Consider the following 288358-nt stretch of genomic DNA (forward strand, 5'->3'; position numbering starts at 1 on the left):
TAAGGGTGGTGTCATCTGCATATCTGAGGTTATTGATATCTCTCCTGACAATCTTGATTCCAGCTTGTGTTTCTTCCAGTCCAGCGTTTCTCATGATGTACTCTGCATATAAGTTAAACAAGCAGGGTGACAATATACAGCCTTGACGTACTCCTTTTCCTATTTGGAACCAGTCTGTTGTTCCATGTCCAGTTCTAATTGTTGCTTCCTGACCTGCATACAGATTTCTCAAGAGGCTAGAAACAGATAATAGATGATAGAAACAGGCAGATAATAGATGATAGAAACAGGGAGATAATAGATGATAGAAACAGATAATAGATGATAGAGATAGGTACATATAGATGATAGAGACAGGTGGATAATAGATGATAGAAACAGGCAGATAATGGATGATAGAAACAGGTGGATAATAGATGATAGAAACAGGCAGATAATAAATGATAGAAACAGGGAGATAATAGATGATAGAAAGGGTCAGATAATAGGTGATAGAAACGGTCAGATAATAGGTGATAGAAACAGGCAGATAATAGATGATAGAAACAGGAAGATAATAGATGATAGAAGCAGGAATATATTGATGATAAATAGGTAGATAGTTTACAGAAACTGGTAGATAGATGGCAGATCGATAGGTGGACAGACAGATGATAGAAGCAGGTGGGCAGATAGATAGATAGAAGAGCTATATAGACATGCAGGTGTGTATACCGTATTTATTCCCCTTCCTATGATAATTTCTATTTTCTCCTTTCCCTTCCAGTTTTCTCTGTGGAAGGCACTCTCTGTCTGAGCTCAACATGCTGCTGAGTAAAAAGTCTGCAGCCCCGATGAACGCAGCAGATATTATCAGGAAACCGCAGGGGAGGATCACCTGGGGGCTGTGGGTTATGGAGGCCACAGGGGAAGGATTCAGACTTGATGTGGAAATCGTCCTCGGGCATCCCCACAAGTGCCACGTGCAGCGATTTTACATTTTCAGGGTTTCAGATCACCTTTTAGATACACTGAAGAGGGAGGTGAAGTGTGTGGATTTTTTGAAAAGAGATTAAAGACAGATGTTGGTTTTGATACCTCTTCCTTGTAGCAGCTGACTTATTTCAACAAAATAAAAGGTTTTAGAAGGAGAGGGGGTTACTCCTGCTCAGTGGGTAGGGAAACCATTCAACGCTGAAAAACAAACAGAATTCCCCAAATGTATACCACTCTGGTGGTGTGGGAATTAATACACCTGACTCAGTAACTTCATATTATAATAAATTTGCAGTCAACTGAAACAGGGCCACTTTAGGAGAAAAACATCATAGTCTTAAAGAAGAAATGAACCCTGTATTTAAGTCTGAGCTCCATATCCTGCGAGGAGGGATGCTCTCCGTTTTTTTCTGACTGCCCTTTCCTTCTTCATGCAAGAAGTTTTCTTCTGAATGTTTGCAGTAGACACTTTTTTTTAAGAAGTGCATATCTGAGTCAGCCATTACCACAGCTTATCTGAGAATTAATCTGATATATATATATATCAGGGAGATAATAGAATATAGAGAAAGGTGGAAGTTTATTTTGGAACTTTCTTGAGAGAATGTGTAACAATGTTGGTTTGGAAATGACTCTCCAGTGGTGAGTTCCCTTTATGAGTGCCGTTGTGGCTAAGTGTAGGCTGGTGGCTCAGATAGTAAAGAATCCACCTGCAATGCGGGAGACCCTGGTTTGTTCTTTGGGTTGGGAATATCCCCTGGAGGAGAAAACGGCAATCCACTCCAGTATTCTTGGCTGGAGAATCCCATGCACAGAGGAGCCTGGCAGCCTACAGTCTGTAGGGTTGAAACAACCGGACATGACCGACTGAGTGACTAACTTTGGGGGCGTGATACCGGCATTCTTCTCGTTAAGCTGTGAGTCTAGTAAGTGGAGAAAACAGCCCAGAATGCTGTTTATTTTCTCAATGTTCTCCAGGCCACCATGGGATTTGGGTTCTGATAAGGAAGACCAGCCATTCCAATCCTGGAAGGTATGTGTCAATTTCTTCCTCTGAGCTCAGACCCTCTGAACCTCACAGGGAAGGTCAGGGGTTGGGGTACAGCCAACACCCTCACACAGACATCTACCATGTCAATCTTTTGTCCAAAAGAGGGTGAGCAGTCAGGAAGGAGGGAAGTTCTGGAGACTGACTGTCTGCCCTCTGGGGTTGCAACCCCACTGTGAACATGAGTCTGGAGACAGAGTCTTTCATGAAGCAGGTCTGTGAAACCAGCCCTGTCTCTAGCTGCCCAGGAAAAGTGGTCCAGCGGGCACCACCTTCATCTTCAGACCCCCTTAGATGCGGGCATCTGTGTCACCCCAGAGCTTGGAGCATGTTCTAGAAGCTGGCTGAGCCCCATCGTGGCTCCGCCCTGAGAAGTCAGCTGAATGCTGCTGCCGCAGGGGTGGAAACGGAGAGATGCGGTGCCCTGGGCAAGGACCCTCACAAGAGGGTTAAAGAACATGAGTACCGGGTGCTGCCCTGCACTGCCGCTCGAGCGTCCAGGGGCACGTCCTTTCCCAACCTGATCCCACGGCCTTCTCACTGCCCAGGACGGAGGCGGGCTTGCCTCATGCACCGGTAATTCAATAAAAGGAGCTGGCATTCGGGGAGGCTGTGGATGCCCACGGTCAGCCTTCAGGAGACATTCTTTTTTTTTTTTTAAGGAGACATTAACTCAGTCACTCATCACTATGGCTTATTTGAGAATTAATCTCACACTTGTAAGTTTACTTTGGAACTCTCTTAAAATAGTGTGCGGTCTTCCCTGGTGGCTCAGCTGGTAAAGAATCCGCCTGCAATGAGGGAGACCTGGGTTCGATCCCTGGGCTGGGAAGATCCCCTGGAGAAGTAAAAGGCTACCCACTCCAGTATTCTGGCCTGGAGAATTCCATGGACTGTATAGTCCACAGGGTCACAAAGAGACGGACACGACTGAGCGACTTTTCATGTCACTAAAACAGTGTGTAACAGTGTTACTTTGGAAATTTCCTCCACGGTCCCAGCAAGTTGCCACTCAGACCTTTCTCCTCTACTGCTTCCTACTCAAAAGCCTGTCCGTATCTTCAAAATGTGATGAATGGATAAAGAAGTTGTGGTACATACAGACAATGGAATATGACTCAGCCATAAAAAGGAAAGCCTCTGAGTCTGTTCTAATGAGGTGGGTGAACCTAGAACCTATTATACAGAGTGAAGTAAGTCAGAAAGAGAAACATAAATATCGTATACTAATGCATATATACAGTCTAGAAAAATGGAATTTATTTACGGGGCAGCAATGGAATAACAGATACCAAGAATAGACTAACAGATATGGGGAGAGGATGAGATGTATGGAGAGAGTAACCTGGAAATTTACATTCAGTTCAGTTCAGTTCAGTTCAGTCACTCAGGCGTGTCCGACTCTGCGATTCCATGAATTGCAGCACACCAGTCGAAATTTACATTACCATATATAAAATAGAGAGCCAAAAAGAATTTGCTGTATGTCTCAGGAACGTCGAACAGGGGCTCTGTATCAACCTAGAGGGGTGGGATTGGGAGGGAGATGGGAAGGAGGTTCAAAGGGAGGGGATATATGTATACCTATGGCTGATTCATGCTAAGATTTGACAGAAAAGAGTAAAATTCTGTAAAGCAATTATGCTTCAATAAAAAAATTTAAAAAAATTTTTAAATGTGATTTTTCATCAAAAATCAAAATGTGATTCCCTCTTATTAGCAGCTCATCAAAATGTCATTCCCTCTTTATTAGCGGTTCTCGGCCAAAAACAAGGAGGGAGCACTCTGATAGAAGGGATGGAGTGGGGAAGTTATGATCTCCGGGGCCTCTGTATTGTCACAAGTGGATTCACAGGCTATGTGGGGAGTCACTGTGGAGTTCTGCGTGGAGAGACAAGGGCAGGATCCAGTCTGCTTCAGTGCAGGGAGTGAGATGCAGGTTCAGGAGTGTTTGTAAGGGGTTTGAACAGGGCAGGAAGCAGCCTAGTTCAGTGCAGGGACCAAGATGTGGGCTCACGAGTATTTCCTGAGTGATGGAACAAGGGCACGACACTGTGTCATTCAGTGCTACGACCAAGATGTGGGTTCAGGCCTGTTTGTAGTGGGCATGAACGTGGGTTGGACCCAGCCTGGTCCAGTGCAGGCACCGAGATGAGGGTTAAGGACTATTTGTCAGGGGCTTGAACAAGGGCAGGACCCAGCCTGCTTCAGTGCAGCAAGTGATGCGGGCTCAGGAGTGTTTCCTGGGGGATTGAACAAGGGCAGGACACACCTTAGATCAGGGGCAGGGAGCGAGTTGTGGGCTCAGGATTGTTTGCCGGGGGATTGAACAAAAGCAGGAACCAGCCTGGTTCAGTGCAGGGACCGAGATGCAGGCTCAGGAGTGTTTTTCCGGTCCTTGAACAAGGGCAGGATCCAGCCTGGTTCAGTGCAGGGACCGAGATGTGGGCTCAGGAGTGTTTGTCGGGGCTCAACGAGGCTAGGACCCAGCCTGGTTCAGTGCATGGAGCGAGATGTGGTCTCAGGAGTATTTGGCGGGGCCATGAACAAGGGTGGGACCCAGCCTGGTTCAGTTCACGGACTGAGATGTTGGCTCAGGAGTACTTGTCACAGGTTGAACAACTGCAGGACCCAGCCTGGTTCAGTGCAGGGACAGAGATGTGCGACCGAGATGTGCACTCAGGATTGTTTGCTGGGGGCTTGAATAAGGCCAGAAACCAGTCTGAGAGTCAGACGCAGGCTCAGGAGTGTTGGTTGGGGCCTTGAAGAAGTGCAGGACCCAGCCTGGTTCAGTGCAGGGACCGAGATGTGGTCTCAGGAGTATTTGCCGGGGGCTTGAACAGGGGCAGGACTTAGACTGGTTCAGTACAGTGACCGAGATGTGGCCTCAGGCGCATTTGTTGGGGGAGTGGATCAAGAGCAAGACCCAGTCTGGTTCAATGCTAGGACCAAGATGTGGGCTCAGGCCTGTTTGTTGGGGCATGAAGAAGGGCAGGACCCAGCCTGGCTCAGTGCAGGGAGTGAGATGCGGGCTCAGGAGTGTTTCCTGTGGGACTGAGCAAGCGCAGGACACACAGTAGTTCAGGGGCAGGGAGAAAGTCGGGGGCTCAGGATATTTTGCCCGGAGCTTGAATAAGGCCAGGAACCAGCCTGAGAGTCAGATGCGGTCTCAGGAGTGTTTGTCGGGGGCTTGAACAAGGGCGGGACCCAGTCTGGTTCGGTGCAGCGAGTGAGACGCAGGCTCAGGACTGTTTGTCAGGGGCTTGAACAACGGCAGGACCCAGCCTGATTCACTGCAGGGAGTGAGATGCGGGCTCAGGAGTGTTTGCTGGGGGACTGAACAAGAGCAGGATGCACCTTAGTTCAAGGGCAGGGGGCGAGTTGGTGGCTCAGGAGTGTTTACTGGGGGCTCGAACAAGGGCAGGGCCCAGCCTGGTTCAGTTCAGGCAATTAAATGCAGGCTCAGGAGTGTTTGTAGGGGGCTTGAACAGGGCAGGAACCAGCCTGGTTCAGTGCACGGAGTGACGTGCCGGCTCAAGGGCAGGATCCAGCCTGGGTCAGTTCAGGGAGAGTGATGCAGGCTCAGGAGTGTTTGTCGGGGGCTTGAACAGGGCGGGAACCAGCGTGATTCAGTGCAGGGAGAGAGATGCAGGCTCAGCAGTGTTTGTCAGGGCTTGAACAAAGGCAGGACCCAACCTGGTTCAGTGCAAGCAGAGAGATGTGGATTCAGGAGTGTTTGTCGGGGGCCTGACTCATACGAGCCGGTGGCTGCGTCCTTGGCAAGCTGAAAACAGACATCTGGTGTGGTGAGCTGGGAAGACGCAGGCTGAGAGACCTTTAGTGACCGGGCTGTGCTGGATTTGCGGGATTAGATGCACTTTCAGGGGGAAATGCCAACCACTTCAGGAGTCCTTTCCTCTCTGCTTGCCCTCCCTTGGGTCAGCCTGTTCTCAAGTCCTCCCTTTCTGTCCGCAGCCTCGACTTTGGAAAGAGACATTTCAACCCTGCCCGCTGGCCAGGGGCCCTCCTTTCATTTAGGATCAAGGTAAGATTCCTTTGCACAACTCTGTACCGTCTGGGGTGACAAAGCACCTCCTCCTCTTTCTACTCACTTTGAACCATTCAGTCCACAGAAAACTACAAGAGACAGCAGATTCTCCCCAGGCTCACTTTTCCCCTGGAGGGACAGGCCCAAGTCTTTGCTCCCCTAATCGGTCATGTTTCTCAAGTGTAGTCTCCTCTCATGGTGTCAAGCCCTTCCCCTTCATCTTCTCCAGTCTGTCGTTGGCCCCCAGAACTCTTCTTCTCCAAGCACAGGTACCCAGACTGCGTGTCCACCTGTCTGTCCAGGTGGTCCTTGTTCTCCTGGCTGTATTTCGAGGTGGACTTTCGCTTTTTCGCTATTTCTTTCTTTGGCTGTGTTGGGTCTTAGTTGCAGCGCGCAGCATCTTCACTGGCTCATGTGCGAGCTTTTGTTTCTGCCATGCACAGACTCTCTGGTTGTGGTGCACGGGCTTGCTTGCCCCGTGGCATGTGGGGTCTTAGTTCCCCAAACAGGGATTGAACCCATGTCCTCTGAACTGCAAGATATAGATTCTGAACCACTGGACCCCTCCCCAAACAGGGATGGAACCCATGTCCCCTGAACTGCAAGGTGGATTCTTAACCACTGGACCACGAGGGAAGTCCTGAGACTTTCAGCATTATGACGCTGCAATCACTTCCTTCCGACCAGTCTTCACCGGGCACCTTCTCATCTGTTAGGACCCAGATTCTCCTGAAGCTCTGCATTTCCTAAGCCAGGCTTTGGCTTACCTCGACACACCATCACAGGACCACTGGATCACTAGAAACTGAATACACACCATGAAGTGATTTGAATTCCTCCTCTTTTACTTTGTCCATTCCGTTGGTTCCTCTCACCGACAGCTTGTTGCCATGCAGCTGAGTGATATTTCCTTATTTACTCAATGTGTATTTATTTGCCTGCACTGGGTGTTAGGTGCAGCAGGCAGGGTCTTTGTTGTGGCATCCAGCAACAAATGTTCTTTAGTCATGGCATCTGGGCTCTACTTCCCAGATCAGGGATCGAACCCGGGCCCCCCTGCACTGGAAACATGGGGTCTCAGCCACTAGACCGTCAGGGAAGTCCCAGTGATGTACACTTAAAAACACATGCATTTAACATCAGAAAATGGACTGAGTTCATCAATTCATTTTGCAGACTTCAATCCCTGGTTGACATCTCTAGCCGTCTCTTGTCCAAATGACGGAACTTGCTCCACATACAGGAAGCTCCTTCTAATGTGAGCTAATTAGAGGAACGTGTTTGGATGTTGGTTAAAAGGTACGAATAACACTGGAATCTCGGACCTTATCACAGCCAACTCCCTCCAAGCCCTCCTCTTTGGATGGCTCCTGGGGTTTCTTCCTTTTGACTATTACGAATGGCGCTGCAGCGAACATCTGTGTGCAAGTTTCTGTGTGGACAAACCTTTTCATCTCTCCTGAGTACTTACCCAAGAGTGGAAATGCTGGGTAACGTATAGTCGATCTCTGTTTTGCTTTTTAACACATTTATTGACCAGGGGATTCTGGCAGAAACTAACACCTATGGCTGGCAATCTGTTAAGTGAACACTGAGACACTCCAGTCAGGCAACAAAAGACAGATTCATGTCTCTGATCAGTAAGTTCGTAAGAAACTGGCCAACTTCCACTGCCTCCTTATATATTGCTTCTATACTGAGGCCGTCTCATTGACCCTACAGGCCCCAATTTAAAGGAGGTGCCCACCACTGTTCCCCCTAAGACACTGTTCTTCTGCCTCCCAGCATGTATAACAATTTGCAATTGTACATTTCTATGGGTCCTTAACTATAGCCCTTATATTAAATTCCACATTGCATGGGGGTCAGATCACAACCATCTGGTCTACCACTGCTGGGAAACAAACCCTGTCAGGTGCTGCGAGATATCTAGCCTGCAAACTTCTGGGATATACTTTGAGCTGCTGCTTCCAAGGAGTTCTGGGCAGAGAAAGGAAGCTGTGCATCCGCAGCTAACAGGAGAGTGGGCGGCCCACAGGGACTCTCACCTGACCGGAGCAGCTCGTCTCCCACACCTTCAGCAGCGCTCTGGGGACCCTGAAGCCAACAGGCTGAAGGCTGAGTTCCCTTCATCCCCAAACCCCGGAGCCAAGTTCTCACTGGATGGTGTGGGGGTGGGGACGGTGGTGGGGAGGGGTCGTCAGGACAGTCGTATGGACAACCTGCAGTTTGCAGAGGAGGAATCGAGGTACCAAAATGAGAGAAGTCGAACAGCAGTGATGCATATACACTACCCATGTGTGTAAGATAGCTAGCTAGTAGGAAGACGCCGGATAGCACAGGCACCTCAGCTCGGTGCTGTGTGATGAGCTGGAGGGGTGGGATGGGGGCTGAGACGGAAGCTTAAGAGTGAGGGGATATACATATAGGGATACATGTAGCTGATTCACTTGGCTGCGCGGCAGAAACCAACACAGCATTTGTAAAGCCATTAGCCTCCAATTAAAAATACATTTACAAAATAAATAAAAAGACAAAAAAAAAAAAAAAAATACCGTTAGAGAAAGGAGAGATGGATGAAAAAACCTCAGATCCCAGTCCTTGAGAACGAGGTTAAAAACCTGCCCTAAGAGTAACCAGGAGACGCAAGTTTGACCCTTGGCTTGGGAAGATCTCCGTGGAGAAGGAAATGGCAACCACGCCCAGTATTCTTGCCTGGGAAATCTCACGGACAGAGGAGCCTGGCGGGATACAGTGACTGTACCGTGGGGGCGGTCGCAAGAGTCGGACGTGACTGCGACTAAACCACCACCAGCGGATGCTCTGCTCAGGGGACCGTGAGCCTAGCGATGGATGACCTGCAGGAACCCCGCAGGAATGCTGAAAACACAGGCGCATCGCTCTCGCGTCAGATCCGGCCTTGGACGGACCAACCGCTTGCCTCACCAACATGGCTGCGTGTTAGTAAGGCGATCAGCAGAGAACAAACAGCTCATCACCCGGGGGCCTGGTGTTTCCCAAGAGCGAGCTCTGGAGACTGACATTTCACAGCTTCCCGGAGGTTAACTCGAGAATCCTGAGGACCGCAGTCAGGAGGGAGCCATTGAAGGCAAGAGATAAGAGCTGGCATTCCAGAGGCTTCGTATTTTCTCCATTAGTGGGCGTCTCAAACTTGTGTAAGGAAAATATTCTTCTTAATTAAAAATAGATGACTCAGGGACTTCCCCAGCGGTCCAGCGGTTAAGACACCGCCTTGCAAGGCAGGAGATGTAGGTTCGATTCTTGGCTGGGGAAGTAGGATCCCACAAGGTTTGTGGTCAAAAACGCAGAGCATACAACAGAAACAATATTGTGACGAATTTCAATAGACTTAAAAAAATGGTCCAGATCAAAAATAATATATATATATATATATATATATATATATTTTAAAAAGGATGGTGCAGCTAATAAAGCAAGAGTGTGTTCTGGGGGCTGCTTTCAACAGCGTGGGCCCACGAGGAAATACATACAGGGCTGGCCACATCCAGGCAAGATCCAGAAGAGTCAGTTCTGCACCCAGACAATGGTGTTGAAATGCCAAACATCCTTGAAATTACCAACAATTTCTATGTATTTCCCTGCAGCTCACGATTAACAGTGTGGGGAATGATGACGTTTTCTGGAGTGTTGCCCTGAGGGTTAACCTTTAAGAGTCAGCCCCAGCACTGGCCTCATAAGATACAAAACCATTTGACTGTGCCTCAGTCTGTCTCCTCAAGACGTTCAGACTTAGAGGCAGGTAACAAGGAGCACTCTTGGGCTTCCTGGATGGCTCAGCAGTAAGGAATCCGCCTGCCGATGCAGAAGACCTGGGTTTCATCTCTGGGTCGGGAAGATCTCTTGGAGAAGGGAATGGCAACCCACTCCAGTATTCTTGCCTGGAGAATCCCATGCACAGTGGAGCTGGGCGGGCTACAGTCCATGCAGTCACAAAGAGTTAGACACAACTGAGCAACTAACACTTCAGAATTCAAGATCCAGTGAAGACATCCTTCGGAAGTGCAGAAATAGACACCGTTCGGAGAGTTTTTATATCATGGGACTCATATGTAAACATTAAGTGGCATTACTCATTGACTAGAACTTCTAGAATGGTGATAAAAACGTACTGAAGGAGGAATACTTTTGTTTTTGACTTTTAAACGGAATAGTTAGTACCAATTAAGAGTATTGACTTGGATTACATATCTATCCTTATCTGACTGAGACTCTGAATGTGGAATGCAAGGCAATTCTTCTGCAAAGCAGATTTTGTAAACAAGTCATTTTAAATGCCTCTGCATAATATATGAACTCACCACCTCTTTGACAAGGTTCTCAATGAGTAAACGTATTTAATGGCATGTTTCCCACGGTCTCACGTTTAATAAGAGATCTAAAGACATGCCATTTACAGCAACATGGGTGGGCCCAGAGATGATCGTACTAAGCGAAGGAAGTCAGAGAAAGACAAATACCGTATGATATCATTTATATGTGCAGTGTAAAACAAGGGATAGAAACGACCTTATGCACGAAACACAAGCTTTTGGGAAGAATGTGATCCCTTACAAATCAAGTATGTGACCATTTCACTGAGAACCTTTATCTGCTGAGTGCAAAGAAAGCTTGGTTCACTGACCATATGTAAATGCCTACTGTATATAAAATAGATAACAAGGACGTACTTGCACCGCACAGGGAATCTACTCCATATTCTGGAATAACCCATAATGGGAAACAATCAGAAAAAGAATACATACATGTATATCAGCAAATCAGTTTGCTGAACACCTGAAGCTACATGACATTGTAAAACAAGTATATTTCAATAAAAATTAAAAAATACACATATGCAAATATCATCTTACAGTATTAATACTGTTTGTGGCTTAAAACAAATAGTCAACCAGTCATATTTACCTTTTACATTTGTTAGAGGATACTTTTTTTTTTAAGTCTTTACTGAGTTTGTTACAATATTGTTTCTTTCTGTTTTGGATTTTTGGCCACAAAGGCATGTGGGATGGTAAGCGCCCCAACCAGGGATGGAACTGACAGGCCCAGCACTGGATGGGGAAGGGCCCCACCAGGGAAGTCCCTGGGATATGACATTGTTTCTAAAAGAGAAAGATGAAATCACACTCACAAATAAAACAGAAACAAGAGTCAAAACTTTTATTCAATGAAATTAACTGGTAAGATGAGAAATTAACTGGTAAGAAACAGTAAGATGTTACAAGCAATTTCAGGGAGAATTCAAAGAACAGACACGTATACGGGGCCATCAAGAAATTTTGAGATCAATTAGCTGAAACGGTGCAAAACTGGTCAAAGGCCAGCAATAATCACGAACAATCATCACCATAACACATATTTCTATCATTTTTCTAAGACCTTACACAGCTGAAAATCAGCTCAAGACAATCAGTAACAGAGAATACTTGGTGGGGGCCACCCAGTAGGAACACCCTGTGATTACATTATTCTCATTTTTAATGATGTTCCCATCGCAAAAGGCTGAGGAAGCCTGTTGTTCAGTTGCTACATCGTGTCTGACTCCTTGCGACCCCATGGACTGCAGCGTGCCAGGTTTCTGAAGGAAATCTATTAGAAGGCGTTAATCACCAGAGCGTAATGTCCGATAAACTGTTCCCCAAATGGGTTCTTGGTGGTACCAAGACTGCATTCTCCAGTCCAATTCTATCTGTACCAAAGAGCGTATTAGAAAAATAAATGATCTTAAAGGAAACGATTTCTCTGAGGTAGAAAACATTCTCGAACGTGCATATATGCACCTCGATATAAGATATAGGCTACAATGATGTTCACATCGACGGCAAACGACAGATGATTGCGGTCACAGGCTCTGACCACAGGTCCAGAGCACTTTGAAGAACACAGGAAGAATGCCATTGTCTACTGATAAAGAGCGTCACTTATTCAAAGCTCACCCGTGATGTGAATTTCCCACTCAGATTACAGACAGAATGAGCACCTCACTTGTATCAGTGGCTACTGCCTGTGAAGATGAAAAAACACTGAAGAGGATACAGTACTCGATGTCTATAAATATAAATAAATATGTACCTACATATATATACATACAAGCACATACATATATGCATACATATTTTACAGTTGCCAGCCAGGGTTGAGAACACCAAAAAAGATAAAGGACGTGAAGCTGAATTATTCGGACACTAAATTCGATTATTCGAGTGAGAATTTTCCATCTTGTGTTCCGGGCCGGATCTGTCTTCTGCGTGTCAAGTGAGGGTTTGCGGCCCCTGTGGAGAGCGCGGGCCCCGCCCTCTGCGGGGTGAGAAGGCTTGGCGGCTGAAGGCCAGTTCCGGGGAAGGTCTGGGCGCGGGGCTTCCCTCCAGCTCCTCGGGGCGTCCCCCCGGCCCTCTCCCGGCAGGGACCCCCGGGGTTGGGGTGGGTGGGCGCCGTCTCAGTCGTAGGGCGGCAGGCCGAACAGCTCGGGCTGGAAATCCTGCAGGGAACCCAGCACGAGGGTGGCCTTGGAGGTCAGGTCTGGTTTCAGGTTTCCGTCGGGGACCATGACCACCTGCATCCCGGCGGCAAGAGCCGCCTCCACCCCGTTGGGCGCGTCTTCGAACACCAGGCACTGCGGGGCAAGGGAGGAAAAAAAAAAAAAGAGGGTTGTCGTCCCAGTCGGTACCCACGTCTCGCCTGGGTGGGCACGGCCACCGTGGCCGGCGGCTGAGTCCGCCTGTGGGCGTGGCAGGAGTTCTGCGGGACCCAGGAAGGTGTGGACGGGGGCTGCCCGGTTCATCACCCGTGAGGGGCCCGGAGGGGGCTGGCAGGCTCCCCATCCAAGCACGGCCCACCCTGGCATTGACAGCAGGCTGGCCCATCGCTGAGCCCCGAAAGCTGGCATAGCCCATGCCAGGTTCAGGGTAGTCCGTGCTCCGAGTGGGAGACGGGCCTGCCCGGGGCTGAGCGGGCCGTCAGCCTCACACCCCTTCCCTCCCGGGAGCACACGCGCCTGCCCAGTCTCCCTGCGCCTGTGGCACTCCACACGGGCCGTGGGAGCGTGCGCGCATGCCTGTGTGTTCACTCAGTCGTATCCCACTCTCTGTGACCCCGTGGACTGCAGCCCCCCAGGCTCCTCTGTCCGTGCGACTCTCAGGCAAGAACACGGGAGCAGGCTGCCCTCCTCCACGGCTCTCCCCGCCCAGGGACGGGCGCGCATTTGCGCGCTGCAGGCGGCTTCTTCCCCCGGAGCCCCAGGGAGCCCTTCTGCGGGGCCGAGGCACCCTCTGCACTGAGCATCTGTCTGCGGGGGGCCGCGTGGCCGTCAGCAGGGCTGCTCCCTGGTCCACCGAGATGTTCTCCTCGGCGCCCAATGCACCGCTGCCCCAGCACGCCAGGGGTGGACACCCGCAGCACTCAGAGCACACAATACACACAACACACACGACACACAGGATGCACACAACACAACACACCCACAATACACAAAACACACCCACAGTACACAACACACATTGTACACACCACACACGACACACAGGATACACACAATATAACACACCCGCAACACACACACCCACAGTACACACAACAGCACACACAACCTACGATACACACAACACACACACGACACACACACCTGCAGTACACACAACACACACCATACACACAACACATCCGCAATACACACAGTACACACAACACACCCACAATACATACAACACAGAATACACCCACACGACACACCCACAACACAGAATATACTCACTCACACAACACCCAACACAACACACAATAGACTCACACAAGCAACACAATAAACTCACACAACACACAAACACAATACACACAGAACAAAACACACATACACATACACACACCACACACTCTGGTCTGCAGCAGGCTCGCCGACTTGATCTCTTTCCCTTCCCTTCATCCCTTCCTTCTGGGGCTGAACTGTGGATCTGCCAACGGGGCGAGGACCAGCCGTCAGCCCCAGGCAGCGCACAGGGTGGGCGGGTGCCCGGCACGCGGTGGCCGACAGCAGGGTCCTGGGCCCGGAACAGCCCGCTCGCCGCCCGCCCGGCAGGCCTCGGGCGGCCCCGGACACTGCCGGCTCTCGCCCCAGCAGGGAGGGGCCGCAATCCCGCCTGGACAGCCCCGGACTCCCCCATGTATCTGCCGTGGCCGGGAGGGGACGCCTTCACACTCGGACAGCAGGGACTCCGGCTCTTGCCCCGGCCGGGAAGGGACGCCTTCTCGCTCGGACAGGGGGACTGCACTCAGGCCGCCCAGGGCGGTCTCTCCAGCTGAGCCAGGCGCTTCCTGGCCCCGCTGTTTCGCTCCCTGCCTTTTCAGGATACAACCGGCCTGGATTCCCAACCTCCCTGGGGTTTTACTTGGGACCTGCACAGGCACTGAAATGTCAACTGGCGTTTTGTTTCTGAGACCCCCGAGGGTTCTGAAGCGCGGTGTGGGCCCCCTGGGACCTTTCGGAGGGGCCGAGGAAGAGATTTTAGCTGATTCCTTGGCCTCACGGTGTCTGGCTCGAGTTACGAAAACACCTAGACCATTTGTGAGAGGCTCCTTCCGAGGAGCATGTGGGCAGGAGTAGGAGAGAGCGGAGGCTTGGAAACGGGGGCACAAAGCAAAGCAGGGGCCCAGGACACTCTCCTTCTCCGAGGAGAGGGAACAGTGCTTTCACACTCGACGGCCCGTTCACAAGCCCACAAAGGCGATACGCAGAGCACATATGCAGACACAGCAAACGCAGAGCTGTGTCCACACGCCCTTGACGCTCCAGCAGCACACGGCGGACTGACACGGAAAAGCTGTGCGGCCCTTTAGGGCACCAACCAGGAGGCTGACATACCCCGCTTCCCCAAGTTTCGCTCTTTCTAGAGGCGTGTTTATTAGTGACTCTTTTCAGCGCATCATTTGTCCCCGCCTAATTCTGGAAGGAACCGCCCTGATTACCAAGGAGACGTGAACCAGGATGCTTAGCATGCGGGCTGCAGAGGAAAGGGTGGTGGGGATCAGGGAGGCCAGTCCCCGTGTCCACAGGCGGAGGGGATCTAAGGGGCTGGTGTAGCAAGAGGGCTGGTGGGAGGGCATCCTGAGAGTGAGTATGCCGGGTCCTCGAAATGACTGAGGGAAAAGACGAGCAGACAAGCTGGGGCATGTGCACCCGTTCACTCAGGATGCTGACTGTCCTCAAAGGTAAAAAGCAATCGTAGTCTGTGGGGTATGTGTACTCAATTATGTCCATCTCTTTGTGACCCCATGGTCTGTAGCCCGCTAAGCTCCTCTGTCCATTGGATTCTCCAGCCAAGAACACTGCACAGGGTTGCCATGCCCTCCTCCAGGGGATCTTCCTCACCCAGGATTGGAGCCCATGTCTCTCTCCTGTGCTGGCAGGCGGATGCCTTAGCGCTGCACCAAGCTGTGCAGTAAATCCAGTCCAAATGAGAACAGAAACCGTGACTGCAGACACTGTGCCGGGAGCTCCTCAAATCCCGCCCTTCCGGGCTTCTCACCCAGCCTCCTCACTTCACGGCTCTGAGAAAACACTTTTCTCATGCGCCAGGCAGACTCTTGACATCCGCAACAAGAATTTGAGAAGTACAGAGATGGCGAAAGAGAATTTGAAGTTTTTAAAAGCGAACTGTAATAGGGAAGAAGAAATCTGACTCCACATTAGATTTGTTTCTTTCCCTTTAACCTTTTCTTCTACTGCTTTTGCTTGAGTTAAGAACGTTGCTGACAGCCTGAAATATTGTTGCTGTTCACTGGTTCAGTCGCGCACGACTCTTGGTGACCCTGTGGACTGTAGCCCGCCAGGCTCCTCTGTCTGTGGGATTCTCCAGGCAAGCATACTGGAGTGGGTTGCCATTCCCTCCTCCAGGGGATCTTCCCCACCCAGGGATTGAACCCCCAGTCTGTTGCACTAGTGGGTGGAGTCTTTACCAGTAGCCCCACCAGGGAAGCCCCTAGCCTGAAATACACAGGAAGGCCATCCTCAAGGCTCTGACGTTTAAAGGGCTGACGCTTTCCCATTTTTACAGACGTAAAAAGCTGTCTTAAAATGCTGTTGTAAGAACCTAGAACCTAGGATTCCTGCACCCAGAACTTGGTCACAACCAACCACGCCCCACTTCTCTCGCCTTTAAAATGCTTTGCTGAAACCCGTTCAGGGAGTTGGGGGTTTCGTGGCGGGGGAGGGTGAGGCACGTCTCCTCACTGGCCCTGCAGTCAACCTTTCTCAGCTCCAGACCCCGACGCTTCAGCCCTGTCTGGCCTCACTGTGTGCCAGGGACACGCGCTTGTGTTGGGTCACGGAACTGGCCGGTCCACTGGAGCGTGTATGAGGAGACTGTGGCAGGAAACACAGCTTCGGGTGTGTAGTGGGGTGTGTGGTTTAGGGGGAACAGGACCCCCCGGCATCTCAGGCCAGGCCCAGTCCTCACACAAGCCCAACAGAGCAGTCAGCCGCAGGATGGAAAACACACAGCCCCAATCCTGCTGAGAGCCAGCAGCAGCGGTGCCGGTCCGAGCGCCCACTAACCCCAGTGCCAGCTGCACGGGGACAGAACCGGCTTCTTGGGCATTCGACGGCACCTGGAATCGTAGGCTTTCCCCGCCTTCTTAGAAGTGGCGAGACTGCGAACCAGCATGACGACTGGATTGTGAAGCACCAGTCAAAATGCTTCAGACGGCTTTTATGTGCTCACTATTCTCTGCGTCTTTGTTTCCTGAGAACGGGGGCGCCCAGCCTCTGGGATCTCATGCCTGATACTCTGAGGCGGAGCTGATGTCATGATCATAGAAATCGCATACTCAGTAAATGCAAATACACTTGAGTCGTCTCCAAACCAGCCCCCTGCTCCGGTGTAAGGAAAAACCGTCTTCCATGAAACGGAGCCCTGGCGACAAGGCGAGGGAGCACTGCCTAAGACCGAACGGTCTTGCCAGGAGCACTCACGGGCGAGAGGCACCCAGGGACGAGAGCTCTGCACGCTGCATGTGTGTTTCCTGCACGGCCTGCCTAGGTGTTGAAATCAAAGAACAGAGCTCTGAAAGTTACCCGGAAAGAGTCTGCCCAGCTATCACAGGACTTAAGGGTCACCAAACCACTGAAAGACACAAGCCAAAGCAGTACAGCTCACACCTTACACCAACAGCGGGAGGACATGTGCACAACTGAGAACTGAGCACACGCGCACGTGCTCTCCTGGCAGGTCCCCCAAGGCCTGCCGGTGGTTTCGGGCCCCCACGCCGGCCAGCGGGTGTTGACCTTCACTTCCTTCCTTCCTTTCCGTCACTTCACTGCTCCCTCAGTGACTCACCCAGCCCTGCCAACTCTGCCTTGATGGAATCGCACTGGACCTAAAACTCAGTCACACCTACTTGGAAAATGTGACCTTAGCGGACATGCACATTGGTCTCTGCAGAGAGACAGTCCCCGTAACTAAGGTGAGGGCTGTGAGGCGCTGCAGCAGGTGGAGAGGCTGGGGGCACAGAACACCCTTCCCCGCCCCTGCACCTCACCCCCCGCCCTGACATCCTGTGGGTACTGAGCAGCCCTGTACCAGGGTCACAGCTGTGGAGCCCTGTGTGTAACTGGGTCATCTGGAACGGACCAAGCTCCATAGAAACTGTTGACATGAGGCCCCCTGAGCCACACCAGTCATTCCCTGACTCCGTATTAGATAAAACATTCACCCTGTAATGCCCTAATAACCAGTCACCTAATACCACCCCTCCAGCAGCAATCGGCTTTGGCCCAAGGCTGCAAACACCCACTACCGACCCACGAAAGCATCGGCTCTCCCGTGAGCCGCTGTTCTGACAGCGTCTTCCACTCTAACAAACTCGACTCTTAAATGTTATAGGTCTGGAATGTCTTTTCCAACCTGCACACGGACCACGACATATACGAACCTTTAACCTACGAGGGTGATGTTTGGAGCTCGGCACCCTTAGCAGGCACCGGACACAGTTTCGGGACTCTAAGGAGCTTGGCACCCATAGCGGGCACCCCAGGACACACTTCCAAGAGTCTTAGGCAGTGGCTGGTCAGGAACACTCCTCTGACAGCCTGTGTGTGTAACCGGGCAGGTCTGTGGGAGACGCAGCCCACCCGCTACAGTGCCAGGCAGACAGCGGGCACCTGAGCTCTGCCTGCTACATCTGGGGCAGTGGCCGAAGGGCCCCGTTCAGGACTCAGAGCCACACAGGGGCTGCAGAGTGCTACACGGGAGCACAGAGGCTGGCCAGCACTCTCCTGTCACTGTCCCCAGTGTGGGACCTGCGCCGACCAAGGCTCAGAGGTGAGCTGAAGGTCACAGCGGCAGGAGGGTCACAGCATTTAGGGATGGCGTCCAGGTCTCCAGAATGCAGTGTTCTTTTCACTTCACCAAGCTGAGGGCTCAAATATATCTGGATTTCATCTCCAGGAGAACAGATGAGCTTAATTAAACTGTAGCTGGAGGGGTTTAATTTAGAAGGGATGACATTTGCAACGAACGACCGGGGAGGTGAAGCGAAGCATTTCAGGGGCTCAGCACCCAGAGGTGGCGACCCTGCTCCTCCAGAGATGCTCAGACTCAGCGGGGGGCCCTGTGGGGTAACCCACGTCCACGAGCTTCACCTGGCTGCTTGTCTGAACCACCAGGGAGTCAGGAGATCCCTGAAAGACAAGCATCATCAGAACTAAGATGGTCCACTTGCTAGTAATGAAGATGCACGAAAGAGAATCTCCATGTGATGGTGGTGGACGGAAGGGACAGAGGATGGGATCAGGGAAATCCTTCAGAGGCGACGTGGAGGCTGATGGACGACACAGCCCCTGTTGAGGTGAAGGGGAGTCCAGGCTTTCTGACGAGGAGGGCACTGGGGTCACCGTTACGGTGGAGGGAAGGAGAGCCTGCTTCCTGACAGCCTAGGTTTGAGGGCACTGGGGAGGGCCAGGTAGAGACAAGACGGGCCTGCCTCTGTCCTGCGCGAGCAGGACCGGGCTGGGTGTGAGCAGGCGGGCTGGGTGTGAGGTGAGGCAGCTGAGTATGAGAGGAGAGGGCTGGCTGTGAGCGGAGATGGGCTGGGTGTGATCAGAGATGGCTGCGTGTGACCAGAGGTGGGTGAGTGTCAGAGGAGGTGGGCTGGGTGTGATTAGAGATGGCTGGGTGTGAACAGAGGTATGTGAGTGTGAACAGAGGTGGGTGAATGTCAGAGGCGAGGGCTGGGTGTGACCACAGATGTCTGGGTGTGAGCATAGGTGTGTGAGTGTCAGAGAAGAGGTCTTGGTCTGAGAGGCGAGGGCTGGGTGTGATTAGAGATACCTGGGTGTGAGCACAGGTGTTTGAGTGTCAGAGGCGAGGGCTGGGTGTGAGTAGAGGTGTGTGAGCATCAGAGGAGGTGGGCTGGGTGTGAGAGGTGAGGGCTGGGTGTGATCAGAGATGACTGCGTGCGAGCAGAGGTGTGTGAGCATCAGAAGAGGTGGGCTAGATGTGATCAGAGGTGCCTGGGTGTCATCAGAAGTGTGTGTGAGCAGAGGTGGGTGATTGTCAAGAGGCAAAGGCTGGGTGTGATCAGAGATGGCTGGGTATGAGCAGAGGTGTGTGAACGTCAAAGAAGGTGGGCTGGGTGTGAGGTGAAGGCTGGGTGTGATCAGAGATGGCTGCATGTGAGCAGAGGTGTGTGAGTGTCAGAGGAGGTGGGCTGGGTGTGATCAGAGGTGCCTGGGTATGAGCAGAGGTGTGTGAGTGTCAGAGGTGATGGCTGCGTGTGATCAGAGATGGCTAGGTGTGAACAGAGGTATGTGAGCATCAGAGGAGATGGGCTGAATGTGAGAGGCGAGAGCTGGGTGTGAGCAGAGGTGGCTCCCTCGGCCTTTTGCGGATACTGTGGTGAACCACAGCACCGGCCCAAGGCCCCACTGGTCTCCCGTGTTGAAAGTTGGCCTGCGCTGTCAGCCTTGATGATCACCCCGCAGGTGGCTAATGTGTCTGAATACATCCAGTGCTAAAGCCCGTCACCCAGCAGACTTGGAGACGGGGTCCCTGGAAGGCCTTTTAGGTGACCGAGTCCCAAGGGGGCCTCATCAGAGAGGGTGGGGGTCCCTCGAAGTAGACGGGGAAGTCGTTCTGCCCACCCCGCCCTCCTCGCCCCCGGAGGACCGCCCCCGTGAGGACACAGGAGCGAGCAGGACGCCCTGATGAGCGCCCCCTGGGCTGGACCCCGGCCCCAGGACCAGCAGGCACACGTGCCTGCTACTGCAGCTCCCCCCAGTCTGTGCTCCTGCTCTCCGGCCGCCCGAGCACACTGTGACGACACGCCCGGGGCGAGCTGTGCGGCAAACCCCACGGAGCACCTTCTCCGAGGAAGAAGCGCCTGGGGATGGCTCAGACGGCAGCCGCCTGTGGTCTGCGCGGAGGAACCAGGAGCTTCCCGGGTGACACAGCGCACGCTTCCTCCGGCCGCAAACAGGGTTATTGCCGACGGACCCGCTGAGGGGATTTTCCCCCTCTACCTGCAGACGACATGTACAGAGAGCCTGGCGGTTACCACAGGACGTGATACACACGCAAGGAAACGTGTGTTTGTGCACGCTCAGGCGTGTCCGATTCTTTGCAACCCCATGGGCTGCAGCCCGCCAGGCTCCTCTGTCCATGGGATTCTCCAGGGAAGAATACTGGAGTGGGTTGCCATGCCCTCCTCCTCCAGGGGATCTTCCCGACCGGTGAATCAAATCAGTCTCCTGCACTGGCAGGCAGGTTCTTTACTACTGAGCCACCTGGCAAGCCCCCATACCACACTGAGCGACTGAACACCAATAACGAACTCGGTATGACCTGAACCACTGTTGCTGTGGTTCAGTCGCCAAGGCGTGTCTGACTGTTCCCCACCCCATGGACAGCAGCACGCCAGGCCTCTCTGTCTACCACCATCTCCCGGAGTTTGTCCAAGTTCAGATCCATTGAATCTGTTTAACCTTGAGTACAACTGATCCAGTGTTTCTTAGGCATTCTGTTTATTGGCACACCCTAAGAAGTCTTTGCATTCAGCTGTTTTTTTTTTTTTTTTAACCCTATAGGGTGACTCCCACCCCTTCCCTGCCCGTTATACACTAGTCCCTGGTAGCTTAGCTGGTAAGGAATCCACGTGCAATGCGGGAGACCTAGGTTCCACCCCTGGGTCAGGAAGATCCCCTGGAGAAGGGAAAGGCTGCCCATTCCAGTATTCTGGCCTGGTGAATTCCATGCACTGTATAGTCCATGGGGTCGCAGAGTCGGACACGACTGAGCGATGTTCACTCACACTCACACGAGCAGCAGCTAAGATGGAATTCTGCAGGAACCAGCAAGGGAGAAAGTGGCTGGGTGAAAGGGTATACACTTGATGGGGTCCTGTGGGGAGCCAGGCAGACTGAACTGGAAACAAGACCACAGCTGTGCTGTACACACATTCCCCAGGCAAAACCAGGGGTGTAGGAAAAGGTTTTTAGTGCTGGAACTTAAGTGAGATTGCTCCCATGCGTGCATGCTAGGTAACTTCAGTCGTGTCCCACTCTCTGCAACCTGCATGGACTGTAGCCCACCAGGTCCTCTGTCCATGGGATTCTCCAGGCAAGAATATTGGAGTGGGTTGCCATTCCCTTCTCCAGAGGATCTTCCCATCCTGGGAATCGAACCTGCGTCTCCTGCATTGGTAGGAAGGTCGCTCACCACTAGGTCCATCTGGAAAGCCCGAATGCTCCCAGACTAGCAGAGTCCTGTGTGTCTAATACATGTATTTGCAGGCATGGCTATTTAGTTAACTTATCAGAAATCCAAGATACAACCCATCCTTGTAAAGGTCTGAAGTCCTGTCAGATTTTCATTCTGTGATGGCGGCTTGAGATGGCTGGGTTACATGAACACGCTGTCCTGATGACCTCATGAGAACTACCGTCCTCTGAAACGGCCCACGTGGGGAAATTTCACAGCCACGTGTAGAGAACCGAAAAAGCCGCTCAGCAGTCACGCTGGTGCAACCACACTACAGGAGCAAAGTATACAGGAGCCCCTCAAGTGATGTTTCCAGTCGGTAACAAAAGCTGGCTTCTGGCACACCCCTGCACCAACTTACATCTTGTTTGATGTATGTGTCTGTGCATATGAATCCACAGAACCAGAAGCAACTTAATTGCTTTGAGATCTATTTACCAGGAGTCACGCCAAACACAACCAAACAGAAACATCACAGACAGACACAGCAAAGGGCTCCAGTCAGGTGGATGCTCCCTGTGATGCCAAAGGGAGATGGGGCAGGGGTGTAGGAAGAGGTTCTCAGTGCTGGAACTTAAGCGAGATTGCTTAATGATTCCTGCAAAGGGAGATGGGGCTGCCGTTGGATTTCCTTGTTCCATTCTGTGGAGGTCGAGAGGCTTGAAATACATCAAACGCGACGACTGGCGACATTTGAGAGCTTCCCGGGTGGCTCAGCGGTTAAAGAACCCACCTGCCAACGCAGGAAACATGGATTCCATCCCTGGGTTGGGAAGACGCCCTGCAGAAAGGAATGGTAACCCACTCTAGTATTGTTGCCTTGGAGAATCCCATGGACAGAGGAGCCTGGTGGGCTGTAGTCCATCATGGGGTCCCAAGAGTCAGACTAACACACACACATACACAACTAGACTGGATGTGAAAACAGAGATGAACACCCATCCAGGTGACGTGAGGAGAAGTGTGTGTAGGAGGTATATTTCATATCTCCTGTCCAGGAAGAGTTATATCTCCCCCATCGTTCCATCTCAGACAGCTGAGAGTGGGTCCTTATGGCTCTAAATAATGTAATTACACAGCATTGTTCGCTATGCATTCTAGGCCTGTGAGCTGTAGATGGCCCATTTCTTTAAGATTTTTTTTTCCATATGGGACCATTTTGAAGGTCTGGTAAACATTGCTTATGTCTATGTTTTCATTTTTGGGCCTTCAGGCAGGTGGGAATCTTAGTTCCTCAACCAGGCATCAAACCCGCACACGGGAAGGCAAAGTTCTGGACCAGTGGGCCACCAGGGAAGTCCCATGGGAGCCCGTGTTTTCATGACAACTGGGAGCGCCCAGGCCTGGCCGCCTAAGTCACCCTGCAATCCAGAGGACCTCGGACCATGGCCTTTGATCTCTGCAGGGCTGCCAGCAGGGCGAGGTGGTGCAGCGGGTCTGGGGGAGATGCGAGGGCACAAGGGCCTCCCATTCAGGAGGTCACTGGAGCCACCCAGCTGGGGAGGGCCGGGGACGTGCCAGTGGCCACAGACCGCGGGAAGGTGCAGGTGGGATCCAACTCGGGCATCACAGAGCCTGGGAGGCTCCCGGGGCCAGCCCAGGACCAGGGAGGCACGGGGAAAGTGAGACCTCTCGGGATGGAGGAGGACTTGAGGGCCTCCAGAAATGCAGAGCTCACTGAGCAGAGGCCTTCCTGCTGGCCAGCCAGATGCTGAATGTCAGGGGAGAGGAATCAGGAAGGTGACAAGGAGGGGTTCGGGAGAAAAACAAAAAAGGAACTCCCTCAGGGGTAAAGGGGGCCCAGAACATGCCACAGGGGCCCAAGGATTCTTCTGAGCTGAAGACATTGAGAATCAACAGCAGTGGGAAGAGGCTTTTTCCTAACCCCTCTTTATATTCCTCAAAGCAAAGGTTCCCTGTGTTAGTGTTACTCGTGGAGTCGTGTCCGACTCTGTGCAACCCACAGACTGTAGCGCGCCAGGCTTCTCCATCCATGGGATTCTCCAGGCAGGAATACTGGAGTGGGCTGCCATTTCCTCCTCCAGGGGATCTTCCCAACCGAGGGATCATATCTGGGTCTCCTGTATTGCAGGCAGACCCTTTACCATCTGAATGGGCTTTACCAAGCCCTTAAAGCCTCCCTGAAAAATTCAATTGCACAGAAACTTCCCTAGTGGTGCAGTGGTACTGATGCTAGGAGCATAGGTTCCATCATTGGTGGGGGAACTAAGATCCCATACCCCGTGCCACGAGCACAAAACATTTAAAAAAATCAGTACGTCCCTTCCTTCTCTTGTGTTTTGTGCATAGAGAAGACCTACAGAAAATAAACCCTACACAATTAAGAAAATATAACATGATCATGTATTTCGATAATTACCTTAAGTGTCAATGAGTTAAATGCACCAAGTGAAATGTGAAAAGTCGCTCAGTCATGTCCAACTCTGCAACCTCACGGACTATACAGTCCATGGAATTCTCCAGGCCAGAACCCTGGAGTGGGCAGCCTTTCCCTTCTCCAGGGGGTCTTCCCAACCCAGAGATGGAACCCAGGTCTCTCGCATTGCAGGCGGACTCTTTACCAGCTGAGCCATGTGGGAAGCTGCAGTGGGTAGCCTGTCCCTTCTCCAGTGGATTTTCCTGACCCAGGAATCCATCCAGGGTCTCCGCCATTGCAGGCAGAATCTTTACAAACTGAGCTACATTCCAACCAAAAGACAGACTTGCCCGGCAGATGAAAACAGGCATATCAGTTGTGCTTGTTCCATTCTGTGGAGGTGAAGGGGCGCTTGGAAATATCAAAGGTGCTGACTGCCTGCACTCGAGGGGCTTCTTGGGTGCAGGCACCCACCCCCACCTTCTACATCACTCTGCCTGACCCCCCAGATCATATGTAATTATTTTATATTGTTATGTTAACCATGTTCCCATTATGGCTTGCAAGTGTAATGATCTTTGTTTATTTTTTTGTTTGGCTACTGACTGTGAAAACTGATAAACATCTTTCTCTATTGTGATTATGTAACTATTACTCACTTAATACCACTGTCTCATCATCGGTCAACAGGAAAATAATACGATTCTGTATCAACAAAACTGTATCCATAAAAAACCATGTAATAGAAAAACCTGTAATCGCTTTTTAAAATCCATATGGCTGTCAGAAGTAAATTGGAATTTTTTGAAACATACAAATGCCCAGGTATTGCTTGCTTTTCTCCAAAGCCCCAGATGTGTTTCTGGTGAGCTGCCACGTTTGAAAACAACTGGACTATATGATGATCTTACACTTTTACCCACTTTGTTTCACTTTTTCTGTTTCACATTCACTGCTATTTCATTTAGTTTATGTTTTCCAATTTCTCCATCTCTCTTTTTTTTTTGATGTTCTTTCTCAAGTCTTTATCAAGCACACTAGAAAAGCTTTGATATACACCTATATAAATAGTGTACTATAATACAATAATGACAATATACTAGTGTATAAATACAATATATATTGTAGAAAACTTGGGAATTTTGGCCTAACTAAAAAATTTGACATTTCGATTCCACTCGTTTGACCTAGTATGAATAGAGTGCTAGATTTCTAATTTTTTTAAAAAATACACATGCAACAGGCAGCAAAGGTTGTATAGCACAGGGAACTGTAGTCATATCTTATAATAACCTGCAATGGAAAATAATCTCAAAAATAATATATATGTATATATGTATAACTGAATCACCTCACTGTGCCCCTGAAACATTGTAAGTCAACTATACCTCAATAAAATATATACAAAGAAAAAGAAATTCTACTGCCATAAAGCCTCTCCTTAAGATTTTCACAACCCAGGAACGTTGACTTTTATGACTAAACGGAAGTCTGCAGAGGTCAACACCTGTGTAAGAAATCACCCCAACAGACGTCACCATACGACGATCGTCTCTCTCTTCTGTTCTCCTGAGAGCCCATTTATGTTCCTGAAAGATATCTGGTCTCCCGGAAGTGCCCCTCTTTTTCTCCCCAAGCCCTATTAAGATGGTATATAAACCCCAGCTTCTATATGCCTCCTTGAATCGTATTTCCTGTGCAGTGCCTTCTTATGCAGAGAGAAATCTGTATTTTCTCTTGCTAATGTCTTCTGTCCATTTAGTTGACACACCCCGTACACAGAACCTAAGAGCGTACAGGAAGAGGTCCCAGAACATGCCCCCGGGACCTGGTTATCACTACATATTTTAAGCACAGAAGGATGACACCTGGACAGGTTGGGAGGAAACAGTTTCAGTGAAAACAATGAACACCAGCCCTGTGAGGCGTTTCCTCCTAGCAGACCGTAACCAGTGTGTGAACGCAAACCCCCCTTTCACACCACCTGTGCTTTCCCGCTTCCCTATTAGTACCGCGGTGCTGAGTTCATTCGGTGACACGCACACCATCGCAAATTTGCGCCGGCACCGTGGCTCTCTGCAGGGACTTACTAATAGTGTGACACGCCCTTGCACTCTGAGGTTCGCCACCCCCGCGTGCTGGGGCCTGCACTGTGTCATCGGCAGAGCACAGGACATGACCTAAGAGCTCTGTCGTGTCTGCACAGGCCTCTCTGCACCCGCTTCCTGGATTCAGGTGCTAAGTCACTCAGTCGTGTGCAACTCTCCGACCCCATGGACTGCAGCCTTCCAGGCTCCCCTGGCCATGGGATTTCCTAGGCAAGAATACTGCAGTGGGTGGCCATGCCCTCCTCCAGGGGATCTTCCCGACCCAGGGATCAAACCTGCATCTCTTACATCTCCTGCACTGACAGGCGGGGTCCTTACCACTGAGTCCCCTGGGAAGCCCCTGCACTCGGGAGACAAACTCAAGTACAGGATGATCGGGCTGCAGAGTGGGGCACAACCAGGAGCCTGTCAACACAGCCCTTCTTACCACCAGAAGCACGTCACCAGGGGAAAACCCAAATGCATGAGCTGTTATTTGCGTACGAAATGGGACAAGAGAGGTTGTCCTCTGCAAGACAAACACCTGCATGAATAGACGTGGGTGTGGAACAAGGGTGACTGGCGGAGGACACCGGAAGAGCTGGATTACGCCCAGGCCACGCACTCGCTCAGCTTCCTTTGACGCATCTGAAATGAACACCGTCAGGGCGGGCAACAGGGCCATTCGAGCTCCGGCCCGGCGCCTCACCAAGGGAATCTCCTGCCCTGCGAGCTAGAGCCCCAACCCCTGCCCACCCCCCCAACCCCGTCCATGGTTTTGCTGCAAATGTCTTCACGCAAAGCCAGCAACATGGTCTCCTTGTCGCTGCTTGCACACACACTCGCCAACCTGCAAACACCGTGTTTCCATGAACAGGGTGCCGGGCAAAGGAAGGGCTGCCTGGAGGTGGAGGCAGGCAGGCAGCAGCCTCCTCTTTGAACTCCCGCGGCCACACGATTCAGGAGGTGACGGTCCAGCATCTTGTCCTCTCAGCTGCCAGGATGGGCTGGAAAACAGTGCTCCTTCTGGGAGCCTCCCGGGAGGTACCAGTCTGCCCAGGGGGAGGGGGGTGGCGCCTCGCTTCGCCAGGCTGATCAACAGCAACCTGCAGTGCATATAGGAGGTGGCCCTTCTAGAAGCCGCTTTATCACCTGAAGGGGTCAACATTAAGTGGGGCGGGAGGGGGGGGCAGTTCTTAGGGAAAAGAACCCATCTGTGTGGAACCTGTAGCGGGACGCTGAGCCCGTGGACACGGACACGTCCTGACATAAGAAGCAGAGCCGCTCGGCCCCCAGCCCCTGCCCTGCCAGCCCTGCGGCTTCAGCTCCAACTCTGCGGCTTAGCGGCTGGCCTGCATCCACTACTGAGCTGAACTTGCCGTGTATGGGAATCATTGTCCCTCACTGACACTCAATGATGCTTATGGCTGCAATGTAAAAAAAAAAAATTTTGGTCTTTGCCCCCGGTATCCGCCAGGCTTCTCTGTTCACGGGATTCTCCAGGCCAGAATACTGGAGTGGGCAGTGGGTAGCCAGTCCCTTCTCCAGGGGAATCTCCCTGACCCAGGGATGAAACCTGGGTGTCGTGCATGGCAGGCAGATTCTTTACCGTCTGAGCCAACAGGGAAGCCCTACTTTAACTTTCCTGCACAGAGCTCCTAAAACCCTTGACATGTCCTGGGCAGTGAGCACATTTTCCACGTCATTCATACTAATCCCCTTTCAAGCATGCCTGAGTATCTGGTCCCTAGATGGACGCAGGATGCGCGGGGTGGGGGTGGGGGGGGGTTGTTGATGGGCTCCTGGCTGTGTCCCACCCCAAGGAGCGATTGGAGGGCTCCTGGCTGTGTCCCACCCCAAGGTGTGATTGGTGGGCTCCTGGCTGTGTCCCACCCCCACCCCAAGGCGTGATTGGTGGGCTCCTGGCTGTGTCCCACCCCAAGGCGTGATTGGAGGGCGGCCACTTGTAGCCCATCCCCTCATCTGCACGGCCAGCAAAGGATGCGTTTATTTACCAACGGCCAGTGAATTAACTGCCGGCAATGGAGCCTCCACAAACACCCCTGGAAGGAGGTGCCAAGGAGGCATGGCACTGAAGACAGGTGGGTGGTGGAGGCTGGTACACCCAGTGGGCCTGAGCACTCCAGCAGCCCAGCCACCCGCCCCTCACCCCACACAGCTCTCTGCTGCAGGGTTCCTGGGCTGTATTTATATCACGTATCTGGCTGCAGGACGTCTTGGCTGTGGCAGGCAGAAGCTTCGTTCTTTAGCTATGGCGTGCGGACTCCTAACTACGGTGACGGGGGATCTAGTTCCCTGAGCAGGGATAGAACCCAGGGCCCCTGCATTGAGAGCCCAGAGTCTTACTACTGGGCTGCCTGGGTAAACCAGTGAAGGCAAGCACAGTGTCTTCCTGAGTTCTGAGTCGTTCTAGTGAGTTACAACTGCCGAGGTAGTGGGCTCTGTGGGATCCCCAAGCTTGTGGTCGGCCGGGGAGAAGTGTGGGTGGCTGCAATGCCTCCGTTGGTGACTGGCGTGTGAAGTGGGGGCCGTCCCTGGGACCTGAGCCGCTAAGCCGGGGTCTGCACTGACTCCAGGGGAGCTCCTGTCCTAGGTATACTGAATCGTGGGAGGTCCAGTGCGGGTCTGAGATCAGGCACAGGCTGGGGCTGGGACTGGTGGTGCTGGTTCTGTGTTTCGATTGCCCTTATAAGCTGAATGCAGCAAGTCAGGTCCTAAACCCAAAAGCAGGTCATTCAAGAACGCTCCCCCATCTCCTGCCTCTGGAGACTGGTTTTGCAGTAACAGTCCTGAGGCTCTGATTTCTGTGGCACCAGGCTGGGTCCCATCACCGGCTCACTGGTTAGTGGGAGGGCACAACGGTGAGAAGACCTTCCAGGGAAACGCTCTTCCCTGCACGGGTTCCCCACAAGGCACCTGATCCAGGATCCTGGAACCAGCTGGGAACGCCGCACCCCAGTGGATACACGCCCTGCCTGGCGGAGACACCCCGGGGTCACCAGGAGCCACGCCTCTGGAGAAGCCCCCAGATGCTCCGGAATCCACACCTGCGGACAGCCGAGGCTCCGCCCTGCACCTCAGCAGCCCCAGTGCGCCATGAGGCACCACTGCTCACCGCCAGCCTGTCCCAGACTCAGACACCTCCTCCGCTCCCCACGGGGGACCCTGCGTGATGCAGGTGGAGCTCCTCTGGCAGCCCTTTCCAGCGGGAGAAACACACAGAAGCCTGTCGACCGCTCAGTGAAAACCAAGCGCCCTCGCACGCACCAGCTCGGCGGTGACGAAGTATCACCGAGAAGAGCGCAGGCAGAGCGGCGGTGAGGGTGGCTGACCGACGTCAGAATCACCGAACCGAACTGCACATGCACGTCCGGGTCTGCGCGTCACAAATGAGGATGCCGCAGTCCCGTGTCTCCAAAGGCCCCTCTTCCCCGCTCGGTGCCCATAGGCCACGCTTGGTCAGCTCTAGACGCTCTGGGACCCCCCGGGCACCCCGTGCGGTTCAGTCTGGTGGGTCTCTCCAGCCGAGTCTCAGGGCCTCCGCGCTGCCCCCCACGACGTGCAGGGCCCTCCCCAGGCATGGCGCTCCCACTGCCTGCAGTGCCCTCGCCTCGAGTCTCAGGAGCCGCGCAGCAGCCGTCCGCGTGGACACGGAGAGCCCCCGACCTGCACCGGGTATCTCCCCCATTCCCAGCCACGCTGCGTACCTTGTTTGCGGGAGGAGCCGGAGAAAAGCGGCGCGCGCAGGTCAGGAAGATGTCGGGCTCAGGCTTCCCGCTCCGCACCTCAGGGTCGTCGCCCAGCACCACGTGGTGGAAGAGGCCGAAGAAGTCCTGGTGGCGGCTGGTCTTCAGCTGGAAGGACGCCGTCCCCGAGCTGGTGGCCACGGCACAGGGCACATCGTGCTTCCGCAGGTGGCGGATCAGCTTCTCCACGCCTGGGTTGGGGGCGGGGGGTGGAGGAAGGGGGACCGTCAGGGATGAGGGGGGTGTGTGCAGGCCTCGGCGGTGGAGGGGGGTGGGGGCGACGCTGGGCCAGCCCCATTCCCCCCAGCCTGCAGCCTCGTCTGATCTCACCGCTGTCCTCACAGGGCAGGGATGTCAGCACGGGGACATCTGCACTCAGCACTGACATGGAAAAGCAGTTCAGGGCTCGGCGATGGCCTTTCCCAGAGGATCAGAGGCGACTACTGGGATGGCTGGTGCTCTGCTTGCCACGCCGGTCAGAGCAAGGGCTCCCTGACGGCTGAGCGGGTAAAGAATCCACCTGAACAGTATCTACATACAATAGCTAGGACGTGGAAGCAACCTAGATGTCCATGCACTGATGAATGGATAAAGAGGCCGTGGTACAAGTATACAGTGGAATATTACTCATACATAAAAGGAACACATTTTAGTCAGTTCTGATGAGGTGGATGAACCTGTAGTCTTTTATACAGAGTGAAGTTAAGTCAGAAACAGATACACCGTTATGTATACTAACACATATATTTGGACTCTAGAAAGATGGTGTTTACCGTATATTAAAACATATGTGGACTCTAGAAAGACGGTGCTTACCGCATATTAACACATATATGTGGACTCTAGAAAGATGGTGCTTACCGTATATTAACACATACATGTGGACTCTAGAAAGACGGTGCTGATGAGCCTACTTGCAGGGCAGCAAAGCAGATGCAGACACAGAGAACAGGCTTGTGGACACAGTGGGGGAAGGAGAGGGTGGCATGAATGGAGAGAGGAGCATGGAGACACATACATTACCGTATGTAAAACAAGACAGCCAGGGGAATTCGCTGTACGACTCACAGAACTCAAACTGGGGCTCTGTGACAACCTGGAGGGGAGGACAGGGTGGAGGTGGGAGGGGGTTCAAGAGGGAGGGGACACAGGTACACCTGTGACTGATCCATGTTGATGTAAGGCGGGAATGAAAACAATGCTGTAGAGCAATTATCCTTCAATTAAAAATAATAAATTAAAAAAAAATAAAAGAATCCACCTGCAATGCAGGAGACGCAGGAGATGCTGGTTCCATCCCTGGGTTGGGAAGATCCCCTGGAGGAGGAGAATAGCAACCCACTGTGGTATTCTTGCCTGGGAAATCCCATGGACAGAGAAATCGCCTGGTGGGCCACAGTCCATGAGGTCTCAAAGAGTGGTACACGACTGAGCAACGAAAGCTCTACCACTATCAGAGCAAAGCCGGGCAGCTGCCAAGAACTGTGACAACGTAGAGGACATGGACAAGTTCTTCTTGAAGAGGAACGTTCTTTGGAAGAGAGCTCTTTGACAGCTCACTCGGGAACACAGCGATAACGTAACTAGCCCTAGATCCACGGGAAAGAGACTGAATCTAAGCTAAGAACCGTCCCAGAACTGGCACCGCACGCCCTCGCTGGTGAACTTACCAAACATCCCAGGAAGAAACCACACCAATTCTCAGGAAACCTCAGAAAATCACGGGGAACACTTATTTCCCAACTCGTGTTTTTGAGACTGGCACTTTTCTGATACGGAAGCTAGAGAAAAACATACAAAAACTACAGACCTGTATGTCTTGTGAACACACACACTTAACCTCACACTGAAGCCAACTTACAACCACTATGAAAGTACCCTACTTGAAGAGTTGCTGTGGGGTTGGAACCTGTTATCTGAAAATATTAAAAAGCCACACTGTTTAATTAGCTTGCAACAACTAATGACCAATATGTAGAATTACATTAGCTAAATTTCCATAAAAAATCTTCATGGAATTGGTGAATTAAAAGGATGAAAGAATGCCTATGACAAATATACATCCAATAATCACCTTGGTCTGGATATGGTGATTAAAGCTGAGTATCAACATGACTGGCATTAAAACAAAAGGTTCAAGTTGTATGACCCAACAGTAAACCAGCATACTAAAAAATACTGGAGCATATTTAAATACATGCTTCCTCTAAAACCTACTGGAAAAAGAAAATTTTGCTGGAAGAGTCCTCTGATGTATTGATTATAAAAATTTAAATATGGTTGATCTCACTTTAGCTTATACTTTAAGTATTTCTAGTTCTGTGACTATTTTGTAATGCACTAACTTAACGGGGCAATACTAACCAAAATAAATACACACCAGCAAGCCTACACTGGAAAACAGAGTCAACATTGTTATCCATAGGGGAATGAATAAGTTTTTGGATGACTGTTAAATTTTTTTTTTAAGATCTGTTGCTTTTATTTATGTATTTATTTTTGGCTGTACCGCATCTTAGTCACGGCACGTAGGATCTCCGGTGCAGTGTCCAGGCTTCCTCCCTAGCTGCGAAGCACGGGTTTAGTTGGCCCATGGCGTGTGGAACTTACTTCCCAGACCAGGGAGCAAACCTGTGGCCCCTGTACAGGAAGGCGGATCCCTAACCACCGGAACCCCAGGGAGTCCGGGAAAGACTCCTTTTAAATCAGATGAGCTCCGTGAAGATGTCCGAGATGGTTACAAACATGAGCCCAGAGTCAGGGAGGCTGAGCACAGCCCGTGGCAAGCAGCCCCATGTCTGGGGCTCGGTTCTGTCCTGGGATACAGCGACGATTAGCGTTCCGGGTGGTGACGCTGTGAGGGAACACCTGTAAAACACACCACCCATAAAACCACACACAGCAAGGCAAGGCCCCACAAGATGGTAGAAGCCATGGTCGCCACCAATCCATCAAACTCAGGTTACTCGTCAATCATTCAACTCTCCTGGTATTAACATGCTACTGCCCGATTACTTCAAAAACTTTTGTGTCCTTTAAATACCCTACGCTGACTTTTTCTTAGTCTCTCTGCGAAGTAAAAGACTAGAAACATGATGGGACTTCTGTCCTGCACAGAAGCTCATTAATTAGGTACATAAATGAAACCCAGCCAGCAGACAGCTGGTAGCCTCGGGGTGCTCGAGTGGGTTTCATGGCCGGGCACAGACAGATCGCTCTTGCTACACAGAATGAGCATTCCCAGGACTGATCTACAGGGAAGGAAAGAACTGTCGAAGATCAGCGATGCTGAGAGCTGAGTGTTTCTGCCTGACTTCATCCAAGAGGCTTCGGGCTGGTGAGGAGAGATGTGGAGGCTGCCAGGAAAGTGGGTCTGCACACGGAAGAGCCAGGAAGGTGGTTCTGCACACGGACGCGTGCAGAGAAGGTCGACAGGGGACACGGGTTCTTTCAGCTGCTGCCCTGAAATTCAGGTGCTGGGTGGCTGTATCCAGCAGCCCCCCATCTAGCTCAGGCGTCCTCTGTGACACTTCACCTGAGCCCGCAGACACGTTGTGGTTGGGAGCGGAAAGGACCCAGGGTGGGGAGACGACACTATTCAGGGACGGGCTCAGCACAAGGGGACCGCGGAGCAGCCGCGGAGTCTAGAGTCCTGCGGGGAGGCGCGGGGGTGGGGCGGCAGAGTCGGGGCTTGGTTGATGGAACCACCCGGGGAGAGAGCAGACACCACGCCATCCTGGCATAGGGTTTGCCGCAAGCCGGCTGCCCCGCTCAGACCTCCAATCCGAGCATTCCTGGACACGAGGCTCGGTCCCTCCTCATCGCAGCCCGCAGGGTGGAAGGGAGACCCTTCTCCTAGACAGTGACAGTGCCCCTGCCTGGGAGGGGACAGGCTGGCACCAGCGTGGCACAGGCCACAGGGGACGCCTTCAAGGGCGGTGGGTGCAGTGGTGGGCCCCGAAAGAGACGTCAGGGTGTTCTGAACATGAACTCACCTGGGACCTGGGTCTGAGCAGAGGTGAAGGTCCTCACCCCTGGGGTTTCTGACCATGAACTGACCTGGAATAATGAGGGTCTGAGCAGACGTGAGGTCCTCACCCCTGGGGTTTCTGAACATGAACTGACCTGGGACGTGGGTCTGAGCAGAGGTGAGGTCCTCCCCACTGGGGTTTCTGACTGTGAACTGACCTGGGACAATGAGGAGACCGTCTATGCGGAAGTGAGGTCCTCACCCCTGGGGTTTCTGACCGTGAGCTGACCTGGGAAGAGGAAGGTCTGTGCAGAGGTGAAGGGCCTCACCCCTGGGGTTTCTGACTGTGAACTGACCTGGGACAATGAGGGTCTGTGCAGAGATAAGGGTCCTCACCCCTGGGGTTTCTGACCGTGAACTGACCTGGGACAATGAGGGTCTGTGCAGAGATAAGGGTCCTCACCCCTGGGGTTTCTGACCGTGAACTGACCTGAGACAATGAGGGTCTGTGCAGAGATAAGGGTCCTCACCCCTGGGGTTTCTGACTGTGAACTGACCTGGGATGAGGAGGGTCTGTGTGGAGGTGAAGGTCCTCACCCCTGGGGTTTCTGACCGTGAGCTGACCTGGGACAATGAGGGTCTGAGCAGAGGTGAGGTCCTCACCCCTGGGGTATCTGACCATGAACTGACCTGGGATGAGGAGGGTCTGTGCAGAGGTGATGAAGGACATTCAGAATGAGATCAGCCCTAAACCCAGTGGGAGTTCCCAGTTGGCTCAGCGGTAAAGAATGTGCCTGCCAACGCAGGAGACACAGGGGATTCACGTTGGATCCCTGGGTTGGGAAGATTTCCCTGAAGAAGAAAATGCCAACCCACGGCAGTATTCTTGCCTAGAGAATCCCATTGACAGAGGAGCCTGGCGGGCTATGGTCCATGCGGGTCGAAAAAGGAGACTGTATGCGCCTGAGCAACGCACACATGCACTCAGCCCAGTGACGTCTGCCTTCCTCTGCTCCAGCTGTTGTCGTGCAGCCCCATCGGCCTGGCTGCTGTGTAAACACGGAAATCTGTTTCTCACAGGTCTGCAGGCTGCAACCGAGACCAAGGCACCCACTCAGGGTCTCCTGAGTGGGCCCTCTTCCTGACTCACGGCCACCTACCCCGTGTCCTGATGTGGGGGGTGGGGGGAGCGAGCTCTGAGGGGCCTCTCACTGAAGGGCGCTAATCCCATTCCTGGGGTGCCACCTTGATGATCTCACCACCCCGCAATCAGGTCACCTCCAAATACATTAACACTGTGGGTCAGGACTTCAACTACATGAACTCAGAGAGACCCACAGACATTCGTAACAGCAACTAGGGCCCTTAGTAACTGGTGTCCTCACAAGAGGAAGGGCAACAGGCACAGAGAAGCCACGTGGAGACAGAGGGAGGCGGTCACCAGCCCAGGGACGGACACCTGGAGCCACCAGAGGCTGGAAGAGGCGGGGCAGACCCTCCCCTGGAGCCTCTGGAGGATCCTTGGCCCTGGGACGACTTGACCTCAGAACAGGACTTGACTTGAAAACAAGATCTTTGCAGATGAGAAGTAAAGGATTCTGAAATGAGGTCATTTGGATGAGGGTGGCCCTAAATCCCACAATACGCTCCCCATAAGACACAGAAGAGACACATGGACACGGAGGAGAAGCCACGTGGAGATGGAGCTGTAGACAGGAGGGAGGCAGCCACCACCAGCCCAGGGATGGACGCCTGGAGCCCCCAGAGGCTGGAAGAGGCGGGGAGGAGCCTCCCCTGGAGCCCCTGGAGGGACTGTGGGCCTGCCTACACACTGACCTCAGCCTTCCAGTCTCCAGGACTGTGCCTACATAAATTTCTGTTGTCCCAGGACACCACATCTGTCGGTCATTGGAATATCAGCCACAGGAAACTGATGAAACGGACCCAAGGTAGGAGCTTGAGGTGGAGACTAGAAACAGGGGGCCGTGATTATGAGAAGGAGTTGTAGTTCATGACTGCAAATACAAACGTGTGCTGGCAAAATTTTGACAAACAGTTAGCCCTCAAGCATAAAGCTCAGGAAAGAAAGAGAAGACACACAGACACACACAGGAACAACAGGGGAGCACCGGTTCTCGGCAGCAGTAGGGAAAAGCCCCCGGAATCTCCAGCTGCCACCTTGGACCCCGAGACCAGGTCTCTCTGCTAGAATGACAGCCAGGAGGTGCAAGGGGGTGGCAACTTACAGGAGCAGGTTCTCAGAGCAGGGCTCCAGATGACGGGGACAGAGTGAAGGGACAAAGCAGGCGATCAGACAGTTAGCCCTATGAGGCAACTGGAAGCACAAAAAAATATGGGAGACCCCCGTAAGTTAAATGATCACTCAGGAAAGGAGAGCTGCTTAACCACACAACCAAGCAGGCTTCGCTCAGTTCAGTCGCTCAGTTGTATCCGACTGTTTGCAACCCCCTGGACCGCAGCACGCCAGCTTCCCTGTCCATCACCAACTCCCAGAGTTTACTCAAACCCATGTCCATCGAGTGGGTGATGCCAACCAACCATCTCACCCTCTGCCGTCCCCTTCTCCTCCCGCCTTCAATCTTTCCCAGCATCAGGGTCTCTTCCAGAAGTCAGTTCTTCGCATTAGGTGGCCAAAGGATTGGAGCTTAGCAGCAAAACCACGCAACAGAAGCAGGAGACTTGCCCCCAAACAATAAAAGGGCGGTGGCATGAGACCCACATCCCGCCCAGTGAGCTCAGTGACTTAGTCATGCTCTGCCCACATGAAAAAACAACTCTGTGAAATAGCTTGACCATGCAAGACAAGAAAACTCCCCTGCCCAACGTGGAGGAGGAGCTGATGATGGAAGCGTGACATCTACTCAAGAATGAGGAAAAAGGTGGTCTTCTCCTCCTCCCTACTTTTCTTTTGATTATAAAACTGTGGCTGGCCAAGTTCTCGGGGCGTGACAAGTCTTGTCCACCTGCTTGTGAGCCTCACAGGCGTCTTCTCATTAGCCACGAGTATCTACCACTCTGCTCTCTCTGAACTCCTCTCTGTGCTGAGACAGAAAGGACTATGGTACTGGAGCTCTTCAGAGCCCCCCCACCCCGCCCCGAAACAACATCCCAACCGTTGCACTGACACCTCTGCCCCTTCAAAGAGCACCCTGAGCAATGCCTGGATTTCAACATCATTGTGGATTTCTAATCAGTTGCTTTGGAATGGCATGACCACAGGCTATGAGCTCACATTCCAGGGCAGATAAAGGGGATAACCTCCTGCTGACTCACCCTGAGGGCCACTCTCCTTTCAACTGTGGTGTCTGACTCTTTTCGACCCCCTGGACTGTAGCCTGCCAGGCTCCTCTGTCCCTGGGATTCTCCAGGCAAGAATACTGGAGCGGGTAGTCATTCCCTGGGGATCTTCGTAATCCAGGGAGCAAACCTGAGTCTCTTTCATCTCCTACAATGGCAGGGGGGATTCTTCACCACTGGCACCACCTCAAGGGTGGATCTTTCTGACTCAGGGATCCCGCATTGCAGGCAGGATCGTTTACCATCTGAGCCACCAGGGAAGCCCCCCTCAAGAGTGGGGTGGGTGGCTCAGGGGCATGGCACAGCCTGGAAGAGGACTCTTCCTATGAGTCGGCATTGCCTTTGAGGGGTGCGTTCTCCAAATCCTGCCCTGCGAACAGTGCAGCTCTGCTCGCTGGAGCCCCTGCCAGTCAGAAGCCAGCTCTGAGCATCTGTGGGCAGCTTACTTAAACCTCGCAGGACTGCAGAGCATCACCTGGGAAGTGCAGGTGCTAAAATGACCCGAGGCTGACACGCAGGCACACGTAAGAACACACAGAGGACCTGACTTCTCAGCTAGTCCCTGACACGCCTCAGGCTCATAAAGGAGACTCACCTCATGTACAAACCAAAAAAAAAAAAAAGAACCTGTCTCTTCCTATAAAAGTTGCCAAGCAATGTAATTTAAATATTTCAGGATTTTCATTCTATGCATCAACTGTTTACTTGATTTGGATGTTGGTGAATTTTTTTTTTAGTTCCTTTTTTAGTCCCTGACACGCCTCAGGCTCATAAAGGAGACTCACCTCATGTACAAACAAACAAAAAAAAAAAAAACACCTGTCTCTTCCTAGAAAAGTTGCCAAGCAATGTAATTTAAATATTTCAGGATTTTCATTCTATGCATCAACTGTTTACTTGATTTGGATGTTGGTGAATTTTTTTTTTAGTTCCTTTAAGGGATGTGTGTGTGTATACACACATCACACAGGTATCCTAAGAAATGTCCTAGAAGGAGGCATCCTGAATGGCTCAGCAGCGTGCGCATGCTAAGCCAATCCAGTCGTGTCTGACTCGTTCTGACCCCGTGGACTGCAGCCCGCCAGGCTCCTCTGTCTGTGGGATTCTCCAGGAAAGAATCCTGGAGTGGGTTGCCGTGCCCTCCTCCAGGGGATCTTCCCGACCCAGGGATCAAACCTGGCAGGAAGGTTCTTTACCGCTAGCACCACCTGGGAATCCCTGTTAAACAGTAAGTAATGGGGTTTCCCAGGTGGCTCAGCTGGTAGAGTCCGCCTGCAATGCGGGAGACCTGGGTTCGATCCCTGGGTTGGGAAGATTCCCTGGAGAAGGGAAAGGCTACCCACTGCAGTATTCTGGCCTGGAGAATTCCACGGACTATATAGTACGTGGTTTAAGAAAGAGTCAGACACAACTGAGCGACTGAACTGAACTGATCTTGTAAGACCTGAAATTTATTTGTATATAAGAAAAAAAGATGAAGACATTTTAGTCAACTCTACGACTGGACGGACACGAGTTTGAACAAGCTCAGGGAGATGATGACGGACAAGGAGGCCTGGTGTGCTGCAGTCCATGGGGTCACATGGAGTTGGACAGGACTGAGCGACTGAACTGAACTGAGACGCATGGGTCCTAGTCTGATTATGGACTGCGTGGAGAAGGAGACGTTTCTTTTGTGTCTCCCTGAGCACCCACTCAGCAGCAGCTGCACGTAAGGGTTAAGTAAAGGAAGAGGAAGTTACAGAGGGACCCTGAGAAAGCGAGTGCCTTCTTGCCAGGGTGGTGGAAGGTGTATTCACCAAGTGGGGTGGCGGGAGATGGTCATGCTGGCTGACAGCCATGGGGAACTAAAGGTGGAAGGCAGATGAAGAACAAAACAGAAAAGCCAAAGGCAGACAGGTGGAAACAGACAAGAGGCTCAGGCACCGGGCCTAGAAGAAACAGGCCCAGGTGGACCGGGCCCGGGGCGCCCCCCAGGGAAAGTGCTGCCCACTGGGTGGCTGCGCTGTAGTCTTCAGGGCGCTCCCGAGAGCAGCGTCAGTGAATCCCGAGCCTGTCCTGGCGTGAGGGACTTCGGAGCCCCGGTGAGGACCTGTCCGGGTCAGGCCTGTCTCCACCTGGGACCTGTCCCCACGGGCAACACCCAGGCGACACTCCACGGTGGCGGTGGACCTGCATTCCTCAGGGGCCCATGTCACGGGGCAGTGCCTCTGGGCCAGCAGTCCTGGGCGGGGCCTTGTCCCCGTCCCCTCCACGGGCCCGAAGTCACGTCCTGGGCTTTTCTGTGGGAAATCCCCAACCCCCACCCCCAGGGAAAAAGAGCAGGAAAAGCAAAGAGCCACGGCAACAGCAGACCTTCTTGGGGGTTTCACACCATTAAAAACCACAGACTTTATTTACCGGCCTTCCGAACCAACTTACTCCTGCTTAAACGATGCCAAAACACATTACCGTCATACACCTCCAAGAACCCGCGACTGAAGCAATCTTCTCCACAATACGGTGCAGGTGGACTTTCCTAGTGGTTCAGGGGTGACAAACCCACCTGCCCACGCAGGGGTCAGGAGTTCCAGCCCTGGCTGGGGAAGAAAGACCCCACAGCCCGTGAGACAACTAAGCCATAGAGCTCATCCTCAACAAGAGAAGCGACACCGCTGTGAGAATCTCGCACACCACCATCAGCAGCCTCTGCTCGCCTCCGCTAGACAAAGCCCACACGCAGCAACGACGACCTCGTGTAGCCAAAACTAAAGAGATCATTTTTTTAATTAAAAAACAGTAATTAAAAAAAAAAATACACTGGAGGTTATCAGCACCCTTCACGGGGAACACTGTTCTGACGGTTTCCTTACATTCCATGTCAAAATTTTTCCTATGTAAAACCACATACATTTCAAAATATATATATATATATATATATATTTTTTTTTGGTCAAAAATTTTTGCCACTGTTAAGAAGATGTCTATTCTCAGAAAATAATTAGACCCTTGGCTGACTTACATTCTGTTTCATCACTAAGGGATGTGGTAAATGCTTACAGGACATACTGGACAAAAGTACTTCTGTCCTGATGGCAGGAAGGGACAGTCAGGGAATTTGGGATGGATGTGGACACACTGCTGTGTTTCACATGGAGAACCAACAAGGACCTGCTGTCCAGCACAGGGAACTCTGCTCAATCCTCTGTAATTACCTTATGGTTTCCAGAGGGGAGGATGGGGGAAGGGATAGTCAGGGAGTTTGGGATGGACATGGACACACTGCTGTGTTTAATATGAAGAACCAACAAGGACCTGCTGTCCAGCACAGGGAACTCTGCTCCATGTCATGTGGCAGCCTGAATGGGAGGGGAATTTGGGGGGGCATGGATACATGTACATGTACGGCTGAGTGCCTTCACTGTCCGCCTGAAACCATCACAACAGTGTTAATCAGCTATACCTCAATAGAAAATAAAAAGTTAAAAAAAAAAGTACTTGCCTCCTAGAACATCCACAGCCGATTTTAAAGAGAGGTGTCCACAGCTCATGAGGAGGGAATCAAGTCACTCATGCCTGGCCTCCAAGCCGCACAGGCCAGCCCGACCCTCCGTGAGGCGGGACCCAGGCAGAGCCGCACGCACCTCATAATCAGGGGCCGGTCACCCTGGTGACGGCCCAGGCCGACCTCCTGCATCACTATGGCAGGGCCTGTTTCCCAGGCAACCTGCCCTCCCTTCCGCACTAAGGACCTGCCGGGCCACAGCGCTCACCTGAAGGCAGAGCTGCATCGTCAGAATGAAGGACGTCTGTGTGAGTGGCTCAGTCGTGTCCGACTCTCTGCGACTCCACGGACTACAGCCCGCCTGTCGGTGGGGATTCTGTAAGCAAGGATGCTGGAGTGGGCTGCCATTTCCTTGTGCAAAATGAAGGACGTGGGATTCATAAAACACCCTCTCTACAGACAGGCTCCTTCCTCTCATGGGCTCAAGGTGCCTGCCCCAGCTGGAAATGCCCCCGCCCCCCAAGAAAACACCCGAAGAGGGAAGAGAAACGGAAGTCAAGGGCTCCACCTCGATCATCCTGAGCTGCATGATGGAGTCAAAGCGGCAAGGGGACAAGAGGAACACCTGATCTGGACAGACGGCAGTGGTCTGTTCCTGGCTACCGTCACCGCTCCCTGGACTCCAGACCCGGGAGGCTGCCTTTCCGGTGGGGCTCGGCTTTGGCTCACATAAAAGAGGTGCTGGGAGGGAGGCGGCACAGATGGCAACTCGGGGGTGCAGCACGTCTCTCTGAGTAGAAACTAGATCTCTGTCCTTACCGTGTCTGTGACTGGCATGAGATGTATGCAGAGACAAGAGTCTTCCAGGCGACTTCAGCAGGACTAAACCGTCTAGGAAGAACAAGTTCTCATCTCATTTCTACACTGGAGCTGGTTTTAGGGTTCCGTTCTCTTCAGTGATTACCCAGGATGAGGTATTATTTACATAATATCTGGTCACTGGGAAAGCCAAGATGAGGATACTACATGGACTGGATCACCAAATAGACTCCATAATATAGACTTGATGGCATTCCAGCCAAACTACCAGGCTAGCTGCAGAAGACATCGTTTTCTTGGAATTGTAGTAGAATATATCTCAAGTATGGGCTTCCCTGGTGGCTCAATGGGAAAGAATCTGCCTGCCAAGACATGGATTGGATCCCTGGGTTGGGAAGGTCCCTGGAGAAGGAAATGGCAACCCACTCCAGTGTTCCTGCCTGGGCAGGCCCATTGACAGAGAAGCCCGGTGGGTTATAAGCCATGCGGGTATCCAAGAGTCGGATACAGCTTAGTGCCTAAACCACGACCATCATGTCTCAAGTTTATCTTAAAAAAAAAAAAAAACGACACAAAAATTCTGGAAGGAAAACCACTTGAAAGGCTTGGGTGGATAAAGAAGAAAGAGGAGATTTGCGTGCCTAAACCAAGGGTGCTTTGTATGTTAAACAATGCAAGAGACTCCATGTCAAATACAAACAATATAGACTTAGCTGGATTACTGAAGAAAAAAAACAAACACCAGGCTTATAAATACAATCAGAAATGAAAGCAAGGACACGAAAACCAACAGCACAGAAATAAAAGTGATTCAAAGAGAATAATGTGAGAACCTGTAAGCAGACACACTGAATAGCCTGGAAGAAACAGATGAATTGCTAGAAATATACAAGCTATCGAGATCAAAGCAAAAGAAAGTCTGTTCAAACCTCTATGTGTTATGGAGATTAATTCAGTAATCAGAAGCCGTCCGACAAGGAAAACAGGACCAAACAGATTCACCGGAGAATTCCACCAGACTGTAAAGAATTACCACCAACAGTACTCAAACTCTTCCCCACAATTAAAAGAGGACGATATACTCCCAAGCTCATCCCATCGGGCCAGCGTTACCCTGGCACCAAAGCCAAAGAAAGAAATGACAAGAAACTGAGGCAAACACACTCAACAAGACACTAGCAAACTTATTTAAGTAGCACATTCAGAGGATTCTTCTACACCGTGAAGAAGGGGGATTTATTTCTGGAGTCTCGAGGACGGTTCAACATACAAAAATCAACGTGACACACCGTGTTAACAAAATGAACAAAACCCAAAGGATAATCTCAACTGAGGCAGAAAAAGCATTTGGAAAAAACTCAACACCCTTTCATGACATAAACACTCAAACCAGGAATAAAAGAAAAGTACCTCAACATAATAAAAGCCATATATGAAAATTCCATAACTAACATCATACTCAATGTTAAAAGGCTGAAAGCTTTTTCTCTGCAATAAGGAACAAGAAAACAACGCTTTCTCGTCTCACTTTTATCTCACACAGCACTATAAGTCCTAGCCAGAGCATCTAGGCAAGGAAGAGAAATAAAATACATCCACATCAGAAAGGAAGAGATGAAGTCATCTGTTTGCACATGAAATGATCCTAAACGTAGAAAACTCTAAAGATTCTGCACATATACATAAGACCATAGCACTATTAACAAACTTCAGCAACACTGCAGATGACAAAAATCAACATGCAAAAGTCAGCTGTATTTCCACACATTAAACAAGGAAAAATCTGAAAAGAACATTTAAATAAACCCACTGAGAAGTGCATCAAAGAGAAACAGAAGAAGGTGAAAGTCCTGTAATGCTGAAACTACAAGATACTGCTGGAAGAAACTGAAGAAGACACAAAGAAAGGGAAACACTTCCCAGGCTCATGGGCCGCAAGATCTGATCATCTTTACAGTGCCCACAGTACCCAAAGTGGTCTACAGATTCAGAGGAATCCATACCAAAATCCCAAGGCACTTTTTGTTGAAATACAGAAGTCAATGCCAACATTTATATGGACTCTCAGTGGAACCTGAATAGCCATACACCATCTTGGAAAAGAAGAACAAACTTGGAGAATCTCACACTTCCAGGTTTCAAAACATATTACAAAGATATGGTAATCGAAACAGTTTGGTGCTGACATAAAGACAGACATATAGACCAATGGAATAGAATAGAGAGCCTGGAAATAACTCTTCACACATGCAACACCCAGGTGATCTTTCAACAAGGCTCCCAAGACCACTCAATGGGGAAAACGACAGTCTCTTCAACAAAGTGTGTTTTGGGAACATGGATATCCACTTGGAAAGAACAAAGCTGGACTCTTATACCATATGCAAAAATTAATATAAGGTGGATTAAAGGCCGAAAGGTAAGAGCTAAAACTACAAAATTCCTAAAAGACAACAAACAGAAAGAAAGCATTAAGATATAGGATCTTTTTTTTTTTTTAAACTCTTGGCTATGACACTAAAAACTCAAGCAAGAACAGAAATAGTCAATGGGAGTACATCAAACGTAAAAAGTTCTGGGTATCAAGGGACACACTCAACAGAGTGAAGAAGCAACCTCTGAAATGGGAGGAAATATCTGCAAACCATGTAGCTGATAAGTGGGTTTGTATTCAGACTTTATTATATGAAGAATTCCTAGAACTCAACAAGAAAAAAAAAATCAAAAAATGGGCAAAGGACTTGAATAAACATTTCTCCAAAGAAGACACACAAATGGCTAACAGCAAGAAACAACGCTCTATGTCATTAATTATTCAAGAAATTCAAATCCAAGAGATAATGGCTTCACACACATTAGGATGGTTCCTATCAAAAAGAGAGAAAATAACCAGAGTTGGTGAAAATGTAGAGAATCTCGAACCCTTGTGGACTGTTGGAAGAAACATACAATGACACAGCCAGTCTAGAAAACAGTCGGGGGACCCTCGAAACACCACAAAGGGAATCACCTTATAATTCGATAATTGTGTTTCTGGGACTGTACCCCCCCAAAAAAAATAAATAAATAAAACCAAGTTCCTGAAGAGGTATTTCTATGCACATGTTCACAGCAGTGGTTTTCACAGTAGCCAAGAGGCAGAAGCAACCCAAGTGTTTATCGACAGATGAACAGATAAGCAAAGTGAGATCCATCCACACAATGGAGTATGATTCTGTCTTCAGAGGGAGAGAAGCCTGTCGCACGCTGCACGTGTGGAATGAGAGCGCTGACGAACCTCGAGGTTGGCCACAGGAGGGCAAACACTGAGGATCTGTGCACGTGCGCTCACTCAGGCAGCTCTGACTCTGGACCCCATGGACTGCAGCCCGCCAGGCTCCTCTGTCCACGGGAGTCTCCAGGCAAGGACACGGCAGTGCGGTTGCTGTTTCCTTCTCCAGGAGATCGTCCTGACCCACAGACTGAACCTGTGTCTCCTGCACTGCTAGGTGGGCTGTTTAACACTAGCGCCATGTGAGATACCTAGAGTAGTTCAAATTCACAGAGACAGAAAGCAGAAGGGGAGGTCCCTGGAGCTGGAGAGAGAGAGACAGAGGAAGGGATGGAAGTTAGGGTCTATTGGGTACACAGCTTCAACTCCACAAGGTAAAAAGTTGAGAGAGATGGATGCTGTTGCTGGTTACACAACCGTCTGAACATTCTTAACGCTCAGCTGGCACACTCAACAATGGTAAGATGATAAACTTTTAGCTAAGAACTTCTGTGACGTTTATTAATAGCTGTGCTTCCATCACTGAAGCTTGTCAGCATCCCCACGTGTGCAAACGGCCCAGAAAGGCAGCTGGTGAAGGGAGTGTGTGTCATGGTGCTTGTGCTCATATGCCGAGGTACGTGTGTGTTCACATGTATTTCCGTGACATAACGTGTATATGTGTGACATAAGTGTGTGTGTGTGACGTGTTTGTGTGTGTGACATATGTCTGCATGTGTCTAACGTGTGTGTGACATTCACGTGTATGTATGTGTGATGTACAGGCGTGTGTGTGTGTGTGTGTGTGTGTGTGTGTGTGTGTAATCCAAGAAGAGCCCACACGGTTTCTTTGTAATACCAGGCAGCAGTAATAGCAAGGTCCTTTCCAGGAAACTCACTAGTTCCAGGGGATATTCAATCTGCCCCTCTGGATATATGTATAAATGCAGATAATTACATGTGTTTCAAAAAATGACCATGACTCATGTTAATACCATTTTGAATCCAAAATTACTGCTCTGACTGTAAACTTTTTTCTCCCTGAGCACCAGGAATTCTAAAGACTGAGTAATTCACCTTTCTTCCTAGAAGAATCTTAAAATAACACTCCATTTTTAAGCCATTTTGGTCCCTGTAACCTAGAACACTCTTGACCTCCTCACTTATAGTAAGAAATAGCAGGCAGTTCTGTTGTTCCATCTTCAGCTAACAAGCCCCAGGGGAGAAAAGTCATCTTAGCTCTCAAAGGAAAACAAGTAAAGGCCACACAGACATGTTAGAACTGAATGACACCTTTAACTCTTAAAATAAGTTTTTTTTTAAACTTCTTTAGGGAGATTTAGCTGCTTGCCTATCATCAACATGTTCAAGTTTGCATAGCTGCTGAAACATGAATTCTCTATCTGATTGTGAAAAGCAAAAGCCACCTATTTGAAACTCGGAAGCAATTCTCTCAGGAATGTGATCTCTAGGTCACACTGACATGAACAAAATGCAAATGTTTTCGGGCCTCAGGAATCCGTGAAAAGAACATATATTAAGAAAGCTCAAAAATGACAAGCACATGATGCTGCCGTCCTGTAGTCGCTGAGTCACACCCAACTCTTTGGTGACCCCATGGACTGTAGCCCGCCAGGCTCCTCTGTCCGTGGAATTTTCCAGGCAAGAACACCGGAGTGGGTGGTCATGCCTCCTCCAGGGGATCTTCCCCGCTCCGGGATCGAACCTGAGTCCGCTGCACTGGCGGGAGGGTTCTCTTCCACTGGGCCACCCCGGAAAACCCACAGCACGTGCCAGCATCCTCCAACGTCTCTAATGAGTCCCTCGGAGCCTTACCAGGAAGGGCATCTTCCGAGTTCTCAGGGAAGAGGAGAACGCTAGCGCGCCCCCTGGCAGGCTGAGACCTGCCGCTCAGAGCCCCAAGCGCACTCCGGGGACCTCACCTGGCATGAGCGCGGCCGTGGGGAAGACCTCCTTCAGCTTGGCCTGGCTCACCTCCACCAGCTCCTCCGCGGACATCGGAAGCTGCAGCGTGTCTCTGATCAGCTGGGCCGCCTCCAGCGCCTTCTTGCCCATCACCAGAGACTTCACGTCCCAGCTGTACTTCTTCCCGTAGCACCCGCAGATGTCCTCAAACACAGCTGAGTAGAGCCGCTCGGTATCTGCGGAGACGAGGGGGCCGAGATACAGCGGCGTTGAGGGATGTGTTCACGGCGCGCAGAGCCCGCGTTCAGAGCAGACAGCTCTCGGGAGCGGGGCCCGTGGACATAGGGGAAACGCTGGCGGGTTTGGAGACTCAGACGGTGCCCCGGCGGCCTGCCCTCTGCTGCGCTGGAACCTTACAGGGTGGGAGGGAAAGGAAGTCTGTGCGCAGCTGCGTCCAATGCCGCGCTCCTGTGGACCGTGGACAGCCAGGCCCCTCTGTCCGTGGGATTCTCCAGGCAAGAATACTGGAGTGGGGCCCTCCCTGGTGGCTCGGTGGTGAAAGAATCCGCCTGTCAATGTAGGGAACATGGGTTCAATCCCCCATCTGGGAAGATCCCACCTACCTTGGAGCCACTAAAGCCCTGAGCCACCACTAACCGAGACTGGGCTCCAGAGCCCGGGAGCTGTAACTTACTGAACCCTGTGTCGCAACTACTGAAGCCCGCATGCTCTAGAGCCTGTGCTCGGCAGACAGAGCCCACGGCAGTGAGAAACCCACGCACGGCATCTACACGGAGGCCCCCCCGCTCTCCGCAACTAGAGAAAAGCCTGCGCGGTAACAGAGCTAGTACAGACAAAAATACATTATTTAGACTAAAAAAAAGAATACTGGAGTGGGTTGCCATTTCCTCCTCCAGGGGATCTTCCAGACTCAGGGATCGAACCTTCGTCTCCCACACTGCAGGCGGATTCTTAACCGCTGACCCACCAGGGAAGCCCCGAAATGTCTGCGTTATGGTTCAAGCGTCTTTTCCGTTGACAGGCACATTCTGCTGAGCCTGACCACTACTGAGACTTGGCGTCCTGATGGAGCACCCGCGAGCGTGCACACTGCAGCCTGTGTGCAGGGCCTGCACCGCGAGGGACCGACCGAGTGCTCCGCGACCCCTGCAATCACTCCGGCGGGAGCGGGCGGACGCGGGTGCGGCTCTGAATGGAGCCCCTGCGTGAGCACCGATGCCCGCCTGCACCTCCCAGGAGGAAGGCACAAGTCCGGTGCTCTCCATTTCCGCCCCCCACCCGCAGCGGTCCTGTCGTGCAGCAGTAGCGGCGGGGGTTCCCTGCAAGGTAACTTGATTCTACACTTTGCGGCGAAGTGCACGGGCCCCGGAGACCACCCCCAGCCACCCCAGCCCGAGGCAGCATCTCCAGGCAGCTGACCTGCCCTTCCCAGCCCGCTCTGCTCTGGTTGGTCCTTCCTGCCTGCAGCCCGCTTCCTAGGAAGGGGCCCTGGACACTTGGCCAGTGGCGGCAGGACCCAGCCTTGGACAAGGAGCAGCAGCACAGAACGGCTTTGCTTTCTCTGCTTTTCAAGGCAAAACCACGTATAGCTGCGTATCAAGTACAAACTCATCTTCAGTGCTTTAACTATCTGCTGCTAAGCCACTTCAGTCGTGTCCGACTCTGTGCAACCCCATAGACAGCAGCCCACCAGGCTCCCCCGTCCCTGGGATTCTCCAGGCAAGGACACTGGAGTGGGGTGCCATTTCCTTCTCCAATGCATGAAAGTGAAAAGGGAAAGTGAAGTTGCTGAGTCTTGTCCGACTCTTAGTGACCCCATGGATTGCGGCCTACCAGGCTCCTCCGTCCATGGGATTTTCCAGGCAAGAGTGCTGGAGTGGGGTGCCATTGCCTTCTCCGTTTAACTATCTGGGTCCTCCCTTTTCTACCATGGGCTGGATATGGGGAGACAGTGGGAGGGGACACCGTAAGAGACACACAACGAGCAGATCCCTTGTAGCTGTCAGTAAAGAATCCGCCTACAGTGCAGGAGACCTGGGTTTGATCCCTGGGTTGGGAAGATCCCCAGAAGGAAATGGCAACCCACTCCAGTATCTTTGCCTGGAAAATCTCATGGACAGAGGAGACTGGTGGGCTGCAGTCCATGGGGTCGCAAAGAGTCAGACACGACTAAGCGACTAACACACTTAACTTACGAAGCAGCTCTCAGATCTCCATTCTGGTACACACCTGACTGCTCTTGCTCAGGCATGACCCCGGGGTTGGGTGACACGTCCGTTTTGGTTCCCTTTCTGGTACAAAGGAAGGTGAGACTTAAAGACAAGTCCTCCTGGGCTCCTTGGTGGAGGAAGCCAGTGTTTGGATCGTAACCTGAGAGGCTCAGATTTCTTCCAGAAGCCCCCCTGCATGTCATCTCTCTGAAGAAGTCCCAGCGGAGAGGGAAGGGCTGGCCCACGCCTCTGGGGGACAATGAGGAGGGGTGGCCGTATCGAATGCTCGCTCACATCCCGCTTCCCTCAAGACCAGGAGGGCTCTGCAGGTGTGCAGAGGCAGGGCCTGGCAGGCAGCCTGTGTATACTTTGCTTTCTTCCTGTGAACACTTTTCTTCCAGCAGCTGGGAGAAAGAGACTAACAAGACAGTGCAGGCACTGAGCGAGTGAGAAACTACCGCTGGGTTTGGAAAGCACGCAGAGTGCCAGGAAAAACAGCAGAGGCTGGGCGAGGAGCACCACTCGGGACTCGCCATGAGCCAAGTGCAGGAGGAAGAAATGAGCAAGAGAAACGACAAAGTCTAAAGATGGAAAAGAGCTGTATTCTTTTAAAAGGCGTTACACGCTCTTCCTCTAAAGCTGGTGCTTTTCACTTACAAGGCCTAGAACAGGGGGATTATAAATCTGCAGAAGACTCTGCAGTCACGTAACTCTTCTTCACAATGTAGATGAAAATCACGCCAAACCTTCGGTGAGATAAGCAAGGATCTCAACACATTGTCAAACTCCTCCGATCCGGCAAAGAGTATACCAGCAGACGACAGCGTACAACCAATGACAGGGACAGTGCTTTGAAGGGAAAGTTCTCCCAGAAGCCAAAATAAAAAGGAAGCAGTGCGCTTCTCTGGTGGTGGTGGTGTTCAGATTCTCAGTTGTGTCCGACTCGTTGCAACCCCATGGACTGCAGCACGCCAGGCCTCCCTGGCCATCACCAACTCCTGGAGTTTACTCAAACTCATGCCCATTGAGTCGGTGATGCCATGCAAGCATTTCATCCTCTGCCGCCCTCTTCTCTTCCTGCCTTCAATCTTTCCCAGCACCAGGGTCTTCTCCAATGAAGTCAGTCTTTTTCCTGGTGGCTCAGAGGTAAAGCGTCCACCTGCCAATGCCGGAGAAATGGGTTGGATCCCCGGTCTGAGAGGATCCGACTCAGCCCGTGCCCTACAACTACTGAGCCTGTGCTCTGGGGCCCGTGAGCCGTGAGTACTGAGCCCACATGCGCCCCCACCACAGAAGCCCAAAGTCCCCAGAGCCTGCGCTCTGCAACAAGAGATAGGAGAAACCTGAGCACCACAGCTAGAGAGCAGCCCGTGTTCACCGTGACTACAGAAGAGCCCACGGAGCAAGGAAGACCCAGCACAGCCAGAACTAAACAAGATCATTTAAAAATAAAAGTAAAAGAATAATTCAAAGGAAGGAGCGCACAGCAGCCGTGCCCAACCGTCCCATGCACGCACGGCCTCCAAAGCTCCGGGCTCTGCACCTTGCACCTGGGTTATTTTTCACGGGAAGCTCGCGCGTGGTCTGCAACGAGCCACAGCCACACAGGGTGCTCCCCTCCGCCGGTGTGCTAAAAAAGTACCGCACGTACACCTGGGCCTCAGTCCTGGGGGCAGTAAGGAGAGACGACACTCAGGCAGCAGGTGAACGGGCCAGGTGGGCAGAGACAGGAGGGCACTGGATGCAGGTGTGAACCCAGCCCAGAGGCCCGGGTTTTCCTCACAAGCTGCAGGCTGGGCCCCCAGGTGCTGGGGTGTGCACTGACCTTTAGGGTCCCCGAGCTGTTACCACAAAAGGCCTCAGCACGCCTGATCTCCTCTCCACTTTGTCTGGGGCTGAGGTTCCACTGCGCAGTACTGAGTCCAGCTGATCACAGAGGACGTATTTACACGTGTTTACCCCGGCCTCTGAGGACGGCATCAGCATGTGTTTTGCCCTATGAAGACGGGAAGGAGGGAGGGCAGTCCCCGCTTATAATTCAGCTGGATGACCGGGACTTGCATTGTTTTAGAGCGAAACACCCCAAGCAGAGGCTCCGTGACCAGTGTGCAGGGTAAGACCTGCTTCCTCTGCACACCCCGACTGCTTCCTCTGCACACCTCTTCCTCTCCGAACCACACCTGAAGGAAGCAGACATGTCCTCAGCCTCCCTCCCCGACCTGGGGTTTCTTCCAGGTGGGTGGGGGCCACAGGGAGCAGACTCTGCCCGCAGGCCGGGGTGCTCCCGAGGACTCAGGTTGGGGGCGGCGGGTGCTCTGGGGCCAGCGGCCTGGGTTGGAGGCCTGCTCTGTGGCTGACCAGCAGCTGGGAGCTGGGGACCCGTGCTCAGGGCCCAGGTGGGGCCTTGGCTAACCTCTCTGTACGCTGGGGGTGCAAGAACAAGGATACGCCTACTGGGCGTCTGTGTCACCTGAGCGGGGAATCTGTGCCGAGCCCGGAGCCCTGAGCAAAGCGCCGGCACCAGCGTCACCGGCTGGAGCCCCTAGGGCAGGAGGCAGGGGCTCCCAGAGGGAGGTTAGGCATCCTCTGGGAGTTAACAGGAAGGCAGTTAAGGATCTGCTGTGAGTTAACAGGAAGGCGACTGCAAGGAGATCCCACCAGTCCATCCTAAAGGAAATCAGTCCTGAATATTCATTGGAAGGACTGAGGCTGAAACTCCAATACTTTGGCCACCTGATGCGAAGAGCTGACTCATTGGAAAAGACCCTGATGCTGGGAAAGATTGAAGGCGGGAGGAGAAGGGGACGACAGAGGATGAGATGGTTGGATGGCATCCCCGACTCAGTGGACATGAGTTTGAGCAAGCTCCGGGAGTTGGAGATGGACAGGGAGGCCTGGCGTGCTGCGGTCCATGGGGTCACAAAGAATGGGACACGACTGAGAGACTGAACTGAACTGTGAGTTAAGAGGAAGGCAGTTAGGGATCCTCTGTGAGTTAAAAGGAGGAGGTTAGGGAGCATCTGTGAGTTAAGAGGAAGGCAGTTACGGATCATCTGGGAGTTAACAGGGGGGAGATTAGGGATCATCTATGAATTAAGTGGAAGGCAATTAGAGATCATCTGTGAGTTAAGAGGAAGGCAGTTAGGGATCCTCTGTGAGTTAACAGGAGGGTGGTTAGGGATCCTCTGTGAGTTAACAGGAGGGTAGTTAGGGATCCTCTGTGAATTAAGAGGAGGGCCGTTAGGGATCCTCTGTGTGTGAAGAGGCAGTTATGAGTTCTGCTTTCTCCCTGTCCACGACAGCTCACACACGGCTCCTGCAATGGCAAGGGCCGTATGATCTGAGAAGTTAAGAGTTCCTTGTTCCAAATGTTCCATTAAAAAAAAAAAAAGGCAGTACCCATTGGGAATCCATTCACCAAAGTTTCTATCACATGTTCCCAGCACATCAGACTAGCTCCACAAATATGTGTTAACAAACTGCCCGACCCAGTACCGACACAGAACGCGGTCTGCCCAACCCCGTAATCCATGTCTCCTTGCAGCCACCTGACCCTCCACAAGCCAACCCTCGCATGTTCCCACTCGCTGGTAGGACCCCACTCCCTAGCTAGCTCCGTTCACCTCTCCCCACCAGGTAATAAATACACAGGGTTTTATCAGGCACCTGTTCCATGAGACCCACTGAAACAACATATGAGACACAAACATCCTTGCGAGCTTAAATACATACTCAGAGATTGCAGTCAAAGGCTTTCATGTACTCAATGAAGCAAGTAGATGTGTTTCTGGAATTCTCTTGCTTTCTCTATGATCCAATGGATGTTGGCGATTTGATCTCTGGTTCCTCTGCCTTTTCTAAATCCAGCTTCTACATCTGAATGGCTTCACTGACTCAGTGGACATGAGTCTAAGCAAACTCTGGGAGATGTTGAAGGACAGGGGAGCCTGGCATGCTGCAGTCCATGGGGTCGCAGAGAGTCGGACACAACTGAGCGACTAACTGAACAGCAACGGTGACTGCAACTGGAAAGCTCCCTGATGTTTGTTGTCAAAAAAAAAAAAAAAAAAAAGGAACAGTCACCTGGGGAGGTAGAGGAAGCTTTGCAGAACGAGTGACTGAAAGGCAGTACGTACATCAGAGTATTTTTCTCCACTGAGACCCAATGATACGTGGCCCTTTGCTGACCCCAAGGCCCTGGGAGTTCAGGAAAGTCCTCTCAGACCTTGGAGTGGTGGCAGACGGTGTGTCAGACGCCGCAGAGAGGGGCCCGGTGTTCTGGGGAGCAGAGAGAGAAAAGAGGACGGGGAGGTCACGGAGGCTGCCTCCACCAGACAGCACTCACGGCCACGCCCGGGACACTCTGGTGTTCCCTCCCAGGGCCGCCAGCTCCGTGTGTCATCTGCGCACACGGAAGAGACGGGAGAAGCGTGTCTAGTCCGTGCAGTTTAACCTTTACAGACGCGCTTGCCTGCAAGAGCCAGCAGCTTCCTTGTGTTTAGGAATGTAAGAGACCTAAATGAGTAGTTAACAAGCGTGAAATGATGAGTCCCGGTAATATTTGCTTCAAATTAGGAGCTTGCTTGCTCTCAGAGGTTTTGAGAACAAGTATTTCAGGGTGTGATGGACTGTTTCTTGTGGCTGAAAGCTAGCCAGTTTCCAACTGTGAAGGAGTAACAATAAACGCAACTCTTTTAAATGAAGATTGGTCATGATTTAACCAAGTGATCTTTTCTCAAGTGAAAGTTTTGATTAGCATTTAGTATGGTTCAGTGGAACGATCAACCACCTCTAACAGATGTGGGTATGAGTCAAGAATTATTTTCTTTTTTTCTCGCATAATCCGTAATAAAGTTTAAGAAAATCCATCAGCACGTCATTTCGTAGGGGGCACAGCGGGTCCAAGGACAGAGGCTGGGCACGAGGGTGGAGGACTCAGGAACGGTGCCGTCCTTCCACCTGGGGCTCCTGAAAAGGACTGGGCCCCGTGGCAGGCTCAGGAACGGTGCCGTCCTTCCACCTGGGGCTCCTGAAAAGGACTGGGCCCCGTGGCAGGCTCAGGAACGGTGCCGTCCTTCCACCTGGGGCTCCTGAAAAGGACTGGGCCCCCGTGGCAGGCTCAGGAACGGTGCCGTCCTTCCACCTGGGGCTCCTGAAAAGGACTGGGCCCCGTGGCAGGCTCACGTGTGGGCTGTGGTCACCAACTTACACACCAAAGCGTGTTCAGAAGGTACAGCGGAAGAGCATGTTCAGAGTACGTGACCCCCCAACCACGCAGCCCACAAAAAACAGCAACAGGCAATGAACTGACAGTCAGTGATTCTCCAGAAAGGCTCCTCAGAAGGCCAAGAAACCACTACTAGAGTCAGCTTATGGTTTTTGTATCTATTTCTCTGCTCGTTCAGTCAAGTCGCTCAGTTGTATCTGACTCCTCGCATCCCCATAGACTGCAGCATGCCAGGCCTCCCTGTCCATCACCAACTCCCAGAGTCTACTCAAACTCAGGTCCATCAAGTCGGTGAAGCTCAGTCAACAGTATTTTCTATACTTGAACAGAACTTATCAGACCCAAATTTTAACCTGAAGGTGGCATTTAACCCAAGAATCATAGTAAATTTTTACTGTATCTTTTGTTTTGGAAAACATCAAGCAAGATTTGCAAACAGTTGAGTATGCAGTGTGTTTTACACACTTGATTCATTACCCAATCACCAATCCAACTATTTCCTTGGCAATCTTTCTAAATTATGCAAAGTTACTTTAAAATGAGCTGATAGATGGTGATGTGATAACAATTTCCCCCGCCCCCCCAATCCTTAAAGTGATGGTTTATAATCAGGGTGATTTTGCCCTTGGGGGACTTAAAAGACAAGATAAATGTGTTGTTTGTTTGTGGATCATTTTTTTAATCTGATTTAAAAGACAACTGCATAAAATTATAATTAGAAATCTCTGCTGATGGGCACATAACATATGTAAAGATGCAATGCACAACATGTATAAAGAGGGAACCTTTAGGACAATACCACCACAAAGGAGGGTAGGAAGGAGATACACAGCAGCCACGTTTTTGTATACTATTTAAACTACGCGGGTATTAATGCAAACTAGATGGTATAAGTTGGTAACTGTAATACATAGAGCAACCACTAAGGAAATAACTAAAAAACAAAAAAAGGTCAGAGAAATAAAACAGTTAAAATGTACACAAGAAAATACCTAGTTACCATAAAAGAAGCCAGCGATGGAGGAAAGGGGAATGGAGGAAAGGGAAGGAAAGGAAAAGACACAGATGTGTTTCTTTTCTGGATCCCACAGACACATGGAAACATAAGGACTGTCCTTCTGCGACTTACCTTCTATGTCCACCCATGTTGCAAAGGGCCGCATTTCAAACTAATATAAACAGAAACAGACACAGTTCAGAGACTATTTCTACCCCAGGGCAGAGGGCTGGGGGAGACACAAGACAGATGAAGGAGACTGAGAGGTGTTCACTACTAGCAGTAAAGTAAGTAAGTTACAAGAATGTGAAGTGCAGCACAGGAAATAACGACATTTTATAACTTTACATAGAGTGCAGTCTATACAATTACCAAATCCCTATGCTGTACACCTGAAACAATACTGCCAGTGAACTAACCCTGCAATAAGAAATGTGGACAGAGCAAAGTCTTCTCTACAGCAGAATGCTAGTTAATAAATACAGATTGATGGTGTGTGATCAAAAAAGAAAGAGAAAACAAGTAAGATAACCATATAGGTAAATCCTTTATCAATAATGGCACTATATGTAAAAGGTTACATACAAATTAATGTAAAGACTGGCAGAACAGATTAAAAATGAAAAACCACGTGACCCAATTATATACTGTCTACAAGACACACTTTACCAGGAAAGGTGCAAAAAGCTTGAAAGAGGATGAAGATATTAAATGCACAAGGTAACCAAAGAAAGCCACACTGAGCACATTAAACAAAGCAGACTTAAGACAAACGTTTCTACTAGAAACAAACAAAAACTCAATAGAAGCACTGTATAAGGAGAAAGGGGTAATTTAATGAAGAAGATGCGACAACTATAATCATGTAAGAAACTTACAACAAAGTCACAACACCTAAAACAAAAACTGACCAAACTGAGGGAAGAAACAGGTGTCGACCACAGTAGCTGGAAACGTTTAACGACACAGTTTCAATGACGGACAGAACAGCTGGACTGAAAATTCACAAGGAACACAAGACTGGATTTAAACCTCTACAGGTAAAACTCTATAGCTGAAGACTATAGATAACTACTGCTGCATACGACTTAACTACTTAAATACCATAAACCAACTGAATTTTATGACACTACGGAAATGCTCCACCCAAACATTACAAAACAATGTATTCTTCTCACACTCACAAGGAAAGATGATAAGCTAGGCCATTAAACAAGGCTCAATACATCCACAAAGGATCAAAATCATGCCAAGTATTTCCCTGATCAACAATGGAACAGAATGAGAAATCACTCACAGAGGGAGAGCCTGGGAAATTCACAACTCTGTGGAAGTTAAACAAATACACACCTAAATGGTGAGTTGTGAAAAGGTAAAATTACAAGGGATTTATAAGATAGGCTGGGAGGAAGTAAAATACAAATGCAACACACCAACAGCTGTGGCATTTAACAAAAGCAGTGCTTGGAGGGAAGTGGAGGGCTGTAAACGCCTGTAATAAAAAAAGGATGGTTAGAGGTGAAGCACTGAAGGGCTTGAAGACAAGGAAGGAAGGCAGGGTGCCTCTAGAAGCTAGCAAAGCAAGACTCTGCCCTGGAGCCTGCTACAGAGGGAACCAGCCCTCGACTTCAGCCCAGGGAGACTGGTCTTGGACTTGTGACTCCAACAACCACAAGAAAGGGCATCTGGGTTGTTTTTTAAACCAGTGAGTTTGTGGCATTTTGTTACAGCAGACCCAGGCAACTAACACACACTAAAATCCACTAATCCATCCATCCACCCACTTGTCCACCCATCCATCCATCCACCCATCCAACCACTAATCCATTCAGCCATTCAACCACACACTTATCAATCCATCAATACATCCATCCACCCACCCACCCACTCATCCACTAATCCATCCATGCACCCACTTGTCCACCCATCCACCCACTAATCCATTCAGCCATTCATCTACCCATTATCCATCCATCCATGCATCCACCCACCCATCCATTCACTAATCCATCCATGCATCCACCCACTGATCCATTCAGCCACCCATCCATGGACACTTAGGTGGTTTCTGTTTCCTGCCTGTTATGAACTGTAACAGTGGGAAAGACACCCTGTTTTAAGGGGAAACCTCTATCACTCGCCATGTCACTGACGTCTCCTCGGGGATCACAGCCCTGAGTCACGCGCCTCGACCCTCCGTTTCTTCCTAGGCAACCTCACCTTCATCACTGCCCTCACCTGGAGGATTCTGATGAGCACCGGATGAACTGACATGTGAAGAGCACTGAACGCCATTCTGGAAACTCACAAGATTTGTTTTTCTCTGGAAACATCCCAGTCTTTGCAGATGTGATGAAGTGAAGGGTCTGAGATGAGGTCCTCCTGGATGAGGGAAACCCTAAATCCAATGCCAGGGCCCTCATAAGGGACAGATGAGCAGAAACACAGCAAGAGCCGCAACTCCTGAGCCTGCACTCTAGGGCCTGGGACCCACCACTACTGGGCATGTAGCTGTGAACTACCGAAGGCCGCATGTCCTGGAGCCGATACGCTCTGCGGTAAGAGGAGCTACCACAATGAGAAGCCTGCACACCGCAACCAGAGTAGCCCCCCCGTCACTCCAAGTGGAGAAAGTCTGTGCACGACAACAAAGATCTGGTGCAGCCAAAAAGAAAAGAACGTGCAGGCTGTCACCAAAGTGGGTCTGAAGAAGCTGCATAAAAGACTGACAGAGAACAGGAGTTCTTTCAAGGTGTTGCCCTGAATTCATGTGTTGAGTGGGGTCTATCCATCAATCCCTGCTAGCTCGGGAGTCATTTGAATGCAACACTTCACCTTGAAACCCAGAGACGTGCAGTTTTTTAAAGCCCTCCTTTCCCACCCAGATCAACAGCTTCCACTTCTTTTCAAGACCTTCCTTCAGTGGCTGCTCCTGTTATCCCAACATTTTCATCCTTGCTGTGGGTACAGTGGATTGAATTCCCCATGGACTGGATCACGCGTGGTGTATGCACTGGTACGGAGGCAGCGCCAAAAGCACTTTTAATTTAGTACAGTGCAAAGCGCTGTGGGATCTAGCAAGAGATGGAGAAAGGTAAAAAAAGGATGCAGTTCTTCTCCTTTGAAGATACACAAGCCACTGTGTCACTGGCGCTATTTCTTTAGCTGCTCTGTGCGCTTCCGTTTACTTGTTTTTTTGGTGTGGGTGGGGTAGAAGACTGTCAGAGAACCCAACTGGAAAGCGATGACAGGAGGAAGACTGGGGGAAATCACACGGTAATCGTGGTGTCTCAGCTACCAACAGCACAGTTCTGGGCGTCCAGGGGGTGCCTCCCTGGCCGCAGTCTGCCTGGGAGATCTGTCCGACGCCAGTGCAGCTCCCTGACCCCTTCCCGGCATCAAACACCCTACATTTCCGGGGGTGATTCGCTCGCTGCAGCTGCCATGACAACGCACCGAACGCTGGGGGGCTTCAACAACAGGAAGTTACTCTCCCCCAGCCCTGGAGGCTGGAAACCGGAGATGCAGGCATGGAAAGAGCTGGCTCCTCCTGAGGCCTCTCCCCTGGGTGTGCAGACAGCCGTCTCCTCCCGTGTCCCCCCGTGGTGGTCCCCGTGTGTGCCCCTGTGCTGTTCTTTTCTTATAAGGACCAGTCCTAAGGGGTCAAAGTGTGTGTGTGAGTCGCTCAGTCATGTCTGACTCCTGCAACCCCGTGGACTGTGGCCCGCCAGGCTCCTCTGTCCATGGGATTCTCCAGGCAAGAACACTGGAGAGGGCTGCCAGTCCCTTCTCCACCTAAGGGGTCAGGATCCAGCCTAATGCCCTTATTTTACCTACTTACCTCTTTAAAGACCTTGACTCCAAGTACAGCCCCAATCTGAGGCCCAGGGGGTTAGGGCTTCAAAATATGAATTTTGGTGGTGCACACATTAGCCCACAACTCTGAGTTATTGATCTTCACCCACACAGCATTTCTGTCAAAGGCAAGGTGTGCGTGTGTATGAGGCGTGCGTGCTAAGTCACCTCCATTGTGTATGACTCTTTGCGACCCCACGGACTATGGCCCGCCAAGCTCCTCTCTCCATGGCATTCTCCAGGCAAGAATACTGCAGAGGGTTGCCATGCCCTCCTCATCAAAGGCAAGGGCAACTGATTAAAAAATATCCTTCTGTGTCTTGTTTTTTTATGGGAAGGGACTAAAGACGGACCCCAGGAAATACGAGTCAATATTCTTTTAAAGAACATCTGCTCACAAAATGGACAGTGGTTCGCACATCTCAGACTTCATTTATTTCTACCCCAGCATTTCTGCAAAGACGAACAAGCAGTCAGGCGTCCTTTCCCTTCCCAAGCAGAGCGCACCTTTTGTGGCCACAGGAGGCGGAGCTCAGTCGGCACAAGTAGAAACTCTCCTGTCCTAGTCCCCCAATCTCAGGGGCTCTGAGAGACGAGGAGACACAGGTGCCCACCCTGTTCGCAAACGCCAGGGCCTTTGAGTCTGCAACTCTGAGGACCCAGAAGTGTCCTCTAGGGACAGGCACAGGCTCCTCAGACGCACAATTAACGCTCATTTTCTGACTCCCACAGGTATACAGCCTTACGCCCATGTTACTCCAAGTCAGACACAGGACATGCAAGAAATCCTTCAGCCATTCACATATCGTTTTCATGGCCCTGCCCCCAGGACCTGCACGGACCTGGGAAACCTACTGAACAAATGCAGAATTCTCGTCAGGTTCAAAGATTATGGGATTTAGGTGGAAAACATTCATATATGCCAAGAAATGCAAAAATCTAATCAGCTGGGTGGAAAAACGGTTTCCATAATGAACAGGCAGGCACCTCTGGACTCCCAAAACATTCACAGGCATGTAAAAGGGGAATAAGTTTTTGCAAGTTATTTGTCATTTTGTTATATGTACTCTTTAATGGAATTTGGCCTATTGGGGCAACAATGGTATAAATAAACTTTGAAGTACACACTGAGATTACTAATTTTTACCTGCCCTTTCAAGACAATATTATCAAGGGTCTTCCCTCGTCATCCAGTGGCTAAGACTCTGTGCTCCCAAAGCAGCGGACCCAGGTTTGATCCCTGGCTGGGGAACTAAGATCCCACGGGCTTCAACTAAAGACTCCACCACATCACAACTAAGACCGCGCACAGTCAAATAATTTCCACAAAGACGACATTATTGGAACTCTACTGGAAGATTCAAGTGAACTTGATGCTCATCTGTTTTATAGATCTCATGTATTAGGCCTTAAAGTGACCACTGTCTATTCAGAAAGGCTTTGTGTGTTAATTCAGAAAAGGGAAGTACTGAACCAGGAAATAAAACGCGCTATAACGGAGCTTCACAAGCAGAAAGGTGTTTAAGTGGATTAAAAAATGTGCAAACGGTCAAACTCTATCATGGCCTCTTAACAGTGATGGTTAACATCTATCAGAGCTGTGAACCGAACTAGCTCAAGTGAAGTGTTTGGGCCTCCCTGAGGGGTACGGAGGTAAAGAATCTGCCTGCCAATGCAGGGGACGGGGTTCGAGCCCTGGTCTGGGAAGACCCCACATGCCGAGGGCAACTGACCGAGTGCACTGCAGCTACTGAAGCCTGCTCACCTAGAGGCTCTGCTCTGCAACGAGAGAAGCCCCACGAGGAGAAGCCCTCCGACCGCAACTAGAGAAAAGCCCACGGCAGTGAAGAACCACCGGAGCAAAAATGTCAGATAAAGAACAAATTTTCAAGAAGACCTCAGATAAACAGAGGATCACAAGCATCAGGCTGTTTATGTTGATGAAAAAAAAACCCGTGTAAGCAGAGTCAAATATCATCCTGTCCTCTTAATAGTGATGGTTAATGTCTACCAGATTTATTAACAGAATAAGCAGAAGTGTTTAAGGGACAAGTACGATTCTGAAACTTTAACAGTTGATAATGCTTTTAATTGGAATGTAACTGCTTTACGGTATTGTGTTAGTTTCTGCCTACAACAGTGTGAATCACCCATGTGCGTACGTGTATCCCTCTCTCTAGAGCCTCCCTATCCGAACCCGTGGACTATACAGTCTGTGGAAATCTCCAGGCCAGAATACGGGAGTGGGTAGCCTTTCCCTTCTCCAGGGGATCTTCCCAGCCCAGGAATCGAACCCAGGTCTCTCGCAATTCCAGGCGGACTCTTTACCAGCTGAGCTACCAGGGAAGCCCAAGAATACTGGAGTGGGTAGCCTATCCCTTCTCCAGGGGATCTTCCCGACCCAGGAATCAAACTGGGCTTTCATGCATTCCAGGCGGATTCTTTACCAACGGAGCTACTAGTAAATACGTTAAAACCCAGTGTCCAGGAGCCAACTGGACACACAAGAAGCCTCCTCAGTAACGAGACAGCCCCGTGAGATGCCGCCCGTGTGCATGTGGGGGTGAGATGAGGGGTGAGAAGGGGGACCCGCGGGCACTGGAGTGGAGCGCTGCTGCCCAAGGCAGAGGAATGCCCCTGGCACTCCCAGGACCGAGCTCCCCGTGATCAGGAGGAGGCGGGCAGTCGGGGGTGTACAGACAACAGCCGGGCAGGTGCGGGGCGGGTTTAGCTGAACAAGAGGCTGGGCATCTAGCTTCTGCCTGTGACGCTCACACCTGAGGAAAACAAGCTTGGGTTATCCAAGAGCTGGGTACCTGGATTATTCGAGGCCCTTCCTGAACACGCCAGTGTGCACGCCAAGGCAGGATGATGCGAGCAGAGGTCAGGAACCCGCTGGATGAGACAGCAGGGCCCGCAGGGATCCCTGGGGAATAACAAGCGTGCGTGTGCGTTGCCTCATTCTCCTGGACGGTTGCGACAGCCCCTAGGCAGGTCCTAGCCTCGCGGGCTCGGTCACCCCCACTGAGGTCACTGCCCTGTGTGGCACCCCGAGACTGTGGGGCCGGGTGACAGGCGGGAGGTGAGGTCTACGTTCCTGGGGCTGGTGCGAGGCAGAGAGCACCCTGGGTGCCCTTCCTGAGGCCTCTGCGCTCACCTTGCACTGGGGCCACGGCTGTTCCCCACCTCGGCGCGTGCACAGGGGGCCCCCCTCCTGCCACCCAGCCGGCTCCCACAGCCCTGGGCGGTGTGCTCAGTCGCTCAAGTCGTGTCTGACTCTTTGTGACCCCATGGACTGTCGCCCGTCAGGCTCCTCCATCCAAGGGATTCTCGAGGCAAGGATGCTGGCATGGGTAGCCTTTCCCTTCTGTAGGGGATCTTCCCAACCCAGGGATGGAACCCGAGTCTCCTGCTTTGCAGGCAGATTCCTTACCAACTGAGCCACCACGGAGGCCCTCCCGTGGGCCTGCTCAGGACGAATCCAGTGTCCTGAGAGGCATGACTCGCTTCCTGCCCCCGGCTTCCAGGAAAACTGGGTTAGCTGAGCAGATTGTCCTTCCCTGAACTGGCCTCAGGACCTCTGGAAAACCGTGAGGCTCAAGAAGCGAGGCGAGGCCTTGACCGTCTCTCCCCTCGACCGCCCTGGCGAATCCCTGCTGTCACGCTGATCTTAAATGCCCTCTGAACCAAAAACCCTGTCCTCAAGCAGGCTCCCCAACTGGGCGGGTCAGCCTCAGATCACACTTCCTCCTTGGGGGGGACTGGCCCGAAATCACTCAGTGTCAGACTTTGCATCAGGCTGCTCTCAGCCTGGCTGAATGAGATGAGGGCTGCAATACAGCTCGGGCTTCTGGGGAAGAACATGCTCATCCGGCTGCACCTGGCTGACTCGGAGATCACTTACGTGTTTGTGTCATAACCGCACACGCACACGCACGCACACACAAAGCCAGCACACGGGAGGGCAAGTCAGATGTACCGCAACAGGTAGAGTCAAGGGCTATTTTTACAGGCCCGGATGCCTTCCTCCTGGACAGTATTCAGGGGCCCACTTCTGTGCAGACTCCTCTGAGCAGGCAAAGCAGGGGCACTTGGGGGGAAAACTCTTGCTGGGGTGGGTCCTCTTGGCAAAGCCTGCTTCACCTGTATGTGCCGGGCACCGGGCACTGTATGCCGTCTTCCCCACGTGAGCACCGACACTCACCTGCTGTCACCAGCGTGTCTGGGAGGGACACACCTGCCCCGGGCACCCGAGAGTCTAAATAGCTGCATCTCTTCTCTTGCAGAGGCAACGCCGGTCAGGCTCTGTCCCGGAGGTGAGGTCCGTGGAGCCGGGAAATGCAGGAAGATGGGCAGGAACAGGGTGCCTGGCTCCCTGCCAGGGGACCAGCTGAGGCGGGCAGTGTCCACGGGGAAGACTCCCGGGAAACACTGTCACCCAAGGAGGGAGACGGGGGGCCCGAAGACACCAGCATGACCGTGAATCTTCAGCCAGCAGGAAGGACTTGATGTTGGGAAGAGACAGTGGAGGGTCAGAACACAGAAAGGCCACAAGTGGCTCATGGAGAGCGTGGCAGACTGGTCTGGCCTCGGCTTGAAACCTGGGTCTTGGGGGTGGCCTCTGGGTGGACTGCCCATGGGCACTGGGAAGTGTGGAGGGAGCTAAATGGGAGGTGAGGGTGCGCACAGGGACCCAGAGACGATAGAGCAGAAGGCTCCTCGAAGCCACGTGTCCATGAGAGATCCAGGGAAGGGGTCCACGGCCAAGGCCAGGGCCCTGAACACGGACAGAGGAGGACAGACAGATGAGACGCGCAGGACAGAGCAGGGTAGTAGAGGCTCATGAAGCCCAAAGTTCTGGAGACACAAGAGATGCCGGCCACACATGGACTCAATGGATGTGAGTCGGAGCAAACTCTGGGACATTGTGATGGACAGGGAAGCCTGTGCTGCAGTCCGTGGGTTCGCAGAGTCAGGCACAGCTGAGCGACTGAACAACAGCAAGCCAGCCACTCGAAAGTCACTGCACCCTTCATCCTGACAAAGTTCCTGGGTTGTGGGTGGAAAGCGTGCAGGCAGGATGGAGCCTGGACAGCAGGCAAATTGTGTTTCAGTGATAATCTAGAACAAGCTGTGCTCAGGTACTAAAGCCCTGGGCTTCCCTGGTGGTTCCGTGGGAAAGAATCCGCCTGCCAGTGTGGGAGACTCGGGTTCAATCCCTGGGGTGCGAAGATCCCTGGGAGAAGGGAATGGCAACCCACTGCAGGACTCTTGCCTGAAGAATCCCATGGACAGAGGAGCCTGGCAGGCTGCAGTCCATGGGGTGGCAGAGTCAGACATGACTGAGCGACTAAAGAACAGAAGAATTAGAAGCAGCGGGAAAAGAGGAGCTGGTGACATTCCTTAGAAAAGGCAACCCTTCCGTCCCTTGAGGAAGGAAGGGCCAGGGCCAGCCCATGTGGGGGCATCAGTCTGAACAGGAAGACCACCTCCCTCCCGGATGGGAAGGACAGCTGATGCCTGCAGAGTCCTGCACACTCACCCCAAGCCCGGGCACCGAGGAAGACGCCGGTGTGAAAAGGACCCCTCCAGTTCAGGGCCTGACTCTCTCTCCAGCCCAACGCTCAATATGATATGATAAACGCCAAGACAGGTACCCTGCACTGGTTATTCAGTATCACAGGTGCGGTTACACGAAGCTGTTAAGTTCACATGTGTGCCATCTGCTCACCAAGGGCGGACGTGCCTTTACCAGATCTAATAACACACACAAATGCTATGAAGAAGGGCTGTATCGTATTCAGACAACTACATCTCTTTTGCAAAGTCACAGTAAACACTGCACAAGGGTTTCCCAGGTGGTCCAGTGGAAGAGAGGCCAGCATGCAATGCAGGGCACATGGGTTTGATCCCTGGCCCCGGATTCCCACATGCTGTGTAATAGCTGAGCCTGGGAGCCACAACTACTGAGCCCACCTGTCCCAGATCCCATGCTCTGCAACAAGAGAAAGCAATGTGAAGAGAAGCACAAACACCGCAACTAGAGAACAGCCCCGCCTGTCATAGCTAGAGAACATACCGCGCTTGTCACAACCAGAGAAAGTCCCACTTGTCACAATCCCCACCTGTCACAGCTAGAGAACAGCCCCCCCGTCACAGCTAGAGAACAGTCTGCCTGTCACAGCTAGAGAAAGTCCCACTTGTCACAGCCAGAGAACAGCCCCTGCCTGTCAAAATAGAGAACAGGTCTGCTTGTCACAACTAGAGAACAGCCTCCGCCTGTCACAACTAGAGAACAGCCCCACCTGTCACAATAAAGTACAGCCCCTGCCCGTCACAGCCAGAGAACAGCCCCTGCCTGTCAAAATAGAGAACAGGTCTGCTTGTCACAACTAGAGAATAGCCTCCGCCTGTCACAGCTAGAGAATATACCATGCTTGTCACAACCAGAGAAAGTCCCACTTGTCACAGTCAGAGAAGAGCCCCGCCTGTCACAGCTAGAGAACAGCCCCCGCCTGTCACAACTAGAGAACAGCCCCACCTGTCACAATAAAGTACAGCCCCTGCCCGTCACAGCCAGAGAACAGCCCCTGCCTGTCAAAATAGAGAACAGGTCTGCTTGTCACAACTAGAGAATAGCCTCTGCCTGTCACAGCTAGAGAACAGCCCTGCCTGTCACACTGTCACAGGTAGAGAACAGCCCTGCCTGTCACAACCAGAGAATAGCCTCTGCCTGTCACAGCTAGAGAACAGCCCCGCCTGTCACACTGTCACAGCTAGAGAACAGCCCTGCCTGTCACAACCAGAGAATAGCCTCTGCCTGTCACAGCTAGAGAACAGCCCCGCCTGTCACACTGTCACAAGTAGAGAACAGCCCTGCCTGTCACAACCAGAGAATAGCCTCTGCCTGTCACAGCTAGAGAACAGCCCCGCCTGTCACACTGTCACAGGTAGAGAACAGCCCTGCCTGTCACAACCAGAGAATAGCCTCTGCCTGTCACAGCTAGAGAACAGCCCCGCCTGTCACACTGTCACAGGTAGAGAACAGCCCTGCCTGTCACAACCAGAGAATAGCCTCTGCCTGTCACAGCTAGAGAACAGCCCCGCCTGTCACACTGTCACAGGTAGAGAACAGCCCTGCCTGTCACAACCAGAGAATAGCCTCTGCCTGTCACAGCTAGAGAACAGCCCTGCCTGTCACAACCAGAGAATAGCCTCTGCCTGTCACAGCTAGAGAACAGCCCCGCCTGTCACACTGTCACAGGTAGAGAACAGCCCTGCCTGTCACAACCAGAGAATAGCCTCTGCCTGTCACAGCTAGAGAACAGCCCTGCCTGTCACAACCAGAGAATAGCCTCTGCCTGTCACAGCTAGAGAACAGCCCTGCCTGTCACAACCAGAGAATAGCCTCTGCCTGTCACAGCTAGAGAACAGCCCCGCCTGTCACACTGTCACAGGTAGAGAACAGCCCTGCCTGTCACAACCAGAGAATAGCCTCTGCCTGTCACAGCTAGAGAACAGCCCTGCCTGTCACAACCAGAGAATAGCCTCTGCCTGTCACAGCTAGAGAACAGCCCTGCCTGTCACACTGTCACAGCTAGAGAACAGCCCTGCCTGTCACACTGTCACAGCTAGAGAACAGCCCTGCCTGTCACAACCAGAGAATAGCCTCTGCCTGTCACAGCTAGAGAACAGCCCTGCCTGTCACAACCAGAGAATAGCCTCTGCCTGTCACAGCTAGAGAACAGCCCTGCCTGTCACAACCAGAGAATAGCCTCCACCTGTCACAACTAGAGAACAGCCCTGCCTGTCACAACCAGAGAATAGCCTCCGCCTGTCACAAGTAGAGAACAGCCCCACCTGTCACAGCTAGAGAATAGCCCCGCCTGTCACAGCTAGAGAACAGCCCCACCTGTCACACTGCCACAGCTAGAGAACAGCCCTGCCTGTCACAGCTAGAGAACAGCCCCGCTTGTCACACTGTCACAACTAGATAATATCCCCTGCCTGTCACAGATAGAGAACAGCCCTCACAGCAATGAAGACCCAGCACAGCCAAAAATAAAATTAATTAATTTAAAAAACAGCAGCAGCAATAACAACAAAAAACAGTACACTGAAGGCCTTGTGTCGGCTAGCAGGCTGTCTTGGACCTGACTTTCTTGTATCTTGACGAGCCTCTGAAGGCCCAGGAGGGTCCCGCCCCGTCTGAGACATGCCCGAGACCCCAAAGGTGGGGGAGGGCTCTGCTGCAGGAGAACGCCTGAGGACGGGGAATGGCACCAAGATGGCAGGGAGAGCGGGTACCAGGGTGAAGTGAGGAAGCAGGCTTTCTCCAGGTGATAGCTAACATGTTCAGTGAGCACAGGTGGGCCTGAGTGGGACCCTCCATCGACCCTCGGAGTGAGACAAAGGCTAGAACACGAGGGGTCAGCTTTGTGGTCTCTGTGGTGGATGCATGCGTGCTCAGTCACTCAGTCGTGTCCGACTCTCTGTGACCCCATGGACTGTAGCCTGCCACGCTCCTGTGTCCATGGCATTCTCCAGGCACGGATACTGGAGTGAGTTGCCACTTCCTTCTCCAGCGGATCTTCCCAACCCAGGGATGGAACCTGCATCTATCACATCTCCTGCATTGGCAGGTGGGTTCTCTACCACCAGCGCCCCCTGGGAAGCCCAGTAAGGATGTCCCATTGTGCCTGAACCAGTGACGGTTGCCTGGCAGGCATTCCAAGTTGGCCCAAGGCCACCCACTGAGATGCCTGCTGAAACGACCCAGTAGGAAACAGCGGGCTCGGTTTTCTCTGGGTTCTCCAGGCAGCTCGATGGTTTCTCCAAACACATCTCAAATTCGACCAGAACTCCCCCTCTGCAAAGCCAGTCACCTCCACATACCACTTTCAAAGCTAACGCATGGTCATCCAGCTGTCAGTGCCAAACTCAAAGTACATGGTGGCAAAAGACAGTTATCTCAGCTGGACTCAGAGTCGGCCTTGATTATACAGTTATCAGGCAAAAAACACACGCTGTCAGTGTAACCAAAGGAAATGCTTCGAAGATAAAAAAGGGAAATAACAGACGCAGAGAAGAAATTGGAATGTACCAGCGACCAACTGAAATCAACTGTTTGTAGCCGGAAGAAAACACCAAGTAACACCTTGCTGGCACAAAACGTTTCTTCGATAACCAAGTGATCCCCTTTTCTTAAAGCAGGAGCAGAAAGGTTTCCAAGACAATGAAACCGTGGTGAACATGGACAGAGAACCCTGTGGACCTGTGAAAATGCAGCCACAGGGCCCTCACGCCAAGGACAGCGCTGGCCCAGCACTGCCAGAACTGCTGTTAAATCCATGTCATTCTTCACTCCAGCTCGAGCTCCAGCCTCAGGAGTGATGGATGAGAACACGCCAGGCCTGCAGTGGCAGACGTCTGCAGAGAGGCGTCGGCCCAGGGCTGCCGGGTTCCCGAGGGACACGGCTGTCACAAGGTCTGACGGGCACACCTTGTGAGCTGCAGGTATCCGTGAGTGGCTACTTCAGGAGGACATGTAGGAAGCTTCTCTCTTTTTTTTGAATGTGATCTCTTAACTAAATACCAGCTGCTGTTCAAGATTCTACCAAAAGATGGGAATAAAGATTGATACAACCAGTATGGAAAACAGTACAGAGACTCCTTAAACAGCTAGGAATAAAAACTACCGTATGACCCAGCAAGCCCAGTACTGAGCATATACCTCTGAGAAAACCGTAATTCAAAGATGCGTGGTACCTGAGTGTTCACTGCAGCACTATTTACAGCAGCTAGGACATGAAAGCCACCTAGATGTCCACTGACACGTGAATGGATAAAGAAGACGTCTCACACACACACACACACACACACACACACACACACACACAGACATATACAATCAAATACTGCTGCTGCTGCTGCTAAGTTGCCTCAGTCGTATCCGACTTTGCGACCCCATAGACGGCAGCCCACCAGGCTCCCCCGTCCCTGGGATTCTCCAGGCAAGAACACTGGAGTGGGTTGCCATTTCCTTCTCCAATGCATGAAAGTGAAAAGTGAAAGTGAAGTTGCTCAGTTGTGTCTGACTCGTAGCGACCCCATGGACTGCAGCCCACCAGGCTCCTCCGTCCATGGGATTTTCCAGGCAGGAGCACTGGAGTGGGGTGCCATCGCCTTCTCCAACAATCAAATACTACTTAGCCATAAAAAGAAACAAAGCTGAGTCATTTGTGGTGATATGGGTGAACCGAGAGCCTGTCATACAGGGTGAAGTAAGTGAGAAAAACAAATATTCTATATTAACGTTTAACTAGGGAATCTAGAAAAACTGTACTGACAAGCCTATTTGCAGGGCAGGAATAGAGATGCGCAGCAGAGAACAGACCTGTGGAGCAGCGTGAGAGGGAGGAAGCGGGGCGAATGAAGAGAGCAGCACGGACATATATACACTATCAGGCGTAAAATAGTTGCAAGCAGCTCTACAGCGCAGGGAGCTCAGCTCAGCCCTCTGTGATGACCCGGAGGGCAGGATGGGGTGCGAGGGAGGCTCAAGAGGGAGGAGATGTATGTATACATATCACTCAAGCTGAGGCTCCAATCCTTTGGCCACCTGATGTAAAGAGCTGACTCCTTGGAAAAGACCCTGATGCTGGGAGGGATTGGGGGCGGGAGGAGAAGGGGACGACAGAGGATGAGATGGTTGGATGGTGTCACCGACTCCATGGACATGAGTTTCGGTGAACTCTGGGAGTTGGTGATGGACAGGGAGGCCTGGCACACTGCGGTCCATGGGTTCACAAAGAGTCGGACACGACTGAGCGACTGAACTGAACTGATGGCTGATTCATACTGATGTACGGCAGAAACGAACACAACATTGTAAAGCGATTATCCTCCAAATAAACATAAATTAAAAAAAAGATTCCCCCCAAAGAAAATTTGGTGCCCAAATGTCTTCAGAGATCCCTGGGCCCAGCTCCAAGTGGGAAAAAAGACAAGGAAGGGGATGGAGGAGGAGGACAGGGAAGTACTTCTGATACTCTGACCAGCTGACCCAGGGGAAGAGACTGCCCCTCCCAAGGCTAGTTAATTCCCAGAGATGGTAAGAAGCTGTCTTTTGTATGTAAACGAGGGTGCCTTTCATATGCAAACCAACCTACCCAGAGCCCATCCTCCCAAATAGTCCTTTATGGATTTTTAAGCCACCTGCCAAAGCAGGAGACCTGAGAGACATGGGTTCGATCCCTGGGTCCGGAAGATCCCCTGGAGGAGGAAATGGCAACCCACTCCAGTATTTTTGCCCGTAGAATCCCACTGACAGAGGAGCCTGGGGTGCTACAGTCCATGGGGTCGAAGAGTCGGGCACGACTGAACCAACTGAGCACACACACACATGCAAGCTGTGATCACGGGTCCGCATCTCACGTAGCCTGGACAGGCTAGCGGGCGTCGAGCAGACTCTAGTGCGCCTCTAGATCCGTTCCTGGCCTCTAGGCCTTGGGAGGCGAGTTAAGGGCCATCGACTGCCCGGCCCAGGGGCAGGAGGCAGGCCTACGGAGTTGCCTGCCAGGCCAGGGCATGGAGCAGACCGCAGCGCAGGCACAGGCCCCCGTCTGCACAGGTACTCTGTGCACAGAAGCTAAGCTACTGACCGCAGGCATCACAGCAAAGGGCGTGAGAGAGCCAGACCCTAAAGGAAAATGGGGATGGATCTGACCAACACTCAGAAGGTAACCTGAGGGCTGCTGGGATGGTCGTCCACCTCTGCAAAGACCAAAAGCGGGAGAACACTTCTTAAGCATTTCTGCTCAAGAAACAGAAATGTGAGTCTGTCACGATCATTATGTGTTCAAGAAGATTCTCCTCAGACACCCAGAAGGCCATTTTAAACCACAGAAATGTGTTCTGTAACACCAGCACTGCCCTCGCCCCCCATTTCAACACAATTCTAGGAAGCTTCTAATACCCTGTGCGTGCTACATCGCTTCAGCTGTGTCCAAGTCTTTACAAGTCTACGACAGCCCTCCAGGCTCCTCCGTCCATGGGATTCTCCAGGAGAGAATACAGGAGTGGGTTGCCATGCCCTCCTCCAGGGGATCTTCCCGACCCAGGGATCGAACCTGTGTCTCTTCTGTCTCCTGCACTGGCAGGCGTGTTCTCTACCATTAGTGCCACCTGGGAAGCCAGTATTCATGTACAGCTGATGGTGAGATCTTTATTTTTGAATGTAATGCAAACACCATGGCACCTTCTGACCTCAGGCTATGTATCCGTCACTTTTCAAACACTGCAAACACAGGTTTAAAAAGTCACTTGGGCAACTCTCTGTAATGACAGCTTTCGGCAGACGTTTCTTGGGGGCATTATTTCCTTTGCTCTTTTCCGTTACGTTAAATCTCGGTCTACCCCTGAAGAATGACATGGCGTAAATGATAAATTATAGCAGCTTACAAAATGAAAGCAAGAAAAAAAAAGAAGCTGAAACAGAGAAAAGAGAGAATCATCATAAAGACAAAAGGGACCAAAGAATCCCCAACACACAGCTTTTTCCAAGGAGAAGGAGGGAAAAACAGATTGAGAGAAAAAACGATGACTCCTGAGATCGTAGCTTGTTTTCGCTGCTGAGATTCCAGAGGAAAGCACACCACGAGGAGGATAAGGAAGCTAGCAGAAAGCAAGGCAAGGATGCTCTGCACCTGCGCTGGCAGAAACCCGCTGAGAATTTTAGCTGTCTTGCCAGCTGGACCAAACTCCTGTCGACCTGCAGAATTCTGCAATTTTGATCTCACCCTCTTCCCAGTTTTTCTAGAAACAGGAGCCGCTGTGGTGGATAGGAACTGCTAATGGCAGGCACACACTGAAGGCTGACAAGGTTTGGGACTGTTAGGAAGCACAGCTTAACAGGCCTGAGTTTCCCCACCTTGCTCCCCTCTAGAGTCCTTTCTTATTCCTGATGGATTTTCTCGGGCAAGCAACATGGTCTGTTGGTACCTTCACCTGCCCCTTGGTTGCTCAGTCGTGTCCGACTCTTGGTGACCCCATGGACTGTAGCCGCCAGGCTCCTCTGTCCCTGGGATTCTCCAGGGAAAAATACTGGAATGGGTTGCCATGCCCTTCTCCGGGGGATCTTCCCGACCCAGGGATCGAACCCACGTCTCCTGCATTGCAGGCATATTCTTGACCTTCGGAGCCCTCAGGGAAGTAACCTACGAAAGTGCTAAAGCCATCTAAGGAGACTCTGTTTGTCATCAGCTGTGTGGAGGTTCCGGGGTCTAGACAATCTGGCATAGGGGAGTGAACAAAAGGACGACGGGTGACAGGGGACTCTGACCCCGTGTGGGCACAGCTGTGAGCTGCTGAGCTCCAGAGAGGCCCTGCCTTCACCCAGAGGCACCCAGAAGGAGAACCGGGCCCTCCCACACCATCTCAAGGGCCATTACTGGGCAGGGACAAAGCTGCTGATGCTACCGCTAAGTCGCTTCAGTCGAGTCCGACTCTGTGCGACCCCATAGACGACAGCCCACTAGGCTCCTCTGTCCCCGGGATTCTCCAGGCAAGAATACTGGAGTGGGTTGCCATTTCCTGCTCCAAGGCATGAAAGTGAAAAGTGAAAGTGAAGTCGCTCAGTCGTGCCCGACTCCTAGCGACCCCATGGACTGCAGCCCACCAGGCTCTTCCGTCCATGGGATTTTCCAGGCAAGAGTACTGGAGTGGGGTGCCATTGCCTTCTCCTGGGACAAAGCTATGGGAGCGCAAACAGGTACACAACAGGCCATCCGCTCCTCTCCGTGATGGTGAATTAGAAGCCAGGTGTCACCCCTTAAAATCCGGCCATCTTGGGACTCTGCTGGTGGCCCAGTGGTTAAGAGCGGTATTTCCCATGGGGGTGTGCAGGTTCAGTCCCTGCTTGGGAATCTAGGATCCCACACGTGGTGCTCAATTTTGACCAGCTCTTTGTGCCCCCATGGACCGTAGCCCGCCAGGCTCCTCTGTCCAAGGGATTCCCCAGATACTGGAGCGGGTTGCCATTTCCTCTTCCAGCGTCTTCTACATCTCCTCTACTGGCAGGCAGGTTCTTTACCACTGAGCCAAGGATCTCACATGTTGTGGGATTAAAAATAAACAAATAAAAAATCCTGTAATATCTGCATGTTTATGGAGACATGGTCAGTTATAATCAACACTGCAAATAATCATACTTTCCCTGACCCATCTATCACAATATTATTTTTCTGATTTTTTTTTAAGAATTTGAAAATAAGTTATTTTCCTAAGGCTGACTTTTTAAGGATTATAATTACTGCATCAGACTCCTAGAAAGCACATTATATGTATATCACATCTTACACATCCGCAGAATGTTTAACATCCACCCTCCACCTGGCCCTGTTATCAAGGGCAATCATCAATGAATTGCTTCCTAAAACCCTGTACCTGGGTCATCCAACAAGGGAGGCCCTGGCCAAACGTGGCCAGTGAAGTCTGGAAACCTGGCTAATTTGTGTGGAGATGCGTTCTGAGTGTCCAATACACACAGACTTCAAAGGCTAGGTAAAAAAATGAAGGTAAACTATCTCAATGATTTTTTTTAATTGATTATGTGTTGAGTAACAATATTTTGGATGTGTTAGGACAGAAAAAGTTTCCATTCAAGCTCATTTCCTCTGTGTCTGTTTCCTTTTTTAACTTTGCTCTCTTACATAGTCCTACACCCTGTTTATTTAACTTATATGCAGAGTACATCGTGAGAAACGCTGGACTGGAAGAAACACAAACTGGAATCAAGATTGCCGGGAGAAATATCAATAACCTCAGATATGAAGATGACACCACCCTTACGGCAGAAAATGAAGAGGAACTCAAAAGCCTCTTGATGAAGGTGAAAGTGGAGAGTGAAAAAGTTGGCTTAAAGCTCAACATTCAGAAAACGAAGATCATGGCATCCGGTCCCATCACTTCATGAGAAATAGATGGGGAAACAGTGGAACAGTGTCAGACTTTATTTTTCTGGGCTCCAAAATCACTGCAGATGGTGACTGCAGCCATGAAATTAAAAGACGCTTACTCCTTGGAAGGAAAGTTATGACCAACCTAGATAGCATATTCAAAAGCAGAGACATTACTTTGCCAACAAACGTCCGTCTAGTCAAGGCTATGGTTTTTCCTGTGGTCATGTATGGATGTGAGAGTTGGACTGTGAAGAAGGCTGAGTGCCGAAGAATTGATGCTTTTGAACTGTGGTGTTGGAGAAGACTCTTGAGAGTCCCTTGGACTGCAAGGAGATCCAACCAGTCCATTCTGAAGGACATCAGCCCTGGGATTTCTTTGGAAGGAATGATGGTAAAGCTGAAACTCCAGTACTTTGGCCACGTCGTGCAAAGAGTTGACTCATTGGAAAAGACTCTGATGCTGGGAGGGATTGGGGGCAAGAGGAGAAGGGGACGACAGAGGATGAGATGGCTGGATGGCATCACTGACTCGATGGACGTGAGTCTGAGTGATCTCCGGGAGTTGGTGATGGACAGGGAGGCCTGGAGTGCTGCGATTCATGGGGTCGCAAAGAGTCGGACACGACTGAGCAACTGATCTGATCTGATCTGACGCCTATGAGATTGCAGGACTCTGGACCACCAACTTTCCCCTCTCTTAAAGAGAGCCTCTTGTGCTCCTCCAGTCATTAAACAACTTCAGTTATTTAAGCAACAAGAAAATCCTTCCTGTTCAGGAGCTGAGTGTTTAATACTTGTATCTTCTTCCTTCAAAATCTTATCCTTGATCATAAATAATCTCAGTCCCCTCTGTCTCTGGGTCTAAATAGCATCTGAGGGCCAAAATTACTACCTAGCTCACAGATAATTGTTACCTGTGTCAACAAAAATCAAATTCCAAAGATTGAAAAGACAACAGCAGCAAACACTTCAAAAGCACTAGAAAGTAACCCTGGTGTTCTTGTCAGCATTCCTGCAACAATCTCCAGACTTCCTCATTGTCCACAAGCTTCGCCCTTCTCTAAGAATTCCTCACCCAACTCACTGTTTTCTGATCCACTTCTTGGAAAATTCAAGTACTGGGGCTAACACAAACAAACAGAACTTCCTGGGAAAATGCATTTGGAATTCTGAAAAGCGGGCAGACCAAAAAAGAACTTATTATTAACTGATGACGCACTGTTATGCAAACAACAGACAAACTGAAGTCAGGCCCTTGAAAATTAGAACAGGTATGTGCTTCGTTGGTCAGTCGTGTCCGACTCTGCAACCCCATGGACTGCAGCCCACCAGGCTCCTCTGTCCATGGGGATTCTCCAGACAAGAATACTGGAGTGGGTTGCTATGCCCTCTTCTAAGGGACCTTCCCAACTCAGGGATCGAACACAGGTCCCCCACATTGCAAACAGATTCTTTACTGATTGGGCCACTAGGGAAGCCCTGCTGCTGCTGCTAAGTCACTTCAGTCGTGTCCGATTCTGTGGGACCCCACAGACGGCAGCCCACCAGGCTCCCCCGTCCCTGGGATTCTCCAGGCAAGAACACTGGAGTGGGTTGCCATTTCCTTCTCCAATGCGTGAAAGTGAAGTCACTCAGTCGTGTCCGACCCTCAGCGAACCCATGGACTGCAGCTTTCCAGGCTCCTCCATCCATGGGATTTTCCAGGCAAGAGTACTGAAATGGGGTGCCCTAGAACAGGTATAATCAAGCAGATTAAAGGAAGTAAAATATTGCATTCTGGAAACTGGTGTTTTATTCCAGACGTTTTGTAAAAAGTAACAGAATAACCAAAGGCGCATTTCTGAGGAAGTTCTGCAAGGCCTTACCACCTCCAGGAAGAGTCAGGGCAGAATGACGTAAAAGGGAGAAAAAGAGTTGGGTCTTATGTTCCCAAAGGCCACTAATCTTTGCTTCTCTGACTTGTTCAGAGGATTGGGTAACACAACTGCCAGTCCAATGCTTGACAAACCACTCAACTTGCCTTAACTAGTGAAGTGGAGACTGACTGATAACTGAAAGTTGCTCAGTCGTGTCTGAGTCTTTTCGAACCCAGGGACTATACAGTTCACGGGATTCTCCAGGCCAGAATACTGGAGTGGATAGCCTTTCCCTTCTCCAGGGGATCTTCCCAATCCAGGGATTGAACCCAGGTCCCCCACACTGCAGGCAGATTCTTTACCAGCTGAGCCACCAGGGAAGCCCCTGGTTGATAACCCCTGCAATTACCACCACAGAAGTCACATTCATGGCTCCAGGGAACACGTATGTGTGTCTTGAGTGGGGATGAAGCACCAAGCTCATTTACAAGTTTAATAAATTTAACTTTAATGAGACACCTCAGTCTGCATTAAAATTCATGAGACTCCCAAAACATGTTCTCTAGACCTTTCATTAGAGGGTAAAGCATTTATTTGACAATTTAACTTGACCACCTGGGCAGGAAAACCCATGTCCACAAACTATACTTATGAATCCCAGAGGCCTTTTTGAAATTGAGTCATATCAGGTTTAGTGGCCACATACACTATTCCATCCAGTCAGTGACCTCGACAGGAACTTATTTTTCTCCCTTAGGAATTCACTGGTTTACAGTTCTGTGCTATGCTATGTGCTAAGTTGCTTAGTCACATCTGACTGTTTGCAACCCCACGGGCTGTAGTCCGCCAGGCTCCTCTCTCCATGGGATTGCTCAGGGTGGGTATGCCATACGTTCCTCCAGGGGATCTTCCCCACCCAGGGATCCAACCCACATCTCATGAGTCTCCTGCACTGCAGGCGGATTCTTTATTGCTGAGCCACCTGGGAAGCCCTGGGTCCGTGAAAAGAAATAAGAGACTGGTTTTTGTGTGCCTTTAAAAAAACAGCCCCATTATTGAACCGAGTTACATGATCACAGGGGCAAGGTCACACTCACTCTCATTAAGCTGAGCGCAGCACTTTTATTTAGAACTAGATTGATCTGTAACCATTTCTCAGCTCTGTTCCTTATTAGCTGTGTGACCTTGGGCAAGTCACTTTATCTCTCTGAGCTGTGCAAGCTTTTCCTTTCAGTTAGTCAACATAAATATTTTCTCCCACATTGCAGGATTTTACGAGAGGAAGCATTAAAGTACATGAAAGTCTTACCTGGTGGTTCAGACGCTAAAGAATCTGCTTGCAATGCAGGAGACTGGGGTGCGACCCCTGGACAGGGAAGATTCCCCTGGAGAAGGAAATGGCAACCCATTCCAGTGTTCTTGCCTGGAGAATCCCCATAGACACAGGGAGCCTGGCAGGCTACAGTCCATGGAGTTGCAGAGTCGGAGGCGGCTGAATGACTACCACACACACATTAAAAGTACACACACCTCCAGCAAATCAGTAGTCTACATAAAGTATGCACACATTTTTACAGTTCTGTGAAACATTCTGGAGACTGAGGTCAGGAACACGCAGGCCCTAACGTCGTGTAACACTTGGCACCGTTATGGAAAAAATGGCCCAAGCCGTAGGCTGCACTCAGGGCAGTTAGCGGGCTCTTGAGTTATAAAAAGTGAGTGCTTTCTATGAATCCTGCTTGAATTCCGTTTCGGTTGGTGGAGGTCACACCTACCACCAAGCCACTGCAGGACAAGTTCGGAGGGGGTGCGCGGGATTGCTAAACCACTCCAAACCCTGGGCGCTGTATGCATCTCCAACTTTCCGACACTTGGGTTAAATAAGTGCAGATTCTGATTGGGCAGCGGCGGGGTGGGGACCCGGGCACCGCACTGCAAAGAGGCTGCCCGCTCGGATGTCCGTGCTGGGAGTCCCTCGGCCCAGCCGGACCTCTGAGCGGGGCTCCATCACTACCATCACCTCCTCCTCAGCACAAGACACTGGGGGTCAGGAGCGTTTGCAGTGGCCGTGGCGGGGTCCCTTGCACTGCGGAGAGCGTTTCAGCAGCAACCCCGCTTGCATGGCACTCCCGCCTTCCGGCTAGGTCACCCCCAAACGCTTGCAGACGTCGGCAGAGGCTCCCGCGCCCGCCCCCGACACCCCCAAATCGGCGGATGGAGGACCATGTCCTGCCTGTAAGATGCTACCAACCAGGTGCGTGCACCTCAGAGGGCAGAGCCCCGGCAGGGCCCCGGGGAGCTCGGGGCGCAGACAGGGCAACTGAGGCTGGGTGGCTGCGCGCAGCGCTCGCGGCCTCTGGGGTGGGGGGTGGGGGACCTCACCAAGAAACTCCACAGCCAGCGCGGTGGTCCCTGAGCGCGCCGGCCCCCCAAGCGCGGCGCGGCCGCCGGAAGTGCCCGGGAGCCGTCTACGCTGCAGCCCCGGGCGGGCGACCCGCCTGAGGTGACCGAGGGGTCTCCTCACACCGCTCCGTCGTGGCCCCCCGACCCCGGCGCTGAGGGCCTGCGTTTCCCGTCCCGCCAATCCCCAGACAGCTCTGGCGGGAGGCGGCCGCAGGCTACCCACCCAGAAGGAGGCCGTCCATGTCAAAAAGCAGGTGGGTGACGGGACGCGGAAGGGGTACGGGCGCCGCCATTTCTCTGCCGACTCGCGGGGTGGGCGGGGGGAGAGGGAGGGCGGGGAGGAGGCGCCGGCAGGCGCGCTCCCGGCCTGCCCCGCGCGTCCCGAGCCGTTCTGCGCACGCGCGGCCCCCGGGCAGCCTCCTCGCGCCCTTGCCCCCATCCTCCCGCCACGGGCTGCTCCCGCACGTACGCGCGCTCTGGCCTGGCGCGCGCGCATCCCGAGCCCTTCTGCGCACGCGCGGTCCCGAGCCTCCTCCTTCTCCTCCTCCTCCTCCTCTCGCCCGCGCCCCCGAAGCTGCTCCCGCGCACGCGCGCTGCGGCCAGCCCCTTGCTCCGGCAGCCGCTCTGCGCACGCGCGCCTCTCGCCTCCTCGCGCGGTCCACTCGGAAAGCGCGCGCTCTGAGCCACACAGCTCCTCGGCGTGTGCCGGCGGCCGGCCTCCTCGCAAAGCTCCCGAGACGCGCCCTGGGCCTCCTGTCCGCGTCCACCCACCCGGGTCACTTCTCACCCGTGAAAACGGGCCGCCGCGTCGCTAGTCCAGGGGTCAGCGCGTACAGCTCGAATTTGGAACGCGCCTGAAGAGGGAGGAAGGGAGGCAGGGAGGGAGGGCACAGAGGTTCGACCGCGCTTGAAGTGCTTCTCTCTTCAGAGCCACCAAGTTCATGGGCAGCAGGGTGGCCTTAGTCATGGGGTCGCCCCCGCGGGGACTTCGGCCCGGGCCCCGGAGCGCCTGTCCCCAAACTCTTGGCAAGTTTCCCTTTCAGTTTATAGCCGCCCCCACCCCGCCACCTCGGCTTTGGCAGGAAGCGTGAGCAATGGCGCGGCGGGTCCCCCTCCTTGAGCGCCTGTATCGCCGAGCAACCCTGGCTGGTGCATCTCCCGGAGCGATTCCGCAGCCGAAGTCTGATAGCAGAGAGCCGGCATCGGTTCGGTTCAGTTCAGTCGCTCAGTCGTGTCCCGACTCACTGCGACCCCCATGGACTGCAGGACAGCCAGGCTTCCCTGTCCATCACCAACTCCCGAAGCTTACTCCAAAAGTGTGTTGTCAAAGTTGTTAGTTTCTCAGTCGTGCCCGACTCTTGGCGACCCCATGGACTGCAGCCCACCAGGCTCCTTGGTCCATGGGATTTTCCAGGCAAGGGTACTGGAGTGGGTTACCATTTCCTTCTCCAGGGGATCGTCCCAAGCCAGGGATTGAACCCCAGTCTCTTGCACCGCAGGCAGATTCTTTACCGACTGAGCTCCGAGGGAAGCCCTTACTCAAACATGTCCATGGAGTGGGTGATGCCATCCAACCACCTTATCCTCTGTCGTCCCCTTCTCCCACCTTCAATCTTTCCTAGCATCATGGTCTTTTCCAGTGAGTCAGTTTTTCGAGTCGGGTGGCCAAAAGATTGTAGCTTCAGCTTCAGCATCTGTCCTTACGATGAATATTCAGGACTTATTTCCTTTAGGATGGACTGGTTGGAGCTCCTTGCTGTCCAAGGGACTCTGAGGCTTCCCTGGTAGCTCAGTTGGTAAAAAGCCAGAGTAAGACATCTTAAATGCCTTGCCCGTTTTTGCCTTGTATATCTCATCTGCTTTGATTACTGAGTTTTATTCCCCTCCCCGCCCCAAACTGTCTGAAGGCAAGCTGAAAAGCAGCATTTCTTTTTTTTTTTCCTTCCCACTCTCAGAAATACCTTCCCCCAACCCATTTCTATTATTGTTAGCTGGTGTTGTAAATGCATGTTGGCAAATGGGCTTCCAGGGTGGCTCAGATGGTAAAGAATCCGCCTGCAATGGGGGAGACCTGGGTTCGATCCCTAGGTTGGGAAGATTCCCCTGGAGAAGGGAATGGCTACCCACTCCAGTATTCAGGTCTGGAGAAGTTCACAGACAGAGGAGCCTGGCAGGCTACAGTGCATGGAGTTGCAAGGAGTCAGGAGAGGACTGACTGCATTTTCAAATGCATGTTTAAACATAAAGATAGGATCTTTCAAGAGGCAGAAATAAGAAAGCTGCAGAGACTTTAAAATGTGAGCGTTGTATTTCTGGTGAAGTGTGTCAACTGGGCACTCAGACAGCTTAGTTTAGCACATATCAACATTAAACCTCTGTGCCTGCCTTTCTGTGTGCATGAAACAAAAGCGTTACATGATGCAAGCCAGGGCAAGCTGTTCAGTTTAGTCACTGTCATGTCCGACTCTTTGCGACCCCATGGACTGGGCAGGCAGTTGGAAGTGGCAAATAGAATATGCTCAGTTAACTTATGTCTTTTTGTCAAGCTGTGGCTGTGACAAAACGTTCCCTGGTTTCATCCAATCATGATTTCCTGTTGAGGACGCTGGACCTCAGAGAGGGCAGTTCATCAGCCAGTTAGTGAGCAGACTCTGCCCCAAATGCGCTGCTGCTGCTAAGTCGCTTCAGTCGTGTCCGACTCTGTACGACTCCATAGACAGCAGCCCACCAGGCTCCTCTGTCCACAGGATTCTCTAGGCAAGAATACTGGAGTGGGTTGCCGTTTCCTCCTCCTCCAAATGTGCTAGGCTGCCGTATGGAAGGACCACAGAGTGGGTAGATGCCACCACATGAAGTCAGTGCCTCCCAGTTCTGAAGGCCAAAAGTCCGGGATCAGAGGCTGGACAGGGTTAATGCCTTCTGAGAAAAGAGATGGTGCCAGGCCTCTCTCCTTGGCTCCTACACAGCCGTCTTATCTCTTTATCTCGTCATCTTATCTTCTGTCCGTGCATCTGTTTCCATGTTCACATTCCCCTTTTTATAAGGACACCAGTCATCCAGGATTGCCACCCAGACTCATGACCACGTTCTCATTTAATTACCTATGTCAAGACCTTTTTTTTTTTAAGACCTTCTCTTCCGGTAAGGTCACACTGAGGTACTGGTGGTCAGGACTCCTACACTATTATTTTTTTTATATGTATTATATTTATTTATTTGGCTCTTCTGGGTCTCCGTTGCAGCCTGTGGGATCTTCAGTCTTCGTTGTGGCATCTTGTTTTTTTTAGTTGCAGCATGTGAGTTTCCAGCGGACAGAATCTAGTTTCCTGTGTGCACGCATGCTCAGTCCCTTCAGTCGTGTCTGACTCTGTGATCCCGAGGACTGTAGCCCGCCAGGCTCGACCTCTGTCCGTGGGATTCTCCAGGCAAGAACACTGGAGCGGGTTGCCGTTTCCTTCTTTCAGGGGATCCTTCTCACCTAGGGATCAAACCCAGGTCCCATGCATTGAGGCAGGGAGTCTTAGCCAGTGGACCACCAGAGAAGTCCCTCCTATGCAGGGTTTTTATGTTTTGTTTTTTTTTTGTTTTGTTTTTTTTTTTGAGGGGCACACAATTCAACCTGGAACACAGTTATTCCATAAATATTGGGGGCCTCCTGTCTGCCCAGGCTCAGCTGTTGGACCCTTTAGAATTCTTGCTCAGCTTCTTTCCATTTTTAGAAATGTAAATGGACACTTCTCTGGTTGTAACAACTTTGTTGATTCCTTAGACAAAAGGAGTGTTTTCAAAAGGGAAAGGAAAAAAGAAAAAAGCTCCAATGCCAGGGTTAAGAATTGGAAACAGCAAGGGTAAGGCGGGAGCTAGAGGAAAGCTCTGTGTTAGGGAAAGGGGGCTCCTTAGAAGGTGCTGACAGAGTTGCCTGGGTTTGGACGCTTTGTGACGATTCGCTGCAAAAATAAGCAGACACAGATGCAGGTGATGAAGGCGTGAGATACTGAAAGGTTGTTGTTGAATCACGCGAATACACCGGGATTCTTGGCCCCCAAGGAGAAGAATTCAATCCGGGGCCAAAGACGAGGCTTGATCGCTCAGAGCTTTTGTGTAATAAAGTTTTATTAAAGTATAAAGGAGATAGAGAAAGCTTCTGACATAGGCATCAGAAGGGGGCAGAAAGAGTAGCCCCCTGCTAGTCTTCAGCTGGATGTTATATAGTCACTAGCAGTCTGTTAATGAAAGAAAGGAGTGTCTTAAAATTCAGAATGGCACCAGGCCCCTCACCCATAAGATGCATTTTGGGATAATTTTGGCACCAAATGGTTTATCCTGGGCCATAAAATGATTAACTTGAATCTTGAAGAAGGGCAGACCACCATACAAATAGTTTCATTTACATAGATTAGGGGAACAATATCTGAGTATAACATACTGGTTTGTAGAGTAGGTTCTGGGCCAAGAGGCGGAACCGACTTGGAGACAGAGTTTGGGGTAAAGGCATAGCACATTAGCATAGCTTAAGACAAACATTTCCATAAGAAAAAGGCATTGGTTATCTCTAGGCTCAAGAATAGCTAACTTCAGGCGAAACCAGGTGTCATTATGGCAACACAGTGTTTTAAGAGAAACCTCCCTTTAAATGTGTATAGAGAAGAAAAAAGACTGCTAGTTTGTTTCCTCCTGCTGCTTAAGAGAGAGAAAAATGTCTGACACTTGCAGGCTATTTCCTCTATTTGGAGACCCCTGGCCTTCCTGCCTGTTACCCTCTCAATACCCTGGCACAGAGATACTTGGAGGGTCCCCCTTGCCCCGTTTCAGCCACTGCAGCCCTGGGCACATCTCGGCACACAATCCAGTTTGTTCACTTACAGGAAACGGATGCGCTGGCAGAGGGGAGTTCCCCTTTCACGGAGGCTAAGCGGGCAAAATCTCAGGGTAGTGCAGTTGCAGATGAGTTACATTAGGAAACTTCTCCCACAAGGCTTGAAAACATGGCTCAGGTCATTTTTTTTTTAAAGTCTTCTTTTCCACACCCTTCAGAAACGTCTCTTGCCCACAATGGAAGACACCTCAAAATATCAACAACCATGAGAAAACTGAGTCATGTGTCTTTGTCACAAGCTCGACTAGAAAAAAACCAGGAAAATGTGTTCTATTCAAGTGGTTACTACGCATGTCATTAGGTGTTTTTTGTTCTTGTTGTTTAGTCACTGATCTGTGTCCGACTCTTTGCGACTGCGAGGACCACCAGGCTCCTCTGTCCTTGGAATTCTCCAGGCAAGAATTCTAGAGTGGGTCGCCATTTTCCTCCTGCAGGGCAATCTTTCCCACCCAGGGATCAAACCCGCATCTCCTGCATTGGCAGGTGGATTCTTTACCACTGCGCCACCTGGAATCGCCCCAGAATATATATACATATATGTATGTGAGTGAAGTCGTTCAGTCGTGTCCAACTCTGTGTGACCCCATGGACTGTAGCCCACCAGGCTCCTCCGTCCATGGAATTTTCCAAGCAAGAAGACTGGAGTGGGTTGCCATTTCCTTCTCCAGGAGATCTTCCCACCCCAGGGACTGAACCCGGGTTTCCCTCACTGTAGGCAGACGCTTTACCGTCTGAGCCACCAGGGAAGTCCACTCTATATACAGTATCACCTTGTTTCTTTTTTAAAAAAAATTATTTGTTTACTGGCTGTGCCGGGGCTTCATCGCTTCAGGACAGCTACTTTCTCGTGGCAATGCACGGGCTGTGCTTGCGATGGCTTCTCTTGTCGCACAGCGAGGGCTCTAGGCATGGCGGCTTCAGTCGTTGCACCACAAGGGCTCAGGAGTTGTGGCCCACGAGCTTAGTTGCCTCGCCACATGTGGGATCTTCCCAGACCGGAGATCAAACGGGTGTCCCTTGCGTTGCAAGGCAGGCTCTTCACCTGTGGACCATCAGGGAAGCCCACAGCCCCAGCTTACATCAGCTTCCTTATTTTGCTGCCTTGGTTCTTCCGGCTGTATGTTTCCTTTGAGTGTATTTGGAGAGCCATGTAGAAGCCAGGTTTTCTTTGGAAGCAGTTCCAGCCCTGCAGATGACCCTCAGCGGCTTCCAGTTTCCTTCCGTAGCTCTGTCTGCCCTGCTCCTAGCAAGTGTGAGGCTGATGGGTGAGGCCCGACCTGCTTGTTACACATACAGAGCACCACAGTGCCTCCATCACAGCGGCTGAGCCGAGTCCAAAAGGGCTTTGCTGACTCAAGACACAGGAAACATCTGGGGCTGCTACTGGCAGGAGCAGACGGACTTTGTGGTGAGTTTGGGAGATGCCAGCATGTCCCCTCCAGGTGCAAGGGTTCCATGCTTGACAGTCCTTTAGCTGGAGAACTCACAGGGGAGCAGCTTGAAAGTTTAAAGTATAGGAGATGGAAGACAGGCATCAGAGTACTGATATCTTTTTTTTTTTTTTTTTGAGAATAAAATTTATTTAACTGGAGGGTAATTGGTATGGTTTTTGCCATGCATCGACATAAATCAGCCACGGGTGTACATGTGTCCCCCATCCCGAACCCCATTTTTTTATGTGGGCCATTTTTTTTAAGTCTATTGAATTTCTTACAATATCACTTCTGTTGTTTATGTTGTGGTTTTTTGGCCCCAAGGCTTGTGAGATCTTAGCTTCCTGACCAGGGATCAGACCCGCCCCCGCCCCCCTCCGCCCCCTGCTTTGGAAGGCAAAGTCTCAACCAGGGGACGGCCAGGGAAGTCCCAAAGTACCAATGTCTTGAGTGGAACTTTGATGTCTTTATGTATATAATAGCATATCTGTTATATACATAAAATACGTATTTTATATGTGCTCCGTGCTCAGTCGCTCAGTCGTGTCTAACCTTTTGTGACCCTTTGGACTGTAGCCTGCCAGGCTCCGCTATCCATGGGACTTTTCAGGCGAGAATACTAGAGCAATTTCCCCACTCCTGGGAATCTTCCCTACCCAGGTATCCAACCAGCAGGTCCTGCGTTTCCTGCATAGCAGTCTCTGAGCCATCAGGGAAAGTCCTTATGTATGGATGGATAGAAATATACATAAAGTATATCCATGTGTACATAAGCTATGTACATACATGCATGTAAAGTGTGGATCTACATAAACATACATTATTTGGGAAAAACCCTGATGCTGGGAAAGATTGAGGGCAGGAGGAGAAGGGGACGACAGAGGATGAGATGGTGGGATGGCATCACTGACTCGATGCACGTGAATTTGAGCAAACTCCGGGAGTTGGTGATGGACAGGGAGGCCTGGCGTGCTGCAGTCCATGGGGTCGCAAAGAGTCGGACACAACTGAGCGACTGAACTGAACTGAACCACCCTCGTGACCTCGTCTAAGTCTAATTACTTCCCTGGGAGTTATAAGAAATACCTGTTTGGTCTTCATTCCATTTCAGGCAGCTCCTGGAGCCCTCGCAATTTCTTAAGTGAAGAAAGAGATAAAGGTGTCTTTTGTTGTGTTAATAAGGTGACTCTTGCAAAGCAGCTAATTGTGGGGACTGGTTGCCAGGGGAACCAATTTGCTTTCTTTTTTTAATTTTATTTAATTAATTAGTTTTGGCTGTGCTGGGTCTTTGTTGCTGTGTGGGCTTTTCTCTAGTTGAGACAAGGAGGAGCTACTCTCTAATTGTGGGGCCCAGGCTTCTCAATGCAGTGGCTTCTTTTGCTGCAGAGCACAGGCCCTAGGGTACCTGGGTTTCAGTAATTGCAGCTCCAGGTCACTGGAACACAGGCTCAGGAGTTGTGGCACACGGGCTCAGTTGCTTCTCAGCATGTGGGATCTTTCCAAACCAGAGATCTAATCCGTGTGGCCTGCATTGCCAGGCAGATTCTTTACCACCGAGCCACCAGGGAAGCGCCAGATAGATTTTCTCATGAGAGCCTCAGAAGGTTCAGAATCACCCACAGCATCCAAGGAAGGGTGAGGGGCTGGAGGTTGAACCAACCACCCATGGCCAATGGTGTAATCAGTACGCCCACATAGTAAAGCCTCCATAAAAACACGCAGTGAACCCATGGAGGTGATGGGACAATGGTTCCCTGGCGAGGGTGTGGGAGCTCCGTGTCCTTTCCACGTACCTCCATATCCTTCCCCGGTGCGTCTCTGGCTGTTCCACAGTTGTATCCATTTATAATAAACCAGTGAACCCGAAAGTAACTTGTTTTCCTGAGTTCTGTGAGCCACTGTAGGAAATGAAACTCAAGGAGGTGGTTGGAGGAACTTGGGGCCTCAAGCTGGTCAGTCGGAAGGACAGGTGACTATGTGGACTTTTGATTGATGTCTGAAAGAGGTGGGGTTGGGTGGGGGGCAGTTTGGTGGGACGGAGCCCTTACACTGTGGGATCCAATGCTGTCTCGCAGTAGACAGATCAGAATTGAGTTGAGATGTGGATACAACAGACAGACACCCCAGAGGTGTTGGGGAACTGCTTCTCCAAGGTGTCTTTTGTTGTGTTGATAAGGTGACTTTTGCAAAGCAGCTAATTGTGGGGACTGGTTTTCCCCTTGAAAACCCTGCAGTCAGAGCTGATATCAGAACTAAACTCCTATGGATAAACAGCAAGGCCCAAATGTATAGCCCAATGACCTATATTCGATATCCTGTGATAAACCGTCATGGAAGAGAATATGAAAAAAGAATGTATTCATACATGTGTATAAGTGAGTCAGTTTGCTGTACAGCAGAAATTAACACAGCATTTTAATTCAACAGTGCTAACCCTAACCCACCCCAGTATTCTTGCCTGGAAAATTCCATGGGCAGAGGAGCCTGGCGGGCTACAGTCCATGGGTGTCTGAGCAACTGGACAGACATACATACTTCAATTAAACTGTCACAGCATTTCTTAATCCACTATACCCCAATGCAAAATAAAAAGTAAAAAAAAAAAAAAAGGGGCTGTAAATGAGCTTTAAAAAATATAGAAAATTACAAGTAAACGCTCAAAGATCCCACCTCCAAATCCTAGTCACTGGGGGTTACGGCTTCCAGCTAGGAGTTTTAGGGGGACTCAAACGTTCTGTCCATCAGAGAATATCGTCTTCTGTTCTTTAAAAAAATCGGTAACCCAGGTTGTCTGCTTACTTCTGTCCTATGTAGAGTGACTGCAGGTTGGTTACCCGGTTTCACACTGACATCCCTGCAGGCAGGGAGCGTTTCCCCCGCAGGTTTTTACGGGGACCTACCACCAGCCTATCTTGAGCTACCACCCAATCGTGCAGAGTTAGGAGACCATCCAGCCCAGGAGAGTGAACAAGGCAGGGAAAACGTGACAGGCGTGAGCCCGCTCCTGCAGGCCTTTCAAGCAGGGAGTGTGTCATTAGGGGCAGGTGCCTGAAGCTAAGGTCGCTGACCCTGATGACTGGAAATGCAGGTTTTGCTGCAGACCTCTGGCCTCAGGGGCTGCGTGGGCTGATATGACACCAGGGGTGGCCCTTGGGGCAGGTGGCCCCAAGGCCTGGAGCACGCAGATAAGGGAAGCAGAGAAAGAAGTGGTGAGTTGAGGTTTGGGAACCGTGCAGAGACCACTTGCCTGTGTGCCCCGAGTTCAGGGTTCCCCACCACCACCACCACCACCTCAGCACTGTACATATTTGGGGCAGGAAGGTCATTACGCACTGAATTGTGTGCCCCCAAATTCAATGTGGATGTCCTGGCTGAACGTCCGGGACCTCTGAATGTGGCTGTGTTTGGAGATCTTTAAAGAGGAGGCGATGAAGATAAAAGGAAGTCACTAGGGTGGGCCCTGATCCTGCAGGACCGGGGTCCTTATAAGAAGAGGAGGTCAGCACACAGACACACACGGGGGTAGGGGGACGGCCACGTCGGGGCACAGGGAGCAGACGGCCGTCGACACGCCCAGGAGAGAGGCCTCGGGAGGAACCCAGCCTGCCCGTACCTGGATCGGTAACTTCCAGCCTCCAGGACAGGCGAGAACACACTCAAGTGTGTTACTTAGAAGCCGTCCAGCCTATGGTACTTTGTTATGGCCGCCCTGGCAAAATAATAGGATAATTTTTAGCAGCAGGAGGATTGTTCCTGGGCGCTGTAGGGTATGTAGCAGCCTTCCTTGTCTCCACCTGCTAAATGCCAGTAGCAAACACCTCCTGTATGTCTGGTTATCAGTCCATCCATCTATCAATCCTATAGATCCAGCCACTATCTGTCCACCCATCCATCCATCTGTCCATCCACACTTCTGTTTGTCCACCCATCTATCCATCCATCCATCCTTCTATCTATCCACCTATCCTTCTATATATGTATCCATCCCTCTATGTACCCATCCATGTATCGATCCATCCATCTCCTATCTATGTATCCATCTATGCATTTATCTGTCCATCTATCCATCCTATCTCTCTGTCCATCCTCCATCCATCTACTCATCAATCCATCTTCTGTTTATCCGTTTATCTGTCCATCCAAACATCTGTGGGTGTATCAGTTGCTCAGTCATGTCCGACTCCTTGGGACCCCATGGACAGTAGCCCACCAGGCTCCTCTGTGCAGGGGATCCTCCAGGCAAGAAGACTGGAGTGGGCTGCCATTTCTTCCTCCAGGGGATCTTCCCGACCCAGGGATTGAACTCGGGTCTCCTCCTGCCATCTAATCTGTCCATCCATCCTTCTATCTATCATCCATCTATATCCATACATCCATCTATCTGTCTATCCATCTATATTCTAACTATCCATCTATCCATTTATCTCTCTATCCACCTATCTGTATTTCTGTCTACGCATACACACATGCACACACATATAAGGAGTCCTATGTGCACAGGATCCCAGGAGCCTACTGAAACAAGAAGGCGGAGCTGCAGCTCAGAGGTTCTGCCCTGCATATGCAGTCAGCATCTTCATGTCCCTTGACTCCAAGAATCCTTGACCTGATTCAAAGAGCTCTCAGTCTGGGACTCAAGAGGCATTAGAGAAAAAAAATAAGAATGTGCTCCCCGTAGACCTGAAACATTTCACTGATTCCTTTTTACAACACCTCCTGACAACAACACGCTCATTTTGCAACTTAGACAAAGTGTCCTTCCACGCTTGTAAAACCCAGTTAAGTCTCCTGCTAATTAACCCTTTCCTTCGAGATGCCAGATAAGCAAGCTGACGGGAACTGGGCGAGGTCGCACAGCTCCTGGAGAGCTAGGGTCTGTCTGTCTGGTTGCCGGCTTGCTGGAGCCGTCTGTCTCACCATCCGTCACCTCCCTCTGCCCCATCCTTGTCTTCGTGTGTCTGTGAGGCGTGGGTACCACTCAGCTGAGATTGGTGGCAGGGCAGACCGGAGCCCGGTGGTCCCTGCGGCTCCTGGCGGGTGGGCGCCTGTAGAGTCTGCTCTGCTCCAGCCATGGGGGGCTCACGAGCCTTGCCCCCCGCTTCCTCCAGCCCAAGGAGAAGGGCTTCCACATCACGTTCAGCGTCAGGATGGGCCCATGCAGGGATTCTCCTGTGACAAGGCGGGGAAACTAAGAGCTCTGGTTTCAGGACTTCCCTGGTGGTCCGGTGGCTAAGAGTCCATGCTCGCAATGTAGGTGGACCCAAGTTCCATCTCTGGTCAGGGAACTAGATCCCACAGGCAGCAGCTAAGAGTTCGAATGCCGTAGTGAGGATCCTGCATGCTGCAACTAAGACTCAGAGCAGCCAAATAAATAAATAGAAATTTTTTAACAAAAAGGAATGCCTTTCTCATCTACCTGAAGGCAAGATCTCCTTATTTACATATTCCATGTGATCTCTGAACTCTACCCTAACACTTCAGAGCTGTGATTCTCCATTGTTTACATGGGCAGTTTGCTATGGCTATGTCTGAGCCCCATACCTACCATCAGCAAGCTCAGGAGAAAGACCCCCTCTGCCACCACATCCTAGTGAGGCCTGGTAGATAGTAGGTGCTCAAGTAAACATGCATGCATGCTCAGTCATGTCTGACTCTAGGTGACCCCGTGGACTGTAGCCCCACCAGGCTCCTCTGTCCACGGGATTCTCCAGGCAAGAATACTGGAGTGGATTGCCATTTCCTCCTCCAGGGGATCTTCCCGACCCAGGGATTGAACCCACATCTCTTGCATCTCTGGCATTGGCAGGCGGATTCTTGACCACTGAGCCTTCTTGGAAGCCCCCACTCAACTAAATATGCTATGTTAGTAAATACAGTCCTTTACTACAAAGAAAAAAGAAGCAAGCTCTGGCTTCCGTACATAGCTGGTGTGGCAGTAGGGACCATGGTTCTGCTCCCCTCCACCCATCCGTTTGTGTCCAGCCCAGGGAGCTCTGGGAGGGATGCCTGATGTGGATGGCTGCATGTTCTGCTTGTGGTATTTTCCTCCTGGGTGCAGTTGGTATTTTTGCAGGAAGGTCATTTGTCTTGACCGTCTTTGCTATCAGACTACCACCCAGATGACCTACCTGCCAGAGAGGGCTCTATATACTCCTCACAGTGGTAGACAGCAGAAGTGATCCACAGACCAGCAGCGTCAGCACCATCTGGGGACCTTGCCAAAAATGCAGACCCCCCAGGCCCCACCAAACCCACCTGAACCAATATCTGCATTTCACCCAGGCTTCCCAGGGGGTCTTGGCCACTGATCCCCTCAAATCCCGTGGTGCATGTGGTGAGCAGATGCATGAGAATCTTGGCTTGTGATGATTTTATGAAGAAAACAGGAAATCAGTTGAGTCCAGGGAGAGTGGTGTCTTGCTTCTTCTCAAGGAACCGACAGGCAGAACTATCTATTTTTATATTGTCTGTGTTTTTGAGGTTTCTTCTGCTGTGGATCGTCAAAACCACATCCCTCATAGATGACTGATGAGAAAATCAAATGCATTCATGATTCTGTCTATGTGTGTATCCATCTCTCCATCTCTCTATCCATCCATCTATCCCTCTATCATATCTCTCTATCTACCTATCTATCCATCTGTCTATCCCTCTATCACATCTATCATCCATCCATCCATCCATCCATCTCTCTATCCATCCATCCATACATCTATCCATCTACCTATCCATTTGTCCATCCATCTATCCATCCATCCATTCATCCATCCATCCATCCATCTATCTATGCATCTATCCATCCATCTCTCTATCCATCCATCCATACATCCATACGTCTATCTATCCTTCATCCATCTATTCTCCATCCATACGTCCATCTATCCATCCATCCATCTGTCTATCTATCCATCCATCCATTCATTCATAAATCCATCTATCCATCCATCCATATGTGCATCCATCACCCATCCATCCATCCATCCATCCAACCATCCATCATCCATCCATCCATCCATCCATTCATCCATCCATCCATATGTCCATCCATCTATCCATCCATCATCCATCCATCCATCCATCCATCTATCCATCCATCCGTCCATCCATATGTCCATCCATCTATCCATCCATCACCCATCCATCCATCCATCCATTCATCCATCCATCCATATGTCCATCCATCTATCCATCCATCATCCATCCATCCATCCATCCATCCATCTATCCATCCATCTGTCCATCCATCTGTCCATCCATCTATCCATCCATATGTCCATCCATCATCCATCCATACATACATACATACATACATCATCCATCCATCCATATGTCCATCCATCTATCCATCCATCCATACATACATACATCATCCATCCATCCATCCATCCATATGTCCATCCATCTATCCATCCATCCATACATACATACATACATCATCCATCCATCCATATGTCCATCCATCTATCCATCCATCAATCCCATCTATCCATCCTGTCCATGTCTTTCTCCACATCCATTGATCTATCTATCCATCCATCCATCTATGTCTGTCTGCGTATCTATCCATCTGTCAATTCTATCATATCTATCTGTCTGTCTGTCATCCATGAATACATCCACCTGTGTCTGTCTAACTCTGTATCCACCCATCCCTCTATCCTTGTATCTATCTGTCCAATCTATCTATCCATCTGTCTATTGTTCTGTCTTATCTATCTATCCATCCATCCATGTCTGTCTGTCCATCCATCCATCTATGTCTGTCTATCCGTCCATCCATCCCTCCCTCCCTCCCTCCCTCTATCTATCCTGGAGACCACCAGCAAAAAAAAATAAATACTATTTGAAAAAAAGGAAAACGAAAGTCCCCAAAATAAACCAAATGAAGAAACATTTGGTTTTTTTCCACCTGCCATTTGAATGTTAACCCATAATAGCAGCAGCACAGTGTCTGACTAAGCAACTCTTAGCCCAGCCTTGCCCAGAGAAGCAGGTTTTGTCCTGTTTAGCCTAACCAAGCAAACCACAGTGAAGCAGACAGCAGAAAGACAGCAGCGGAAAGTAGGCTGCTGGTCGCCTCCTCTCATTCCCTAAGATAACACAAGCCTGGAAAAAGTAGGGCAGCTTGTATGGTCCCTCTGAAATCCACAAACCCCTTGTCCACTCACAATGATTCAGGTCCAGGATACACTTCTCTCATTTTTTTTTTCTTCAAACGTAGCATTTCCCAAACACATCACACACTCCCTTTAACAAGAAAGTAACCTCTGTTAACTTCCCGTTGAGTTGCATCTCTGTTGCCTCCCCAACCCTGCACCAAGAATATGCTTTTAGAAGCGCCAGACTACTGGTGTGCTTGGGGTCCACTGAGACCTTCCAGCTCTCTTGACCAGATTGTCCTAAAGCAATCATTGAGAATGAACTTAGCATCCCGGCAAGTCACTGGGGTACCCAGAGCATTAAAGTAAGCATAAATTTGCATAGTAAATTGTACAGACAGAGAACCTGAAGTAGCTCAAAGGGTAAAGAGTTTAACAATCATGAAAATGGGATGTGTGTGTATATATAGACATGCACACACATTTATGTGATATATGTAAGGAATCAAGTTGTGTGTGTGACTTTAAGAAACTTGAGGCATTGTGTTTACATAAAATTTAAACTTACAGAGACACACATTCTTCTGTGTTATCAGTTCAGTTCAGTCGCTCAGTCATGTCTGACTCTTTGCAGCCCCATGCACGCCAGGCTTCCCTGTCCATCACCAACGCCTAGAGTTTACTCAAACTCATGTCCATTGAGTCGGTGATGCCATCCAACCATCTCATCCTCTGTCGTCCACTTCTCCTCCTGCCCTCAGTCTTTCCCAGCATCAGGGTCTTTTCCAGCGAGTCAGTTCTTCACATCAGGTGGCCAAAGTATTGGAGCTTTAGCTTCAGCATCAGTCCTTCCAATGAATAATTATGCATGGATGTGAGTATAAGAAAAGCAAGAGGAAAGATAGGCATATCACATACACATACTGAATTTGTATATTTGCAAACATCATATTATTGATAAATAGACGTGTGTGTTGCCTTAAGAAACTTAGGTTGTGGGCTTCCCCAGGGGCTCCGTGGTAAAGAATCCAAGGGCCAATGCAAGAGACATGGGTTCCAGCCCTGGTTCAGAAAGATCCCACATGCCCCTGGGTAACTCAGCCCATGTGCCACTGAGCCTGTGTTCTAGACCCCGGGAGACACAACTTCTGAAGCTCGTGAATGCTAGAGTCTAGGCTTTACAATAAGGGAAGCCACCTCAATGAGCAGCCCACACCCCGCAAATAGAGAGCAGACCCCGCTCGACACAACCAGAGAAAAGCGAGAGTAGCAATGAAGATCCAGCACAGCCAAAAAAAGAAAAGAAAAAGAAATGTAGATGAAAACTCCTTCTGTAAAATTTGGTGTATGTGTAATACAAAGGGTAAAGAGAATTGTTCAAGCTTCAGAGTTGTGTAATAGGTTCAGTGGACGGGATGGATCAAACAGTTACACTACATGTATTTTGTTCCTTTGCAGACACATTTCAATCAAATATGTTTGTGGGCACCGAGCCGGTATATGAATGGATAAAGAAGAACGTTTAAAAAAGCATCTATTCCAGCCCCGTCTCCTCTGAAAGAACCTCGGTGGCGATCAATCCCGGTGACCCTCTCCCCTCTTGGAGTCACCGGAATGCCACAAAAAGGAAGGTAATTTACTGGGACTCTATTTGGGGTTTGATAATAAAGCCACAATACCTTCAAGTCCCCGAAAGCAGTATATCAAAGACAAGACTGTGATTAGCCCAGCTCGTGAAGAAACGGGTTGTGCTTGATAATTAAAAACCGTAAATAACCGAAAACAGCAACCTTGAAATGACTCAGATTTTTTCATCTCCCTCTGTTGTTCAGCTCTGGTTCATGTTATGTGTGGCCCCAGAGGACTGAGTCAGTGAATGGGGTCCACGTGTGTTCTGCTCTTTGCTGCCAGAGAACCTCCCTTTAGCCTCCATGGAGGGTCTCAACACGTAGCTCAGTTGGTAAAGAAACTGCCTGCAATGCAGAAGACCCGGGTTCAATCCGTGGATCAGGAAGATCCCCTGGAGAAGGAAATGGCAACCCACTCCAGTATTCTTGCCTGGAGAATCCCATGGATAGAGGAGCCTGGCAGGCTACGGTCCATGGGGCTGCAAAGAGTTAGACATAACTTAGAGATGTAACAGCCGTTGTCATATTCTAGCATTTCTGGGCTTCATGTTTATTTTCTTATTTTTTACTGTATTAGAGTCGATTTACAGGGTGGTGTCAATTTCTGCCCTACGGCACGGCAATTCAGTTACACATATGTATGAAAAGAAAAAGTGAAAGTGTTAGTCATGTCCTACTCTTTGAAGCCCCGATGGACCCAGACTCCTCTGTCTGTGGCATTCTCCAGACACGAATACTGGAGTGGGTTGCCATTTCCTTCTCCAGTGGATCTTCCCGACCCAGGGATCGAACCCGCATCTCCTGCATTGCAGGTGGATTCTATGCTGTCTGAGCCACCAAGGCGGCCGTCCATTGTTTTTTTTTTTTTAATATTCTTCTCCGTTATGATTCATCCCAGGATATCAAATAGAGTTCCATGTGCAATACAGTGGGATCTTGTTGTGTACTCAACCTGTGTATAATTGTAAGCATTTCTGGGCTTCATTTTTTTTATTATATTTTTTTAACGAAGTAGAGCTGATTTCCAGTGTTGTGTTAACTTCTGCTGTACAACAAAATGATGCAGTTATACGTATATATTCTTTTTCGTATTCTTTTTCCACTATGCCTTATCACAGGATACTGAACAGCGTTCCCTGGTCTATACAGTAGCATCTTGCTGTTTATTCCTCCTGTATATAATAGTTAGCATTTCCGGGCTTTATTTTTATACCTTTTACTGAAGTTTACTTGATTTACAGTGTGGTGTTAATCTCTGCTGTACAGCAAAGTGACTCAGTTAGACATATATATATATATACTTTTCCATCCTCTCTTTTTTATTAATTTAATTTATTTTTTTATTGAAGGATAATTGCTTTACAGAATTTTGCTGTTTTCTGTCAAACCTCAACATGAATCAGCCATAGGTATACATATGTCCCCTCCCTTTTGAACCTCCCTCCCATCTACCTCCAGAGAAGGCAATGGCACCCCACTCCAGTATTCTTGCCTGAAAAATCCCATGGACGGAGGAGCCTGGTAGGCTGCAGTCCATGGGGTCGTGAAGAGTTGGACCCAACTGAGCGACTTCACTTTCCCATCTCCCTCCTCACCCCCAGGTTGATACAGAGTACCTGTTTGAGTTTCCTGAGACATTTAGCAACTTCCCGTTGGCTATCTGTTTTAAATATGGTAACGTAAGTTTCCATGTTACTCTCTCCATACATCTCACCCTCTCCTCCCTTCTCCCCGTGTCCACAAGTCTGTTGTCTATATCCATTTCTCCATTCAATTCAGTTCAGTTGTTCAGTCGTGTCCGACTCTTTGCAACCCTATGGACCACAGCACGCCAGGCCTCCCTGTCCATCACCAACTCCCGGAGTTTACTCAAACTCATGTCCATTGAGTCGGGGATGCCATCCAACCATCTCATCCTCTGTCGTCCCCTTCTCCTCCCACCCTCAGTCTTTCCCAGCATCAGGGTCTTGGTTTCTCTATTGCTGCCCTGTAATTCTCCTTTCTCTTTTATCACAGGGTATTGAAAAGAGTTCCCTGTGCTCTGTAGAGGTCCAACTGTAGAAGGAGCTTGTTGTTTATCCCTTCTATATGTATACTCGTTCAGGTTTCTGGACTTTACTTTTATACATGTCAGTGAAGTATCCTTGACTTGCAGTGTTGTGTTAATCTCTGCTGTACAGCAAGGTGACTCAGTTAGACCAGTGTATTCTTCTCCCACTCTCTCGTATCACAGGGCCTTGTTGTTTATTCCTTCTCTATGTACTAGTGAACATTCCTGGGCTTTTGGAGGTGGCGGTGGCTTGCCGGAGAGTAGCTGAGCCCATCCTGAAATTCACAGCAGGACCCGTACCCCGGGAATGTGCCCACTTGGTCCCATGCATACAGAGAGAATAGATGCTGATTGCAGATGATCATAAGGCAGCCGCCCAGTGGATCCTGAGCTTCCAGGCCCCCGTCCGGCTCAAGAGAGGAGCCTCCCACAAGTGTCCGGTCGCCCTCGTCCCAGCTGCCTGATTTGCCCTGAGATGTCAGTCCCCCCACTCAACACCCTCAGGGCCAAGCCTCAGTTCGGTCTTGGAGAATGAGTCTCCACTTGCCAGTCTTGGACTGACTGCCCTCCGCTGGGATTCTCCACCAGCTGTTTGTCCGCTGGACTCTTCTGCAGAGTCCCAAGCGGGAAGGCATGTCCGGTTTTAGCTTGAGGGTTCCCTTGGTGACCAGTGTAGTGAGACAGGTGTCGAACACTCTTCAAGGGTTTCCGTTCTGCAGGGGTCAGGGGGTGAGGGGGCGGCGGTTGGAGGGTGCCTGGCATGTGGGATCTTAGTTCCCCGACTGGGGATCGAACTCGCATCCCTTACCTTTGGGACATGGAGCGGACTCCTGGACCACCAGGGCATTCCCTGCAAGGGTGAATAACACAAAGCCTCTGCTCTTCCTGACCTCAGAGTGCAGTGGCTTACATAGCTCAGGTGCAGTCTTTTCACTTGAGTCTCTAAAACTGGCCCAAGGGTCAGTTGCTCAGTCGTGTCTGACTCTCTGTGACCCCATGGACCATAGCCCACCAGGCTCCTCTGTCCATGGGAATTCTCCAGGCAAGAATCCTGGAGTGGGAAGAGTGGATCTTCCGGACCCCGGGATTATACCCAGGTCTCCTCCATTAGCAGGCAGATTCTTTATTGTCTGAGCTAGCAGGGAAGCCCCTCCCCCCAAAGAAAACTGGCCCCAAAGGAGCCTCAATTTACGTTCCATGCACTGCACCCTGCTTCTCTATCTGGTGAGGAACCTTGCCTTGAATGCAGGACAAAAGCCAACCACTGCTCCGGGCTCGTCACATGATTAGCCTGGGGCCTGACTTCAAGTCTGCCTTCCCTTCAGTAAGATAAATCCTTGGGACGCGGAGGGAATGTTTATGATAGCAGGGTAGTAAGGGCTCACAGGGTAAAGTGTCTGCCTGCAATGCGGGAGACCTGGGTTTGATCCCTGGGTCGGGAAAATCCCCTGGAGAAGGAAATGGCAATCTACTCCAGTATTCTTGCCTGGAGAATCCCATGGACAGAGGAGCCTGGCGGGCTACAGTACATGGGGTCGCAAAGAGTCAGACACGACTGAGCGACTTCACTCACAAGGGCTGGCTGAGGGGCAAAAAAAAAAAAAAATTAAGTCCTGGAGGAATAGTTAATGCAGGCAGCTGAAACCTCCATGGGCTCTGTGTTCTGGCAGCAGGAACAGAAAAGAAGAGCATAGCTATTGTAAACAGGGCTGCGATGAACACTGGGGTACGCGTGTCTCTTTCAGTTCTGCTCTCCTCACTGTGTATGCCCAGCAGTGGGACTGCTGGGTCGTACACCCATGGCTGATTCATGTCAATGTAGGGCAGAAACCACCACAATGTTGTAAACTAATTAGCCTCCACTGAAAATAAAGACATGGCAAGAGTGAATGTCGACATTCTAGGAATCAGCGAACTGAAATGGACTGGAATGGGTGAATTTAACTCAGATGACCATGTATCTACTACTGCGGGCAGGAATCCCTCAGAAGAAACGGAGTAGCCATCATGGTCAACAAAAGAGTCTGAAATGCAGTACTTGGATGCAATCTCAAAAACGACAGAATGATCTCTGTTCGTTTCCAAGGCAAACCATTCAATATCACAGTAATCCAAGTCTATGCCCCAACCAGTAATGGTGAAGAAGCTGAAGTTGAACGGTTCTATGAAGACCTACAAGACCTTTTAGAACTAACACCCAAAAAAGATGTCCTTTTCATTATAGGGGACTGGAATGCAAAAGTAGGAAGTTAAGAAACACCTGGAGTAACAGGCAAATTTGGCCTTGGAATACGGAATGAAGCAGGGCAAAGACTGATAAGAGTTTTGCCAAGAAAATGCATTGGTCATAACAAACACCCTCTTCCAACAAAACAAGAGAAGACTCTACACATGGACATCACCAGATGGTCAACACCAAAATCAGATTGATTATATTCTTTGCAGCCAAAGATGGAGAAGCTCTATACCGTCAGTAAAAACAAGACCAGGAGCTGACCATGGTTCAGACCATGAACTCCTTATTGCCAAATTCAGACTTAAATTGAAGAAAGTAGGGAAAACCACTAGACCATTCAGGTATGACCTAAATCAAATCCCTTATGATTATACAGTGGAAGTGAGAAATAGATTTAAGGGCCTAGATCTGATAGATAGAGTGCCTGATGAGCTATGGAATGAGGTTCGTGACAGTGTACAGGAGACAGGGATCAATACCATCTCCATGGAAAAGAAATGCAAAAAAGCAAAATGGCTGTCTGGGGAGGCCTTCCAAATAGCTGTGAAAAGAAGAGAAGCGAAAAGCAAAGGAGAAAAGGAAAGATATAAACATCTGAATGCAGAGTTCCAAAGAATAGCAAGAAGAGATAAGAAAGCCTTCTTCAGTGATCAATGCAAAGAAATAGAGGAAAACAACAGAATGGGAAAGACTAGAGATCTCTTCAAGAAAATCAGAGATACCAAAGGAACATTTCATGCAAAGATGGGCTTGATAAAGGACAGAAATGGTATGGACCTAACAGAAGCAGAAGATATTAAGAAGAGATGGCAAAAATACACAGAAGAACTGTACAAAAAAGATCTTCACGACCAAGATAATCACGATGGTGTGATCACTCACCTAAAGCCAGACATCCTGGAATGTGAAGTCCAGTGGGCCTTAGAAAGCATCACTATGAACAAAGCTAGTGGAGGTGATGGAATTCCAGTTGAGCTATTCCAAATCCTGAAATATGATGCTGTGAAAGTGCTGCACTCAATATGCCAGCAAATTTGGACAACTCAGCAGTGGTCACAGGACTGGAAAAGGACAGTTTGCATTCCAATCCCAAAGAAAGACAATGCCAAAGAATGCTCAAACTACCACACAATTGCACTCATCTCACACGCTAGTAAAGTAATGCTCAAAATTCTCCAAGCCAGGCTTCAGCAATATGTGAACCGTGAACTTCTTGATGTTCAAGCTGGTTTTAGAAAAGGCAGAGCAACCAGAGATCAAATTGCTAACATTGCTGGATCATGGAAAAAGCAAGAGAGTTCCAGAAAAACATCTATTTCTGCTTTATTGACTATGCCAAAGCCTTTGACTGTGTGGATCACAATAAACTGTGGAAAATTCTGAAAGAGATGGGAATACCAGACCACCTGATCTGCCTCTTGAGAAATCTGTATGCAGGTCAGGAAGCAACAGTTAGAACTGGACATGGAACAACAGACTGGTTCCAAATAGGAAAAGGAATTCGTCAAGGCTGTATACCGTCACCCTGCTTATTTAACTTCTATGCAGAGTACATCATGAGAAACACTGGACTGGAAGAAACACAAACTGGAATCAAGATTGCCGGGAGAAATATCAATAACCTCAGATATGAAGATGACACCACCCTTATGGCAGAAAGTGAAGAGGAACTCAAAAGCCTCTTGATGAAAGTGAAAGAGGAGAGTGAAAAAGTTGGCTTAAAGCTCAACATTCAGAAAATGAAGATCATGGCATCCGGTCCCATCACTTCATGGGAAGTAGATGGGGAAACAGTGGAACAGTGTCAGACTTTATTTTTCTGGGCTCCAAAATCACTGCAGATGGTGACTGCAGCCACGAAATTAAAAGACGCGTACTCCTTGGAAGGAAAGTTATGACCAACCTAGATAGCATATTCAAAAGCAGAGACATTACTTTGCCAACAAAGGTTCGTCTAGTCAAGGTTATGGTTTTTCCTGTGGTCATGTATGGATGTGAGAGTTGGACTGTGAAGAAGGCTGAGTGCCGAAGAATTGATGCTTTTGAACTGTGGTATTGGAGAAGACTCTTGAGAGTCCCTTGGACTGCAAGGAGATCCAACCAGTCCATTCTGAAGGAGATCAGCCCTAGGATTTCTTTGGAAGGAATGATGCTAAAGCTGAAACTCCAGTACTTTGGCCACCTCATGCGAAGAGTTGACTCATTGGAAAAGAGTCTGATGCTGGGAGGGACTGTGGGCAAGAGGAGAAGGGGACGCAGAGGATGAGATGGTTGGATGGCATCACTGACTCGATGGACATGAGTCTGAGTGAACTCCAGGAGTTGGTGATGGACAGGGAGGCCTGGCGTGCTGCGATTCATGGGGTCGCAAAGAGTCAGACACGACTGAGCGACTGATCTGATCTGAAAATAAATAAATAAATTTTTTTTTTAAAAGGCAAGACAACAGCTTTCTTTGGGATTAGAATCCTGCCTCTCCTGGAGTGTTTTTCCAGTAGTCATGTCTGAATGTGAGAGTTGGACTGTAAAGAAAGCTGAGCACCAAAGAATTGATGCTTTTGAGCTGTGTTGGAGATGACTCTTTAGAGTCTGTTGGACTGCAAAGAGATCCAACTAGTCCATCCTAAAGGAAATCAGTCCTGAATATACATTGGAAGGATTGATGTTGAAGCTGAAACTCCAATATTTTGGTCACCAAATGTGAAGAACTGACTCACTGGAAAAGACCCTGATGCCGAGAAAGATTGAAGGCAGGAGAAGGGGATGACAGAGGATGAGATGGTTGGATGGCATCACCAACTCAATGAACATGAGTTTGAGCAAGCTCCGGTAGTTGGTGATCGACAGGGAGGCCTGGCATCCTGAAGTCCATGGGGTCACAAAGAGTCAGACGTGACCAAGTGACTGAACTGAACTGACTCTCCTAGTGTGTATGAGAATGGGAGTGAGTCTTCTTGCTTCACTCCTGCCCTGTGAGGACTCAGAGAGGCCCCTTAGAGAGGGTGAGACCTCAGGCTGAAGATCTGGGACCCTGAGGAGCTGATCCCTGCCTGAGGGACCAGGCAGGGTGGTATGCCCGTAAAACCTGGATTGGCCTGGGTGCTTGGAGATGCTGACCTTGGGTGACTCGTGGTGACGGGCAGAGCCAAGGTCTTGCAGCCATTGGGATTTCTGCTCCTGGGGGTGGGAGAGACTCCAGCTGAGAGGGAACCACCCCTCAGGCTCTGGAGTTGCCCCTGGGAAGGAAATCTGCTGGGACAGGTCCCAGGAACTTGTCCCAAGGCGCTGCTGAGGGCGGGTCAGCTTCCAGAGGCCCGGAGCCATCTCTGGGCAGTAGGGGTCGTAGGGGTGTAGTCTGTCCTTTGACCTTGTCCCTTTGTATTCCTTCCTGGAAGAGACCCAAGAGCAGCTAGAAGGGTAGGGAATGATCCATAAGGACACCAGAGGCTCCTTCTTCATTGTCTCCAAGTCTCCGGACCACTAAGACCACGCCTTAATGGACAGCTAACTGACTGACCCCGGAATTAAGCCAGGAGTTTTAGAATCTAAAGCCACTGGTACAGCAGTCTGCGACCACAAGCATCCCAGGGTGTGCTGGAATCGTGACCTCCACGCCAAGCTTTGAACCATCTCTCCGACGAGTAAGTTTTGTAGATATCCCCACCCCCACCCAACCCCAAGACCAGAGGTCACCTTTGGATCATGTCTGGGTCACGCCTGCGTGCATGCTAAGTCCATTCAGTCCTGTCTGACTCTGCGACTCCGTAGACGGTAGCCCACCAGGCTCCTCTATCCATGGGATTCTCCAGGCAAGAGATACTGGAGTGGGTTGCCATGCCCTCCTCCAGGGGATCTTCCCCACCCAGGGATGGAACCCACATCTCCTGCATTGCAAGCGGATTCTTGCCCACTGAGCCCCTGGAGAAGCTCCCCCCAGGTCATGCTTACTCAGGCTCAAGTCTTTTTGTTCAGGTTTCACCTTACTATCATCCCTGGGTTTCCATAAAGAATGGGAAATGTGTCAACAGCCGCTGCATTATGTATTAATTATAGGAGAACCTGCCAAATGCCCGGGGCATGCAAAACAATTAAAACTGGGGAATCATGAAAACAAAGACGGAGTGAGTCTTCTTTTTTTTTTTTAAACCTAAACAAAAGAAAATGATGACAGGAGGGGACTTGGTCAGAGAGACAGGGTGTGAACTTCCCTGGGGGTCCTGTGGCTAAGACTCCATGCTCCCAATGCGGGAGGCCTGGCTTCAATCCCTGGTCAGGGAACTACATCCCACTAGACAGTGACTAAGGTGGATGCTCCCGTGTGTCTCAAGGAAGACTTGGCACAGCCAAATAAATAAAAGAGACAGGAGTGCTAAGTTGCTTCAGTCGTGTCTGACTCTTTGCGATCCCATGGGCTGCAGCCCGCCAGGCTTCTCTGTCCGTGGGACTCTCCAGGCAGGAATACTGGAGTGGGTTGCCATGCCCTCCTCCAGGGGATCTTCCCCACCCAGGGAGGCAACCTGAGTCTCTGGCATCTCCAGCACTGGCAGGCAGGTTCTTTACCCCTGAGCCACCAGGGAAGCCCTCAGAGAGTCACAGGGGCGAGTTATCCTTTGATGGGTAGAGACGTCCCCCAGACGTGTGGGCAGGGGCATCCCCGGCTCACTTCCTCTCTGCTGTTTTGCACCCCGCCCACGAGACTGGGGGGGTGGGCGGGTGGGTGACCTGGCTCAGCGTCCTCGCCCAGAGTGGCGGTGAGAAATGCATTCCTCGGGGCTCTGTGTGCAGCTTGTGGGGGCGATGGGCAGGGAGGCGGGAATGGTTTCCTGCACACTGTGCTCAGAGCATGCGGTGTGCCCGCCCTCACCCGTCACCGCCCCCCCACTGGGGACCACCGTGTGATCAGTGGTCCCCGCACGTGCCCCCACCCCCCTGCCTTTCCACACGCCCCTTCCCCACTCACACCCCGGTGTGCCTGTCGGCCATGGGCCAGCCCTAGCGCACCTCCGAAGTGCTCTGCCTAAACGTCCTCCGAGATGACCGTCATGTCCCTTTGATTCCTTCCTCCCCCGTGGCATAACAATTGAGGTCAGCAAGCCCAGCTCCCCTTCTGATTTATGCATGAGGCACTCAGCAGTCAGGGACAGACATGTGGAGAGATGCAGGCGTGGGCCCTAGGTAACTTTTTTATGAGAGATTCACCGGTTGTCCAGGGATGACTTTACAACCGGGTGATGGTTCCCTATAACTGCCCCGGGGCCGTGCAGTGACTCTTCAGAAGCCAGGCAGGCAGAGGGCCCAGGGTGTCATCCTGTGTGGTCAGTCGGAGAAGCTGTGTGAGGTCCTGCGATCAAGTCCGGGCACCTTGTCTGTTTCACCGTGAATGGCTTGGTGAGTTGCATTCATTTTTTTTTTTTTTCCCCTTCTACTGCCAAGGGATTCAGATAAATGATAGTAAACGGCTCCTGGCAATAGGAACTTTAGCACAGAGCTTCAAAGGGCGGCGTCTACAGGTTCCTGTTTTGTTCCTTTTATAGGATAGTGAGATAGCCTACAAGTCACGACTTGATTAAGTTGAAGGGCTCGGTGTTGTTGTTCGGTTGCTAAATTGTCTCTGACTCTTTGTGACCCGTGGACGGCAGCACACCAGGCTCCTCTGTCTTCTACTGACTCCCGGAGTTTGCTCAAGCTCTTGTCCGCCGAGTCGGTGATGCTAACCATCTCGTCCTCTGCCGCCCCCTTCTCCTTTTGCCCTCAATCTTTCCCAGCATCAGGGTCTTTTTCAGTGAGTCGGCTCTTTGCATCAGGTGGCCGAAGGCTGAGACAGAGATTTCTGAACCATGCAGAAAAAGAAAGCGTTACCGTGCAAAGAAAAGACTGTTAGCTTTTGGCCAAACCTGCAAAGCCACACACAGCCGTTTATCTGATATGTAGTCATTTGTTCGTTTGCTCTGAAACAAGGAGGTCTCGTACGAGAGGGAATCAATTGCCAGATAGTCTTTTGGTCTTTCTGGATGAAAGCCCAAAACACGAGTTTGGTAAAAGGAATAGTGATGGGACGTCCTGGTGGTTCAGTGGTTGAGATTCCGTGCTTCCAAGGCAAGGGGAGTGAGTTCAATCCCTGGTCAGGGAACTAATAGTCCACGTATCTTTTGGCATGGACAAATAAATAATTTTTTAAAGTTTAAAAAAAAAAAGAGTAGTGGAGAGCTCGGGAGGAAGAACTCTTAAGAGGAAGTGAGCAGAGAGGTGCATTTTCTGCTATAGCTTGTCTCAAGACAGAAATGTAAGCAATTAGCCTTGCCAACCATAATATCAGAACCATTGCTTCTGAGTTCGATACAAGGAATATGAATAAGACGCATGTGCCCTGAAACGGCTTCTGTGAAAGACTGATGTCATTCTCAGCTTGCTTTGGAAAAGCAACTGCTTGCTTTTTCCAAAACAATTTGGAGGCAGAATGAATAGCAGGTCCACTATTTTCTCCTCCCCACCCCCGCCGTTTTTTTTTCCACTTTGCATCTGTGTTTTCTTTCTTAAATATATGGATAAGTCTGTCATGAACCACTTGAATCTGTGTCCTGAAAAATGGCAAAGAACCACGTTTCCTAACTGAGAGGCTTGCACATCGATCAATGCGTCCTCAGGACAGTTGTGTCTTGGGTTCTTTGTGGCTGCAATGGGTGTGTTTTTGGCTGTGCTGTTTATTATTCCAGGGTTTGGCTGTGTCGTCTGTCTTTATAAAGGAGCTGGGTTAAACCGGGAATGCATTTGCAGTTCAGAAATCAACCATTTTATTCTGTGCATGTCTATCAAGTACAGAAAATCAGCATTTGGGACAATGTATCCTTTGCAGTGAATGCCACACCTAACCTACTTATTATGAACCAACAAAATATGTGATTTTTTTCTCCCAGCGATAGAGGCTAAGAAATGCATGTAAACCCCATTCAGCCTGAGGCTTCATGTTTCTCTTATCAGCAAATAATCAGAATGAATTAAGATGTCCACTTCTTGCTTGCTCTTCTTCTTATCTGAGGGTCACATATTTTCTGTCTACCCCAGTTTTTTTCCTTTCTGCTGTCCCTTGCACACTGAATTGGAGGCACTGATAGAAATGATTGTCATCTAAGATGATGTCACTAAAAATGGTGAGGCTGTTTTCTGGAAAGATTCCTCTGTGTCATGGTTATTTGCCATCGGCACTGTGTGTGTTCACTAACCACATGAGGATACCCGAGAGATTATTCCTGTGAATTGGTGTTTGCAGGGACATTCCTATTTGCCAACTGAGATATTGCCCCATATTCATTTATAATGAGATTGTAAGTGTAACAACTGATGCTATCAGGACTCAGAAGTGTAAAAGCTTCCAGACATAAAAGAAGAGAGAGAGAAAAATGTGTCCCTCTATTTGTATTTAAAGGGTAAACAGTATCTGTCAGGTATCCCTTAAAAGGTTGAATGAAACTGTCTTTATTGTTTTTCTCTCTCTGTTTTTTTCCTCTTTCTTTTCTTATTTTTTTGTCAGTCGTGTCCTATTCTTTCCCACCCCGTGGACTTTGGGTTGCCATTTCCTTCTCCAGAAACTGTCTTTAAAAGATTATGGGTAGGCAGTGTTTCTGAAAACACTGTTTACAGTAGCTAGGAAGAAGAAGTGAAGTTGCTCAGTCGTGTCTGACTCTTTGCGACCCCATGGACTGTATCCCACCAGGCTCCTCCATCCATGGGATTTTCCAGGCAAGAGTACTGGGGTGGGTTGCTATTTCCTTCTCCAGGGGATCTTCCCCACCCAGGGATCAAACCTGGGTCTAGGCGGACGCTTTACCGTCTGAGCCACCAGGGAATTCACAGTAGCTAGGACATAGAAGCAACCTAGATGCCCATCGACAGATGGGTGGGTAAACAAATCGTGGTACACATGCACAGCAGAATATTACTCAGCCATGAAAAGGAGCACATTTGAGTCAATTGTGATGTGGTAGATGAACCTAGAGCCTGTTATACAGAGTGAAGTAAGTCAGAAGGAGAAAAAGCAAATAATAGCACACATATATGGAACCTAGAAAGATGGTACTGATGACCCTATTTGCATAGCACCAATGGAGAATAGACTGTGGTCTCTGGAAAGGAATAGGATGGACAGATGGAGAGAGGTGTGCTGAAACTCATACACTACCATGTGGAAAATAGGTACCCAGTGGGAATTGGTGTATGGTGCTGGGAACTCAAGCCTGGTGGTCTGGGCTGACCTCGAGGGATGGGATGGGGTGGGAGGTGGGAGGGAGGTTCAAGAGGGAGGGGACACATGTATACCTGTGACTGATTCATGTTGATATGTGGCAGAAACCAACACAACATCGTAAACCAGTTATCTTCCAATGAAAAATAAATCGGAGAAGGAAATGGCAACCCCACTCCAGTATTCCTGCCTGGAAAAGTCCATGAACAGAGGAGCCTGGAGGGCTGCAGTCCATGGGGTTACATGCCCGAGCATGAATGCACGAGGGTGGAGGGAGATGGGTTGGAAGCAATAAACTGGTAGAATTTTTTTTTAATAAAAAATAAATTAAAAAAAATTTTAAAGATGGTGAGTAGGGACTTCCCTGGTGATCCGATGGTTAAGAGTTCACCTTCCAGTTCAGGGGGCTGAAGGTTAGATCCCTGGTCAGGGAACTAAGTTCCCATAGGCCTCTCGGCAAAAAAAAAAAAAAAAAAAAAAACAAATTCAGTAAAGACTTTAAAATGGTCCACATCCAAAAAAAAGATCTTAAAAATAAAATAATAAATAAAAAAAAGCTTGCGGGTAAAAACTGCAAGCCGTGTTCTCAAGACCCCGTCACCACCTCCGCCGTTTTGTCGGGCTCCTGTCTTCTGCTTAAACTGCCTGCCTTGTTTGGGTGTTAGCCCTGAAAAACTCGGTCACTGACTCAGCAAGCTCTCACCTGGCACCCCGGGATCCAGGTAATAAAAGAGGGAGTGATGATGAAACACAGGTGCAGCCTCACCTCTGAGATTGTCCAAGACAGAAAACAAAAAACCTGGTAAAAGACTGCAAGAGCTGAGGTCAGTGGTCATTCAACACTCGTCGAGAACAGGAAGGACCGGGAAGGACACAGCGCTGGGCTCAGCTAGAGCAGCAGCTGGATTTGCTGTTTTCCTTTTTTTTTTTTTTTTTTATTGAACATTCTTATTTACGTATTTGGCTTCGTTGGGGCTCAGTTGCAGCATGCAGGATCTTTAGTCGTGGCACGTGGAATCTAGTTCCCTTGACCAGGGAGGAACCTGGGTCCCCTGCTTTGGGAGCATGGAGTCTTAGCCACCAGACCACCAGGGAAGTCCCATTGACTCTCAACTCTGGTTGAAAGCCCCCAGGTCACACCAGATGGTTCCCAGAGTCAGTGTTCCTCTTTGTGTTTCCAGGAGAGGGGTTTTCTTGCCTACAGAAGGATGGAGAGTTTGGCCGGGGGCTGGGGGCTCTCCTTTACAGTAACTCAGACTCGTGTGTATTGAATCGGTGATGCCATCCAGCCATCTCATCCTCTGTCATCCCCTTCTCCTCCCGCCTTCAATCTTTCCCAGCATCAGGGTCTTTTCCAATGAGTCAGTTCTTTACATCAGGTGGCCAAAGGATTGGAGGTTCAGCTTCATCAGGCACTATTTGCAATACCCAAAACGTGGAAGCAACCCCCAGTGCCCACCAACAGACAATTAGATTAAGAATATGAGGTCAATATACCCAACAGAATATTACTCAGGCATAAATAGAGAGTAAAATGTTGCCATTTGCAAAAGCATGGATGGACCTAGAGGGTCTTACTCTTTAGTGATAAGTCAGACAAAGACAAATACTGTATATCGCTTGTATGTGGCATCTTGAAAATAATACAAATGAACATGTATACAAAACAGAAATAGACACATCACAAACTGTTACTCAAGGGGAGAGAGACGTGTTGTTGGGTGAGTCGCTCAGTCGTGTCCGACTCTTTGTGACCCCGTGGACTGTAGCCCACTAGGCTCCCCTGTTCATGGAATTCTCCAAGGAAGAAGACTGGAGTGGGGGGCCGTTTCCTTCTCCAGAGGATCTTCCCAACCCAGGGATGGAACCTGGGTCTCCCGCATTGTGGGCAGCTTCTTCACCAGCTGAGCCACCAAGGAAGCTAGTGGTAAAGGACCCGCCTGCCAATGCAGGAGACATAAGAGACATGGGTTGGGAAAACCCCCTGGAGCAGGGCACGGCAACCTACTCCAGGATTCTTGACTGGAGAATCCCTGTGGACAGGGGAGACTGGCAGCCTACTATCCATAGGGTAGAAAAGAGTTGGACATGACTGAAGCGAGTTAGCAAATAAAGGGGAGAGAGACATAGGCAGGGACAAGTTAGGGGTATAGAATTTATGGAGACACACTACTATATATGAAATAGATAAACAACAAGGATTTACTGTATAGCACAGGGAATTATGGCCATTATAATAACCTATTATAGGTTATTAAATGGGCCATTGTAATAACCTATAGCAGAAAGTAATCTGCAAGAACCCTGGATCACTATGCAATACTCCTGAAATCAACACAGCATTGTACATCAACTCTTCTTCATAAAACACTGAAATGCGTCAGGCAGAGCTTCGGGGGAGAGCAGGGGTCGTCAGCGTGAGCACTGATGATGTTTGGGGCCACATGTCCCTTTGATATGGGGGTGTCCTGTGCACTGTTAGATATTTAGAACCTCCCACTTAGAGACAGCATTGCATACCTCCGTCCCGGTCCGATAATTATCTCCAGACACTGCTGAAGCCTTCTCGGGGAGGCACGGCACCCCCTCTTTAGACCTTCTGAACTGGAGACAGGAAGTAGCACCCAGGGTATATGATACAAGCGGGAAGACGGCCCTGGCGTGTTGTTCGCAGGACTTCTCCAGGTTCCCTGGAAGCTCATTGTTTGTGCTGGAGGCTGTCCCGGCTTGCCCTAGCTGAGTCACTGGGCCAGGGTTTCTTGGGCCCCTGCCTGCCACCTCCGTCACAGAGAAGGAAAGCCTGGATTTGCATCAGTTCTCAGGACTGGCCAGGATGCTCTTCAGCATAGGCGGGCCTGGCCAGCACCTGCCTTCTTCACCTTCTTCTCTCCAAGCCCTGCTCTCCCATTTCCAGCCCTTTGTCTGTAATCAGGCAGAAAAGGCAAAGACTAGGAAGCCCAGTGTTTTGACAGCTTCTTTGGCAGCAACGCTAGATCTGAATCCAGGAATGTGAAACTGATGTGCTGAGTACTCTTTCTTTACCTGAGAGAGTGCCAAGAGCCCTTGTGTTTATGACTGCAGAACTATTAATATGTGTGATGGCGGGGTGTAGTCCAAAACTTCACTGAAGGTATACGCTGAGACTTCCCTGGTAGGCCGGTGGTTAAGACTGCCCACTTGCACTGTAGGGGGACAAGTGTTCCCCCAGTTCCCTGGTTGGGGATCAGAGATCCCACAAGCTGTGTGGTATGGCCAAAAATAAAAAAGTATGTGGATTACGTGATATATTTGAAGATATATTGTATCTGTATATCTAAAGTTAATAGTGAATAAATAGATATATTTTATCTATATATGTCATGGTAATGGTGAATATATACATATATAGATACATTACATCTATATATGTAATGGTAATTGTGAATATATATAGTATATAGATATATTGTATCTATATTTGATGGTAATGGTGAATATATACATATATAGATACATTATATCTATATATGTGATGGTAATGGTGACTATATATAGTATATATTTATATTTATGTATATAAACAGAGAAGGCAATGGCACCCCACTCCAGTACTCTTGCCTGGAAAATCCCATGGATGGAGGAGCCTGGTGGGCTGCAGTCCATGGGGTCACTAAGAGTCGGACACGACTGAGCGACTTCCCTTTCGCTTTTCACTTTCCTGCATTGGAGAAGGAAATGGCAACCCACTCCAGTGTTCTTGCCTGGAGAATCCCAGGGACGGGGGAGCCTGGTGGGCTGCCGTCTATGGGGTCGCACAGAGTCGGACACGACTGAAGTGACTTAGCATAGCATAGCATGTATATAAAGGTACTGGTGAATATATATATATATATATAGATGCATTACATCTCTATATATGTGAAGGTAATGGTGAATATATATAGATATATCTATATATATGAAGGTAGTGGTGAATATATACGTATATGGATACATTATATCTATTTATATATGAAGATAATGGTGAATATATATATATATAGATAATCTGTGTATAGGAAGGTAATGGTGAATATACAATTCTAAATAATAAATAGCATTAGTCGCTCAGTTGTGTCCAACTCTTTGCTACCCCACAGACTGTAGCCTGCCAGGTCCTCTGTCCATGGGATTCTCCAGGCAAGAATACTGGAGTGGGTTGCCATTCCCTTCTCCAGGGGATCTTCCCGACCCAGGGACTGAACCTGGGTCTCTTGCATTGCAGACACATTCTTTACCATCTGAGCCACCAGGAAAGTATACATCTATAGATACGTTGCATTTCTCTATGTGAAGGTAATGGTCAATATATACATATATAGATTTAATATATCTCTATATATGAAGGTGAGTGAGTCATAGATGCTCAGTCATGCCTGACTCTTGGCAACCCCATGAACTGTAGCCTGCCAGGTTCCTCTGTCCGTGGAATTCCCCAGGCAAGATTGCTGGAGTGGGTTGCCATCTCCTTCTCCAGGTTATATGAAGGCAATGGTGAATAAATATATGTCTATATTTACATATATATGCTGTCTTTATGAAATGACAATTTAGATAGATAATTTCAGTTTGACTCACGTATCATTGACCTCTAACATTGTATACGGTTCTGATGTACAGCATAAGGATTTGATATACTGTATCTATTCTGAAATGATCACCATAATGTTCGGTCAGGATCTTCTCACCCAGTTACAGCCTTTCCTTGTTGTTAAATGGTGTTAATGGTGTGAAGATGAATGCTTCATTGTGGAAAACTACTCTCAGTGTTATGATTGCCATAAACTGTCCTGAAGACAGTTCGGCTCTGAAGGGGGGCGGGATTCTTTGAATCATTTTAACAAATTAGTTTTTACTTTTTTTTTAATAAGAGCCGTGACCTTGTCAAATCCAAACAGTTCTGAGTTCTGAAACCCACCTGGGCATTTCGGGACTGTGGACCAGGAATTGCAAGTGCCGGCAGGTCCCTTTTAGCCCGTGGTGACTATGAACATCAGATGGTGTTTGTGCTAGGTGGGCTTTTTCTCACTTACTGTGCCCTCCTATGCTCCTATATACACTTAGAAGCCGCTTTTACTGCGTACAACCTCGTGACTTTTCTGTAGTCCCTAAGCTTTGTGATAAGGTGAAAATGCTCAGAAAACTAAATGTGGCCAGAAAAACTGGGGAGAACAGCTGTCGCCCTTGAACCCTGTGCCCAGACGTGAACAGCTTCTGACCCCTGCCCCCAAAGTGTGCTCCTTAAAGGCAGAGCATTCTTTACTCAAATAGACTGAGGGGTCATAAGGGCCCAAGCTGATATTCAAACCGAAAGGCCTGTCCCGACCTTAGAAAGGCCAGTTATGTGATTCCATCAGGAAAAGTGCCGTTTTTTGGATCATTAAAAAGAAAGAACAGTTGTCCTTTGGTGAGCTTGTCTGCCTCTGTCCAGCCTGAGTGCAGTTGACCTGTGGGGCTGGGGAGTTCTTTGTCGTGGAATGGGTCTTGCGCATTGTCGGATGTTTCGTCTCATCCTTGGACACCTTCCAGGAGGTGCTAAGGGCATAAGCCCTCTTGTGACAACCACAATGACTCTGGATATCACCACTGTCTCCGTGGGTGGGGCGTTGGGAAAGGGCTGCGGAGTCACCCCTTGTTGACGACTGCTGGTCAAGAAAAAGCCTTTAAGAATTAGTAAGACAAAGGGTTGGCCCGAGAGTAGGATTCTCCAACCTTGGCATGGATGACGCCTGGGCCCGTATCATTCTTGGCACACAGTGCATTGTGGGATATTCATTTGCATCCCTGGCATCTACCCACTGGATGCCAGGAGCAACGCCCACAGCTGTGACAACCAGAAACATGTCCACACCGCACCCTGTGTCCTCTGGAAAACAAAGTCACTGGGACTTGACAGTCCTTGTTCTAGGTGGGAGGTTGTCCTGTGTGTTCAACCCTATACCTGGTGTTGTTTTCAGTCACTCAGTTGAGTCTGACTCTTTGCCACCCCATGGACTGCAGCCCGCCAGGCTGCTCTGTCCATGGGATTCTCCAGGCAAGAAGACTGGAGTGGGTTGCCATTTCCTCCTCCAGGGGATCATCCCCACCCAAGGACTGAATCCTCCTGCACTGGCAGTTGGATTCTTTACCACTGAGCCACCAGGGAAGCCCAGGATCCTGTTTTAGCGCTGAGAACAATAAGAAAAAACCCAAAAGTATATTCTGTAGAGAGTGTTGGGGCCAAGAGTTTTTCCACTCCACTGTCTTGACACATGTCCCATGGTTGACTCATCCAAAGGGGTGTTGAAAACCATTCGTCTTCTTGGGCGTTCCGGGTCACATCATGTAATGTACACATCCTAAGGCAGACTCAGTATGCTCGGCAACACGCACGGGATTCCAGCAACTTCTGACTGCCAGTGAGTGCAGGTGATGAGTTCAGCGATCAAGGAGGTGGAAGTCACGCGTGTCGAGAGCTGCTGTGGCCACACACACAGACGGTTTTTGGTTGCAAGTGACCAAAACTCTGTGGTCTCCCTCGCTCACAGCCAGAAAGGGATTTTTTTTTATTTCCAGGGGGTGAGAGGGAGGGTTACAGAGTCAAAGGAGGAGTCCTGGGGTTGGGGGGAGGCAGGCATGCTTGTTTGAAATATAAGCAGAGAATTCATCGTAAGTCCACTTGACTTGACTCATCGCTACTGCCTGAAATGCAGGAGATGAAGGTTCGATCCCTGGGTAGGGAAGACCCCTCGGAGGAGGGAATGGCAACCCACTCCAGTACTCTTGCCTGGAGAATCCCATGGATGGAGGACCCTGGCAGGTTACAGCCCATGGGGTCACAAAGAGTCGGACATAACTCAGCGACTAAAACAGCAGCTATGTGTGATTGCTGATGGAGGCGGCCACTATGTCTGTGAATTGCTGGCTTTGCATCCCGGTTAAATGGAATCGTGTTATTACCATTTTATGTACATTTGCGAGTGGGTGTGTGTTTTAATAGTTATCCATCCAGTGACCACATTAAATTTAATGGCTTAGAACAATATCCACTGGCTATCTCCAAGTCTGCAGTTCAGGCATTGGTACACGACTTAGCTGGCTTCTCTGCTCACAGTCCTTTACAAGTTTGCAAAATGGTGGCTGGGATTTGTGTCCATCTGAAGCTTGGGATTCCCTTCCGAGTTCGCTCAGCATGTTGGCAGAATCCAGTTACCTGTGGCTATGGGCTCCTCACTCCTAAGGATCAACCATCCCTGCAGGGGTTCCACACCATGACTATCCCGTGAAAGCCAGCAGACCAGCACCTCTTCTGAGGCTTGGAGTCTGTTTCCAAGGGTTCCACTGATGAGGCCAGGCCCACCCCCAGCAATCTCCTCTTTGAGTCATACAAAGACAATTGACTAGGGGACCTCAGTCACATCCCTTCACTTTTTCCATGCCCTACTGTTTAGAAGCACATCTAAGGTACCCCCGCTCATGTGCACATACTCAAGAGGAGAGAATCATACAAAGGTTTGGGTACCAGGAGGTGGAAGCCAGAGAGGTCATCTTAGAATCCTGCCTACAAAGGACTTCCTTTTTCTGGGAGGACCTGGGAAACCTCAGTAGGATTTACAAGATGCGTGCTGAGAACCCAAGAGCCTACTTACACACGGTCTTTTGGAGAAAGGGATGTATAGCAAAAATGAATGATGTCATTGTTCAGTTGTTTGGTCATGTCCGACTCTTTGCGACCCCATGGACTGCAGCACGCCAGGCCTCCCTGTCCTTCACCATCTCCCAGAGTTTACTCAAACTCATGTGCATTGAGTTGGTGATGCCATCCAACCATCTCATCCTCTGTTGTCCCCTTCTCCTCCCACCTTCAATCTTTGACAGCATTGGGGTCTTCTCCAATGACTCAGTTCTTTGCATCAGGTGGTGGAAGTATTGGAGCTTCAGCTTCAGAGTCGACTAGCTCATTTTAGCATTGTTTACTTACATTTGATGTTGATAAAGGAATGAGAAATCCAATAAATAATTGAAGATTCCATTGTGTTACACCAGAGTCTCCTCTTACTCAGTGAAGCTCTGTCTTCATCTTATTCATAAACATGTGTGGTGCTGGGGTGGCCACTCTGAAGAGAGAGGAGATAAGCAGGAAAGACCAGATGCTTTCAAAGTGTGGTGTTCGAGGAGACTCTTGAGAGTCCCTTGGACTGCAAGGAGATCCCACCAGTCCATCCTAAAGGAGATCAGTCCTGGGTGTTCATTGGAAGGACTGATGCTGAAGCTGAAACTCCAATACTTTGGCCACCTGATGTGAAGAACTGACTCATTTGAAAAGACGCTGATGCTGGGAAAGATTGAAGGTGGGAAGAGAAGGGGACGACAGAGGATGGGACGGTTGGATGGCATCACCGACTCAATGGACATGAGTTTGAGTAAACTTCGGGAGTTGGTGATAGAGAGGGAGGCCTGGCATGCTGCAGTCCATGGGGTCGCAAAGAGCCAGACATGACCTAGCGAGTGAACAACAGGCAGGCTTAATGAGGTCTCTGTGGACAAAATGACCATGTCTCCCAAAACCCAGGAGACCCCAGCAGTCTCCTTCCACCATGAGCCTGGCTACCTGGTCAGCCTTGGGCACACCCCACCCCCCTCCCCACATCGAGTTCAGTCCAGCCAGGTCTTACAGCCGAAACTGTTCTCTTATTGATCAGAAATTCTCACTGCACTGTCCCCTGAGTGGTCCGATCCTTCTGTGCTTATCAGAAGATTCCCTGCACCCGAATCTGTGGTCCCTAGGCTAAGCTGGTGGGTTCAGATCATCACCAGCTGTGACCTCCTCCTGTCCTCTGAGCACTCCCAGTGGGGGTTTGCCATTGGCACAAATCTCCATTCGAGGATGTAACATCATACTCGTGGTATTAGAAAGCTTGGTGGTATTTTTTTTTTTTCTTTAAACTTCAGTTTGATGTTTCATATATTTCTTCATCTACTTAATTATAATTTCCGGCTGTGCTGCACTTTGCTGTTTCACGGGCTTTCCTTTGTTTCAGAGACCCAGGGCTCCTCTCGGGTTTTGGAGCTCAGGCTTCTCAGTGCAGTGGCTTATGTTGTTGTGGAGTGCAGGCTTGAGGGTGTGTGATCTTCAATAGCTGTGGCGTGTGGACTCAGTTAGTTGCTCCACGGCATGTGGGATGCTCCCGGACCAGGGATCGAACCGTGTCTCCTGCATTGGCAGGCGGATTCTTTACCATGGAGCCACCGGGGAAGCCCCATGTGTTTCTTTGTTAAATTCTTTGTATCAAAAGCCTGGGGTGAAATTCGCCTAACATACAATGAACCTTTTTATTAAAAAAAAAAATGGGATGGGGAGGGAGGTGGAAAAGGGGTTCAGGATAGGGAACACATGTACACCCATGGCTGATTCATGTCAATGTATGGCAAAAACTGCTACAATATTGTAAAGTAAGTAGCCTCCAATTAAAATAAATAAACTGATTAAAAAAAATATTTTTTTGAGCACAAGGCGCAGTTTGAGGGATTTCAGTTCCTCAACCAGGGACTAAAGCAGAGAGCCATTCTAGAGCATCTTAATTCTGAACCAGTTTGTTACATTGCTGCTGCTGCTGCTGCTGCTAAGTCAATTCAGTCCTGTCTGATTCTGTGGGACCCCATAGATGGCAGCCCACCAGGCTTCCCTGTCCCTGGGATTCTCCAGACAAGAACACTGGAGTGGGTTGCCATTTCCTTCTCCAATGCATGAAAGTGAAAAGTGAAAGTGAAGTCGATCAGTCGTGTCCGACTCTAGCGACCCCATGAACTGCGGCCCACCAGGCTCCTCCGTCCATGGAATTTTCCAGGCAAGAGTACTGGAGTGGGGTGCCATTCTCACCTCTGTCTAGTTCTAGAATGTTTTCAATATCCCCTCCGGAAACCCCGTGCCCTCTAGGAGTCATCCCCCACTCAGTCTGCTTTCCCTTTGTTCTAAATGTATTATTTTTTAATCGAAGGATAACTGCTTGACAATGTTGTGCTGGTCTCTGCCATACATCAACCCGAATCCGTCATCGATATACACGCATCCCCTCTCGCCCACCTCCAAGCCTTTCCCACGCCTCTAGGTGGTCACAGAACCCTGGTTTGAGTTACCCTTTTTTTATCCTGTACCCCTTGTCTCCTTTCTGGGTCCAGGGATTCACTCATTTTGGACATGTTTTCTTTTTTCTTTTTTTATTTAATTTATTTTAATTGGAGGCTAGTGACTTTACAGTACTGTAGTGTTTTTTTTGCCATACATTGACTTGAATCAGCCACGGGTGTACACGTGTGCCACATCCTCATTTTGGACATTTTCTGTAGGAGGAATCACACGCGATAGGTGGCCTGTTGCGTCTGCCTTCTCTCCCCGCATTCCTTGCTTTTTAAGGTCTTCCCGAACGAAATGGCAACCCGCTCCAGTGTTCTTGCCAGGAGAATCCCAGGGACGGGGTAGCCTGGTGGGCTGCCTTCCATGGGGTCGCACAGAGTCGGACACGACTGAAGCGACGCAGCAGCAGCAGCAGCTGTGCCGTTTCCCATCTCAAGTTGCTGTTGTTGTCTTTAAGTCTTTATGGGGTTTGTTACAACACTCTTTCTGCTTTATTTATTTATTTATTTTTTTGTCTGTGAAACAGGTGGGATCTTAGCTCTCCATCCTGGGACTGAATCACCCACTCCCATTGAAAGGCAACATCTTTTTACTTTATTTTTCTTTAATTGTAAATGTATGTATGTTTTTAATTGAAGGATAATTGCTTTAGAGACTTTTGTTGCTTTCTGCCAAACATCAGCATGAATCAGTGAGACCTATACACAATGTCCCCTCCCTCTTGAACGCCCCTCCCACCTCCCTCCCCATCCCACCCCTCTAGGTTGTCCCAGAGACCCTGAGTCATACGGGAAGGCAAAATCTTCACCCCTGGACTGCCAGGGAGGCCCCTCCAGTCCAAGTTTCAGGTTTTCAATCTCTGTTCATTGTTGAGGTTTTCCTGTTGAAGGGTTCTCGCTGATTAGGCTGAGCACCCCTGAGACATGAAATGACAGCATCTCTGGTCAGAACTTGGGTTCAGGGAGATGCCTTTTCCCCAGGAGAGGGGGCTTGGCCAAGCCTCTGTTTGGATCAGGAGCCTCTGGAAGACTGGTTTCTGTCTGCCCTGCAGCCTGTTGGGAAAGGCGGAACCGCCAAGGCTCGGGTGTAAGGACCCCAGAAATCAGTCAATCTTGGGCAGGCCCATGGGTCCAGACAGGCCATCAGACCTGTCCTGCCAGCTGCAGACAGGCCTGAAAAAAAATCCCTTGGGATGACTCCTGATTGGGAGTCGTTGTTGAGCAGAGCTGCCGATGTTCTGGATGGGGGTGGCGATCCCGGGAGTGAGTCCTAGAGCAGAGTCTGCTTCTGACCTTGAAATGCACCATGGAGCCAGGAGCAAACAGGTCTCCTGGGACCCTCCGGCCACCTGCCTGATCTCCAGCACAGGTCACGGGCCTCTCACTGCCCTCCACCCCACACTGTGTCGCTCCCATCCCAGCTGGCCTTGGTCTAGGGACACAGTTGAAGGTTTTGAAGTCCAGAAGGTGGAACTTTTGTTGTCATGGTTCAGTCGCTCAGTCGTGTGCAACTCTTTGCAACCACATGGACCAAAGCATGCCAGGCTGCTCTGTCCATCACCATCTCCCGGAATTTACTCAAACTCATGTCCATTGAGTTGGTGATGCCATCCAACCATCTCATCCTCTGTCACCTCCCTTCTCCAGTTCAGTTCAGTTCAGTTGCTCAGTCGTGTCTGACTCTTTGCGACCCCATGAATCGCAGCACCCCAGGCCTCCCTGTCCATCACCAACTCCTGGAGTTCACTCAAACTCATGTCCATCGAGTTGGTGTTGCCATCCAACCATCTCATCCTCTGTCATCCCTTTCTCCTCCCACCTCCAATCTTGCCCAGCATCAGGGTCTTTTCCAATGAGTCAGCTCTTTGCATCACGTGGCCAAAGTATTGGAGGTTCAGTATCAGTCCTTCCAATGAGCATTCAGTCTTGATCTCCTTTAGGATGGACTGGTTGGATCTCCTTGCAGTCCAAGAGACTCTCAAGAGTCTTCTCCAACACCACAGTTCAAAAGCATCAGTTCTTCGGCGGTCAGTCTTCTTTATGGTCCAACTCTCCCATCCGTACATGACTCCTGAAAAAACCATAGCTTTGACTACAGGGACCTTTGTCAGCAAAGCCCCATCACCTTATGAATATTCAAATTATTCAAATTCCAGTTACATTAGGACCCTTTATCTTTGGGTTGACTGCAGTAATTTCCATCTCTCTTCCAACTCTTATTTCTACCCTCAATAAATACACTTGCATCCAGTGGACAAATTACAAGGTTATGGATTTTATCAAACATAATAGGCGGAAAGAGGCTGGGTGACTACTTACATATAATTTTCAGTGAAAAGAGGGCTTCTAGCTAAGGAAACGAAGCCTCCCGGGTACAATGTGTGTGTGGAATATACGCCGTACCTCATTCCATATTGCATTAGAGCCATTGGAGGAATCAATATGGGGACTTTGGGCGGCCTTCTTTTAAAAATTCAGGAATTTCAGTGGGGGCTGGTGACTGAGGCTCAAGAGGGAGGCATATATGTATTCATGTAGGTGATCCATGGTGTTAAGCAGCAGAAACTAACACAGCACTGTAAAGCAACTTTACTCCAATTTAAAAAATAAGTAAACATAAGAGTTAAAGAAATTGCAAACATTCCCAGCCACGCTGCCACCAGAGTTTTCAAATGGGACAGCTGTTCCTATGATTTCTTTGCTTTTGCATCTTTTAAGCTGAACGAACCTTATGCATAACATTATCAGTTCAGTTCAGGTCAGTTGCTCAGTCGTGTCCGACTCTTTGCGACCCCATGAATCGCAGCACGCCAGGCCTCCCTGTCCATCACCAACTCCCGGAGTTCACTCAGACTCACGGTCCATCGAGTCGGTGATGCATCCAGCCATCTCATCCTCTGTCATCCCCTTCTCCTCCTGCCCTCAATCCCTCCCAGCATCAGAGTCTTTTCCAATGAGTCAACTCTTCGCATGAGGTGGCCAAAGTACTGGAGTTTCAGCTTCAGCATCATTCCCTCCAAAGAAATCCCAGGGCTGATCTCCTTCAGAGTGGACTAGTTGGATCTCCTTGCAGTCCAAGGGACTCTCAAGAGTCTTCTCCAACACCACAGTTCAAAACATGACATTATACTTCGATTATTTTTTCTTGGTTCAGTTGGTGAGCTAAATTGGAGGGGCAAGTCCATTTAAATCTGTGATAACTATGTGTCAGAGATATTCTGAAACATATCTGTGGTCCTTTTACATTTTCCTTTGAATGCAACAGGGCTTCCCAGGTGGCTCAGTGGAAAAGAATCCTCCTGCAATGCAGGGGACACAGGAGATGCAGGTTCAATCCCTGAGTTGGAAGATCCCGTGGAGGAAGGCATGGCAACCCACTCCAGTATTCTTGCCTGGAGAATCCCATGGAGAGAGGAGCCTGCTGGGCTACAGTCCATGGGGTCGGAAAGACTTGGACACGACTTGAGTGACTGAGCACACACGCGTGCACGAACATGACAGTTGGTTATTTATCAGTTTGCTCAGGATGCTGCCCACAGTTACGTGTATTCACAGACTTGCCTATATTTCTCAATAAGAATTACGATTTCCCTCTTCACCAAACCTGTAGTCCCCTAAGGCATCAGTGCCGTCCCAGGAGAATCTTGCCTGAAGCACAAAATTCATTGCATTCTCAGCTTCATCAGCAGCTCTTGTAGAAAGCACTTCTGCTTTTCTTGCAGAAGATGCACACTGTGGCTTCTTCCTAGGCTGTTGGAAGAATAAACATTCTGGAAATGAATTTCTTTCCATGCAGTTGAAAACCAAAGCAGACATGCCATTGCTGCATTCATAAAAACATGTTTACCAGTACGACTCTGCATCCACCTTCCACAAACCATATGATGTGTGTATATGTGTGTGTGTGTGCTCAGTCATGTCCAACTCTTTTTGACTGCATGAAGTATAGCCCGCCAGGCTCCTCTGTCCATAGGATTCTCCAGGCCACAATACTGGGAGTGGGTTGCCATTTCCTTGTCCTGGGGATCTTCCCACCCCAGGGAACGAACCCACATCTCCTGCATTGCACGTGGATTCTTTACCTATTGAGTCATTCAGTTCAGTTTAGTTCAGTCACTCAGTCCTGTCTGACTCTTTGTGACCCCATGAACCACAGCACGCCAGGCTTCCCTGTCCATCACCAACTCCTGGAGTTCACTCAAACTCACGTCCATTGAGTCGGTGATGCCATCCAGCCATCTCATCCTCTGTCATCCCATTCTCCTCCTGCCCCCAATCCCTCCCAGCATCAGGGTCTTTTCCAATGAGTCAACTCTTTGCATGAGGAGGCCAAAGTATTGGAGTTTCAGCTTCAGCATCAGTCCTTCCAAAGAAATCCCAGGGCTGATCTCCTTCAGAATGGACTGGTTGGATCTCCTTGCAGTCCTGGAGCTTTCCTAATCATTGAATTTAAGTAAATTCGAGTGGAAAGAATTAGCATCTACGCTTGGCAGGGTTTCAGTAATAAAAACCTGCTTTGATTTAAAGACTTGCGTGAGTCCATGGAAATACTCTTGAAGATGGGCTTCCCTGGTGGCTCAGATGGTAAAGAATCCGCCTGCAACGCGGGAGACCTGGGTTCAGCCTCTGGGTTGGGAAGATGCCCTGGAGAAGGGAAAGGCTACCCACTCCAGGATTCTGGCCTGGACAATCCCATGGACTATATTGTCTGTAGGGTCAAACAGAGTCAGACAGGAATGAGCCACTTTCACTTTCACTTTCAATCTTGAAGATACTGCTGTCTTTGGAGAGCTTACTAAAAATCATGACTTTGGACTATCCATAAAGAGAGTATCGGGTACTCGTTTAAGACAGGGGCAGTGAAAAGCCCTGTGCTTGCACTCTGGAAATCCATGTGCCATTGAGCCACTGTGCCCACACCATGTGCAAACTCTCCAAGGCCTCCACGAGCCCAGTCATTGGGGAAGGTGGCCCTGAGCCCCTGAGCTGGGACATTCCCCCGCACTGAATCCTGTTAGTTTACTCCTTGAGTCAAAGCCCGTTTGCTTTACTCTCTGACGTTTCTGCCCATGCATTACTGACCTTTCCGGAGACCTTGGCTTCTCTCAAGCATGTTCATTCCCCATCCTGATGGGGCAGACACTGCGGAAGGTCCGCCCGAGTGGCCGTGTCCCCACGGGGAGCATCAGGACACACCTGACTCACACCCACATGTTTAGCAGAAAGAGAGAAGTGATTCCCAGGTGGCACTAGAGGTAAAGAACCCACCTGCCAATGCAGGAGCCATAAGAGATGGAGGTTCAGTCCCTGGGTTCGGAAGATCCCTTACAGGAGGAAATGGCAACCCACTCCAGGATTCTTGCCTGGGGACTCCCGTGGACAGAGGAGTCTGGCGGGCTACAGTCCATGCGATCACCCAGAGTTGGACACAACAGAAGCGACTTAGCACACACGCACGAAAAAGAGAAAAATGATGAAGTGTGTGAAAGTGCAACCACCTTATTCAATTTACACTGGCACACGAGGACACTCTGTTCTAAGTTTACATATATATATATATATATATATATATTTATATATATTTTAATTCAATCTGTATCATTTTTCTTTAAATGATGTAATATGTGTTTACAACTTTTTCAAGGGATATTTAACATATTATGAGGGCTTCCCCAATGGCTCAGATGGTAAAGAATCTGCTTGCAATTCGAGAGACCCGGGGGTCTTCGATCCGTGGGTCAACGAAGATCCCCTGGGGCAGGGCATGGCGACCCACTCCAGTATTCTTGCCTGGAGACTCCCATGGACAGAGGAGTCTGGCAGGCTACAGTCCATGGGGTCGCAAAGAGTCAGCCATGACTGAATGACTCATTTTCACGTTACATATTGTGAAACTCAACCACTTCTACCATTCAGTGGGTTTTATTAAATTACCAAGTCATGCTATGATCACATTCTATTTATCACATCAGTCAGTTTTAGAAGCTTTTCATCACCCCAGCGAGATCCTTTAACGCCCATTTCTTTAAATCCCCGCTGCCACCCTTTGCCTGAGTTTGTTTTTAAAAAGTCGTATTTTCCTCCGTTTCGTCGTATTTCTTGTCATCCTCCGTGATGAGAGTCATCCCATGCTAACAGTCATCAGATTATATCACTCTACAACATGACCTTATAATTCTTGTGTTACGAGGTCCCAGAACTAATTGCTCGGGCGTGAGGAAATAAAACCTTTGAGTCCTGTCAACCCTCCTGCCCCTCACTGTTTGGAATGCTTGCCTTCACACTAAATCACCTGACCCCTCTGCTGCCATTTTCAACGTCTTCTCCAAATTGCTAGTTCTAATTATGCTCATTAAGCACCGAAGAAATGATGCTTTTGAACTGTGGTATTGGAGAAGACTCCTGAGAGTCCCTTGGACTGCAAGGTGATCCAACCAGTCCATTCTAAAGGAGATCAGTCCTGGGTGGTCTTAGGAAGGACTGATGTTAAAGCTGAAGCTCCAATACTTTGGCCACCTCATGCGAAGAGTTGACTCCTTGGAAAAGACTGTGATGCTGGGAGGGATTGGGGGCAGGAGGAAAAGGGGACGACAGAGGATGAGATGGTTGGATGGCATCACCGACTCCATGGATGTGAGTTTGAGTGAACTCCAGGAGTTGGTGATGGACAGGGAGGCCTGGTGTGCTGCAATTCATAGGGTGGCAAAGAGTCTGACACAACTGAGCGATTGAACTGAACTGAATCATGCTCATTTCCAAAGGAAAGGTTTATAGAACGCTTTCCTGGACTTAAGTCCTCAAGACCCATTTCCCTTATTAAAAAAGTGAGAGGTATGCAAGCCATCTGAGCCACCAGGGAAACCGTTATTTGTCAACCAGATGATCGTTGCTGGTGTTCTCAGACTGTTGTCATCAGAATTTCCCTGGTGGCTCTGATGGGAAAGAATCTGCCTGCAGTGGAGTAGACCTGGGTTGGACCCCAGAGTTGGGAAGATCCCCTGGAGAAGGGAACATCTACCGACTCCAGTATTCTTGCCTGGAGAACCCCATGGACAGAGGAGCCTGGCGGGCTACAGTCCATGGGTTCGCAAAGAGTTGGACACGACTGAGTGACTTTCACTTTCACTGTCTGTTTGAATACCTGTATGATTATTTCAACAGACACAGCTAATAATAGGATTAAGGGAGCTGCTTTAATATGGGCAGCTTGTGTGGTTCTTGGGCTTCCCTGGTGGCTCGGAGGTTAAAGCGTCTGCCTCCAATGCAGGAGATCCAGATTTGATCCCTGGGTCAGGAAGATCCCCTGGAGAAGGAAATGGTAACCCACTCCAGTATTCTTGCCTGGAGAATCCCACGGACAGAAGAGCCTGGTAGGCTACAGTCCATGCGGTTGCAAAGAGTTGGACATGACTGAGTGACCTCACACTCACTTTGTGTAGTTCTTAATAAAGACTGAAACTTTAAATCTGCACATAGAAGCATGCTTGGGTATTATTTGATCAAAGTGGAAGTGTTAGTCGCTCAGTCGTATCCAACTCTTTGCGACCCCAAGGAACTAATAGCCCGCCAGGCTCCTCTGTCCGTGGGATTCTCCAGGCAAGAATACTGGAGTGGGTTGCCGTTTCCTTCTCCAGGGGATCTTCCCAGCCCAGGGATTGAACCCAAGTCTCCAGGGAAGTCATTATTTGGTAAGGATTTTCGAAAGAGAGAAAAGGTGAAGTGATGTAATTTGGAAATATACAGTAGGTACCCAGGCTGGGTCCAGACTATGAATAGTGAACTTTGGTGATCTGAAAATTTAGCTCATGGACATCTGCTGGAGGTCTTGCCCAGCTGAAAGCTTAGTATCTGATAAACATCTCTTCTTTCTGGAGACTTCATCGAGCAGATAAAAATATTACTCTGGAAATTGACCGTGATAAACTAGGAAGAATTGGTTGGTGAAGCGAAGTGATAGACATTCTCGGGAGGAAGTGACCTGACTCTTTTAAACATGTGAAATAGTGATCAACATGTGCCCTGAGGTTTAGAGTTGTTCAGATAAAGATAGATTTTATCTCCTGGCCAGGGACTGTGAGAAAGAAATGACTCAAGCGTTAGAATGGACTCAGACATGAATGTCTGCCCTGACAATCACAAATCCTTAAAGATCCCAGTGGGGAAGGGAGAGAGTAGAAAGTCAGTGTAGAAAAAAAAAAAAAAAAAAATGACGCCAAAGTTTGAAAGGGAATGTTTGGGAGGCTGGGCAAGTGGCAGAGAAACGTCGTGTCAGGAAGACCAAAAAGCCCAAACAAACTCATCCAAACACTCCAGGTGAAAGTGAGGTCGCTCAGTCGTGTCCGACTCTTTGGCACCCCGTGGACTGTAGCCCACCCGGCTCCTCCATCCATGGGGTTTTCTAGCCAAGGGTACTGGAGTGGGTTGCCACTGCATTCTCCAGGGGATCGTCCTGACCCAGGGATAGAACCCGGCTCTCCTGCATTGCAAGTGGATGCCATTTGGTACAGCCGAAAAAAAAAAAAAGCGTGGGGCTCTAGTTTCCAAGTCTACCCAGGCATTTTCTGTGCACTTTGACAGGATAGCAGACCCACTGCCTCAGACCTAATACTTAGGAAGGTAAAAACCCACTAAAACAGCATCTGTCTTTTCAAAGTTCCAAAGCTTATCACAGCGGATGCTTTGGCTGCCCCACCTGGATTTATGCATCTGTGCACTTTATGCACCGAATGGTGGTGATGACTTTCTTTGAGACCATCACGTGGAAATGCTCGCTTGATCCATGGCAAAGGATTGCCTCACAGCCTGAGCTGTCTTTGGCAGTGCGTGCTGTTTGATTTACTAACAAGGGAACCCCAGGTGGCGATAGGGGTATAGAATCCACCTGCCCATGCAGGAGACACAAGAGACTTGGGTTCGATCCTGGGGTCAGGAAGATCCCCTGGAGGAGGAAAGGGCAACCCACTCCAGTATTCTTGCTTGGGGAAATCCCATGGACACTGACTGGAGCCTGATGGGTCCATGGGGTTGCAAGAGATTTACTAACACAAACTAAGACTCCTTTGTGGTTCCCACTGTTTCAGATCCACCCACCACCACCCACCCCCATCAAATCTGTAGATTCACAGCTGCTCATCTCATGAGTGCGTGCATGCGTGCGTGCTAGCTAAATCACTTCAGTCCAACTCTTTGGGACCCCATGGACTGTAGCCTGCCAGGCTCCTCTGTTCATGGGATTCTAGCAGGAAACTTGGCCTGTGAAAACTCTACCCAAACAAGCAAACCAATTGGCCAACCAATGGATGTTGACAGACTTGACTCAACTCACTCCCTTTAATGCTTAGACGTGCCCTAGATGAAACACCCAGAAAGGTTATCTTGCAGTCTTGTTAAAGTCACCTCCTGGCAAACACAGGCCCCTGACATAAGTTGCCCTTGGTGGCTGAGGTTGACTGCTTGTCAACAGGTAACAATGTTCATCCTGTAGAGAGGCAAATAATGCCATATGGATGACCCAGAACTAGGGTCTGGAGACCTCAGATTTTACATGGTGTCAGCTGGCTTCCTGGGTGACGCTGGGTCAGGCACTCACCCTTCACGGGCATCTGTGCTCTCACCTATAAACTGAGCTCTTTGGATTTTAAGTCATCAGTTCAGTTCAGTCGCTCGGTCATGTCCAACCCTTTACGACTCCATGGACTGCAGTGCACCAGGCCTCCCTGTGCTTCACTATCTCCCAGAGTTTGCTCAAACTCATGTCCATCGAGTCGGTGATGCCATCCAACCATCTCATCCTCTGTCGTCCCCATCTCCTCCTGCCCTCGGTCTTTCCTGATTGAGTATTAGGTCATTTTTCAGTTGCTTTCAATGTAAAATTATTAATCTAGGGTAGCTGGCACACTCCATAAATTCCCCCACTATCCTAGATTAATACCTTTACAGTGAAACCAAGTAATTATGAGTCTGCCTCTAAATCACATTTTTAAATCGACATTCCAAGGTTGACAGATTATTCTCAAGAGTTGGGTGCCGCTTACCTGTGTGCACCGCCAGGCCACTCAGCATGGGTGTTCTCTTGCGGTCTGCATGTTACCTGCTGGACACACTTCATGTCCATGCTATTCACATGACTGGATGTGCCCCACCCCTCCCCCCTTCGGCCAGAATGTCTCCACCTGCTACTTTATAAAAGGGCAATGGTTGTTCAGCTGAGGAACCTGGTTTCCCTGGTAACTGATGGAGCCTGATGTGATGTGCGTGCTTAGTCAAGTCAGTCACGTCCAACTCTTTGTGACCCCATGGACTGTAGCCCGCCAGGCTCCTCTGTGCATGGGATTCTCCAGGCAAGAATACTGGATTGATTGCCATTCCCTTCTCCAGGGGATCTTCCCGACCCAGGGATCCAACTGGGTATCTCTACATCTCCTTCATTGACAGGCGGGTTCTTTACTCCTAGTGACATCTGGGACTGTCAGTCAGTTCAGTCACTCAGTTGTATCCGACTCTCTGCAACCCCATGGACTGCAGCATGCCAGGCCTCCCCGTCCATCACCAACTCCCAGAGTTTACTCTAAATCATGTCCATCGAGTTGGTGATACCATCCAGACATCTCATCCTCTGTCGTCCCCTTCTCCTCCCTCCTTCAGTCTTTCCCAGCATCAAGGTCTTTTCCAATGCATCAGCTCTTTGCATCACGTGGCCAAAGTATTGGAGTTTCCGCTTCAGCATCAGTCCTTCCAATGAACATTCAGGAGTGATTTCCTTTAGGATGGACTGGTTGGATCTCCTTGCAGTCCAAGGGACTCTCAAGAGTCTCCTCCAACACCAAAGCATCCATTCTTCAGCACTCAGCTTTCTTTACAGTCCAATTCTCACATGCATACATGACTGCTGGAAAAACCATAGCTCTGACTAGATGGAAACAGAAGTGGTGTTTGTCTGATACCGCTTGGAAGATTCTGTACATATTCAGGAACTCAATAAGTTTTCCTGTTTAGCATAAAATAGTGACTCTGAAGACTGGTTGGCCAACTGCCAGGTCCCAAGAGGCAGCTGAGCTCCATCACTGGTGGTGAAAACACCAGTGAGTAGGTGAGGTCAGGCCAAGGACGGTTGAGGGGGGACGAATATACGAGGTGCTGTTTTGCGGAGCCATCTGGGAAGGTGACCTTCCATGAGCTGTGGATGCAAACACCCCGAGGGCGTGTCTTGAACAAGGAAGGGAGTCTGTAGACTCCACCACTGTGCAAGGATGCAGGTCTCTGACCACTGGCCATCAGCCATGGTGGAGTCCCCAGCCTGCCACCTGACTATCACCATCAGACACCCAGCAAAACGCAAGCACACTCCAGCATCATGGAAGATACAGGCTGTTTAGTGAGTTACTGCTGGGCTTGCAAGTCCAAGGAAGTTTCAGAAATGTCGTCATGGCTGAGATGAAGTACTTTTGTCTTATGACTTGGTGTTGCAGGAATCACTTTTGAACCAAAGGTTATAGTTTATACTTTGATTTTGTTTCCTATGGATGTACCCAACTTTTTGTCATAATTTTCCCCCCACTTAAATTTGATATGAAAGAATGATCATCTGTACACCCTGCATAATTGATCATAGATTCAGTAATTGAAGGACCTCTTGATGAAAGTGAAAGAGGAGAGTGAAAAATCTGGCTTAAAACTCAACATTCAAAAAACAAAGATCATGGCATCCCGTCCTATAACCTTATGGCAAATAGATGGGGAAACAATGGAAACAGTGAGAGACTTTATTTTCTTGAGCTCCAAAATCATTGCAGATGTTGATTGCAGTCATGAAATTAAAAGACACTTGCTCCTTGGAAGAAAAGCCATGACCAACCTACATAGCATATTAAAAAGCAGAGACATTACTTTGCCGACAAAGGTCCGTCCAGTCAAAGCTTTAGTTTTTTCCAGTAGTCATAAATGGATGTGAGAGTTGGACCGTAAATAAGACTGAGCACTGAAGAATTGATGCTTTTGAACTGTGGTGTTGGAGAAGACTCTTGAGAGTCCCTTGGACTGCAAGGAGATCCAGCCAGTCAATCCTAAAGGAAATCAGTCCTAAATATTCATTGGAAGGACTGATGCTGAAGCTGAAGCTCCAATACTTTGGCCACCTGATATGAAGAGCCAACTCTTTGGAAAAGATCCTGATGCTGGGAAGGATTGAGGACAGGAGGAGAAGGGGACCTCAGAGGATGAGATGGTTGGATGGCATCTCCAAATCAATGGACATGAGTTTGAGCAAGCTCTAGGAGTTGGTGATGGACAGGGAGGCCTGGGGTGCTGCAGTCTTTGGGGTTGCAAAGAGTCAGACACAACTGAGAAACTGAACTGAGCTGAACAAATGAGCAAAGATTAAATAATTGAAGGGTTTACAGTTCAGTTCAGTTCATGACTCAGTCCTGTCTGATTCTTTGTAACCTCGTGGACTGCAGCACAGTTACAGGCCTCCCTGTCAGTCACCAACTCCAGGGATTTACTCAAACTCATGTCCACTGAGTCGGTGATGCCATCCAACCATCTCATCCTCTGATGAGATGGGTTTACAGATGACGATAGATTCAATAGTTGAAGGGTTTAGGTGATGATACAGCTAATAATTTCAGGATTTATAAGACGATGGTGATGTCAATAACTGAAGCGTTACAAATGGTCATAGACTCAATCATTGAAGGCTTACAGATATGCATAAACTCAGTAATTGAAGGGTATGCAGATGATGATACATTCAATAATTGAAGACTTTACAGATGATGATCATAGATTCAATAGTTGAAGGATTTATAGATGATTATATTGGACATTGATAGGGCCTCCCAGATGGCACATTGATAAAGAATCCGCCTGCTAATGCAGGAGATGCGGGCTCAATCCCTGGGTTGGGAAGATCCTCTGGAGAAGGGAATGGCAACCCACTCCAGTATTGTTGCCTGGAGAATCCCATGGACAGAGGAGCCTGGCTAGTGCTCCAGTCCATGGGATCGCAAAGAGGCAGACACTACTGAGCGACTGAACACTCATGCATGAACTGAAATCATAGTATTTCCGATTGTGGATTTGAAAATTGACCCAACCTCTCAGCCACATAACTGAGTCTCTGCTGTGGAAAACCGGGAAACACCAGTGGTTTTTGCTTTGGAAGGGACAGCTATCTAATTTGTCAATTCTGGATGTTGATACATAATGACAACTTGGCCCTGGCTCTGATTAAACTCCCAGGATTTTCACAGTCCTGGGTAACACAAGCTCTCCACACACCCTGACTATTGATTGATACAGAGTTTCTTACCTGAAGTGCTCAGAATCAGCGGTACTCTGGAATTGAGTTATGCATATTTTACAAAGCCAACACGTGTCTTTTCCAGATCTCCTAGGACAAACCCCACCCCCCACCAGCAGGTGCGGGCAGCAGTCAGTAGTCAAAGGTGTTAATATTCCTGCAGAAAAATGTATGAATATCTCTCCCTGTGGGTTACAGGAAGACAACTGCTGTAATAGTTACAGTGGATTTGTATACTAGTGAATTAAATTGTGTGAGGATGTCAGCACCCTGGGTACTTCCTGTCTCTAAGGAAAACGTGAAATGTAGCAATTCAGAATAAGTAAAACACCAGTACACATACCTGTAGGAGCTTCCCGGGCGGCTCAGTGGTAAAGAAGCCACCTGCCAATGCAGGAGACCTGAGTTTGATCCCTGGGTGGGGAAGATTCCCCTGGAGGAGGAAACAGCAACCCACTTCAGTATGCTTGCCTGGAGAATCCCATGGACAGAGGAGCCTGGCGGGCTGCAGTTCACGGGGTCAAAATAGTCAGACACGACTGAGTGTGTACACACAGGTGAAGTCTCAGTTATCACTGGCTGTGCATCATTGTTTGAACAAACTAGGTATGACCCTCTTCCAGTCCTTTTTTTTTTTTTTTGTCTGCCAGTCTCTAGCATCAGAGCCGGTTAAACGATTACCGGACCAATCGTCTGATGCAGTTTTTCAACCTTGGGACTGCCGATGAGTGAGAACACCTCGTTTGTTGTGGCGGGGGACGGGGATGGTCACAGGCGTCAATTGTCCTGTGCTTCATGAGATATTTAGCAACATCTGTGCCCTCTCCCCTCTGGGGGCCAACAGTAGCCTCCCGCTCCATGTCTGAGTTTCAGAAATGCCTCTAGGCATTGTCTACTGACCCACGTGGGGCAAAATCGCTGTGGCTCAGAATATCCCGCTGTTATTCTGCAAAGTGCCCTCTGAGTGTGGGCTGTTCGGCTTCCGTTTTGTCTTTTCCCTCTCCTGGTCTGGTTCCTGGTGGCCACACTGCCCTGGAAGGCATTGTGACGTAATCCTTTAGATGTGTTCATTCCTTATCATAAAGGCGTGGTGACCTACTCCCTTTAGACGTGTTTGTTCTTTTTTGTTCCTCTTCATAAAGTGGCAGATAAACTGGTCAGAGGGCTTCCATGCCCATCTCCTAAATCTGTTTTCTGTAAATAACAGGTGTGGCCATGAGACAGGATTGTGATGAAGTGGATCTTTGCTGGCTCCCAAGGGGAGTCACCCAGTTGTTCCAATTCACGTCCTTATGATCTTAATCTGGGAAGATAGTGTGAGGGTGAAGGGTCAGGAGAGGTGACCTTGCCTGGCGGAGGTGAAGGGTCAACGCTGACATCACACTACTCCCATGCTTTGCTTTTTAAATGAAAGAAAAAAATCATTTTATTTTAAATATTTTTAAACTTTTACTTTTTTAAATGCAGTATGATTGATTTACAATGGCTCGGCTGATAAAGAAGCCGCCTGCAAAGCGGGAGACCTGTGCTCGATCCCTGGGTTGGGGAGATCCCCTGGAGAAGGGAAAGGTTATCCACTCTAGGATTCTGGCCTGGAGAATTCCATGGACTGTATAGTCCATAGGATCACAAAGAGCTGGACACGACGGAGCGATTTTCACTTTAGTTTCAGGTGTACAACAAATATATCATATATATATATATGATATGTGTATATATGGAGAAGGCAATGGCACCCCACTCCAGTGCTCTTGCCTGGAAAATCCCATGGGCGGAGGAGCCTTGTGGGCTGCAGTCCATGGGGTTGCTAAGAGTCGGACACGACTGAGCGACTTCCCTTTCACTTTTCACTTTCCTGCATTGGAGAAGGAAATGGCAACCCACTCCAGTGTTCTTGCCTGGAGAATCCCAGGGACGGCGGAGCCTGGTGGGCTGCCGTCTATGGGGTCGCACAGAGTCGGACACGACTGAAGCGACTTAGCAGCAGTATGTGTATATATATGTGTGTGTGTGTGTGCATGTATATCACATGTATGTGCATATGTATGGTGGTACTTTAGTTGCTAAGTTGTGTACAACTCTTATGACCCCATGGACTATAGCCTGCCAGACTCCTCTGTCCATGGGATTTTCCAGGCAAGAATTCTGGAGTGGGTAGCCATTTCCTTCTCCAGAGGAGCTTCCCAACCCTGGGATCGAACCCAAGTGTCCTGCATTGCAGGCAGATTCATTACCCACTGAGCCACCAGGGAAGCCAAATGTATATGTATATAGATTGGAATATGTGTATATATGCATATATATGTGTGTGTGTGTGTATACACAAGTGTGTGTAGCGTGTGTGTCTCTGTGTGTGTGTGTGTATGTGGGATTCCCAGGTAGTTCAGTGGGTAAAGAATTCTTCTGCAGTGCAGGAGACACAGGAGACATGGGTTCCATCCCTGGGTGGGAAAGATCCCCTGGGGAAGTAAATGGCAGCCCACTCCACTATTCTTGCCTGGAGAATCCCATGGACAGAGGAGCCTGGTGGGCTACAGTCCACAGGGTCTCAAAGAGTTGGACACGACTGAAGGAACTTACCGTACACACGCACACACACACACACATGTATATTCTATAGTATGTTCAAAACCATTCATCTGACTTTCTTTGAGTTCATTTCATGTGGGGCTTCTAGACCAGAGACTGGAAAACTTTTCATATAGACAGCCAGATAGTAAAATATTTTCAGCTTTTCATGCCAAGCAATCTTTGTCACAAGTGCTCAGCTTGGACTTTGTAGCATGGGGCAGACAGATGATAAGTGAATCAGTGTTGCAGTATTTTTTGACTTTGCTTATTGACCTGGAAATATGAATTTCACATTCTTTTCATGTGTCCCCCAAAATGTTCTTTTTTCAACCGTTTAAAAATATGAAAACCTTCGTTGGCTCCAAACCCAGACAGGGACATAGTCCCATTTGCCTTGGTCTGTGAGCCCAGCTCTACTGGGAAAATATTTGTAGAGAACTTGCTATGAGAAACAAATGTTCCTACCCTCTTGACCCTTCGAGGCTATGCAAAGGACAGGATAACCACATAAAACAAAACCAAACAAATAGACAATGGCAAACAGTGACAGTTGCTCTGGGGAGGACGTGGAGCAGTGCCAGGATTCATCAACCGTGGGGCAACTGCTTTAGACTGTGTAAATCACGGGGGGCTTCCCTGAGGAGGTGGCCCCTCAGCTGACTCCTGCGGATGAGTAGGAGTTGGGCAGAGCGTGAAAAGAAGCAACAGGCAGCAGGAGGCTACCCCGAGGCCAGAAAGAGCGCGTTTCGCGAAACTGTCTCAGAATGTGCTCACTCGGTATCTGATTCTTCTCCTTTTGGATGGCTGCACGGGATAAGCGCGGCACACCCCGTTTCTGTCTGCTGAGACAGGTGCTCCACGTTCTCCCTCCTTGCTCATGCTCGTCTCGGTGACGTAACATCCTGAGGACAGGCACCCAAGACCGTCTGAAACTGTTGTCAGTGTGAGCACGAGACGTGCGTGTAGGGATGTTTTCACTCTGAAAATGTCACCGCCTTTTCACACCATGCTCCGGCTCTGTTGTCTGAGTCACGTGGGTAATGGTGTTTCATGGGACTTCCCTGGTGGTTCCCTGCTTAAGGATCCACACTTCCGATGCCCAGGACACAGGTTCGATCCCTGGTCGGGGAACTAGGATCGTGCATGGCACGTGCGATGTCCCAGCTCCCAAATTTTTAAAATTAAAATAAAAAAAATAATACTGGTCTTCCCAGGTGGCGATAATGGCAAAGAATCTGCCTGCCAGTGCAGGCAACACGGGTTGGATCCCTGGGTCGGGAAGATCCCCTGGAGGAGGAAATGACAACCCACTCCAGTATTCTTGCCTGGAGAATCCCATGAGATGGAGAAGCCTGGTGGGTTACAGTCCATGGGGTCACAAAGAGTCAGACCTGGCTTAGCGCCTGAACCATGGGCTTAGTTGCTCCGAGGAATGTGGACTCTTCCCGGATGAGGAATCGAACCCGCATACCCTGCCTTGGCAGGTGGGTTCTTGACCACTCGACTTCTGGGAAAGTCTCAAAGGCTGCATCTTCGTGATGCTCTGATACTGTGATATCAGGGTGGTGCTAGGGAGCGTTCACTGACCTCCATTAGCAACAGATCCCAGCAACGGGCAAGGACACGCTGTCAGAGAAGATACGGTTCACAGTGGTCCCCGAAGGCTCCCAGAGGTGGTACAACGCAGACTCAAGGCTTTGAATGCCAGCCCCACCCCTGCCCCCCGCTGACCTCCTGGTCTCAGAGAGTGGATTTACCTTCCTGTGCCCGGGGTTTCCTCTATGCAGTGGAAGTGCACAGGGTGGTTATGAAATGTAAAGGATGTGCTTTGTTTGGGAGAAGTAGGATCAATACCTGGATGGTCCTCCCAGCCGAGATGGTGGGTTGCAGACAGATGGAGGTGCGTGCATGTTAAGTCTCTTTAGTCGTGTCTGACTCTATTCAACCCCGTGGACTGTAGCCCACCAGGCTCCTCTGTGCATGGGAGCCTCCAGGCAAGAATACTGGAGTGGGTTGCCATGTTCTCCTCCTCCAGGGGATCTTCCCGACCCAGGGATCAAACCCGTGTCTCTTATGTCTCCTGTATCGGCAGCCGGGTTCTTTCCCACTAGGGCCATCTGAGAAGCCCACAGACAGATGTAACTGTCCTCCGAATGCAGCTTGGGACTCTGAGGTTACTGATGGCAAGCCCTTCTCCCTGGAAGGCAATTCTGTCTTCCAGAGGGAATTTGGCAACGTCTGGGGGATATATTTGAAGAATTAATGCTTTTGAACTATGGTGCTGGAAAAGACTCTTGAGAGTCCCTTGGATGGCACGGAGGTCCAACCAGTCCATCCTAAAGGAGATCAGTCCTGAGTGTTCATTGGAAGGACTGATGTTGAAGCTGAGACTCCAATGCTTTGGCCACCTGATGTGAAGAGCTGACTCATTGGAAAAGACCCTGATGCTGGGAAAGATTGAGGGCAGGAGGAGAAGGGGACAACAGAGGATGAGATGGTTGGATGGCATCACAGACTCCATGGACATGAGTTTGGGTAAACTCCGGGAGATGGTGATGGACAGGGAGGCCTGGCGTGCTGCGGTCCATGGGGTCGCGGAGTCCGACACAACTGAGTGACCGAACTGAACTGAACTGGGGGGTATTTTGGGTTTCCTAAGTGTGGAGGGGCTCGGCTCCTGGAGTCAGTGTGGTGGAAGCAGAAATGCTGGTCACCCTTCTGGAAATGCACAGACAGCCCACAGGCACTTGTTCCCCCAGCCTCCAATGTCAGGACCACCAAGTGGAGAAACTTATCCATGCAACAGGAGACTAAATCTTTTTTCTTCCTAAAATAGTCACTGGTATTTTACTTTGAGGATTAGAGTTAGAATCCAAATTAAAGAGTAGAAAAATACAATGATCTTTTAGGAATTTTTTTTTTTTGTATTAAATCTAAAGCCCCGAAGCAGAGGTTTTCTGGTCGTAGAGGAAACATCCCCAGAGGCTTCAAGTCTGGGTTTGCGTTTCTTCTTAACGCTGAGCGGCTTAACAGATTCATTTTCTATTGTGATTTCTGTAATTTGTTCTTTAAAAGGATCTTGGGTTCCTTTCCCCTTTGAGAAACCAACTTTTGGGGGATTTTTTTAAGGGATACTTTATTTTCTCAATGTTTTGTTAATGTGGGAGCCGGCTTTGATTTCTGACCCAGCTTTCAAAGCCTTAAGCACCTGCTAAGTAAGAGTTTTATTTTTATTCCTCTGGAAAACAGCAGTACATTTTGCAAGGAAATGCTCTGAGAAATTTTTTGCTTTGTTTTTTTTTATTGTTTTAGTCTAGAAGGAGATTGACATTCTTTGGACGCAGCTAGCAGAGCTTGGGGAAAAAAAATTCACAGAGTTGGTAGCTAATTAAAAATGTGCAGCTGAAAAAAGACTCATGATTAATTCATGATAAATTAATATGACAATGCATTATCCTTTTTGAATGTTCTGATGCAAAGTGAGAATCTTTCAGTGGGGATTAAAATACCTCTTCCTAAATACCTAATAACAATATCCATTATATCTTACCAACATAAAGGCATCGTTGAGGGGGATTTTCTTTGGCCATGCCGCAGAGTACGTGGGATCTTAGTTCCTTGACCAGAGATCGAACCCGCATGCCCTACAAGGGAATCAAGGGGTCTTAAAAATTGGACTCCCCCACCTCCGGGGAAGTCCCCTTACCAGGTGTTTCAATGTACTTCAAAATCCAGAGTTTGTGGTTCTTATATATAAAAACATCCCTTTCCTTTAAGTGGATGAAGACTTTGATAATAATCAAGGAAATACTTTGATCTTGTCTCTCCTCTTTCTAATTTATTTCCATCCCCCCCCCCAAAAAAGATTTATTGGAGACATTAAAGTTTTCTTATGAACTAAAAAAAAAGGAAAAACATTTTCTTTTAATGCGATGTCATTTTATTTGACCCGACCTGTCTGTTGCTTACTCTGCCTAACTATCTGGTGGGATAGTCAAGTCGTTTTTCCCTTTCTTCTCTTTAATCCTTTGATGATGATGAAAAGGTTCCTCAAGTGGACTGTAAATCCTTAATGAGGATATTTGAGATGGCAGCAAATACCCATGATCATAGGCACATTTGGGTGTCAAGATAATCCCAAGCAAAAAAAAAAAAAAAATTATGGTGACTGTATTGTGCGTCTCAGAAAAAATGATGGAGAAGATCCATTAAGAGGGACAGTGGAACATAAAATAGAGCAATCTGGAGGCTGTCCTCCTAACCAAGAGACCCCCAAGAGTGGGACACTTTGTTATCACAGCCCTCTTTTTTTTTTAAACTTATTTATTTTAGTTGGAGGCTAATGACTTTACAATATTGTAGTGGGTTTTGCCATACATTGACATGGGTGTACATGTGTTCCCCATCCTGAACACCCCCTCCCACCTCCCTCCCCATACCATCGCTCTGGGTCATCTCGGGGCACCAGCCCTGAGCACCCTGTCTCATGCATCGAACCTGGACTAGTGATCTGTTTCACATATGATAATATACATGTTTCAATGCTATTCTCTCAAATCATCCCACCCTCGCCTTCTCCCACAGAGTCCAAAAGACTCTGTCTCTTTTGCTGTCTCGCATACAGGGTTATCGTTACCATCTTTGTAAATTCCATATATATGCATTAGTATACTGTATTGGTGTTTTTCTTTCTGGCTTACTTCACTCTGTGTAATAGCCTCCGGTTTCATCCACCTCATTAGAACTTATTCAAATGTGTCCTTTTTAATAGCTGAGTAATATTCCATTGTGTATATGTACCACAGCTTTCTTATCCATTCGTCTGCTGATGGACATCTAGGTTGCTTCCATAACCTGTCTCCATATCCTGGGCCTGAGCAACTGGTGTAGGGCTTCCCTGGTGGCTCAGTGGTAAACGATCCACGTGCCCATTCCAGAGACAAGGGTTGGATCCTGGTCCGAGAAGATCCCACATGGCTCAGAGCAGCAAAGCCCTGTGCTCCACAGCTACTGAGAGTCTGCTCTGGAGCCCACGTGCCGTGACTGCTGAAGCCGGGATGCCCTAGAGCCCGAGGTCCATGACAAGAGAAGCTGCTGCAATGAAAAGGCTGTGCCGAGCTGTGCTCAGCCGCAGAGTTGTGCTCCGAGAGTTGTGCCCAACTCTCTGCAACCTCGCGGACTGTAGCCTGCCAGGCTCCTCTGTCCATGGGGATTCTCCAGGCAAGAATACTGCAGTGGGCTGCCAGGCCCTCCTCCAGGAGATCTTCCCAACCCAGGGATCGAACCCAGATCTCCTACATTGCAAACAGATTCTTCACCAACTGAGCCACCAGGGAAGCCCGATGAGAAGCCTGCACCTCGAAACTAGAGAGTAGCCCCTGCTCGCCACAAGTAGAGGAAACCCTGCAACGAAGACCCTGCACGGCCAAAAATAAAGAAATCATTTTTAAAAAATTAGTTAAAAAAAATGGTATAATATCTCTGCCAAAAAGGTTCAACCTGAATCTGCTCAGAAGAACTAAGCAGGCTAACTCAGAATGTACTGCATTGTCTAAGACAGCTGATGTGAATTCTTCCCCCTGAAAGTCAATGTCACAAAAAAACCCAAGAAAGGTCAGGACTTGAGAGACCATTCCAGATCTCAAAAGGACCCAGAAGCATAATGATATCCGAGTCTCGGATGGCTCCTGGATTGGTAAAAGAAGATCCAAGTGGTACACATATTTGGGGATTGTCTAGGTTTGTTGATGGAATCAGTGCTACTCTGAACAGTTTTTATCGTATTGTGGTAGGGGAGAAGCTATCCTTATTTTAATAAGACAACGGTCCCCAAGCTTTTTGACACTGGGAACTGGTTTCATGGAAGACAGATTTTTCCCACGGGCACAGCGTAAGGGATGGTTTGGGGACGATTCAAGGCCATTACGTTTATTGTACCCTTTATTTCCATTATTATTACATCGTGATACATAATGCAATAATGATCCAACTCAGCATAATGGAGAATCCGTGGGAACCCTGAGCCTGTTTTCCTGCAGCTAGGCGGTCCCGTCGGGGGTGATGGAAGACGGTCACACCCAAAATGCGTTGTGCTCCTTTGAGAACCTAAGTTTACTGGTGATCTGTCCTGAGGTGGAACTCTGGCCTCAGTGAACAGTGGGGAGCGGCTGTGAATACAGATGAAGCTTGGCACACTCACCTGCCGTTCACCTCCTGCTCTGAGGCCTGCTTCCTAACTGGTTGCAGAGCGCGATAGCTCCATGGCCTGGCGTTGGGGACTCCTGCTCTAGGAGACCCAGACCAAAATACTTAGGGGGCAAAGTGCTGCTTTGTACGCAGCTCACTCTGAAACATGATGGCACACAAATACAAATGCACGCCTTGAAAGTGAAAGTCGCTCAGTTGTGTCCAACTCTGCGACCCCATGGACTATACAGTCCATGGGATTCTTCAGGCAGAATACTGGAGTGGGTAGCCTTTCCCTTCTCCTGGAGATCTTCCCAACCCAGGGATCAAAGCCAGGTCTCCCTCACTTCAGGTGGATTCTTTACCAGCTGAACCACAAGGGAAGCTCAAGAATACTGGAGTGGGTAGCCTATCCCTTCTCCAGGGGATCTCCCAACCCAGGAATTGAACCATGGGCTCCTGCGTTGCAGGCGGATCCTTTACCAACTGAGCCACCAGGGAAGCCCTGTAGCAGTTCCCTTCTCCAGGGAATCTTCCCAACCAGGAGATCGAACCCAGGTCTCCTGCATTGCAGGCAGATTCTTTACCAACTGAGTCACCAGGGAAGCCCTATCCTTTTAACATCTTGTGATGTGGAAAAACTATATGATGTTTGCATGTGGTCACTCAGTCACGTCCGACTCTGGGACCCCATGGACTGTAGCCCGCCAGGCTTCTCTGTCCATGGGGTTTTGCAGGCGAGAATACAGGAGTGGGTTGCCATTTCCCGATGTGTATGATGTATGTATTTTGTAGAGTTGAAAAAAAATGTGTTAAAGGTTTTTTTGGGGGGAAATGCATATGAAGTTTTATTTTATTGCTCCTGTTATTGAACAGGTGGTTTTGCTCCACCGATTTCTTTGGTTTTTAAAATTTTACCGAGGATCAATCATAAGAGGTCGATGTTGTGTATCCTCCTTCCCCTGCCTCTGGGGAGCCTGTGCTGGCCATGGTGTTCAGGTCTTCTCTCAGGCCATCAGTCTGCAGCATGGTGGTGGGTGGTCCTTGGCGAAACCAGATCCCTGTGGCTCTAAAGATGATGAAGACAATAAAACATAAACAGTGCCTCCTGATTTCTCCACCTGTTTGTCGTGTAAGCCATGAGGCTGACGCCCGCTCAGTTATTTACATAGAGACAAGTGAACTCTTGTCTGTGACCTCCCCTGCGTCGTAGCTGAGATTTCTTTAGTGGCATGCCTGTCAAGCCACAGGGATTATCTCGGAAGAAATTGCGTTTAGACACAAAGCTCTCTCGTGTCGGCTGTTCGCACAGGGGGCCCAAGCGTTGGAGCTTCGCCTTCAGCATCACTCCGGAAGGGGACGACAGAGGATGAGATGGTTGGATGGCATCACCGACTCGATAGACATATGAGTTTGAGCAAGCTCTCAGGAGTTGGTGATGGACAGGGAGGCCTTGCATGCTGCAGTCCATGGGGTCGCAAAGAGTCGGACACGACTTGATGACTGAACAACAACAGCAACAACACTCTAATGTAAAAAAAGAAAAACTCCCACAGCCCCTGGGTCACCTTCTTGGCTGTCACTTGTCTCTCCATCTGGACCGGTCACGCCCGGGGCTGAGCCGGCTTCATCTCACGAGTGTGGCCTCCAGTGACCTGTCTACATCCATTGCTACCTTCCCCAGCACCCTGGCAGGGGAACTTTCTCCGGACCCAGCTCTGATCCTACCCAGGCCCTGTTTGTTATTCGGTCTCTCAGTTGTGTCCGACTCTTTGCGACCCTGTGGACTGCAGCACGCCAGGTCTCCCTGTCCTTAACTGGCCCTGTTAGAGCTCTCCAAATGCCTTTCCCTCGGAAGGCAGGTGGAATTCCAGAACCATGGCTGGAACAGTCTCTATGATCCGGCTCCCAGCACCCTCCGTGTTCCTCAGGCCCATTCCCCCACCCCCCATATATTTTTTTAATGTTTATTTGAATTGATGAATAATTGCTTTGCAGTATTGGTTTGACTTCTGCCATACATCAACATGAATTACCCATAAATGTACATATGTCATGACTTCCCTGATAGCTCAGTTGGTAAAGAAGCTGCCTGCCGTGCATGAGACCCCGGTTCAATTCCAGGGTCAGGAAGATTCCCTGGAGAAGAGACAGGCTACCCACTCCAGTATTCTTGGGCTTCCCTTGTGGCTCAGTTCATAAAGAATCCACTTGCAAGGCAGGAGACCCTGGTTCGATTCCTGGGTCGGGAAGATCCCCTGGAGAAGGGATAGGCTACCCACTCCAGTATTCTTGGGCTTCCCTTGTAGTTCAGCTGGTAAAGAATCTGCCTGCAATGCTGGAGACTTGGGTTCGATCCCTGGGTTGGGCAGATCCCCTGGAGAAGGGAAAGGCTACCCACTCCAGTATTCTGGCCTGGAGAATTCCATGGACTGTATAGTCCATGGGGTCGCTCCCTCTTTGAACCTCCCTCCAACCGCCCACACTTACCCCACCCATGCAGGCTGTCACAGAGCTCCAGTTGGAGTTCCCCGTCAGGCCCTTCTAGCATGTGGCTCACCCTTGCTTTCTTCTTATCTTACGAAATCCCCCCTACCAGCCATGTTAGCATCCTCCTGTGAGCACCAGCCAGCTTCTCCTTGCCCCGGGCCTCGGGCCAGTAATGCCCACACCACAGTGCATGCATGCTGGTCCCATTGACAGTTTCATATCAACGTCGATGTAGTCATTGTCCAGCGTTGACTTAAATCCTGTGTGTTTTTTGCAAATGCTTTGCAAGCTCTATATGGGGCTTCCTTGGTGGCTCAGATGGTAAAGCATCTACTCAAAAAGTGCGAGACCCAGGTTTGATCCCTGGGTTGGGAGGATCCCCTGGAGAAGGGAACGGCTACTCACTCCAGTATTCTTGCCTGGAGAATCCCATGGACAGAGGAGCCTGGCGGGCTACAGTCCATGGGGTCAGAAAGAGTCGGACATGACTGAGTGACTGACACTTTCGCTTTCATTTTGCAAGCTCTATAAGCAGAGGAGGGCTTCCCTGGTGGCTCGGCTGATAAAGAATCCGCCTGCAATAGGGGAGACCTGGGTTTGATCCCTGGGTTGGGAAGATCCCCTGGAGAAGGAAACTTGCCACTCACTCCAGTATTCTGGCCTGGAGAATCCCATAGACTGTATAGTCTATGGAGTCGCAAAAGAGTCAGACACAAGTGAGCGACTAAACCACCACCATAAGCATAGGAAACATACAACTCTCACTCACGGTGTTCCAGCAATGCAGGGTGCCTTATAGACGTTTAGTAAGTAAGTGTTGAATTATTGTTGAGACCCTTGCCCTGAGTCCCAGCTTCAAGATCTTACCCTGGGACTTCCCTGGTGGTCTGGTGACTAAGACTCTGTGCTTCCAATGCAGGGGTCTTGGGTTCAATCCCCGGTCAAGGAACTAAGACCCTACCTGCCACACCTAAAGATAACGCATGCTGCGATGGAGATCTGGTGCAGTCAAAGAAATAAAGTTTTTTTTTTTGTTTGTTTAATACATAGATGAGGGGGAAAAAAAAGGTTTCTCTGCTGTATTAAGTTAGAGACAGTGAAATCGCTCAGGTGTGTCCAACTGTTTGTGACCCCATGGATTATAGCCTACCAGGCTTATCCGTCCATGAGACTTTTCCAGGCAAGAATACTGGATTGTGTTGCCATTTCCTTCTCCACTATATCAATCCTGCCATTAAATGATATTCTTTGGGTTTTAATTAACTAAGAAGGTTCAGTTCAGTTCAGTTCAGTCGCTCAGTCGTGTCTGACTCTTTGCGACCCCATGAATCGCAGCACGCCAGGCCTCCCTGTCCATCACCAACTCCCAGAGTTCACTCAGACTCACCTCCATTGAGTCAGTGATGCCATCCAGCCATCTCATCCTCTGTCGTCCCCTTCTCTTCCTGCCCCCAATCCCTCCCAGCATCAGAATCTTTTCCAGTGAGTCAACTCTTCACATGAGGTGGCCAAAGTACTGGAGTTTCAGCTTTAGCATCATTCCTTCCAAAGAACAGCCAGGGCTGATCTTCAGAATGGACTGGTTGGATCTCCTTGCAGTCCAGGGGACTCTCAAGAGTCTTCTCCAACACCACAGTTCAAAAGCATCAATTCTTCGGCGCTCAGCCTTCTTCACAGTCCAACTCTCACATCCATACATGACCACAGGAAAAACCATAGCCTTGACTAGACAGACCTTTGTTAGCAAAGTAATGGCTCTGCTTTTGAATATGCTATCTAGGTTGGACATAACTTTCCTTCCAAGGAGTAAGCGTCTTTTAATTTCATGGCTGCAGTCACCATCTGCAGTGATTTTGGAGCCCAAAAAAATAAAGTCTGACACTGTTCCACTGTTTCCCCATCTATTTCCCATGAAGTGTTGGGACTGGATGCCATGATCTTAGTTTTCTGAATGTTGAGCTTTAGGCCAACTTTTTCACTCTCCACTTTCACTTTCATTGAGAGGCTTTTTAGTTCCTCTTCATTTTCTGCCATGAGGGTGGTGTCATCTGCATATCTGAGGTTATTGATATTTCTCCCGGCAATCTTGATTCCAGCTTGTGCTTCTTCCAGCCCAGTGTTTCTCATGATGTACTCTGCATATAAGTTAAATAAGCAGGGTGACAATATACAGCCTTGAGGTACTCCTTTTCCGATTTGGAACCAGTCTGTTGTTCCATGTCCAGTTCTAACTGTTGCTTCCTGACCTGCATACAGATTTCTTAAGAGGACTGTTTTTTAAAAAAAAGTTTCCTTCCTGATTGATTTGATCTCTAACCTACACACTGTAAGCAATGATCTTTACCTCTGATCTGGGATTTCTCAACCTTCCTGTTGGCCAGATATGATGAAACTCCATACTTGTTAAACATTACCTCCCACTCGGCTACCTGGGATTCTGGAGAGGAACAGAGCCACCTGGCACAAGCAAGTGCTTTTTTTTTTTTTTTTTTTTTTTCTGTAAAGAATGAAGCACAATTTTAAACTAAGTAACTGGAATTTTGTGCCATTTCCACTGCATCTATTTCATTAGTTTTTTCACTGACAGTCACTGAGGTGCATCTCTTGCAGTTCCAATATTTATACTGCATGTCGGGGGTTCTGCTTATTATTATTTTTTCCCCATATGAAGCGCATGTTAAAATCTGCATTTTAGAGGTGAATTGTATGGTAAGATAGTCTACGATACCATTTCAGGTTTAAAATGTCCTATTTGAAATCAGAAAATAATGTATACAACAGCCTGTAATTCTTTCCTTTTCTCTGTAAAAGGTTGGAAGGCCTTGGTAGCAATAAAATGTCTGTAGTTAGATTTTTATAATTTTAGGAGTACAGTATTCAGGTTTTAGAATTATATAATCTATTGCCAATGAGCAGTTGGTATAATACTATTTTAACCTATACCATTGTATTACTATGTATCAACTTTAATAGCATCTCTATATTGCTTTTCGCTACAGTGCTTTGTTTCTCTATTTTTATTAAAATCCCCTCTGGATTTGAAAGCATAATGGAAATTTATGAATTCATTTTATGTTTTCCTAATCCCCCGCTTTCATAACTTAAAACATGTGTTGTTTCTTAGAATTTGAAATTTTTATTAACTATACATAAGTCTCTAGTTCTTTGATTTTTTTTTTTTCCTGCTAGTTTGTTTCCAGAGCATGACGGCTTTTGCTGAGTGAATTTAACTGTGTAATATTTCATATCAGATTAATGGAGAGCCCATTGCTTCTAGTCATCTTTCAAGTTTATTTATCGCTAAAGTCTGATATTCGGGGGGGGGTTGATCAAATGCATAAGCTAACGTACATTTATAATCACGAGTAGATGCCGTTTCATGAGTTACTTGTGGGTTTTGCTTCATGTCAATGTATGGCAAAACCCACTACAATATTGTAATTAGTCTCCAATTAAAATAAATAAATATTTTAAAAATAGCATAGACCTCAGAACTAAGAAGGAGAAAAGCAAACATTTTTATATTAACACGCATGTGTAGAGTCGAAAACAGTGCTACAGCTGAACCTATTTGCAGGAAAAGAATAGAGATGCAGACATCGAATGGACTCGTGGACACAGCGGGTGGAGAGGGTGGGATGAATTGAAAGAGTAACACTGACATATATACATGACCGTGTGTAAAATAGACAGCTAGTGGGAAGCCTCTGTATAGCACCGGGCTGCTCTGTGATGACCTCGAGGGCTGGATGGGAGGATGGGAGAGGGGCAAGAGGGAACAGACATATGTATACATGTGGCTGATTCACTTCATTGTAGAGAGAAACTAACATAGCACTGTAAATAAAATAAAATGTGGAGAGGCTGGACTTTCTTTTGTCTTTCAAATTTGCCCCCCAGTTTACCATTTATGGAATAGCTTCTTTTTAAAGATCCCTCTTTGGGTTTAATACCTCTGACTTCACATTGGTCTAGAATAGCAGATACTTATCTATCACGAGGATGAGACGGTTGGATGGCATCACTGACTCGATGGACGTAGAGTTTGGGTAGACTCCGGGAGTTGGTGATGGACAGGGAGGCCTGGTGTGCTGCAGTCCATGGAGTCACAAAGAGTCGGACACGACTGAGTGACTGAACTGAGTGAACTGATTTATCGTTTTGGCTTCCCCGATGGTTCAGTGGGCAAAGAATCAGCCTGCAACACAGGGGACTCAGGAGATGTGGACTCAATCCCTGGGTGGGAAGGTCCCCTGGAGAAGGAAATGGCAACCCACTCGAGTATTCTTGCCTGGAGAATCCCATGGACGGAGGAGCCGGGCGAGCTACAGTCCACGAGGTCTCTGAGTTGGACACGACTGAGTATATATATGTTTACCATTGTCCCCACCATTCACCATGTGCTTGGGATGTATAGTTGACATTAAGGGTCCAAAGATTCCGTGAAAGGTCTGTTCTCATTTACCATTTTGGACCTGCAGTAGTCTGTTCCATATGGAGATACGTGCCCTCGACTTCTGAACCTATGTCGTGTTTCCTGCTGTCGTTTAGTCGCTCAGTCGTGTCCGACTCTCTGCGACCCCAGGGACTGTAGCCCACCATGCTCCTCTGTCCGTGGGATTCTCCAGGCAAGAACACTGGGGAAAGTGAAAGTCGCTAAGTCGTGTCTGACTCTTTGCGACCCCATGGACTATACAGTCTATGGAATTCTCCAGGCCAGAATACTGGAATGGGTGGTCATGCCCTTCTCTAGGGGATCTTCCCAACCCAAAGTAATGTTTCTGCTTTTTAAGATGCTGTCTAGGTGGATCATAGCTTTCCTTCCAAGGAGCAAGCATCTTTTAATTTCAAAATAAATAAAAATTTTTTAAAAGATGGGCCATCAGCAATGTCACATAAGCCAACAGGTGTCATAGCCTAACAGCAAATGTAAAGTTAGAAGCAAGACTTGTAACCGGGAACTTCCCTGGTGGTTCAATGGCTAAGACTCTGCTCCCAATGCAGGGGACCCTGGTTCAATCCCTGGTCTGGGAACTAGAGCCCACATGATGCAAGTAATGATCCTGCATATTTCAGCTAAGACCCAGTGACTGGGGGGAAAGATGCCCTGGAAGAGGAGAGCTAAGAACCAGAATGCCTTTGAAGGGCATCTGCAGAAGAAAGAACTGGAATAAAAAGACTAAAAAAAATAAATAAATAATCAACCAACCAACCATCAAACAACCAGTCAGCTACAAAATCAAGGATGCTTCACAAAACATACATTTGGAGAACAAAACAGAAACTGTGGGAACACATCCTATGTTAGACAATTCAGCAGAATGGTGGGAAGATAGGGTGAGGGCATCTCAAAGGAAATAGATCCAAGAGGCCAAATGACTCAGATGATTGATCACAGGGGAGAAAGGGCTCTCTAACTTGCCTTTCCCTGGGTCCACTGGGGCTGGACCCCGGCAAGGAGTCACCAGCTTTATCCCTGCTTCGATCCCTGGGTGGGGAAGAATTGATGCTTTGGGACTGTGGTGTTGGAGAAGGCCAACAAAGGTCCGTCTAGTCAAAGCTATTGTTCTTCCAGTAGTCATGTATGGATGCGAGAGTTGAACTATAAAGAAAGCTGGAGAAGGAAATGGCAACCCATTACAGCATTCTTGGTGAGCGCCCTGGCAGCTCAGATGGTAAAGAATCTGACTGCAACTTGGGAGACCTTGGACTGCAAGGAGATCCAACCAGTCCCTCCTAAAGGAGATCAGTCCTGGGTGTTCACTGGAAGGACTGATGCTGAAGCGGAAACTCCAATCCTTTGGCCACCTGATGCAAAGAGCTGACTCACTGGAAAAGACCCTGATGCTGGGAAAGATTGAAGGTGGGAGGAGAAGGGGACGACGGAGGATGAGATGGTTGGATGCCATCACCGGCTCAATGGACATGAGTTTGAGCAAGCTCTGGGAGCTGGTGATGGACAGGGAGGCCTGGTGTGCTGCAGTCCATGGGGTCCCAAAGAGTCAGACACGACTGAGCGGCTGAACTGGACTGATTTTGGATTTGGCCGCACTGAGTTGTCACTGCTGTGTGTGGGCTTTCTCTAGCTCTGGTGAGCAGGGTCCACTCTTCCTTGTGTTGATCGGGCTTCTCGCTGTCGTGCCGTATCTTGGGGCCGAGCATCGGCTCTAGGGCGTGTTGGCTACAGTAGCTGGGGCACACGGGCTTAGTTGCCCCGAGCCAAGTGGGATCCTCCCAGACCAAGGATTGAGCCCGTGTCCCCTGCCTGGGCAGTCAGATTCCTTACCACCTAGCCACCCAGGAAGCCCCTGGAAGGCAGATTCTTAACTGCTGGAGCACCAAGGAAGTCCTCGTCTATCATTTTAATAAAAAACAGCTATTGCAAATGTTTTACCCTAATATGGTGATTAAAGCATCTTGTCCCATTTATCAGCTATTCAAGCTTTTATTTTCCACTGCAAGTAAATACAGACGGGTAGAATCCAGGAGCACTAAAGAAAAGGCAAGGATGTCCCTCTGTTGAGTAGAATATCAATTCTAAGTTGAAGAACTAACCAGAGTTAGGCTGAAAAATGTTGTGAATGTACTTATTATCTGATCTACGACGCAGACGTATTGAGTTATCAGAGAGGATAATTCATCCGCGTGGCTTTGGCAAGCGAATTCATTTTCTTTTCCTGTAATCCATTTTCATAGCTTAACATTTTTATTAAAAATGACACCTGTTCCCTCACGAAAAGGAAGCACATTTTTAAGAGTTGCTGATTGATTTTTCTGCATTATTCAGGAGTTGTGTTTTTATTCCGAAAAATGACAGCTACCACCCTGCTCTCAAATCACCTCTGCAGACATGTGCGGTTTCTCTTGGTGGGGTCCTCAAACATTTCCATGACATGAGCAAACTGAGTTAGCAGTGACAAGCAGAGGACTGGAGAAGACTGAGTGCCTGCTAAGTCACTGCAGTCGTGTCTGACTCTTTGCAGCCCCTTGGACCGTAGCCCACCAGGCTCCTCTGTCCATGGGATTCTTTAGGCAAGAATACTGGAGTGGGTTGCCATTTCCTCCTCCAGGGGATCTTCCCCACCCAGGGAGTGAACCCAGATCTCCCACATTGCAGGCAGATTCTTTACTTTCTGAGCCAGGGATGGCTGTGCAGACACCCGAACACACAGGCTTGTTTGCTGGAGGATCCAGGTGTGTAGTTGTGGATGTCAGGCCAGCTCACAGTTCCCACACGCCACAAGGAGGATTCTGTGCAGACTTACAATCAAGGATGTGGTTGTTCCATCACTTTGGACAGGTTCAACCTAGTTAAGTTTGGCTGGGCTTTCCCGAGGCCTCAGTGGTAAAGAACCTGCCTGCAGTGGACGAGATGTGAGTTTGATGCCTGGGTCGGGAAGATCCCATGGAGGAGGAAATAGCAACCCACTCCAGGATTCTTGCCTGGAGAATCCCATGGACAGAAGAGCCTGGAGGGCTACAGTCCATGGGGTCGCATAGAGCTGGACACGACTGAGCAAGTAAATGACAACAACTTTCTCTGGCTGGATTTTATACCTGGGAGAATATCCTGACTGTGGTTAGGCCGTGCCTCTCAGCTGCACCACTATCTTAACTACCAAAGTCTTTTTTTAAAAAAGGCCTTTGCCTTCTGCTTATAGTAAGTGTTCCCTGCACTTGCTTATATCTGCTTATAGTAAGTGTTCCCTGCACTTGCTTATATCTGCTTATAGTAAGTGTTCTCTGCACTTGCTTATAATCTCGAAAAGAACATCAGTGATTGTGTGAGGGCTGGGGAGGGGGGCACCCCCATCCTGCCTGGACGGATGGCCGGGCTCAGGATCATTTGTTTGAAATGGCTCCAGTGTGGAGGGGTTCGCTGGCTTTGCTGGAGTGTGGGGTTGAGAGTGGCAGCTGGCCCTGCACTTAGCACACATCCTACTTGTTTGGAGCCGTCTTTGGCTCGTGACCCTACTCTGGTTGTTACAGCCATTAAGCTTGGCCCCGATCCTGGGCGTGCTCAGTCATGTCCGACTCTTGGCAGCCCCATGGACTGTAGCCCGCCAGGGCTTCTCCATCCGTGGGATTCTCCAGGCAAGAATCCTGGAGTGGGTTGCCATGCCCTCTCCAGGGGATCTTCCAGACCCAGGGATCGAACCCAGGTCTCCCATGTCTCCTGCATTGGCAGGTAGGTTCTTTACCGATGAGCCGCCCGAGAAGCCCCGATGCTAATAGGTCAAATGATGTTCCTCTTTCTCTTCTCAAACGTGGCCTGCGCCGCACAGTTCTCACCCTCGTGGTGAAGCCTTTAGGTTGTTCCCAGAGGCCTTCTGGTATTTACAGCACAGATGATAATATCAGGATGGAAAGAAGAATATCACCGGCCTTCTCCTGGTGATCCAGTGGTTAAGACTTCACCTTCCACTGCAAGGGGTGCAGATTTGATTCCTGGTCAGGGAGCATTTATCCCACATGACTTTAACAGTGGTCCAAATTTTAAAAAAAAACCTTAAAAAAGAATGTCAAGCCTTTTCCAAATCCCTCCCTTTCTCTTCTGCTACAAAGCTTATGCTTCATATTCTGTTGTTTTCTCCTCATGCATTTTCATTCTCTCCAAGTAGCCTATAAATGTTGGCCCATTCCTTCATACTGAATGTTAGAAATCTAAGCGAATAAGCCCATTTGTATCTTTTTTTTTAAATTAAGATTCCACCAATTTGTTGTTGTTCGATTGCTCAGTCGTGTCCGACTCTTTGCGACCCCATGGACCGCAGCACACCAAGCTTCTCTGTCCGTCACCAACTCCTGGAGCTTGCTCAAACTCAGGTCCATTGAGTTGGTGATGTCATCCAACCATCTCATCCTCCGTCGTCCCCTTCTCCTCCCGCCCTCAATCTTTCCCAGCATCAGGGTCTTCTCCGATGAGTCAGCTCTTCACATCGGGTGGCTAAAGTGTTGGAGCTTCAGTTTCAGCATCAGTCCTTCCAGTGAATATTCAGGACCAATTACCCTTAGGATGGACTGGTTGGATCTCCTTGCAGTCCAAGAGGCTCTCAAGAGTCTTCTCCAACACCACAGCTCAAAAGCATCAATTCTTTGGCGCTCAGCCTCCTTTATGGTCCAACTCTCACATCCATGCATGACTACTGGAAAAACCACAGCTTTTAAGAAGAGCACGTATTCAGATGGGATTTTTCCTGCTCTAATGTCAGACAGTATTTCTTATTGACTTTCAAAGAGTTCATCTATGTAGATGACACTTGAGGAAATATCATTGATGATACATGGCTCAAATTGAACAAAACAGCATCACTTCTAAACAAAATATGGTTTGCGATGTAGGTTTTTCTTTGTTTCCAGGAAACCTTTTCTGCACCTGGCAAATAGATCCGAAACTTGTTGGTTGCCGTGGTAAAGTTTTCCATTAAGTCAGAGCAGTGTTAATTTTCTTATAATGAACAGATTCAATGTAATTATACCACTAGTTATGAAAATGTTCTTTTGTCTCTCTGCTGCAGAATAATTCTGTTTTAGAAACAGCAACATTCTCAAAAATTTTTGTTTTTCTTTTTTGCCAAACGAAGTTTGTTCAGAAAAATAATTTTTTCAGGGAGGAGCGTTTGCCGTTTTTTCAGAAATGAATGTGCTATATACTCTTAATATTTTAGAGCCCTTGTATTTCATTTTAAGTACTTTTATCAACTAAGTCCTTTAAGAGTTTGAAACGTCTTTAGGAACACCTGTTCTACTCCATGTTTGTGGGTGAAAAGTAAGTTCTGGTCATTATGATAATAATTTTCGTGCAGTGGGATTGTAAGTGACTACTAAGGTAAAATTTCAGACATTCTTTTTTTTATTAATTTAGTTTTAATTGGAGGATAATCGCTTTGCAATATTGTGTTGGTTTCTACAATACATCCACGTGAATCAGCCATAGGGATGCACACATCCCCTCCCTTTTGAACCTCCCAGCCCATGCCACCCCTCTAGGTTGTCAGAGAGCTTCCTGCATCACACGGCAAATTCCCACTGGCTGTCTGTTTTACGTGTGATAATGTCTATGTGTCAGCGCTGTTCTCTCTGTTCCTCCAACCCTCTGCTTGCTCTTCAGTGCGTCTACAAGTCTGTTCTCTGGGTCCGCATCTCCACTGCTATCCTGCAAATAGGTTCATCAGCACCATCTTCTACGTTCCTTATATATGCCTTAATATATGGTGTTTGTCTTTCTCTCTCTGACTCACTTTACTCTGTCTAACCGGCTCTAGGTTCATCCACCTCATGAGAACTGACTCAAATGAGTCCCTTTTCACGGCTGAGTAGTATTCCACCACATATATGTACCACAACTTCTTTATCCATTCATCTCTCGATGGCCATCTAGGTAGAACATTCGTCGTTTTTAAGGTGACCGAGTCGTAAAGATAGAGTGAGAGATGCTCATAGTGAGGCGGGCAGGCTTACAGAATTGCTTCCAAGCTCTCATTTGTATATTTTATGAAATATGTATACAGAAGTTAGAGACACAGTTCCTTTAAAGTTTTTATATTTATGTATTTATTTGATGGTGCCAGGGTCTTAGCCGTGGCATGTGGGGTCTTTTGCTGTGGGGTGTGATGAACTCACCCCTCCGCTGTGCTTGCTGCCACCTCTTAGTACCCTTAGCTCCGAATGTTAAAGCTCAACATTCAGAAAACGAAGATCATGGCATCTGGTCCCATCACTTCCTGGAAAATAGATGCGGAAACCGTGGAAACAGTAGCTGACTTTATTTTTCTGGGCTCCAAAATCACTGCAGATGGTGACTGCAGCCATGAAATTAAAAGACACTTACTCCTTGGAAGGAAAGTTATGACCAACCTAGGCATCATATTAAAAAGCAGAGACATTACTCTGCCAATAAAGGTCTGTCTAGTCAAGGCTATGGTTTTTCCAGTGGTGATGTATGGATATGAGAGTTGGACTATAGAGAAAGCTGAGCGCCAAAGAATGGATGCTTTTGAACTGTGGTGTTGGAGAAGACTCTTGAGAGTCCCTTGGACTGCAAAGACATCCAACCAGTCCATCCTAAAGGAGATCAGTCCTGGGTGTTCATTGGAAGGTCTGATGTTGAAGCTGAAACTCCAATCCTTTGGCCACCTGATGCAAAGAACTGACTGATTGGAAAAGACCCTGATGCTGGGAAAGGTTGAAGGCAGGAGGAGAAGGGGAGGACAGAGGATGAGATGGTTGCATGGCATCACCGACGTGATGGACATGGGTTTGGGTGGACTCCAGGAATTGGTGATGGACAGGGAGGCCTGGTGTGCTGCGGTTCATGGGGTCACAAAGACACGGACACGACTGAGCGACTGGAATGAACTGAACTGAACTTAGCACCCAGTGCTGGAGCAATGAACCTTGTCTTCCTTGAGCTTGGAAAGGTTTGCGACACTCCCATGTCTACAGGTTTCCCTTTTAAAAGCTGCTGCCCGCACAGGTGACAGTCACGGCTAATTTTAGAAAGGGGTTGACATCGACAACTGGATTATCCTGAAATGCCTGTTTTTCTGTAGTTTTTCCAGGGCAGAGTAGAGAACGTTTAGCTGACAACAGAGCCTGCCTTAAAGAGATGATTGTTTTCATTTTTGAAGAAGAGATGACTGTGTTTTCATTTTTCCAGACAGAGCCTGTGTTTTGGTTTGAAGTAGAAAGGAGAGATCAGCGCTGTGCAGGGAGAAAGAAATGTTTGTTTGTTGTAGAAACAAACACAGGGCAGAGAGGATGTGGTTCTTTCTACGTTATGTCTCAGGCTTCTCAGGTGGCTCCAAAGCAGGAGACGCAAGAAACTGGGGTTCAGTCTGTGTGTCGGAGAAAATCCCCTGGAGGAGGGCATGGCAACCCGCTCCAGTATTCTTCCCTGGGGAATCCCACGGACAGAGGAGGCTGGTGGGCTGCAGTCCATGGGGTTGCAGAGAGTCGGATACGACTGAAGCGACTTAGCACGCACGTGTCGTCTGAGTTGATTTGGATCCCGTCCCATCCGGGGCGGGTGGGTGGACAGTACCCTTTCTCCTAAGGGGAGAGGGAGAAGGGAGGATCCCAGACAAGGAGAACGGTCCCTCCCGCCAGCATCCTTCACGACTCTCTTGCCCTCGCTCTTTGCAGGGACATGATGACCCTTCTGCTTCTGTTGCTGTTCCTCTGCGAGGCCCAGAGCTGGGCGGCATCAAAGCCCAACTTCGTCCTGCTGATGGCTGACGACCTTGGCATCGGGGACCCCGGTTGCTATGGCAACAAGACGCTCAGGTGCGGTGATGGGTCAACACAGGGACCCCTCCACAGGCTGGCCGCCCTGTGACAGGCTGCGGGCGTTCGTGGAACACAGGCCACCGGGAGACGTGCAAAGCCCATGCTCCCCTCCAGCTGCACGCCATGTGTGGCTCTGTGTAGACACTGAAAACCAAGACTGCCCTCGAGCCACGTGAACCACGGTGTTCTGAGGTCACGAAAAGCAGGAGCTTCATCTTCTTCACCCTTGTAGGGAATTCTCTTACCGTCCGGAAGAGTCGGACACAACTTAACGACTGAACAACAACAGTTCATATTAGATATGCTACCAGACGTGATATTCCTAAAATTTATTAATGTAATAGGCACTGATTCCACTACGGAGTCTTAATTTAAAAAATTGCAATCAAGTCTTTAAAGTTCACTGTCTGCTAATTATCAAAAGGAAGAAAAGGGCTATACAGTAAGAATTTATAATAATAAATTCATAGTAATACCCTAAATCTATCTTGATCCCCATATTAGCATCCAATTCTTTTTCTTTTCATTGAAGTACAGTTGATCTACAATATTGTTTTAGCATGTATATATACACACATTCGTGTGCTGTGTGCTAACTGGCTTCAACCATGTCAGAGTCTTTACGACCCCATGGACTGTAACCCGCCAGGCTCCTCTGTCCATGGGATTTCCCAGGCAAGATTACTGGAGTGGGTTGCCATTTCCTCCTCCAGGGGATCTTCTTGACCCAGGAACTGAACCCTTATCTCTTCACGTGTCCTGTATTGCAGGCAGGTTCTTTATCACTAGCACCACCTGAGAAGCTCATATAGACACACACATACATATCTTCTGTATACATGTGTATATTCTGTTTTCTAATTCTTTTCCATTATTGTTTGTTACAAGATATTGAATATAGTTCCCGATACTATACAGGACCTCCTTGTTATTTATCTGTTTTAGAGTGTATGTCTGCTAATCCCAAATTCCTAATTTATCCCTCTCCCCAACCCAGCTCTTTCTGAACGACATGCTTCATTTTATAATATCACACCCCCAAATAGATTTCTCAGTAGCCAATGTAGGCACTAATCACACATACAATTTCAGTATTCTCAGCATCTTGTAACATAAGGCCAAAGCCAAGTGGAAATGTTGACAATTAAATGGATAAAGTAAGGTAATAAACGGGAGAGGAGTTTGAGACCACAGGGCAGTACAACCATCTTGCCCACTGAGGTATGCGCTATTCCATGGGCTGCCCTGATAACTCAGCTGGGAAAGAATCCGCCTGCAATGCAGGAGACCCCGGTTCGACTCCTGGGTCGGGAAGATCCGCTGGAGAAGGGATAGGCTATCCACTCCAGTATTGCTGGATTTCCCTGGGTGCTCAGCTGGTAAAGAATCCGCCTGCAATGCGGGAGACCTGGGTTCCATCCCTGGGTTGGGAAGATCCCCTGGAGAAGGGAATGGCTGCCCACTCCAGGATTCTGGCCTGGACAATCGCATGGACTGTACAGTCTATGGAGGTCACAGAGTTGGATACGACTGAGCGGCTTTCACTTTCACTGTTACCTGATTGGCCTCTGGGCACTGAACCATGGACGGTGGGGCCGCTGTGAACCAGATAACATGTCCCATCTCACAGGCCAGGAAGGGAGTGCAGTTAATCACATCGTGCTTTTATGCTGTGATGGAAGCTGCTGAGATGGGGGATAGAAAGACATCCAGAGGTGGAGCAGACTCCTCCCACAGGACGGGAAGGCCGCAGGGGGTCCCATGTATGGTCAGGACCGAAGTCTAAAAGATGGGCAGAGTGGCAGGGACCAGGGCTTCTTTAAAAGGATATGAGATAACCACTCAGAGTGGCCCCAGACCTGTGAGAACTTCCCCTCCCCATGCCGGGGAAGTCTGGCGTGATTTTCCGAGGTGACGGGGCCACGACCTTCCTGGAGAAAAGGCCACAGAATGGCTTGTCCTGCACAGAGCGCCATCCTCGAAGTGAAACCCTCCGTGAGCATCGCTTCAGCGGGAAAACCCTGGAGTCCACAGAGGGTGTGAGTGACTCACGGCCTGACCTGTTTCCAGCTTTGCCCTGGACTCTGTGAACCCCGGGTAGTTCCCTGGTAGATGCACCTGGAGCCCTTGCTTCCTTGCTCTTGGGGGTCCCGTCACCCCCTTGTCCCTGGAAAAGTGAAAGTGTGAGTCGCTCGGTCGTGTCCAGCTGTTTGTGACCCCCTGGACTGTAGCCCGCCAGGATCCTCTGTCCATGGGATTCTCCAGCCAAGAAGACTGGAGTGGGTTGCCATGTCCTTTTTCTCCAGGGGATCTTCCTGACCCAGGGATCAAACCCAGGTCTCCCGCCTTGCAGGCAGATTCTTTCCCGTCTGAGCCACCAGGCAGAGCCTGATGACAACTTCTTCAGAGCCTCTCTTTGGCTGTGGTTGGGAAGAGGAGAGTCAGGCTGCCCCCAGAGCTTTCCCGTTTGGGGGCATACGGAGGCGACTGGCAGGGACAGGTGAGAAGGAGAGAGACCTTGAAACATCTCCATCCCCCTGGTCCCAGCAGCCCATTCTCAGGACTCGTCTTCTCCCTCCTAAACCAGAAGCTCAGAGCCCTGGGCACGTGAGGTCCCCCAGAGAGGGCTGACCTCGATCGTGGAGCCCTCAGTGTGGTTTTGTCCTTACTCAGAGCCATGGTGCTGTGTCCGCTCCCTTTCCTTCACTCCTTCCCCCCACATCTTGTGGTTCAGTCACTCAGCCATGTCTGACTCTCTGTGACCCCACGAACAGCAGCATGCCAGGCTTCCCTGTCCATCACCGTATCCCAGAATTGGCTCAAACTGATGTCCATCCAGTCGGTGATGCCATCCAACCATCTCATCCTCTGTCGTCCCCTTCCCACCAAGACACATGGCTCTATTTCCCTGGGTTACTGAGAAGCGACTCACTGTGCAAAGCCCACAAAGAAGCTTTCTTAAGATCATGATGAATGACCCACGAGTCTCTGTTCCAGGACTCCCAATATCGACCGCCTGGCCAGAGGGGGTGTGAAGCTCACGCAGCACCTGGCAGCATCACCCCTCTGCACGCCCAGCAGGGCGGCCTTCATGACCGGCCGGTACCCTGTCCGCTCAGGTAATGCCCTCCCCCCTCACCGCTGGCTCCAGCACCACGCTCCTCGTCCTCCTCCCAGCCATAATGGTCCTCCCCGTCTTCATGGTGGATTTCACATTGCTCAGGAATGGCATCTCAGTCCCAAGTGGGAGTTTTCCTCTTCTCGGCCTCTTCTGGAGGACTGCCCCCCAGTGAGATTACGTTCGCCAAGCTTCTGAAGGATCAAGGCTATTCCACAGCTCTGATAGGTATGGGACTGAGGATCTGGGCGGGGTGGTTGGGAGACTGGGGAGGGCGTGACCGCAGCCATCTTCAGGGTGACATGGCTGATAGAACTTGCACAGCTGTAGAAAGGGAAGAAACAATTTCAACTCTAAATCAAAACAGCAGGCATCTGTATGCAGTGTTTGAATGTGTGGATGGTCTCCTTATTTATGTATCTGTGTGTATGTGTGTCGATGGATGGATGGGTGATAGGTAGATAATGATAGACACACAGATGGACTGACAGATGGACAAATGGATAGATGGAAAGATAGTTGAGTCAGGTGATAGAGACAGGGAGAGGTAGCTCAGTAGATGAGATGGATGATGGGTGAATGGCTGATGGATGAACTGTGCATGCTGGATGGATGGATGGATGCTGGGTAGATGGTAGATGGATGGTGGATAGATGGATGGCAGGTGGGTGGTGGATACTGGATGGATGGAGAGGTGGATGGACGATGGATGGATGGGAGGTGACTGGCGAATACTGGATGGGTGGTACTGGATGGATGGATGGTGTGTGGATGGTGGCTACTGGATGGATGGGTGAATGGTGGATGGATGGTAGGTAGATGGTGGATACTGGAGAGATGGATGGATGCTGGGTGGATGGTGGATGGATACATAATGGATGGATTCTAGGTGGATGATGGATACTAGATAAATGGATGAATGGTGGATGCTGATGAATGGATAGTGGATGGATGGATGGATAATGGATGGTGGGTGGATGGTAGATGGATGGTGGATACTGGATGGATGGATGGTGGGTGGGTGGATGGTGGATGGATGGTACATGGATGATGGCTACTGGATGAATGGTAGTTGCTGATGGATGGATGGTGGATGAATGGATGCTGGATGGGAGAAGGTAGATGGATGATGGATGGATGGTAGACAGATGGTGGATACTGGATAGATTGATGGACGGATGGATGGATGGTAGATGGATTATGCATGGATGGTGGATATTGGATAGATGGATGGATGGATGGTGGGTGGATGGATGATGGATACTGGATAGATTGATGGACGGATGGATGGATGGTAGATGGATTATGGATGGATGGTGGATATTGGATAGATGGATGGATGGATGGTGGGTGGATGGATGGATAATGGATGGTGGGTGGATGATAGATGGATGGTGGATGCTGGATGGATGGATGGTAGGTGGATGGATGATGGATGGATGGTAGGTGGATGATGGATATCGGATGGATGGATGAACAATGAATCCATAGATGGGTGGGTGGATGACTAGTGGATACTGACTGGCTGGATGAAGGGGTGAGTGGGTCAGTGGGTGAGTGATTGGATACATGAATGAATGGTGGATGCTGAATGAGTGGATGTTGGATGGATGAGACACAGAGGCAGAAAGTTGAAATATATGGTAGATAACAGAAAAATGCATAGTTGTGCACACACAGCAAACACCACCACACACACACGCACACACACACACACCATACTATTGATAAAGATTTTCATCTTACATGGCAGTAATACAATTGCATCTGAATGTTTCTCATTTGACATGCCCATTGATTTTATTCCCTTGATAGGAAATGAATCCTTCTCCCCTTTCCCTTGATGAGCTTGGGTCTACGTAGGTCATCAGAAGAATCATGGAAAATCTCATGGGAGCAAAACGACCCTTCTCTTCCTTCCCACATCTGGTCATAAAGCCACCATCACTTTTTCTCTTGTGTGAGGCGCTCACTAATTCACTAATGCACTTCACATTTTATAAGAAATGTTTCAGTTCAGTTCAGTTCAATCACTCAGTTGTGTCTGACTCTTTGCAACCCCATGAATCACAGCACGCCAGGCCTCCCTGTCCATCACCAACTCCTGGAGTTCACTCAAACTCATGTCCATCGAGTCGGAGATGCCATCCAACCATCTCATCCTCTGTCATCCCCTTCTTCTCCTGCCCCCAATCCTTCCCAGCATTAGGGTCTTTTCCAATGAGTCAGCTCTTCACATCCGGAGGCCAAAGTACTAGAGTTTCAGCTTCAGCATCAGTCCTTCCAATGAATACCTGGGATTGATCTCCTTTAGGATGGACTGGTTGGATCTCCTTGCAGTCCAAGGGACTCTCAAGAGTCTCCTCCAACACCACAGTTCAAAAGCATCAATTCTTCGGCACTCAGCTTTCTTCATAGTCCAACTCTCACATCCATACATGACCGCTGGAAAAACCATAGCCTTGACTAGACAGACCTTTGTTGGCAAAGTAGTGTCTTTGTTTTTCAATATGCTGTCTAGGCTGTCATAACTTTCCTTCCAAGGAGTAAGCGTCTTTTAATTTCATGGCTGCAGTCACCATCTGCAGTGATTTTGGAGCCCAGAAAAATAAAGTCTGACACTGTTTCCACTGTTTCCCCATCTATTTCCCATGAAGTGATGGGACCAGATGCCATGATCTTCGTTTTCTGAATGTTGAGCTTTAAGCCAACTTTTTCATTCTCTTCTTTCATTTTCATCAAGAGACTTTTTAGTTCCTCTTCACTTTCTGCCATAAGGGTGGTGTCATCTGCATATCTGAGGTTATTGATATTTCTCCTGGCAATCTTGATTCCAGCTTGTGGTTCCTCCAGTCCAGCATTTCTCATGATGTACTCTGCATATAAGTTAAATAAGCAGGGTGACAATATACAGCCTTGACGTACTCCTTTTCCTATTTGGAACCAGTCTGTTGTTCCATGTCCAGTTCTAACTATTGCTTCCTGTCCTGCATACAGATTTCTCAAGAGGCAGGTCAGGTGGTCTGGTATTCCCATCTCTTTCAGAATTTTCCACAGTTTATTGTGATCCACACAGTCAAAGGCTTTGGCATAGTCAATAAAGCAGAAATAGATGTTTTTCTGGAACTCTCTTCCCTTTTCCATGATCCAGCAGATGTTGGCAGTTTGATCTCTGGTTCTTCTGCCTTTTCTAAAACCAGCTTGAACATCTGGAAGTTCATGGGTCACGTACTGCTGAAGCCTTGCTTGGAGAATTTTGAGCATTACTTTACTAGTGTGTGAGATGAGTGCAATTGTGTGGTAGTTTGAGCATTCTTTGGCATTGCCTTTCTTTGGGATTGGAATGAAAACTGACCTTTTCCAGTCCTGTGGCCACTGCTGAGTTTTCCAAATTTGCGGGCATATTGAGTGCAGCACTTTCACAGCATCATCTTTCAGGATTTGAAATAGCTCAACTGGAATTCCATCACCTCCACTAGCTTTGTTCGTAGTGATGCTTCCTAAGGCCCACTTGACTTCACATTCCAGGATGTCTGGCTTTAGGTGACTGATGACACCATCATGATTATCTAGGTCATGAAGATCTTTTTTGTACAGTTCTTCTGTGTATTTTTGCCATCTCTTCTTAATATCTTCTGCTTCTGTTAGGTCCATACCATTTCTGTCCTTTATTGAGCCCATCTTTGCATGAAATGTTCCCTTGGTATCTCTAATTTTCTTGAAGAGATCTCTAGTCTTTCCCATTCTGTTGTTTTCCTCTTATTTCTTTGCATTGATCGCTGAGGAAGGCTTTCTTATCTCTTCTTGCTATTCTTTGGAACTCTGCATTCAGATGCTTATATCTTTCCTTTTCTCCTTTGCTTTTCATTTCTTTTCTTTTCACAGCTATTTGTAAGGCCTCCCCAGACAGCCATTTTGCTTTTTTGCATTTCTTTTCCATGGGGATGGTCTTGATCCCTGTCTCCTGTAATGTCACGAACCTCCATCCATGGTTCATCAGGCACTCTGTCTATCAGATCTAGTCCCTTAAATCTATTTCTTACTTCCACTGTATAATCATAAGGGATTTGATTTAGGTCATACCTGAATGGTCTAGTGGTTTTCCCTACTTTCTTCAATTTAAGTCTGAATTTGGCAATAAGGAGTTCATGGTCTGAACCATGGTCAGCTCCTGGTCTTATTTTTGCTGACTGTATAGAGCTTCTCCATCTTTGGCTGCAAAGAATATAATCAATCTGATTTCGGTGTTGACCATCTGGTGATGTCCATGTGTAGAGTCTTCTCTTGTGTTATTGGAAGGGAGTGTTTCTTATGACCAGTGTGTTCTCTTGGCAAAACTCTATTAGCCTTTACGCTGCTTCATTTCGTATTCCAAGGCCAAATTTGCCTGTTACTCCAGGTGTTTCTTGACTTCCTACTTTTGCATTCCAGTCCCCTATAATGAAAAGAACATCTTTTTTGGGTGTTAGTTCTAAAAGGTCTTGTAGGTCTTCATAGAACCATTCAACTTCAGCTTCTTCAGCATTACCGGTTGGGGCATAGGCTTGGATTACCGTGATATTGAATGGTTTGCCTTGGAAATAAACAGAGATCATTCTGTCGTTTTTGAGATTGCATCCAAGTACTGCATTTCAGACTCTTCTGTTGACCATGATGGCTACTCCGTTTCTTCTAAGGGATTCCTGCCCGCAGTAGTAGATATAATGGTCATCTGAGTTAAATTCACCCATTCCAGTCCATTTCAGTTCTCTGATTCCTAGAATGTCATTCAGTCTTGCCACCTCCTGTTTGACCACTTCCAATTTGCCTTGATTCATGGACCTGAAATTCCAGGTTCCTATGCAATATTGCTCTTTACAGCATCGGACCTTGCTTCTATCACCAGTCACATCCACAGCTGGGTATTGTTTTTGCTTTGGCTCCATCGCTTCATTTTTTCTGGAGTTATTCCTCCACTGATCTCCAGTAGCATATTGGGCACCTACCGACCCGGGGAGTTCCCCTTTCAGTATCCTATCATTTTGCCTTTTCATACTGTTCATGGGGTTCTCAAGGCAAGAATACTGACGTGGTTTGCCATTTCTTCTTCAGTGGACCACATTCTGTCAGACCTCTCCAACATGACCCTCCCATCTTAGAGGTGTTTAAAATAATTATTGACGTATGAGTACGATTTCCTCATGCCTCGGGAGTCATTTTTATGTAAGGATTCATTTCCACTGTTAACTTTCAAGGGAGAAAATCAAGTTGGTTCTAAGACTTTCCTTTTAAGGAAATGTCTTTAAAAAAAGCACCTGTGGGATGTCCCTGGTTGTCCTGTGGTTAAAATTTCTCCTTCCAAGGCAGAGGGTGTGGCTTCAAACCCTGGTTGGGGAGCCAAGATCCTATATACCTCATGGCCAAAATACTAAAACCGAAGCAGTATTGTAATCAGTAAAGACTTTGAAAGTGGTCCGTGTCCAAAACGGGCTTCTCACTGAGAAGAACCCACCTGCCAGAGCAGGAGACATAAGAGATGTGGGTTTGATCCCTGGGTCAGGAAGATCCCCTGGAAGAGGGCACGGCAACCCGCTCTGGTATTCTTGCCTGGAGAATCCCATGGATAGAGGAGCCTGGTGGGCTACAGTCCCTGGGGTTGCAAAGAGCTGGACATGACTCAGGGAGTAAACAGCATGTCAAAAAAAAAGAAAAGAGAATATTAAAAAAAAAAAAAAAAAAAAAAACACCTGTCCCAGAAAAACACTGCTGTTTTCTTCTGTAGTTTTTTTCTCCTGCCTATAAAGTGTAGGATAAAATAATCAGTGGTAAAATAATCCGCCTGCCAGTGCAGGAGATTTAAGACACGCAGGTTCCGTCCCTGGGTTGGGAAGATCCCCTGGAGAAGGAAATGACATCCCGCTCCAGTATCCTTGCCTGGAGAATCCCATGGACAGAGAAGCCTGGTGGGCTACGGTCCACGGGGTCGCAAAGAGTCGGACACGGCTTAATGACTCAGCAACGTGAAGGATGCAAAGTGTTGGTCTTGGGGCTTTTTTTTTTTTTCCAGTCCTCAAATCGCCTATTGTTTCCTGGTGGCCTGAGTAGTTCCTACCCTAGATTGTTTAGGGAAAAGGAGGTGAACGGGATCGAATAGATGTATCTGGATGATCGAGCAGACAGGCCCTACGGGGTGTCAGCTCACAGGCATCCAAAGCTGAGCTGGGCACCAGGGCCGGGGCGGGGCGGGGTGGGGGGCGGTTTCCACTGGCTCTAAACTCACTGCCCCTGTGGTCTGCCCCCTTAGGCAAGTGGCACCTGGGCATCAGCTGCCACGACCCCGGCGACTTCTGTCACCACCCGACCAGCCACGGCTTCGACTACTTCCACGGGCTGCCCCTGACCAACATGCGGGACTGCAAGCTGGGCGAGGGCAGTGTGTTCACCGCGGCCTTCCGGCTGCTGGTGTTGCTGCCCATGCAGCTCATCGCCCTGGCCCTGCTGACCCTGGTCGTTCTCAAGTGGCTGGGGCTCTTCCGGGCGCCCCCCTGCGCTTTCCTTTTCCTCTTCCTTCTGGCCACCCTATTACTCGGCCTCCTGCTCGGCTTTCTGCACTACTTTCGGCCGCTCAACTGCTTCCTGATGCGGAACCGTGACATCACGCAGCAGCCCATGTCCTACGACAACCTCACGCAGAGGCTCACGGCGGACGCCGCCCACTTCTTACGTCGGTGGGTCACCTCTCCCGGCCCGACGGTGCCTGGGATGCGCGGACGGTGCCATCTCGGGGATCTGGGCAGAGGTGGGGGGAGTGGGGACCGGGGTGCTCGGCAAGCCACGTTTCCAAACTCCTGTGCTTGGGGGCATGTCTCCAAAGGATGCACGTGGAAATGAGATGGCGTGCTTTGCAGAGCTGTGTGTTGGGAGCAAGAGGAAGAGACGCTGATGCTGGGCAAGATAGAAGGCGGGAGGAGAAGGGCATGACAGAAGATGAGATGCTCAGATGGCATCATCGACTCCATGGACATGAGTTTGAGTAAATTCCGGGGAGTTGGTGGTGGACAGGGAGGCCTGGCATGCTGCAGTCCATGGGGTCGCAAAGAGTCGGACGCAACTGAATTGAACTGATCTAAGCGGGGCTTGGGAATTGCAATGCTGTGGGCTCCCTCCTCCCAGAGTTACTTTGCCAGGTGCCCCCCATCCTGTGCAAATGAGTGTGTGTGTGTGCTCAGTTGTGTTCGACTCTTGCAACGCCACAGACTGTAGCCCACCAGGCTCCTCTCTCCATGGGATTCTCCAGACAAGAATACTGGAGTGGATCGCCATTCCCGTCTCCAGGAGATCTTCCCGACCCAGGGGTCTAACCTGGGTCTCCTGCATTGGTGGGTGGATTCTTTACCGTTGAGCCACCTGGGATGTGTTCCCAATGCTCCTGTGTGTGTGTGCTAAGTAACTTCAGGCAAGTTATTAACCGCTGGACCTCCAGCAAGGCCCTCTGCGGGTTTCTCCTCTTGTTAGGCTGCTTGAAAAAGAAAGTGGAAGTGTTAGTTGCTCAGTTGTGTCCAACTCTTTGGGGGAAGATTCCCCTGGATGAGGGCATGGCCACCCACTCCAGTATTCCTGTCTGAAGAAGCCCATGGACAGAGGAGCCTGGCAGGCTACAGTCCACAGAGTCTCAAAGAGTTGGACACGACTGAGTAACTAACACACACGTCGAACTCTTTGCAACCCTCTTGCTACGTTTTTCTAGAAGGCAGCAAAAGCTTTTGAACTTTGGAAGACGTGCGCTTTACACCATCAACCGGTAAGAGGTCACACACAGATGTTTAGCTGAAACAAACCTTTCCCGAAAGGAATTACTTCTTCTCAGAGGGATTGCTTCTGATGCTTTCTACCTGATTCCGTTTTCATTTTCTCAAAAAATGATCTGGTCGTGACACTCAGTTGACATCGTGACTCAGCAAGGAGTGCCAGTCTGCATGGCAGACGAAGCTCTTATTACCTCCTGGGAAGGAGTTAACCTCACACTATTTAGTTACACTTAATAAGCGTAACCTTACACTAAGTATAACCGTACAGTTTTAAGTAGTAGTAGTTTAAGTATAACCTTACACTATTGAGGTTAACCTCCTGGGTTAACCTTACACTGTTTTATAAATAAGAGAAAGTCCATTCTGAAGTAGAGTGGTATTCTGTGGATGTCAGACCTACACATTTCAGCCAAAATACAGCAGACTTGTGCTCAAAATATTACTGAAACAGCGAAACCTTCTTATGTCCGTCTCCACTCCCCAGAATCTCTCCGAAACCTGCCGGGAGGAGATGAATGATACCCTGCTCCTTATAAAATGACAGGGTTCAGGAATGACACTCAACTTCCAGGGCAAGTCGGTCTGTTGCAGCTGGTGGTATTTTGACCCAGATGATTGAAACTCTATGATATGTGAATATTCATACGATTAGAAGGAATTCTAATGGATTCCTCAGCGTTTGATCTTGAGAGGGGAATCAAAAAACATTTGATTAGCCTGAGGGTATTCAACCTCAGACAGTTTATCTTTTTAAACTTTTAAATTTTTATTTATTTTTAAATTGAAGTAGCATTGATTCACAATGTTGTGTTAGTTTCAGGGGTATGGCAGAGTGATTCAGTTTTGTCTGTAACATATAGATAGATAATACTTTCCAGATTCTTTTCCCTTATCAGTCAGTCAGTCACTGCAGTCGCTCAGTCGTGTCCGACTCTGCAACCCCATGAATCCCAGCACGCCAGGCCTCCCTGTCCATCACCAACTCCCGAAGTTCACTCAGACTCACGTGCATCGAGTCAGTGATGCCATCCACCCATCTCATCCTCTGTCTAGGTTTATTATAATTGGATATAATTCCCTGTGCTGTGGGCAGTGGGTCCTTGTTGATTATCTGTTTCATATATAGTAGTGTGTGTATCTGTTAATCCCAAACTCCTAATTCTTTCCCCCTCCACTTTCCCCTTTGGTAACCAACCATACATTTGTTTTCTATGTCCATCAGGCTACTTCTGTTCTGCAAATAAGTTCGCTTGCACTGGTTTTTTTTTAGATTTCACAAGTGATTTCATATGGTATTTGTCTTTTTCTGTCTAACTTAACTTCACTAAGTATGATCATCTCTAGCTCCATCCATTTTTCTACTAAAAGAAATGGCATTATTTTAGTCTTTCGTATTCTTTACCAATTCCTCTGTTGGTGAACATTTACCTCATTTCCATATCTTTGCTTTTTTAAATAGCACTGCTATAAATATTAAGGTGTATATATCTTTTATAATGATGGGTTTGTCCAGAAAACCATGCCCAGGAGTGGGATTTCTGGATCATGTGATAGTTTTATTTTTAATTTTTTTAAAGGAATTTCCATATTGTTCTCCATAGTGGCTGCACAAATTCACATTCCCACCAACAGTGTAGGAGGGTTGCCTTTCTCCACACCCTCTCCTGCATTTATTATTTGTAGACTTTTTGTTTGTCTAATTTTTTTGCCATGCTGCATGGCACGTGGGATGTAACTTTCCCGACCGGGGATTGAACCCACACCTCCTGCATTGGAAGCACAGAGTCTTAACCACTAGACCACCAGGGAAGTCCCTATTTGTAGACTTTCTGATGCTGGCTGTTCTGACTGGCGTCAGCTAGTACCTCATTGCAGATTGAATTTGCATTTCTCTAATACTTGTCTGTCCAACCAGTTTATCTTGATTTTACTGAGGTTTCTGCAATTTTCTTTCAGAATTAGATGTTTAGGATATTCTAGCCTGGAGAATCCCAGGGACGGGGGAGCCTGGTGGGCTGCCATCTATGGGGTTGCACAGAGTCGGACACGACTGAAGCGACTTAGCAGCAGCAGCAGCAATACCATAGTTGGTGGTTGTGGTTGCTGAGTTATTTTTAATGGGTTTGTCTTCAAAGGGATGATTCCAATGCATCAGGTTGGCCAAAAAGTTCATTTGGAGTTTTCTGTGACATCTTAGGCTTCCCTGATAGCTCAGTTGGTAAAGAATCCACCTGCAATGCAGGAGAGCCTGGTTCGATTCCTGGGTCAGGAAGATCCCCTGGAGAAGGGATAGGCTACCCATTCCAGTATTCTTGGGCTTCCTTCATGGCTCAGCTGGTTAAAGAATCTGCCTGCAACGCGGGAGACCTGGGTTCAATCCCTGGGTTGGGAAGATCCCCTGGAGGAGGGAAAGGCTACCCACTCCAGTATTCTGGCCGGGAGAATCCCATGGACTGTAAAGTGATGTCTTAAGGAAAAAACCCAAATGAACCTTTTGGGCAACCCAGTAAATGCCTGTTGCCCGTGTTGGAGCGATACTTAATGGTCAATATTAGTGAAAATGCTACCACCTATTTGCCACAGCGCCCTTCGTAAGGAGCTTCTCACATGTGTTATCTGAAGACCGGAAGATTTAAAAAGCATCTAGATTAGCTGCTTTCTCCTGTGTTTTTTTAATTAATTTTTTCTCTCTGAGCTGTACTCATTAAAAACTTTTAAAGTTAATTTTGAAATATAGTTGATGTACAACCTTACACTAAATTTCAGGTATACAACATGGTGATTTGCCATTTAAATACATTACGAAACGATGCCCATAATAAGTCTAGTAAAGATATTTGCCAATAAAAGTTATTATTGCATTAAAAAAGAAGCACCTAGGTAAAACCATTTTTTGGGTAACATAGTTCTCTCTGTTAGAGAAGATATCTGAGTTGCTGAATTGCTGTACTTAAGGATCTTGACAGAATCGCCTCAATATGGCACCAGAGAACCATAATGACTGGGGACACCGCCACATTTATAAAAAGTTTTTTAAAGGGTCTGAAGGCACATAAATGTGTTATCTCTTTGACCAGAATATCCTAACAAATGTAGGCAGCTCTTAACACCGTTATGGGGCTTCTTTGTTGGCTCAGTGGTAAAGAATCTGCCTGCCTATGTAGGAGACATGGGTTCAATCCCTGGGTGGGGAAGATACCCTGGAGAAGGAAATGGGAACCCACTCCAGTATTCTTGCCTGGAGAATCCTATGGGCAGAGGAGTGTGGTGGGCTGCAGTACCTGAGGTTGCAAATGATAGGATATGACTTTGCAACTGAACAACACCACCTTCATGGGATGTAGATTCAGGGCGGAAGTACTGAGGAGTACTGGAGTGGGTTAGCCGTTTCCTTCTCCGGGGGCTCTTCCTGACCCAGGGATCAAACTCAGTCAAACCTCCTAACTCTTTTGTCTCCTGCATTGGCAAGTGGATTCTCTACCACTGAGCTACCAGGGAAGCCCAAAACACACTATAATTAACTAGCAATCCTCGCTGCTCTGATAGGCAGGAATGACTTGTAGATTTCTTAGAGATCCTTAACTCTCCTTTTGTGCCCTGAAGAAGGGTCCTTCAGTCTTCTCCCTGGTCATGACTCTGTCCCACACTTTATAAAACAGATCCAGGTTGGGTGCCCACCTAGGGGCATGTTCAGGTTTTAACAGATACTGGTTAGTTACACATCACTTACTGTGCATATATACACATATTCTTGGGCACATTTCATACCCATTACCTCTTTTTTTCTTTTGGCTGAACCAGGTCTTAGTTGAGGCATGTAGCATCTTCGATCTGTATTGGGGCATTTGGATCTTTAGTTGAGTCATGCAAACTCTTAGTTGCAGCGTGTAGGATATAGTTCTCTGCCAGGGATCAAACCCAGGCCTGCCGCATTGGAAATGCAGTGTTAGTCACTGCACCACCAGGGGAGTTGCCCCACCCTCACCTCTTACATGGTACAGAAGGACCCTGGGAGATGAGGGTTCAGGTGTCTTCTTGTGGAGGAATCTGGGGCTCAGAAGTTGAGAGCGATCTCCAAAGCCCCACAAGCACACAGTATATAGTGGATGAAAGCCCACCTCTAACTCTCTGAGGGCCCTCCCGAGTAGACTGTAACAAGCTTGATGCCTTCTCTGCTTCTGCACTGACTGCAGACTTTCCAACCAGGTCTGAGTGTGGATTATCTGGAAGAAGGTTAGGGAGTTCAACAGCCCTGCTCCAAATGTATGAGGGCAGGTTCCACTCCTCCAAAGGGGAACACGCCTGGGAATTCTTAGATAAGCTCATGTCTATAGTCCAGTCCTTAGGGCTTCCCAGAGGGCGCTAGTGGTAAAGAACCTGCCCACCAGTGCAGGAGACGGAAGAGTTTGCAGGTTTGATCCCTGGGTTGGGAAGATCCCCTGGAGGGGGGCATGGCAACCCACTCCAGTATTCTTGCCTGGAGAATCCCATGGACAGAGGAGCCCGGTGGGCTACAGTCCATGGGGTTGCAAAGAGTCGGACTGAAGCAACCTAGCACAGCATAGCACAGATATCTATATATGCTGCTGCTGCTGCTAAGTCGCTTCAGTCGTGTCCGACTCTGTGCGACCCCATAGACGGCAGTCCATCAGGCTCCCCCATCCCTGGGATTCTCCAGGCAAGAACACTGGAGTGGGTTGCCATTTCCTTCTCCAATGCATGAAAGTCAAAAAATTAAGTGAAGTCGCTCAGTCGTGTCCCAATCCTAGCGACCCCATGGACTGCAGCCCACCAGGCCCCTCCGTCCATGGGATTTTCCAGGCAAGAGTACTGGAGTGGGTTGCCATTGCCTTCTCCGATATCTATATATGGAAACACATAAATCATCTGTCAGAGAGACAAAAATCTCCGACATATAAATATCTCAGATATATGAAGGCGATGGCACCCCACTCCAGTACTCTTGCCTGGAAAATCCCATGGATGGAGGAGCCTGGTAGGCTGCAGTCCATGGCGTTGCGAAGAGTTGGACACGACTGAGCAACTTCACTTTCACTTTCCACTTTCATGCATTGGAGAAGGAAATGGCAGCCCACTCCAGTGTTCCTGGAGAATCCCAGGGATGGGGCGGCCTGTGGGCTGCCGTCTGTGGGGTCGCACAAAGTCGGACACGACTGAAGCGACTTAGCAGCAGCAGCAGAAATATCTATATATCATCTCTTTATATATATGTTTTATGAAACACAATACATATCCAAAAATGAGCTTCAGTGAAAACGGTTAGTATATATTTTACTTCTTGCTATATACTTTAAAGATGTGTATATATATATATATATATATATATAATCAGAAGTAAGATACATACTAACCATTTTCATTGATTATATACATATCTTTAAAGTATATAATGAGAAGTAAAATGCATACTAACCATTTTCACTGAAGCTCATTTCCAGATATGTCTTGTGTTTCATAAAAGTGTCCTTTTAGGGTCTCCCAGAAAGCTCAGTTGTGTCTGACTCTGTGACCCCCTGGACTGTAGCCCACCAGGCTCCTCTGTCCGTGGGATTCTCCAGGCAAGAATACTGGAGTGGGTTACCATGCCCTCCTCCAGGGCATCTTCCTGACCCAGGGATCAAACCCAGGTCTCCTGCATTGCAGGCCGATTCTTTACCACTATGCCACTGGGAAGCCCCATTAGTGATATCTTTCAGTCAGTGTAAAAATCTATATAGATAATTTTTTGGTTTTAAAAACTCAACACTTTTCCAGTGGTCCAGTGGTTAAGACTTTGCCTTCCAAGCCAAGGGGTGTGGGGTTTGATCCCTGGTCAGGGAGGTCAGATCCCACATGCGTCGTGACCAAAAAAAAAAAGAAACACAACATAAAACAGAAGCAATTTTGTAGCAAAGTCAATAAAGACTTTAAAGTTATCCACATCAAAAAAAAATATTTTAAAAAATTTAAAGTGTATTCTGAAGTGTGTTCGAATGAAGAGCCTGGGGCAATGTGCCATAGAAGTCATGCTTTTAAGAGCTCGGGTTATGTCTCCACCGTCGTCCACTTCGGTGTCTGAACAGTGTGGCTGGAGGGATAGTGGCTTAGACTCTGACACAGTTGTGGAAAGCAGTCACACACACTGACGTACGGCAGGAACTTTGCACGCTCTCTCCAGGAGAGGGTTCTGACCGCCGCTCACGCTCCTCATCTGTATCCATCCTCTGATACATTCGGTCACAGCACTTTAAGCAGCTCAGACCAGGCAACTCTGAATGGTCTCCTCTGAACTCTGGGTGGCTGGATGGCAGGGCTTGGTCCATCCTGGCTTTATATTCTGAGTGCCTGGTGCCATGTGGGCAGAGTAGTTGCGAGAGGCTTCGGTGGATGAAATGAACACCCGGACGTGTCCATCTGCGAGTGCAGAGTGTTGGTCACCTGCACTTTGGCTGGCTGGATGTTGTTACCGCTGTCTGGTTTATGGTTGTGGTTCAGGCGCTCGGTTGTGTCTGACTCTTTGCAACCCCATGGGCCGCAGCACGCCAGGCTTCCCTGTCCTTCACCATCTCTTGGTTTATACCTTAGTCTGATTGCCAGCTTCCAAGGGCCTTCGGAAGCCATCCATAGACATCTATATTTGCATTCCAGTTATTCCCGATGCTGATGCAAATGGGAACGCTCAGGGAAAACTCAGATTCTCAGAAGAAGAGGCTCTGCCTGGTGGCTCAGACGGTAAAGAAACTGCCTGCAATGAGGGAGACCCAGGTTCAATCCCCGGGTCAGGAATATCCCCTGGAGAAGGGAATGGCAACCCACTCCAGTATTCTTGCCTGGAGCATCCCAAGGACAGAGGAGCCTGATGGGTTACAGTCCTTGGGGTTGAAAGAGTCTGACATGACTTAGTGACTATCACAACAAATTTCAACTGGATGACTTAGTGGGTAAGGAATCTGCCTGCAGTGCAGGAGACATGAGTTTGATCCCTGGGTTGGGAAGATCCCCTGGAGGAGGAAATGGCAACCTGCTCCATCATTCTTGCCTGGAGAATCCCATGGACAGAGGAGCCTGGTGGGCTATAGTCCATGAGGTTGCAAAGAGTCGGACGTGATTGACTCTTTCTTTCTTAGAAGAGGAATGTACTATGCAAGACCTTCTTGACAGGCAGGAGAAGAATTACACTGTAGCTGTCTTCCTGCCTGGATCTCACTCCCAGGGGAGGACAGGATGTAAATCTTTGTGATTCTGAGATTGGCATGATCATGGGTTGCTGGCAAGGTGCAGAGAGCCGCCTTCTGTATTTGTAACAAATAGAGAGAAGGCGTGTAGCAGCCGAAAAGTTCTCTCTCTTCACACAGCCTGCAAGGCTGGACAGCAGTAAATTTTCAAAAGAGTTGTTTACTGAAGTGCTTTAGCTAATAAAAAAAAAAATGGAGTGAAGCTGTTATGGGGAGATCTCCCTCCTGCCGGCTCGCTCAAGTGCTCCTTTAGTTTTCAAGGTCGTAGAGAGGAAGAGAGATGGGACTGTGAGGGTCTTTTCCTGCCATCTCTCTGGAAGGACAGCTGAGCCTAGGTTCCTAAGAGAAAGTGCAGGTTGGTCAGTCGTGTCCGACTCTTTGTAGCCCCATGGAGTCTACAGTCCATGGAGTTCTCCAGGCCAGAATACTGGAGTGGGTGATTTAGTCGCTCAGTGGTGTCCGACTCTTGCAACCCAATGGATTGTAGCCCGGCAGGCTTCACTGTCCATGGGATTCTCCAGGCAAGAATACTGGAGCGGGTTGCTGTTTCCCTTGTCCAGGGGATCTTCTTTCCTCCAAAAGAGCAAGCTGTCTGTCACACCCAAGGATGTGAGCAGGGCAGAATGACCAATCTGTCTAGCCTACATTCAGGGCTCCGCTGATGACATCTCTATTCCCAGGGGGGAAATCGTCACGGTTTGATTTTATTTTTGCAAGCTAGATATTTCTCTTTTTCTTCTTTTTTTAACCAAGGGGGGAAATCCTCACAGTTTGATTTTATTTCTGCAAGTTGGATATTCCCCTTCTTTTTTTTTTTAACCAACTGGGGAAATCCTCACAGTTTGATATTTTTGCAAGATGGATATTTCTCTTCTTTTTTTTTTTTTTTTTAACCAAGGGAATAAGTGTTTTCACTCTCAGAATTAAACAGCAACAACAACGGCATCCAACATGCTTATTTTGCCCTTGGCTTTTTCTTTTTTTTTAGGAATGCCAAGACCCCTTTCCTGCTTGTCCTGTCTTTCCTGCACATGCACACGGCTCTCTTCTCTTCCAAGGACTTTGCCGGCAAAAGTCAACACGGCTCCTACGGGGATGCCGCTGAGGAGATGGATTGGAGCGTCGGTATGTATCCCTGTATCTTCGGTCTGTGGGCTTCCCAGGTGGCTCTGTGGTTAAGAATCTGCCTGCCAATGCAAGAGGTGCAGGTTTGATCGCTGGGTGGGGAAGATCCCCTGGAGAAGGGAATGGCAACCCGCTCCAGAGTTCTTGCCTAGAGAATCGCACGGACAGAGAAGCCTGGCGGGCTACAGTCCATGAAGTCACAAAGAGTCAGGCATGACTTATCGACTAAGCAACAACAGTGTTCAGTCTGAACTTCAGAAGTGGCTGTGACTTTTCCTGCCTCCTAGCTTATTTCTTCTGAGTTTCTGCCTGTGTGTCTGACACCATCAGAGGCAGCACGTGCTTGTTTTTTTTGTGTGTGTGTTTGTTTTTGTTTGTGTTCCAAGGAAAAGTCACCAGACAAACGCTGAGCATGGTGGGTAAAAGTGAAAGGGTTAGTCGCTCAGTCGTGTCTGACTCTTTGTGACCCCGTGGACTGTAGCCCGCCAGGCTCCTCTGCCCATGGGATTCCCCAGGCAAGAATACTGGAGTGGGTTGCCATTTCCTCCTACAGGCGATCTTCCCAACTCAGGGATCAAACGACAGGTAAGCAGCATATAAGAAGCATCGGAACCGCAGGTGCGGTTGAGGTTACTGATGGGAGTCTGGGTCTGTGGGCTGCTGATCAAAGAGATGAATGAAGGAAAAAGAGTCAAGCCTTTATTCTTTCCTCCCGTTATGCTCTCTTTATGTATTTATTTTAATTTTTGGCTGCTCTGGGTTCTCACTGCTGTGCGTGGGCTTTCTCTAGTTGGGGCGAATGAGGGCTACTCCCTAACTGAGGGTCTCGGGCTTCTCATTGGGGTGCCTTCAGTAACCTTGGGGTCAGCAGCTGCTGCATGCCCGCTTCGTTGCCCCGTGGCAGGCGGCATCTTAATTCCCGGCCAGGGACTGAACCCGAGTCCCCTGCACAGGAAGGTGGATTCTTAATCCCTGGACCGCCAGGGGATTCCCACCACTGACTGTTTTAGCAGCTGAATCTGAGCAGCCCCTTGTCTCTAGCGCAGTTGGGTACAGGGCAGGTTTGGGAGACAGAAGACTTGCAAGGCGGGTACAGCTGGGGACAGTCTCGCTGCAGTAACCTTGAGGTCTTCTTCCTTTGTGCATCCTGTTAACGCCCACTGTCTCCTTCTCCTCCAGCTTCTGTGCTTCTTGCTGCGTCTGCGAGGATGGCGGGGGTTCCCTTGCTCTCTGCGTCCCTCCTCCCTAAGCGGGTTACCCTATTTCCTGAGAGACGTGGCATGTTTTTTGGAGGAACCCAAAGACTTCTTGGTGAATTTTTTTCCTTTCTAGCAGATATTTTTTTAATGTGTATTTCACTTGGTGGCGGTGGGTCTCGCTTGTGACAATTGCGATCTCAGTTCTACCATCTGGGATTTTTTTCTGTGTGTCATCTGGGATTTTTTGTTGTTGTTGAAATGCGTGGATTTTCTAGTTGTGGATGTGGGGACTCAGTAGTTGCGGTGGGCGGCCTCAGATGCTCCTCGGCGTGTGCGATCTTAATTCCCCAAGCGGGGACTGAGACCTGTGCGTCCCCTGCATCGGAAGGCAGATTCTCTACCACTGCACCACCAGGGAAGTCCCTGAGGTGTTACTTTGTAAGCTGTGCATTGCACATCGACGTGAAATCATGGTGACTTCGCTTTCTCTTGGGACTTTCCTGATGGCTCAGCAGGTGAAGCATCTGCCTGCAGTGCAGGGAGACATGGGAGACATGTGTTTGATCCCCCTGGAGTGGGAAGATCTCCTGAAGGGGGAAATGGCAACCCACCCAGGATTCTTGCCTGGGAAATCCCACGGGCAGAGGAGCCTGGCGGGCTGCAGTCCAAAGGGTTGCAGAGTTGGAGACGACCAGGGACACAAGTGAGTGTGCACACCTGCGCTGTCTCTTACACGGCTTCTCAGCCTCAGGATTTTTTTCTGCAGAGTGCAGGGGAAGCCAGAGTGTGTGGGTAAAACAGAGGGATTGAAAAATCTGAACTTCCCATTCACTTCCTGTGTGCTCCAGCGATGTCTTTGGTGCTAAGGTCGTTGGCTCCTTCCGCACAAAATTGGACAAAAGTGAGTCAACGGCACTGTCAACAGGTTGCTCAAGATTTTTGTCATGTTTCCTTTTTTTTTTTTTTTCCCCTTTTGCCCCTTCTCTCGTACTTCCTTTCCTTGTGGTTCCCCGAATTCAGCATTTTTCTCAGCAAGGTGTTTAGGAGATCCTTGAACGTGGCCGTAGAGTTTTCTTTGCCGGTTTGTGTTAAGAGCACATTGAACGTGACGAGGGTCACCGACCGTGGCAATGATAAGAACAACTTTTGTTTCATTTCATTTAAACCTTGGGAGGAGCATCGTCTTTTGGACAAGGTGACTGCGGCCCTGTTCTAGCTGCTAGCTGTTTCCCTAACTATCTGCGTGAACTCGATGTCTTAAATCTCTGTGACTGATGAGTTCAGGTGAAGCAACTTCTGAGTTTCCTTCTAACCTTCTCTGTAATGCCACACAAGTCAGTCAAATGATGAACACATACTAGGAAAAACAAAGGTGGCCAGAACATTCCGCCTAATGAGATCGGTAAGAAGGATTCATTATACTCAGGGCTTTGGCATACAGCTCATACAAGCCCGCCGTCTTTCATTTCTGCTTCTTAAAATGTTGCGTGTAAATTAGCTTACATTTTCCACACCTTAGTAGTGTAAATCAATAGAATAGTCCTCCACAGTGTGAATCAGTAGAACATTTAATCTCTTTAATGAGGGTTGTATATTAATGTAACCAGTTTTGTATCCAGCTCTCTGAGGTGTCTTGGCTGGCAAGCAGGCTTTTGCCAGTATCATCACACGTATTGATTACATTTTATTTAATTAGATCAGCACAGCTTCCTACCCTCACTGATTAAAAACAAATCTAACTTCCAATGTGTTTCTGCTACTCACCCCTCGTGAGTAAAACGGAGCATTTTTTGGAATCTTTGTGATCTCAGTAGACCCTGGCATCATATTAATAGGTGGTTGTGTTTTTCCTTTTTTTTTTTTTTGCCCAAAATAAAATTCTCCCCTTAAGCCATTACATTCATGGCTTAGGATGTTTCTGTTGTTTTACAAACTCAATACCTCTGAGCATTTTGAAGAAGATGGCTTCTTTCCAGGAAGACCCTTTCTGTGTCACCAAGAAGGGGACTCTGGGTAAAAGTGTAATAAAATGACACGGAGGTATCAGCTCAAAAGAAATACCTCAAGCACCATGGGAGACTGAGCTAGAATCCGTCAGGCAGACAGGCCGTAGCTCTGTCTTTTAGACTCTAAAATGCTCTAAAGTTTAGGGCGTCTTCTTTCTAAATGTTTGGAGACAGCATAACTGTACAGCACAGCTTTCCCCACTGCGGGTTTCTCCATACCCGTAAAAGCATATTCATGAAAGATCCTTTCTTATTTAATTGTCCGCCGTGGCCAATCTCACCCCCAGTTGTGGAGCTTGGACGGCTTGATTCGCAGCTGTGTGCTCACTGTTGCTTGTATTCTTGTTATGACCGAGAAAGGACGGACCGCGGAGATATGGTGTAAGTCTACGCCACGGGTTGGTGTTGCTGTGTAGTTGCTAAGTCTTTGTCGGACTCTTTGCGACCCCATGGACTGTAGCCCCGCCAGGCTCCTCTGCCCATGGGGTTCCTGGAATCCTGGAGTGGACTGCCATGCCCTCCTCCAGCGGATCTTCCTGACCCAGAGATGGAACCCACATCTCTTATAGCAGGTGGATCCTGTACCGCTAAGCCCCCGGGGGAGCCCACATGTGAGACGGCTGGCAGTAAAAGTCCACAGGGGTGGCCGAAATCCTGAAACCCTAACACCGCTGTGCAGTTTGAGAGGTGGGCAGTGTTGTACTGATCACACTCACTGCCTGCAAAGGGCGTGCCCTGCACCTGGTCTTGCCTTCACACATGTCCCCTCCCTTTGTGATGTCAACGGTCAGGGTGGTGTTCCCTTTCCATCAGAATAGTGTGCAGTCCACAGCAAGTCACAGGGAAAGGGTCATCACCTTTAATACATGCCATTGTGTGCCAAATATATAAGACCTTGGCTTAAGGGAATGTAAGGGTTCCTAAGGGAGTTAAGGTCTGTACAGTCTTAAGCTGTGGTTTTTCCAATAGTCACATACAGATGTGAGAGTTGGACCATAAAGAAGGCTGAGCATGGAAGATTCGATGCTTTCGAAATGAGGTGAAGACTCTTGAGGGTCCCTTGGACTTCAAGGAGATCCAACCAGTCCATCCTAAAGGAAATCAGTCCTGAATATTCATTGGAAGGACTGATGCTGAAGCTGAAACTCTAATACTTTGGCCACCTGATGTGAAGAGCTGACTCACCTGAAAAGACCCTGATGCTGGGAAAGATTGAACGTGGGAGGAGAAGGGGATGACAGAGGATGAAATGGTTGGATGGCATCACCGACTCAATAGACATGAGTTTGGGTGGATTCCGGGAGTTGGTGATGGACAGGGAGGCCTGGTATGGTGCAGTCCATGGGGCCGCAAAGAGCTAGACATGACTGAGCCACTGAGAAACAGCAGCAAGGGAGTTAAGATTCCTCCAAGTGATTTCGAAATAATGCAGAGGAAGGAGGAATGAATGAATGTCTGGAAGGAGGCGCAGATGAGTTTGGAGAGCTTTTAGAAAGGGATGAGTCCCCATATGTGGCCAGTGGCCTGCCTCAGTGTTTCAGCAGGACACGCTCTTTCTGAGGAAGCCTTTGGGCCGTTGTGGTCTGATTTTCAACCAAGTCTGATTTTCAACCTCAATGAACTCCCCAGCAGCAAAGTCTTGGGGGAGGAACAAGTGGATAAAATGTTGCTGAGATGGGTGAAAGAGGGTAACTCTATTATTTTTTTTTTAATTTTTAATTTAATTTTGTATTGAAATGTAGTTGATATACAATATCAGTTACAAGTGTACCAGGTAATCATCATTCACAGTTTGAAAGCTTATATTCCACTTATAGTTATTATAAACTATTTCATACATTCCCCATGATGTACGATATACATCTTTATAACTTACTTTGTGCATGATAGTTTATACTGAAAGAAGGCATCTTTTTTTTTGAAAGTTACGGTGTTGATTCCGAGGGCTTCCCAGGTGGCGCTACTGGTAAAGAACCCGCCTGACAATGCAGGAGACATGAGAGACACGGATTGGATCCCTGGGTTGGGAAGATACCCTGGAGAAGGGCATGGAAACCCACTCCAGTACTCTTGCATACAGAATCACATGGACAGGGGAGCCCGGCGGGCTCCAGTCCATGGGGTCAAAAAGAGTTGGACACGACTGAAGTGACTTAGCAGGCACGCACAGGTTGATTTCTAAAGAGGTCAGTTTTCTTTCATTTTTTAAAAAATTAAACAACCAAAAGCAAAAAATCTATTATTTATCAAGTGGGGTCAGAGCATTTCACAAGCCCCATCCTCCTGTAGTAAGGGACTACAGCGGCTGCTGAATTTTTCACGAGTTCTCCTCTGCTAATCATACCTCTAAGATTAGCTTACAAAATGTATTTTAAAGATTCAGCAAACACTGTTCCGACTCTCGAGCCATCAACGACACGGTCATTAAAACTCAACTCAAGCAACAAATTGGACCTCATTTTCTCACTGGCGGTTTCCTTTATTGAAAAATTCCTTTTTGGAATTTTCGAAAGACTTTTAAGTGCTCTGGGGGGAAGAGAGAGAGGTACGTGTTTACACTTGTCCTTTTGCGATGTTTCTCTTCCAGGGTATCCTTAGTAACACAGCTTTTAAAAGCCTGAGTTTGTAAAAATTTGCTTTTAATTCAATAACTTCCCTGGGATTCTAAATACCCAAAGTGGAAACTGAATTTTTTTTTTTTAAAGAAAATGCACCAGTTGATTCCAGAGTATCCAATCTTGGATATATGCTCGGGATGGCAGCTTAGCTCTACGACAGACAGAACATGACCTCTGGTGCAATCGCCGAAATCTCTGGTTACCCAGATAATCAGGAAACGGAGGCTGCAGAAAGCATCCTCGCCGGCACTTTTGACAGGGTCTAGCATTACAGAAACCTCTGCCCTAATGAGCAGGCTTTTTATTCAAGCAGATCTAGACAGGAGAGAGATGGACCTGTTTTCCATTACAGACCACTGTTTACTCGAATTGCGAGATAACATAATGAGGTTTCAGAATTTTAAGAAAACATTTAGGAAGCGATGACAACCTGTGCCCTGTAACAAAATGAGTAATACAGACCCACCTACGTCCAATTTTCTTTCCATGGCTGTCAAATATGTCGAATAAAAAGACGGGATTAAAGAAAGATCACCTGCCCCGTTTCCAAACACAGAGACTAAGCTTCAGGACGTGTGCCAAAAGAAACTTAAGAAAATGTGCCGTTAGGACATTTGGGAGAGCTTATTGCAAGATTTCGAAATGCAAGGCTTCTGAAAAATAATAAATGGGATATTGTTACTGGAGGATACCTTTATTTATTTTAATTTTATTGAAGTGGAAGGAAATGGCAGCCCACTCCAGTGTACTTGCCCGGAGAATCCCATGGACAGAGGAACCTGGCAGGCTACATACAGTCTATGAAGTTGCAAGAGTCGGACACAACTTAGTCACTAAACCACCACATAGCCGATTTACAATGTTGTGTTAATTTCTGCTATAAAGCAAAGTGACTCAGTTGTACATGCACACCCAGACACACATACCCACACGCATATATGTGCCCGCTCAGATAGACAAGGACAGGGAAGCCTGGCGTGATGCAGTCCATGGGGTAGAAAAGAGTCGGAGACGACTGAGTTACTGAACAACAACCATTTCTGATCACACCTCACGGCATGTGGGATCTTAGTTCTCCAACCAGACTGTGAACCCGTACCCCTGGCACTGGAAGTGCAGAGAGTCTTGACCACTGGACCGCCAGAGGAGCCCCTGACTTTATACCCTTCAGTTAGCATGGAAGCATTTGGGAGCAAAGTCTCTTTACAGAAGACTGTGTAAGTCACTTTATTTGCTCCCAAGCAGTAGAAGAAAAGAGAGGTGAGGTCTTCAAGTAGCTTACTCCCATAAACAAACCCCTTCTCCATCCAAAATGGATCTTGTCCATCAGGTACCCCAGATATGAGTGAAGCAGAAAACTCAAACGAAATAAAACTCTGTTGTTTCTGGAGTTCGTCGAGTACTTGCTGCACTTTACACAAAATTCCATTCATTAAGGTCACTAACATCAGACCCACCCGTCGACTCTAAGGAGACGTTTGCCGATTTTATCGGTTACTTCAATTTTAAAACGAACGGTCAGTGGCATTCAACTGCACGCTCTTCTGGAGTCGGCCGTGACTGACTGTGATTTGGGCAGCACATTCACGTTTCCAGTTCACGCAAAACCGTTAGAGAAGGAACACTGCTGTCATAATATTTTTTTTTCCCCCACTCGGAAGTAAGACAATAGCCAGAAGAGAGCAAAAATGACAGCATTACGGCATTTTACGCCTTTTAAATTTGATCATTTGAAAGCAGAATTGCCCGTCACCGACCTCTGTCGACACCCCGTTGCCAGCCTGCCAAATCTCATCGGTAACAACCACCTTATTTATGCATTTATGCATCTGATTTTCAGCAAGTAAATAAGCCGTGCGCTCGGAAGAGAGAAAGCTACAAGAAATAAGCATCTCTGACGATCTCGGAAGCTTCGAGCGCTGACTTTGAGAAAAGTCATTTTGCCTCGTCTCAACAACGTGGCGTTTGGGTTTTGCTTGGTGTTGCTTTGTAATTAAGGCAGGGGCCGGGTGCGGGGGGTCGGGGGGAGGCGGTGGGTAGAGAGGAGAGTTCCAGAAAGGGCATTGCTGTCAACTTTGGAATAGAGGGAGTGCCTCTGGGTGCCAATAGAGTAGATGCTTCTGCTCTTTGATGCCTCACCCCACACAGGAATGCTTGTGTGCAAAAAAACAAAACAAAACAGGAGTTTGCACTCAGGAGTGCACTCAGGAGTGAGGAGTGCAAACTGTGTTTGCACTCAGGAGTGAGGCTGCATCAGGCATCGCTGATCAAGGAGGGGGTGGTCCCCTCGATTGGGTTGAAGGAAAGGGAACCTGTGAGCAGGGCCGTATATATGCAGTTGTGACCAACAGAGGTATTGTGGGTGGTGGTGACTCCAGGGTAGAATGCACACTCACCTGTGTGTGTGTGTGTGTGCCTGAGCGTGCACGCACAGAACTACAAATCATGCGTTTGGGAAGGAAAGTCTCTTTACAGGGGACTGACTCTCTAAGACATTTTCTTTGCTCCCAAGCAGTAGAAGAATGGGCCAAGCTGGGTCATCTGGGAACCTATTTCCATAAAGTCCTTCTCCGTACATTTTATTTGTCTCTTTTCTGATTTATTTTTTTATTGAAGTGTGGTTGATTTACAGTGTTGGGTTATTTCTGCTATACAGCAAATTGATGCGCTGATAGTTGCATATATATATTCTTTTTCGTGTCTTTTCCCATTATGGTTTGTCACAGGATACTGAGTACAATTCCCTATGTTGTACACTAGGGCCTTCTTGTTTATCCGTCTTATATAAAATAGTTGGCCTCTGCCAACCCCAAACTCCCAGTCCATTTCTCCCGCTGACCCTCCTCCCCCTTGGCAACCAGAAATCTGTTCTCTGTTTCAGTGAGCCTGTTGCTGTGTCCTAGATATGTTCATTTGTGTCCTTTTTTGTAGACTTCATGTAGAAGTGATATCATACGATATTTGTCTTTGTCTGACCTCACATATAAGTGATATCATATGATATTTGTCATTCTCTGTCTGACTTAGTGTGAGAATCTCTAGGGCCATCCATGTTGCTGCAAATGGCATTGTTTCAGTCTTTTTTTTTTTTTTATGGCCGAGTGACATCCTGCTGTGTATATATGCAGCACCTCTTCTTTGTCTGCTCAGCTGTCGATGGACATTTGGGTAGCTTCCATGTCCCAGCTAGTGGTAAAGAACCTGCCTGCCAATGCAAGAGACACGGGAGACGTGGGTTTGATTCCTGGGTCGGGAAGATCCCCTGGAGGAGGGTGTGACAACCCGCTCCAGTATTCTTGCCTGGAGAATCCTATGGACAGAGGAGCCCTGGGTGGGGCTACAGTCCGTAGGGTCGCACAGAGTGGACATGACTGAAGTGACTTAGCACACATGTCCTAGCTATTGTAAACACTGCTTCTTGTCTAGAAAATTCCAGGGACAGAGGAGCCTGGCGGGCTACAGTCCATGGGGTCGCAAAGAGTCGGACACGATGGAGCCACTGAACAAGCAAACAGAAATGACCACTGGGGAGTATGTATCTTTTCAGATTCTGGTTTTCTCTGGATATATCCCCCCAGGAGTGGGATTGCTGGGTCAAGCAGTAGCTGTACTTTAAGTTCTTTAAGGAACAACCATATTGTTCTCCATAGTGACTGTACCAATTTACACTCCCACCAGCAGGGTAGCAGCGTTCTCTGCTCCACACTGTCTCTAGCATTTATTATTTGTGGACTTCTTGATGGTGGCCATTCCGACCAGGGTGAGGTGATACGTTGTTAAGAGTTTTGATCTGTGCTTCTCTAATAATTGGTGATGTTGAGCATCTTTTCATGTGCCTCTTGGCCATCTGTATCAATGGCATTCATTTTCAGTGCTTTGCTCTTGCAAATGAATCTTTGTCTGCCAAAGTGCAATTTTTCTCTGTTAATCTATTCTTGATTTTATATGTCTGTGAGGTATGCACGTCTGGAAAGCTTCATATAAATTAGGATATTAGAAAATCAAAAGATAGGGTAGCAAAATGTATCTGCTTACATTTATGTATATACATATATATGTATGTGTGTGTGTGTATATATATAGCACATATTAGTTCAGTTCAGTCGCTTAGTCATGTCCAACTCTTTGCAACCCCACACCAGGCCTCCCTGTCCATCACCAACTCCCGGAATCCACCCAAACTCGTGTCCATCGAGTTGGTGATGCCATCCAACCATCTCACCCTCTGTTGTCCCCTTCTCCTCCTGCTGTCAATCTTTCCCAGCATCAGGGTCTTTTCAAATGAGTCAGCTCTTCCCATCAGGTGGCCAAAGTATTGGAGTTTCGGCTTCAGCATCAGTCCTTCCAATGAATATTCAGGACTGATCTCGTTTAGAATGGACTGGTTGGATCTCCTTGCAGTCCGAGGGACTCTCAAGAGTCTTCTCTAGCACCACAGTTCAAAAGCATCCAATGAAGCGACTTAGCATGCATGCAAGCAAGCACATATACATATTACATAATATATATATATCTAAAACATAAGTTTTATATACAAAATTTATATATGTTTTCAAGTTATCTTTGCTTCCTGTGTGAGTTTCCTGTATTTGTGACAAAATAGTAATCTTCTGCAGAAAGATTCCGTTTTTGCAGCCTCAGATTAGACATGCAGACAGTGAAGAGTCAGGCAGTTAGGATGGGAAGAGAGCCCTGGGACAGGAGCAGTTGAAGTCTGTTAATCCAGACTTTTGGCCATAAGGTGTAGTTAGAAATTCACTATGTAGAATATTGATTTTCATTCTCCAAATTAATTTATCCTATAAATCGTTAACCTCTGGGTTTCATAAACTCTGTAATTGTATTACCATTTTTTTTCCAAAGCCCAAAGCTTAATTTTTATGTTCTTGAGCCCAGGATGGATATTATTTTACCTTGAGTTTACATCTCAAATTAAAATGAGTATGTTTTCACACTCTTCCACAAAATCATTTCCCTAAAGAAGATAACACCATAAATTATTGAGGAATCAAGGTGCCCAATTGAGTCAAACAAGATTAATAAAATTTCTGGCTCCAGAACCACAACAGCTATCACAACAAGAATAGTAAATGTTTATTGACTCACAATAGCTAAAATCTAAAATTGGTATATGCTAGTCACTTGCAATGGCAGCCCACTCCAGTACTCTTGCCTGGCAAATCCCATGGACGGAGGAGCCTGGTAGGGTGTAGTCCATGGGGTTGCTGAGAGTCAGACACAACTGAGTGACTTCACTTTCACTTTTCACTTTCATGTATTGGAGAAGGAAAGGGCAACCCACTCCAGTGTTCTTGCCTGGAGAATCCAAGGGACGGGGGAGCCTGGTGGGTTGCCGTCTATGGGGTCGAACAGAGTCGGACACGACTGAAGCGACTTAGTAGCAGCAGCAGCAGTCAGTTATCTAACGTCTCACATGGATAGTTTAGTGGTGGCCTCACAATGGTGTTGTAAGAGATTTTTATCATCCTTGTGGGTGAGGAAGTGAAGTTTGGAGAGGCTCATGACTCGTGTAAGACTGCCCAGGTGCCACTAGGCTACACTGCTTCTCTGTAGCCAGAAAAGGTTTCTAGTTTGTTGAGTTAATTGAGAAAGTAGACGTGTCTCCTCTCCAGCTGCGGCTTATCTATAAGACAAGACTCTTTGGACCAATGGCCTCCAACAATTTCCCTCCAGCTCCTGTATCCTAGGAGTTCATCCATCCCTGCATTCTTGACTTGTCTCACACCCTCTAGAGATGTAGTCTTTGCAGTATCCAGGACATGGAGGTGACCTCAATGTCCATGGACAGATGAATGGATAAAAAAGTTGTGGTACGTATAGAGAGTGGAATATTACTCAGGCGTGAAAAGGAAAGGATTTGAGTCCATTGTAGGGCTGTGGATGGACCTAGAGTCCGTCGTACAGAGTGAAAGAAGTCAGCAAGAGAAGAGCAAATGGTGTATGTTAACTGACACACACGTGTGTGGAATTTAGGAAAATGATACTGATGAACCTCTTTCCAGGGCAGGAACAGAGACAAGAGGTGAAGGAAACATACATGCGGATGTGGCGGGGGAAGGAGAGGGTGGGACGATCGAGAGAGTAGCCCTCACATCTGTACACGACCCTGCGTAAGACAGGGAGCTGCTTGGAAGCAGCCGTATGGCGCCAGGAGCTCCACTCGCCGCTCTGTGATGACCTGGAGAGTTGGGCTGGGGGCGTCCAGGGGAGCCTAACAAGGGAGGGGGGATATGTTTACATATGGCTCATTCACTTTGTTGTGTAGCGGAAACCTATACAACAATACTGTAAAGCAGTTATCCTCCAACTAAAAAAAGAAAAAGAAAAAATTAAACAGATGCAGAAAACAATAGGGTGTGCATGTTGGGTGTCTCGGGGGTGTTTTGTACAACACTGGCTTCTCCCTCAGCCTCTTTCGATTAGCACATTTAATTTGCTAATTAAATATATCTAGGCATAGCAAGAAAAGATAAATTAGGATTTGAGAGATGGAGTTAAAGCAATGTTTAAATGGTATTCCACGGAGGACCAGTGTCTATATTTGAAAGGTGAGCTCAAAATTAGGGGTGAGGAGCAGATTTGAATACTTGTTGCTTTCAAGTCGTGACACCCAATTCAGTTCAGTTCAGTTCAGTTCAGTCTCTCAGTCGTGTCTGACTCTTTGTGACCCCATGAATCGCAGCATGCCAGGCCTCCCTGTCCATCACCAACTCCCGGAGTTCACTCAGACTCATGTCCATCGAGTCAGTGATGCCATCCAGCCATCTCATCCTCTGTTGTCCCCTTCTCCTCCTGCCCCCAATCCCTCCCAGCATCAGAGTCTTTTCCAATGAGTCAATTAGCGCCGGTCAAAAAGTCAAAAGCAATAATTCCCATGCATGTGGACTTCCCCTGGGGGGGTTTCAGTGGTTAAGATTTTTGCCTTCCAATGCCCCAGGTTGGGTTCAATCCCTGGTCAGAGAGCTAGGATCACACAGGCCAAAAAACCAATCTGTCAGACAGAAGCAACAGTGTAACAAATTCAGTAAAGACGTAAAAAAAAATCCTCCTATGTGATGTGTTAACACCTGCTCGAACGAGTTGAATTAATCAGATGAAATGAAGTCACATACTTAGAACACTCAGCACAGTGCCAGCTATGCAACAAGTGCTCAGTAAATGCTGCTGCTATTATTATTTTTATTATTACTATTGCTATTATTATTGCTCTCCCTTTCACAGATGGGTGAAGCATGTTTGCTTAAAATGTACATACACCCACATGATATTGAGTAGAAAAGTCATGGATGAGAAAAAAAAAAAAAGTCCGTGATGGAAAAGGAGACAAGTATTTGGACCATCTTGTGGGTTTTGACATCACTGTCGCTCTTTCATCTTCTATTTGAAGTGTTCACTCTGGACTTCACATTCCCCACAGAGCCCTTCTGCCTGTGGCTTTGGTGTTCAGGATCTTAGGGACGGAACTGAATTGCTTCTAAGAGTTTGAGCTCTCCCCATGAAGTCAGCATGTCACCCCAGAGTTAGATGGACATTTCAGGAACTGCAGGCAGCAAGCTGGAGGTCACTTGGACATAAGAGAGGAGCTTGGTGGGGTGGTAGTCAATGTATCCACTTTTCTTTTTTAATACGTATTTATTTATTTGACTGCACCACGTCTTTGGAGAAGGCAATGGCACCCCACTCCAGTACTCTTGCCTGGAAAATCCCATGGACGGAGGAGCCTGATAGGCTGCAGTCCATGGGGTATTGAAGAGTCAGACACAACTGAGCGACTTCACTTTCAATTTTCACTTTCTTGCATTGGAGAATGAGATACCAATCCACTCCAGTATTCTTGCCTGGAGAATCCCAGGGACGGGGGAGCCTGGTGGGCTGCCGTCTATGGGGTCGCACAGAGCTGGACACGACTGAAGCAACTTAGCAGCAGCAGCAGCAGCACCACGTCAGTTGTAATATACCGGGTCTTTGGTTGTGGCATGCAAAGTCTTATTTGTGGCATGTACGATCTAGTTCCCTGACCAGGAATCGAACCTAGACCCCCTGCATTGGGAGTGTGGTATCTTAGCCACTGGACCACCAAGAAAGTCCCAGCATGTCCAGGTTTTAATTTGAATGGTGAGGAGGAGTTGAATCTGTGAATAATGTAAAGGTGTCTGCAAACAGAAGCATCATTTTCCATTTTACATCCTCAGCTTTATATATGGTCCAATCCAATGCCAAAGGAAAAAAAAAATCTAGTCCTGAGATTAAAAAATGAGTAGATCAATGTTATGTGGCAACCTGGATGAAAGGAGGGTTTAGGGGAGAATGGATACATGTATATATTATATTGTTGAGTCCCTTTGCTGTCCACCTGAATCTGTCACAACATTGTTAACTCACTGTGCCCCAAATGCTCCAATACTTTGGCCACCTGATGTGAAGAGCTGACTCATTGGAAAAGACCCTGATTCTGGGAAAGATTGAGGGCAGGAGGAGAAGGGGACAGCTGAGGATGAGGTGGTTGGATGGCATCACCGACTCAGCAAACGTGAGTTTGAGCAAACTCTGGAAGATAGTGAAGGACAGGAAAGCCTGGCATGCTGCAGTCCATGGGGATTTCAAAGAGTTGGACACAAGTTAGCGACTGAACAAGAATGCAAAATAAAACAGTTTAAAGATTGAAAAGAAGATGAAGAGGGATGGTGTGAAGGACATCATAAAAAAAGAGCCTTCTGAAGAGCTTGGTTTCCTTGGTCATTCACTGTCCATCGCCTCTGGACATGCACTGCTCACAGCCCAGCTCAGGTGGGAAGTGTAACGGTCATCTCTTCCATCGCTGTAGAAGTTCTGGCCGACCCCTTTCTAGAGCTCTGCACTGGCTTGGACCATAGAAAGTGCCCCCTGGACCAGTGGGCAATGTCAGTCTCCATCACAAACCCCAGACAACCCTCCCTGGCAAGTTCAACCGGTGGCCGTTTGCACAGAGCAAACGAGATGCAGGCTTTCTTCTCTGCAACCCAGTGAAGACCAGCAGATACAGAGGTGTAGCTGCATCAAGAGCGGGGAGACCTGTGTTTCCTGCGAGAGCTGCCCTTTAAAACGACTGCTGCTGTCTGAGCACCCGCTGCCCAGGTCAGCCAATCCTCTGTGATGCTTATCCTCCTGGGGAGGCAACGACCACAGACACTGACCGCAGAGCCTTCCTCTGACCCGCGGGCGTATTGACTCTGATTTCCCCCTGCAGACGCACACGTGCGATGCCACTGACCACACTCGGAGACACTGCTGTTGTGTACACGCGTGAAAGCACAGCTGTGCTCGCTGAGAATGAGGACTGGTTGGAGTTATTGAAATCATTTCCATCCCATGCAACACCCTGGGGAGGTGAGGGGGGTGGAAAAACAGAATTTCTTGCTAATTGGAGAAGATGGTTATCAGAGCCTCGGAAGCATCCCAAGTGGTGGGGAACACATGCTGGCGGAGGGAATCCATCTCACAGTAGAGCTGCGATGAGGGCAGAGATGGGCTTAAGATTGGAAATCACCGTGTAATCATAGCAACCGGGGCAACGCAGAATAAGGATGGATTTCCTGGAGACAGTGTGGACTCAGACAGGAAGGAACCCGAGAAGTGACGTGAAGTGAAGCCACGTCAGGAAAGGATCGTTCGGAGAAAACAACATTTCCATCTCGCAGCTTCATGCTTCTTAGTTACCCTGATCATCCTAATTATTTATTGTATTTAGTCAAAGCTATGACCAACCTAGGAAGCGTGTTAAAAAGTAGAGACATTATGTTGCCAACAAAGGTCCGTCTAGTCACAGCTATGGTCTTTCCAGTAGTCGTGTACGGATGTGAGAGCTGGACCATAAAAAAGGCTGAGCGCCAAAGAATTGATGCCTTCAAATTGTGCTGCTGGAGAAGACTATTGCCAGTGCCTTGGACTGCAAGGAGATGAGACCAGTCAATCATAAAGGCAACCGACCCTGAAGGATAGATGCTGAAGGTGAAACTCTGATCCTTTGGCCACCTGATGTGAAGAACTGACCCATTTGAAAAGACCCTGATGCTGGGAAAGATTGAAGGCAGGAGAAGGGGATGACAGAGGATGACATGGTTGGATGGTATCACTGACTCGATGGACATGAGTTTGAGCAAGCTCCTGGAGTTGGTGATGGACAGGGAGGCCTGGCGTGCTGCAGTCCACAGGGTCGCAAAGAGTTGGACACGACTGAGCGATGAACATTGACAACATAAAGATCTTCCCAGGTAGCCCAGGGGTAAAAAGTCTGCCTGGCCAATGCAGAAGACAATGGTTGGATCCCTGGGTCAGGAAGATCCCCTGGGGGAGAAATTGGCAACCCAAACTCCAGTCTTCTTGCCTGGATGATGGACAGAGGAGCCTGGTGGCCTACAAGGCTGGCTGCAAAGCATTGGGCGCAGCTAAGCAGGCGCACAATGTCAGTACGTTGACAAATATGACCATGTTGGCTATGCTCCTAACCCCACGTCAGCTAACAAAGAATTGCCTTTGTAGGCTCAACGACAGCATAATTTGTCTCTCCCGGTAGCTGATGCAGGGGCGCATCAGAACACAGGCTGAAGCTTGCTCCCTGAAATACCACCTACTGTTTCCCCAAGCCCCTCAGACAGTCGTGGCCACCACCGGGTGCTACACTTATTAATACACGCTCTCTCGTTTATCTTCAGATCCTACCCTCTTTGGGAACATTTGCGTTCCATCGTTGACCTGTTGATCACAGGAAGGACTTACTGAAATGCTTTTAGGCGAATCTTTCAGCATTTCCTGTGTTCCCTGAATTACACTGAGTAGGTGGAAATTCTTTCTTAATTATTCATGCATGGTGTGTGTCTGCTTCAGGAGATATTCCCTTTCCTTATGAGCTCAGTGTTTCCAGACAGCTGAATAGCAACATCACAGCGTTTTTGTTTCCATATTTTGCCTGAATCCACCTACCTTATTGGAGAAGGCAATGGCACCCCACTCCAGTAACTCTTGCCTGGAAAATCCCATGGACGGAGGAGCCTGGTAGGCTGCAGTCCATGGGGTCGCTAAGAGTCGGACACGACTGAGCGACTTCCCTTTCACTTTTCACTTTCATGCATTGGAGAAGGAAACGGCAACCCACTCCAGTGTTCTTGCCTGCAGAATCCCAGGGATGGGGGAGCCTATGGGCTGCCGTCTATGGGGTCACACAGAGTTGGACACGACTGAAGCGACTTAGCAGCAGCAGCAGCAGCAACCTACCTTATAGGAAACAAGAGAAAAGCCAGATTTGCTGAAATAGCAAGTCTTCCCTTAGACAACTTGATTAAAAAATTTTTGTTATTGAAGTATTGTTGATTTACAATGTTTCGGGTATACAGCAAAGTGATTCAGTTTTATATAGACACACACAACTTCTTCAGATTCTTTTCTGTTACAGATTGTTACAAGGTATTGAATATAGCTCCCTGTGCTATACAGTGGGTCCTTGTGGTTTATCTGCTCTATGTAAAGTAGTGTGTATCTTTGAATTTCAAATCCATGATTTATCCCTTCTCCCAACCCTTTGCTAGCTACAAGTGGGTTTTCTGTGTCTGTGTCTGTTTTACGAATGAATTCATTTGTATCATTTTTTGGATTCCATGTAAAGCAGTATCATAGGATGTCTGTCTTTCTCTTTTTAACTTCACTCAGTATCACAAGCTCGAGGTCCTTTCATGTTGCTGCAGGTGGCATTATTCCGTTCTTTTTTTATGGCTGAGTAATATTCCACTTTGTATACGTGGCTCGTCTTCTTTGTCCATTCCTCTCTCCCTGGATGTGTAGATTACTTCCAAGTCTTGGTTATTGTAAATATTGCTGCTGTGAGCATTGCGGTGCATGTATGTTTTTTGAATTATGGTTTTCTCTGGATATGTGCCCAGGCGTGTGATTGCAGGATCATACGGAAGCTCTATTTTTAGTTTTTAAAGGAACCTCCATAGTGTTCTGGACCAACGTACATTCCCGCCAGCAGTGTTGGCGGGTTCCCGTTTCTCCACAACCCCTCTAACATTTGTAGATGTTTTAATGATGGCCATTGTGACCTGTGGGAGGTAGTGCCTCGTGGTAGTTTTGCTGTCAGGCAAGCTGATAGTTTAACTCTGAGTTTTAACTCCGCTTTAAGAAGAGCTAAGCTGCGCTGAGTACTCATGGTCCAGGGCTGAGTTTGCGATGCAGATCTCTGTCATCACTGATGGCAACCCTCTACCGTTATATGTTATGACCTCCAACTTAAACGGGCTTCCCGGGGGGCGCTAGGGGTAAAGAACCCACCTGCCAATGCAGGAAGCCCCTGGGTTCAGTCCCTGGGTCGGGAAGATCCCCTGGAGGAGGCCACGGCCACCCACTCCAGTGTTCCTGCCTGGAGAATCCCATGGACAGAGGAGTCTGGAGGGCTGCAGCCCATAGGGTCACAGAGTCGGACACGACTGAAGCGACTTAGGACGAGTGCACCCACTCAGAAGTCAAGAACCGCAGTGAGCAAACCAGGGACCCAGGACTTGGGACCTGGGAGCCAGACCCTGGACAGTCAATTCTCCATGACGGCAACTCCGTCTCAGGCAAGACCTAGGATTCCGGCTGAGGGCTGGAAAACCTTCTCTCTCACTTTGTGCATCACAGTGGCACGTGTTATCACTCTTGCATGTGGCATGAATCAGTGGAAGGGACAAATTCTCCAGAACTCGGGCTTCTTTCAACCTGCGTCCACACTTGTGGGAGGAAGGGACCGTCATTTTCACACCTCCCAGATTTCTGCTTTAAAATGACCGAACCCTCGTCAGCGAGCCCTCATTTCCCTCCCTCCCCCACCTCCGATACACTCAATCTTTGCTGTCTCCGGTTAGATAACAAAGTGCTCTCGAAAATGGCTTGTTTTCTGTATTTGTTTCATTTTCGGGAAGAATGTGGGGAAGCTTTGGAAATAAAACATTTCATTTATACACTATCCTGCAGCCCTCCACCGGTATTTCAGAACTATCATCTGATATAAATTGGCGTCATTATACCTTGAGAACCTCTGAAAGATAATATTTGCGGACCTCTGACTTGCAGCATGCGGGTCTGAAAGCAAGAATAATACAGCGGTGTTTGTTCCCACAGGAGATTTCGCTGCAGAATTTTTTTAGACGAGAAATATGTTAGACCTTTATAAGATCAGTGTCATGAAACATCTAACGGCTAATGGGCTTTTCGGATGAGATTCTGCGTTTAAGACCCAAATAGGATGAGATACGAGGGTGCCTCTCTCAGGGAGAAAAAGAACTGAAAGAGAATCAGAAATATGATGCTTTTTCAGGTATCCATGCTTGGGAGCATCAGCTAGATTCTCTGGGATTCTTAATCCCAGCCCAGTGGTATAATGTCCTTTTAATGAAAATGATCAAGTTATCACTCTAGGCGATGGATCGAAGGAATGGATGGGGGCAAAGGAAGTATCTTATCATGGTCGTTTGAAAATATTGGAATTTGGAGGAGATATCTAGGGAGGAGTGTGAAGATGAGGGAAGATGTGACATATATTTTATTTTTTTTTTTTTTTTTTATTTTTTTTTTTCTGCTCACATGTGACATATATTTTAGTAGAAGGATTCTGTGTAGTGAGTGTGGCTGCTGGGTCATCTGGGTTTGAAAACAGCCTGCAGGGAAAACTGTCATGGGGGGATGTAGCTGCCTTGAGGAAAGGCAGTGATCAACCAGGGGGATCTGGGATCAAATATCCGCCATCCCCGACACTCTGCACGCTCTGGTTTTTATCCCTTTTTCAGTGGCTTTTTGTCAACACGAGTTGAATGCAGTATGATGATGTGTGGGAACCAACAGGGCATTTGAAAGGCATCTTTTAAAAATTAGCAGACGATTTAAAGAAATGTTTGCTCATTGTAATATTGTGTCTTTTTTTTAAAAAACAAGCCAAGCAGCTTGCAAGATCCCAGTTCCCCGAGTGTTACTCGCTCAGTCGTGCCCGACTCTTTGCAACCCCATGGGCTGTAGCCTGCCAGGCTCCCCTGTCCATGAAATTCTCCAGGCAAGAATGCGGGAGTGGGTTGCCATTTCCTTCTCCAGGAAGCCATCAAACCTGGTCCCTCAGCAGTGAAAACATAAAGTCCTAACCCCTGGACTGCAGTTTGCAGTAGACTATTTTTCTTTGTATAGCAGTTTTAAGTTTACAGGAAAACAGAGCAGAAAGTACAGAGAATTTTTCTATAGTCATTTCTTCTGCACACAATTTGCTGTATTCTCTCTCTTTTTTTTTTTTTATGTGGACCATTTCTAAAGTCCTTATTGAATTTCTTATGCTATTGCTTCTGCTTTTTTTTTGTTCATTTGTCTTTTTGTAGAATCTCAGCTCCCCGACAAGGGATTGAACCCACACCCCCTGGCATTGGAAGGCAAAAGTCCAAACTTCAGATGACCTTGCGACTTGACTCTCACTTTTCACTTTCAGGCATTGGAGAAGGGAATGGCAACCCACTCCAGTGTTCTCGCCTGGAGAATCCCAGGGACGGGGGAGCCTGGTGGGCTGCCGTCTGTGGGGTCGCACAGAGTCGGACACGACTGAAGCGACTTAGCAGCAGCAGCAACAGCAGCAGCACGGTATGTGTGTTGCTTGTGATGAACCAATATTGATACATTCAATTCAGTTTAGTCACTCAGTCCTGTCCGACTCTTTGTGACCCCATTAATATCAGTTAAAATGCATAGTTGTCGTTACAGTTCACTACTGAATTTGTGCCTTTTATTTTTGTTGTTGTTCAGTCGCTCAGTCATGTCCAGCTCTTTGTGACCCCATGGACTGCAGCACGCCAGGCCTCCCTGTCCATCACCAACTCCTGGAGTTTGCTCAAACTCATGTCCATTGAGTCGGTGATGCCATCCAGCCATCTCATCCTCTGTCGTCCCCTTCTCCTCCTGCCTTCAGTCTTTCCCGGCATCACGGTCTTTTCCAATGTACCGTCTGTGGGTTGGGGCAAATATGTAATCATTACAGTATCATACACAATACTTGCAGCCATGAAATTAAAAGGTGCTTACTCCTTGGAAGGAGAGTTATGACCAACCTAAACAGCATATTAAAAAGCAGAGACATTACTTTGCCAACAAAGGTCCGTCTAGTCAAGGCTATGGTTTTTCCAGTGGTGTGTATGGATGTGAGAGTTGGACTGTGAAGAAAGCTGAGCGCCGAAGAATTGATGCTTTTGAACTGTGGTGTTGGAGAAGACTCTTGAGAGTCCCTTGGACTGCAAGGAGATCCAACCAGTCTATCCTAAAGGAGATCAGTCCTGGGTGTTCATTGGAAGACTGATGTTGAAGCTGAGACTCCAATCCTTTGGCCACCTGATGCGAAGAGCTGACTCATTGGAAAAGACCTGATGCTGGGAAAGTTTGAGGGCTGGAGGAGAAGGGGATGACAGAGGATGAGATGGTTGGATGGCATCATTGACTCGATGGATATGGGTTTGGGTGGACTCTGGGAGTTGCTGATGGACAAGGAGCCCTGGTGTGCTGCAGTTCATAGGATGGCAAAGAGTCAGACACGACTGAGCGACTGAACTCAACTGAATACAATACTTGCCCTCCCTGTTCGTCCCTCCCTGATCCCCAGCCCCTCAGGAGCACTGATCTTTTTACTGTCTGCATGGTTTTGCGTCTTCCGGCGTGTCACAGAGTTGAATCATGCTGTATGCAGCCTTTTCAGATTGGCTTGTTTCACGTCTGTGTGTGTTTGTTGTTTAGCCGCTCAGGTGTTTCTGACTCTTTGTGACCCCATGGACTGTAGCCCACCAGGCTCCTCTGTCCATGGGATTCTCCAGGCAAGAATACTGCAGTGGGTTGCCATTTCCTTCTCCAGGAGATCTTTCCGACCCAGGGATGGAACCCAGGTCTCCTGTGATAGTCATATGCATTTAAGTTTCTTCCATGCCTCTTCATGGCTTGATAACTCATTTCCTTGTATCGGTGAATAACATCACATTGAGTGGCTAGACCCCAGTTAGTTTATCCATTCACCTACCAAGGTGCTGAAAGACACCTTGGTTACTTCCAAGGTTTTGGCAACTATAAATAAACAAGCTCTAAATATTTGTGTTGTTTTCATAGAAGTTGCCACGGAAGCCGCATTTTTCAAAAAGATATTTCTTCATAGCATTTTTCTTTATACTAAGCTACTTCTATATATGTATATTCAAAAATACTTTCGTTTGAAACAGAGGTGCATGGTTGTATGGCCTTTTGCAAATACCAATTACAGCACAGGGAAGTGAAACCCTGATCTGTGTTGTTTGGTTAATACTTAGAAATTTTTATGTGCATGCAAGGGACGTTCGTGGGGTTTTTTTGTAGATTTTTTTCACATGTTCTCTTTGCAGTTCTTTCCTTTTATTTTTGACTGGGCTGGGTCTTCGTCGCTGCACGGGCTTTTCTCTAGTCGCAGGGAGAGGGGGCTGCTCTCGAGTTGTGGGGTGTGGGCTTCTCATTGCGGGGGCTTCTCTCGTTTTGGAGTATGGGCTGTAGGTTGCATGGGCTCCAAGAGTTGCAGCTCCGGGGCTTTAGGGCGCGGGCTCAGTATTGTGGCACATGGTCTTCGTTGCCCCTCGGCATGTGGGATCTTCCCGGACCAGGGATCAAACCCAAATTTGATCCCAGACCAGGGATCAAAGGCATTGACCAGGAGGTTCTTTCCCAACGAGCCACCAGGGAAGGCCCCCAAAGGGGCCTTCTTCCTTCAGAGTGTATGCTGTTGCGGCTAAGTCGCTTCAGCCGTGTCCAACTCTGTGCGACCCCATGGACGGCAGCCCAGCAGGCTCCCCTGTCCCTAGGATTCTCCAGGCAAGAACACTGGAGTGGGTTGCCATTTCCTTCTCCAGTGCATGCATACTAAGTCGCTTCTGACTCTGTGCGACCCCTATGGACAGCAGCCCTCCAGGCTCCTCTGTCCACGGGATTCTCCAGGCAAGAATACTGGAGCGTGTTGCCATTTCCTTCTCCGTCAGAGTGTACGTGGGGGTTGTATCTCTGCCTTGTTGCTCCTTCCTGTGCCAACTCATTAAACTAATTACCATTCGCATAGTGATAAGCCTTAAATTAGTGTCAGAGTCCAATTACCCCAATCCTGCGTGCACAGGTGGTTTGTGGAGCTGAATCAAAGCACAGCCCAATAAATGTCTGGCTGGTGATGATTGATCACGGGAGACAACTCGCTGAAACAGTCCTGCGCGTCTTATCCCCTGATCCTGAGGACGACGTTCATCTCCACGGCGAGGCTTCCAGGAATGTTTATTGTACGGAATGAAGCACTGAGAGAGACTGAGCGTCCTCTAGCCTGTGGCGTTGCAATCAGATAGCAAGAATATGTCTGGTGACAGATGAAGCGGATGTTGCTTTTGCATTGGAAATCATGTCTGCCACCTCCACAGAGGGTGGACCCTGTAGCTTTTTATGCCCTCTTTTTGGACAAAATCAGTCAGGGTGCAGCCCCCGGGGTGGAGGGCCTGACTCCATGGGGTATGTGATCTGTCTGCTGGATAGGCTTACACATATTTATTTGGCCAATTACCAATATTCAGTTTATTGTCTTTTTTATATTTTTTAATCTTTATTTTATTTTTTAATTTTTTTTATTTTGTCTTTTTTTAAAAATATTTATTTGGCCGATTACCCATATTCAGTTATTGTCTTTTAAAAATATTTATTTATTTGGCTGATTACCAATATTCAGTTATTGCCTTTTTTTATTTTATTTTTTAATCTTTATTTTATTTTTAATTTTTTTATTTTGTCTTTTTTTAAACATTTATTTATTTGACCAATTACCCATATTTGGTTATTGCCTTTTTTTAATTTAATATTTATTTATTTGGCTGAGTAGGATCTTAGTTGTCGCATGTGAGATCACACAGGATGGCTGATGTTCACCGTGGCATGTGGGGGTCTCCAGTTGTGACCTCTGAACTCTGGGTTGCAGCCGGTGGGCTCCAGTTCCCTCATCAGGGATGGAACCCGGGCCCCCTGCATTGGGAGCGTGGAGTGTCGGCCCCTGGGTTGTGGTGGTTTAGTCGCTCAGTCGTGTCCGACTGCTTTGAGACCCCATGGACTGCAGCCCGCCAGGCTCGTCTGTCCGTGGGGACTCTCCAGGCCAGAATCCTGCAGTGGGTTGCCATTCCCTTCCTCCAGGGGATCTTCCCGACGCAGGGATGGAACCTGCATCTCCTGCCTTGCAGGCGGATTCTTCACCACTGCGGCCCTTAGCCCCTGGACCACCAGGGCAGCCTCCTCAGTTGTTACTTCTGCTGCCAAGGATGCCCGGTGTGCTTGTAGAGTTCCCGTTGTGATTATCCTACACTGACCTCACCCCAAAACGTGGGTCCCCCGTCGAGATGAGCGATCCTTGAGCCACACCAAGATGATACGGAAAGGGTTGTAACTCCCAGGTGACGAGATTGTCTGGACAGAGCAGGGTAGCTGCTGGGCCGCTGTGAAGATGGCTTTCAGGAGATGGGGAAAAGGAGACAAATAAGCTGTTGTGGGAGATAGAAGCTGACTCCTAGATGTGGGTTCCTGCGTGTAGGTAGGAGCTGGTACAGTTTGAACCTGCCGTGGGCACTGAGGGAAGGAGCCCGTAGGCTTTCTTGTAAGCTTGTTGGGTGCAAATGGAAGAGGCAGAGATGAGGTCTAAATACTCTTTGTGCCTGCTTTTTACTTCCTAAGTCCTGTCCAACTCTTTGCGACCCCATGGACTGCAGTCAGCCAGGCTCCTCTGTGGGATTCTCCCAGGCCAGAACACTGGAGTGGGTTGCCGTTTCCTTCTCCAGAGAATCTTCCCGACTCAAGGATCGAACCTGCATCTCCTACATAGGCAGGCAGATTCTTTTCGGCTGAGCCACTTGAGAAGCATTTAAAGCTCTTAGCAGACCTCAGAAAACCAGCTCAGGCCCTTTAATACCTCACAGTATAACTAACTGCCTGCATTGGCCAAATGAAGCCAGCACCATGGGACTATAAGGGATCTCTGTGGGAATTATAAATTAGATGCCTCTAGTCTGACCATCATTTTCTTCTGATTTGAGAGCAGATGAATGAGTTGAGTGAACGTTGCTCAGTTGTGTCTGACTCTGTGACCCCATGGACTATACAGTCCATGAGATTCTCTAGGCCAGAATACCTGAATGGGTAGCCTTTCCCTTCTCCAGGGGATCTTCCCAATGCAGGGATGGAACCCACGTCTCCCACACTGCAGGCAGATGGAACCCATGTCTCCCACACTGCAGGTGGATTCTTTACCAACTGACTTATGAGGGAAGCCCAGATGAGAGCTTCCTAATCAGAGAGGCTGTGTTTCAGCCCATTCTTCCATCTTCAGCTTGCTTCTGTAATTTTTTTTTTCCTTATGAAAAATTTGAGATATAAAGGGAGAAAAGTGCAGTCAAGCGCCACATGTCCTGGGCCCACCTTTACCAATTGATGAAGTCAGGTCTGATGTAGGGTCATCATGCTTTGTACTCGCTTCCCATCTTCCTGGACGAATGTGATGAAGAGAGAAGCTGTCATACCATGCCATCCGTGGGTCTGTTCATCTGCTAAGCTGTGCTGGCTTTGAGAGTCGGGGTTTTGTTATCAGACTTACTCTTTCTCTGTTGTCTGCCACTTCCTAGGCTTCCCTGGTGGCTCAGACAGTAGAGGATCTGCCTGTAATGCAGGAGACCCGGGTGTGATCCCCAGGTGGGGAAGATCCTGTGCAGAAGGGAAGGGCAACCCACTCCAGTATTCTTGCCTGGAGAATCCCATGGACAGAGGAGCCTGGTGGGCTACAGTCCACGGGATCACAAAGAGTCAGACACCGCTTAGCGACTAAACAACAACAATATGTTAGGGTTAGTCTAGAACATGCAGTTTGGGGAAAAAAAGATGAGGACAAGGAAAAGGAAAATGTGAGGACAATAGATTTTTCATGACGGGCAGTTTTAGACCTGGGTATCTATGGTAACTATTAGAAAGGGCCTTCATCAAAAAGTATTTATAGAGATGTTTCGTCATATAAGAGGAGCCCTGATGGTTTAGTTTTTTACCAGACAGTGAGGAAAGCTAGTAGACTTCTTTTTCTTTAGCTGGAGAATAATTGCTTTACAATGATGAGTTAGTTTATGCTGTACAACATGTGAGCTGTAGGTATATACATATATATCCCCTGCCTCTTGAACCTCCTCCCTACCCCCTCATCTGACTCCTCTAGGCAAATGGATTAAGAAGTCGTGATACATATATACAGTGGAATATTACTCAGCCATAAAAGGGAACAAGATTGGGTCATTCGTAGTGATGTAGATCCACCTAGAGTCTTTCATACAGAGTGAAGTAAGTTCAAAGGAGAAAAACAAAGATCGTATATTAACACATATTGATGGCATCTAGTAGACGTTTTTATGACCTCAAGACCAAGGCCAGCTGATGATTGCAACAATCTTCCCTCTGCTAGCATCTTCCTCCAAAGGGCTCATAGTCTGTGAGCCTGGTTCTTCTAGAATGTTTATCGAGCCTTCCTGGAGGATTGCCCCACGATGCCTAGAGGTTCAAATGATGCTTACAGATGAGACTTAATTCCATGACTAACCTTTCTCCTTGTCTCTGCCGAGTGCCCAGCCACTGTGGGTCCTTCTGATTATGGAGCATCCCGGATTAGAATCCGCATGGGCGGGAGGACTCAGGGTATAAGACTGTCTCCTCAGCATCACCAGTTCCCAGACGAGTGCACAAGGGCAAATCACCTCTGTTTCTGTTGTAAAGATTGTGCTTTTTTAACCTTGAGTGTTTCCTCCCCTTCAGGGCAGATCTTGGATGTCCTTGACGAGCTGAAACTGGCTAATAACACCCTGGTGTACTTCTCCTCCGACCAAGGAGCTCACGTAGAGGAGGTGACCGTCAAAGGGGAAGTTCAAGGAGGCAGTAACGGTATCTACAAAGGTAAGAAATGTGTTCGGGTGGGCAGTGCCCGTGGCATCAGTGCTGGGCCCCCCGGCTCAGCCCTCACTCACCTTCTTCCGGACCTCGGAGGACCTTAGTCCTGTTCTTTTTTTTTAATATGCATATTTATTTATGTATTTGGGCTCCCCAGGTGGCTCAGTGGTAAAGAATCCATCTGCCAAACTGGAGGCAGGGAGATGCAGATTCGATTCTTGGGTGGGGAAGATCCCCTGGAGGTGGAAATGGCAACCCACCCCTGTATTCGTGCCTGGAGAAATCCCACGGACAGAGGAGCGTGGCGGGCTACAGTCCATGGGGTCGCAAAGAGTTGGACACGACTGAGTGACCAACGCTTTCACTTTTTCACGTGATCTCTTAGATGTGGCATGTGGGGTCTATTGCTCCGACCAGGAGTCAAACCTGGGCCCCCTGCTTTGGCAGCACACTTTCTTAGTCCCTGGACCACCAGCAAAGCCCTCCAGGAACTCTTTAGTAAAATGATTCAGCCAGCCCTCCTGTATTTACTCTTATTTTCAAGTGGCGAGAAGCTGGAAGCTTGTATTCCTATATAAGAAGATGAGGTGCTTTTCCCCTATTTCCATGAGGTTATGGGCTGTGTTCAGAAAGTTGGTTTTGTTATTTGATAGATGGTAGCGTCTCTTGAGATGCATTCACAGACTGAATGTCATGTGCTAGCCGCCCCACCCCACCGCACATCCCCACCATCCATTCATTCCCTCTAAGAGGGTCCTTTAGGTTCCAAAGCGGCTTAGCGGCTGTTGCTGCGATGTGGACATAAATCACAGTAATAGAAGGGGCGAGCAGGTGATACATTATTTACGAAACTCACATACACGGTGGGATACAGCCCCAGTTTGGGGACAGAGGAACCCCAGCTGATGACTCTGAGAAAGCCGGATGGAGCAGAGAAGGAGGAGGCTGTAGTGGGATTTCGTGATGATAGCTGAGTCTTCAGAAACACAAGAGGATGGTGAGTCTGGGTCAGAAAGAGAGGGTCAAAGGTCTGAGAGATGCCTGCGGGCTTGCGGTTTTCATCCAATCTGCAAAGCATGCTCACTGCTGCTCCCTGTTTTGTTTTTATCTGGAGGATAATTGCTTTACAGAACTATGTCGGTTTCTGCCCTGCATCAGCGTGAGTCGGCCACAGGTATACAGACGTCCCCTCCCTCTTGAACCTCCCTCCCACCCCATCCCACCCCTCTCGGTTGTCACGGAGCCCTGGGTTGAGCTCCGTAAGTCATACAGCAAATTCCCATCTATTTTAAACACGGTAGTGTACATGTTTCTATGCTGTTCTCGCAAATCGTCCCACCCTCTCCTTAGCCCGCTGTGTCCACGTCTGTCCCCCACTGCGGCTCTGCACATGGGTTCATCAGTCCTATCTTGCTAGATTCCATCCAGTTCAGTTCACTCGCTCAGTCGTGTCCGACTCTCTGCCACCCCAGGAACCGCAGCACGCCAGGCCTCCCTGTCCATCACCAACTCCCGCAGTTCACTCAGACTCACGTCCATCGAGTCAGTGATGCCATCCAGCCATCTCATCCTCTGTCGTCCCCTTCTCCTCCCGCCTTCAATCTTTCCCAGCATCAGGGTCTTTTCAAATGAGTCAGCTCTTTGCTGAGGTGGCCAAAGTACTGGAGTTTCAGCTTCAGCATCAGTCCTTCCAATGAACACTCAGGACTGATTTCCTTTAGGATGGACTAGTTGGATCTCCTTGCAATCCAAGGGACTCTCAAGAGTCTTCTCCAACACCACAGTTCAAATCATCAATTCTTCAGTGCTCAGTGTTCTTTATGGTCCAACTCTCACATCCATACATGACCACAGGAAAAACCATAGCCTTGACTAGACGGACCTTTGTTGACAAAGTAATGTCTCTGCTTTTTAATATGCTGTCTAGGCTGGTCATAACTTTCCTTCCAAGGAGTAAGTGTCTTTTAATTTCATGGCTGCAGTCACCATCTGCAGTGATTTTGGAGCCCAGAAAAATAAAGTCTGACACCGTTTCCACTGTTTCCTCATCTGTTTTCCATGACGTGATGGGACCAGATGCCATGATCTTACTTTTCTGAATGTGGAGCTTTAAGCCAACTTTTTCACTCTCCTCTTTCACTTTCATCAAGAGGCTTTTGAGTTCCTCTTCACTTTCTGCCATAAGGGTGGTGTCATCTGCATATCTGAGGTTATTGATATTTCTCTCTGCAGTCTTGATTCCAGCTTGTGCTTCTTCCAGCCCAGCGTTTCTCATGATGTACTCTGCATAGAAGTTAAATAAGCAGGTGACAATATACATCCTTGACATACTCCTTTTCTTATTTGGAACCAGTCTGTTGTTCCATGTCCAGTTCTAACTGTTGCTTCCTGACCTGCATACAGCTTTCTCAAGAGGCAGGTCAGGTGGTCTGGTGTTCCCATCTCTTTCAGAATTTTCCACAGTTTATTGTGATCCACACAGTCAAAGGCTTTGGCATAGTCAATAAAGCAGAAATAGATGTCTTTCTGGAACTGTCTTGCTTTTTCAATGATCCAGCAGATGTTGGCAATTTGATCTCTGGTTCCTCTGCCTTTTCTAAACCAGCTTGAACATCTGGAATTTCACGGTTCACATGTTGCTGAAGCCTGGCTTGGAGGATTTTGAGCATTCCTTTACTAACGTGTGAGAGGAGTGCAATTGATTCTGTTTGTATTTGTTAATATACTTGTCTTTTTGTTTCTGACTTTCTTCTCTGCATCCAATAGGCTCTAGGTTCATCTACCTCATTAGGGCCGACTCAAATGCATTTTTTTCACTTCACTTAATATGATCATCTCTAGGTTGATCCAAGTTGGTGCAAATGGCATCATGTCATTCTTTTTTATGGCTGAGTGATATTCCATTGTATATATGTACCTCATTTTGTTTATCCACTCACCTCTCGTTACATATATGTTTAGTTTTCTCTGGATGTTTGCCCAGGAGTTGGCTTGCTGGATGCTAGGATAGATCTATTTTTAGTTATTTAAGGAACCTCCAAGGCGGGAGGAGAAGGGGTCAACAGATCATTGGATGGCATCACCGAGTCAATGGGCATGAGTTTGAGCAAGCTCCAGGAGTTGGTGATGGACAGGGAGGCCTGGCGTGCTGCAGTCGGTGGGGTGTCAAACAGTCAGACACAACTGAGTGACTGAATTGATCTGAACTGAATGCTGTTTTCCACACTGCTGCCCCAACTTATATTCCAACCAACAGTGCAGAAGGGTTCCCTTTACTTCCCACCCTCCCCAACACATAGTATTTGTAAAGTCATTTTCACCTTTTCCTTAAAATACCCTCCCTTAGCTGGGACCAGAATAACCTAAGATTCTTTTAGAGTTGAGTGTTTCCACTCTCTTCCTCATAGTTGAAAATTCCCCAAGGTCTTGGATTGAGAGCATTGTATTCCTGGCTCTGGCTTCAGTTTTGTTCCTCTCCAAAGTCAAGGTCACCCAGCAGGCGGCTCCCTTGTCAATCCCCACCTCCCTTCTACTCTGCCTAAAGGCAGGTAATAAATGCAAGTGGATTGGATAAATTTAAAGGCAGGTAATAAATGCCAGTGGAGTGGATAAATTAACCCTGTGTGTAGATAACGTCTGCAGAAACACTGGTTGGCAGGGGTGGGGGCTGAAAATCATGTTTTTCCTGTATGTGCAAGAAAGGAGGCTTGCCAAATTTCCTGAGTCCTGGATGGACGGTCCTGCAGTTGCTGGTCCTTGAAGTACACATTTCATAAGGAGCTGATGGGCTGGAGTCCAGATTGCTTCTGAGTCTGGCTTCTCCTTGCCTCATAGAGTCCCACAGCTTTCAGAGCAATGGATACTTTCATTGGGGAAAAAAACAATAAGAGCAAGAAGCTCTGGTAGTTTATTGGGAGGTGGTTACATTTAGGTTCATCATTCAGTCCATGGACTGTAGCCCTCCAGGCTCCTCCGTCTGTGGGATTCTCCAGGCAAGAATACTGGAGTGGGTTGCTATTTCCTCCTCCAGGGGATCTTCCCCACCCAGGAATCGAACCTGGGTTTCCTGCATTGCAGGTGGAGTCTTTACTGCCTGAGCCACCAGGGAAGCCCCTTTCAGATTTTGGTAAATAGTTTCATCAGCTTCCTGAGAGTGGGCAGTGCTGGCCGGTCCCTCTACTGGCGGGACTTGTGTACTAGGAGTTCACTGGGCTTTTCCTCTTTGAAAGAAGGTCATATGTTATCCCCGCTTAGCAGTTCAATCCTTTGGTTCAGTTCCAGTGACAAGCGTGCATTTATTGAGTCTACACTGTATGGCAGGCACGGGGCAGCTTCTAAGGCATCATGGCAATGAATACAGGGTCTCTGACCGCTAGGAACTCATAGTCTTCTGTTGAGATGGAGCTCAAAGGACATGGTGTCAGATTACAAACTAGACAGGAACCTCTGAGAAGGGACCAGCGGAGGTTGCTCTCCCAACCTGGGAACTGAGAGAACCTCCCAGGAGATGTTGGCCTTTTGCAGGCTGATGTGTGAAAGTGTTGGCTGGCAGGGAGGAGAGGTGAAAAGTTCATTCCAGGCAGAAATGAGATGCTTCTGGGGAGCGAAAAGGCAGCTCAGTGTTGCTGGAGATGAAATTGTGAACAAGAGCTATTGTGTGATGTAACTGAGGAGAGGTATCCTACATCCCCATTAATGCATCCTATAGAATGATTAGATGGGGATGGATGGCTGCGTAGATAGATAAACAGATACATATGGATGCATAGACGGATAGAGATGGATGGATGAATGCATAGATATAGGTGGATGGATGATAGACAGATATAGATGGATGGATGGATAGACAGATATAGATGGATGTGTAGATATAGATAGATAATAGATAGATACATATGGATAGGTAGATATAGATCGATGAATGGGTAGATAAATATAAATGGATGGATAGATATAGATAGATGAATGGATGTAAAAAAAAACAAAATAAATGTGTGTATGTGTATATATATACACACACATGTATATACGTATATATATGTATGTATGCAGTTATTTCCATTTGGGTAGTAGTTAAAATGGGAGGTCAAGAATATCACCCAAATCTGGTATAAGGAAACGCTGAAGGAGTGAGGATAAGGATGAATTGAGGAATAATACAAAACATGTCATGCTTTTGGCTGGTCTGATTGGGTGGATAGAGGCTTAAGTCCTTGAGGAATTAGGCCTCCTGGGCAGAGACTCGGTTCCCTGTCTTTAGAACCGGAATGATAGGATTGTCCTTGTAGGAACGTCGTAGAGCATTGTCACAATGATTTAAAAGGCTGTGCATGCAGAGTGTCTCCTAAGTGCCCTTAGTGAGGGCAGGGTTGACTGTTACGTAACTGCCCGAGTGCAAGACCGCTGTCGGCAGACACATTGTACCCACATCACCTGTATCCCCAGAACCGAGAACAGTGCCTGACCTGTTGTAGGACATGGTTTTTCAGGGACTTCCCTGCTGGTCTAGTGGCTAAGACTCTGAGCTCCCAGTGCAGGGGGTTCGGGTTCAATCCCTGGTCAGAGAACTAGACCCCACATGTCGAAACTAAAGAGGTTACATGCTGCAACTAAGATCTGGTGTGGTCAAATAAGTAAGTAAATAAATATTTTAAAAGGAGTGATTTTTGAGTCAATATGTAAATAGAAAAAAACACTTGAGCTTGGGTTTCAAGGATCAATGAAAGTGAATGTTGCTCAGTCGCATCTGACTCTTTGAGACCCCGTGAACTATGTCGACGGAATTCTCCAGGCCAGAATACTGGAGTGGGTAGCCTTTCCCTTCTCCAGGGGATCTTCCCAACCCAGGGATCAAATCCAGGTCTACCACATTGCAGGCAGATTCTCTACCAGCTGAGCCACCAGGGAAGCCCAAGAATACTGGAGTGGGTAGCCTTTCCCTTCTCCAGGGGAATCTTCCCGACCCAGGGATCGAACCCAGGTCTCCCGTGTTGCAGGCGGATTCTTTACCAACTGAGATACCAGGGAACCCAAAAGATCAATGGTTTAACTCAGTGAAGAAAGCAGTGGAAGAGCGTGATTGTGTTGGAAAAAATCCATTGGTAGTGGCAACGGATTGGATATGGGGTTTGAGGAAGAAAAAGACATCAAGCATCATCAACCATCAAACCATCATTATGGTTTGTGGCTGGTGTGATTGGGTAGGTAGAGGTTTCCTTGAGGAATTGGGACTCCTGAGCAGAGACCCATATTGGGTTGTTGTCTGAAGAGGTGTATGGGGTTATTTGAAATAAGAAGATGTGTTAAATATAGAAGGTGAGATGGTAGATGATCCAACAAAGGAAACAACAGGGACAAAAAGAGAGTGACAGGGAAATGAGAGATAACCAGGAGAGAAGACGGTCCAGGGAAGAACGTGGTCTGTAGAAATGGATGCTGAGAAATAGTCCAGTTCTGCTGGAATTCCATCACGTCCGATAGCTTTGTTCATATGACTTTCCCGAGGCCCACTTGGACTGCAAGGAGATCAAACCAGTCAGTCCTAAAGGAAATCAATCCTGAGTACTCATTGGAAGGACCGATGCTGAAGCTGAAGCGCCAAGACTTTGGCCACCTGATGCAAAGAGCCAACTCATTGGGAAGCGCCCTGATGCTGGGAAAGATTGAGGGCAAGAGGAGAAAGGGCATGACAGAGGGTGAGATGGTTGGATGCCATCACTGACTCAATGAACGTGAATTTGAGCAAGCCCCAGGAGATAGTAAAGGACAGGGGAGCCTGGTATGCTGCGGTCCATGGGATTGCAGAGATGGACCCAACTTAGAGACTGAACATCAACGTGAGTTCAGTCCTTGGGTCAGGAAGATCCTAAATGGCAGTCCTCTCCAGTATTCTTGCCTGGAGAGTCCCATGGGCAGAGGAGCCTTGTGGGCTACAGTGCATGGGGTCGCAAGGAGTCAGACACAACTGCAGCGACTTAGCACACAGGAGCAGTGAAGATAGTCGGGGTCAACGAGCATGTCAGGCTTCCAAGAAGATCGTAGGAAATAAGATCTAACATGTAGATGGAGGGCTGATCTTTGTAAAGATTGTAAGTATAATGCTTATACTGGATTATGTATAGATGAATCACTTTGTCGTATGCCTGAAACGAATATAACATTGTAAATCAACTATATTCCAATTATTTAAAAAAAAAAAAAAAAGCAGTGCTCTGCAGATTATGGGAGAAGGCAATGGCACCCCACTCCAGTACTCTTGCCTGGAAAATCCCATGGATGGAGGAGCCTGGTGCGCTGCAGTCCATGGGGTCGCTAGGAGTCGGACACAACCGAGTGACTTCACTTTCACTTTTCACTTTCGTGCATTGGAGAAGGAAATGGCAACCCACTCCAGTGTTCTTGCCTGGAGAATCCCAGGGACGGGGGAGCCTGGTGGGCTGCCGTCTATGGGGTCGCACAGAGTCAGACACAACTGGAGCGACTTAGCAGCAGCAGCTGCAGAATATGGCAGTTGAGCCAGATTCGGTCTGATGGCTGATTTGCTAGATCAGGATTTCCTGAAATAAAGCTATCCTCATTTGCTGGAGTCTGGCCCTGCTGTTTCTGAGCTTCTGAGAACTTGGGCAAAGCACCGACAGTTCGTGAAATAGTGCCTTCCTCCCCCAACCCCGCCCCCGCCCCCCGCTCCGCCCCCGCCCCCCGCCGGGCTCTTGAGAGAGAACACGTGTCAGCCCTGGGCTCAGATAATTTTGCTGTTTGATGTCTTGCTTCAAGCGTCACCTTCAACTTTTCAAACCAGGTCAGTTATTTTAAGGGTGTTCTGCAGTTGTTCACCTCTCCTCTTCCTCAGGGGCGCGAGCAGACAACTGTTGTTTATTTTTGCCCTGTTTGGCGGTGGATCATACTTCGCTCGAAGCTGGGCAGTTTTGCGCCCTGTCCCATCTCTGTCTGGCGGCCTTTTAATCTCTTGAATGAACACATCGAGGAGGAGAATGGAAGCTAGAGTCTCTTGGTTGAGATGACGCTTGGGCTAGTTACATTTGTCCCGGGTTTCCTTCTTGTTCTTTAGTTGCTAAGTTGCGACCCCATGGACTGTAGCCCACCAGCCTCCTCTGTCCATGGGATTCTCCAGGCAAGAACACTGGAGTGGGTTGCCATGCCCTCCTCCAGGGGTCTTCCTGACCCATGGATCGAACCCTCCTCCTGGGGATCTTCTGGACCCAGGGATCAAACCCGCAGCTCTTAAGTCTCCTGCACTGGCAGGCGTGTTCCTGACCACTAGCGCCACCTGGGAAACCCCACGTACACACTGCTATATATAAAAGAGATACCAATAAGGACTTCCTGTATAGGACAGGAACTCGACTCAGTACTCGGTAATACCCTAAGTGGCCAAAGAATCTGAAAAACAGTAGATACGTGTGTATAAACAAATCACTTTGCTGCGAATCAGAAATGAACCACCCTCCAATAACATTTTTTTTTAACACCCAATGCTCTATGCCTGTCCCCTACTACTGGGAGAAATGGAGACCCTGGAGCTGCAGCTTGGTCATTTAACTTGGGCAAGCACTCTTGAGAGGCATTGACAGGTGCGTTCTTTAGCGCTGAGCCACCAGGGAAGCCTCTGCTTCCTTCGGGTTCACACCAACCCAGGGAATCAGTGTTATCTAGGCAGGGAGATGCCTAAGAGGAGCAACAAAATGACAAATGGATAATTTCATACAAGTCTGTGCCCAGATGAGGCAAAAAGAGGGACAAGCATACGCTCCTGCCACTCAGAGGCATTTGACCTGCCGTGTGGAAGGATTCGACAGGGACAGAAATGGAAGGCTGGTTTGGAGACAGCTCTTAACAAGACAGCTGCTAACAAGAGTCTCAGAGTGAATGGTGGAGGAATTTTGCAGGAAGATGGACTCAGTCCTCATCCCTTTGTGATTCCCCATCAGGACCGAGTACCAGCAGGATGTTAAACGTGCAAATTTGACAGTGACTCGACCAGGGTTTTAAATTCAGACCGTGCTCTTTTCTCTGTTCAGGCGTTTTCAGAAAAAAATGAATCCAGCCTCCTTCACCTCTTTTGTTTCATGTATCTTCCTTACAACCCTCCCGCCTTGCCCTGCGAACCATCTTTCTTCTTCCCTAGCCAACTCAAAGGCTGTTTATTTAGAGCCGGTGCTCCTCCAGGCAAGAGGCATCGTCTGGGCTTGTTCTTGGCCTCCAGTTCTGCACAGCATGTTTTAAAAGGGGCACTGCTCTGGGCGGGGGGAGCAGCGTGTCTGTTTTTCCATCCATCCCCGTGTTCTCTGCCAGAGGGACCCCGTAGCCCTGGCCTCTCTGAGCCCAAGGCTTCCGTGTTCCCGTCTGCCTTCCCCAGGGTCCGTGAGCGGGAGGCCTTGCTGAGCATCTTTTGTGGACATTCTGACCCTCTCCCGGTTCCTCCCTGCAGCCCCTCCTGTTAGCCCTTTCATGCTCTGCTTAGTTACTTTTGAATCACTTCCCAGGTAGTACTAGTGTTAAAGCATCTGCCTCCAATGAGGACAACCCAGGTTCGACCCCTGGGTGGGGAAGATCCCCCTGGAGAAGGAAATGACAGCCCACTCCAGTATCCTTGCCTGGAGAATCCCATGCACAGAGGAGCCTGGTGGGCTACAGCCCATGGGGTCACAAAGAGTGGACTGAGTGGCTAACTCTAACTGTGATGAAAATGCCACTGTTGCTGCCCTCCTGCCTTCCAGGCCGGAGGTCCTAGTCCCGTAGAATACTCACATCTTCCCTGTTTGTAACGCACAGCATGGCACAGTTGATCTGTGCACCCACGGGCACAGAACCTGTATTTTCATTTCCTGGGTCTGCCTTGACAAGTCGCCACTGCTTTGGTGCCTCTGAGCAACCCAAGTGGATGATCTTATGGCTCTGCAGGTCCGATGTCCAGAATGAGCCCACGAGGGTTGAAATCAGGGTGGTGGCAGAGCCACGTTCCTTCATGAAGGCTCTCGGAAATGCCTACTTCCTTGCCTCTCCCAGTGGCCAGAGACCAGCTGCATCTCTTGGCTTTCTCCTGACGTAGCATCCTGAAACCTGTCTCACTGCAGCTCTGACACCAACGCCCCTGTCTCTCTCTTTCCCTTAGAAAGACCCTCATGATTGTATTCAGCCCACTCACAGAGCCCAGAATAAACTCTCCTTTTGTCGTATAAGGCGCCATTTCCCCGGATTCCATTGGGGGACATATGGGGGCTCCACTGGGCTTCCCAGGAGGAGCTAATATTAAAGAATCCATCTGCCAATGCAGGAGACTCAAGTTTGATCCCTGGGCCTCCAAGATCCCTGGGAGGAGGAAATGGCAACTCCCTCCAGTATTCTTGCCTGGAGAATTCCATGGGCAGAGGAGCCTGGGGGGCTACAGTCCATAGGGTTGCAAAGAGTTGGACACGACTGGGTGACCAAACACGCAGCACACAGGGTCAACATTATCCTGCCTTCCACCAGTGGAAAAAAAAGAAATGGAATTGGAACCCCGTGACTTCAGAGTCATTGTTGTCAGTCTTTTTTTTTTGGTGAGTCTTGGTTGCTGCAAGATTTCAGCGTCCCTGGTTACAGTCATGACTCATATCCACCGTGCAGTGCTGGCCACGTGTCATGCATGTAGTCACCATGCCATATATACTGGGTTGGCTGAAAAGTTTGCCGGAGACCTGGATTCGATCCCTGGGCTGGGAAGATACCCTGGAGAAGGAAATGGCCACCCACTCCAGAGCTCTTGCCTGGCAAATTCCATGGATGGAGGAGCCTAGCAGGCTACAGCCCAGGGGATCGCAAAGAGTGGGACACCACTGAGCAACTTCACTGGAAGTTTGAGTTTTCCATGACATCATATGGAGAACTTGAACAAACTTTTCGGCCTATATATATATATGTGTGTGTGTGTGTGTGTGTGTGTGTGTGTATGTATATATATGTGTGTGTATATTCAAAACATATGTTATCATGCATTATATATTATTATATATATTATATATAGTATGTTGTATTTTATATGTATTATGTATACTAGCCTAAGAATGCTTCCCTGGTGGCTCATAGGGTAAAGCGTCTGCCTGCAATGCAGGAGCCTAAAAATTGGTGCTTTTGAACTGTGGTGTTGGAGTAGACTCTTGAGAGTCCCTTGGACTACAAGGAGATCCAACCAGTCCATCCTAAAGGAGATCAGTCCTGAATATTCATTGGAAGGACTGATGCTGAAGCTGAAACTCCAATACTTTGGCCACCTGATGTGAAGAGCCTACTCACTGGAAAAGACCCTGATGCTGGGAAAGATTGAAGGCCAGAGGAGAAGGGGACGACAGAGGATGAGATGGTTGGAGGGCATCACCGATTCTATGGCCATGAGTTTGAGTAAACTCCAGGAGTTGGTGATGGACAGGGAGGCCTGGCATGCTGCAGTCCATGGGGTCACAAAGAGTTGGACATGACTGAGCGACTGAACTGAACTGAATGTTAAAATTGTATATGACTTTATATATAATATATTATATAATAATTTAAAAAATATATAACTATATATATAACTATATATGTTATAATATATATGAATATATATTAAATATATAAATTAATATTATAATTATAGATAACTTTATATACTTTATAATTTATATATAAATTATATATGTTATATAATTATATATGACTATATATAAAACTATATTGTAATTATATAACTATATATTTTATAATTTATATATAAATATATATTGAACAGAATTTATATATTATAATTATAGATAATTTTATATAATTTATAATTTACATATAAATTGTATATAATGTTATATATTATAATTATATATGACTATTTTATATATAAACTATATTATTATATAACTATATATGCTATAATTTATATATATGAATATATTAAATACATAATTTATATATTATAATTATAGGTAACTTTTTATACTTTATAATTTACATATAAATTGTATATAATGTTATATATTATAAATATATATGGCTTTATATGTTATATATAACTATATTATAAATATATATATAACTATATTATAATTATATATAACTATACGTTTTATAATTTATATATAAATATATATCGAACATGTAATTTATATATTATACTTACAGATAACTTTATATGTTTCCAGTATACAATTATATATTATATACATTGCATATTGTTATCATCATATATAACTCTATATATTGTATGTATTTTTCATCGCAACAGGCACGATGCATTTTGTAATGATTTCCTTTATTTTTGGCTGTGCTGGGTCTTCATGGGTACCCGGGCGTTTCTCTGGCTGTGCAGACTGCGGGCTGCTCTCTCGTGGCCGTGCTCAGACTTCGTTGCAGTGGCTTCTCCCGTCATGCAGCACGGGCTCTAGGACACTCGGACATCAGTAGCTGCAGCTCGTGGCCTCAGTCATTCCGGCCCCCGAGCTTTAAGCACAGGCTCAATACTTGTGGCTCACAGCCTCAGTTACTCTGAGGCATGTGGGATCGTCCCAGAACAGCGATGGAACCTGTGTCTCCTGCTTTGGGGGGCAGGTTCTCTCCCACTCGAGCCCCAGGGAAGCCGCAGATACTAGGAGATTCTCGTCCCATCCCTGTCGTCAAAGCACTTAGTTCTTGCAGACTGGCCACCCCAGGTCGACTGTTGAAGAGGGTACTGCTGGCGAGTGCTGGAAAGACACATCTCCTTGACACCTCTCCTTCTGCGTTCCAGGGGGAAAAGCCAACAACTGGGAAGGAGGCATCCGGGTTCCCGGCATCGTCCGGTGGCCGGGAGTGATCCAGGCCGGCCTGGAGATTGATGAGCCCACCAGCAACATGGACATCTTTCCCACGGTGGCCAAACTCGCGGGGTCTCCTCTGCCGCAAGACAGGTACCGTGACTCCCAGCTCCCTGGGATGCTCTCACTCAGGTTGTGCAGGCAAGGGAGCTCTGGTTCACCTGCTCCGTGGCAGGCTGCCTGCAACTGGATTGGTCATCCATGCCCAGTTCTGGAAGATAACTGGTGGGTTAAGGGGCTTCCCTGATGGCTCAGTTGGTAAAGAATCTGCCTGCAATGCAGGAGACCCCGGTTTGATTCCTGGGTCGGGAAGATCCCCTGGAGAAGGGGATAGGCTACCCACTCCAGTCATCTTGGGCTTTCCTGATGGCTCTGGTGGGCAAGCAGGGCTCTGTCCATCCGCTAATCCCAGGGAAAACAAAGTCCGAGACCTGACGGGGATGGATGCTCCATTTCTTTGTTTTGTGTTGTGTTCTTTAGTTCAAAATGTATTTCCCTATCGTGTTGGATCTGCATTTTTTTAATAGGGGAATAATTGCTTTATGATGTTGTGTTGGTTTCCGCGGTACCACAGTGTGAATCGGGTATAAGGGGACATATACCCCCTCCCTCTTGAGCTTCCCTCCCACCCCATATCCCTCCCCTCTAGGTCATCAGAGAGCCCCGAGCTGAGCTCCCGGTGCTATAGACCAGCTTCCCACTTGCTGTCTGTTTTACACAGGGTCGTGTACATATGTTAGCACTGCTCTCTTGAGTCATCTCATCATCTCCTCCCCCTTCTGTGTCCAAAGTCTATTTTCTACATCGTCGTCTGTATCCCTTCCCTGCAAATGGGTTCATCTCTACCATTTTTCTGGATTCTGTATATGCATCAATATCTGGTATTCGTATCAGCTGACTTAATTTCTTCTGGTCTCTGGGTCCATCCATGTCTCTAGGAAAGATCCAATTTTGTTCTTTTTCGTGGCTGAGTAATATTCCATCGTATACATGTCCCACTTCTTTATCCATTCACCTGTTGATGGACAGCTGGGTTGCTTCCATGTCCTGGCTGTTGTAAATAATGCTTCAGTGAACACTGGGGTACATGTGTCTTTTACAATTGTGATGGGCTTCCCTGGTGGCTCAGCTGGTAAAGAATCCACAATGCAGGAGACCTGGGTTCAATCCCTGAGTTAGGAAGATTGCCCTGGAGAAGGGAACAGCTACCCACACCGGTATTCTGGCCTGGAGAATCCCATGGACTGTATGGTACATGCCCAGGAATGGGATTGCAGTCTTTAGCTGAGCCTCCCTCTTTTGGCATTCGGTGGATTTTCTTTCCCCCTGTCTCTCTCTGTCTCATCGGCTTGCAGCAGGGCAGCTGAATAGAGTAACCCCCCTCCTCTCATCACACACACCTCCTCCCAACCCCACCCAGCAGCTCTTTGCTGCAGGAGCGCCGAGAAAGACAGCTGGCTCCTCCATCAGGCCTGTTTCCCCAGCATGTCTTCATCTAGCAGGTTCTAAATGAAACTTCTTTCTCTTGCATTTAAATACAACTTCCGATGACATTGCCAACAGTTTCTCCTTAAGTGTTATGACCCATCCAAAGAGTTCTGAGTGAGGCGTGCTGATTAATTGTTTTCCTTAGTCAGGTGGCAGGCGATGGAGGCACACGGGCCACAAATCTGGTTTAAATTCAGCTGCCGCAGGAACCCAGCAGAGACTGGAAAACAGGGACAAAAACAACAGCTCTGCCAGAGCTCAGTCCAGGTGGAGGTTTGCTCAGCTCCTTCGCGTGCAAGCTTGGTTCATTCTTACCTTTTTTCCCCAAATTTCTACATTGGGTATACCTTCCGCCAGAAGTGTGCCCACACACCACACACACACACACACACCCACACACAAATGAGAAAGGTGAAATTATAGAGTGTAGCCCTTCTTATGTGTTATGACCCATCTGCAGAGTTCTAAGTGAGACATGCTGATTAATTGTTTTCATGGAGTTCCGGTCTCAAGACCCTCACAAACACTTCACTGATCGGGGAATCCAAAGGTGTTCTGCTTCTGTGGGTGGGATCCATCTGTGTTTGCCATATTAGTGATCAGATCTTCAAATCAGAGTCTTTAAACGCAAGAGCGCCCAAGCAAGCATTGAGTCGGCTGGCAGAGGGATGAAGGAGCAGCTGGGGAGAGGCCCGAGCAATGAACTTGTGAAGGACAGGTGATGCAAGAGATCAAAGAGCGTTTCGAATCACCATGGAGATCGTTTCAGCTCATAGACCTCCTGATAGATCTCAGGGAATCCCTGCGGGTCTCTGAACCACACCTGGAGAGCAGCTGGTGCTCCGGAGAAGAACAGAGATCCTGGAGCCGTACTGCATGCAGGGCTTCGCATCTTGGCTGTTTTAACAGCTGCCAAAGCCCCAAACTTCCTGGGCCTTGGTTTCTTCTCCTGCAGATGGGTTCAGCCTTGCATGCCCTTGAATGGGTTGATGTGAAGATGGAAAGCATCAGAGGCTGGCAAGTGCAGAGTGGAGAGGCGTGAATACTTGTCTCTTGTGCTTCATCCACCATAGGGAAAAAGAGTTATTGCAACTCCCGCATTCAATCTCCATCGGGGGTTAGAGGGGCATCACTTTGAAGGCTGAAGGGGGGCTTCAAAGATCTTACCCTCCAGTCACACTAATCTGCCTTTCCTCTAATGATGGAAAACTCGGCAATGGGAACTCATCAAAAGTCTCTTCTTTTTTTTTTTAAGAGATTTTATTTTATGTATTTCTTCACTCTATGCAGCGTGAGGGATTTTTAGTTCCCCATCCAGGGATGGAACCTGTGGCCCCCTGCAGTGGAAGCGTGGAGTCTTAACCACTGTACCACCAGAAAAGTCCCAAACGTTTTTTCTTGTAGACAATCAGAAGTCTCCCTGCTTCTTTTATCTGCTCTTTAGCCCTGGTTCTTTCCCTTGGTATAAATGTGAATAGTATTGGGAAGACTGCACACAGACAGTTCAGATTGGTGTTATTGTTCAGCCGCTAAGTCCTGTCTGACTCTGCGACCACATGGACTGCAGCACGCCAGGCTTCCCTGTCCATCACCAACTCCGGGAGTTTACTCAAACTCATGTCCATTGAGCCGGTGATGCCATCCAACCATCTCATCCTCTGTCTTCCCCTTCTCCTCCTTCCTTCAATCTTTCCCAGCATCAGAGTGTTTTCCAGTGAGTCAGCTCTTTCCATCATGTGGCCAAATGATTGGCGTTTCAGCTTCAGCATCAGTCCTTCCAGTGAATATTCAGGATTGATTTCCTTTAGGATGGACTGGTTGGATCTCCTTGCAGTTCAAGGGACTCTCAAGTCTTCTCTGGCACCACAGTTCAAAAGCATCAATTCTTGGCTCAGGATATCATATCATCACTGCTCTTTTCTCTCATAGTGTGTTTTTTTTTTTGGCCACATTGGGTTGTAGCTGGGGCCCTCAGGATCTCCACTGTGTCTTCTGGAATCTTCTGGTGCAGCATGCAGACTCTCCAATTGTGACCTGCAGATTCTAATTGTGGCATGCAGGCTTATTTGCTCAAAGGCATATGGGATCTTAGTTTTCCAACTGGGGATCGAACCTGTATCCCCTGCATTGCAAGGTGGATTCTTAACCATTTTACCACCAGGGACATTCCTCGGGCTCTCAGAGCATCTTTAAAAGGTTTTCCATCTCACTGGGAAGAGGCCAGGGAAGGCAGAAGTTCAGAGGCAAAGAGGGAGATTCTTAAAGGGAAATCTCACTGCAGGCACCTCCTTCCCACCCCAGCCTGAGGGTGATGCAGGTCAACCTGGTTTTCTCACATGTGTCCATTGATGGAGGAAGCCAGCCCCCACCTCTGGTAATCAGACCCAAGTCTTTTCTGTGTGAGCAGGTATCTTCAGTAGAGCCCTTTCTGAATATTGAAGGTTCTTCCTATGCACCATCGCTGATGGTCTTACTCAACCCAGTGATACTGTGTCTGAGTGGAGGTCCCTCTTAGATGTCATTGTCATGCTAGAGGCCGCAAAGAAAACAAAAAATCTGCTTCCATGTCACTCATGGGAATAAAATGAGTTCTCAGTGTTCTATTTAGATAATGTTAGCAACCAGGTCCGGAAAATACCCTCGTGTGTCTGCCCTGGTGACTTTGATCATTTAAAGGGATAGTTTTCACCTGGGGTGACTGTTCCTCCCAGGGGTGGTTTAGCAATGTCTGGAGACATTTTTGATTGTCGGGACTCACGATGCTGCTGGGATCTCATGGGTGGAGGCCAGAGATGACCCCTCAACAGCCCACAGTTTGGGGGACGACCCCGGGAGATAGTCCCCCCTCCCCACCCATGAGAAGGAGTGATCCAACCCAATATGTCAGTAATGCTGAGGTTGAGAATTCTGCTCAGAGGCTTATTATTGCCCTTTCATGGAAAATGTCATTATAAGGAAAACCTTATTGCAACTTTTCAGTAATGACAGCTGGATAATATTCTATTTATCCATGCATGTGTATTCAGTTGCTCAGTCGTGTAGCCCACCAGGCTCCTCTGTCCATGGGAGTCTCCAGGCAAGAATACTGGAGTGGGTTGCCACTTCCTCCTCCAGGGGATCTTCCTGACTCAGGGATCAACTGGCATTGGCAGGTGGATGCCTTACCACTGAACCACCTGGGCAACCCCTACACTATTGATGCCATGTATAAAATGGGTAACTAATGGGGCCCCACTGTATACTGCAGGGATCTCTACTCGATGCTCTTTGCTGACCTAAGTGGGAAGGAAATCCAAAAAAGAGGGGATGTACATAAAGCTAGGCTTCCCTAGCGGCTGCCTGAAATTCAGGAGACCCGGGTTTGATCCCTGGGTCGGGAAGATCCCCTGGCGAAGGAAATGGCAACCCACTCCAGTATTCTTGCCTGGAGAATGCCATGGACAGAGGAGCCTGGTGGGCTACAGTCCCTGGGGGGCCGTAAAGAGTCAGACACGAATGAGTGACTAAGTTTCACTTTTTCATACATGTAGCTGATTCCCTTTGCTGTGGTGTACACCACACTGTAAAACAACTAGACTCCAATAAAAATTTCCAAAAAAGAAAACACGCATAAGCCACAGAAATATACTACCTAAATATAGCAAAGCAATAAAGTGAAAACCTTTCTGTTGGCCTCATCTTTGCAAGCACACAGAATATTAGCATCGTGAGCGTATGTTCTTTCCTTGTGGTAATACAGAGTTCAGCATGCCATAGGTGGCTGCACCTTTGGAAGACACCTCAATTCTGGCCACAGATCACAGTGCTAGGACGGAAGGACAGGTTCACAGTTCTCCAGAGTCACTCTGTAGTCGTGAAATATTTAGGTCTCCTCTTCCCTACAGTGCAGGAGACCCAAGTTCAATCCCTGGGTCGGGAAGATGCCCTGAAGAAGGAAATGACAACTCACTCCAGTGTTCTTGCCTGGAGAATCCCATGAACAGAGGAGCCTGGCAGGCTACAGTCCATAGGGTTACAGAGTTGAACACAACTGAGCGACTAACACAGACACACACATTCTGTAATTAGAATTCTATTTCTTTCTTTTTTTTTCCAAGTTTGGGAAAGAAATCCAAATGTTTGACATCACTTATGTGTCATGAAGGCAGGGGGAGTGACTTAGTTCTCCCAGTAAGTTGGGCTGATGTTGGGGAGGACCCTGATGGCTTGGTGGTTAGGACTCCCGGTTTTCACTGCCATGACCAGGTTCAGTCCCTGATAAGGCAACTGAGATCCTGCCAGCCATGAGTTATGGCCAGCAGCAACAGCAAAACAAGATTAAAAAAATTTTTTTTTTGCTGATATGTATCTGGGTGACCACACAAAACTTCTTCCATCAGTTCAGTTCAGTTGCTCAGTCATGTCCAACTCTTTGCGACCCCATGAATTGCAGCACGCCAGGCCTCCCTATCCATCACCAACTCCCGGAGTTCACTCAAACTCACGTCCATCGAGTCGGTGATGCCATCCAGCCATCTCATCCTCTGTCATCCCCTTCTCCTCCTGCCCCCAATCCCTCACAACATCAGAGTCTTTTCCAATGAGTCAGCTCTTCGCATGAGGTGGCCAAAGTACTGGAGTTTCAGCTTTAGCATCAGTCCTTCCAAAGAACACCCAGGACTGATCTCCTTTAGAGTGGACTGCTTGGATCTCCTTGAGCCCTGCAAATGAAACAGTTGAATGAGCGGTACCTAGTTCAGCTCCGTTTTGCAGAATAAGAGTTGCAGTTCTTCATGTGCATGAAACTCCTTGTGAATGAGCTTGCTTTCTGTTCATATATATCAGAGTGTCGAATGTTTACGAGCAGAGATGTTGCTTTCATGATGCAAGTGACTTTCTGGGCACTTAGGAGTTGCTTTACTTCGTCAAAGATCTATGTGCTTTCTCCTACAAATGTTTCCTTTCCTATTCTACACTGAAAAAAAAGAATCACTTTGTTTGCAATCTGGCAACAGGTAACTCATAGTGTGCCCCCAAGTTAACCTCTTTGTCAGTCCCCCAAAGCTTCCCCTTCTGTTAGGATAACCAAATCCTTCTCAGGCTGAACCATGCAAAGGCAGGTCATGGGAACATCCCCAGGTAGATGATTCCCTGGTTTCAGAGCAGAGAGAGATGGAGCATTCATGGGGAATGACATCACTGTCCCCCTGAAAATTTCCCCAAACTTACCCTTTTCAGTTACATGAAAGTCACCCGGGCTTCCCTGGTGGCTCTGTAGTGAAGACTCCATCTGCCAACCTAGGTGTCCATAGGCAGATGAACGGATAAGGAAGTTGCGGTAGGTATACATGATGGAATATTACTCAACTATGGAAAAGGGTACATTTGAGTCCATTCTAATGAGGTGGATGAACCTGGAGCCTATGACACAGAGTGAAGTGAGTCAGAAAAAGAAAGACAAATACTATCTATTAATATGGAGTCCAGATAGATGGTACCAACGATCCTATGTACAGAGCAGCAAAAGAGACACAGATGTAAAGAACAGACTTCTAGACTCCATGGGAGAAGGCGAGGGTGGCATGATTTGAGAGACCAGCATTGAAACATGTGTATTACTATATGTGAAACAGATCATCAGTGCAAGTTCATGCATGAAGCAGGGCACTCAAAGCTGGTGCCCTGGGACAACCTGGAGGAATATGGTGGGGAGGTAGGTGGTTGGGGGGTCGTTCAGGATGGGGGTGACGCCTGTGTACCTGTGGCTGATTCATGTGGATGTATGGGGAAAACCGTCACAATATTGTAAGGTGACAATATTGTACATTACAATATTGCAAAGTAAATATCCTCCAGTTAAAACAGATACATTTTTTTAAAAAAAAAAAGAATCTGTCTGCAAATGCAGGGGACATGGGTTCAGTCTCTGGTTTGGGAAGATCCTGCCTGGCACAGAGCAACTCAGCCTGAGCACGACCACTGGGGAAGCATCCAGGCCCTAGATACCGTGCTCCAGGGCAAGAGAAGCCCCCGTGATGAGAAGCCCCCATACTGTAGCTAGAGAGGAGCCCCCAACTCAGGAAAACCCGTGCAGCAAGGAAGATCCGGCACAGCACCCCAAAATTAATCAATTTAATGTTAAAGAAAGAGACAGTCCCCCCAGGCTATTAAATTGGACCTGAAACTTGGCCGTGACACTCCTTGATATTAAACTGTTAATATCCTCGTGGTTGTCAGGGGTCAGGACCCCAGGGGGAGAACCAACTCACTTTCCAAGTTAGTGAAAGTGAAAGTGAAATCGCTCAGTTGTGTCTGACTCTTTGCGACCCCATGGACTCTAGCCTACCATGCTCCTTCGTGGAATTTTCCAGGCAAGAGTCCTGGAGTGGGTTGCCATTTCCTTCTCCAGGGGATCTTCCTGACCCAGGGATCAAACCCGGGTCTCCCGCATTGTAGGCAGATGCTTTACTGTCTGAGCCACCCGGGACACAATCTCAGATGAGCACATTTTTCATAAAAGTGAGCAGATGCCAGGAAAGAACACATCCAAGTTTGTAGCCGCGGCTGTCCTGCAAACATGCTATGAAAGCTTGAGTTCGTTGACAGAGAAGTCCAGACAATTCCTGTAGAGAACTATGGACGGGCGTTCGTGACATTGTACAGGAGGCAGGGATCAAGACCATCCCCCAGAAAAGGAAATGCAAAAAAGACAAAGTGGTAGTCTGATGACGCCTTACAAAAATAACTGAGAAAAGAAGAGAAGCTAAAGGCAAAGGAGAAAAGAAGAGATATATCCATCTGAATGCAGAGTTCCAAAGAATAGCAAGAAGAGATAAGAAAGCCTTCTTCAATGATCAATGAAGAAAAAAATAGAGGAAAACAATAGAATGGGAATGACTAGAGATTTCTTCAAGAAAATTAGAGATACCAAGGGAGCATTTCATGCAAAAATGGGCTCAATAAAGGACAGAAATGGTATGGACCTAACAGAAACAGAAGATATTAAGAAGAGGTGGTAAAAATACACAGAAGAACTATATAAAAAAAATCATGACCCAGATAACCACAATGGTGTGATCACTCATCTAGAGCCAGACATTCTGGAATGTGAAGTCAAGTGGGCCTTAGGAAGCATCACTATGAACAAGGCTAGTGGAGATGATGGAATTCCAGTTGAGCTATTTCAAATCCTGAAAGATGACGCTGTGCAAGTGCTGCACTCAGTATACGAGCAAATTTGGAAAACTCAGCAGTGGTCACAGGACTGGAAAAGGTCAGTTTCATTCCAATCCCAAAGAAAGACAATGCCAAAGAACGCTCAAACCACTGCACAATTGCACTCATCTCCCACGCTAGTAAAGTGATGCTCAAATTCTCCAAGCAAGACTTCAATAGTATGTGAACCATGAACTTCCAAATGTTCAAGCTGGATTTAGAAAAGGCAGAGGAACCAGAAATCAAATTGCCAACATCCGTTGGATCCCCATAAAAGCAAGAGAGTTCCAGAAAAACATCTATTTCTGCTTTATTGACTACACTAAAGCCTTACGCCAATTGATGCTTTTGAACTGTGGTGTTGGAGAAGACTCTTGGACTGCAAGGAGATCCAACCAGTCCATCCTAAAGGAAATCAATCCTGAATATTCATTGGAAGGACTGATGCTGAAGCTGACTCCAATACTTTGGCCACCTGATGCGACGAACTGACTCATTTTAAAAGACCCCCTGATGCTGGGAAAGATTAAAGGCAGGAGGAGAAGGGGATGACAGAGGATGAGATGGTTGAATGGCCTCACCGATTCAATGGACCTGAGTTTGGGTAAACTCTGGGAGTTGCTGATGGACAGTGAGGCCTGGCGTGCTGCAGTCCATGAGGTCACAAAGAGTCAGATGACTGAGTGACTGAACTGAACTGAATAGAGTTGCGATGCTGTGTGTGATTTTGAGAGTGTACGGGCCACTCTGCCACAAAATGTGATGTTGTAGGAACATTTCCATTCCAGCCATCCCAACTGTTTTGATACCTCAGACACTGTTTAAAAGTTTAGCTCAGTAGAATCACTTCCCATTTTTCATGGCAGAAATGAGCCTTTTTTTGACAAGCCATATTTCTGCAGCACTGTTCAGCGGTGGTTTCCATCACCACGTGATTTATTACTGCTTCCAGGAAAGAGCACGTTAGATGCAGGATATAAAAAAATATTAAAAATGAGACCTCTCTCTGCATTGCAAGGAAAAAGAAGGTTGCAAAACAGACATTGCTTCTCTCCTTAAAAAAAAAAAAAAAGACTTAAATCTTTTGCTTGGAAGTAAGAAAGGAAGTTTCTGAGACTTGGAGATTTCTTTTATCATTAAGTCCCCCTTTGTAGGATCAAGGCCCAGTTTAGTCATGAGATACTGATCTTAAGAAAATGGTTCTGATTCCTGTGTTGTTAAGTGCTGAGTTTTGTGGGCATACGACGAAACAAAGCTTCCAGAAACAGAGGTAGAATAATGCCATTTATTATTTATTATTATCTCTAGGTCCACACGGGTGGAACCTAGAGATTCTCATACTGAGTGAGCCAAGTCAGACAGAGAAGGAGAAATATCGTATGGCATGCCTTATATGTGGAATGTATTATAGAAAGAAATGACACAAATGAATTTCTTTAACAAAACAGAAACAGATTCACAGACATAGCTTATGGTTGCCTGAGGGAAGGGACAGTTAGGGAGTCTGGGATGGACATGGACACACTGCTGTATTTAACAGGGAGAACCAGCAAGGACCTGCTGGACAGCACAGGGAACTCTGCTCAATACTCTGTAATAACCTTATGGTCACCAGGGGGAAGGATGGGGGAAGGGACAGTTAGGGAGTCTGGGATGGACCTGGACACACTGCTGTATTTAACATGGAGAACCAGCAAGGACCTGCTGGACAGCACAGGGAACTCTGCTTGATGTCACGTGGCGGCCTGGATGGGAGGGGAGTTTGGGGGAGAAGGGATACATGTACACGTGTGGCTGAGTGCCTTCAGTATTCACCTGCAAACTATCACAGCATTGTTCACTGACTATACTGCAATATAAAAATAAAAAATTTTTGTAAGAGAATAAAATGAAAAAGCGAGGTAATGAAAAATGAAAAAGAGAGATTGATTGGGGGAAAAGGAGATCCGTTGCCAGTCTTGAACCTTCATGGAAAGGCCTTACCTCCACGTGGACAAAAACGTGATAGAGGGAGCTGGGGTCCATCTCAACCTCATAATTCTTAGCCCAGTATTTTTCATGCTCCAATCCTCCTCTCTGCTCCTTTCTCCTCATCCCTTGCTTCATTTCCACCTCTTTAGGATCTCATAGTCTTAAGCATGGGCTTCCACAATGACTCAGCTGGTAAAGAATCCGCCTGCAACGCGGGAGACCTGGGTTCGATCCCTGGGTTGGGAAGATCCCCTGGAGAAGGGAACAGCCACCCACTCCAGGGTTCTGGCCTGGAGAATCCCATGGATACAGTCCACGGGGTCGAAAAGAGTCAGGCACGACTGAGCCACTTTCGCTTTCGGTCTTAAGGACTGAGTCTTTGTGGAAATTTCACAATACCTGCCATTTCAGCATAGAAAGGGTATTCAGAGCACACACTGCTTTTCGATAGAATTGTCCGTCTACCCTGTTCCTCTCGTGGCAAATAGCAAGCAGGCTTTGAAAGCGAGCCAATTCTCTTTTGTTCTTATTTTTAACTTAGCGGTAATGGAGTATTTTCAGTTCTGTGGACTTTGGCAGAGAGCGTGGCGGATCATGCAGGGTGGGTGCCAGACAGGCACTCAGCAGCAAGGCTGTAATTACTTTATGAGGGTTTTAGTGACACCAAAAGGCACCACCAAAAAAAGAAAGAAAGGAAGAAAAGCCTGAGGGACATCGGGCCTCTCAAGAGTGCTCACCCGAATTATATGAGCAAGTAAGGATGACCCGCTATGCAAGGCAGCTAGAGAGACACAGATGTAAAGAACAGACTTTTGGATTCAGTGGGAGAAGGCGAGGGTGGGATGATCTGAGAGAATAGCATTGAAACATGTATATTACCATATGTGAAATAGATGACTAGGGCAATGCATGATTGGGCATGCATGCCCAATGACTTCGATGCATGAAGCAGGGCACTCAAAGCTGGTGCTCTGGGACAACGGTGAGCAATGAGATGGGGAGGGAGGTGGGACGGGGGCTTAGGATGGGGGACACGTGTCCACCTGTGGCTGACTCATGTCAACGTATGGCAAAACCCACCACAATATGGTAAAGTAATTAGCCTCCGATTAAATTAAATAATTTTTTTTTAAGTTCCAGTTTCTCATGGTAGGAAAGGATGGACATAGAGTGTTGGGGTTTTTCTCTTTTTTTTTAAGCTTTTGTTGGAATGTAGTTCATTTACAGTGTGGTGTTAGTTTTCTGCTGTGCAGCAAAGTGGTTCGTTTATACATGTGCTGTGTGCTCAGTCGCTTCAGTCCTCTTTGCGACCCCATGGACTGCAGCCCTCCAGGCTCCTCTGTCCATGGGATTTTCCAAGGCAAGAATGTCGGAGTGGGTTGCCGTTTCCTCCTCCAGGGGATCTTCGGACCCAGGGATCGAACCCGAGTCTCCCATGTCTCCTGCATTTCAGGCGGATTCATTACCATGGAGTCATCAGTATGATCTATTCTTTTTCAGATTCTTTTCCCATATAGATTATTACAGGGTACTGAGTAGAGTCCCCTGTGCTATACCGTAGGTCCTTATTAGTATCTGTTGAATATATGGCTTCCCTGATAACTCAGCTGGTTAAGAATCTACCTGCAATGGAGGAGACCCCGGTTCGATTCCTGAGTGGGGAAGATCCGCTGGAGAAGGGATAGGCTAATCACTCCAGTGTTCTTGGGCTTCACTGGTGGCTCAGCTGGTAAAAAATCTACCTGCAATGTGGGAGACCTGGGTTCGATCCCTGGGTCAGGAAGAGCCCCCGGAGAAGGGAAAGGCTACCGACTCCAGTATTCTGGCCTGGGGAATTCCACGGACTATAGAGTCGCAAAGAGCCAAAGACGACTGAGCGACTTTCACTCTCTTTCACTTTTGTATACGGTACTGTGTATCGTCAATACTAGGCTTCCAATGGATCCCTCCCCCGTTTCCCCTCTTTGGCAGCTATAGATTTGTTTTCTACATTTGTGACTCTGTTTCTGCTTTGTAGGTAAGTTCATTTACGCCTTTTTTTTTTTTTCAGATTCCACATATAAGCATTAGCATTATGATGTTTGTCTTGGGAGTGTTTTCAATCAGAGAAAGAAAACCCTCAAATTCAACAATCTCACTCTTTGCCGGTGTCTTTCTGCCCCAGGTCTCAGAGGCAGTGGCCTCAGAGCGTCAATGCCTTCAATTTCTCCAGTGGGTGTTAATGTATGTTTCACTCAAAACAAAAGTTTAGACTTTTTTTTTTTTTTTTCCTTTACTTAACCTCCAAAAGGGAGTTCCCACGTGGCTCAGTGGTAAAGAATCTGCCAGCCAGTGCAGGAGACATAGGTTTGAGACCTGGGTCGGGAAGATCCCCTGGAGTAGGAAGTGGAAACCCACTCTGGTATTGTTGCCTGGGAGATCCCATGGACAGAGGAGCCTGGTGGGCTGCATTTCATGGGGTCGCAAAGAGTCGGACACGACCTAGCGACTAAACGACAAACCTCCAAACAGTCTTATTTTGCTCATCACTCGTTGTATTACAGTTATCCCTTGCCATCTGGAAACTTCCGCCTTTTGGTATAACCACTGAAGAGATATGCTTACCTTTGAGAGCATAAACATGCCTGCCACATGTGTGTGTAGTATGTAAATGTGTCTAAGTATATTTCCATCCTCGGGGCATTTGATATCATCATCATCATTATTTGCAAATCGCTTCGTTGGGACTTAGAACTTTGTTTTCATTGAAGTCTATCCAGTTTAAGTGGCCCCATGCTACTATATATGTTATCTTTTTCTTAAAGGCAGATTGTCAGAGATTCTTGTTTTCAACAGATCTGGAGTTTGTGAATAAAGCTGCCAAGGCAATAAGCAGAAAAGTGGGTGCAGAACCAGCAGAAGGTCATCCCACCCCCTTCTTCCCCTCCTGTGTCCCCAAGTCGGTTCTCTAGTTCTGCACCTCTGTTTCTGCTTTGCAAATGGGTTCATCAGCACCATCCTTCTCGATTCCATATGTCTGCCTTCATAGACAGTATTTGTTTCCCTCTTTGTGACTTACTTCACTGTGTATGACAGACGCTGGGTCCGTCCACATTTCTATAAATGAGGCAGCTTTGTTCTTTTTCATGGCTGAGTAGTATTCTGCGGTATACATGCGGCACATCGTCTTTATCAGTTCATCTGTCGGTGGACATCTGGGTTGCTTGCATGTCCTGGCTGCTGTAAATAGGGCTGTGGTGAACACTGGAGTGTCTGTGTCTTTTTGAATTAGGGTTTTTTTTTTTTTTTCTGGGGTATATGCCCATGAGTGGGTCCACCCCACGGACGTGTGACACTGATGACATTGGGCGAATCACTCCATGTCTCCGTATCACGGTCCCAACTCACACTCTCGCTTTGAGGATGAAATGAGTTCATGTGTGAGCAGAGTGGACCTGCCTCCCTACGTGGCATACAGTGCCCGGTGATGGTCAGTCAGCATTCCTTGCTGAACGACCACCTTGTAGCCCCATCACGCCTTCGTGTACTGAAGGATAACTCAGACAAGCCAGGGTGTCTGAGCCCCCTGGCAGACATGGCCACCTGACGTCCCACCTGCTTCATCCCCCAGGGTCATCGACGGCCGGGACCTGATGCCCTTGCTTCAGATGCGGACCCAGCGATCGGAGCACGAGTTTCTCTTCCACTACTGCAACTCCTACCTGAACGCCGTGCGCTGGCACCCACCCAACAGTGAGTAGACGCGTCTCTCCTCTTGTGTATCTTTCCCCACCTCGCTTTGAGGGCTGCGTGCCATCAGGGAGGGGCAGGGGAAGAGAATAAAACCGCAAGCGGGCATTGCTCTCACGAGATGCACCCTTCCCCGCCGCAAAGAAGCTGGGTTTGATTTCTCCTTCCTCCTGTTCCTACTCTCTTCTCTTGAGCCTGCTGGTTACCCCAGTTGTCTCGGCAGACCAGGGCAGTCGCCCAGCTCTATGCCAGTGCTTTCTGGCTCCTTCCTCCTGAGGGGGCAGAGGACGTGCCAGGTGGTCGGCAGGGTTCTGAAGCTACTTCCTTCCCGCTCCGCCAGCCACCCAGCTGCGTCTCCTGGTCCCACCTTCCGTCTGAGTTTCTGCCCAAGAGTCCCTCTGCTCTGGCGTGGCTGGTCTCTGTTTCGGTTCCCTCTGCTTCGAATGACTTTCTTTTCCTTCCTGGTTAATGCTTACCCACCTCCCGTGATGCCCCTCAAATGCCATCTCCCCTGCCTGCAGTCTTCTAGCTTTCCACTGGTGCTGGGTGGCTTTCAGATGTCTACCTGACCTTGTACCCTGAGCCTCAAAGGTGGTGGGTCGTCACCCACCGATCTGTCCGTCTGGTTGGTCACAGATTCTCTGTGTGTGTCTGCTGGCCGTAGATGTTTAAGACAATGCTCTGATGTGTTGATGTCATCGTGGTTCGCAGACCCAGTGTATTTTACGTCTGTGTCAGTGACAAGATGTACTCATACTCTGGGTCTGCCGACAGCAGATATAAAAGTGCATTTCCTTTTATTGAAAATTTTTCTTTATTCAGGTATGTGTTTTTGGTTGCACTGGGTGTCTGTGGCTTTGCGGAGGCTTTCTGTAGTTTCGGCGAGCAGGGGCCGCTCTCTGCTCACAGTTCGCAAGCTTCTGATTGCGGTGGGTTCTCTTTTTGCAGGGCACCAGCTCTAGGGCACTCAGGCTTCAGTGGTTGCGGCCCCTGGGCTCAATAATTGTGGCTCCTTGGCTCTTGAGCACAGGTTCAGTAGTTGAGGCACACAGGTTCAGTTGTTCCACGGCAAGTGGGATCTTCCTGGACCAGGGATGAAACCTGCATCTCCTGCATGGCCAGGCAGATTCTTAACCACCGAACCACCACAGACAGCCCAACGGCTGCATGTCTAACGAGCCTAAAGGACCAAGTGAAATCAAGTGATTATCATACGTGTAGCGATAGTCCCACATCTGGTTTTCATAATGTAAATGTTAAATTACAGTACAAGGAGATCCAACCAGTCCATCCTAAACGGAATCGGTCCTGAAGAGTCATTGGAAGGACTGATGCTGAAGCTGAAGCTCCAATACTTTGGACGTGTGATGCAAACAACTGACTCTTTAGAAAAGACCCTGATTCTGGGAAAGATTGAAGGCGGGAGGAGAAGGGGACAACAGAGGATGAAATGGTTGGATGGCATCACTGACTCAATGGACATGAGTTTGGGTAAACTCCAGGAATTGGTGATGGACAGGGAGGCCTGGCGTGCTGCAGTCCATGGGGTCACAAAGAGTTGGACACGACTGAGCGACTGAACCAACACCATCACATCACTGAGATGCCTAGGCGTCTGTGGGAACCCAGGACCTATTATACCCCTACTGTATATCTTAGAGATCGACGCTGATGTTAGAGTCTCAGTTACCTCTTGAGAGAGGGAATGAAGCTCTCCTTTTCTGTAGCATGTTCTGGGTTCTGCTCCCAGAGGCGAGATTCTCCCAGAGCATCTGGTCACCACGCCACCAGCTGGTGGCTCATTCTTAAATTCAGGGGATGCTCATAATGGATTTCAGTGCATTCCTGGCCCCATCCTCGTCACCCAGCCGAGTTACCCAAGACAGCATTTAAAGAGCAGCTGCTCCATTATTTTTCAAGTGGAAGATTGTGATCCTTCCTTTGTCCACAGAAATCAGACCAGGTTTACCCTTGGAAGTTTTATACTTTAAATCTGGAAGAGTGCCCTGAGATAACTTCTGGAAGATTTTACATTTTAAATCTGTATGACTTCCTTCTGATAACTTCCGGAAGATGAATGTAGCAAAATCGCACGCTCTCAATTCTAGGCTTGGAAGGACCCTATTTACCTATCTCATCCACGTGTCCATCACTCCTAACATCCGTAGCATGCTGTCTGTTTTTTCAGGTTAATTGGCAGCATTTTGGGGGGAGGAAAAATGGCAACCCACTCCAATATTCTTGCCTGGGAAATCCCACGGACAGAGGAGCCTGGTGAGCTGCAGTCCATGTGGTCGCAAAGAGTCGGATGTGACTTGGTGAGTAAACAGCTGGCAGCATTTAAATCTGAGTCATTTCAGTTCAGTCACTCACTTGTGTCCAGCTCTTTGCGACCCCATGGACTGCAGCACGCCAGGCCTCCCTGTCCATCACCATCTCTTGGAGTTTCCTCAAACTCATGTCCATTGAGTCGGTGATGCCATCCAACCATCTCTTTTAAATCTGAGCCGTCTCATAAAGGAGACATGTGGTCCTCCCCATCTGTATTTTTTTAGCTTTTTGTTTTATATTGACGTATACTTGAGGAACAGTGTTACCTCAGTTTCCTGTATACAGCGCCGTGATTTAGTGATACACATACACGCATCTGTTCCTTTTCACGTGCTTTTCCCATGTAGCTTGCTGCATAATTCTGAGCAGAGTTGTCCGTGCTATACAGTAGGTCCTTGTCGGTTATGCGTCTTAAACGTAGCAGTGTGTCCACGTTCCCGCTTCCTTTTATCCTGAGCCTGAAAGAACCAAGTTTCCTGGGCTCTTGGCTGTTTAAAGACGTCCTGAACCTTGACGAATAGCATTTAAGTAAAGCCAGCCACCTCCACTTACAGGGGCCGGAAGGAACATATTGGATCAGGGGCTGGGGAAACACAGTTATGTGGAGAAATAAACAGGAAGGGGCAGAAAATAGGGGTGAGTGAGAAAAAGCAGACCCAGATGCTGAGAGGCAGCAGGCCCGGGGATCAAATTTGCTGCTGAAACAGACACAAGGACATTTCCTCTTAAGCAGCTCATTGCCGTCTTCTGCCTCGAGCGAGCGACAGAGGAGGGAAAATGACAGTCTTTCAATGCCGGAATCATCCATCTAGTCAACGGGTCTGAGGAAACCCTGGGTTTCTCTTTTTTAATTAGTCATCTTGTCTCCTTTGGAGATCGTGCCCTGAAACTCAGGCTCGGTGGTGGCCGCTGTGGCTGTCCCTCGTGGCTCCCTGCAGCTGTTTGCTCAGTATCTTTGTCTGCTCATTTGTTCTACACGTATTTATTGAGCATCTACTGTGTGGCACCTGCTGGACTGGACACCTGTCGGTGAGCAAAACATACTGAGTTCTCTGCCCGGGAGTTGCTTGCCTCTTAGGTCACGGGGGAGCTGCAGGCTGGGCAAACCCCCGGGAATGCAGAGTTGTTTCAGGAGGTGTCCCTTGCCCGTGAGGATTACTACTCCTGCATGAGTCCTAGTTGGAAGAGGCGGCCCTGCGTTTAGATTACTAGCACTACATGAATGGGTTACTGGTACTGCATGAGTACTAGCTGGAAGAGATGGCTTAGATCTTCTCGTAATCGAAAGTGGAGTCTGGGTGCTGGAGAGGGCAGGGTGGTGGGAAGGAAGATACACGCATCTTGCTTTATTTGGGATGCTCTCAGCCAGGGGCGGTTGGCGGGAGGACATCTGTCCAAAGGCTGACTCTCTGACAGTCAGAATGTAAAAGCTTTTATAGACAGAGGGAGGGAGGTTCCTTGCAGAAACAGCACAGTCAGCCCTGATGGTCATCTTGAACTGATTGTCAGTGGTCTGATCAGGATCATCTTGATTCTTTTAGGTACAGTTCAACTTTCAGTCTCACTACCGCCAGTGGTGCTAGCGGTAAGGAACCCACCTGCCGATGCAGGACACGATCCTTAGACGGGGACAATCCCCTGGAGGAGGGTATGGCAACCCACTCCAGGATTCTTGCCTGGAGAATTCCAGCGACAGAGAAGTTTGGAGGGCTGCAGTCCATGGCGTCGCCAAGGGTCAGATAGGACTGAGATGACTTAGCGGAGCAGAGCAGTCTCTTCAGTCCCAGGGTTGATTGGTTTCCATTTCTTTGAGGCCAGTTCTGGGAATTAGTGCAGCTTAGATCATGGCTACGGTCTGGCTGTCATGGAGTTAACATCTTCCCCCTGGTGGGGGTTTCACTATCTATAAAGCAGCTTATGAGACCTGGCTCAGAATATTATCTATATAGCCTTTGGTGCTAAGTCACTGCAGTCGTGTCCGACTCTTTGCAACCCCATGGACTGTAGCCCGCCAGGCTCCCCCGTTGCTGGGATTCTCCAGGCAAGAACACTGGAGTGGGTTGTCATTTCCTTCTCCAGTGCATGAAAGTGAAAAGTGAAAGTGAAGTCACTCAGTCATGTCTGACTCTTTGAAACCCCATGGACTGCAACCCGCCAAGCTCCTCTGTGCATGAGATTCTCCAAGCAAGAATCCTAGAGTGGGTTGCCATTCCCTTCTCCACAAAGCCTTTGAGCTTTCCTTGAATTTGCTTGAACTCTGACTAAACGTATTCTTTGGCTCAAGGCTTTTCACAGACAAAAGGCGAGCTGAGGACCTTAAGGTCCCGCTCTGTTTTCGCTTCTGGATCTATATCGGCAGGAGACTGTGGGTCAGCATAGAACTTAAAGCAGTCTAGTTGGAGGACATCACTTGGATCATCTCAGATCTAAGTTGGTAGGAGACTGTGGACAATTCACAGACGTTGAACTACTACTGTTTAGAAGAGATGGGCTTGGATCATCTGAGATCTATGCTCATAGGAGTCTGTGGTCATCACCACCTGGGGGACGCTTTCCATAATTCTTAAAGGCAATGGTATTGCCACCTTGAGCGCCAAAGTATCTTGAACTCCAGATACTTGGTTAGAAAAGAAGAGAGACATTTAGGCTCAGGGTTTGTAAATGTAGTGCCAGGGCAGCAGTGAGTCAGAGCCAGCTCCTGACAGCTGAGGAATCTCAGCAGCTTGTGGGGAACACATTCCTACCTGGAAGTCAGCCTTGTGGGGAGCGTCTATACCATGGCAACTGGCAGACACAGCAGATGTCGACCGTGTTCCTCGCTCAGAGAAGCTAGAGCTTTCCAGCAGGACACTGGTACCTGTCTACTAGAATGGAGTGGCAGCATTGGGGAGATCCAACTCGTGTTTGTCTTGATGAGGTTAGATGCGTAGATTTCCCTGGTGGCTCAGACAGTGAAGAATCCACCTATAAAGCAGGAGACCCAGGTTCTATTCCTGGGTCGGGAAGACCCCCCTGGAGAAGGGAATGGCAACCCACTCCAGTGTTCTTGCCTGGAGAATCCCATGGACAGAGGAGCCTGGTGGGCTGCATACAGTCCATGGGGTCACAAAGAATTGGACATGACTGAGCAATTGATGCTTTTACTACCTATTACAATTCCAGACTTGTTAAATACTCATTTTTTCCAAAATATTACAGCCAGAATGCTGTTTCTACTCTTTTAAAACATGAATCCCTTTCAGCTTTTATATACAATGTATTCTCCATAATCATTGAGTATTGGGGCCAGAATGCTGTTTCTACTCTTAAAATATGAATCCCTTTTGGCTTTTATATACAGTGTCTTCTCTATAATAATTGAACAATTCTGTAATTTTAATGATTCTGTAACTTGGTTGTCTCAGCACATTGAGGTGATGAGAAGTCTTCATTTATTTTTTTCCCTAAGAGTGAGCACTGGTTTTAAAAATGATCACGTACATAGGCTTCCCTGGTGGCTCAGACAGTAAAGAACCTGCCTGTGATGCGGGAGACCCGGGTTCGACCCCTGGGTCAGAAAGATCCCCCTGGAGAAGGAAATAGCAACCGGCTCTAGTATTCTTGCCTGGAAAATCCCACGGTCAGAGGAACCTGGCGGGCTACAGTCCACGGGGTCGCAAAGAGTCGGACACGACTGAGCTACTGACACTTTCACTAACTTACAATTCCAGACTTGTTAAAAACTCATTTTTTCCAAAACATTAGAGCCAGAACGCTGTCTACTCTCTTAAAACATGAATCCCTTTCAGCTTTTATGTACAGTGTCTTCTCTATAATTAAATAATTCTATAATTCTAATGATTCTGTAATTTAGTTGTCTCAGCACATTGAGCGGCTTAAGTTTATCATCATCTGAGATCATTATTGCCATTACATTTTAGGAGAACTCACAAAAGCATTATTAGAACACGGATAACTTTGGTTAGTGATGATGGGAATTTTGAGCTTAAATTTCCTGTTCAGCATGTATTCAAAAAGTGTGGCTTTGAGTTTTGACTTAGGTATCCATGTTAGTATAAAGTCAATGTAATGGCAACTGGATTTTATGGTCAAATGTGTCTTGAAAGACTGGTAGATGTTTTTGGCTGTGGTATTTTGGTACAGAGTTTTGAGAAGATAAACATAAGTCTATAAAGTAACTGCTGCAGCTGAGTTGTGTCTGACTCTTTGCGACCCCATGGACTGCATCACGCCAGGTCTCCCTGTCCACCACCAGCTCCCGGAGTTTGCTCAGACTCATGTCCATCGAGTCGGTGATGCCATCCAACCATCTCATCCTCTGTCGCCCCCTTCTCCTTTGCCCTCAGTTTTTCTCAGCATCAGAGTCTTTTCCAATGAGTTGGCTCTTCACTTTAGGTGTTGGAGCTTCAACTTCAGCAACAGTCCTTCCAATGAATGATTAGAATAATCAAAGCGATGAAGAGCAATGGTTAAAGGCAAAGAAACAGATCCAAGGAGGAACCGAAATCCGCCCTTCCCTGTAACACGTTCGGTAGATGACATCAAGATTACTGAGGGGGGTCAGCTGAGGGTCCCAGGGGACGGTATGGGTGGCTCAGAGCAGGGGGAAACAGAGCAGTCTTTGAAATGCTTCTTGTTTTTCTTTTTAAAAAAGATAATTTTATTTTCTTTATTTTTGTCCGTGCTGGGTCTTCGTTGCTGTGCGGGCTACTGTCTTGTTTTGGTGCCTGCTTTTATCTCGTGGAGCACAGGCTCTTGGGTGTGTGAGCGTCACTAGCTACAGCACGTGGCCTCAGAAGTTGAGGCTACCAGCCTTGGTTGCCCCAAGGCACGAGGGAATCTTCACAAATCAGGGATCCAACCTGTGTCCCCGGCCTTGGCAGGTGCACTCTTTACCACTGAGCCACCAGGGAAGTCCCTGCAATACCTCTCGAAGCACCCCAAGGTGGCAGTTTGTGGTGGGAAATGCTGCTAAGACCAAAAACCCCCAAATGACTATATTTGGTTGTTATGATATATACATGGAGTCCCCCATGCATACAGAATTAATCTTGCCAAGACAAGCAGTTAAACCACATTCATCAAGGGCCATCAAAATCTGAGTGATAAATTAAGAGTCGGTGTGTGGAAGCCCTTTAAATTTTGTTGTTCATGTTCTTGAAGAATCCTGAAGATGGCGGGGATGAGGAAAAGTGTCTTAAGACTTGTATTGCAGTGGCAACAGGTTGAAGAACAGCTGGAAAGCAGTGGCCTCGTCTTAGACTGCTGGCAGCTTTACATTCAAAGGCGGGCTCCCCTGGTGGCTCAGAAGGTAAAGAGTCTGCCTGCAATGCAGGAGACCTGGGTTCGATCCCTGGGTCGGGGAAGATCCACTAGAGAAGGGAATGGCAACCCACTCCCGTATCCTTGGCTGGAGAATTCCATGGACAGAGGAGCCTGGCGGTCTACAGTCAGTGGGGTCGCAAAAGAGTTGGACACAACTGAGCAGCTACACAACAGCAAATCAGAAAAGGAGACGAGAGCCTGAGAGGTTAACAGCCATGCCCAGCATCCCACAGCTAGGAGATAGCATAGCTAGGGTTGGAACCCACCCTGTCAGAGCCAATAGAGGGGGCGGGAGAGTTCAAGTAGATTGTACTCAATGAGCCACCAAGACAAGACACCATTTCAAGCTCAGAATAAGGGATGTATCCCTAGGAGGCTTGTCATGGGTCTAGACCCACAAGAATCCTTGCATAAAGGGGGATGTGATTTGCAAAGCAGACTGGCATGTGTTGGGAGGGATTAAGCATCTTTTATCTGCAGAATGTTCTTCTGATGCCTCTGTGGACAGCCCAGTGGGCTTTGCATCGTCCCCCTGTTTGTTCTTGGGGCCCCCGAGTGCTCATTCTCGAGGCTTGTCTGCCAGGGGACCTCAGAACCCTTTCTTGTGGCCAAGTCCCTGAAAGCTATCAAGATCACAACAGTGGTACCTGTCCTGGGCTTCACACGCCCCTCAGAGCCCCAGCGAATCTCAGGGCACCGTCGCTTATCTGAAGCTTGGAAAGGGTTGAATTCGGGGTCCAGCTCAGGAGTCAGGCTGTTCTCGATTAAATTCTATTTGCCACTTTGTCAAAGGACTGGAAGCTTTCTTTTCTTGTGAATGAAAAGAAAGTGAGTCACTTTTTTTTTTAACCTGTGAAAGTGTTAGTCACTCCTGTCGTGTCTGACGCTTTGCGACCCTGCAGACTGTAGCCCGCCAGGCTCCTCTGTCCATGGGATTCTCCAGCCAAGAATACTGGAGTGGGTTGCCATTTCCTTCTCCAAGGGATCTTCCCCACCCAGGGATCGAACCCAGGTCTCCCTCACTGCAAGCAGATTCTTTACCATCTGAGCTTCCAGGGAAGCCCCCTGTTAAGCTGTGATTCTACATAAAAATGTTTCAGAGGTAAATAGTGAACTCCGTAGCACTTCATATGACAGTGACAAAGCCCTCCTGCAACTGTAATAAGTCACTGACATCTTTTCGGTTTAGCTGTAACTCTCTTAAATTTTGAGCTTCCCTGGTGGCTCAGCTGGTAAGGAATCCGCCTGCAATGCGGGAGACCTGGCTTTGACCCCTGGGTTGGGAAGATCCCCTGGAGAAGGGAAAGGCGACCCACTCCAGTGTTCTGGCCTGGAGAATTCCATAGACTGTATATGATCCATGGGGTCGCAAAGAGTCAGACACGACTGAGTGACTTTCACTTTCTCTTAAACTTTAAAGCATCATTTAAACTGAAGTCAAATTATTGTTCCCATCACTATGTAGTTTTGTTTTTGAAAAAAATGCTGCCTGTAGTTTCCCTGCATTCTCACTGTAAAGTTTAATAATTCCTTCCTCTGGTCATTGAATCTCAATTGTAGCTGAGTTTAAGATTCCGTGGTGGTCAAAATATTTATCTGTGACAGAGACAGAAAACAACCTTTTTCAGAGTGCACTGGAATTTTAACAATAAACAAAAAAGTTTTTTAACTCAAAAGATTTTTAGTAGTATATGGAGAAATCCCAGGTGAAATACGTCCTCAAAATAAATTTGAAACATAGGATTAAACAGACATAGTAGAAATGCAGGGTACCTCCTTTCATTGAAATGACACCTTTGACAGTGTCGATTCTTGGTTTCCTGGTGAACAACAGAACAGACCCTGAGCTAAGGCTTCATATCCTATAAACCTAGGCCTTCCCAGGTGGCACAGTGGTAAAGAACCTTCCTGCCAATGCAGGAGACTCAAGGGATGCAGGTTCAGTCACTGGGTCAGGAAGATCCCCTGGAGGAGGGCATGGCAACCTGCTCCACTATATTCTTGCCTGGAAAATTCCGAGGACAGAGGAGCCTGGCACATGCAATAAAATGCATTTGAGCAAACCCAAAGTGGTGTAAACAAATTATGCAGAGAATACACAATGTATCGTTTTATAAAAAGGTTTTAAAAATCCAGATTGGGTGCTATAAAGGCAGACACCTCGATGGCATACCAAACAAATCTTCAGAAAAATTAATTCTTAGTTCTACACTTGTCTGAGCTGCGTGTCTGCTCCCTGTAAGAATGCTTAAGGTTTATTTACTGACTGGTCCTTAAACCTGCGTGTGTGCATGCTCAGTCGCTCAGTCATGTCCAATTTTGTGTGACCCCATGGACCGTAGTCCACCAGGCTCGTCTGTCCATGGGATTCTCCAGGTGAGAATACTGGAGTGGGTTGCCATGCCCTCCTCCAGGGAATATTTACCCTTACTCGCACTCGAATATACTTGTTTGGGGTCAGGGGCTTTTTGGGGAGAATGTGGACACCCGTGGTAATTGTCTTGTGTGGTCAATTAATTCATTTTGCATTTAGATCGTGGGTGAGCACTCGGTATGTGCAATTACAAAACCAGCGTTTCCATGACACAAACAGATGATCAGAGTGAATTAAGTAGGTGTGCGATGCTTTCTAGGGGGACGGTCTCTATGGTTTTCTATAGAAAAGCTGGAAGTATAAAGCGGAAAAGGACATTTTCAGCCTGAACCTAATTTCACTTGGTTTATACACGTCAACTCTGTTTTCATCTGCCACCTTTTTCTACCCAGGATGCAGTCTCTAGACCTCTATCAGAGCCAGCTCTCAGAAAGTCATAGCATCGTAAGATAAACAGTAAAACAATCTTTCACATTTGTTTGTAAATCAATTTTTTTTTTTTCTAAAATTTTAATATTGGCTATTTAGTCATTGGAAGAGACCCTGATGCTGGGAAAGATTGAGGGCAGGAGGAGAAGGGGTGCCAGAGGATGAGATGGTTGGATGGCATCACTGACTCAAGGGACATGAGTTTGAGCAAGCTCTAGGAGTTGGTGATGGACAGGGAGGCCTGGCGTGCTGCAGTCCATGGGGTTGCAAAGAGTCAGACACACCCAAGCGACTGAACAACAGCAACAAATGGAACACAACACTTGCATTTTTTAAGCTTTTTTTATTTTATTTATTTCTGGATGCCCTGGGTCTTTGTTGCTGTGTGTGTGTGTGTGTGTGTGGCTCCTTTCTGTAGTTGTGGCTTGTCATCGCGGGGGCCTCTCTCATTGTGGGCTCCTGGGCCCACAGCTTCAGCAGTTTCAGCTTTCGGGCTCCCCCTAGAGGCGAGGTCCAAAAAAATAAATCAGTTTTTTTTTTTTCCAGTTTTTGCATTATAACAGCTATTGCATAATCAGCTTTGTCTTTTCCTCCTTGGCAGTTAGATAACAACTCATGTTTTCTTGCTTTTTCTTTTTAGCTATGATGCTTACTCTTTTTTGAGCCTTAAGTGTGATAAATCCAGTCCATCCATAACTGAGTCTCTGCCTTCTTGAAGCACCCAGAGGGTGGTTTTCCATGCACGCTCTCTTTGGGGGTGACTATGACGACCCTGTTCCCACCACACCCGCTTCTCTGCTTGTCCCACCACAGGCACGTCCATCTGGAAAGCCTTTTTCTTCACCCCCAAGTTCTCCCCGGAGGGCGCCAACGGATGCTTTGACACACACGTGTGTTTCTGTTACGGGCAGTATGTCACCTACCACGACCCGCCCCTGCTGTTTGAGATTTCCAGAGACCCCCGGGAGAGAAACCCGTTAACCCCGACATCGGAGCCGCGGTTCTGGGAGATCCTGGAGGCCATGCAGGAGGCGGCAGCCCGCCACGCCCGGACCCTTCAGGACGTCCCCAACCAGCTGTCCCTGGGGAACCTGATGTGGAAGCCGTGGCTGCAGCTGTGCTGCTCATCGCTGGGGCTTTCCTGCCAGTGTGACCGGGAGGACCAGGATGGGAGACACAGCCCTTAGCCGTTATGGGCAGCGTCTGGGGGTGCATGGGGGTAGGAGGAGCGCCCAGCTGGCAGCATTAGGGTGAACGCCCAGGATCGACCCTGGGGGAAGGCAGCCCTGGCCTCCTCCCTCCTCCCCACGCACCTGGAGACTCCGCCAAGACCCCCTTCCACACACACACACACACACCTTTCCCCCCCGGGGCGGGAATCAACTTTGAAATAAACAGAGACACAGACGTTACTTACATCGTCTTCCGAGGCCAATTGTTCACGTGGATGGATGACTGGGCAATGAGTGTCCAACATCTGTGTGGTGGAGGGCAGGAAGGGGCACAGGTGAGCTGCTGACCTCTCAGACAGCGTGATCCACGGCTGAAGGCGTCGCTGACTTGATGCACCAGCCACCAGGATTTCCCCTAGAGAGCATCGCACGAGAGTGAATCAAATGTTAAGTGTTTACTGAAATCTAACACATGCCACTTTTTTTACCCTGCGTAAAAGAGCATCTTGCCCAATCACGGATGATGGTTAAGTTGCCATCTTCTGGTTTCTGAAAGGCGATTACTGTCAGTATTATTTGCAAATACGTATGAATCACTCTTCACGCTATCCGTGTTTGTACATGGATATGTGTCTTTCTTTGAGAAGCTTGCAATATTTAGAAGCTCATCACTGTTGAAGGAGAAGCAACAGAGGCTCGCAGATGTGTTTTGTGCGACCGCCTTTAGGTGAGCTCTCTCAGCGAATGTCGAAGCTGAGACACACCTCTCCGGTCCGTGTGTTTCCAGCCCGTCATTTGTAGCACGCTGTTTTGGCTTCTGCTGTCCCTTGGGTGAACGGTGTTTCTGAACTAAAAATCCAACTTCATAGATTCTGCAGTCCAAGAAATCCCCTCTAACAGATTCAGAATTACTGGCATGTGAAATGTATGCTATTTCACAGGAGCAGGGGGGTATGGGGTGGGGGAAACACAGGCCATCAGAGCAGTTCACGACCCATACCCACAAAGACACAAGCCATCAGACATAACCAGTCCGAGACCCATATCCAAGAAGACACTAGCAATCAGGCATAAGCAGTCCATGACCCATAGCCATGAAGACACGAGCCATCAGACATAACCAATCAACGACCCATACCCACAAAGACACGAGCCATCAGACATAACCAGTCCAAGACCCATACCCAAGAAGACACTAGCAATCAGGCATAAGCAGTCCATGACCCATAGCCATGAAGACACGAGCCATCAGACATAACCAATCAACGACCCATACCCAAAAAGACACGAGCAATCAGACATAAGCAGTCCGCGACCCATACCCGTTACATCTCGATGCCGAATTTCATGACGAGAGAATGGTGGTTCACACCCGTCCTTGTATTTTGTTGGCCTGACCCTGCGGGTAAGCAGTATCTGTGCCTCGTGTTGGTCGTGACATGCACACTTTCGTTTGAATCCCATTTCCTGCGACCTCAGGAATGCAGGGATGAGGCCTAACGGGGTCACGGAGGAGACTGGGAGACAGGGCACAGCTGGATAGAGTTCCCAAGTCCGGACCACCAGCCCCTTCTGGGCAAAGAGTTCTCCTGAGTGGAGAATACCTAGGTGACCTTCAGACACTATACGTTCTCCAGCAACATGGTGAGGATTCATTCACTCATCTGTACACGGGAGCTGTGGTCCCGCTGCCTCTCTTTCATCTCTGTAGCGAACATGTCTGAGCATCTATCTGCTCTTGGCTCAGGGGTTTTCTCGATCCGACGGGAGTGGAGGTCAGTGGTCTACTCTGCCCCGCCTCCCACCCCCCCCACCCCCAGGTGCATGGACCCTGCCGTCCAGACACTTTGGAGAAAAATGTGGGTAAGCGAGTCTCGGGCTCTCTGACAGTGGTCTCTGCCTTCTGGTCTTTGTCCCCGCTGAACAACGTCTAAGCTCTGACAGCATCTCCCAAGCTCCTCCTTGCTGCTGCTGCTGCTGCTAAGTCGCTTCAGTCGTGTCCGACACTGTGTGACCCCATGGACTGCAGCCTACCAGGCTCCTCCATCCCTGGGATTTTCCAGGCAGGAGTACTGGAGTGGGGTGCCATTGCCTTCTCCAAGCTCCTCCTTACGGTCTGCTATTTCAGAATTTTTTTTAATTTATTAATTTATTTCACTTGGAGCATAATGACGTCACCATACTGTGGTCGTCTTTGCCGTACATCCACATGAATCGGCCACGGGTGACCGTGTGTCCCCCCATCCTGAACCGCCCCCCCACCTCCCTCCCCACTCCATCTCTCTGGGTTGTCCCAGGGCACTGGCTTTGAGTACCCAGCTTCATGCATCGAACTTGCCCTGGTCACCTATTTCACATATGGTAATGTACATGTTTCAATGCTGTGCTCTCAAATCATCCCACCCTCCCCTCCTCCCACAGAGCCCAAAAGTCTGTTCTTTACATCCGTGTCTCCTTCGCTGCCCTGCATGTACGATCATCGATACCACCTTTCTAAGTTCCGTATAAATGTGTTAATATACAACATTTGTCTTTCTCTTTCTGACTTACTTCACTTGGTACATATGCACAGTGGAATATTACTCACCTGTAAAAAAGGAATGCATTTCAGTGAGTTCTAATGAGGGGGATCACGAGGAGTCTGTTATTTCAGATTGCAAATCTTTCTTTGTCTTAAAAAAAAAGACAATTCCTTCCACCTCCCTGGGAATGGTTCAGAGTTGAAAAGCAAGCAGGATTCTTTTTCTTAATTCGGATTTCTCATTCCAGAAATTTGCCAAAAGCGTGTCGTGTTGTTTTAAGAAATACTCTCATGAAAGAACGCATGAGCATGTTACTGCTGCTGCTACTGGCTAAGTTGCTTCAGTCGTGTTTGACTCTGCGACCCCATAGACGGCAGCCAACCAGGCTCCCCCGTCCCTGGGATTCTCCAGGCAAGAACACTGGAGTGGGTTGCCATTTCCTTCTCCAATGCATGAAAGTAGAAAGTGAAAGTGAAGTCGCTCAGTCGTGTCCGACTCTTCTCGACTCCATGGACTGCAGCCTACCAGGCTCCTCCATCCATGGGATTTTCCAGGCAAGAGTACTGGAGTGGGGTGCCATTGCCTTCTCCAAGCATGTTACTAGTGTGTTCAAATTATTGCTGTTATCATGCAAAACCTATCTAAAGCTGCTGTTACCAACTAATGTGTTAAAAGATGACCATATTTGCTCAGAGTTGGACACACTCAATGCACAATGTCAGAACATTGTGTTTGAGGTTGAAATAAGTGGAAGGACTGTTGCAGATGTTGTTAATGCACAGCTTTGTATAGCATTGATTGTTTAATCTGTACACAGGTTAACAGCCAACAAAGGATACATTTACCTCTAGACTCACAATGAGCTTTTAAGTGTTTGCTTCAAAATAACTTAGATCTCCATTATGTTTCAGTGTATTTGAAAATCAGGTTTCTTTGTAATAATCGTAATTACCACTTACCACCTGAAAGTTTGGCTTGGAATGCACAACAGGAAATTTGAATTCCCACTGGTGTGGTCTCTTGTATGTCCTATTCTTTGTGGGTTTTGAAGCTTTAAACACATTCTTTTGGGGAAAAAAATTGTTATATTTCTAGCATTTCACAGACGTTAAAAGCTTAAGCTAACAGTGACCTAGTGACAGGCACGATTTGACAACATCGTTAACATTTCATGAAAAGCCCAATTGCGACCTATGTATCAGAGGTGATGAAGGTTTCAGGAAGGGGAGCAGATGGCAGGTGGCCCTGAAGGACATCCATGGAAGAAACAGGCAACGTATTTGTCACGTGTCTGAACAATGGGATCTGTGACATGATCGCATCTATGAAGGTTTCCCAGAACCTCATTGTCATGTCAACTTGAAATGAAAATAAACCTTTCCCTGGCAATTAAAAATTCTCTCCTGCTTCGTTTTTCATGGGGCTTAATTCAGCAAGTGTGTGGAGTGTTTAGTCAGTCAAGAGTCTGCCTACAGTGTGGGAGACCTGCGTTCCTCCCGGGGTTGGGAAGATCCGCTGGAAAAGGGGACGGCGACCCACTCCAGTGTTCTTGCCTGGAGAATCCCGTGGACAGAGGAGCCTGGAGGGGTGTTTACTATGTTTGGGGTATGATGTTAAGTAATGCGGGAATGGGGTATCAGTTTGGTAAATCTTTACAGAGTGTCAGAGGCTCCAGGGAGGGGTGGGGAGTACACAGATGGATGAGAAATAATAAATAAGGTAGCCCCTGACTTTCGTGATTAGACGCCCTGGCCATCTCTTGGGTTCCAAGGCCATGTCACGCTTGTGTGTTGCTACAGCTGTTGGTCAATTTCCAATGAAAGGCTTGTAGTAAATTCAATGGGATCATAGTTAGAAAGTGACTGGCATGTTATAAGTCCTGAAAAAGTGTTAGCTATCTTTACACCCTTGCTTATATTTATCTGCAAGTGTTTTTTTATTACCAAAAAATATAATGGTAGAAAAATACAGCATACACACAAGAAAAGAGAAAGAATCACTTTTAACCTGATCATCAAGCAGAAAATACCAGAGCTATTTTTGAGTATATCTTTAAGACTTTATACATACAATCACTGGACTTCCCTGGTGGCTCAGACGGTAAGAGCGTCTGCCTACAATGCGGGAGACCTGGGTTCGATCCCTGGGTTGGGAAGATCCCCCTGGAGAAGGAAATGGCAACCCACTCCAGTACTCTTGCCTAGAAAATCCCACGGATGGACGGAGGAGCCTGGTGGGCGACAGTCCATGGGGTCGCACAGAGAGTTGGACACGACTGAGCGACTTAACTTTCACTTTCTTTCACTTTCACACACCATCACACCCGCACACAGTTGTATGTTACAGAAATGAATTATAACCAGTTATATTATAATCGTTTTTTTTTTCCATGTAACTCCTTTGTAACCATCTCCCTGATACCAAGGATATATTCAGTCCATGGTTTTGATTGGTTTCATAATAAAAAAATTTCCTATGAATATGTTTTTATAAATACGAACTTTGAGTTGCCTATTGAGATTGATGTCGTCTAAATGTAACACAGGGTTCAAGACTCAGTCTCACACCAAGATATGGCATTTGCTTGGGTGGGCGGGACCCCTCTGTAACTGCATGTGAAGCAGAAACTGTCTCATGTACGGTGTCATTGAGGTAGATTGTCTCCACTCTCTTTTATCTTCGGGGCCACTGAGGCACTCAGGCCCAGCCAGCACGTTTCCCACAGCGTGCTCTATTTGTAGCTACTCAATGCAGAGCATCCAGGTAAGGACTCTGAGATGGTCCTAAGCGGGAGGTGATTCGATGATGGTGGTGAAATAGCCTGGATCTCCTGAGTCACCACCTGGGGCAGCTCCAGAGAAACCACGGTTTCCCTGAGAGACAGAAGACTGAGACCAGAACAAGATCTACTCTTTTCTGGGGACTTCCCGGGTGGGCCAATGGCCAAGTCTTCGAGTTCCCAGGGCAGAGGTCCTGGGTTTGATCCCTAGTCTGGGAACTAGAATCCCGCATGCCACAGCTAAATAATCAAGAATCGCCACAATGAAGACAGAAGACCCGGCATGCTGTCACTAGGACCCAATGCAGCCAAATAAACAAATAGATATATTTTTAAAGACCTAGTCTTTTTATTTTGAAGACACTGAGATTTGGAGGTTGTCAGTGTAACAGCAGCTGGAGTTACTTATCTCAACTAATACACTAGCTTGGCTTCCCTGGTGGCACAGCTGGTAAAGAATCTGCCTGCAATGCAGCAGATCTGGGTTTGATCCCTGGGTTGGGAAGACATCCTGGAGGAGGGCATGGCAACCCGCTCCAGCATTCTTGCCTGGAGAATCCCATGGCCAGAGGAGCCCGGCGGGCTACCGTCCATGAGGTCACAGAGACTCGGTCACGACTGAGTGACTAAGCTCGCCTGCACAGCCATATTACAAAAACCTGACACTCTTATGAGAGTGTCTTGGATTGCAAAAAGGTGTTTTTTCCCAATTTACTGGTGTTGCTTTGAATAGAAGCCTATGCACGAATTTTTATTTTTAATTTTGACTTTATGATGGGAACAGCACTCAACATGAGATCTGTCCTCCTAGATTTTGCAGGAGAGGATACAATCTTCTTAACCGCGGGCACAGAGTTGTACAGGAAATCTATTCCTTCTGCATAACTGAAACTTTGTATCTGTTGATAAAAAGTCCCCCTTCTCCTCACGCCTCCAACCCCTTCAGTTCAATTGCTCAGTCCTGTCCAACTCTGCGACCCCATGGACTGTAGCCCGCCAGGCTCCTCTGTCCATGGGATTCTCCAGGCGAGCATACTGGAGTGGGTTGCTGTGCCCTCCTCCAGGGGATCTTTCCAACCCTGGGATTGAATCTGAGTCTCCTGGATCTCCTGATCCTGACCCAGGGATGGAACTCGAGTCTCCTGCATCTCCTGAATTGTAGGTGGATTCTTTACCGCTGAGCCACCAGGGAAGCCCCCCCCCTCCCCCGCTGCCGAAAACATTATGGAGGCTCCTCAAGACATTAAAAATCATACTACCATATGATCCAGCCTTCTCCCTCCTGGGGTATTTTGCCCCAAAATTGAAATCAGGATCTCAAAGAGATACCTGCACAAGCATGCTCATTGCAACATTAGTCACAGTATGAGCTGATGTAGACAGGATCTTTAATGTCACTGACAGATGAACAGACAAGGATATATGGAATATGGCTTAATTCTTTAAAGGCCTTCAACGCTTAGAAGGTGGGAGTTCAGTTCAGTCGCTCAGTCGTGTCTCACTCTTTGCGACCCCAAAGAAGGTGGGAAAGAGAAACGTTAAAATGTACTATGCGTTACCACCACCTGCCTATGGCCCAGAATGGAGAACTGATTCTGCAACTGCTGTCTCAGTGAGTGAGAAACACAGATGGATTCTTGACACAACTGACAAGTTGATGATTAATTAAACATCGAGAGTCTTTCTCATGGTGGAATATGACATTTTGCTTCATTGATTACAGGAAGATAGCAGATTTCAAAAGATATTATCTATGCCTAGGAGAGATGTTATTTCTAATACCAAATCTTCTAATGAGTATATATTTTTTTAAAGATTCATTTTACTTCAGAGTGGTGTCCCATCTCTTGTCAAATATCCTGTAATTCCCCTTGGGTGTGTGTCTCAGTTGCTCAGGTGTGTCCAATTTTTTGTGACCCCATGGACCCTAGCCTGCCAAGCTCCTATGTCCATGGAATTTTCCAGGCAGAATACTGGAGTGGGTTTGCCATTTCCTACTCCGTAATGAATGCATTTTTAAAAAGCTTTTTTAAAAAACTTTATATTGAGGTGTCATGCGGTCACAAAGAGTCGGACATGACTGAGCGACTTCACTTTCACTCTTCACTTTCATACATTGGAGAAGGACATGGCAACCCACTCCAGTGTTCTTGCCTGGAGAATCCCAGGGACGGGGGAACCTGGTGGGCTGCCGTCTATGGGGTCACACAGAGTCGGACACGACTGAAGGGACTTAGCAGGAGCAGCAGCAGTGGGTTTGGGAGAATGCATAGGATCATATCGGAGAAGCCAATGGCACCCCACTCCAGTACTCTTGCCTGGAAAATCCCATAGATGGAGGAGCCTGGTAGGCTGCAGTCCATGAGGTCGCTAAGAGTCGGACACAGCTGAGCGACTTCACTTTCACTCTTCACTTTAATGCATTGGAGAGGGACATGGCAACCCACTCCAGTGTTCTTGCCTGGAGAATCCCAGGGACGGGGGAGCCTGGTGGGCTGCCGTCTATGGGGTCGCAGAGAGTTGGACACGACTGAAGCGACTTAGCAGCAGCAGCAGCAGCATTGAGGTGTAGCCAATTGACAATGTTGATAGTTTCGGGTGAACCAAAGGGACTCAGTCATTTTTTTAATAAAATATTCTAGTTAGCAAAATATTCAGATTTGGCCCTCTCCAAAGTGTTCTTAAGACATTTGATTCGTATCCGAAGTCTCTTTTTAAATTTTCTTCTTTTGTTTTTGGCTGTGCAGGGTCCTCATGGCTGCCTGCAGCCTTGCTCTGGTTGCAAAGGTTGGGGGAGGTACTCCCTCGTTGTGGCGTGGAAGCTTCTCATTGCAGTGACTTCTCTCATTGTGGAACACAAGCTGTAGGTGCACACGGACTTCAGTCGTTGTGGCCCACGGGCTTAGCTGCTACCCGGGATGTGGGATCTTCCTGGACCAAGGATTGAACCTGTGTCCCCTGCAAACTGGCAGATGAATTCTTAACCGCTGGACCACCAGGGCAGCCCTCAAAAAGGTTCTAGATGTTTGGTTATATTCAGTCCTTTTCAAAATGCCCATGGAGACTTCTCAGTCCACGCCAAAAGGTCCTTGATACTTCATCCCGTCCAAAATCGTTTGGCGTGGGCCACACCTGCTTGTGGTCATTTTCGATAGGACCGAATTTCAAGAACTTTTTGGTGTGGACCAGATGTCTTCTGGACCAAATGTCCGATGCAAGTTTTGGGCAGGACCAGGTATCCTGCGGGGAATATTGTTTTTTTAATGCCCTGCAAACCTTATCACTTTTGAAATACCTTCAGAAATATGTCCTGTGCCTATGTGAAAGAGTCCAGTGACTGTCATATTTTTAGTTTTTGTTGATCAGATTTTGTCCTTAGGAAAAAAAGATCAAAAGATGATGTAATGTTTTTACAACTCCTTTCAGCAACCTTTGAAATAGTGCATGTAGCTTGTGTTTAATATATCCAATTAAACCACGAGATGCCTGTTTCCTGAGCGTCCCTTTAAAAGTCAGCATCGAAAACATTCCGTTTACGCAGAGCATCAGTTCCGTGTTAAAATCTGAGGAGCGTTTTTGCAGCCAGACTGGAAAGCAGCTTCCTGTAGTGCCTCTCAGCAAACGTGACAAGTGCCATATGAAAAGGTTGGGAGAAGTTAAGAGTTTCAGATAATTCCGAAAAGGGCACTCGGGGCGTTGCATCAAAAGCGTCGGGTCGGAGACTGCTGAGAGAGAGTCATCAGACAGCTCATCGGTTAGAGCTTGTATCAGGGAGACGTGTTCCCAGCTGTACCATCAGAAGCAGAGATAAGTGAGTTTCTGCAGCATATTTCGTCGCCCTGAAGGTGAAGTGGGAAAAGGTCGCAGGGCCCACACGTTGCTCTGATAGGCTGGCCTGTGGAATAATGTTTGGTTTGACTCCTTCATCCCAGGCCTGATTCCGAGTGCTTCTGTGGGTTCATGGACTTGGAATCTTCACTACATCTCTATCAGGGGCTTCCCAGCTGGTGCTGGTGGTAAAGAATGCAATTCAGGAGACACGAGTTTGATCCCGGGTTCAAGAAGATCCCCTGGAGAAGGGCATGGCAACCCACTCCAGTATTCTTGCCTGGAGTATCCCATGGACAGAGGAGCCTGGTGGGCTACAGTCCATGGGGTCACAAAGAGTCGGACACGACTGAAGACTTAGCATGCACACATGCACATCTCTATCAGATGTTATGATTCTCCTCTTACAGATGAGGAAACATACAAAAAACAGGATGTAAATATGCTTCATGCTCAGATTTACGCCGTGATGTTTTCGTTTAAAAAAGTAAATGGATGGATTTTCAGTCTCCATGTGTGACTCTGTCTGCTGCCTACTGCACAACTCCGGGGATGATATGCACACTCCACCATAGGAAGCGTTGGATCCTCTGTTTGTTCAGTGCGCAACCTGATCCACCATACATGGCAGCCTTGGATAGATTGTGATGTAGAGAGAGCAAGATATGTAAGTCATTGATGGAACTTGTTATTTTGATTGGCCTGACAATGAGGACAGGAGAGCACTGTGTGAACTCAACCCAAGCATCGAATCCATGAGCTAGCATATGGACCTGGGGCACTTCTGGAGTGAAGATAATGGCGTGAGGGTCCTGCTCATTAAAACGGAGATCAGATTGGTGGAGCTGGTTTATTGCCTCCAAGGAAATAGGCACGTGGTTTTGTGTGTGTGCACTGATTGTGATACAGCCAGCAGTGTGTTGATTTCTAAAGACCTGTGGCTTGATCCGTGGTCCTCAGACATAGTGACCTTGTGTGTTCGGAGAAATGTCCCTTGTTAGTTGGGAGCTGCAGGGCCTGTTGCTAGGAGAGAAATTTCCAGCATCTCAGATAGAGGTTGGGCCTCTGGGTGAAAGTGTTAGTCGCTCACTTGTGTCCGACTCTTTGCAACCCTGTAGACTGTAGCCCTCCAGGCTCCTCTGTCCACATGGGATTCTCCAGGCAAGAATGCTGCTGTGGGTTGCTATTTCCTTCTCCAGGGGATCTTCCTGACCCAGGGCTCTAACCGAGGTCTCCTGCATTGGCAGGAGTGTTTCCTACCATCTGAGCTACCAGGGAAGCCCACCTAGGGTGAGCCAGGAATAATCCTTTTGTTCCTTGAGTTCCCCAGGATTTAAATGTCATCACTGCCTCTTTAAGCATGTTCTTTTTGACTGACTTATGTCACCCCTCTTTTTCTGCAAAGGAATAATGATTAAATTTTGCCAAACATTTCATCTCTCATTTTTTTCCCCCTTAGAGATTATGTCCTAAGGAATCTTGGGACACTTTGGACACTGGAATAGTTGAGGCTTATGCACGCTTAGCATTCAGAAAACGAGGATTCTGGCATCTGGTCCCATCACTTCATGGGAAATAGATGGGGAAACAGTGGAAACAGTGTCAGACTTTATTTTTCTGGGCTCCAAAATCACTGCAGATGGTGACTGCAGCCATGAAATTAAAAGACGCTTACTCCTTGGAAGGAAAGTTATGACCAACCTAGATAGCATATTCAAAAGCAGAGACATTACTGGGCCAACAAAGGTCCGTCTAGTCAAGGCTGTGGTTTTCCCTGTGGTTATGTATGGATGTGAGAGTTGGACTGTGAAGAAACCTGAGTACCGAAGAATTGATGCTTTTAAACTGTGGTATTGGAGAAGACTCTTGAGAGTCCCTTGGACTGCCAGGAGATCCAACCAGTCCATTCTAAAGGAGATCAGCCCTTGGTGTTCTTTGGAAGGAATGACGCTAAAGCTGAAACTCCAGTACTTTGGCCACCTCATGAGAAGAGTTGACTCATTGGAAAAGACTCTGATGCTGGGAGGGATTGGGGGCAGGAGAAGGGCACAACAGGATGAGATGGCTGGATGGCATCACTGACTCGATGGATGAGTTTGAGTGAACTCTGGGAGTTGGTGATAGACAGGGAGGCCTGGCGTGCTGCAACTCATGGGGTCACAAAGAGTTGGGCACGACTGAGTGACTGAACTGACTGAACTGATGCACACTTAGAAAGATATTTTAGGTTGTCAGAGGAGAAGAAAAACAATAATGGCTTTGTGCCAGGAGGACCAAACAAACACATTTTTAAAAAACACAAAAATTAACATTTAGGTTGACTGTATCTTCAGAAATGTACACATGTCCTAACCTTTCCTGCATGCACATCTTGGAGGTAAAAAAAAATGAATAAATCACTGGGTAACATGTTACATCACATGGAAACTTAGCAAGGGTTGTACAAGTTCAGTGTCTCTGCTTTAATGATAACAACAAACTCTACATTGCGTGCCCTTTTCAATGTGTTCACAATGTTTAACCTTCTTTAATTGTATGTTAAAATTTTTTGACACTGTGTTGAAAGTAAAAAGAACACACAGTCAAAACAGTGATATTTATTTGCATCCTACCATTATGAGCTTAAATGCCAGTAAACCCCCTTCTGACCTTTTATCCTTTGTATTATCTGTCCTTTTTACTTTCAGCCCAAGACTGTTCAGTGAATTCTGGTGCAAAAAAAAAAAAAAAAAAATCTAGTGGTATCATTTTCCCATGGTGATGTTTTAAAGGGCAACTCGTGTTAGGAAAAAAAAATATTTAAAGCCGTATTGTGCAGTTTCCATCACAGCAATGTTAGAGGTATTCTGGGACTAAAAATGGTCCTGCCTGTGTATATTTGCTTAAATTCGGCAAGGATGACAATTGGAAGAGAACGGCCAAGCAGAAACGAGACCTCGATTTAATGTCTTCCGGTGGGAGAGGGAGAGGAAGATCAATGTTGGACGTTGAAGCAAAGCTTAATCGTCCCCACTTCTGTTTATGGCGCGTTTCTCTTAAAAGATGATAAACTAGAGGTCGGAGAACCAAAGTTGCCACGGGTCGCAGCATGGCAATTACCCCGTAGTCGTCCGTCTTCGCTGACCCTAGAGGATGCTTGAGAAAGCGCGTGATGCATGCTCCTACCCACACAACTATATCACGCCGGGGCAGACAGAGGAGCCTGAATCTCTGACCTTCACCCCTCAGTGTCTCATACATCTAAGGGATCCAGCGTCAGATCATCATTTACCATGCTCTAAAAATACATACGTCTCTGCAGAAGATGGCCTCTATGCTTCCCCACGGCCTGGAAGTTTCCTAGAAATGCCAGAAATCCCTTCTGAAGATGTGGTGATTTGTTCTAGGAAGTGACAGGGCCCTTGGATTCTCTTTTGAGAATCTGGCCACCGCAAGCAGGAGTCCTAACAGCTGGATGGCAAGCTGCCCTTCCTAGAAATTGATGGCCGTGACAAAACTGGGCTTGGTAGCAGCCCTGGAGGCTGTGTTGGCCTTCCCTGATGGCTCAGGTGGTAAAGAATCTGCCTACAATGGGGGAGAGGCGGGTTCAATCCCTGTGTCGGGAAGATCCCCTGGAGAAGGGAATAGCAACCTGCTCCAGTAGTCTTGGGCTTCCCTGGTGGCTCAGCTGGTAAAGAATCTGCCTGCAATGTGGGAGACCTGGGTTTGATCCCTGGGCTGGGAAGATCCCTTGGAGAAGGGAAAGTCTACCCACCCCAGTATTCTGGCCTGGAGAATCCCATGGACGATACAGTCTATACAGTATATTATACAGCCCATGGGGTTGCAAAGAGTCAGACTTGACTGAGTGACTTTCATTTTCATGGAAGAAAAAGCTTTTGACCAAGTGAACGAATGGGACTCTAAATCACTAATTTTGAAGACTGAATTCCAACATAAAATAATTCAATTTTCATGATGTAAGTCACTCCAGTGCCTGAGAATGGAAGATTGTGACAGTGGTTGCTGAATTTTAAGGCACCATTATGATCAAACACAATTTCGAAGAATGCATTTTAATTCTCCTAATAAGAGAAGATTACCTAATTAGAAAGTGTTTTCGGCAGGACCACATTAAAACCCATTCTGATGTATCTTTCCTGCTGTTTTAATTGTAGTTTATAAGGACAAATGCAAACTGAAATAGTACCCCAAACCATTCCCTGGTTGGTAGAAGAATATTTTCCTGAACCATAAAATATGGATTTGCCAATGTGGGGAGTTAATCACATTGCCCTACATTTTCTCTTATCTTGGCAGAGAAATAGAGGGTTCTTTCCAAGTAGAACTCAACCCTCTGATTACCATGTGGTCCACTTTAGTTGCCAATATCTTGTTGTTCACTGGCTCAGTCGTGTCTGAGTCTTTGCGACCCCATGGACCGCAGCAGCACGCCAGGCTTCCCTGTCCATCACCAACTCCCGGAGCTTGCTCAAATTCATATCTGTTGAGTCGGTGATGCCATCCAACCATCTCATTCTCTGTGATCCCCTTCTCCTCCTGCCCTCAATCTTTCCAGCCAGTATCTTAGGTATTAGAAAAGCAAGACATTGCCATCAAGCACAAAATGTGACACGAACTTAGAGCAGACTGTGCCTTTTAATTTTTTTTTTACCTGTGATATTACTAAGGATCATTTATTTATAATTTGCATGGGATTGAAGGAGGTTCATGTTGACAGGAAAATGCTTTCAGTCTGCCCTTTGAAACTGCAGAAATGTGAAAGGAAAGCTTAGAATGAAATAGTGTAATATGTTTCTTGAGAGAGGCACTGGGTGGACACTGACATTTTAAAATTCAGTCTCATCGACGTTATTCCAAATGGAAACACAGGATACAAAGAGTGCAAGGTAATTGCTAACCGTATTTTTTTTAAAAAAGCATTGTAGGGTGAAAAATTGCAAACAAACATGGAGATAGAAAGACTGTAATACTGACCCCCTCCGTGACCTCACCCCCAAGCTTCAGGCATCATCACCATCTTCAGATATAGTTGTAGTTAGGATATTTTAGAAGTACCCATGGTCATGCCTGGATCAGAATATAACTGTTTTAATGTTGCAAGATAGTCTGCCTGAATGGTTACATTTTTTTCCGCCTGTGTGTAGGTGTTTAGTTTCACAGGGGTAAAGAGGGAAGATGATGCATAGACATAAAGTATCAAGGTTCTCTGTGTGTGTCACGGCATCACAGAACTTACTGGCTTCATGCAGTACCCATTTATTTAGCCCCTGACCTTGACGTTCAGGCTGTCCTGGGTGGCTATTTCCTGTGAGGAGCTGTCTATGCGGATCTTGGCTCTGGCATCTGTATGAGGTGACTGGCTTACTATGACTTTACCTGTGACGGTGGGAACCTCGGGGTTCCCCTCTCCATGTGGCCCCCTCATTCTCCAGGGAGGAGGCTGGTCCAAGCTTGTCCTCAAGCCTTGTCCGACCCAGTGGTTTCAACATGATGAAAGTGAAAGAGGAGAGTGAAAAAGTTGGCTTAAAGTTCCACATTCAGAAAACGAAGATCGTGGCATCCGGTCCCATCACTTCATGGGAAATAGATGGGGGAACAGTGGAAACAGTGTCAGACTTTATTTTTCTGGGCTCCAAAATCACTACAGATGGTGACTGCAGTCATGAAACTAAAAGACGCTTACTCCTTGGAAGGAAAGTTATGACCAACCTAGACAGCATATTAAAAAGCAAAGACATTACTTTGCTAACAAAGGTCCATCTAGTCAAGGCTATGGTTTTTCCAGTGGTCATGTATGGATGTGAGAGTTGGACCATAAAGAAGGCTGAGCGCTGAATAATTGATGCTTTTGAACTGTGGTGTTGGAGAAGACTCTTGAGAGTCCCTTGGACTGCAAGGAGATCCAACCAGTCCATCCTAAAGGAGATCAGTCCTGGGTGTTCATCGGAAGGACTGATGTTGAAGCTGAAACTCCAATACTTTGGCCACCTGATGGGAAGAACTGACTCATTTGAAAAGACTTTGATGCTGGGAAAGATTGAGGGCAGGAGGAGAAGGGGATGACAGAGGATGAGATGGTTGGATGGCATCACTGACTCGATGGACATGGGTTTGGGTGGACTCCGGGAGTTGGTGATGGAAAGGGAGGCCTGGCGTGCTGCAGTTCTTAGGGTCGCAAAGAGTCGGACACAACTGAGCGACTGAACTGAACTGAACTGAGCTGAGGCGAGGGCAACCCCAGGTACAGATATGTTTCAAGTCTGTGTGGGTGTGTGTATACTACTTTCCACTGAAAACAAGTTCCATGCCAAACCCAGAGGCAGAAGGTTGATCCGTAGATTTCAGCGGTCACAGGGAGTAATGACACATTGACATCAGAACAGGACATGCGTACAATGGAGGGAACGCCTGTGGCCAGCGTTACCATCTATTTCATAAAGTTTTCTCAGTGAAAGAACTCAAGTTGACAGCGGTGAAAACGGCAAAGTAAGGACCAGCATAATTTCGCTTCGCCGTAAAATCAGTGAGACAGCTGGAAAAAGTCGTCAGAAATAACTTCAGCGTGGATCTGGAAATTAACCAAAGGCTTGCCGCGATCCAGGAGCATTTGTTCCAGCAAAATGGTTGGATCTCAGTAAAAACACTGGACTCGGGAGCATTGTAACTTGGCGAGGACAGTCCATCATTCTGCAATCTGGAAAAACAGCAGTCCCCAGCTTCCCTAGCAGGGAGCAGAAGGAAAGATCAGCCCGGCCTTGAGCAAATCCTCATTCCTAAAGGACGGTTTATTTGTCTGTTTTTGACCTGACTTGGAGCCTGCTCAGTGCAGAAAGCCTTCTCCAGGAGGGAATAAAGAGCTGAAACATGCGACATCGTGGGTGAGCATTGGAAACCTTTTGGTAAGAGAAAAAAGTGACAGTCATAAAAAAAAAAAAGGCGAAGATCAAAGTGGTTTCATGTCTATTAAAGGATATGACATGGAACCAACTATTGTTACAAAGATGGGGCTTCCCAGGTGGGGAAGAATCCGTTTCCCAATGCAGGAGATAGAAGAGGCATCACAGGTTCAATCCCTGGGTTGGGAAGATCCCCGGAGGAGGAAGTGGCAACCCACTCCATTATTTTTGTGTGTGTGTGTGATCCAATTATATATTTTAAAAATTAATTTATTTATTATAATTGGAGGCCAATTACTTTACAATATTGTGGTGGTTGTTGCCATACATTGACATGAGTCAGCCATGGGTGTACATGTGTCCCCCATCCTGCACCCCCCTCCCACCTCCCTCCCCATCCCATCCCTCAGGGTCATCCCAGTGCACCGGCCCTGAGCACCCTGTCTCATGCATTGAACCTGGACTGGCGATCTGTTTCACATATGGTAATATACATGTTTCAATGCTATTCTCTCAAATCATCCCACCCTCTCCCTCTCCCACAGAGTCCAAAAATCTGTTCTTTACATCTGTGTCTCTTCTGCTGTCTCGCATATAGGGTCATTGTTACCATCTTTCTAAATTCCATATAGATGTGTTAATATACTGTATTGCTGTTTTTCTTTCTGACTTACTTCACTCTGTATAATAGGCTCTAGTTCCATCCACCTCATTAGAACTGACTCAAATGCATTCTTTTTAATGGCTGAGTAATATTTCATTGTGTATATGTACCACGGCTTTCTTATCCATTCATTTGCTGATGGACATCTAGATTGCTTCCATGTCCTAGCTATTGTAAACAGTGCTGCGATGAACATTGGGGTACACATGTCTCTTTCAATTCTGGTTTCCTCGGTGTGTATGCCCAGCAGTGGGATTGCTGGGTCATATGGCAGTTCTATTTCCAGTTTTTTAAGGAATCTCCGCACTGTTCTCCATAGTGGCTGTACTAGTTTGCATTCCCACCAACAGTGTAAGAGGGTGCCCTTTTCTCCACATCCTCTCCAGCATTTATTGCTTGTAGATTTTTGGATAGCAGCCATTCTGACCAGCATGAGACGATACCTCACTGTGGTTTTGATTTGCATTTCTCTGATAATGAGAGATGTTGAGCAACTTCTTGTGTGTTTGTTAGCCGTCTCTATGTCTTCTTTGGAGAAATATCTGTTTAGATCTTTGGCCCATTTTTTGATTGGGTTGCTTATTTTTCTGGAATTGAGCTGCAGGAGTTGCTTGTATATTTTGGAGATGAATTCTCTGTCAGTTGCTTCATTTGCTATTATTTTCTCTCATTCTGAAGGCTGTCTTTTCACCTTGCTTATAGTTTCCTTCATCGTGCAAAAGCTTTTAAATGTAACTAGGTCCCATTTGTTTATTTTGCTTTAATGGAAGTAATGGAAATACATTACTCTGGGAGGTGGGTCATAGAGGATCTTGCTGTGATTTATGTCACAGCCACTCCAGGATTCTTGCCTGGAGAATCCCAGGGACGGGGGTGCCTGGTGGGCTGCCGTCTATGGGGTCGCACAGAGTCGGACACGACTGAAGCGACTTAGCAGCAGCAGCAGCAATGAACAAACCAGCTATGTTCCAGCTACTCTTCATGCCTTGCATTCCCCCTTCTCCATCCACTGACTGTTATCCGAAAATCCATGAGCCACTATTGATCTTAGAATCATCTCCTTTTTAGGAAGCATAGCGTTTCCCTATTTTAACTCATAACCACTGCTCTGGTATCTTGTGTGTATAGGTGGATCTGAGGTGTGTTTTAGACCGTCAGCTCCTTGGGGGAAGGACCACTTTTTATTCACATCTACGTCTCTTTGTTGTTCAGTCGCTCAGTCGTGTTCGACTCTTTGTGACCCCGTGGACTGCAGCACGCCAGGTTTCCCTGTCCTTCAGCATCTTGTGGAGCTTACTGAGACTCATGTCCATCGAGTCGGTGATGCCATCCAACCATCTCATCCTCTGTCATCTCCTTCTCCTCCTGCCTTCAATCTTTCCCAGCATCAGGGTCTTTTCAGTGAGTCAGCTCTTTCCATCAGGTGGCCAAAGTATTGGAGTTTCAGCTTCAGCATTAGTCCTTCCAATGAATATTCAGGACTGATCTTATTTAGGATGGACATCTAGAATTTGCATGTCACGTGAACAGAATGATGTCTAAAACCTTCGCAGGAATGTTTCATTGACTCTGGACCCTGGCAAGTTTATGCCTTCCAAGGTCTCTGGACCATTTCATCCAAGACCAGTCCTCCCTGTCCATTCTTCCTCCTCTGCTCATGATGTACAGGCGATTAAAACACAGTGGTCCCAAAGGAGTTGGAAACTTGCATGCACACCAAGGCCTGCACACCGATGTTTACAGCTGCAGTATTCCTAACTGCCCAAACATGGAAGCCACCAAGGTGTCCTTCAGTAGGTCAGTGGATAAATAAACTATGGTCCGTCCAGACACTGGTGCTAAAAAGTGCTAAAAAGAAATGAACTGTCAAGTCAAGGAAAGACATGCAGGAACCTTAAATGTGTGTTGTTCTTGTTCAGTCACTGAAGCGTGCAGGAGGTCTCTTCCCGACCCCATGGGCTGTAGCCCGCTAGGCTCCTCTGTCCGTGGGATTTCCCATGCAAGAATACTGGAGTGGGTTGCTATGCTCTCCTCCAGGGAATCTTCCCGACCCAGGGGGCGAAACCTACATCTCCTGCATTGCAGATGAATTCTTTACCGCCCAGCCCAGCTCATGGTTACATCTGTTCCCTTTGAAAGAAAATTTGCCCCCTTCAGTCATGTTCACTGCATTCTGTGACTCTTTGTCCCTTCCCCACCTGATGTGAGTCTTTGTCAGAACCTCTTTATGCCTCCTTCATGCGACGCAATGGTTTTTGCAGAGCAATCCGGAAAAATTCTTAAAGAGTCAAGGTGAAAGCATTATTTTTCCAAGCAGGACACCTTATCATACCCTCTTGTCATCGGAGGCATCCACAAAGTGAATAAACTATTGAGAGATTCCCCTTCAGCTCGGTTACCATTTAGACTGGTTTCAAACTACCTGTGTAAAAATGGCTGTCTTAAGACTTCCCTGATGGTCCAGTGTTTGGGACTTTGCCTTCCAACCCAGCAGGTGCAGGTTCGATCCCTGGTCAGGGAACTCAGAGCCCACACGCCTCTTGGCCAAAACATAAAGCAGGAGAAATACTCTAACAAATTGATAGAGACGTTAAAAATGGCCCACGTTAAAAAAAAATCTTTAAAAAATAAATTCAGTTCAGTTCAGTCACTCAGTCGTGTCTGACTCTTTGAGACCCCATGAATCGCAGCACGCCAGGCTTCCCTGTCCATCACCAACTCCCGGAGTTCACTCAGACTCATGTCCATCAAGTCAGCGATGCCATCCAGCCATCTCATCCTCTGTCGTCCCCTTCTCCTCTTGCCCCCAATCCCTCCCAGCATCAGAGTCTTTTCCAATGAGTCAACTCTTCGCATGAGGTGGCCAAAGTACTGGAGTTTCAGCTTTAGCATCACTCCTTCCAAAGAAATCCCAGGGCTGATCTTCAGAATGGACTGGTTGGATCTCCTTGCAGTCCAAGGGACTCTCAAGAGTCTTCTCCAACACCACAGTTCAAAAGCATCAATTCTTTGGCACTCAGCCTTCTTCACAGTCCAACTCTCACATCCGTACATGACCACAGGAAAAACCACAGCCTTGACTAGATGGACCCTTGTTGGCAAAGTAATGGCTCTGCTTTTCAATATGCTATCTAGGTTTGTCATAACTTTCCTTCCAAGGAGTAAGCATCTTAATTTCATGGCTGCAGTCACCATCTGCAGTGATTTTGGAGCCCCCCAAAAATAAGGTCTGACACTGTTTCCACTGTTTCCCCATCTATTTCCCATGAAGTGATGGGACCAGATGCCATGATCTTCGTTTTCTGAATGTTGAGTTTTAAGCCAACTTTTTCACTCTCCTCTTTCACCTTCATCAAGAGGCTTTTTAGTTCCTGTTCACTTTCTGCCATAAGGGTGGTGTCATCTGCATGTCTGAGGTTATTGATATTTCTCCCGGCAATCTTAATTCCAGCTTGTGCTTCTTCCAGCCCAGCATTTCTCATGGTGTACTCTGCATATAAGTTAAATAAGCAGGGTGACAATATACAGCCTTGACGTACTCCTTTTCTTATTTGGAACCAGTCTGTTGTTCCATGTCCAGTTCCAACTGTTGCTTCCTGACCTGCATACAGATTTATCAAGAGGCAGGTCAGGTGGTCTGGTATTCCCATCTCTTTCAGAATTTTCCACAGTTGATTGTGATCCACACAGTCAAAGGCTTTGGCATAGTCAATAAAGCAGAAATAGATGTTTTTCTGGAACTCTCTTGCTTTTTCCATGATCCAGAGGATGTTGGCAATTTGATCTCTGGTTCCTCTGCCTTTTCTAAAACCAGAAGTTCAAAGTTCACATATTGCTGAAGCCTGGCTTGGAGAATTTTGAGCATTACTTTACTAGCGTGTGAGATGAGTGCAATTGAAAATAATGAATTGTCCCATAAGAATCATAGTGAACTGAATTTTTATATCAGCATATGCAATTTTTCATTAACCTAGAAATCTCAGTGAAATGATTGTGTCATATACACTTTTATCCACTTCTTCCCTTAGTGGACAGTTTTTTAAAATAAATTTTTCTTTGTGTTACTTTGAAATAAATATCTCATGGAATATCCTATAATAGCAGTTTCTAAACTTATCCTGGGTTCTAGACTCCAAATGATACATTGGTGTATTTGGGAATTTATATTTTTAGCAATAAAAAATAAAAATGCAAACCTAGCTAGCTCTGGAAATAAAAATGCTGGAGCCACAGAACAAAAAATGTTTGTTTGTTTGTTTGTTTGTTTTCTTAAAATAGGCTTAAAATAGCTAAAGTCATATCTGAAGATAATAATAGGAAGAAGGCCTTGGCCTAATTAAAGTCATTCCAAAAGCTGTATATCATGCATTCAACTTTCAGTTATCTAAAATCTCAGAGACTTAGGGATTTGTGAATGATAATTAAACTTTAGTCATAGAATTAAAGCCTTAAAAACTGGCAAAACAATTTGTATGTTTCTCCTACCCTTCAATCAAATTGATTGTTTAATTATTCCTTTTTGGTCTGAGCAGTTTCTGCACTTGAGGGAGAGAAGACATGAAACAGATTTCCTAAGGCTTGTTGTTTTGAAGAAGATGTAGATTTTCTAAGAAGCATTCGTCTGAGCTAACGTGCTGATTCTAGCATCTAGAATTGAATGCCTGGTTTTACTGCCTTCTCGAACTGCCTGAAATACCACAGGACTAGACTTAATATAGATGGTTAATGAACAAACTTCATAACTTTGGCGACTTAGAAAAGTAACATTTCTTAGGCATGTATGATGCGGTTTATTTGCGTTGATAACCTACATACTTTAAGTGTGTGGCATTCAGTGGCTCTGATTCAGGACAGACCTTTACTTGAACAGGTTTATTTTCATACGCTCGTCAATTTCTCGTTTGAACCGTTTCTTCAGACAGTTTTGAAGCTGTTGTTGGAAGTTTTGGAACTCAGCTCTTTGATGCGAGTTCTGTTTAATACCATATATTGGAGAACCACAGGAGTAGAGCTTCAGAGAAATAGGTCAACTCTGTCCCAATTCTCATGGACTTTGTCTCGGCAGGGACCATGTATTAGTCAGCTATGTCTATGATACTGCCATGTAACAAGCCAGTCGTATGCAATGGCATAGGAATACTCATTTGAATACTCATTTGTTCTCCTGTTCATTGGTCTGTGGGTCATCTGACATGGTTCTGCTCCATGCCATGCAACAGGACCCAGGCTAGCAGGGCAGAGAATGGAAGAACCCAGAAGGACAAGAGGAAACACATGCTATTCTTCACATCTTTGCCTGTAACGGCCATTTCTGTTCACATTTCGTTGGCTGAAGCAGGTGGCAAGAAAGTCTACTTGTTCCCCAGATAATTTTCCGTGGCCGGGCAATGAATCGCCACCAGCTTAGCAGCCGACACCAAAATCCGTGTGTTGAGTCACAGTTCCACAAGCCAAAGTCCAGCACAGCCCAGCTGGGTTCTCTGCTATGTGTCTCACAGCCTGGAACCAGTGTACCATCTGGGACTGACCATTCTCACCTGGGCTTTGAGCTCATCTTCCACGCTCAGTGGTTATTTGCAGAGTTAATGCCCTTACTGTTGCATGGGCTCCTCTGTCTTTAAACCAGCCGTTGCAGGTCAAGTTCTTCTCTGCTTTTTGTTCTGTTCTGTCCTTTAACTGATTGGATGAGACCCAGCCGGACTGGGAGAGCAATCTGCTTTACTCTGAGGGGAATCAAATATGGACCTCATCTGGAAAACACCTCACCAACACCCTGAAAACAGTGTTTAGCTAAGTATCTGGGCACCTCAATGCTCAGGCAAACTGATTCATAAAATTCACCATCACAGAGCATGTCAAGTTCATGAGAATAGTTGAAAAAAGAAGCGGGAAATGGGGCTGGAGGCAGATGACAGGCAGGGATAACTGTGTGGGCAGTCTCACTGAAAGGGTGTCCTGTGGTCTAAAGTCATTGGGAAGCCATCAGTTCAGTTCAGTTCAGTCACTCCGTCGTGTCCGACTCTTTGTGACCCCGTGGACTGCAGCACGCCAGGCCTGCCTGTCCATCACCAACTCTCAGAGCTTATTCAAACTCATGTCCATCGAGTCGGTGATACCATCCAACCATCTCATCCCCTGTTGTCCCCTTCTCCTCCTGCCCTCAATCTTTCCCAGCATCAGAGTCTTTTCAAATGAGTCAGCTCTTCGCATCAGTATTGGCCAAAGTATTGGAGTTTCAGCTTCAACATCAGTCCTTCCAATGAATATTCAGGACTGATTTCCTTTGGGATGGACTAGTTGGATCTCCTTGCAGTCCAGGAGACTCTAAATAGTCTTCTCCAACACCACAGTTCAAAAGCATCCATTCTTCAGCACTCAGCTTTCTTTATAGACCAACTCTCTCACATCCATATGTGATTACTGGAAAAACCATAGCCTTGACTAGACAGACCTTTGTTGGCAAAGTAATGTCTCTTCTTTTTAATATGCTGTCTAGGTTGCTTATAGCTTTTCTTCTAAGGAGCAAGCATCTTAATTTCATTAAATCAGAGGACAGGGCTGATCTCACTTAATAGATCATTCTTAGTGCAATGCAGAGATCAGAGTCTTGTGTAGTCCTGGAGAATGTGAGAACTAGACAGATTCAAGAGTTCTTTAGGAGATGAAGTGGATAGCACTTAGTGGTTGACAAGGTGTAGAAGACAAGGGAGAAGAAAAGATGCTTCTGACCGTGGAATCCAGGATAGTTGTAAACATTTTGCATATACACTGCAGAACTACTTCTGGATTGTAATCTACAGATTGTCAGGGTGTCTGTGAGTTCACTATAGAACTTTTTACATTATGTTCTCATTTTCAAAATAAAGTTGCTATCAGCTGTGTGTTTTTATTTATTTTTGACTGTGCCGTGTGGCTTGCAGGATCTTAGTTCCCCACCCAGGAATCGAACCTACACCCTCGGCAGTGAAATCACAGAGTTCTGACCACTACTGTGCACTCAGATGCTGAGTCATGTCCAACTGTGTGCGACCCCATGGACTGTAGCCCACCAGTCTCCTCTGTCCATGGGCTTCTCCAGGCAAGAATCCTGGAGTGGGTAGCTATGCCCTCCTCCAGGGGATCTTCCCGACCCAGGGATCAAACACATATCTCCTTGGTCCCCTGTATTGGCAGGTGGATTCTTTACCACTTGCACCAGCTGGAAAGCCCAGGACCACCAGGGAGCTCCCAAATTCTTATTTTATTGAGAGTACAAGGGAAATTTTTAATTTTTTAAGAAACAACCGGAACATTCTGGGTGATCTGGCCAAATACTGCATGACTGAGTTTCTGTCATCTTATTTCAGAGACTCCATTTCAGTTTGCATCAACAATCGTGTTAGTGGCCTCTGGGGGCCATGTCACATTCCAATAAGCTGTGTGAACAAAAGTTTGATAGTACGTATTTTAGCCGGAAAAGTTTTGAGAGAAAGGAGTCGCCACCTGCTCCACGGTGATCACAAATTCAGAAAATCTGTATTTCAGAAACCAATGTCAGTAGTAAGGAGGATACTTAGTTCACAATAATACATACAATGTCCATATTAAAAGATATAATTTCCAGAAACATCTCAGATGGCCACGGAATAAGGCTTGGAGGGTACACAGCAAGGCGCAGGGCAGCCAAGAAGGATCCATGCAGTGTTAGTTGCTCAGTCGTGTCCAACTCTTCACAACCCCATGACTGTAGCTCACCAGGCTCCTCTGTCCTTGGGATTCTCCAGGCAGGAATACTGGAGTAGATTGCCGTTTCCTTCTCCAGGGGATCTTCACAACCCAGGGATCAAAACCCACGTCTGCCACACTGCAGGCAGATTCTTTACCATCTAGGCCAGTGGATATACTTAAGTCCTGCAAAGAAAGTGTTGCTACCTACTGCTTGCTATCTGTCAATATGAGAGAAGGGGCTGAGTCCCGAAACCAGACCCATTTGCCATGCCCAGAGTATCTACATACTACTTGTAAGTTATGTCTGCCTGAGTGTTCCCTGAACCCGACGTGTGTCTGTGGTTGGTGGAACCAGGTCACTGGTGCAGTATCTTCAGATTTCTATTCCTGTGTCACCTGCCCCGACTCCACTCATTACTGACCAGAGGATTTTTTGCAGAAACTGTTGCCTGTGGCCGGTGATCTTTGTTTTGACCAGCCCAAAACAAATTGTTATTTCACTAACATTTTGCGGGTTATTACCTTCAGTAGTTACACCTGACGCACCTGTAAAGTCTAATTTTCATGAAATGTTGTCTTCAAGCCATGCTTCTGTAGAAGCAAAGGAGCATTCTCCAGCAGTGTGAGTTTCACATTCACTGTCTTTATCAGAATCAATCACTAAGGTCTTTTGTCTTTTTGTTGGTCTAATATCTACATTGTCTGAACCAGAGCCATATTCCTAAGACCTATCATCTTCTGAGACACTAGTATGTATGCCACTCAGTGAGAAAGTTCATCTGCATTAAAATTCACCAGAAAAAAATTCTTCTTTATTCAAAATTTCACAGTGCGTCGCTTTAGAAAATTTTGCATTTATAATATACAGAAGGTTGAAACAAAAACCTAACTGAGCAAAGCGTGAATGATAATGACAGTCATACATTGTATAATGGAACCTTGGTCAATTTTAACCTTCAACAACTTCGCACGGTGATGTTAATTGTATCACTCCCTGAAAATGTATTGATACATCCCCTGTCAATAACATTCCGCTAACAAAAGTTGTATTAAGAGGTCTCTGGTAAATAATGTGCTAAAATAAAATCATCCCATGAATTAATGAAACTGCAGAGGGAGACCTGGAGTAGGAATGTGTGGAGTGGGTGACTGGGACGACCACAGCCCTCTCCAGGGTCTAAAGGACGGATTTTTCTGAGACAGAGCAGCGTGGAAGGATTGCATCTGAGTGGCTCTGAGGTCAAACTGACCGATGCCAACCCTGCTTCGTCATCTCACCCAGGAGTCAGAACCATCACTTGACGGGGTCTCTTTTCTCAGAGATTAGCCCAGAGGTGTTTAACACTTAGGCGAGTGACAGTAGACGGAACTCCACTGAAGGTGACACTTGGAGGCTTCACGAGAGGAGATGAAGATGAAGAGGAACTATCCAGAAACACCCCAGGGCCAAGACAGACCTCTCTCTTAGACCGGCTGATCTTTTGATGGGGCTCAAGCCCCCCCATGACTTTCCTCACCTGCCCTAGACGAGCCAGGGATGGGAGACTGGGAGCCATCAACGCCAGGACAGACAGCCTGAGACGCTGCGGTGTGGGGCTAGGGGCTGGGAGGAGAGAAGAACCAGAAGAAAAGAGATGAATCCTGAGAAGGGAGGCAAAGCTCACGGTGAACTGGCTGCTTCACCATTTGTCTGAGCTCTGGCTGCTGCAGTTATCCGTTGGAATAAAGGCTTTTGCACTAATAGTTCAGTTCAGTTGCTCAGTCGCGTCCACCTCTTTGCGACCCCATGGACCGCAACACGCCAGGCTTCCCTGTCCATCACCAACTCCCGGAGCTTGCTCAGACTCATGTCCATTGAGTCGGGGATGCCATCCAACCATCTCATCCTCTGTTGTCCCCTTCTCCTCCCGCCTTCAATCTTTCCCAGCATCAGCGTCTTTTCCAGTGAGACACTTCTTTGCATCACGTGGCCAAAGGATTGGACTTTCAGCTTCAGCATCAGTCCTCCCAGTGAACATTCAGGACTGATTTCTTTAGCAACAGAGACTCAAATTAAATGTGAATTTCCACACTATTGAATGTCACTGGTTTGGGGGTGGCTTTCTGTTAAGATTTTTTTCGGGGGTTCAAACTCCTTCCATCCTGTTTTTTTTTGTTTGTTTGTTCCTTTTTATAATTTAATTCTAGCATGTGGGATCTAGTTTTGCCTTACAAGGGGTCAAACCTAAGCCCCCTGAATTCAGAGCGAGGACTCTTAGCCATTTGATCACCAGGGAAGTTCCCTTTGTTGTTGTTTTTTTTTTAATCATCCTTCAATGCTGTTTTCCATGATGACTCAAGAGCTCCTTTTGCAATTTGTATGTTGCCCTTTCATTTCTTATTGGCTGGGACACAGTCACATGTCTAAGCCACCAAGGATTCTGGGAAATGTGGTCTTTAGGAAAGATTCTGGGAAATGTAGTCTTTAGAGAGGATTTTGGGAAATGTAGTCTTTAGCAGAGTAGGTCTGTGCTCAGGTCATAAGTCTGTAATTATGAATGGAGTGCAGAATAGATGTTGGTGCCATCAGCGGCCTCTGCTACCCTCCCTAATGACCTGCCTTCCAACTTGTCACCAATCTCATTTCCATTGCCATTTCAGTCTCGTATGATATCCGTGGAAGAGTAATTATCGTGTCTACTTACAGATGAGGGGGAAAGTACTTCATTTGAGGGCACGTGTTTTCAGCGGGAGAACGACGCAATGACAAAATTGTAGGCAGAAGGTTGAAAGAGCGTCAGGGAAGGGAGGGTGAAGTATTCTTTCATTTCTAGCCACTGGAAGCCCTTTAATGTTTTCATGACTGTGGGCTGATGTGTGTGTATACCTGTGTGTGTCTGAATTCATGCCTTCATGTACATATGTGTGTCTGTGTGTGTTTGAGGACGCTTTTGTGTGTGTTAATTACGAGGGCTGAAATTCAGTGCTATGGCTGAGGAAGCTCGTGTCCACTACACACTGGCGCTCGCCATGGGCACTTGCCATGGACCTCTACAAGGCTTACAACAGGCGCAGCTGCAGCTGCTGACCTTTAACACCCCCAAAAGGAGCTCAGGGTGGACCGCACACAGGAGGCACCTGTGCTCTGGGAAAGCCTGGCTAGACAGGTCTTCAGAGAGCTAGATATTTTCAGGAGCTGACTTGATGAGCCAAATTCTTGCATCTCCTTATATCTAGAAAAGCGCTCAAGTCCTTTGTGGTGATGACTGCTCCTCATGACTAGCAAACATTTTTCTACAAAAAATTAGGTGTTTGATTGGCATGTATACCCTCTCCACCAAAATCACATCCATACTGACCCTCCCCCTGCCTCTATGGAGCAGTCTCGCAGAGTTATCTGAGGAGCTGTCTCACAGGCTGCACTTCTCATTTGCCCCAAAGAAAACTTAACTCGCACTTCTCATGTTCTGCATTTTTTTTTAAGGTGACAGGAGCCTTGGGAGGTTTGAAGAAAGGAGCTAACATGCTTCTGAGAATTATAGCATCATGGCTATAAGTGGCTGCCTCAGTGGGCCTCCAGGTGGTGCAGTGGTAAAGAATCCACCTGCCAATGCAGGAGGTGTAAGAGACGCAGGTTTGATCCGTGAGTCAGGAAGATCCCCTGGAGGAGGAAATGGCAACCCACTCCAGTATTCTTGCCTGGAGAATCCCATGGACGGAGGGGCCTAGTGGGCTACAGTCCATGGAGCTGGAAAGAGTCGGATGCGACTAAAGACACACACACACACACACACACACACACACACACACACACACAGCAGCTGCCTGTGTGTTTCACCCGCTTGGTGACTTCAGTGGTCCAGTCGACTAAAGGATGATAAGCAGAAACATACAAGGTTTTGTCCTTAAAGCAAGTCAGTTAGTTCGTCACTTTATAGACAAGTGATGCTCAAACCTGTTGTCTTGGAAGGGGTAAAACACCCCCCTTCTGTACAGCGTGCTGTAAAATGCCCAAGTGCTTCTCATATTCCGGGGAGTTATACTTCTGCACTTCAGAGGAGAAAAGTAAAATCGTACTCAGAATCTCCCTTCCAGGATTGCAAGCATCTTTTTTTTTTCTTTTTACAAAAGGCTCATTTTTCTTCCAGGATGCAGGGTGAGAAAATGACTCTTCTGCAAAGCTGGAGGCGCCTGTGTGTTCCCTGCCCTTCCCCGACTCCCCTCTGCACTGAGCATCTTTGCGAGAGGCTTGAGTGTCGTGTAACCAGGCAGACTTCAATCACGTCAGGATTGTAAATGAATTCAGGCTGTAGCAGATGCAGCAAACAGGTTTCTTTCTTGAGATACGACATCTGTGCCGACCCATGTATCTTGGAAGAAAGACAACTGTTCTTTGCTTCTTCTTATTGCCTCTGAGGCAGTGTATCAAACACTCCATGATCAAATAAAGGATGAGACAGTGGGGAGTGGAAATGATTTTCAGTCCCATGCCTGATGGCGTTGTGCACGATGTGTTTCATAGGAACCAGCTGGCATAAAACTCAGCATTCAGAAAACTAAGATCATGGCATCCAGTCCTATCAGTTCATGGCGAAGAGATGCTGAAAAAATGGAAACAGCGGCAGACTTTACTTTCTTGAGCTCCAAAATCACCACAGACAGTGACTGCAGCTATGAAATTAAAAAGACACTTCAGTCCAGCTGCTCAGTCACGTCCGACTCTGCAACCCCATGGACTGCAGCACACCAGGCCTCCCTGTTCATCACCGACTCCTGGAGTTTACTCAAACTCATTCCATCGAGTCAGTGATGCCATCCAACCGACTCATCCTCTGTCTGTCCCCTTCTCCTCCCTCATCAATCTTTCCCAGCATTGGGGTCCTTCCCCATGAGTCAGCTCTTCTCATCAGGTGGCCAAAGTATTGGAGCTTCAGCTTCAGCATCAGTCCTTCCAATGAATATTCAGGACTGATTTCCTTTAGGATGGACTGGTTGGATCTCCTTGCAGTCCAAGGGACTCTCAGGAGTCTTCTCCAACACCACAGTTCAAAAGCATCAATTCTTCAGTGCTCAGTGTTCTTTATGGTCCAACTCTGACTTTCATACAGGACTGCTGGAAAAACCATAGCTTTGCCTAGACGGATCTTTGCCAGCGGTGGGTGGGGGCTGCTTTCTAGTTGCAGTGGGTGGGCTTCTCATTGTGGCGGCCTCCCTTTGTTGCCGAGCAGAGGTTCTAGTCCACTCTGGCTTCAGTATTTGTGTTGCGTGAGCTCACTAGTTGAGGTTCCCAGTCTCCAGAGTGCAGGCTCATTACTTGTGGCAAACGTGGGTTCGATGCCTGGGTTGGGAAGATCCCCTGGAGGAGGGATAGGCTACCCACTCCAGTGTTCTTGGGCTTCCATGGTGGCTCAGCTGGTAAAGAATCTGCCTGCAATGCAGGAGACCTGGGTTCAATCCCTGGGTTGGCAAGATCCCCTGGAGAAGGGAAAGGCTACCCACTCCAGTGTTCTGGCCTGGAGAATTCCATGGACTGTATAGTCCATGGGGTTGCAAAGAGTCCTGACTGAGGGACTTTCACTTTCACGGGTTTAGCCGTGGGATCTTCTCAGATCAGGGGTTGAACCGGTGCCTCCTGAATTGGTGGTCTTTACCACTGAGCCCCCAGGGAAGTCCTTAACTCATTTTCTTACTCCATACGGCTGCATCCTTCCGTGGCAACCTCCCTCTCACTCTCTGTCTCTCCCCATCCCTCCCTCGTCTTGCACTGTTGCAGAGAACAAAGTCTGGCCCCAAAGGCCGGGTAGCACACCTGCTTTTACAAGTCCACGGCTCCCGGTCATGTGGCCCTGTACCCAGGTCCCCTCAGACGGTTGTGACCTGCTGTGATTAAGACACACACACAGGAGTACAGAAAAGTGGTTGCAGCCTCTGGATCGCATGCCCTGCACTCTTTAGAATCTATGAATACCCCCGCACCTTTGGCCCGCCCTCCAGAAGACCTTGCGTCTCTTCTGCACGACAATCTCTTCCATCCCCCACGTTCACAACGTGGCCTCTGTGTTGACGTCTCCAGCCCTTGGCCCCATTCCCTCTGACTCTTACCGAACTGAGCACTCGGAGCTTCTATGACTGATGCCCCTTTAGCTTGGCATTGCTCATCTCGAATCTTCCCTGTGCCCTTGCACCTTCTTCTGTCTTGGTGAAAGTAATAGCCTCCGTCGCTCAGTCGTGTCCGACTGTCTGCAAAAAATAAAGCCTGCCAGGCTACTCTGTCCATGGGATTCTCCAGACAAGCATACTGGAGTGGGTAGCCGTTCCCTTCTGCAGGAGATCTTTCCGACCCAGGGATAGAACCTGGGTCTCTTGCATTGCAGGCGGATTCTTTACCACTGAGTCACTTAGGAGTCCCCTACCACCCTCCTTCCTATCTGATAAGTGTGGAGATTTTCCCCTTGAGCTTTCTCATTTCTCATTTTATGTTTACTCCTGGCTGTATCTACTTCCTCTTAGAAATAATTCCCAACCTCCCCCCTACCCCCAGCCTCCACCACAGCCACCAGCTCTTACTCTGACCCAAAGTTGCAATCGGTGTTGTAAATTGCTACACAGCTTCAACCGGACACATCCCAAACAGAATGAATTAACCTCCCCATTCCCTGAGGGGAAAGAAAAAAATTACATCCACCCAAGTCTTCTCTTGTTTACTGGCTAAGTCGTGTCCGACTCTTCTGTGACCCGCTGTGGACTGTAGCCCTCCAAGCTTCTCTGTCCACAAGATTTCCCAGACAAGAAGACTGGAGTGGAAGTTCCTGTTTCCTCCTCCAGGGCATCTTCCTGAGCCAGTGATCAAACCCACATCTCCTGCGTTACCACAGAGCCACCTGGGAAGCCCCAGACCACCTCTTACTCATGGGTAACTGCATGACCATCTTCTGATTACTTTCATCTCAAAATATACAAGTTGTTTTCTCTACATTTAATTTGTATTAACTTGTACAACTTGTTTAATTGTATCAACTTGTGTTGACTCCACTGTGGAAGTGTCTGTTGCATGGGTCATACATTTTTGTCTTTTCATACTGTTTCATACTGTTGAGATGAGATGGTTGGATGGCATCACCAACACGATGGACATGAGTTTGAGCAAGCTCCAGAAGTTGCTGATGGACAGGGAAGCCTGGTGTGCAGAGTCACAACTAAGCAACTGAACTGAACTGAACTGACCTTGCATGGGTACACTTTTATTGATTCCAGATGCCATTCTCTTCGTTTCGGGTCTTGTTGTGGCTTATCTAGGTTATTTCTGATTGATCATCCTTCCTACATATTCTCTTCTCTCATCTATCCTGCAGACAAATCCCGGGACTTGCTTTCTTGATATGCATTCCTGACCCTTATCTTCCTGTCTGTGTTTCCTCTTCTCTCTATATTTATGATCTGGCCACATCAGATAAGTTGCCATTTCCTCTCCTTGGTCACAGGCACACATCTTGGCTCATGCTAACAGATACCGCTGTTTTGAGGGCATTTTCTCTGCCCCACCCCTGCACCCCCGCCACTGAAGTCTATCCGTTTTTCGTTGTAGCTGTTCAATCAGTAAGTCGTATCCGACTCCTTGCGACCCCATGGACTGCAGCACGCCAGGCCTCCCTGTCCATCACCAACGCCCAGAGTTTACTCAAATTCACGCCCATCGAGTGGGTGATGCCATGCAACCATCTCATCCTCTGTCTTCCCCTTCTCCTCCCACCTTCAGTGTTTCCCAGCATCAGGGTCTTTTCCAATGAGTCTGTTCTTCACATCAAGTGGCCAAAGGATTGGAGCTTCAGCTTCAGCATCAGCATCAGTCCTTCCAATGGATATTCAGGGTTGACTTCCTTTAGGACTAACCAGTTTGATCAGTTTTCTGATCCTGTCATCAAACAATGAAGACAAATGTAGCAGCTTCAAACATCACATGTTTCTTTTCTCCCAGAAATGTAGGTCAGAAGTTTATGATGTGTCTTTGATTTTTTTGCTATGTGTTCCGTAAGACTAAACTCAATGGTTATGGATGGCCAGAGATCTGATCTGGAGACTCAGAGGAAGAAACCCCTTCCTGGTGACTGGCAGAATTTGGCTCCTTCTGGCTGTAGGACTGAATTCCCCATTTTCCTTGCTGACTGTGCGCCAGCAGCCGCGCCCTTCTGAGCTTCTCATAGCCCTCTGCGTGTGCCTCGCCATGTAGCCCCCTCTGTTTTCAAACGAACAGCCAGACCCTGAGTCCTTCCCACGCTTCTCATCTCTCTGGCTTCTGCCATGTGTCTCCCACTTTCGAGCTAGAAAAAGGTGGGATTGGGTCAGCCTATGTAATGCAGGAGTATCTCCATATCTGAAGGTCCGTAATGTTAGTTACGTAACCATCGTGTGAGTGAGAGTCACTCAGTCGTGTCTGACTCTTTGCGACCCCACGGGCTATACATTCCATGGAATTCTCCAGGCCAGAATACTGGAGTGGGTAGCCCTTCCCTTCTCCAGGGGAGGATCTTCCTGACCCAGGGATGGAACCCAGGTCTCCTGCATTGCAGGTGGATTCCTTACCAGCTGAGCCACCAAGGAAGCCGTAACTTGACATATTTATCAGTACAAGGGATCAGGGTGTGGACTTCTCGGAGGAGGAGGGGCGGGCGGCATTTGGCTTATGACAAAAAGCCCTAGTCATTTTTCAGAATGCAGAGCCTGTCCCTGCAAAGTGGCATTAGCTTTGTGGCTTCCTTCAAGGTATAACTGCGATGTAGTGTTTGCAAATGTCCTTTTTGTGCAGCACTGTACTCTGTGGAATATTTAATTATAGAAGCTTATTTACAAGTCTGCCTCCCACCACCGGTGATGAATTAGAGGAGCTCTGAGACCACACCCCGATCCCCTTGATATTCATTTGTGGAATCTAACGGAACGCCTTATGCATGTTGGTGAATTAAAATGAGGATGTTGTCCCAACAATTTGCTGCAAGTTTTGTTAAATCCTTGCTGTGTCTGAGACGCTTTGAGGTCCAGATCATGAGCAATTATAATATATCATCAGTTAGGGAACCTCCAGGTGGTTCAGTGGCTCAGACTCTGAGCTGCCAATGCGGGGCCCCTGGGTTCAATCCCTGGTTAGGTAATAGATCTCATAGGACACACCCAAGAGTTCGCATCGTGCCAATAAAGTTGCTATGTGGAAAAACTGAGCCCCAGCATGGGGAGATAAAATAAATGTTAAAAAAAAAAAAATAAAGAGCTGCTTTTTAAAAATTAAAATAATAAAGGCATCAGTTAATACAAACCATGACAGGTAAGGCTTCCCAGCTGGCTCAGTGGTAAACAGTCCGTTTGCCAGTTCAGGAGACCTGGGTTTGTTTGATCCCTGGGTCGGGAAGATGCCCTGGAGGAGCATGGCAACCCACTCCAGTGTTCTTGCCTGGAGAATCCCATGGACAGAGGGGCCTGGGGGGCTACAGTCCATGGGGTCGGACGTGACTGAAGCAAGCAAACCACGTGACGACGGGTAAATCTTCCTAAGAGCTACTCACGTTGATACTGACTGTGACTTACGTCGAAGCAGAAATGCCCGCACACTCATTGTATCCATTGTGTACTTGTTGAATGACAACAAACCACAACCCAAAGGGCTTGGAATGAGACACACTCATCATCTCACAGTCACTGTGGGTCAGGAACCCAGGCATCGGGTCCTTTACGAGATCCAAGCGTGATTTCTCATGAAGCTACGATTCACGTGCCAACCAGGGCTGAGATGTCATCTCGAGGTTTGACTGGGAAAGCATTCCGCTGATATGTGTGTTGGAAAACTGAGTTCCTCCCCAACTTTTTGTTTGTTCCTTCCCAAGGACGCAGCTGCAGCCTGGAGGTTTTCTTCTTCCCAGTGTATGAACGGGGAAGGCAAAATAAGAACAAAGACAATAACAGCACTGACAGAAACCTCACACTTATTAACATCACCGCCGACGTTATTCAGTTCAGTGCAGTTCAGTTGCTCAGTCGTGTCCAAGTCTTTGCGACCCCATGGACTGCAGCACGCCAGGCCTCCCTGTCCATCTCCAACTCAGGAATGAATTATTTAAGTGTTGGGAGCCCATCGAGTTCGTAGGGGCAGATGTAAGACGTCTGAAATTCTAATTTTGTTTTTCCTGCAATCTTGAATTTGTCACTGGCAACAAATACTCCCAATTGTTTTCAACGAAGTGACAGATTCACTTTGTTCAATTTCGAGGAAGTATCTGCCACATACCCAGGTCTGAATGGCCATAAATGGTCTCTCAGTCACTGTATCAAGTAAAAATGGGAGCTACTGTTTTTCCTTGTTTCTCAAACAGTGGCCCACTTCCCCCCGCTCCCCGCCCCAGAGACAAACATTGAACTTCATTGGGAAAGGGAAGAGCTTTACATATACATCCCATTTCTTCATGCAGGATAGCCCAAAGACACCTCAGTTCAGTTCAGTTCAGTCACTCAGTCGTGTCCGACTCTTTGCCACCCTATGAATCACAGCACACCAGGCCTCCCTGTCCATCATCATCTCCCAGAGTTCACTCAGACTCCGTCCATCGAGTCGGTGATGCCATCCAGCCATCTCATCCTCTGTCGTCCCTTTCTCCTCTTGCCCTCAATCCCTCCCAGCATCAGAGTCTTTTCCAATGAGTCAACTCTTCGCTTGAGGTGGCCAAAGTCCTGGAGTTTCAGCTTTAGCATCATTCCTTCCAAAGAAATCCCAGGGCTGATCTCCTTTACAATGGACTGGTTGGCTCTAGATATTTAAGAAAATCAGCTATGTTACCACTTCATCTGAAGTATTCTAGGGAATGAATTCCCTGTCAGTCCACTGGGTGAGATTCCGAGCTTCCAATGCAGGGGGCCTCAGGTTCAATCCCTGGTCAGGGAACTAGCTCCCACATGCCTCCACTAAAGGTCTGCTAGCTGCAATGAAGATAGAAGATTCTGCTTGCTGCCTCTAAGACCCAGTGCAATCAAATAAATAAACATCACAAAAATACACAACATTCTGAAATGAAACTGACATTCTTATATCCCAGAGCACGGTGGTGATGAATATTACTACACTTTGCATTCAGTGCCTTGATGACTGGTAAGTTGCCAACAGTTTTCCCAACTTTTGGCACCTTCGGTACAACTGCAAACAAGGTGGAAATGGTGCATGACAATTCCCTATTACGATGAAGGTGGATGTGTTCTCAAGGACCTTGTGAAATGTTTCCCAGATTCCAAGGGGTGTGAGGTCCATGCTGCAAACCCCTACATGGGAATGCAGGAGACAGCATCCTTGAGTGATGCTTGGCAAGATCACGAAAGTTAGCATGGACTTGGCTCGGAACCTGCATTCTCTCCCATCAGCTGTGCAGCTAAAACTCTAGATTCATCATTGCCTTGGTCTCCAGTCACTTCTCTGAACGCCAAAACAAAGCAAAACTTCTCAGCTACGATACTTGTTCCTGGCTATTTCTGTATCAGCCAAACTTAGGTCTTCAGAGCCTTTTGAGTTTTGGGTGGTGGTGTTCTTATCATTTTTAATTTTGTTGTAGTTTATTTATTTGCTTGTAGCTTTTACTCATTTGAAAGTGAAAGTGTTAGTCGCTCGGTTGTGTCCGACTCTTTTTTTTTCACCGCATGGACTGTAACCTGCCAGCCTCCTCTGTCCATGGGAGACTTTGCAAGAGTAAATACTGCAAAGATCTTTGTTAAATAAAGATCAAGAAATATGTACCATCTAAAGAAACTGTAAAGAAAATAAAGATGCTGTTAAGCGTATAAACCCCATGGAGGATACAGCTGTCCTTGTGTTTGTAATAAGAAAAGAGTGGATTGGAAAGGGAAACAAATGGAAACAATCTTTTAATTCCCTTCTCCTGAAACGCACCTTGAAAAGCTCATAGAGATAAATGTCACAGGCAACACTAGCAATTGTAAATAAAAGCAGTACTAGAGAGAGAGAAATAGATGTTAAAATGAAGACTGAATAACAGGGTACCTCTAAAAGCAAGTGTTTTATAATTGCCCTTTCATCAATCCAGTTTGCATTGGGACGCGCTCTTAAAATGTAGTTCTCTTCCTAAATGTTCATGGCCACGCCACATTCCCGTCTTAAAGCTTGTTTTGCATAATGTGGGTTGGAGATTTGTGTGAATTCCTTATTAGGGACCATTTTCTATCCCGGGTGCTATTAACTCCACGTCTGTCTAAGACCTAATTTGTCACATGCTCCCTGTGCTCCTTTTCTGTGATGAAGACCTGACTTGACATCCTAGCAGAGATGGAAGAGTTTTGGGGTTCTGGTAACCAAGCTGTGATGGTGATGAAGGGAGACACCCCCTGCCAGCTTGCCAAGCCTCAGTTACTTCTTCTGGGAAATGGGGATAAAACATTTACAGCTGGGTTATTTGGAGGGATTCCAAGGTGGCACAGTGGTAACAAATCCACTTGCCAGTGCAGGAGACACGAGAAACACAGGTTCGATCCCTGGGTCGGGAAGATCCTCTGGAGAAGGAAATGGCAACCCACTCCAGTAGTGTTGCCTGGAAAATTCCATGGACGAAGGAGCCTGGTGGGCTACCGTACAGTCCATGGGGTCTCAAAGAGTCACACACGACTGAGCGACTTCACTTTCTTTCTTTTCTAACCGTGTAGGAAGGTTCCCTTTTCTCCACACCTTCTGTAGCCAGTGTCTTTGTAGACTTTTTGATGATGGCCATTCTAACCGACGTGAGGTGGTCCCTCATTGTGGTTTCCACTTGCCTTTCTCTGGTAACTAGTGATGTGGAGCATCCGTTCATGTGCCTGTTGGCCATCTGTACGTCTTCTGTGGACAAATGTCTATTGAGATTGCTCATTTTTTTGATCAGGTTGTTTGTCTTTTTTTTTACATAGGGCTGCTGGCTCAGCTGTTCTGGAATCTAATTTTTAAAACGATGTAAATAAACTTATTTACAAAACAGAAACAGACTCAAGATTGCAAAACAACAAACTTACGGTTACCAATGAGGAAATGTGGTGGGGAGGGATTAATGACAAGTTTGGGGTCTACATGCACACAGCACTATGCATAAAATAGGTAACCAGCGAGGACCTACAGTCCTCCACAGGGAATCGTACTCATGTATTCTGCGATAACCTGTATTGAAAAAGAATCTGAAAAGCAATGGGTTTGTGTGTGTGTGTATGTGTGTGTGTGTGTGTGTGTGTGTGTTTTAGTTGCTCAGTCGTGTCTGACTCTGCGACCCCATGGACTGTAGCCCACCCAGCTCCTCTGTCCATGGGGATTCTCCAGTCAAGAATGCTGGGGTTACCATTCCTTTCTCCAGGGGATCTTCCCCACCCAGGGATCGACCCAGGGTTTCCCACACTGCAGGCATTCTTGACTGTCTGAGCCCCTAGAGAAGACCTATGAGTGTGAAAAAGAATGTACCACTCAGGAGTGTTGTTAGAAAAAAAAATAAATCTATGTATGATGTTTTGTGCATACAAAGTTCTCTGTAAGTGTACCTGTTGTGTGGCCTGAGACATATGCTGTATTCTCACACAAGCATTTTCCTCTGTCACTGCTGAGAAATGACATTTCTTAGAAATGCAGTTGTCCCCATGACTTACCTCTTTCCCGCAAAAAAACATTCCTAGGGGAATTTCATTGACCAAGCGTGCCCTCAGGGACTTCTCCTCAGTCCCCTGCACAAGTCTAATCTGACCCCATCTGCTCACCCTGTCACGGGCTTCCATCCAGGCCTAGACATATGGAAGGTCTTGACGAACTTTTCTTCTTAATAGCCTCTTCCTGGAAAAAGACCCTATGGGTCTGATCTCCTCTTGTATAACTCTCCACGGCTTGCAGGGTCTGCAGACCTCAGAAGAAGAGTTGTCATTCCTTCATGGGCAACTGTGTAGATCTCAGGTTGCGAGATAGATGTGCCACGTTTGGGTGATTCTTCAGGGACTCTGCCTTGAATATTCATGACTTAACATCTTCTGCAAAAGTCCTGGCCCCTCCTTGCCCGGCCTCTGTACAGCATGCCCCCCCCTCCAAAAAAAAAGAGATGAAAAAGAGGCTGCTTCAGTTGGTTTCCGTAATTCTTATGCATTATTAATTTACTTAACCAAAAAAAAAAAAAAAAAGGGAGGGGGGAGTGGAAGAACTCATGTGCTCGTCAAGATTGATTGGAATCCTTAATGGAGATTCAATTTAAGGGTTGTCACCACATAACTTCTACCCAATGGCACCAATTGCTGGAAGGACTGATTCATGGTCTACCAGTTGTACTAATAATGATGCGTAAATATCATGTCCAATGATCTCAGACAAGCTGCCTGGGAAGCGAATGTCTGCATACCCATTGACACTTGTTTTGCCTAATTGAAATTAATTGGAATAAATATGTGTCAAATAGTTAGACTCGGTAACCTAGTTTTCATGGAATGATGGAGGTGCCACTTATGTACAATCTGCCTGGTGGCTTTTTCCTTCTTTATAAGTGGGTCTTTTAACCATGTCTTTTCATGACAGGGTGTTTTTCCTATGCCAGGGCTCTCAGATTTTTCAGAAGGTAAGGTCCGGGATTTCTTTGCAAATAGGAAAAGACTGTGTCCATTGGTGGTGGTGATGGTACTGGTGCTCAGTCATGCCCGACTCTTTGGGACCCCAGGGATGGGAGCCCTCCAGGCTGCTCTGTGCATGGAATTTTCCAGGCAGGAATACTGGAGTGGGTTGCCATTTCCTCCTCCCGGGGATCTCCCCGACCCAGGGATCAAACGTGGGTCTCCTACATTGCAAACAGATTCTTCACCATCTGAGCCACCTCAGAAGACCTGTGTCCATTAGATCATGTCAAAAAAATAGTGAAGGCAAAGAGGAATCGATCCTTCACACTAACAGGCAGCTGTTATGTGAAGGCATTATTGCATAGATGCTGAATAAATATGTCTGAAGTGAATAAAAGTGGTAATGAGAGTCTTGACCTTGGCATTCTGCATTCCTATGAACACAGCTGCAGACAACTGCCAGGTAAGTTCAGTATATTCTGAGAACTTATTGCTCATGAAAGATTTATGCATAGGCACGGCATGTATTACTGTGTTAGTACAAAATCCAGACTTGGCAGTGACCTTGGAAAGAGTGCATATGATTCCTATATTCCTATGTATTATTCAGTTGCTCAGTCATGTCCAGCTCTTCGCGGCCCCATGAACTATATAGCTCGCCAGGCTCCTCTGTCTGTGGGATTCTCCAGGCAAGAATATTGGAGTGGGTTGCCATTTCCTCCTCCAGGGGATCTTCCTGACCCAGGGATTGAACCCAGGTCTCCTACAGTGGCAAGCAGATTCTTTACCACTGAGCCACCTGGGAAGCCCATATTCCTATATGCATTTTCTAAATACTACTATCAGGCAGGATATCCTCCATGGTCATCCAGATATTGTCCTTGCAGAATCTGGGATATATTATGTGTCACACTGTCAGAGTCCTCCTCTGTGCTCTTGTGCTGTCATATAAACCAAACCAGTCTGTTTTGCCTGAGGTTCAAATTGTTGATGAGCAAGGAGATTGAGGGCAAAGATAGGCACTGGGAGATTCATCGTGCAGCTAACATTCTTGGTACATTAAGGACCCATGCTAAGGGACTTCCCCAGTGGTCCAGGGGGTTAAGACTCCGTGCGTCCGCTGCAAGGGACACGGGTTAAATCCCTAGTCAGTGAACTAAGATCGCACAAGCCTTAGGGGAGGGCCAGAAAAAGCACTCATGTTGACTGATTCCAGAAATGTCATCAGCATGTGGATAATCATATGTGAATACCATTCATTGTTATTATTGTTCTCTTATTAAGTCTGTCCCTGATGGCTCAGTTGGTAGAGAATCCGCCTGCAGGGCAGGAGACCCTGGTTCGATACTTGGGTTGCGAAGATCATCTGGAGAAGGGAAAGGCTACCCACTCCAGTATTCTTGGGCTTCCCTGGTGGCGCGGCTGAGAAAGAATCCGCCTGCAATGAGGAAGACCTGGGTTCAATCCCTGAGTTGGGAAGATCCCCTGGAGAAGGGAAAGGCTACCCACTCCAGTATTCTGGCCTGGAGAATCCCATGGACTGTATAGTCTATGGGTCACAAAGAGTCTGACATGACTGAGTGACTTTCACTTCACTATTGAGTCTATCATACGTATATCCATGAGCTTATTAACATGTTTCTTGTATCCTGTGGATGGACGCATGGTTGATACATAGAAAGACTGTAACTTTTGCAGGCACTCCTGGTGACTGTTGACATTCTCGCATTCAGTGTCACCAACTGCCAGCTCTGAAAATACAGCCTGATGTCCTCAGAAAGCTGGAATCTAACTGGATACTTCAAATTTCTTTGTGCTCAGCTGTCAGCAACATATCCATCTTTTTCTCACTTACAAAATCATCAAACATATATGACTGTGCCTTCAGTCTGTAAGTCATGTCTGACTCTTTGCGACCCCATGGACTGCAGCACACCAGGCCTCCCTGTCCATCACCAACTCCTGGAGTTTACTCAAACTCATGTCCATCGAGTCAGTGATGCCATCCCACCATCTCATCCTCTGTCGTCCCCTTCTCCTCCTGCCCTCAATCTTTCCCAGCATCAGGGTCTTTTCCAGTGAGTCAGCTCTTCGAATCAGATGGCCAAAGGATTGGAGTTTCAGCTTCAGCATCAGTCCTTCTAGTGAATATTCAGGGTTGATTTCCTTTAGGATGGATTGCTTTGATCTCCTTGTAGTCAACGTAGGGATTAGACTTAAGGAAATCAGGGCTAAGCATTTGTGTAAGGTTGGCAGATGAATTGGCATCAAGGCTGTCTTATGAGAAGTTCACAGAAACAGTCAAACAGAGGAGAGAGTCGTGGCCACCTTGTCAGTCATCTGGGTAGGTGCTATGGTTCTCTGAGTCTCTTTGGTTCGGGATTCAATCTGTTGGGTGAGTCACAAAACAACCCCTGAAAGTTGAAGGAGAGCGTCTTGCAAGAACCGCAGACTTTCGGGCCAACCGCAGAACTGTGTCAACACACTTCACACTAGGGACTTCCCTGGTGGTCCGGCAATTAAGACTCCCCGCTTCCAATGCAAGAGGTGCAGGTTCAAGCCCTGGTCAGGGGACTAAGTCCTACATGCCACGAAATCTGGCCCCCAAAAAATTCACACTACATTTAGGGTGTCTGGGTGAGTGAGGGGGAGTCCCCTTCATTATTTTCTGTGTGGCCTTGTCTTATTGTCCAGAGTCCCACATCCAGTGATGCTGGGAGGAAAAAGAAAAGGCTTCTGGGATGCACCCACCCCATGGAGCTGCTCATGGAGCCCCCACCTTGGCCAACACTCTTGTTGCCTCATTGCCACCTGTTTCACTTCTCTTGCTTGTTTGGGGTGTTCTGTTCTGCCGTCCTCCAGCATGGAATAACTCCCCCTGACCCCCGCCAAGGGCAAAGGAATAGCTGATCATAGCAACAAGCCACATTGAGCTTCCTTCCAAGAAGGAATCGCTGACTCACCAGAGCAAAGTGTGATATATATGGGCACTCAGAGCCCTTGGAGGTCTGGGGGATTTCTCTGGACCAATTTCTTGGGTGGTGTTCACTTTGTGAGCCCTAGCCAGCCCGCCGTCGCCCTCCACTGTGACTGCCTCTGCCTTGGACGTCTGTCCCAGCTTCAGCAGTCTCTTCTCTGCTCCTCAAGGCCTTAGAGATTCTTCCCTGGTGTTCCAGTGGTTAAGACTCCACCATCCCATGTCGGGGATGAGGGTTTGATCCCTGGTCGGGGAACTAAGGTCCCACAAGCTGCAGGGTCATAAAAACCCAAACTGTATGATAGAAGCAGCCTCATAACAAATTCAACAACAATTTAAAAAATGGTCCACATTAAAAAAAAAAATCTTTAAACAAAGGTCTTAGAGGAGTCAACACACCCACATCTCGACTCTCTGACTTCCACACCACACGCACCGACCTCTCTCTCCTTTCTTCTGTAGTTCCTGCTCCTGACACCTACAGCTCTATTTCATCCTTTGTGAAAAATGTTTTGAACTTAGAAAGGCTTCTCCTTCGCTCTCAGCGCCTAGCGTGCAAAACAAGAGTGTCTCTGAAGACTGAAACACGTCCACTTTGCAACCCAAATCAAGTGCTGAGATCTTTGCCCTGGGGGTGTATGCCTTCTTCCAAAGTCATCGAATCCACTGTTCTTACTGGACAGTTCACCCTCATGAACTAAAGGGGGAAAAAAAAAATAGCTTGCTTTAATATTTCCAGTAGACTGTTAGGCTTGTATTTGAAGAGATGTGTATTTCCTATCCAATCTCTGAACCCTACTCTGTAGCGAGTATTAAAATAAGCCTGTTTTACATATTTATAGTTAGCATAAGTGTCAGTTTTCAACTCTAATCTTCCCGAGGAGAAAATGATTTGAAAAGGAAGTTGTCGGTCTTTTCTTTGGAGACAATGGGTAGAGTGTCTATTTTTTCCAGCATAAACTTATGTAATTGGTGATATGTCAAAGTCATATCCCAGGAAGTTATGGAAGTAAACATCCAGGGCAAAAGTTTGTTCATGAGATAATATGGGGAGGGAATTTTAAGACAGAGAAAAATCTGGCTTAAAATTCAACATTCAAACAACTAAGGTCATGGCATCCAGTCCCATCACTTCATGGCAAATAAAAGGGGAAACAGTGGAAACAATGACAGACTTGATTTTCATGGGCTCCAAAGTCACTGCAGACAGTGACTACAGCCATGAAATTAAAAGACGGTTACTCCTTGGAAAGAAAGCTATGACAAACCTGGATAGTGTATTAAAAAGCAGAGACATGACTTTGGTGACAAAGGTCCGTCTAATCAAAGCTGTGTTTTTCCCAGTAGTCATGTATGGATGTCAGAGTTGGATCAAAAATAGGGCTGAACGCTGAAGAATTGATGCTTTTGAATTGTGCTTCTGGAGAAGACTCCTGAGGGTCCCTTGGACAGCAAGGAGATGCAACCAGTAAATCCTAAAGAAAATAAACCCTGATTACTCATTGGAAGGACCGATGCTGGAGCTGCAATACTCTGGCCACTTGATGCAAAGAGCTCACTCATTAGAAAAGACCCTGATGCTGGGAAAGATTGAAGGCAGGAGGAGAAGGGGATGACAGAGGATGAGTTGGTTGGATGGCATCACCGACTCGATGGACATGAGCTTGATCAAACTCCAGGAGCTGGTAAAGGACAGGGAAACCTAATGTGCTGTAGTCCATGGGGTCAGATTCACCTTGGGATCCGAAATCACTACAACATCAGACTCGACTGAGCGACTGAACACCAGCAGCAACAGGGGTCAATTAGGAGATTTTTGCCCTCCAAAAAAATTATGATATTTAGTATCCTGGTAGAGTGTCCTTGTAGCTTGTGATGCACTCAAGTCCTCACCTCAGCTTCAGAGCTTCCTCGATGTGCTTGCACCTCTGTGTTCTTTGATGGTAGTGGTTTAGTTGCTAAGCCCAACTCTTGCGACCCCATGGACTGTAGCCCGCCAGGCTCCTCGGTCCATGGGTTTCTCCAGGCAAGATGTCTTAAGTGGGTTACCATTTCCTTCTCCAGGGGATCTTCCTCACCCAGGGATTGAACCTGGGTCTCCTGGATTGCAGGCGGGATTCTTTACTGCTTGAGCTGTGGGGGAAGCTTTGCTCTTTAGGTTAGCTTATTCATCCATCCAGGTATGTCAGCCTTGGAGAGGTAAAAGGCACCCCGATTCCTCACGACCTCACGCTGTCCCTCACAGGGTGCTAGCCATCCCTTCTGCTCGGAGGCTGGTATTGCCGAGAGCTTCACTTTTCCTCCTCATCCCTGCATTTCTGCTTGGCTAGAACAGACCCGTGTTGCCTCTCCACCTTCCTAAGAAGATAGGAACTAGGAAGCAGGGTACGTGGAGTTTTCCGGGGGGAAGGTAGACAGTGTCACACCACGTGGTCTTCCGTCTCTCACCGCCACCCCCACTGCCCAGCAGCACCACGTGATCTAAGACACGTGGCCCCCAAAGGTGGCATGACCGAGACCCGAGCTCCGTTCACAGTCTTTGGTTCAAATTCTTGGTTGTTCCTACGCTGCCTGTGTGACCCTGGGCACGTGGCTTCATCTCTTCAAATCTTTCTCGCAAGATCTGAAGAATCTTCTGATGACCTTGACCTCCCCGGCAAGGTCACAGTAATTGACACCTGCCAACATCAGAACCTCCACCTGCAGGACACAGGGTCTGAGGCAGGTGACACCCTCAGTCAGTCATGATTATCCTTTTCTTCTGGAGACGTACAATAATCTCTTCTCAGCTGTCTACTCCGTGTCGTGTTTCTCCCAGTATCCACTCCACGTGTACCTTCTCAGTATCTTTTTAAAAAAATTTTAATTGGAGGCTAATTACTTTACGACTCTTTGCGACCCCATGGACTGTAGTCTACCAGGCTTCTCCGTCCATGGGATTCTCCAGGCAAGAATACTACAGTGGGCTACCATTTCCTTCTCCAGGGGATCTTCCTGACCCAGGGATCAAACCCGGGTCTCCCACATTGGAGGCAGACGCTTTAACCTCTGAGCCACCAGGGAAGCCCAATTACTTTACAATATTGTGGTGGTTTTTGCCATACACATGAATCAGCCATGGGTGTGCATCTTTTTGTAGAATGGATCCTTCGATCCAGAGGGCAACATGCAAAATCTTTTCATTCTGGAACATTTAGCCTTTCAATGTGAGTATCCTTAATAGTGGGCTTTGCGACCCCCATGGACTGTAGCCCACCAGACTCCTCTGTCCGTGGGATTCTCCAGGCAAGAATACTGGAGTGAGTTGCCATGCCCTCCTCCAGGGGATCTTCATGACCCAGGGATCGAACCCAGGTCTCTAGATTGCAGGCAGATTCTTTACCATCCGAGACACCACTTGATAGACTTCCTAAAGCCATCTGCTACAGCAGCCGGTGTGGTATATAGGTCAGATGTGGACTGTGAGGGCATTTGCTCACATTCTCCATTTTTATTCCAAGGTTTATACCGAAGCACAGATGCTCTAGCTGAGAATGTTGCATGGTTCTTCCTCTTGGACACTTACCAGTCCACACGTGCCTGGGACATTTTTGGTTGCTTCATGTACCCCTAATCTTTGAAGTCCTCACGAGCAGAGCCAGGATGTAGCTCTAGCAGAAAACTGGACTGCAGTCTTCAGAATCCATGCAGAACCCCGTGGATGCTCTGAATTGGGCTGTATGCCTCCAGGTGGTACTTCATTCTTCAGGCTGTATCCCCTCACAGTGAAAACACAGAGGAGTCTGAACCAACTCAGAGTCCAGTGACTGGCACTCTGAAAGCATTTTTGTAAAGCTTTTTTCCACTGGGGAGTATAGTTGATTTATAATGTTGTTAGTTTCAGGGGTACAGCAATGTGCATCAGTGACACGTACACATATATCCACTCTTTTCTGGATGTTTTCCCATCTACGCCGTTACACGGTATGGAGTCGAGTTCCCTGTGCTGTGCAGTAGGTCCCCATTAGTTACCTGGTTTATATGTAGTAGTGTGTGTGTGTCAATCCCAAGCTCCCAATTTATCCCTCCCCTCTTTACCCCCCCAGTACACACAAGTTTGTTTTCTATGTCTATCGGTCTATTTCTGTTTTGTAAATAAGTTCATTTGTAGGATTTTTTTTAGATTCAACATGTAAGCTGTGTCTTATGACATTTGTCTTACGTCACTCAGTATGACAATCTGAGATAGGGCTTCCCTGGCGGCTCAGCTGGTAAAGAATCCGCCCGCAGTGCGGGAGCCCTGAGTTCGATCCCTGGGTTGGGAAGATCCCCTGGAGAAGGGAACAGCTACCCACTCCAGTATTCTGGCCTGGAGAATTCCATGGACTGTATAGTCCATGGGGTCACAAAGAGTCAGACGTGACTGAGCACATTCAGCCACAAATGTGTGTATGTCAATCCCCATCTTCCAATTTTTCCCTCTCCCCTCTTATTCCCCAGTACCCATAAGTTTGTTTTCTACGCCTGTAACACAGTTTCTGTTAGGTCAATAGGTTCATTTCTGCCATTTTTTAATGTTCCACATTTAAGCAATATCATATGGTATTTGTCCTTCTCTCTCTTCCTTCACTCAATATGACAAGCTCTAGGTCCATCCACGTTGCTGGAAATGGCAGACAAGACCAAGAAAGAGAGGAATTACTTGTTTCTTGAACGGGGGCTCTGTCTTTCATTAATAAGAAATAAGAAGGTAATATTCATTGGAAGGTCTGATGCTGAAGCTGAAGCTCCAGTACTGTGACCTCCTGATGCAAAGAGCCAACTCATTGGAAAAGACCCTGATGCTGGGAAAGACTGAAGGTGGGAGGAGAAGGGGGCGATAGAGGATGAGATGGTTGGATGGCATCATCGACTCGATGGACATGAATTTGAGCAAGCTCCGGGAGATGGTGATGGATAGGGAGGCCTGGTGTGCTGCAGTCCATGGGGTCGCAAAGAGTCAGACCGGACTGAGCAACTGAACTGAACTGACGGAGGTAATACAAAGAGAAAGAATAAAAAAGTGAAATAAAAGAAATAGTAGTTGGAAGAGTAGATCAAGGAATTCATTTTTTGTATATTTTCTGTATTTCTCCTGTGATTTATTTGCATTTAATCATTCTGTTATCTTGGGCATGCACAGAGTCAATGAAATCCATTTTAGGTACTTATTAAAGGTGTATGTTCTAATCAATGCAAAATTCTTTTTCTCGGTTTAAAATTGAGAGGCAGTCTTTCTCCAGGCCCTCTTGGAAGACTCTGGAACAAACCAACACCCTTTACAAATGCAATAACCATGCTTCAAGCCAGCTGGGGGTTTGCATGCTGTTTGTTGATGTTCTTCAGTCACTCAGTCTGATTCTTTGCAACCCCATAGACCAAAGCGTGCCACGTTCCTCTGTCCTCCACTGTCCCCCAGAGTTTGCTCAAGTTGATGTGCACTGAGTCGGTGATGCTACCTAACCAGGTGTGCTGACACCTTCTCAAAGCTTTTGGACAGGTAATGCACAGATCAGTACAGGTCTCAGTGGAACGTCCACTGAGTAAAATCTTGACAGGTGAAGTACATCCAGTTGCCAATTTTAAAAAAGTTTCTTATCATGGGGAAGATTATAGATGTAGACATAGAGACACACACACACTTTGTCTACAATTTTTGTTAAGGAGGTGTATAGGCATTGCTTTGCCATTTTTCCAAAGTATTACGAAAAGAAATGGATTCTCTCCACATGGCATGCCACCATGTAGCTTATAACTTGCTGGTAAGGCAAACAGGCAAATTTCTTGCACATTGCTCCTCTGACACAACTCTTATGAAAATAATAAATGATTTCTAATGTCTTTTGAAACTTCCCAGGTGCCTCAGTGCTAAATAATCTGCCTGCAATACAGGAGACGCACGTTCCATCTCTGAGTTGGAAAGATACCCCTGGAGAAAGGAATGGCACCTACTCCAGAATTCTTGCCTGGAGAATCCCATGAGCAGAGGAACCTGTTGGGCTATGGTCCACAGGGTCACAAAGAGTCGGCTAGAACTGACCACGCTCATGCGCACCATGTCCCTTGAATATTCATCGTGAAGGATGTAATAAGCAATTTAATAGACTATATAACCTATTCCAAAGCGTAGAAAATAGTGTTATCCATATGTTTTGGGTTATGATATCCATAGAGCTTATTTTTTTTCACGTAAGTGCTTCTAGAGAGAAGGTTCCAAGTTAAGCCAGGAACATTTATGCTGACAGCCTCTCATTAGCATTTTGTTGTTATTCACTTGCCAACTCGTGTCTGAATCTTTGTGACCACACAGACTTCAGGCCTCCCTGTCCCTCACCATCTCCCGGAGTTTGCCTAAGAACATGTCCATTGACTCGGTGATGCCAACCAACCATCTCACGCTCTGTCGCCCTCTTCTCCTTCTGCCTCCAGTCTTACCCAGTATCAGGGTTTTCTTCCATTGAGTCAGCTGTTGGCATCAGGTGGCCAAGGTATTGGAGTGGTTAATGCATTCATTCCCTTGTAGATGCATCAACTTGTTTGAGCACCTAGAACTGTTCATTGTATGTAGTGTGTGCTCCATAGGTATTTGTTGAATGAATGAACCTGTGAATGAGTGAGTTAGTCACTGGGCTCGGGGGTGGGGGGAAAAAGTTGACCCAAATAGGAATGATGGGAAGATGTCCTCGAGTCTGATATTGGAAATCTACCTTGCACCTCAATGGCAGCAATGGAAGATAGAAATGGCATCTGAAAGGGAGTTGTCTGAGAAAAAATTCAGCTTGCGAGTGGGTGGCCAGAAAGGACTCCTGGATGACAGCATGTTTTCATATGAGCAGTGTGGCGGTCTGGAAGCCAAGATTCAGAAAAGGGAAAGAGAGTGCATTTTCATGAGGTTAAAAAAAAAAAAAATGGCTGGAAATTTCACCAAGGGAAGACCTAGAGGCATAAGATCAAGCTGTGGTGAGAATTCACTCAATGAATCAAGTTAGGAAGTATCCTGTCAATATCCTCTGGGGGAAACAGGAAATCTTCGAGTAGTCCCATTAGAGCAAGACGATAAGCAGAAAAAACGACCCCTTCCCTGGCCTCAAAGATGTCCATGTTTGAATCCTCAAAACCTGTGAAGAAGTTACCTTGCATGGACCCCTCGATCCCCAATCCCGAGCCTCTGGAAGAAGTTACTTGTGAACGGGACCTTGAAGGTGTGAGAAAGTTAAGGAACTTGCATTGTGTAGAGGCTATCCCGGCTTAATTCCGCAAGGGTCCTTGTAAGAGGGAGGCAGGAAGTTCAGAGTCAGAGAAGGAGCTGTGAGGATGGAAGCAGAGATCAGCAAAAAGCATGACCCGGGGACTTCCCTGGTGGTCCAGTGGCTAAGACTCCATGCTCCCAATACAAGGTTCTATCCCTGGTCAGGGAGCTAGATCTCACATGCCGCCACTACGAGTTTGAATCTTTAGCCAAAACTAAAGATCCCTCAAGACACAACTAAAGGTCCCGCTTGCTTTGTTGCAAGATCGAAGGTCCTGTCTGCTGTCGTTAAGACCTGGCACAGCCAAATAAATAAATATT

General features: G+C 48.1%; 2 protein-coding genes across 7 annotated transcripts; one reads left to right on the top strand and one right to left on the bottom strand.

Annotated features, from left to right (window-relative positions):
* Positions 1-11248: 11248 nt before the first annotated feature.
* On the bottom strand, positions 11249-78724 carry PUDP (pseudouridine 5'-phosphatase). 2 transcript variants are annotated; one of them, XM_027533077.1, is made up of 4 exons: positions 78607-78721; positions 46872-47090; positions 30049-30278; positions 11249-12723 (listed from the first exon to the last, which is right to left on the bottom strand). In XM_027533077.1, the coding sequence occupies exons 1-4, from the start codon at positions 78674-78676 to the stop codon at positions 12547-12549; spliced, it is 696 nt and encodes a 231-aa protein (XP_027388878.1). In that variant the 5' UTR covers positions 78677-78721; the 3' UTR covers positions 11249-12546. The 2 variants fall into 2 exon arrangements, with proteins under 2 accessions (XP_027388878.1, XP_027388879.1); XM_027533078.1 differs by lacking the exon at positions 11249-12723 and adding an exon at positions 22271-22637 and having other exon boundaries at positions 78607-78724.
* STS (steroid sulfatase) lies at positions 77443-241735 on the top strand. 5 transcript variants are annotated; one of them, XM_027533076.1, is made up of 11 exons: positions 77443-78234; positions 94250-94422; positions 153767-153907; positions 156908-157029; positions 157134-157256; positions 163312-163735; positions 173039-173175; positions 199867-200004; positions 212750-212909; positions 227080-227201; positions 241599-241735. In XM_027533076.1, the coding sequence occupies exons 2-11, from the start codon at positions 94406-94408 to the stop codon at positions 241628-241630; spliced, it is 1416 nt and encodes a 471-aa protein (XP_027388877.1). In that variant the 5' UTR covers positions 77443-78234; positions 94250-94405; the 3' UTR covers positions 241631-241735. The 5 variants fall into 5 exon arrangements, with proteins under 5 accessions (XP_027388877.1, XP_027388873.1, XP_027388875.1 ...); XM_027533072.1 differs by lacking the exon at positions 241599-241735 and adding an exon at positions 238471-239073 and having other exon boundaries at positions 77446-78234; XM_027533073.1 differs by lacking the exons at positions 77443-78234; positions 241599-241735 and adding exons at positions 84057-84667; positions 238471-239073.
* Positions 241736-288358: the final 46623 nt, after the last annotated feature.

The sequence above is a fragment of the Bos indicus x Bos taurus genome, chromosome X, assembly GCF_003369695.1.
Source record: "Bos indicus x Bos taurus breed Angus x Brahman F1 hybrid chromosome X, Bos_hybrid_MaternalHap_v2.0, whole genome shotgun sequence".
NCBI classification, from domain to species: Eukaryota; Metazoa; Chordata; class Mammalia; order Artiodactyla; family Bovidae; genus Bos; species Bos indicus x Bos taurus.

Bases quoted from the DNA above. Each gene is read 5' to 3' on its own strand.
- STS (XM_027533072.1), top strand. The intron at 163,736-173,038 runs GTGGGTCACCTC...CTTTTTTTTTAG, and splicing joins GCCGCCCACTTCTTACGTCG to GAATGCCAAGACCCCTTTCC. The intron at 200,005-212,749 runs GTAAGAAATGTG...TCTGCGTTCCAG, and splicing joins CAGTAACGGTATCTACAAAG to GGGGAAAAGCCAACAACTGG.
- PUDP (XM_027533077.1), bottom strand. From the start codon at position 78,676: ATGGCGGCGCCCGTACCCCTTCCGCGTCCCGTCACCCACCTGCTTTTT. The intron at 47,091-78,606 runs GTGGGTAGCCTG...TCGTCTCCGCAG, and splicing joins CATGGACGGCCTCCTTCTGG to ATACCGAGCGGCTCTACTCA. The intron at 12,724-30,048 runs GTACGCAGCGTG...CTTGCCCCGCAG, and splicing joins CGGCTCCTCCCGCAAACAAG to TGCCTGGTGTTCGAAGACGC.